Raw genomic sequence first — 220,316 nt, 5'->3', positions numbered from 1 at the left:
GCAACTAAATAACACCTAGTGTCTGAACTTACTGAGGCTCAGGTTCTTTGTGTCTCAGTGCAGAAGGGATTTAGAGAGAGGCAGAGTGATAGGCAAGAAGTAGGTTTATTAATATAGGACACTTGTAAGAGATGCAAGCAGATAGGTGAGGGAGCTCTGCCCCAAGGATTAAGTGGGCTACAATTTTATAGTCAAAGGAAAGTTGGGGAGGGGAAAAGACAACCATCTTTGAGTAGCATGAAGTTTATATCACTAGTTCCTCCTTCAGGCATGAGAGTGATCCTACAAGGTCAAACTAGGATTATCATAGTGCTTATTCAAATCAGTAGAAGGGTGGTGACATTTTTCTTCCATCTAACGGCCTGGGGCATATCTTGTGTTTTTATTTACAGTTTTGTAGTTAGTCAAGCCTGCTTCATTCCATGGGATTCCAATAGCTTTCTTGAGTAATCAACTTACAGAGGTCTCCCAAAGATTCCTGGGTTTCTCCTTCTATCTATAGCCCCTTATGGGACTTCTACAACTACTTGTGTAAGCATCCTCTTCCATCTCTATCACCAAGGTGTATAAAATGCACTCTGAGTGAAACCGAGGAGGACCACGTGGGGCCTTTGTGGGAACAGAACACTTGCCCCTTCCCTGGAGTCCCCTGCCTCTTGTTTGTAGAAAAACTTTAGCCTCTTAGGCCTTCCCTGAATTTCAAAGAGCAAATTTAATCAAAGCAGTGAAAAAACTATAAAAGCAAAGGAAAGCAGTCTAGCAAGACAACATAATAATAGTTTAGCCATAAAACAAAGTCAAGTTCCTTCAGTTCTTCCTTACAGGCTATAGATAGTATTCTGAGTCATATCTTTGTTTTACAGACCCTAAAAAACCCCACCAGAATGAAGACATTGACTGCATGCTGACCACCAGCATGTAGACCCCAGACCAGTTGGAACCAGAAAACTACAATTAAGATTCCTGAAACATCATCTGTTACCTCACCATCAAGCAAACAGAGAATTGAGCATGAACTGATAACATGCCCTCACACTGTCTTAAAAAAGCCTCTGCTAAAAGTCATGGGGGATTTGGGGTCTTTTTGCTTGTTTCCCTTATTTGGCCCTACAACAAACACAGTACTTTTCTTCACCATACTCAGGGGTCAGTAGGTTGGTTTTGTTGTGTGTTGGGTGAGCAGACTCAAGTTTGGTTCAGTAACATGAGCAGCTGGGTAACTGCTTTGTTGTTTTTGAAGATTTGGGATCAAAATACATGAAACTGTGTTACTGGAAAACTGGGTTCACCTCTTGACGGGTGTTGAGCCAAAAGTCACTAAGCCAGAGGCCCAGAGACAGAAGAATTTATTACTTGCAGCTAGTAAGGAGAACACTAGGGAATTTTCCCAAAGCAGTGTCTCCCCTATCAGCAAAATGGGGAAATTTTAAGCTAAGGGTATATGTATATTCGTTCAGTTTGAACTGGGGCAAATGTCACCATATTCCCAAGCTTTAGGTGGTTGAAGTCACAAGGATCAGAAAAGATCAACATATCATCACTTAGGTTCCAGCTGATTTAGTGGCTGAGTGCTGGGGCTTGAGTAGGGGGAGTGGGAGGGTGTCTAAATTCTGCAAAACAGCTGAAGAAAGTGCCTAATCTTTGAAATAGAACTGGAAGTCTTTACAACTGATTTGTTATCTTTGCTATTGTTACTTTTCTAGTCTGCTAATACTCCCTTGTTCTTTTGTTCCCTTACAATCATCATTACTGAGACTCATTCAAAGGGAAGCATTGTGGCCAGGCTTACAAAATGGATTAGGTCTAAAAGGATTTCTCTAAAATACATGAATAAAGTATAATGCTGATTAAGTTGCCCCTAACAGATTAAGTTTAGGGAAGCCTAAAATGAAGCTGATAGAAAAGTTAAAAAAAATAAAATGGCCCCTCTTATGTCAAATAAGCCATGCCTAGTTTTCTTTATCTGGGGATTCCCCCCAACCCCACCCTATCTGCTTACAACTGTATTTTATCTTGTTAGCTCATAAACAAGGCACTGTAAAGACTCCATCTCTGGAGTCCTTTCCATTTCTCATGCCATATTCTTGGATAGTATCCCTTGCTACCCACATCTCAACTATTTTCTACCATGACCAGACAGAACAGCTCACATTCATTTCATTCATCAAATGATCAATATTCATTGAGCCTACCATGTACAGGCTACTGTTGGGATGCCTTAGGGAACAAAACAAAGACCCCTGACTTTAAGAATCTTACATTCTAGCCAGGTTGACAGACACAAACAAAAGCAAATTATAATAGTATTTTAACAGGTACTTTGGAGAGAAAATAAATTGGGAGAAAGTAAATTGTAGAACTGGGAAAGGGAGAAGGAGCCAAGTTTTCCCATCTGGAATTTTTAAATGAAGATGTGTAAAACCCATACAAAAAACACCTCTATGGGTCTTGTCTTTTTGCCTTCTCTTCTGCCCTCTTTGGTGCAGCTGTCTCTTTGCTACCTGGGATCTGGAGAGTAATGATAATAACTACCATTTACAGTTGGTCCATAAAGAAGGCTGAGAACTGAAGAATTGAGGCTTTCAAGTTGTGGTGCTAGAGAAGATTCTTGAGTCCCTTGGATTGCAAGGAGATCAACCAGTCAATCCTAAAGGAAATCAACCCTGAATATTCATTGGAGGGACTGTGCTGAAGCTCCAAATACTTTGGCCACCTGATGCGAAGAGCTGACTCATTGGAAAAGACCACGATGCTGGGAAAGACTGAAGGCAAAAGGAGAAGGGGATGATAGACGCTGAGATGGTTAGATAGCATCATTGATTCAATGGACATGAATTTCAGCAAACACGGGGAGACACTGGAGGACAGATGAGCCTGGTATGCTACAGTCCATGGGGTCACAAAGAGTTAGAAATGACTTAGCAACGGAACAACCACCACCATTTACAGATATGCAGGTGTATACCAGGCACCTTAACGACCAGTCCATTTAATCTTCTTTACACTGGTAAAGGCAAGTATCATCTTTCTCCTTCACACAAAAGGAAACTGAAGCGCCCACCTGGAAGAGCATCAAGGTTCTTGAGACCAAAGCATAGATTTAGGCTGACTGGTCCTAGTTATCTAAAGGTCAAAAGGCTGACAAGCACTCTCCCCAGGCTCCTTTAGGCCAACGTGGGTGGGGATCCACACCCAGTGCAGCTTAGTGAAGGTGCCGGCGATAAGGACTCGACCTCACTCGGGAGAGTAAGCCGGTCACCCAGGACACTCCCAAGCGGCGGCAAGAGGGGCGGAGCCAGGAGGTCCTGCGCGGGGTAGGGGGTGGGGCTTGAATGAAAGGGGGCGTGGCCGTAATCCTCTTGTGAAAAGGCCTCCCGAAGTGGTTTGTCCTAAGTTCCGGCCCGTAGAGGCTCCGAGTTGCCGCCCCTCTCCCGGAGTGGTGGAGATTCGATCATGTGACAGTCCGGAGGCAGGAAGTCGGCAGGTTGTGGAACGCGCAGGGTTTTGACAAAAACAAGCGGCGACTGAGCCATTGCAGGGTCTATGGCAGAGGCAGTGAGGCCCCCACGCCGGGCCAAGGCCAAGGGCAGCCGGACTAAAACCAAGGTGAGAGGAACTCGCGCATCCCACTTCCCCAGGCCCTGGCAGTTGCGCGCTGTCTCGCTTTACCTCTCTTCGGCCTCTCCAGCCCACTCTGCCCGTGTCCTGAGCCCCTCTCAGCTTCTGCCTCACCTTCCCATATTTGATCCCTCCGCCCATTAACACCAGACCTATTCCTCTGTTCCTTGTCTCCGTCCTCCTGCCAGACTTTGTCAGGAACTTGTTTTTTTCTTTTTCCTCCTGTGATCTCTCTTAGGCGCTTGGTTTTCTGCTGCGTTCTTGACTTCCCTCACCTAGATCTGGATTCCTGTTGGAAAGCAAATTTTGTCTTCCCAGGCTCAGCTTTGACTGACTTTCTTCTTTTTAACCTGTGAACATTTTGAGTCTCTCTCCGCTTAAAGAGAAAAGGGACGGCTCTTCCACGAATGTATCCTCCGGTAGAACTTTACGGTGGGAGACAGAAAGTAGACTGTAGTGATGTGGCTTTCAGGTTTAAAAATTCAAGATGACAGTGGCGCTGCTGTTTATTTCTCATTATCCTGACTGTTTATGATGGGGCGTGAATGACCAGAAGTGAAATCAGAGAGGGACTCACGCAACAGGGACGGGTTTGAATTTTTGGGTTTCCTGGATTACACTAACGTGTGGTATTAGTGTGGTTTTAAAGTTGATCTTTCTTGTTTTTAGGTGCAGTCTGGGTTTTCATTTTGTTCCCATTTGTTTTCTGAAATGACGTTTGTTTTACAGTGAACAGAATAAATGCTCTGCGAGAATAGCTGGACATAGATAATATTGGCTTACCTGAAACTGAATTTATATTAAGGAAATAATGAGAATAGTATTAAAACTACCGGAAATTGCCTTTTCTACTAGTAGGTGATGTCTGCAAGTGCAGATGTGACTTAAAAATAATACCAAAATAGGAATTTCTTATGCGAACAAGATTTTAACAGGAGACTAGTGTTCAGAGATACCGTATTTAATAAGCTGTAAATGATTTTATGCACATCAGTGTTCTCAGGTCTGTGAGTAGTTATTCTTTGGAGAGAAAGCCATTTTGCTACCTAATTCCAGAAAAATTTTTTAAGAGAAATAATTTTGCATTGTATTGAGCCAGTAAAGGGCTACCTAAATGGACAGGGAAGTAAAAGGCCATTCATCAGCCATGCGTACAGTCCCTGAACCTAGAATATAGTAGTGTATAAGATGTAAACATCAATCTACAAGGAGCTGAATCTTAATTCTCAATCTATAGTTAATTTTTTTCAGAGTGAATGGTGAAACTAAAGCCTAGATAACTTAAGTGATAAGCCGTAAGACATACAGTTAGTAAGAGAACTCAAGTTAAAACCAGAAATCTTAATTCTCAATCCAGTAGCTTGGTAATTGTTCTACATATCTATATGTATTTGTGAAAGTCGCTCAGTTGTGTCTGACTCTGCAACCCCGTGGACTTGTAGCCTGCCAGGCTCCTCTGTCCGGAATTCTCCAGACAGGATAATGGAGTGGGTAGCCATTCCCTTCTCCAGAGGATCTTCCCAACCCAGGAATCGAACCCAGGTCTCCCGCATCGCAGGCGGATACTTTACTGTCTGAATCATCAGGGAAGCCCATGTGTATTTATAGACAGGATATTACAAATACTTATAAATGATTATTAGGAGAATTCTCTGTCAAGTTCTTTTGTTTAGAACAGGGTTTCTAAAATAAAAATGAAAAACAAACAAACAAAAAAAGAAAAACCAAGCTTTTAAATCCATCATGAAAAGTCATTTGCTCGTTTTATATTGGCATATTGTGGGCAACTTCCCTACAAAAGTTGGGCTTCCCTTGTGGCTCAGCTGGTAAAGAATCCGACTGCAATGCGGGAGACCTGGATTTGATCCCTGGATTGGGAAGAACCCCTGGAGAAGGGAAAGACTACCCACTCCAGTATTCTGGTCAAGAGAATTCCGTGGACTTTATAGTCCATGGGGTTGCAAAGAGTCGGACACTACTGAGCAACTTTCACTTCATTTCCCTACAGAAGAATAAGTTTATTTTATTATTTTTTAATGTTTATAAGAACTTCATTCCAGAGGGTTTGACCAAACCAAAAATCCTTGACATGCTTTTAGCCACCTTCCAAATCTAGTCAGTCATTGAATCTTGCCAATTATATTTTGTAATTGATCTCTTGATTCTGCCCATTTCTCTCCATCCTAAGTCCACCATCCTTCAAGGATGATTTCTTGGATTTTTGCTAAAATGGCCTTTCCAAATTTATTCTTGCTTCCCATTCTAAAGTTGGATCGATATTTTTATTAACAGAACCTCAAGATGATCACTCGTCTCCTTAAAACCTTTCAAAAATTTCCCATCATCCAGAGGCTAAGAATCCAAAGTCCTTAGTATCGACTCAAGGCCCTGACTGGTCTGAATTCTGTCTTTCTCTTCAGCCTCAGGTCTTCACTACTATCTCTTTTGACTCTCAGTCATACATGTCCTTTCCTGCATTGGGCTTCCCTTGTGACTCAGCTGGTAAAGAATCCGCCTGCAGTGCGGGAGACCGGGGTTTGATCCCTGGGTTGGGAAGATCCCCTGGAGAAGGAAAAGGCCACTCACTCCAGTATTCTGGCCTAGAGGATTCCATGGACTGTATAGTCCATGGGGTTGCAAAGAGTAGGACACGATTGAGTGACTTTCACTTTTCCTGCTTTAGGGCCTTTGCTCATACTGTTTCCTGTGCCCTGAAACTTCTTCTAGTCCGTCTTCACCTGCTCATTCCTGAGGTCTCTGCTTAAATAGTACTTCCCTCTTCACCCACATAATCCCCCCACCCCAGTAGTTCTTTGCACCTCTTTTTGTCACTTGTCTCACTTGTAGTTACTTTGTTAACATCTCTCTTCTTCCTTAGGCTGTGAACTCAATGAGGGAGGGACCTGTCTTTTCCCCAGTACCCTTCACAGCCCTTGTAGGCATTTGATAATGGTTGTTGAATGAAGGAAAAAATACCAGTATTAAAGAATATTATTTCCAAGCTTTGTGGCTCAGAAGAATTTACTCAGGGAAATTTCCTCTATGTAGTGTAAGAAAGCAAATGGGAAAAAGTCCACAATACCAGCAAGGCCCTCATACTTGTCAGTCTAGAAAATGGATTCTTCTTTTAGAGTAAACAGATTTATTTCTTTGTGCTGGTTATGGTTTGGCTATGATCCTGAAGCTCAACATTAATGAAGTCCTTTACCATTGTGGTATAATTTGGTGATTATTTATGGAACCATATAAAGTGGTTCTAAGGGGTGATTCAGGAAGTGAGTAGTGTCATGTGCTTTTGCCTTTGGATAGTTTGAGTGGCTTCTGACCCAGCAGCTGACCTATATTTCTTAATGTTAATCATCTGGAAGGTGACATCACTCTGTTAGTTTGTGTTTATCTGGTGCTTGTCACCTGGTACACAAGAAATAGTCCTGATAAGTTTCACCCTGACTTCATTGATCTTGGTAGGTTGAGAACAGTAGATTTCATTTTTTTATTATTTATGGTTGCACTGGGTCTTTGTTTCTGTGCTCAAGCTTTCTCTAGTTGCAGCAGGCGGGGACTATTCTTTGTTGACTGCAGTGACTTCTCTTGTGGAGCATGGGCTCTAGGTACACGGACTGCAGTAGTTGTGTTGAAGTTTAGTTACTCTGCAGCATGTGGGATCTTCCTGGAGAGCCAGGCATCCAGCCCATGTCCCCTGCATTGGCAGGTGGTTTCTTAATCCCTGGATCACCAGGGAAAGTATTTTTAAAGTTAGTATTAATTTCTAAATGCTGACAACTCCTTAATAGTAACAGCATTTTTTTTTCATTTATTTTTATTAGCTGGAGGCTAATCACTTTACAATACCGCAGTGGGTCTTGTCATACATTGACATGAATCAGCCATGGAGTTACATGTATTCCCCATCCCGATCCCCCCTCCCACCTCCCTCTCCACCCAATCCCTCTGGGTCTTCCCAGTGCACCAGGCCCGAGCACTTGTCTCATGCATCCAGCCTGGGCTGGTGATCTGTTTCACTATAGATAATATACATGTTTCGATGCTGTTCTCTCGAAACATCCCACCCTCGCCTTCTCCCACAGAGTCCAAAAGTCTGTTCTGTACATCTGTGTCTCTTTTTCTGTTTTGCATATAGGGTTATCATTACCATCTTTCTAAATTCCATATATATGTGTTAGTATGCTGTAATGTTCTTTATCTTTCTGGCTTACTTCACTCTGTATAATGGGCTCCAGTTTCATCCATCTCATTAGAACTGATTCAAATGTGTTCTTTTTAACGGCTGAGTAATATTCCATGGTGTATATGTACCACAGCTTCCTTATCCATTCGTCTGCTGATGGGCATCTAGGTTGCTTCCATGTCCTGGCTATTATAAACAGTGCTGTGATGAACCTCGGGATGCACGTGTCTCTTTCAGATCTGGTTTCCTTGTTATGTATGCCCAGAAGTGGGATTGCTGGGTCATATGGCAGTTCTAATTCCAGTTTTTTAAGGAATCTCCACACTGTTCTCCATAGCGGCTGTACTGGTTTGCATTCCCACCAACAGTGTAAGAGGGTTCCCTTTTCTCCACACCCTCTCCAGCATTTATTGCTTGTAGACTTCTGGATAGCAGCCATCCTGACTGGAGTGTAATGGTACCTCATTGTGGTTTTGATTTGCATTTCTCTGATAATGAGTGATGTTGAGCATCTTTTCATGTGTTTGTTAGCCATCTGTATGTCTTTGGAGAAATGTCTGTTTAGTTCTTTGGCCCATTTTTTGATTGGGTCATTTGTTTTTCTGGAATTGAGCTGCGGGAGTTGCTTGTGTATTTTTGAGATTAATCCTTTGTCTGTTGCTTCGTTTGCTATTGTCTCCCAATCTGAGGGCTGTCTTTTCACCTTGCTTATAGTTTCCTTTGTTGTGCAAAAGCTTTTAAGTTTCATTAGGTCCCATTTGTTTATTTTTGCTTTTATTTCCAATATTCTGGGAGGTGGGTCATAGAGGATCCTGCTGTGATTTATGTCGGAGAGTGTTTTGCCTATGTTCTCCTCTAGGAGTTTTATAGTTTCTGGTCTTACATTTAGATCTTTAATCCATTTTGAGTTTATTTTTGTGTATGGTGAGTAACAGCATATTATAATTGCTAAGGACAGACAGTGATGTGTCCCAGAAAACTGATACCAGAAACAGAGACCTTTGCAGTCCCCATCCTCTTACTCCTTGGCCTAGATGATTTCTCCCTCTTAGTCCCTCCCTCCCATGCATGATTATAGAAATGAAATTGGGGGATGCTGTATATTGTTGAGCTCCTTTTGTGCCTCCTAAGATCCATATTTTGTTTTTGCTGAATAAACTACTCACTGATCACCCAATATGTCCCAGAAATTCTTCTAAGCACTTGGGGTATAAGTGAAAGTGATAGTCGCTCAGTTGTGTCCGACTCTTTGTGACCCCATGGACTGTAGCCCTCCAGGCTCCTCTTTCCATGGAATTCTCCAGGCAAGAATACTGGAGTGGGTAGCCACTCCCTTCTTTCTCCAGGGGATCTTCCTGACCCAGGGATTGAACCTGGGTCTCCTGCACTGCAGACAGATTCTTTACCGTGTGAGCCAACAGAGAAGCCTGAGATGTAAACGGGGGTGGGGAGGGGGGAGAATCTGGCCTTAACATAGCTTGTGTTCTAGAAGCTGAAGACAAAACAGAAAACTCTGTAAATAAATAAGTACATCACATATCAGAAGATAACAAGGGCTACAGAAAAAGAAAAATGAACCAGGTAAGCAGTTGAGTAGTGATGAAAGATTAGGATGGGTTGTGATTTTTAATAGGCTGTCAAGGTAGTCCTTGTTGTTGAAGATGAAATTTAAGTAAGGACAGGAAAGAGATGAGGAAGTTAGCCATGTGGATCTTGGGAACAGTTGGGGCAACTGCCTTAAGGCAGTGGCATGTCTGTGCTGTCTTGGGGACTGCAAGGAGGCAGTGTAGTTAGGGTACGTGAGAGGCAGAGTGAGTGAGGGGAGAGTAGTTGGGATGAAGTCAGAAAGGTGACACAGAAGCTAGGTCATGTAGGGGCTTGTAGGCCATTGGCCTGCGCTTGTATGGCCTTTCACTTGTACTTTGAGTGAAATTTGCAGTCACCTCAGGGTTTCAGGGAATGGCAAGCCACTCCAGTGTTCTTGCCTGGAGAATCCTATGGACAGAGAAGCCCGGCGGGCTGCAGTTAATGGGGTCGCAAAGAGTTGGACATGACTGAACGACTAACACACACACACACACACACACACACACACACACACACACGGTTTCAAGCGGAGGAGTGATATAACTGAAGTCATTTTAAAGGGTCACTGTGCTTGCTTTGATGAGAACAATCTGTAAGGGAGCAAGAGGAGGAATAGAGAGACCATCTAATAGATTTTTGCTCTGATCCAGGGAGGAAGGTGATGGTGTCTTGGCAGGGAGTTTTAAAGTGTAAGTGATGAGAAAGGTTTGAAATCTGGGGGTTTCTGAACATCTAGCTAAGAAGATTTGTTGGTGGTGTGGATGTGGAATGTGAGAAAACAGGCAAGGATGACTCTGAGATGGAGGAGGCAGTGAGTAGAACAGCTGTTGGGGGTAGATGAGGAATTCAATTTTGGACATGCTAATTTTGAAGTAAGTGTCTGTTAGACCTCCAGTTGGGTTGGATATATGAATCTAGAGTATGGGAGAGAGCTCTAGGCTGGAGGTCTCTTTTACGAGCTGTTGAAAACTAGAGTCCGAGTTAAGTTACCTTAGGAGTGAGTATAGTGTAAAAGGATGACAAGAGATTCAAGGGCACTCCAATTTTAAGAGCTTGGGGAGAGGTGGAGAAACCAACAAAGAAGTATGATGTGAGGTAGTATGTGTTCCCAGTGCCGTTAACTGAGTGTGGGATTCTAGAAGTTGAGAGAATCATGTGTATGAGAGGAGGATAAAGAGATGAAGCGTGGGAAGTGCTGTGGATACATGAAGTAAGATTGTTGAGGGCAACAGGCAAAGAAATGGCAGCTGAGAGGAGATGTGTTCATAGCGAAATGTGTAACCCCCATCTTTCTCCTTTTTATTTGTAAAGCATTCTTGTACATCCCAAGGAGAGCAGGTAAAATTGCCCTGAGAGCTCTTGATCTTATAGTTGGACCCATGTGTTCAAGCCCTTTTTATCTCTTCTGTGCCAGGCATTGTGCTAAGTGCTGTGGATATAGACATTCATGGTAAACTGTGCCTGCATTTAAAGTGATCCCAGAAAAGTTTTCTATGTAATCTGTAAAATTGAACCTTTATCATTTAAGAAGTAGCTCATCAATAGTTTTAAAGATAGGAAGAGGTTGTATTTTTTTTTCCTTTTTTTAACTTAGTACAATTTAAAGAGGAAGAACCGCAAGTGATGTATGGAAATGTCCCATTTGTTTTCCAGAACTTAAAAAAAATATCACTTTTTTTCCTGATTACAGAAGTGCTCATTGCTTTAAAAAAGTGTGTATCTGTGAGTGTATACACACACAGAGAGAAATGTACAACACAGAAATGAAATGCCCTAAATTCTGTCTCTTGGAGATAACTGTTTGTAGCAGTTTGTTGTGTTCTTTAGGTTTCTCCCCCTACACATATGCCAGCACTCCAAGACATACAGTGTATGGTTAACTATTGGAGTAGGAAATGGCAACCCACTCCAGTATTCTTGCCTGGAAAATTCCATGGACAGAGGAGCCTGGTGGGCTGCAGTCCATGGTATCACAAAGAGTTGGACATAACTATGCATGCACCCATCCACACACATGGTTAAGTATATATATTTTTTCTATGTTTATTAATGACTCTTCCATTTCTATCTAACTTCTTATTTTTTCTCCTGTGGAATTATTTTAAAATTGATTCTCTACCTGTATCTAACTTAGAGGTCAAAATAAAGAATGTAGATTCTTCCTAATTTCTAGGCCATTTTCAGTTGTAAGAAACACGTCTTTCGGTTAAAATAAAATTAAGTTCTAATTTTTTATGGATAACTTGATACATGTGGAGTTCCGTTTGAATTTTATTTTATGATCTGTATGATTGTTATATATAGAACACGTTCTGGTTAACTCAAATAGGCAAAGTAATTGGAAGTTGGCTTTCTTTTTTATTTTTAAATGAAATGTTGTGTTTTAAGTGTAAGAATAGGTTCAGATTTTGGCATAAAAGTTCAGTTTTCTCGGAATTCATTGGCTAGTCCCTTTGCTTTCTGAGAAGCATATAAAAATAAACTTCTGAATGTGCTAGAGCGCATGGTAAGTGTAAATATTTGTTGGATAGTTAATTTCTTCATTTTAGGATTCCAGTACCTAGGAGCTCAGCATGCAGTTGGTACTCAATAAATTCTTGTGAATTATGAGTCATCATTATTGTTTCAGTAAATATATATTGAACAAAGTGTTGAAAATCAGAGGCAGATCAAATCCAAAAAGGTTAAGATATAGTCCCTGGTCTTAACATACTTGTGGTCTGTTTGGGGGACACACCATAAAGATAAATAACCATATGTGGTGACTTGTGACCAGGACTGGGTGGTAGGTACGTACTGCAGAGTTCAGAGTAAAATGTGTGGCGGAAGGCTTGATGTGGTCATTGACAGTTTTGTCTTGAGAAAGGATCATAACTGAGTCATCAAAGGCCCTGAGCACCAGAGTTCAGAGGCAGTCTTTAATTAAGTGGAGAGCCGTGATTGTTTTGTGGTGTTTGGAGTAGTGTGTTTTAAGGGGACCAATCTTGTAATGGTGTTTGGGTGAATTGATGGTGGGGCAGAGGCTGAAGGCTTGGAGACCGCTCAGGACCTGCTCCCCTGTTCTGTGCTTTGGCGAAGTGAGCCGAGCTATCGGGAGCTCCCCACTGCTTAGAGGCCCTGGCACTGGTGATGATCACAGTGTATACACCCAGAGGTCCTGTCCTATCCAGGAGTCTGTGAGGGGCAGGGCAGGCCTTTGCTACCCTCTCAAACAGTGTGTGTCTCACAGTTGTTCATTGTTCCCTCCCTCCTGCCTTCTCTGATATGTCCAATCTGTTCTTTGAATCAAATGACCAGCTTCTCTCTCCTTTCCCCTACCTCCTTCCCTGGAGCAACTCTAGGACCTAACTTCTGTAAGAACGCAGGTGGAGAATTAAACAGAGAAGCACTGAGTTATCCTCCCAAGAGAAATAGAGCCCAAAGGCATGTGTTCCTCCCTGGGAGGGTTCAGAGGTTTTAAAAAAATATTTTTGGTGATCTAACCACAGTATCTGTTCTGGTTTTGATTATTCCCGTGAAGGTAGATCTAGTGGAAATGAACTTGCAGGTTTGTTAGTAGCAACTGGAGACTTCGTTTTGTTTAGCTGAGGGGAAGAATTTGAAATTGGAAGGGCAGTGGTGGAGTAGAAAAAGAGGAAGTGGTTTGGTGGGGTCAGAGGTGGGCAGCAAGGGACAAAGGGAAGTTAAAAACTACCTGAAAGACAGGCTGGAGAGGAAGCCTGAGGTGGCCTGTGGGTTGAGGGAAGAGTATTTGTTTGCTGTGCCCTTGATCAATCACATGGCCCATCTGGGCCTACTTCCAGCTTCCTATCCTCTTTTCCAGTTAGCATGTAACACCCCCAAAGGTCTCTTACAGTTTAAGCGAAGCGAACTAAAATTTTCTCCCTCTATTCCACATTCCAGTCTCTACTTCCATACTTTTCACTTATTTCTCAACTCTTTTAAGTTTTTAAAATCTTTCATCTTTTCATCTGGTAGCTTGATTGAGATATAATTCACACACTGTACTTTAAAGAGTATAATTCAGTGGTTTGGGGGATGATCACAAGATTGGATCACCATCACCACAGTCAGGAATGCCATTCTCTTTTCTGTAGAGGAAGCATTGTGTTATCATTCCACTAGCAGTATGTGAGGGTACTAATTTTTCTATATCATTCTCAACATTTATTATTATCTGACTTTAGTCATTTTAGTGGGTGTGATGTATTACCTCATTATGATTTTGATTGCATTTCTCTAATGACGAATAGTGTTGCACATGTTTTTATGTGCTGTTTGTATTATCTTTGGAGAAGTGTCTGTTTAGCTCCTTTGCTTGTTTTTAAATTGGGTTGTTCATCTTTTTATTATTGAGTAACACATGTTTACTTTTTAAAAATTCTGGATATAAGCCCCTGATAAGATAATGGATTTGAAGACATTTCCTTACATTCTGTGGAGTTGTCTTTTCATTGTCTTCATATTTTCAAACTTTAAAAATTTTTATGAAGTCCAATTTATCTGCTTTTTTCTTTCGTTGTGTGCTTTTGGTGTCATGTCTAACAAGACTTCGCATAATCCAGGGTCATTAAGATTTACTCTTTTTTTTTTGGAAAAGTTTAAAAGTTTTAGCTCGTATATTAGGTCTGTGATCCTTTTTGATAATTTTTTTTTTTTTTTGGTTTTGTCATACATTGATATGAATCAGCCATAGATTTACACGTATTCCCCATCCCGATCCCCCCCTCCCACCTCCCTCTCCACCCGATTCCTCTGGGTCTTCCCAGTGCACCAGGCCCGAGCACTTGTCTCATGCATCCCACCTGGGCTGGTGATCTGTTTCACCATAGATAATATACATGCTGTTCTTTCGAAACATCCCACCCTCACCTTCTCCCACAGAGTTCAAAAGTCTGTTCTGTATTTCTGTGTCTCTTTTTCTGTTTTGCATATAGGGTTATCGTTACCATCTTTCTAAATTCCATATATATGTGTTAGTATGCTGTAATGTTCTTTATCTTTCTGGCTTACTTCACTCTGTATAATGGGCTCCAGTTTCATCCATCTCATTAGAACTGATTCAAATGAATTCTTTTTAATGGCTGAGTAGTATTCCATGGTGTATATGTACCACAGCTTCCTTATCCATTCATCTGCTGATGGGCATCTAGGTTGCTGATAATTTTTGTATATGATATAAGGTAAGGGTCTAATTTTATTCTTTGGATATCCGGTTGTTAGCACCGTTGTTGAAGGCTGTCCTTTTTTGGTGTCCTTGTTGAAAAATAGCTGACTTTAAATGTATCAATAAGAGTTTATTTCTGGATTTTCAGTTCTAATTCATTGATCTATTTGTCTATCCATGTGTTAGAACCACACTGTCTTTATTACTGTAGTTTTATAGTAGATTTTTAAATTACAAAGTATGAAATTTCCAAGTTCATTCTTTTTCAAGATTGTTTTGTCCATTCTGGGTTCTTTGTATTTCCTTAAAAGGTTAAGGATCATCTTGTCATTTTCTGTGAAAATGGCAGCTGGGATTTTGATAGAGGTTGTGTTGAATTTGTATATCAATTTTAGGAGTATTACCATATTAACAGCATTGTGATCTGATCCATGAATACAGAATGTTTTCCCTTATTAAGTCTTTAATTCCTTTCAGATTTTGTTGTGTAATTTTCAGAAGATAAATTTTACACTTCTTTTGTTAAACTTATTTCTAAGTATTTTGTTCTTTGTTCTAAATGAAATTGTTGTCTTAATTTCATTTCATTATTGTTCAACTCACTAAAGTATGGGCTCTGCCCTGACCAGTATTTCTCTACTGTGGTAATCATTTGCCTCCTCTCCTGGTCTTCTGTCTGACTCCTCAATCTGACTAACCGATTTTTTATAGCTCGTGTGCTAAACGTCATTGCAGCGTAATTGGATCCACTTTTTCATTTTCTTATATAATGCTTTTCTCATAATGCTTTTCTCACATAATGCTTTTCTGCTGTTCGTGATTTTAGGCATTTTGACAAAGTGCTTTGTATGCACTGCGTGGCTGTTTTTTGAGTCTAGTATCTGAGGTTCACAGTGTGGATAGAGCCATTGTGCAGGGACACAGCGCTTCTTGGATGACTACTGTTCGTAAACATTTAGTAGTTCATTACCTGCAAGCTGAGCTCGAATTGTATTTCACAAACATTGGTCTTTTCTTCCTAATATTAGGTGCATGTGACTGTTTTACTTTTTTGGTTATTGTCAGCTTTTATTTTTTTTTGCTGGACATTTGTAGGATAGCATAATCCATAATCAGTGATTACTGTGTAACTATCATTTTCCCTTCCTTAAAATTTGGTGGTGAAAGGGAAGTATTTGAGTGATTCAGTCCTTTTTAGTTTCTTTGAATGTAACAATTTTTTTAAAACAAATAATAAATCTCTCCATATTTCTTTTTTTAATCCAGTCTTATTTCCCATGTATCTAGTTTGTGTGTTAGTACCAGAGATACTTCAGTTTGAAAGAACCATAATTTAACTTATTTTTTAAATGGTTAAGAATTTTTAATTTGGGGTTTTTTTTCAAGTTAATTTTGGATTTAATGAAAAGTTGCAAATATAATAGAGTGTTCATACACCTTTCATCCAGAATCTTCTTTTATCTTATGTAACTGTAAATTCTATGCTCTAGGACATTTATTGCAGCCAAGAAATTAATGTTGGTGCAATGCTATTAACTAAAATATAGAACTGTTTTGGATTTCAACAGTTTTCTTACTAATGTCCTTTTTCTGTTCCAGTATCCAGTCTAGGATCCTCTACTGCATTCAGTTATTGTGTCTCCATAGTTTTCTCCAGTCTTTTGACAGTTCCTTAGTCTTGTCTTGTCTTTGATGATTATAACACTTGTTATTTTGTAGACTTTCCCTTAACCTGGGTTTTTGTCTGACGTTTTCTCATGCATAGATTGAGGTTATATGTTACTAGAAAGGGTACAGAAGAGGTGATCCGCCTTCTCAGACCATAATATGGGAATGTATTACTCATTATAATAACCCTGATCACTTGGTTAAAGTGTGGTCTGCCTGGAGTCTCCACTGAAACTTACTGTTTTGCCCTTTGTAATGACGAAATATTTAGGGGATACTTCGAGACTATATTCTGTTTCTGCTTAAATGTTTATCCCATTCATTAGCAGATCTTGCCTCTTGCCTGTGGCACTTATTACCATGGTGTTTTAATCGTGATTTTCTGTTTTTCTCATTCCGTCTACATTTATTAATTGGAATTCTTCTGTGAGGAAGAATGCTACCACTTTTCCGTTAAGAAAAAAATACGTAATATAAGTATGTATAAGCTTATGAATATATATTTTATTCTGAGGGTTATAAGCCAGTATTATAGCTATTTATTTCATTGCCCAAGTTGCCCTGGCATTTTCTGCCCAAATTTTGAATAAATATGTTTGTTAAGATGCCAACCTACTGAAACCTAAGATACTTGGAGACTGTTGTCTTTTATTTAACCACTAGCAGAATGGAGAACAGCCTAATTAAGACTTTCCTCCTATCTTGATTCATAATTTGTTGCTTATTTCATGTCTTCCTCTGTTGGGATTAGACTAGTGAATCTCCCAAATTCAACATTCTCAAAATTGAATAATACAAACTACGAAGCGCATTGCTTAGGAAGTGAGTTTAGATTTTTTAATACAATTAAAAAATTCCTCATGTTGAAAGCATGTTATTGTTATAATTTACTTCATGTTACTCATGTTCTTTTTAGGAAAAGAAGAAATATGAAACCCTTCAGAGGGAAGAGTCTGATGAAGTCTCCCTTCCAAAAACCTCCAGAGAGCTGGAAATCCTTACTCCAGCTTGTGAATTCAAAGGAGATGCTCTGAAGGAGTTAACTGATTCCCAGCTCCAGAATGATTCTAGTGGGCAAAATGAGAGTGAAATGTTTGATATTCCACTCACCTCCTTAAATCTAAGCAATGAAGAGCCTCTGACATGTAATACAGAGAGTCTAAGGGAGGGACCGGAGATCAGAGCCTGTGCTGGGGACGATGCCTTCGAGCCGAAGGTTGATCCTGAAGGCAGTGTTCGAACCACAGTAGAAACCCCCAAGAACTTTACTGAAATGAAGAAAGATACTCTGGTACAATGTAGAACTTCGGAAAGCATACAGCAATCTAACGTTTCTTATATTCAGCAGGAAGTGGAAAGTTTGCCGGTCAGAGAAACTCAGAATAGGAAAGAAGACACAGCCTTGGGTCTTTCTTCAGAGGTGCTACAGAATGTTGGCTTGCAGAGTTCTTTTGAAGCCAAAGACATTTTTCAGCCACCTAGAGTGAAAAAACTGTATCCCCAGTTGCCAGCTGAAATTGTGGGGGATGTACCAGCTTTGGTGACAGTGAAATCGTTGCTTCGTAGTGAGCGGCTCTACCCGGAACTCCCATCTCAACCAGAAGTAGTACCATTTACTAAAGAACAGCTAAAGATCTTTGAGCCTGGTTCATGGTTGGAAAATGTTGAGTCATATTTGGAAGAGTTTGACAGCATGGCTCATCAGGACAGGCATGAATTTTATGAGTTACTTTTGAACTACTCACGCTGTAGGAAACAGCTGCTGCTGGCTGAAGCTGAGCTCCTTGCTCTGACATCTGATTGCCAAAATGCTAAAAGTCGACTGTGGCACTTCAAGGAGGAACAGTTGTCTGTCCAGGTATGTTGACTGGTGTTCTGTAAAGTTTGCAGGAGCCTGGGGTATTTGCAGTGGAACTCCGTTTCCTGTGATGTGATCAAGGTCTGGAATCTGCTGCTTGTACTCACACCGACCTTGTACTCACTCTTGACAAATTTGGTGGTGAAGGGAAGCTGGAGGAGATATCAGGGAGAAACGTGTGATTTCCCCCATCCCTAATCTTCTTTCCTTAGGAGACCTGTGTATCTCTTTGTAGGTAGGAAGGAGCATGTGGAGAGGGAGACTTTTGAAAATACTAAGAAAGGGGTTAAAATAAAGAACACAGCTGTAGGGTTAACGTTGGAAAGGAGAGAGGTTTCTTTCTTTTGAGCAGAATCAGAAAGAATGATGAGGTAATGTTCAGAGATGTTTTGAGGTCTCTTGAAGTTGAAGGGAATATCACCTTGACCTCACTGTTTATAAAGTAGAAGGTAAGATCGTCGCTCATGAAGGTCTTAGAGACAAGCTCTTCTGATTTCTTGCATCTTTCCCCACCTACCTCATCTTAGGGTTTCTCTTCTCGTCTCTGAACTTGTGCTGCCTTTGTGATTGGCATTACACTCCTTGGCACCTGGTTATGTATTAGTTTTATAGTTTTCTGTGTGGTAGTATTGTTCCCTCACTGTGATTTGTAAGTTCTTTGAAGATGTACCGAAGCCTGTGTATCATATACCAATTGCTGGTTACATCAAGAGTGAAGGTAACTGGCTTCGTAACTTACATCTTATCCTTTTGTCCACTGCTAGGGTATCTGTGCAGATCAAGTGAAAGTTTCAGGCCATCATCGCTACCAGAGAGTGGAGATGAATGAAAATGCACTGGCCGAGCTAAAAAAACTGTTTGATGCCAAATCTGAGCACCTCCACCAGACCCTGGCTCTGCATTCTTACACTTCTGTGCTCTCACGCTTGCAAGTGGAGTCTTACATCTACGCGTTACTCAATAGTTCGGCTGTTCTGAGATCGTTAGCAATTCATCAGGAAGGCCAAGGTGTGTAAGTAATGAAAGCCTCACTCTTTCTCGTGGTCTAAAATGAAAAAAGAATTCAGGGATACAGTCTGATTGATTGATTGTGTACTGATTTGATATTTATAAGGGACCACCATTTGTGCTTGCTGTCTTACTTGGCGTCTCCCAGTACAGGTTAGGATTGACACCTACCTTATATAACATTTCTTAAAAGCAGTGCCAGGTCTCCCTTCCCTGTGAACTGTCTTTCTCTGCTTCTCTAGGAAGCCAGAAGTTTGCTTTTTATCATTAATGACTCTTACTGTCCTAATTTATGTGCTTATTACCAATTCAAGTCCAAATACAGTTTCTGATTCTAAAAACCTAGAACCCTTTTTCATTCTCTTGTCTATTGCACTTTATTTTTGCTTGTCCATTTTGTTGGATTGTTTAATTTTCATCAGAACGTTTATAAGGTTTTGTATTTTTAATTTTATTTTGGGATTTAAGAGATTAGCCTTTACTATATAATGCATAAAAGTGTTAATTATGCAATTTTTATTTCTTGGAGAGATATTTGAATCCTTTAGATAACAAATCCTTCCCCTTGTGGTTTTCGTAACTAATCAAAGAGCTGGGAATGGCAGAGATCTGCTGATGTTTAAATAAAAAATAAATTTTGATGAAGTTAATTTTTTCTTGCTCTGAAGTACTTCACAAAGTTAAATACTTTTTCGGTTTCTATATTGGAAATTTGTATTTTGATGTAGCTTTCCTCCTTGGATTTTCATCTGAATTAAATATTTTGAATAGTTTATTCTCATTGTTGTTGTTTTTTAAGAAGAGACACTAAAAATTCTCCCTGATACCATTTATAAGGGATTCATTTAATCCTGTTTTTAACTTACAGCTTCTAAACAGGAAGAGAGCATTCCCTCTGACCTGTGTCAGCTGAAGGAGTGTATTAGTGTCTTGTTCATGTTCACCAGGAGAGTTAATGAAGATACTCAGTTCCATGCTGATGTTCTTCTCTGGCTGCAGAAATTGGTAAGGAAATAGGCATGGTAGTCTTTCTGTTATTTCCCTTATAATTTAAGAATTATCTCTTATGTCCTCATAGTTTTTTCTTCAACAGCTTATTCAGCTAATTCGTTTAATGTGTTAGTGACTTTTTTTTTCGCTCATGACACACAGAAATAAATTACCCTTGTCTAGTGTCTTATTAAGCACATAGTGCTTTTCTCTCTGATAAACTTTATGTTCAGTGATCTCTGGTCTTCAGTTTTGGAGGAAGTGGAAGTGTGGGAAGTATGCTAAATTTAAGACTAGATGTGTATTCAGAATATAGGTATGTTGTTCATATTAACTTTTGTTTAATCATATGTTAATGCTGTACTTAAAAATTTTGTTTTAAGGGAAAAGAATCAGGTTTTGGGAAATTTAAGAAAGCTATTAGGTGTGTTATGGGATGAGGGGTTGTTTCTTGATTATGTTTCTCAATGGGGCTCCCTTGGGTGCTTCTTTTAGGTTCATACTAGAGTTCTTAGATATGGGCTTAGATTCTAAGCATGCTTCCTTGGATTTGAGAAACTTACAAACTGGAACTAGATTAAACTACTTGACTTATATCTATTCGTATATGGCCAGGAACATTAGTGTTTTGTAATTTGCCAGATACTAAAAATCGGGTTTGCAGAGAAACTGCTTATGATATGTTTATCATAGTGCTCATAGATTCTTAGTCCTCTGTGTACCTCTGTGTAGAAACTCAACCAGTCAATGGTATATCTTATGTCTGGTTACTCTTTTTGAAAGATCACATGTATTTAAGTACCAGATAAGTGATTGCACTAGGCCCCTAGAAGTAGTTGTCTTTTTAAACAGTAAAACTGTACGTCCTTTGTTATTCAGGTATCAGTGTTACAAAGAGTGGGCTGTCCTGGAGATCACCTCTTCCTTCTAAACCATATTCTTCGATGCCCAGCTGGTGTTAGTAAATGGGCTGTTCCTTTCATCCAGGTATGATGAATGACTTTATAATTTTGAGGAGAATGGGGGAGATTTTGTTAAACATTGTTCCTGAAGAAGTTGCTTTCAGAAATAAGCCTGCTTAAAATATATTGATATTTAAAATAAAATTATTAGGATATATCCAGCCCATATTCATAGGAGTTATTATGCTACAACTTCTTGGGCCACTGAAAATTGATGAAGTTAAGGTAAAGATGCAGAAGTTCAGTTGTAGTGTGGCTTGGTAGTTTCAGTAGTATTTAATCCTGTAAAATTTCTCTGCAGGAATGCTTGCTAGGACTTTTTTCTGTAATATTCGACATGACTTCCTAAATTAATCCATCCTGCACTGCAGTTGGTGCAGGTAAAAAAGAAACCACCAGCATCTCAGAGTTCCTTAACACTAGCAGAGGTTTCACGTCTGCGTCGTGATTTAGGCATTGACCGTGTGGTTTATGGTTTCTTCTCTCTGCTGCTTGCCTTTGGGTTGTGTTGTTATTCATCGCAGCCCCTTCAGATGGATGGGTAGGAGCCAAATGTGTGGCAGATTCCTTCTCATGGTATCTTTTCTCTAGTATTTCTGGTGGTAAGAACTTTGGATTGTTTAAGGTAGAAGGAAGTTTTTTTTTTTTTTAAATCTCATCTTTGGATTAAAATAGCAGTATAATCCTCCTTCCCATATTACATCAGGTAATTGATGTAAGTGACTGAGCTGCCTCTCTTCTGTGAGTGCACAGAGCCCAGTCAGTACTGCCAGGTAGCCCCTGAGGTGTTTTCACTCTTCTGGATGAGGAGCCAGTTCCACCTCTGTTTTCTTAACAGCTCCCTTGTCAGAATGCTGGAGAACTAAGACTATGGCTACTTGGGTTGTTGGTTTTCTTCAGTATGCCTTTTCCTTTTCTGGTTTCAGATCAAAGTGTTGAATAACCCATCAGGAGTCTTTCATTTTATGCAGTCCCTTGCCCTGCTAATGTCTCCTGTCAAGTAAGTGTGGAAGAGCTTCGTAAAGTAGAAATTAAAATGTTCTGTCAAACAATTGGCTTCCTAAACTGCCCAGATCTACGCAATTGCTAAGGGAAGAATCAGCATTCCAGAATTTAACAGTTCAGCTTCTCTTGGGGTTTAATATCCTTTGTCCTAAAGTGACCCTCTTAACTGCTTTTTGTTTTTTTTTTAAACTGATTAACTTTTTTGGGTGCCCATTTTTAATGGACCTGCCATTCCGGTCATATATATCATTGTGGTGCTGTGGGGAGAAGAAAAGTTTCTTTCCTTCGAAGGAGAGATTTAATGGCAGAGGTAAAAAAAGCACAGTCAAAGAGATTCAAGTGCTAAATTGTGTGGAGCTATGATCAATGCCGGAGAAGGTAATGGCACCCCACTCCAGTACTCTTGCCTGGAAATCCCATGGATGGAGGAGCCTGGGAGGCTGCAGTCCATGGGATCGCTAAGAGTTGGACATGACTGAGCGACTTCACTTTCACTTTTCATTTTCATGCATTGGAGAAGGAAATGGCCACCCACTCCAGGGTTTCTTGCTTGGAGAATCCCAGGGACGGGGGAGCCTGGTGGGCTTCTGTCTATGGAGTCTCACAGAGTTGGACACGACTGAAGCGACTTAGCAGCAGCAGCAACATGATCAATGCTTCCCAGGTGACACCACTGGTAAAGAACTCACCTGCCAGTGCAGGAGATGCAAGAGACACAAGTTTGATCCCTGGCTTGGGAAGATCCCCTGGAGAAGGAGATGGCAACCCACTCCAGTATTCTTGTCTGGAGGATCCTATAGATAGAGGAGCCTGGTGGGCTACAGTCCATGGGGTCGCAAAGAGTCGGACATGACTCAGCTGCACACACACACAATTGATCCAGTAGAAATGAGTAAAGAGTAGAGTGAAGTAGTCAGAGGGTTCCAGGTGAATGAGCCGGATTTGAAAAATGGAACTGATTTCAGCGGGAGAGGAGTAGGGAGGCCACTGTAGGGGGAGAAGTGAGCAGCGGCCCAGAGTACAGGGAAGCATGGCTGTGCAGGGGCACGTCGGAGGTCAGCTGGGCTGGAGTGAAGGGGTGTGTGGGAGATGCTAATAAAGATGGACAACTGGGGGAGTCAGATTATAGAAGACCTAGAAATTAAGAGAGTTTTGAGATGGTTTGGCTTTTGTAGCAATTGAGGGTTTTTGAATATGGGTAAAAGTTGTATTTAAGGAATATTAGGGTGGACTGGAGGTAGAAGATATGCTTCTGCTTCACTGAGTCATGGTTGCAGAGGTCTGGCTCTCCTGGCTCTGGAGTCCAGTCCGGCATCTAGAGGGCACATCCTTATGTGGGGAGAAGGCAGGCTATGTCCAGGGGACCTGGAACTGCGTTACTACCATGGGCTCCTGGTCCAGGAAAGCCTGTCTTCCCCTGGACCTGAATTGAGGTGATGGCAGTGGGAAGAAGGTGGGAAACTGGAAGGTCATCTTCCCAGGAAAGGATTAAGAAGCTGATGAAATAAAGAAAATGTGGGAAAGGCGTGGCTCAGACCTATCTCTGTAGACTGTGATTCTGACTGACTGAGAGGGTGTTGGCAGCCCTCAGAGACTGAAAAGAAAAAGGAGAGCTGTCAGGGAAGGAGGAAGATTTGTGGTCTTTGGGGATTACGGGAGGACACGTCTGAGTGACAGCTACCAGTGGACACGTGGAGCTCTACGGCTGGAACCCCTCGGGTTGGAAGCTGGAAGTCACGGAGGAGAGCTCCTGGTGGAAGGACGGAATGGATGAATTTTCAGGGTCAAGCCAGAGAGGAAGGAACAGAGAGCTGAGAACCACGTTTCAGAGAAGACACTTGTCTGGTTACACCGACTTGTTAGGTCCAGCCAGCACCATGTGAAAGCCTGGCCTGCAGGAGTACCCCTAGATTCCTGTCTCTCACCGCCTGGATACAGGGACTGTTTCTACATGTGTGTTTAGATGTGCTTTTCCCCCAGCCAGCTTCTGCATTACCTGCAGATTACCCTTTATTCAGTGAAGCATGTTTCCGGAACACTTTGTGGGCCAGTTAGAACTCAGGTGCCACGCAGTCCTGGGTATGCTGAGGCCCCACTGGAGGCGGGCGCTGTGCTGGCGTAGCCACTTCTCTTTACTGACCCGGGAGGGCTGTGGCCTCTACATCACCAATAGTGAGGCTTTGGTCTCCTTGAGTTTTAGCCAGTTATTATTTCTTGTTTTCTGATTCAAACCACTTGGAGATTGGGTTGATGTCGACTCTTCTTCAGGGTGAGTAGACAATCCAGTATGCACGCGGTGGGCTCTCTGTTTATGTTTATGTGATTGGAGCGGTTTCCTTTGTCCTTTAGAAACCGAGCTGAGTTCCTGTGCCACATGAAGCCCAGTGAGTGGAATCCATCCTCGGGGCCTGCGTCTGGGACGTGGACTCTAGTAGATGAGGGGGGAGAAGAGGTAACTGTCATATCTGCAGCGTTTTGATGAATTATTTCTGAGCTCTCTCATGTGCCAAGTATCATTGTAAGCGCCTCTCACGTATTAGCCCATTTAATTCTCCCAACAGCCCCACAAGGCAAGTACTGTTTTCATCCCATATTAGAGATGAGGAGACAGGTGGAGAATGGGGGTGAGGGAATTTGTCCCGAATCACAAGTCTCGAGCCTTCGTACTGAGCCAGTGTCTGGTGCCTCTTTTCCAGACCGTCCCTGTATAGCTGGGAGAGTTTGGACCTGGAAGTGTTTACATACTTTATACACTTTCTATTAGGATTTTCTTTTATGTAGCATCCATTTTCTGGACTTGGAATCTCACCTACAGATACTCTGAGCCTTTCTAATAAAGAGCTGGATCTTACCAAGGTGGGCTTCCCTTGTGGCTCGGCTGGTAAAGAATCTGCCTGCGATGTGGGAAACCTGGGTTTGATCCCTGGGTTGGGAAGATCCCCTGGAGAAGGGAAAGGCTACCCACTCCAGTATTCTGGCCTAGAGAATTCCATGGACTGTATAGTCCATGGGGTCCCAAAGAGTTGGACACCACTGAGAAACTTTTACTTCTTAGGAAGGTTCTGCCTTAACACTTACAAACTTTCTTATCTAGATCTTCTCATTTGAAAGATAGAAGATAATTTCCTATTTTTAGTGAGAATTTATTATCAAAATCCACTTTATCAAGATAACATTTATTGATTTTTCTTTCTACTATTACACGTGGCTAGTATATTGGTAAGCATTTTTTTTTCCCTTCCAGCTAGTTATCTGCCTGCCCTAGTGTGTTTTTATGGTCCAAATCCAGATTTGACTTGCTTGTCCAGGATTGGCCAGGAACTAAACTAAATTTACTGAAACCTCTTCTCTTTAAAAGGAGTTGAGAGTTTTCAGTGGACACTCCTTAGAATGACATGTGGCAGCTGTGGGATCATGTCTCTGTATTTACCCAGCTGTTCATTCAGAAGCAGGAGCCTTCTGGCTCAATGTGCCTTTCCTGGGACTTGTGGGAGTTGGGAGATGGTGGTAAATGATGTCGAGTTGCAGAGACTGAACAGTTCTTCTGGAAAGAGCTTCTTGGGTACAAATTGGTCTTCTAAAGATTGTAATGGAGCAGGTTCCCCCCCGCCCTCCCCAATCTCCACCCGAAGACTGGTCTCTCTTGAGAGAGGTGTCTTTTTTTCTTATAGGTTTCCTGCATTTAATCCCAAAGATGGGTAATGGTTAAGGACTCAGGAATGGTGCCTTAGCTCTCACTGGATGTTGAGTGGATTCAAGAGCCTGGGGTGGGAACGCTGGCAGTGCTGTTGACTCAGAAAAGGCCGAGGGTGGAAGGCACCATGCATCGCCCACATCAGTGATTTCTTGACACTGGCTGTTTATCAGGACCACCTGGGCAACCTTGCCCCAGTCTACACCCAGCTATCCAAATGTTTAAAGCCTCCATGGTGATTCTGATGTACAGCCAGAGTGGAGAACTACTGCTCTGGGTGGAATTTCTGAGGTTCTTATTCGCTAACTGTTAAGGATGTGTAAGAGGGTAGAAATGAGTGGCTTCAGGAAATTATGAATAAATTGCATTAGTCCCTTGTTGAAATTGAGTTGATAATTCATCAGGATCTCTGGGTCTTTTTACAGTATTCCTTTTTTTTTAAATTAAAAAAAACTAAAGATTATTTACTTATTTCTGGCCGTGCTGGGTCTTGGTTGCTGCACACAGGCTTTCTCAGTTCCAGCAAGTGGCGGCTCCCTTCACCGCAGTGGCTTCTCACGCTGCCTGCCGAGCACAGGCTCGAGGGCGCTCGGGCTTCAGTAGTTGTAGCGCACAGGCTCGGTAGTTGGGGCGAGCAGGCTTTAGAGCTTGGGCTCACTACTGGGGAGCATAGGCTTAGTTGCCCTGTGGCACATGGAATCTCCCTGGACCAGAGATTGAACCCGTGTCCTCTGCATTGGCAGGCAGATTCTTCACCACTGGACCATCAGGGAAGCCCCAGTATTCCCTTTTGAATGTAGCATATCTTAGGTCACAAATCAGTTTCGTTTCTAAGGAGACTTTAGTGCTGTGTATCAAACAAAAAGGGCTTCCCTGGTGGCTCAGTAAAGAAACCACCTACAATGCAGGAGATGTGAGTTCTATCCCTGGGTTGGGAAGATCCCCTGGAAAAGGAAATGGCAACCCATTCCATTATTCTTGCCTGGGAAGTCCCATGGACACAGGAAACTGGTGGGCTACAGTCCTTGGGGTCTCTAAAAGAGTCATACTTGACTTAGCAATTAAACAACAATAGTTGAATAAAACCCCCCAACTGTTTCCTGTATGTGAGTTCTGTGTATGACCACTGTTATTCTTATCCTGTTTTCAGTGGTACTGATTGATGACAGAACTTCAGATGTCCATAGCAAATGCTAATTGCTTCTTGACAAGTCAGTTGACTATTGCAGTAAACTTGTATTTGGGGGAAAGAAGAGGCTTTATAGATAAAATAACTTGGACTCAAGTGCATGGTTCTTTAATTGATATTGTCAAAGCACTGAGATTTACAGTAAGATCCCAATTCTAGAGGAATTCATCATCTTTGGGATAGAAATCTAATGAGAGCAGTTTCAGCCACTGAAGAATGGATATGACTTGGTACACATAAAATTGTACTTGCAGTGTTAGGGGATTTATAGGTCATCTAATAGAACTGATAGTATAAGTCTCTGTCCTGGAGGAGAAGTCCATGAGGACTCATGAGAATACTGCTCGTGTACCACTGAGACTTGTGATAATGCAGCTCCTGTAACTCTGGACCATGGTGTCATCTTGTCAAATCAACTGATAAGACTGCATCTTTTTCCTTAGGATGAAGACCCTGAGACCAGTTGGATTCTCCTTAATGAAGATGACTTGGTTATTCTTCTGTCACAGTTCCCATTTCATGAACTGTTTCAACATCTTCTTGGGTTTAAAGCAAAAGGTAGACTAATTTCTTCTGTCATATGTAAAATATGGTAGGGGCAAGCTCAAACACAGGAACTTAGCATCAGGTCTTATATCTTGGGTGGGCTCCTAATTTTGGGTTCCCCTGTGCCTGGCTGTACTATGCAGAGATGCTTGTGTCTCTCTGTGATGAGGCTTCTTTCCCCTCTCTTGTGATTGTAGTTTCCTGCGTGGTGCTTAAATACAAAAGGTCGACTAGCTTGCCCATCTCCCAGCTCCGATAAATGGTTTTGGTTTTGTACTTCATCTCAAGTTCCCCATTTCACATTGGTATAGGAGCCAGAGCACAGGATTCTCTATCTTGACTTTGTTTCTTCCTTAATATGTTGACATCCATATCTTTCATTGTTTTTCCATTGTAATTACAATTTTTTTCCTTTTCTTTGATGAACTTTTAGGTGATTATTTACCCGAAACAACAAGACCTCAAGAGATGATGAAAATTTTTGCCTTTGCTAACTCCTTAGTGGAACTTCTGGCAGTGGGGCTAGAAACCTTCAATAGAGCACGCTATAGGCAGTTTGTCAAGCGAATTGGTTATATGATCAGGTAATACTGCTCTTGGTATATCTATTAACCCTGGTTAGTCACAGACAATGTATAATTGTGATGGTGGGCATTTTATTGGTACAGTTCATGTCTTATTTCTCATAAAAGTAAGAATTTTTTTCTTCACCCTCTACTAGATGGAAATTTTAAATAAATACTTCTAGCCAGAATATTTGGTTAATTATCTCAAATTTAACTGGTTTGTTAGACAATTGTTCTTGCAGTCAGGATCTTCCAAGCAGTTGGGTTGACCTTGGTCAGAGTGAAGGGGTTGAAGAAAACAGAATCTTTCTCCTCCTTTATTCTCTTCTCTTCTGCTTCCTAACTTTTGCCTAGTTGTCATGTAGCTGTGGAAAATTGGCAGTAGTTCTTTTGAACTATTATTTCCCTGTTTTCTCTCTTATTTACTCTTATTCTGATTTCTATAAAATACCAGAAAATTGCAAAGACTTCATCAGTGGCTCCTGTATTTGAATTGGGAAAGCATTATCATTCACTTGTGTGAAAGATAGGTTTTTGTTTTTATTATCAAATAGGAGTAAATTCATTGAATTAACTTACATCCAGGAGGATTCTGTATCATCAGTCTATTTTTATGGTTCATGTAAATACATAGCTATTTCATCCAACTTCCCTTACCTTGAAAGAAAACTTACAAAAAACTACAAAATTTCCCCTCCTTCCGTACTTTTGTTTGTAAAGCATAATTGATTTTAATTATTTCAGATATATATCCATCACATTCATAAAGCCAGGTAATGATATAGGATGCCTGGAATTCTTAAACTCTCCGCAGTCAGGCTTTTCCTCCCAGCACCACCGAAACAGCTCTGAAGAATGAAAGTTGCTAATGAACTTTGTGCTACTGACTAATCCAGTCGCCACCTCTTAGTCTTCATCTTGCTTTATCTCTCACACAGTTTATACAGCAGCCTTTATCACGGATGGTCATGTTTCCTTAAAGCATTTTCTTTGCTTGACTTCCAGGATACCACGTTCTCCTGTTCCTTTCACTGGCTGTTCATTTTCTGCCTCCTTGGTTGTTTCATTCTTACCTCCTAGACTTCTTAATGTTGGAATGCCTCAGGGCTTCATCCCTGGACCCCTTTATCCAAACTTACTTCTTGGGATTTCATCCATTCCCTTGTCTTTGAGTATCATCTAAATATGGTTAACGTTCTGTGTTCTATTTCCATTTCGTACCTTTCTTTTAGCTTGTATTGAATAGCTCCAGCTGCCAACTCGGCAGCACTTGGATGACTTACTATCATTATAATTGAATTTTCCCCAAATGGGCTCACTTTCCCCACCTCTCAAACTGCTGCTCTCAGTCTTCTCAGTTTCAGTAAGTGCCAGTTTTTCTGGCCAAAGCGCTAGTGTCATCGTTGACTTTTCTTTTTCACAGCACATCCAATCTAACGGTCAGTTCTGCCATCTTTTCTGCCATCTTTCAGCAAACCTAAGATACATTTTGTGTACCACCAAGAAAGAAAAAAATGCCACCAGATTATGATGTTCTCAATCTTGATGCACCTTCTAGTTGTAGAGATTAAAATGGGAAGGGTGTGCATCCTTTGAATTAGTGAAACATGCTGCTCTTCGAATCCAGCCTCTTCTCACCATGTTCACTGCTGCCACCACAGTTCATTTTTAGTTATGTCTCACCGATTATCACAATAGCCACCTGACTTGTCTTCCTGCTCTTGCCCTCCCTCCCCCACACCCCCAGCTTATTCTTACAACAGCTACCAGTGTTTCTCGTAAATCATGAGTCAGCTCATATCACTCCTCTGCTCAGACCCAGCTGCTCCCAGTCTCATTCAGAGTAAAAGCCAGTATGCACAGTGGCCTTCAGGACTCTTCACGACTGGTTTCTTGTCTCTTTAATTTCCTCTCCAGCCATTCTCTCTCTCATTTACTTTACTTTAGCACATTGGCTGCCTTGCTGTTCCTCCAACACAATGAACACACCTCAGAGCCTTCACTCTGGTTGCTTCTTCAGCCTGGGTGCTCTTCCCTTAGATAGCCCGAGACTGCATCCAGCCTTTGCTCATGGGTCCCTTTTCAGTGAGGCCCCTCTTCACCAACACACCCGTAAACCTTTATTCTTCTCTCCTACTGATTTTTCTGAGTGTCACTTATAATTGTGTGACAGACAGTGCATTTTGTTTATTGTCTGTGTGCCCTCTACTCAATGTCAGCTCCATGAGGGGAAGGTTTTTTCCCTCCGTTGTTGCATCCCCTTTAGCACCTAGAAGATAGTATGCAACAAAGACATGTTGACTGAAGTAATGTTTCAAATGTAATGTAATGGTGCTGGTGTTGAGTGCGTTCACACACAGTGCCGCCTTGTCTGTCTTCACGCTCAGGATGACCCTCGGTTATGTGAGTGACCACTGGGCCCAGTATGTGAGCCACAGCCAAGGCTCAGGACTGGCCCTGCAGCCCTACTCCGTGGAGAAACTACAGGTTGAGTTTGATGAGCTCTTTTTGAGAGCTGTCCTACATGTCCTGAAAGCCAAAAGGTAAGAAGTGTGATGATAACTGTCGAGAAATAGCTCCTTGGCTAGTGGGAAGATTGGAGTGGAAGTCATTGACTGAAGTGGGGCTCTTATAACATCAGCGTTATTTCATCTGTTTTTTATCTTGGGTTAATGTTTGGGATTTAGTTTCCTTGTCTGTAGTATTGCCTGAAATGATCCTGACTTTCAGGTTTCCTTCAGTCTTAAAAATAACCTGATTCTGCTATATAGTTTTGCCATCCTGAACTTTTGGGGTAACTTTGAGCAGGGGATGAATTGTATTTCACACCCAACTCTGGTGTCCCCAGTGGGGCAGAGTAGGCACTCATTACGTTGTTCAAGTTGCCTGCCTGTGCGGATTTAAAGTTTAGGACTGTCTTGGGTCTGGGGTCCTCCTCCACCACCTTGACTGTGTTCTCATCTCGCCATTGTTGCTGCTGCTTACAGCCTAGGGTACATTTTTGGCAGAGGTGGGGCACGACCACTCATCCTGCACTGTCTTCCCTGAGTTTCTGCCCAAGTGTGGGAATGGGTTCTGCTTTAGCACTCTGCCCCCTCCCCCACCCCCCAGCTCCACTCATGAACTGCTGGCTCCCCTTCTGAGCTGTTGTTCTGAGCTGTTGGCACTCTTGCCTGGCCTCATAGTCTCAGCCCCTTATTTTTGTGTGTTGTGTGGTGGGTTTGAGTCCTGGTCTGCCAAGACTGTTACTTAGGCAAATCACTTAACATCTGTGGTCTCACTTGGTGCATTTATAAAGTGGAGATGACGATGATGATACAGCTTGTTCCATTGACCTCATGGATATGTTATGAGGATGAAATGCAGTAATATGTGGAAAGTAATATTTTTAAACCATAGAAGACTTTTCAAATGTAAGTGGTGGCTGTTTTTGTGTGGCTTCAAATGAAGAACAGGATAACCGCTCACTTAGAGAAAGAAAGATTAGTATTCTTTGACTAAGTCTTAAAACTACTGTTAGGCACTTAGAAGGCGTGGGTCTAAGATAAAGAGAACTTGGGCTGAGAAATTCAGTCAGATTATTCTTGTCCATACTTGGTGGTCTCCTGAGGTGTGCCAGGTCTCTGCTAGCGGTTCAGTGCAGGAGCACCTGCTCACTGAGGCCGGCCTCCCGCTGCTTGGGAAAAGTCTCCCAAGTCGGATCTCCTGTCACCTGATCTTGTGTTCGTTTAGCTGAGAGGCAAGGCTTTTCTAGAAGAAAGACTGTAGTTCCTTACTAGGTCTTATGCGCTGAGCTGTGAAGCCTCCTGTAACATTGCATGTGTAATTCACACAGGTAATTGTTTTACATTTGAAAATGCTGAGAGCTGTTGTTCTTGAGTATAATTTATTTCAGAACACATCATATGAGAATCAGGTATTTAAAGCTATGAAATTTAAATTTATTTGACACTCCTGTGGAAATTTCTGACGGTAGCTATTCCCTCAACCTAAAAAAAAAAACCACACAAACCCAAACTGGAAGATAGACTACAAAAACCTAAACCAGACTTCCTGCATGTCTGCCCTATAGGATTTTGTAGCTGGAAATATTTACTGCCTAATGACATTACCTTTAAGGCCTCATTGTTGGGTGATCCTTTATATAAGAACGTCCAGTCCCATGTAAGGTGTTGGATAATTATTTAATAAGACAGAAGCCTGACCCACTTGAACTTAGAGAAATCTAGCTGTTGCTTTTCAGAGTCAAGGTCAATTGTGGTTTGGACTACTAGTGGCCTGGTGGGCCACAGACATGGGTTAAGTGTGCACTATTTAATTTCTGTTTTTCTTAATAAACATTACTTATAATTGATTTAATTATAGTTTTGCCCCAAAACAACAGTTATGAGTGCCTCCCCATTTTTCTTTTTTAGATTTTTTGAGATAAAATTCATGTAACAGAATATTAATAAGCATTTATTGAGTATTGTTTTTGAGATACTAGTTTAAGTAGACTTGGTTTCTGCTGTCAAATTGCTGTATGCTGGTATGTGTTCCTAAATTGGACATTTATATTTCTCACTGTGTAGTTTAAGGAACAATTGAGTCTTGAATTATCTGGGGTGACTGTAAAAAAAAAAGTCCAAATGTTTGGGCCCCAGCTGTGACCTACAAACACAGAATCTCTTAGGTGGATCTTGGGAGTCTGCATTTTCCATAAAGTCTCAGGTGATTTTTCTGCCCACAGTGGTGTGAGAAACACTGATAATGGGTATGATAATGCCATAGTCAGGTATGGTTAGAATTTCATAGTAGTGCTGAGGAGAAGACATTAGGGAAGGCTTCACAAATGGAGGGATGGCACTCTGTAGTTGGGGAGTTCTCTCTGGGCTTGTCCAGAAATTAGTTGATGTTTAGTTGCTAAGTTGTGTCTGACTCTCTTGTGACCCCATGGACTGTAGCTCGCCAGGCCCCTCTGTCCATGGGATTGTCCAGGCAAGAATGATGGAGTGGGTTGCTGTTTCCTTCTCCAGGGGATCTTCCCGATCCAGGGATCAAACCTGGGTGTCCTGTGCGTCTTCTGCATTGCAGGTGGATTCTTTACTGCTGACCCACCAGGAAAGCCCCTGTCCAAAAGTGGTCTGATGAGAGCAGAGAGGGCTTGGCTGGGAATGTGGGTCTGAGCTTCTTTTGGAAGGCTTTGAATTTGGAGCTGAGGAGTTTGAACTTCATTCTGTTTTGAGTAAGGAGTTAGGGAGAGCTTCTGTTCCTCCCCACGCCCCCGCCAACTGCACATGTCTGGGTGTGCACACATGTACCTATGTGCATGCTCAGACACACACATCCAATCTCAGCAGTCTCTCTGTTGCCCAGATCTTAAAAGGATCTTTGGTTTAAAACCCAGCTCTGCCTCTAATTAGCCTTGTGTTCTAGTAGCCTGATGTGTAAATTGGGATAATATCAGTAATAATGCTTGCCTTGGTTTTCATGAGAAGGAATGTGCTGATAAATAGATGATGTGGTGATTAGAACTGTGCTTGGCACAAGAGTAGGTGCTTTGTGTGTATTTGCCGTTAAACATTCTCAAGAGTGAAGCATGCTAGAAAAATTGCTGCGGTGTGATTCAAAAATTTAAGAATTTTTTTTGCCTCCTTTCTCAGTATGGTGAAGTTGACTGATACATGAAATTATTCCTGCTCTTTTCAATACATGCAGACTTGGCATTTGGCTGTTTATGTCAGAAATGCCCTTCGGGACACTATCTGTCCAGATGCTCTGGAAGCTCTTCTACCTCATGCATCAGGTGGAGAGCGGGAATCTGGACAAGCTCAGTACTGCCCTCCTGCCTGCTGAGTGCAAGAAGCACCTCCAAGGTACCGCCGTGCCAGCACCCGCCTCTCTGTCTCATGTGCCTCCTCTCTTCATGGCTTTATTCTTTCTGCTTTTAGGAGGAGGAAGAGATGTTTTACTCTCTGTGCTCATGTGTCATCATTTTGAAATTCAAGAGACTGCTTTGTTGTTTTGACTTATTAGAATGATGATTCCAATTTTCATTATTCTTCAAATGCGCTGAAGAGTAAATTCTATTATGAACCCAATTTGGGGATAGGCAATGAAAATTGAGTTGTTAATGCCCTATGGAGCTATTTTGAAAATACTGGACATTTGATGAACTATGTTTGATTTCTCAAATGTGTAAACATATGAAAGGAATTATTGGCTTGTTGCTTTCTTACTGTGAAAAGTTCCACAGGGAGTATATTTTTCTTCTCTCTTCAGAGTTTTGCCTTTGAAACCTTTACTTTTCTGTCACATGTGGCAATACTGTTTATCAAGACTGCCCTCTAGTGACAAAATGTAATATTGCTTACAGAACATTCTCTGAGGAGTAGGCAAAAATATAGATACTGTTAATCCTATTCATCAGTATTTCGGCCATGATTATAGCTAATTTCTTGCCCCAAATTTTCATATATAAGCAAATGTCTTTTGTGTGAAATGCCATGTTGGTACTGAGTAGTTTGCTAGTCTTATCAGTTTTCGTTAATAGAGTTGTCCTTCATTTGGCTGATAATTACCAGGTAGCTTCAGGTGCACTGCTGAGGATGTCTTGCTCAGTGGCAGTAGCAGGGCTTTGCAGTTGATAAAGCTCTTGACCAGTCACATAGCATCTGATCTTAAATAACCTTTAGAGACAGATTAGGAAACAAACTTCTTAAATGTTGCCTAAGCCAACATTATATTTAGAATTGGAATTTCAGCTGGTCCAGCCTTCTTCCTAATGCCTGTAGAAATCCGTTCTGGAACAGAGATGTTTTCTATCTTTAAACATTTCTTAATATCTTTTAGTTTTATATCTTATGTATCTCTGAAAGAGTAACTAAAGTGACATATGTTTGTTCTCTCCCCACTTTAATATTCTTGGACTTGCAGACCCTGAACATTTCATGAACTTTGAGAAGTGTCTTTCTTCCATGAATAGCTCGGAAGAGATTTGCCTTCTAACTACTTTTGCTCAGATGGCTCAGGCCAGAAGAACCAACGTGGATGAAGACTTCATAAAAATTATTGTTCTGGAGATATATGAGGTTAGAATATTAAGTTTTAGAAATGAGCTAAAAACATTTTCTTTTGGTTGCCCATCCATTGATTCTTTTGGGATTGCTTTAAAAACATGTGACAGCCTCATTTTGTCTGCACTTGTGGAAGAAGATGGTCTGTAAGTAGTATTGAAAACAGGAATCATACCCATTCCATTTCTCCATGCTATCTCTTTTCACTTGATGTGTGAGTTTTGGTAAAGAATAGGCAGTCTGGCACAGCCTGACACTTGTAGTTTTTATACTTTCTGTCCCTCTGCCCCGCCTTCCTCATTTCCACTCCTCTGTCCCTGCCAGGAGCATGGAAACCTGACTTCCCAGCCTACTTAGATGAGATGGTGAAAATAATAGTGAATCTAGAGTTCACTCTGGCTTTGTTTTAACTCTGCTCCTCGTTGCCCATCTCACATCAGAGAAGATACCTTACTGCTCTGGGCTTCAGTTTCTTTATCTGTGAAATGACAGGATGGGATGAGATCCTTGCTTTCTTTGCTTTTTTACCCAGCCACCCTTAATGGTGGAAGAGAATGAACTTTAGACCCCTTGTGTTGAGGGACATAACTCAAGTGGTTACCAAAATATTATTTGGAGTTTTGTGTTTGTGTACATATATATGTATATATATAATGTACACTTTCACCGTAGGCTGTCATTTATCTGTTTGCCTTCATAAAAAATTTCTTCCAATATAAGTAAAAATTATGTCTGAAGATTTATTGTCATCCCCCTCAACACTCCAGTTTGAGATTGACGGACTGGGTAATCTAAAGTTCTTTTCCAGAATCAAATACCGTAATAAGCTATTCCTATTCTTGTACTTTGTAAGTAACCCTGCATGTGATTAAGGCCTAGATGGATCTGAAATTCCAGACTATCTTCATAATCTGTAAAAACTGAGGGGAGAATGTATATTTTCATGTATATTATATGGCATTCTCAAGATAACGTTACTAAAGTATTGTTTATGCTCTTGAATGATGGTTCAAATATCCTGACTAGTTCTCACAGTAATAACCACATTCTGACCCTGTGTGTGTTGTGTGTGTCTGTACACATGTATGAGATTGAGTCCGTAGTTATGCACTGTCACATTTTCCTGTTTTCTATTTTATTCTTTCTTATTTTTCTGTTCTGTTTAACTGTATTAAAAAAAAAAAAAAAAAAAAAACAACACCCAAACTGCTGGCCATTGGCTTGAATGGCTTGTGTCCTGTAGTTTTGAACCCATTATTTAAGAAGAGTTGGTAAATATTGATTATTATTATTTTTTGGCTGTGCTGCATGGCATGCGGGATCTTAGTTCCCGGGGATCAACCTGCACCCCCTGCAATAGAAGCACAGAGTTGTAACCACTGGACTGCCAGGGAAGTCTAACCATGGATGCTTTAGAAGCTCTTGTGATAGAGGATCTCTCTCTCTCTCTTTCTTTTTGGAGAGAATAGCTATATCCAGGAAGTGCATTCTGATTTTCATAATTTTATTGGTTTCCTCAAATTTAGAGAAGTTTTACTATGAGGGGACTGTTTCATTGCTCTGAGGACATTGGTGTTTCTTCCTGAATCCAGCACTGGAAGTCACTGTACACGGTTGTCTTTCTTCTCCAGTCCCTCCTGCCACCTTCCAGACTCGGTAGACACTCTGCTTTCTGAACTTTTGAAATCCTTTTGATCATGGTGTGAACCAAGCCTCAATCTGAGAATCTGAGATTCTTTCTGATACTTTACTTGAAAACATTCTAAATAAAGTATGAAAAAGGTTTTTTTTTTTTTTTTTAACTGATGCTTGATTTTAAAAATGCCATCTCTCCATGTTCCCACTTTTAGGTTTCTTATGTCACCCTGTCCACGCGAGAAACTTTTTCAAAGGTTGGTCGAGAGCTTTTAGGGGCCATCACAGTTGTTCACCCTGAGATAATTTCTGTCCTTCTGGATAGAGTTCAAGACACCATTGACCAGGTTGGAATGGTAAGAGCACTGATGTTGTTTGTTTCCCCTTTTGTTGTTGTTGTTTATTTTGAACCCTGGAGTATTGGAGCAGTGGGAAAAATAGTTACTGGGATACAAAAATAGTTGTTGGGATGGCTGAGTCATGGGTACAACAGAGTAAAGAGAGCATTTACTGAGTCACAGGCTCTGTGCCTGCTTGGGCATAGCTGCTGCTTATAAAAAACTGGATTGTTTCTCTTAATCTCTGCAAAGTGACTTCCCACCTCCTCCAGTAAGAGGCTTTTATTTATTATTCTCTTTTTAAATTTATTTTTGGCTGCACTGGGTCTTTGTTGCTATGCTCGGGCTTTCTCTGGTTGTGGTGAGCGGGGGCTACTTTCTAGTTGGGGTCCGTGGGCTTCTCATTGTGATGGCTTCTCTTGTTGCGGAGCACAGGCTGTGGGTGTGCCAGCTTCAGTGGTCGCAGCACGTTAGCCCAGTGGGCGCGGCTTACAGGCTCTGGAGTGCTGGCTCAGTGGTTGGGGCACACGGGCTTGGTTGCCCTGTGGCATGTGTGATCTTCTTGGACCAGGGGTCAAACCCATGTCCCCTGCATTGGCAGACGGATTCTTAACCACTGGACCCCTAGGGAAATCCACAGGTTTTTATTTTAATTAGAGCCTAACGATAATCCATAGTTTTTATTTCATAATTTTGCTTTACCTTCATAATTCTTAAATTTTTTCTTGGCGGAAACAACTCTAAGAAAGAAGACCTGCTTTAAACCAATCAAAAACAAAATTAAAAGTAATAGTTAAAATTGAGCAAGATGTGTATCATTTAAATCTGTCATTTGTCACAATCCCTTTTGTAATCTTTATGTAGTTTTTTTTTTTTTAATTTATTTTTATTTTTATTTTTTTAATTATTATTATTATTATTATTTTTTTCCAGTGGGTTTTGTCATACATTGATATGAATCAGCCATGGATTTACATGTATTCCCAATCCCGATCCCCCCTCCCACCTCCCTCTCCACCCGATTCCTCTGGGTCTTCCCAGTGCACCAGGCCGGAGCACTTGTCTCATGCATCCCACCTGGGCTGGTGATCTGTTTCACCTTAGATAGTATACATGCTGTTCTTTTGAAATATCCCACCCTCACATTCTCCCACAAAGTTCAAAAGTCTGTTCTGTATTTCTGTGTCTCTTTTTCTGTTTTGCATATAGGGTTATCGTTATCACCTTTCTAAATTCCATATATATGTGTTAGTATGCTGTAATGTTCTTTATCTTTCTGGCTTACTTCACTCTGTATAATGGGCTCCAGCTTCATCCATCTCATTAGGACTGGTTCAAATGAATTCTTTTTAATGGCTGAGTAGTATTCCATGGTGTATATGTACCACAGCTTCCTTATCCATTCATCTGCTGATGGGCATCTAGGTTGCTTCCATGTCCTGGCTATTATAAACAGTGCTGCGATGAACATTGGGGTGCACGTGTCTCTTTCAGATCTGGTTTCCTCAGTGTGTATGCCCAGAAGTGGGATTGCTGGGTCATATGGCAGTTCTATTTCCAGTTTTTTAAGAAATCTCCACACTGTTTTCCATAGCGCTTTATGTAGTTTTTAAAAACAGTTTTATTGCAGTGTAATTCACATGTAATATAATTCATCTATTTAAAGTGTACAAGCCGGTGGTTCTTAGTATATTCGCAGATATGTATGCATATCACCAGTCAATTTTAGAACGTTTTCATCACCTGAGAACAAAACCACATACCGCTTAGCTGTCAGACTTCCATTCCATTCAGCCCTGAGTGACCACAGCTTATTTTTGTTTCTGTGTTTTTGTTGTTCAGTCACTAAGTCATGTCTGACCTTCTGTGACCCCTGTGGACTACAGCCCCCAGGCCTCTCTGTCCCTGGGATCCCCAGGTGGGAATACTAGAGCAGGTCGCCGTTTGCTTCTCCAGGGATCTTCCTGAGCCAGGGATCAAACCCGTATCTCCTGCATTGGCAGGTGGATTCTTTACCACTGAGCCACCTGGGAAACCTGTCTCTCTAGATTTACCTATTCTGGACATTTTATAGAAATAGAATTACAAAATATCTGATCATTTGTGACTGGCTTCTTTCACTTGGCATAATGTTTTCCATGCCCATCCATGTTGTAGCATATGTCAGTAGTTCATCCCTTTTTATGGCCAAGTAGTATTCTATTGTTTGAATGTATCATTTTCAAAAATATATACTTATTGAAGATTTTCTTCATCAAGTATAATAAGGCTGTAATGAGTGAATTTCTCTAATGGCAGGTAGCGTGTGTGGTAACTTCAGGAGGAATGTTTAAAGTTACAGTGTTTTTTTCTGGGCTTACATTTGCATAGGGCCTTTACCGTATAGTCATGGCATCATTCCTGCAGGATAGATGATGGATAACTGTTGTACTTCATCACACTCATGAGTGAGCAAATTCAATGATAGATTGGTTTATGAGACTTTTTTCCCCCTAACTGAAGAATAAAGGCTATATCATTCTTTACTTGGAAAAGTATAGAAAACTAAACTAAAAACTTTAAATAGTTTAATCAAACTGAATGCAATGAAGCTAAATAGAGCCAAAGGGAAAGAAGCGATGTTTAAAACAGAATGCTTACCATGAAGCGCTCTCTGACCTGCAGTCACCTCTGAACCCATGTGTTATCCTCTCAGAACTCTATGTTGAGAAGTGTAAATACATGGATTCCAAAATGAAGCCTTTGTGGCTTGTGTACAACAACAAGGTGTTTGGTGAGGATTCAGTTGGAGTGATTTTTTAAAATGGTGATGATTTACGGCAGGATACGTTGACACTCCAAATGCTGCGCTTGATGGATTTACTCTGGAAAGAAGCTGGTCTGGACCTTCGGATGCTACCTTACGGCTGCTTAGCAACAGGAGACTGCTCTGGCCTCATTGAAGTTGTGAGCACCTCTGAAACAATTGCTGACATTCAGCTGAACAGTAGCAATGTTGCTGCAGCAGCAGCATTCAACAAAGATGCCCTTCTGAACTGGCTTAAAGAATACAATTCTGGGGATGACCTGGACCGAGCTATTGAGGAGTTTACCCTATCCTGTGCCGGCTACTGTGTAGCTTCTTATGTCCTTGGGATTGGTGACAGACATAGTGATAACATCATGATAAAAAAAACTGGCCAGCTCTTCCACATTGACTTTGGACATATTCTTGGAAATTTCAAGTCTAAATTTGGCATTAAAAGGGAGCGAGTGCCTTTTATTCTTACTTATGATTTCATTCATGTGATTCAACAAGGAAAAAGAGGAAACACAGAAAAATTTGGCCGGTTCCGCCAATGTTGTGAAGATGCATATCTGATTTTACGCTGGCATGGGAATCTCTTCATCACGCTCTTTGCACTGATGTTGACTGCAGGGCTTCCTGAGCTCACCTCAGTCAAGGATATACAGTATCTTAAGGACTCTCTTGCCTTAGGAAAGAGTGAAGAAGAAGCACTCAAGCAATTCAAGCAAAAATTTGATGAGGCACTCAGGGAAAGTTGGACCACTAAAGTCAATTGGATGGCCCAAACAGTTCGGAAAGACTACAGATCTTAACGATCAGCCTTTGCTCCTAATGTGTTTGTTGGTTTCGTTTAGTTTTCATTTTGCACTTGCACTAAATTGAACATGACCCTGCCAGAGATGTTATAAAGGGAATGAAATCCTGGAACAGAGAGTTAAATTAAGAATGGGGCTTCACACAGAAAACTAATCTGAATAATCCCTGACAACACCCCCTGCTTTTTGAATGCTTCCAAGATTCAACATGAAAACTCAACATTATGGATAATCATTTCCTGCTGACTTTGCACGCCAAGGAATGCTACTAGAGATTGTTTTTTGTTTTTGTCTTTTTTTTTTTTTTAAAGTATTTGGTACTTTTCTGGAAAGATGTAAATACTTCTTTTCATATTGTGACCAAGTGTTATCACTCAGCCAACTTATCCATACCTGGGGACTAGTAGCTGTTCTTACTTTCCAAATGAGGCTTAAAAGAAAGCTTTCTTTCCTCCCTTTTCAAATTGTGTAAACTACAAATTATAATATAATTTGAAATTATGATTATTTTTCAAGAGAAATCTTTTAAACCTGTGGAAACATTAATTCTTTTGTTGATATTTATCTACCGTGATAGCATCATCTCAGCCAGAATTGCTGAAAATCTGCTTGGTGAGGCAAATATAATTTATGCTGCATATATATTTATAAAATTTCTAATGGGGGTTCTATATATTTTGATTTTCTTCAGCCTTCATTTTAAAGTTTTACAAAAGCAGAGATTTTTCCTAAGTTACTTTTTAGTTAAAATGTGATCCAGTTCTTCCAGCTGCTTCTATAATGAGGCATATATTAATACAGTTTTTACATGGTATCTATGAAAGAGTTCACTTCATAGAGCATAATACTTGAGCAAATGTATCCAAGACAGAAAGCAGATGAACAGGAAACTACTTATGGAATAAACTCCAGACCTAAAATTCAGTGTTTTAGTAAAATGCCAGCTGTTCTTACTGTATTTATTAAAACTTGTAATAATGTGATTTTTCAAGAATATTTGTTCAAATTGAAATGTTTCATGCCACATGGAACTCTTTAATTTATTTGTTGAGGTACCATATATTTAGGGTGCTAGATTGCAGATAATGTTAATATGTGCAATAGGAACTACTGATTTGAATGTGTAAATGGAGGCTCTTTCTGAGTACTGGCAACATCCAGCAAAACTACTGCTTATTCTCCAAAGACTATCGGGAGCTGTCAGTCCTCAATGACATGGAAAGGAGAACTGAATGTTTGCCCTGAGACTGAGTTTTCTACAGGAATTTTATTAAAAATTGTTGAATTTTGTTGTCTTCCTTAATGTTCTCAGTCAAATAAATGGGTGAGCTGGTTTTGGTTGCTTAAAAAAAAAAAAAAAAACTAAACTGGAAAAAAAAAAACTAAACTTTTTTTTTACATAAAGAGAAATTTAATTGTGTTAAATTATACACAGCTTCCCTGGTGGCTCAGCAGTAAAGAACCCCCTACAATGCAGGAGATACGGTTTGATCCCTGGGACGAGAAGGTCCCCTAGAGAAGGAAATGGCAACCCCTTCCAGTTTTCTGGCCTGGGAAATCCCATGGAGAGAGGAACCTGGTGGGCTACAGTCCATGGGGTCACACAGAGTTGGACACTACTTGGTGACTAAACCACCACCCCCACCAAATTATACACAACATAAAACATGATGTTAACCATTTTTAAGTTTAGTGGTATTAAATACATTCACATTGTTTTGCTACCTACCATCACCACCATCCATCCACAGAACTCTTTCATCTTGTGAAACTGAGACTCTGTACCCATTAAACACTAACTCCTCATCCCTTCCCAGCTCCTGGCAGCCAGCATTCTACTTTCTGTCTCTTTGAGTTTGCAAAAAGCAACTTTCTGGTTGCTCCTTTTTGAGTGATCATCTAATGGAATGTCTTCCAAGAAAATCTACAATGGGTCATATGAGTGTTTCAGTTTGATGGAGTTCATAATCTTTATCTGACATGATTTTTTTTCTGGGTTTGGCCACACTTAACATTTTTAATTGGGTCCATAATACTTTCAGTGATAATTGTGCTCAGAAGTATGCTTAGCTGTAAGTGTGCAAATTAGAACCATGATGTTCTTTAAAGCACATCTTATAAAAGATGCCCCCCACTCTGTTTATACATGTGGTTCCTTTATGTTTATTAAACTCACTGACATTTTTGGAGGAACTTGTTTATGTCCCCTTGCCTTCAGATGAATATGATGGCTTTGAGTATTTTTGCTGTGATCTTGGACTAGGCTGAAATCAGCTTCGAGCTTCAGAGTCTGGGAATGAACTGTGGACCTAAACGTTCACTGACACAGTTGGGGTGTGTCTGAAAGTAATTTTGTTCTAGAGGCCCAGCAGGAGAGGAAAAATGATTTGTGCTGTAGATGTGTGGAAATCGCCCTGGGTTAGGAATAGTTGTTAATACTTTAAATTCTGTTTTGTTGGGAATTCTTACTAGGATTCTTCCTGTTTAATCATTTCTTTTTTTGTTTTATTGGATGAACTAGATCTTTCATTCCAGTATGAAATAGAGGTAGTAAAAGTGGCCTTACCATGTTCCTTATCATAGCAGAAAAGGTTCCAAAGTTCCCCATGAAGTATCATGCTAGCTGTAAGCTTTTCATTTATACGCTCTGGGAGACTGAGACATTTATATTTGTAGTTTGCTGAAATTTCTTTTTTCATAAATGGGTATTTAGTTGTTTTTTCTTCATTCATTGAGATGCTCCTGTGATTTTTATCCTTTTTTCTGTTAAAATGATGAATTACATTGACTGATTGATTGTCAAATGTTGAACTATCATTGTTTCCTGAAATAAAAACCACTTGATCCTAGTATATTAATCTTTTTATGTGTTACTAGGTTCAATTTGCTATTGTTTATTGTGGATTCATGGCAAATATTGATCTATAATTTTATTTTGTTAGATTTTGGTTTTAGGGTCATGTTGGCCTTGTAACACGAGTTGGAAGGCCTTTCCTGGTCTTCTTTTGTTTCAAAGAAATTTTGTAAGATTGCTAGAACTCTTCCTGGAATGTTTGATAGCATTTACCAGCGAAGTTATCTGGGTCTTGGGTTTTCTTTGTGGGAGGTGCTTTGATAAGAAATTGAAAATTTTAAGTAGTTTTTTTTTCCTCTGAGTCAGTTTTGGTAATTTATATTTTTAAAGGGATTTTTCCGTTTCTTCTAACTAGTTGAATATACTGGCCATAGAGTTTTTGTAACAGTCCCTTTTTAACTTCTTAATGTCCATGAGGTCTTTCTTGGTTAATTCACTTTCATTCTTGACTGGTGGATATATGTTATACTATTATTTTGTGTGGCTGGGCATAGGTGCTTTTCTGGACAGATCTTGTTCTAGTACCATTATTTTGTTCTTTTTGTCAGATGCTCACAAGCTAAAGAAGTTTTATATGTGTTAGATTGCTTGGTTACTGTTTATTCAGTTATTCAAGACCTTTATTACAAATCCTTATGAAAATTTAGCTAAGTACACACACACATACTGCACTCATACATAGGAAAGAAAAAGTCTTTCAAATTCATTCCTTCTAGCCTTGCAGATTTTGTTTGCCTCCAATATGGAGCAGTGCAGGAACCTGAAAAATGCTAGGATATATGTTCTGAGCTGAGTTGTTCAATAGAGTAACCACTAGGCTGATGTGACTATAGAATAGGCCCTTGAAATATGGCTCATCCAAATTATGTTGTGCTGTGAGTGTAAGATACTCATGGGGTTTCTAAGACTTAATATGAACAGAAGAATAACATATCTCAGTAATCTTTTGTAATGACATGGGAATACTGTTTTGGACATATTGGATTAAATGGAATATGTTGTTAGAATTAATTTTGCTTGCTTCTTTTGACTTTTAAAAATGGTTGTTAGAGAAATTAAAATACATTTGTGGCTTGCTTTAGATTTCCTTTGGACAGCACTATTCAACATAAAATGAACTGCTCTTCTGATCATTCTTGCTTAAAGCAGACTGTATTAAGTGAACCCAGTTGTATCTTACTTTGCAAATGGATTTGTTATTTACAAGTGGTGCTGTGGATTTTTGTACAGAATTTTTCAAGTATATAAAGAGTAGAGAAGAGTATAATAAATTTCTGTGTACCTGTCATCCAGTTTTTAGCAAATGTCAGCTCTTGGTTGATCTTGGCTTATCTTTACCCCTTTCCATTTCTTGTATCTACTTCCTGGAATGCTTTAAAGCTAATAGAAATAATTTTTTAAATGCCACAGGAGAAATAATTATTTGAGGTGCTAAGTCTTTTTGTAAAATGAATGCCTTTCTGCTGATTTATCATGACTTTAAATTTGAATCCTACTGTGGTGATTTTTTTAAAATGGAAGTATACCATTTTACAGGGACTTGCCTGGTGTCTCAGCTGGTAAAGAATCCGCCTGCCATGTGGGAGATCTGGTTTGATCCCTGGGTTGGGAAGCTCCCCTGGAGAAGGGAACAGCTGGCTACCCACTCCAGTATTCTGGTCCGGAGAATTCCATGGTCCATGGAGTGGCAAAGAGTCGAACATGACTGAGTGACTTTCACCTTCTCTTTTCACCAGTTTACATAGGAAAAACAGCTTGACCTTTACAAAGGATTGCAAAATATGCTTTTGGTGTATCATTAGTATTTATATTCATTTGATCTGGTTGTTCATTTCATTGTCTAAAAAACAAAACCCCACTTCCTTTTGGAGAAAACTTTTTGTAAGCACTTTAATAATGTAGTATTGTAGTAATATAGGATTGTCGTTAAATTTTGATTTTAATTATTATAATTTTTCTTTTAAATAAGGTTTCTTTATACTTGTTTAAAGAACTACCTTTGTATCTTTGGCGACCTTCTGCCTCTGAGATAGCTGTGATTCGGGATTGGTTATTGAATTATAACCTGACATCGGTGAAGAATAAATTGGCCTGTGTTATCCTAGAAGGCCTGAATTGGGGATTTGGTGAACAGGTATGTGTTAAAAACCTTCCCTAAACACTGTCCACACACATCAGTTTTAAAGAAAGATTTTCTCAGACATTAACATTTTTAAACATCATTTGCAAGACCTACAAATTCTCTTAGCTGTGTCAGAATTTAGGATCTCCTCTAACTGAGTTCTGTTTTGCAGAGTGAGCATCCTATTAGTGAAGATAAATTGCTCCACACTGAAAATTCTTCCCTTACTTCTTGGATCATTTGTTGCTGTTGTTTTATTTCTGGCTATTTACTGCAGTTCCTCCTAGTTGCCTCTCCTGCCTCTGGTCTTCTTTCCTCTTACATTTTGTGTTGTGTGTCGCCAGATCTGTCTTCCAGAACACTGTGCCCTGGTTAAGGGCCTGAGCTCTGAGTCAGCCTGCCTGACTTCTGATCCCAGCTCTGCTACCTCCTGTTTGTGTGACCGTGCGCAAGCTTCCTCACCTCCCTGGGCCTCAGTTGCTCGTCTGTAAACATCACACTAATAGGCTTACCTCAGAAGGTTGCTGTAAGGTTTCAGCAAGCTGGGACACAGGAAACATGTTCTTGGCACATGTCAGGGTCTTAGTGGTGGTAGTTATTATTAAAAGTTTGCTACCTATCATGTCTCGTAAGATGCCATATCAAGGAATTCTGTCAAAATCTTCCTCCCTTTTTACCTCGGCCTTATTAATTAGCTCCTTGATAAAAATATTTAAATATTTTAAAGGGAAAGAGAAGAGAACTCAGCCCTGTCTGCCAGCTTTTGTTCTGAGCAAGTCATCTGGTCCTTGCAGTCATCTTGTGTGGTGGTGTGAACATGACCCCTGTCATACAGATGAGGAACCTGAAGCCAGGGAGCTTTGTCCCCAGGCTGTCCCTAACCACCTGGTCTGCTCCTGGGCTCAGCTAGGTCTTCTTTCTCTCAAGTGCTGGTCGGTGAGAGCTGCAGGAGACTCTTCTCCACCTTCACCTTCTCTGACTTGTGAACAGAAGCCCCCACCCTCTTCTCCCAGAGAGCTGCATACAGAGTCCAGTCCTCATGAGTGTCTCCTTGCTCTTTTGTTAGTGTTTGGAAAGTCCTCTTCTCTGAGAGGGTTAAGGAATATGTTATGTCGGATGCAAAGGAAGATTGGGTGGGAGAATTGGTAGGCAACTTCAAGCTCCTGAAGGAGTATTTTATGTGTTGTTGAGTATTTTTAATATTTTCACTGATGACAGAAGAAAAGGGAATGTAGACCTAAATTATTACCTTCTTGTTTTGCTAATAATAATTAAATATCTTCCTGATTCTTAACAATGCCTTTAAACTTGTAATCTAAAGTATTTATAGAGATTTTAGAGTGGGGGTTGAAGGTTGCATTCAAAGATACTTTTATAACTGGAGTTGGTGTTGACTCAGGTTCACACCTAACTGGTGCCGTGTAGTGGTTCTTTAAAGATTTAAAATTTTTTTCCTATTGTCATTTTATAATTTCATTGTTAGATGTAAGCTCTGGAAAATTTAGCTTCTGCATCCAGAATTTTTTTTTTTTTTAATCCTAACCTTTCAGTTCAAAGGTATAACAACAAAAAAAAATCAAGATGACATGTTTGTGATTGTTTTTCTCTTTAAAAGGGGACTCTTCATCTGGATCAAGCAGTCCACGCTGAAATTGCTTTAATGATTCTTGAAGCATACCAGAAGTACCTTGCACAGAAACCATATGCTGGGCTTCTTTCTGAAAGTATGAAGCAGGTATTTCCTTCTTTTCTTTATTGAGGACATAAGTCTTTATTAGAAATGACTTTTACAGTATTTATTCTTAGGTTTCCTAAGAACATTTCTGGCAATTTCAGATATTGAAATTGAGTTCTATGGGTGAAAAAAGATTTTTCTTTAAGAAGTAGTCTATATATGACCATTTTAATATTGTGGAATTTGAGTTGATCTACAGTGGTGGGCTGATGCTGGCTTGTACTGGCTCGGGAGAACTATTACATTTTTAAGAACTTTGCAAGCCTGGCTGTTAATTTGTAGTGGCTTGAAGTTGACCATGGTGGGATTTTTTTTTTTTTTAAACTACCAAAATTGACAAACCCTATAAATGAGCCCCTAAACTCCAACTTGTTGTTAAATTTATTTACCAGCACACCATTCGTTGCATACCAACTTTCTTTTTTTTTTTTTTCCAACTTTCATATTATTAGTCTTGCTTGAGCTGACCCTGATCAGGTTCACAGAGTGACTAACAAATAAGCAGAAGTGGTCAGTTATGGGTGAGAAACTGCTTTAATTTAGTGCTATAAGCACTGAATATCAGTAAGCATTGTGTCCTTTCTTTTGAGGGCATTATTGGTCACAAAGAGAGATGGGTGGGTGAGCTTACTAATTTAATGGTTATGTGAATAATGTGGTTTAAAATAAATAATTGTTTTAGGTTTCATATTTGGCCAATATTGTTCGATATGGAGAGACACCTGAGACCTCATTTAACCAGTGGGCCTGGAACTTGATTTTGAGGTTAAAACTGCACAAAAATGATTATGGAATACAGCAGAATTGTGCAACTGTTCCCTTCTCCAGCACTGTGCCAGAAATGACAGAGTCACCCACGTTTCATCCTCTCTTGAAGGCTGTGAAGGCGGGCATGCCCATTGGCTGTTATCTGGCCTTAGCTATGACGGCTGTGGGCCACAGGTACAGTGTTTGGGTTGAACTTCTAGGGCTGCTGAACCTTGTAGTCAGGGATTCCCCCAACTTCATTTTTCATATCCCAAGGTCTGAGGTCTCTATCAGATCTCTCTAGGGGTAATCAGGGCCAAATGATAAGCTTCGATTAACAGCTTATCAAGGGTAAATGCTGCTCAGATTCATGTAGGATGGATCTGTGACAGAAAATCACCTGGGTGCATTATGAAGAGAGTTATACCTCTCACCCAGAGTGGAATGTTTATGTCAGCAGTAGACAGAGTCTCTTCCTCAGAATAATGACCAAATAAAAATAGTTGGTCACCTGTACTGAGTTTTATTTCAAGTGATGGCAGCCCAACTCAGGCTTCCTAACTAGAGGGCTTAGCCCACCAAAGGGATGAATTAGCTGATCAAGTCAAGTGCTTCTCTTGTATGAGCCCGTAGCTGTGTCTGTTTCTTCTATTATAGTATTTATCACACTGTAATGTAGGGGTCTGTTTAATTTTATCAAAGATATTCTATGAGGTTAGGACTCAGGAACCATATTTTTCTTGTAATATTTTATCTCTAGTGATGAAGACTGAATCTGGTGCAGTAAGTGACTGAAGGCATGAAAATTCAGTTGGTTAAAAATCCTTTTCTTTAAAGATCATTTTCCTACAGTATATTAATTTTTTCTAGCCTGTCAAATTTTCTAAAATGTCTTTGACTTTTACTTTGTGATTCTTGTGTTTTAGATTAACTGTAGCACCTTTTTAGCATCTGATTTCAATATGTTATTGCCCATTCAATGTATTTTCAGTGGGATGCCAGTTGTCATGTGAGCTGTGAGTGTTCAGCCTATGTTATGAAGTAGATATGTGTTAGATATATGTCCTCTGATTGTTGACAGCTTAGTGGACATGGGAGACATAAAACAATTGGCGGTACTGAACAATATAATCATGGGCTGTGAAAGTCGCTCAGTCGTGTCTGTTCTTTATGACACCATGGACTGTAGCCTGCCTGGCTCCTCTATACATGGAATTCTCCAGGCAAGAATACTGGAGGGGGTAACCCTTCCCTTCTGCAGGGGATCTTCCCAACCCAGGGATGGAACTTAGCACCAATACAGGGAAGAGAGTGAGAATCCTGATCTGTTTGGTTTGGGGGCCAGTTCTCCAGGTGATTCTTGGTGTATAGCTTAGACTGAGAACTTCTTAAGAGTGTGGGCAGAGGAGAGGTAAAGGAAGGAGGGATCACTAGAGCAGGCTACCATCATGGAGGAGCTAGGCTTCGGAGAGGAGTCTTAATTAGAGAAGACGTCCTGGCTAAGGAGCAGAGTGGTGATGCTCACCTTCCCCCGGTGGTGAGTGCGCACGGGGTTGAAGGTTCTGCCTGTGGGTCACCCAGTCCTGCCCTGCAGCACCTGTGCCCTCTGAGGAGCATTCCTCCCATATTAATATGTAATCACTTCTCCTCCTCTGAGGGGCTCTGCTTCTTGATGGTAGGGACATGGTAGGGGTATTGTCTTGTTTATCTTTCTATCTCCAGAACTTGTACTTCATAGATAGTTCTTTATTTTTCTTCTTCTAGTTTTATTGAGATATAATTTACATAAAGCACTGTATACGTTTAAGGTGTACAGCATAATTTAAAAAAATTTTTTAACTGGAGGAACATTGCTTTACAATGTTACGTTGATTTCTGTTGTACAACGACAGAAATCAGTCATAATTATATGTATATGTCCCTTCCCTTCGGAGCCTCCCTCCCCTTCCACCATCCCCCCCCCATCAGGTCATCACAGAGCACCAGGTTGTGCTCCCTGTATTTTATAGTAGCTTCCCCCTAGCTATCTGTTTTACACATGATGGTGTGTATATGTCAGTACTGCTTTCTCAATTTGTCCCTCCCTCTCCTTCCCCCGCTCTGTCCACAAGTTCATTCTCTACATCTGCGTCTCCATTCCTTCCATTCAAATAGTTTTTTATCAGTACTATTTTTCTAGATTCCCTTTATATGCGTTAATATGCGATATTTGCTTTTCTGACTTACTTTGCTTTGTATAACAGGCTTTAGGTTTATCCACCTCAGTTCAACTGGCTCAAATTCATTTCTTTTTATGGCTGCATAATATTTCATTGTATATATTTACCACATCTTCTTTATCCATTCATCTGTAAATGGACATCTGATTTGCTTCCATGTCCTGGCTGTCAGCATAATGATTTAACTTACATACATCATGAAGTTATCACAAGTTTAGTGGACATCCATCATCTCATGTAGATATAAAATTAAAGAATAGAAATTTTTTTTTCTTGTGATGAAGACTGTTGGTGTTTACTCTCTTAAAAACTTTTATATCTAATGTACAACAGTGTTAATTATCATGTTGTACATTACGTTATTTATTTGATAACTGGAAGATTTTACCTTTTGACTGTCTTCACCTGATTCCCCTTCTGTCCACCTTCCCTGACTACCCCTCTCCTCGTCAGCCATGGCCTCTGGTAAACACAAATTTCATCTCTTTTTCCATGAGTTTGTTTGTTTTTGAAGTATAACTTACCTACAGCACTGTGTTAGTTCCTATTGTACAACATAGTGATGCAGTATTTCTATTCATTTATAACTGGTCACCTGAAAAGTCTAGTTATGATATGTTACTATAAAAAATATTGCATAGTTATTGACTGTATTTCCCACACTGTACATTTCATATCCATAACTCATCTATTTTGCAATTTGAAGTTTGTACCTCTCAATCTCTCTCATCTGTTTCTCCACCCCAAGCTGCCTTCTCCTAGGGTTATGATTCTAGCATTTGTGTGTGAAATTTGGCTATTTATAAATGTGTTGGAGACCTGAAATAATCCGAGTAGCTTGTAGGCCGATAGTGCATTAAAAGAACATCATTTTATGAACTGACTACCTTATATGCTCATTGCTTTTTTCTTTTTCCATAGCATTGAGAAGTTTTGTGCAGAAGGCATCCCACTCTTGGGAATTCTGGTCCAGTCGAGGCATTTGAGAACAGTGGTCCATGTCCTGGATAAGATTCTGCCTTTGTTCTACCCTTGCCAGTATTACCTTCTAAAGAATGAGCAGTAAGTGGAGAACACACAGCAAATACAAAATGACTGTGTCCTCTGGTTTTTCAAGTATAATATAGACAATGGTATTTCAATAGTGTATTTCTTATGAAGCAGAAAACTTCCTGCCTAGTTGAGAATGCAGAGTGATGAACGAAGACTCTAATAATGATCCCAGTTTTACTATTATGAAAGATACTTCCTTTTGTCATTTAATTCAGGATTGCTTGATAGCTTCTAGTATTGAAAAGGGTGGCTGTTTCCCTGAGGCTGGGAATACTGCTTCTGACCTTGAGCAGCAGATGGCTTTGCTATTGTAATAGTAGCAAAACATATTGCCTTTAATTGCAGTGTGCATGAGGCAGTATTACAAACAGCGAAGATACACAGAAAGGTGCTCATCACATGAGACATTCATAATCTTGTGAGAAAATAAGACTTTTGAGGTAATCAGAAAGTTATGAAAGAAAATACTGGCAATGCCACGGTAGGGCATACAGATTGCATTTGCATTACAGTTGACCCTTGAATCACACAGATTTGAACTGTGTAGGATATTTTTCAATAAACATACTAGAAAACTTTTTGGAGATTTGTGACAATTTGAAAAAATTCACAGATGAATTATGTAGCCTACAAATATTGAAAAAAAGTATGCATGAATGTGTAAAATATATCTGGATACTAGTCTATCGTATACTACCATAACATATACACAAATCTATTAGAAAAAGTTAAAATTTATCAACACTTAAACACACAAGCAGAGGCTATACATGATGCTATTCACAGTTGAGAGAAATAGAAACAAACCTAGAGATACAGTATTAATTTATAGCTGCATAAATTAACTAGTACATTTTGTACTACTGTAATAATTTTGTAGCCACCTCCTGTTGCTATTGGATTTCCCAGGTAGCTTTGAGGTAAAGAATCCATCTACAATGCAGAAGACGCAGGAGATGTGGGTTCAGTCCCTGGGTGGGGAAGATCCCCTGGAGGAGGAAATGGCAACCCACTCTAGTATTCTTGCCTGGAAAAATCCCACGGAGAGAGGAGCCTGGAGGGCTATAGTCCATGGGGTCACAAAGAGTTAGACATGACTGAGTATGCACGCACGCACCTGTTGCTATCAGGGTGCACTCAAGTGAGTATCCACCTGACATGCTGTGTGACGCTAATCATCTCCAAGTGAGCAGTTTGTCTCTACAGTCAATGGTGTATCACAGTAATAAGTGACCTCTTGCAGTTCTCGAATCATTTTCATTGTGTTTAGTGCAATACTTGTAAGCCTTAAATAACACCAGGGGACCTCTAATGATTCTGAAAGTGCTCCCAAGAAGCAGAGAAAAGTCATGACATTACAAGAAAAAGTTGAATTGCTTGATATGTACCATAGATTGAGGTCTGCAGCTGCATTGCCTGTCATTTCAAGATAAATGAATCTAGCGTAGGGACTATTGTAAGAAGAAAGAAAAGGAAATTCATGAAGCTGTCACTGCAGCTATACCAGCAGGCACTGAAACATTGCACTTTTTGTGAAACCTTTTTATCTCATATTGAAAATACAGCTTTTATTTGAGCACTAAGAAAGACACACATACAGGTCCTAATGTGATTAGAGAAAAGTCAGAGTTGTTATATGACAACTTAAAGCAAAAGAAAGGTGAAGGCTCTAAAGCTGGAGAATTCAATTCCAGCACAAGATGGTTTGATAATTTTAGAAAGTAGTTTGGCTTTAAAATGTCAAGATAACAGGAGAAGCAGCTTCTGTCGACCGAGGCAGCAGACGAGTTTCCAGATGCCATTACAAATATCATCGAGGAGAAAGGATTTCTGCCTGAACAGGTTTTTAATGCAGATGAAATGCCCTATTCTGGAAGAAAAATTGCTACAAAGGACATTTGTTAGCAAGGAAGGAAGGGAGCAGGCATCAGGATTGAAGGCAGGAAGGGATACACTAATTCTACTGTTTTGTGTAAGTGCAATTGAGATTACCATCAGGACTGCCCTTATCTGCAAACCTGCTGACACCCCCCCACGCCCCGCGCCCCCCCCCCCCCCCCCCCCGCCCCCCCAGCTTTGAAGGGAAAAGATAAACACCAGCTCCCAGTCTTTCAGTTGTACAAGAAGGCCTGGGTAGAGAGAACCTTTTTTCTTGATTAGTTCCTTCAAGCTTTGTCCTTGAAGTCAGGAAGTACCTTGCCAGAAAAGGACTCCTTTTTGAAGTTCTTTTGATACTGGACATACAGAACCTCATGAGTTCAACACTGAAGGCTTCGTAGTGATCTCTTTGCCTTCAAACACACCATCTCTAATTCAGTTTGTAGATTAGGAGGTCATAAGGACTGTTAAGGCTCATTATACACGGTACTTTATGGAAATAATTGTCAATGCTATGGAAGAGAACCCTAGCAGAGAGAAAATCGTGAAAATCTGGAAGGATTATGCCATTCAAGATGCCATTGTTATAGAAACAAGCATGAAAAGGAACTTCCTTGGTGTTTCAGTGGCTAAGACTCCGTGCTCCCAATGCAGGGGGCCCAGGTTCGATCCCTATTCAGGGAACCAGATCCCACATGCTGCAACTAAGAGTTTACATGTCACAACTAAAGATCCCGCATGCCTCAACTGATACCTGCTGCTGCTGCTAAGTCGCTTCAGTCGTGTCCGACTCTGTGCGACCCCATAGACGGCAGCCCACCAGGCTCCCCCATCCCTGGGATTCTCCCGGCAAGAACACTGGAGTGGGTTGCCATTTCCTTCTCCAATGCATGAAAGTGAAAAGTGAAAGTGAAGGCGCTCAGTCGTGTCTGACTCTTAGCGACCCCATGGACCGGAGCCTACCAGGCTCCTCCGTCCATGGGATTTTCCAGGCAAGAGTACTGGAGTGGGGTGCCATTGCTTTCTCCAGACCTACAGTCTAGGGGGTCAAAGAATTATACTACTGTACAGTATGCTTCTCTCTCATAACTGGAGAAATGGTATATCCACCTGTCATCACAGATAAGTGGTTCTTAAAACAATGTAACATTTACAGTACTGTATTATGAATATGACTGTTGTACTCTTGGTGATAAAATTTTTATAACGAATCATTCAGTATATAGGCTAGATGATTTTGAAACCGTCATATTGATTATACGAGGCTACCATAGAACAGTCATATTGCTGCTGCTTCATTATTAATGCATGAATTGTTACACCTGTAAGTAAATGTGAATTTCTTTTTCACACTGTCTTCATTTTTGTTGTCTGGTGTTAACAGGTGTAGCATCTACAGTTTTATGGCATATAAAGCAGTATTGCTGTAGGTGCTGACAGATGATTCACCTTGTAAACGGATGATGTAAGCTTACAGTATCAGTGGAAATAGTACAGTACTGTAAATGTATTTTCTCATGATTTTCATAATATTTTCTTTAACTTACTTTATGACAAGAATATAGTATATAATACAGCAAACAAAATATGTGTTAATTGACTATTTATGTTGTTGATGAGGCTTCTGGTCAGCAGTAAGCTATTAATAGTTAAGGTTTGGGGGAAGTCAAATTTCAAGTGCATGGGAGCATCAATACCTGTAGCCCTGTGGGTGTAAGGCTCAACTGTATATGGCAAAAGTATATGGAATCATGGTAAAAGAAATAGGTGCTTAGGGAGGAAAAAGAATTAAGGATGGGTGTGAATTAAGATACTTAATTGCACATGGTGAGAATCCAGTACATACCTGTTGCCAGGAAGGGACTGTATTGGCTCATGTGATTAGGAAACAAGGCTCACGATAACATCAGGTCGTTCTAAAGTGGTGGTTTTCAACTTGTGGGGTTTTGACCCTCAGGGGACACTTGATATTGTCTAGAGATCAGTGTAGCTCAGTGGTAAAGAATCTGCCTGCAATGCAGGAGGTGTGCGTTCGATCCCTGAGTTGGGAAGATTCCCCTGGAGGAGGAAATGGCAACACACTCCAGTATTCTTGCCTGGGAAATCCCATGCTTGGGGGAACCTGGTGGGCTACAGTCCATGGGATCGCAAGGAGTGGACTTGATTTAGTGACTAAACAACAACAGCAACAAGAGATCGTTTTGGTTGTCACAGCCTGGTTGGGGGTGGGGCAGGTTGGGCAGGTGGTTGGGAGAGGGGGATTTAGGGGACAGTTGAGGGAAGCTGCTACTGATACCTGGTGGATAGAGGCCAGGGATGGTACTAAACATTCCACAGCGCACAGGAGAGCCCTTCCGGTAGTTAGCCGTCCCAGCATGGCAGTAGTTGCAGAGCTGAGAGGCGGGGGGTTAGTGCTTCTCTTTGTGTGTACCTGCCCTCCCAGGTCCCTTGGCCCTGCTTCTGTTTCTTTCAGGCCCTCTCTTGCAGGTGTACTTTTCTAGGGGAATGAAACTACATGGCTACAGAGAGAACTAGGCAAAGGCAAATGTTTATCTTTATCATTGTTCCTTATAGTGATTCCTGATTGGTCTGACTCATCTGCTCTCCTGCACCTGTCACTGTGTCCGTGGGATTGACCAGTCCTGGGAGGATGGTTGTACAGGCTGCGTTGTGCCAGTCCTGTCATGGCTTTTCTTTTCCACTCGAGTGGAGTTTGGCCTGCGTTCTGCGCCTGTGAAGTGGGACGCTCCCGCACTCAGCAGCAGCCTCTGCACTGCCACCATCTGCATGGGGGCCGGGCAGTGCCCTCAGGCCCATGGGAAGTTATGACATCCTCAGGATGCAGGTCCCAGTTTTAAGTGCCGTCAAGGAAAACAGTGGTGCTGTGGGAGAGGCTCATGGGTTAGACATGTTTTAGGTGCGGCAGGGGATCAGGAAGTCTCCTCTGAGGAGGGGACATTGCAGATGAGAGGTGAGCGACGAGTAGGAGTTGGTCAAGTTAGGTGTGGGAGAAGTGTTTCAGCCAGAAAACCGAGCCGAGGCAAAGGCCCCAGGTGAGCGTGGAGCCTGGTGCGCCAGGGAGCGGGTCTGTAACTCAATTGTGACGTCACACACCCCCCTCCCCCTGCCACCCAGCGTCCCGTATGCCGCCTTGTGTGGAATTGACACCCAGTGAAAGATTGCAGGGTGATTCTGCAGACATCTTTGCTCTTGTTCTCAGGAGAGGGAAGGGGATGGAGTGGTGCTTTGGGTGTTTTCCCTCTAATGCTCTTTAACTTGCACAGGTTTATGTGTCCTAGACCTGTTCACTGCACATTTATAGGTGGGTAGATTTAACTCATGTCAAACTGGAAAACTTTATTCTTCTGAAATTCCTGATGATTTCTATCAGAATCCCTGAATAGAGCTTTAGTCTGAAAATGGGACCATATCAATGTTTTTCTGTTTCTGTCAGTAATTAGCCACTGGAAATTCTGTTGACTTCCGATCCGGCGGTAAAGAGCGTGTCCTGTGTGCCCCGCAGGTTTCTGTCACACCTCCTCCTGTTCCTGCACCTGGACAGCGGTGTCCCCCAGGGGGTCACGCAGCAGGTCACCCACAAGGTGGCCCAGCACCTGACAGGAGCCAGCCACGGGGACAACGTGAAGCTTCTCAACAGCATGATTCAGGTCAGGGTCCCGTCAGCCCCTAAATGTGCCCTCACCTGCCTTCCTGATCAGATACCCCTGGTGCTAGCACGTCTATGTGTTAGTCAACAGATCTGGGTTTTGTAATGGAGCTAGACGTTATTTTATTTGAGTTTTACGGGTGGGAGGCTGGTTATTACCTTTCTCATCACCTGAGTCCTTTCTCCGTAGGCCCACATTTCTGTAAGCACTCAGCCCAATGAAGTGGGCCCGGTAGCTGTATTGGAGTTCTGGGTTCAGGCTCTTATAAGCCAACATCTTTGGTACCGGGAACAACCCATCCTCTTCCTCATGGACCATTTGTGTAAAACAGCTTTTCAGTTGATGCAAGAAGACTGTGTGCAGAAATTGCTCTACCAGCAACATAAGGTAAACCTGTTGTGGAATTTTTCTTTGTCTTCAGCTAGATAGTAGCCTTCTAAGGAGGTTCCCCACATGCATCCTTCTCAGTACTGCTCTGTGCCCACTGCCTTTTTAAAGCCTTGCCTTAACGGTGTCTTGTTGAGAAACCATAGTCTGCCAGTACAGCTCCTTGTAAAGCCAAAGAAGGACACCCCAGGAGGAGCCCTGCTCATTCATTGCATTTGGCTGTGATGTGGTGGGATTATCACTGCTGGTAGACTGATTACTGAACTCTGTATCTTACCTGAATTGTCCACTGGCAGAAGATAATTGCTGTATTCTTGAAAAGCTCGTTGGTTCTGTTTTTTTAAAGCCGCCTCTCTCTGCTCCACATGCTCTCCCTGGTGTAGAATGCTTTGGGCTACCACTGTGACCGGAGTTTGCTCTCATCTTTGGTGAGCTGGATCCTGGCAGGCAACATCACTCCTTCCTTTGTGGAGGGCTTGGCCACGCCCACTCAGGTAGGAAACCTGCTGCGGCTCATTTGTTATCTTTGTGTACTTTAGTATTGTTATTATCCTTACCTACATTACTAATAGCCTAAAATATCTAACATCTATTTAGCACTTACTACACATAAGAATGTTTTTTCATTTAATCCTCACAGTAGCCCTCTGTTGAGGTTGTGCTGTTGCTATTCCTGTTTCACAGGGGCATTAACTGAGGTTTAGCAGAGTCAAGTGGCTGGCTCAGAATCAGATAGCTGGTTATCAAAACTCCAGCTGCCTGACTGCAGAGCCTGCCCAGCAGCAGGACAGAGTGGTTAAGAAGCTGGAGCCAGACTGCCCGGGACTCAGCCTTGGTTGTGCCATTTGCTAGCCCTGTGCCTTGGGAACTGGCTTACTCTTTGTCTCCAGAGTCCTCAACAGTCAAACGGGTGTAATGTTGTTACTAGGTGTTGGTTGTTTTTATTGTTGTCATCGTTTTCATTAATTCACCACATTGTTTTTATCATTATTGCCACCTCTTATGGACTTTGTGTGTCAATCTGTCTTTGTTCTGTCACTTAAATCAGTAGTAGCATTCTTCAACTTCTTGTCACAGTCTTACCTCCTGCTCTTCCTCGGGATCCAGCTGAGACAAACTCCATGTTGTTATCTGCGTACATCTCTGGCATTTCCGTCTTTTGCTGAGCTGATTCTCTTATCAGACATGCCTTCCTTTCTGGTCTCTGTGTAGAGCCTTGTCTGATACATTTATCTTCTCTGATCCTACCTCCCTTCTCTAGTTTGCCATAGCACTTGACCTCTGATTCAACACTCACACTTCTCACTGTACATTTTGGTTACTTATATATTAGTCTTGTCTACCCTAGTGAATGGAAAACTTACGGGCAGTTACTAAAGTAGCCTTTCCAAAGGAATTTAATGTTTTTCAGTAGTCTATTTTATATAAATTTATATCTGTGATACAAGTAGAAATGGGTTTAAAAAAGCTATGTGTTAATTTTAGAAACTATAAATGTGTTGATTGAAATCTGTGATAGCAAGGGCGTTAATCTGTGGAATATGAAGGTGTGTTTTTCTGTCTGAATTGGAGCTCGTTCCTTTCATGTTTATCTGGTGTCCTTGCAGGTGTGGTTTGCATGGACAGTCCTGAACATGGAATCCATCTTTGAAGAAGACTCCCAACTCCGAAGAGTTGTTGAAGGGGAATTGGTTATAAACTCTGCATTTACCCCCGACCAAGCTCTGAAGGTGCAAATAGCAGTTCTGCATTTGAGTGGTAGAAGGTGGTTCACACTTTGATGCTGATGGGTTCACCTATAGCTTTTGAACTTCTGTGTTTTCTTTTGTTGGGAATGTTTGGGAAGCACAATAACTGTTCTAATGCTTAACATGGTGAATTGAAGTGTATATTTCCTTTCCGAGGTTTATGTAACATCGAGAGTCACGACTTTTATAATTTGAGGCTGTGTCCACTGCATGTATGAAGGGGATTGCCCTTGTTTTAGAGCATCAGAATCCCCTAGAGAGCTTATTAAGAATCTGATTCCTGGACCTCCAACTTCTGAGATTCTGAATCTGGAGTGGGACAAAGAATTTATTTTTAGAAACTCCCTAGCTGATCCTTAGGCTCACTAAAGTGTGAGAAAAACTGGAATAAGTCTTTAGAATTAAAGACCTTCTATTTTAGGGTCCTATAATGTAGACTGTGCCTTTGGCTTTCAGAGCCTGTCAAGGTATTTATCATTCTTGAACATCCGTTTAAAATCTAAATTTTCAAGAGATTGATAAGGTTTGTAAAATTTACTTTAGCTTTCATATTATTCTTGCACTGTAGTGTTTTACAGCAAAAGGAATGGAAAGGCATGGAAATGAGATTAGACTCGGTGATACTTAAGACCCAGTCCAGTTCTGGGGTTTGTGAAATTTTTAACAGAAAAAAGGCTGCCCCACGTGTCTTGTTACTGGGAATTTAAAGTGTTAGCTAGGGGGTTGGAAAAGTAAGGTTTATATGACTTTTTTTTCCTTTATTGAATCGAAAACACAATGGTTAGCATTTCATTTGACTCACTTAGGACGAGCATACCGTTTGCAGATGTGATCATTACATGGTTGCTCAAAGCCCATCTCTTTTGTAGAAAGCCCAGGCTCAGCTGAAGCTCCCCATCGTCCCGTCCCTCCAGAGGCTGCTGATTTATCGTTGGGCCCACCAGGCTCTCATCACGCCTTCTGACCATCCTCTTCTGCCCCTCATTTGGCAGAAGTTCTTCCTCCTGTATCTGCACCGCCCAGGACCACAGTATGGGTACGGTACCCAGTGTAGTCGTGACTCAGTTCCTGCCTTTGCACTGCTCTGCTGCCCTGTGTTCTCACGCTGTGACACGGGAACGAGAGGCATTCTCTGGCTCAGAGCCTCCCTCCTTTCCTGTTTCACATCTGTTAGACTGGACCTTTTCTGAGTTCAGGGTATCTTGGGGCAGCTCTCGCTTCATCACCCCCCATACCCAGTTTGGTGAAGACAACACCCTGGAACTGTGCGGAGTTTATCAGAGAGCCTCTGGAGTCCCGCACTGAGGCTGCTTGTGTGGCCACGGTGGGCTTATTTGAAGGGACCTGAGATGGTAACGTGCGTGTGCTAAGTCTCTTCAGTCGTGTCCGACTCTTTGCAACCCTGTGGACTGTACCCCCGCCAGGCTCCTCTGTCCATAGGATTCTCCAGACAAGAATACTGGAGTAAGTTGCCATGCCCTTCTCCCAGGGATCTTCCCGACCCAGGGATCAAGTGCATGGCTCTTGACAGCTCCTGCACTGGGAGGCAGGTTCTTTACGCCTCGTGCCCCCGGTGATGCAGGTTCTTTACGCCTCGTGCCCCCGGTGATGCAGGTATGGACAAAGGCCGGGACTTGCCTGGGGTGCCCGTTGCTGTCTGGCTCCAGCTCAGCGTTTCTGCTTCCCTTGCACTCCTTAACTCACCCTGTTTGAAACATACAGATGGTGATTCTTCATCACTTCTGTTTTCAACTGGTTGCAAGTTCAAGAAGAGGGACTGTCTTTAATCACTTCTGTACCTCTAAGTGGTGACAGTATCTTGAATTTGCATAGCATTTCATTCTTTTAAAAACTGCTTTTATATGCATCATATTGTTGGAACCTCATTATAAGCGTTGCAGTAAAAATGATATGTATTAATAAAATGAGTTGTTAATGGACTGTAATGTGTCACATAGAGCATCTTGTGTTGATCCTCATGTGCTCTTTGCTTGCATTTTTTAAGGTTACCTATAGATGGTTGTATTGGAAGGAGGTTTTTTCAAAGCCCTGCTCATGTCAGTTTGCTGAAAGAAATGAAGAGGCGCCTGACAGAGGTGGCTGACTTCCACCACGCTGCAAGCAAGGCCCTCCGCGTTCCAGCAGAGGGCAGTGAAGGGCCGCCAGTGAGCCAGGTTAGCACCCTTGCTTACCTGACTTCACCAGAACTGCACACAGAGCTTGTGAGGTGAGGCATGGCTATTTAACCATTTCTGTTGTTGTTTGTAGCACAGGTACTTGGATACTTGTGCTAGATTGTTGATTTGTGTTACAACTGCTCTTAACCTGTTAGATTGACTGTGGAAGGTGGTTTTGACTATAGGTTTGTATCTTGTAATGTTTCTTTTTTGTGTTTCTTATGAGAAGTGAATCAGCAATTTGGATGTACCTCTGTGAAGTGCCTGGAGTCTGAGTGAACACATTTAAACTGGAGGGCTGGTGACCTCTTTTATTTATTTAGTAACAGAAGCAAACCAAAACAAGTGATCATTGCAAGTTAACTACTAGTATAGTCTGCTAGGATAGTTCTCTGAAAGAAATAAATGACTCAGGCACCCTGAGTTCTTTAAATGGGGTTCATAGACCCTCTAGGAAATTCTGGTATCGACCTGGGGTGTGGTAGATTCATAATCTTCCAAAACTGCTTCTGAAAAATAGACTCAGTATTTGCACACACTGTAAATGGTTAAGAACTCAGAGGTAAGCTTGTGTCCCCTTCACACTGTTCTACCTTTCATTTGTAAGCTTGATGTAAACCAGATATTAATCATATAAATATGACTTAATAAAAATTACTCTTAATAATGAACTCAATACAAAATGAATACAAAAGTCTTGGTGAGGAAACCCAGTGTTTCAGCTCAGCTCTCAGACTTTAGGCTTGATTGACCTCAAAGCCTTAGGGCGTCTCTCTGCCTCCAGAATAATTTCTCCCTGTCTCTTTCTTGCTTGAAAGAAAACTTCTTTTTGCTGGGCTTAACCAGTGGGAATGCTTTATCTTTGAACATTTAGATCAGCTAAGAAAGTCTTTGATGTCCCCTTTTGCCTTCTGGCATGTTGTGAAGTATATATATTGCCCAGGCAGAAGCTGAACAAGAGCTCTTCCCAGCCTTTCCCGTTTAGGAACCTCAAAGCTGTGTCCCTGGGTCTCTTCCTAGAGGCTGCAGTCGGGGTGAAGGTGGTATTTTTCCACTTTATTGTGTAAAGCGCAGCCACACTACCTTCTGGTCTCCACCTGGTACTTTGTGTATCATATGTGTGCTGAGACAACTCTGGTACTTGTTGCTGCAAACAGCTGCTTAAAATAACAGTGATCTGAGCTAAATGGACTGTGTTCCTTGTAAAACCAAAAAATAAAAACAAAGGAAGCATCATTAAATTAAAAAAAAAAATTTACTGGAAAATTGAGAATGTTTTTTCTTCTTCCTGTTTTTAGCTATTTTCTGCTATTCTTTCTTCATGGGAACAGAGTGCAAACATGCTGTGGGCTCTATTTGTGATTCCTTGAGGCAGGAAATTGTCATTTAGCCTAAAGCTGGCAGAGTGTTCCGATGCATAAGTTTAAAATGGCTTTTAATGTTTTCTCTGAAAGATGGCAAATGTGTTTATTTGAATGTGATTTACACTTTTCCCAGCACCAGGACTCACTGTGACTAGATTGCCTAGGAGAGAAAAACTCCAAATTCAGATTCTTGATCTGTGTTAAAGTCACCTTCTCCAGTTATTTTTTTCTGTGTACTATATTTAACCCTCTTTTGTAGTAGAGTTCACAGTGCCCTTTCTTCATACTTTTTTATTAGCAATTATTATTGCATCTTATTTAAATGATTTGTGACCTTTCTCCCTTGCTGGCCCTTCTTGGGAATGGAAACATTTTCTATGTTACATGCTTCTAAACTTTTATCTTTTAGTGCTGGTGTTCCTAGAGATGTAAGAGACTTAATTTGCTTGCGCATCTTTTTGTATTTTGTATGATTATGGTTTCTTTTTTTCCTTTTAGGCTCTTCAATGTGTATATATTATGGCTAGAAGATGAAAATTTTCAAAAAGGAGATACCTATATCCCTTCTCTGCCAAAGCATTATGACATTCACCGGCTAGCAAAAGTGATGCAGAATCAGCAGGTGACACTAGCAGTGTCTTTTGTAGCATATCTAACTGTAATTTGAATTGGTCACTTTTATAACTTAATGGTAAAACCACTTATTGATACGGAAATGGGATCATTGGGATGGTCATTTTGTTTGTGGTTTTGTCAGTATGTAAATGAGTCTTTTAAAAATTTTCTTCACTTATTTTTTAATTTTTGGTTGCGCTGGGTCTCTGTTTCTCCTCACAGTCTTTTTCCGGTTGTGGTGAGCAGGGGCTACTCTCTAGCTGTGGCGTACAGGCTTCTCATTGCAGTGGCTCCTCTTGTGGAGCATGGGATGTAGGTTCATGGGCTTCAGTAGTTGCGTCTCTGCGGCTCTTGAGCTTAGTTGCTTCGCAGTATGTGGAATCTTCCTGGACCAGGTATCTAACCCATATCTCCTGCATTGGCAGGCAGACTCCTATCCACTGTTCCTCAGTGAAAGTCCGTAAATGATTTTTTTGAAGGCAATTTGTTGCCAGAATCTTGGCTTTCTGTGAACCAATGCCAAACAGAAATACAGAGACAGAGTTATGGAGGAGAAAGAAAGAGTGGCTTTATTACTTTGCCAGGCAAAGGGGGAACACAGTAGGTTATCGCCTCAAGAACTATGTCCTCCTCTCTGGTGAGTAAGGAGAGGTTATATAGTCAGGCAGGGGTATATGATAAGGATGAAGGCAGTAACAGTCTTGGATTCTTCTGCAGTTTCACAAGGGCAGGATTGCTAAGATTAGGGTGTGTGCAAGGTCTTAGATGATGCTGTTAAAATGTTGCACGCAGTATATCAGCAAACTTGGAAAACCCAGCAGTGGCACAGGGCTGGAAAAGATTAGTTTTCATTCCAATCCCAAAGAAGGGCAATGCCAAAGAATGTTCAAACTACCATACAATTGCACTTATTTCACATGCTAGCAAAGTAATGTTCAAAATTCTTCAAGCTAGACTTAAACCGTATGTGAACTCAGAAATTCCAGATGCATGAGCTGGATTCAGAAAAGGCAGAGGAACCAGAGATCAAATTGCTGACATTCACTGAATCATGGAGAAAGCAAATGAGCCTGGGAAAACATCTACTTCTTCATTGACTGTGCTAAAGCCTTTGACTGTGTGAATTACAGCAAACTGTGGAAAATTCTTAAAGAGATGGAAATACCAGACCACTTTACCTGTCTCCTGAGAAACTTGTATGCAGGTCAAAAAGCAACAGTTAGAAGCAGACATGGAACAACAGACTGGTTCAAAATTGGGAATGGTGTATATTGTCACCCTGCTTATTTAACTTATATACAGAGTACATCATGAGAACTGCTGGGCTGGATGAATCACAAGCTGGAGTCAAGATTCCTGGGAGAAATATCAACAACTTCTGATATTAAACCTTAGATACTAAAGAGCCCCCTGATGAGGGTAAAAGAGGAGTGTAAAAAAGCTGTCTTGAAACTCAAGATTGAAAAAACTAAGATCATGGCATCCAGTCCCATTGCTTCATGGCAAATAGATGGGGGAAAAGTGGAAACAGTGACAGATTTTATTTTCCTGGACTCCAAAATCACTGTGGATGGTGACTGCAGCCATGACATTAAAAGGTTCTTGCTCCTTCGAAGAAAAGCTGTGACAAACCTAGACAGCATATTAAAAAGCAGAGGTACCACTTTGCTGACAGAAGTCCATATAGTCAAAGCTCTGGTTTTTCCAGTAGTCGTGTATGCTGAAGAATTGATGCTTTTGAACTGTGGTGCTGGACAAGACTTGAGAGTCCCATGGACAACAAGGATATGAAACCAGTCAATCCTAAAGGAAATCAACACTGAATATTCATTGGAAGGACTGATGCTGAAGCTGAAGCTCCAATATTGTGGCCACCCGATGTGAAGATCCTGATTATGGGAAAGATTGAGGGCAGGAGGAGAAGGGGGAGACAGAGAATGAGATGGTTGGATGGCATCACCAACTCAATAAACATGAATTTGAGCAAACTCTGGAAGATAGTGAAGGACAAGGAAGCCTGGAGTGCTGCAGCGCATGGGGTTGCAAAAAGTCAGACATGACTTAGTGACTGAACAACAACAACAAAGGTCTTAGGTAGTCCAGTTTCCTAATCTTGATCAGTTTCCCTGGTCCCTTTAATCTTGTTTCAGGTGGCTTCCTGGCTGCTCCTCCTCTGATTAATAACTATTCTGTCCTTTGGAAATCAAGAAGGTCATGGTGACTGGATTCTTACTTACAGGAAGTGGGGGACAAAAAGGCGTCCATGCCCGGGAGACCCACAAGGCCCTGCTTGGCATCAGTTCGCCATTTTCTCTGATACTCCTTGGTCTAGAGGAGCATAGAATCCCTACCATTTTTCTTTAAGTTGCTACACAGGCCATTGCTCTTTTTCACACTTTCAGCAGCACCAGGTCTCCTGCTTTGAAGGGGTGTAAGGGAGTTTCCAGGCAAGGGGGAGACCTGTGGAACACAAATGTATGCATAATGGTTACTAGTTGTCCAGTCTGTTGAACATACTGTTTAATTTTACCTGCTGTGTTAGAAATATTTCTCTTTTTATTCTTAGGAGCTAAGAGTGGTCTCCTGTATCTAATTTCATAATGGCTCCATCCTATCCTGCTTTTAGGGATCACCAGTATACAGAGAGCAATTTGCAAGATCTTGTCTTGTTTTAGATGAGTTTTCCACCATAGGTTGGCAAAAGATTTCTTAATAAGGTCCGTAAGCAGGTTTTTGTCATCTCCAATGTTGTTTTTTCAAACATTGTGGTTGGAAAGGCCTCTATTCAACCTTGATCCAGATGTGACCCTCTCAAATCTTAACCAAAATCTCGTGGAAGAGGGTGGGGGGAATTATTAGATATAGATCCTTGTAGAATCTGACATAGCTCAGAAATTTGAAGTTTGCAACAATACAGGGATAAATGCCTCTGAAATCACATCCACAGTGGTCACCTAGTTTTGCCATATTTATTCCATTTTAACTTTCAAATGCATTCCCCTCCTCAGTGTTAAAGTAGCTGTCACTGTTAATGAATTTACTGCTTTTCTGGTTATGGGAAAATGCAAGAATTTGGGTTCATAAACTCTTCTGAAGACATCTAAGTATCTAAAGGCCTATTCTGCCAGTTCTTCTCAGAGCATAGAGTACCTCATTTCTGATCACCACTCTGCATTCCTTTCAGGGGGTGTTAAAGGTCAGTGGCTGCCATGACATTGACTTAATCCTTGAAGAGGCAGATGGCAGTTTTCAGTTGGCAGAGCCCCTTCAAGGTCATAAATTTGACCATGTTGTGGGGGCATTTCATGACCATGTTGTCCCATGGTGCTGGGAATGCTATTCCCAAGTCTGGTGGTGACTTCGCCGATAGGCCACTCAGTGTGCTGTTACTGGACTAGGCCATAAAACAGTATCCAAAGTCTCTGGACCACTAACCTCCATGATCCAGGAAAATATTCCCTTTTGTTGCTTTTTCCCGTATCTAGAGTTAAACTATTACAATCATTGATCTCATATATGTGTGTGCTAAATCGCCTCAGTCATATCTGATCCTTTGCAACCCTGTGGACTGTAGCCCATCAGGTTCCTCTGTCCGTGGGATTCTCTAGGCAAGAATATTGAAGTGGGTTGTCATGCCCTCTTCTAGGGAACCTTCTTGACCCAGGGATCAAACCTGCTCCTCTTATGTCTCCTGCATTAGCAGGTGGACTCTTTACCATGAGAGCCACCTGGGAAGCCCATATGGAATTATGCAGCATTTTATCAGAGGCTCAGTCACATTTGGTAATTTAAGAAACAATTTTGTAAAATGGTCTCTCTCTCTCTCTATATATATATATAAACAAGATAGCTAGCAGATTAGTAAGGTCATAAGCAAGAATTTTAAGTCAAGCACTTCAGTTAGATGTAGCCCCATATATCCCAGGTTGTTTGACTTCGTCTATTCTGTACCAGTCCTTTTCTTTAAGGGAAATTTTATGTTGGTGTTGTCCATAAGGCACCCAGCCCAGTTTCCTCTGTTGCTAGGCTCACTATCCTTAACATGACTTGATTGTTTCCAACATAGAGGAGCCTTTAAATTTAAACCACCATAGTTTGGTGTTAAGTAAATCCATCCCATAACTGTGAGAGGTTTAATTCCCTGGCTGAAATTCTGCCTGTTGTTCTATTTGAGCTTGAGTAATGAAAATTCTCTGACCCTGGGTTTATGGCCAGGTCAGAGGAGGTATTACTAATAGGCCAGGTGACAGGATCCAGTCTGATAATAGCAGTAATGGCCTGTACATGACTATACTCTTTTTTTTTTTTTTAATAAATTTCTGAAGAGTCAACCACTTAGAGCCTTGGAGTAGAGAAATCCATCTAGGTAACCTGAGAGTACTAGACACAGGTCATTGGCCACAAACCCAACAATTGGATTGATTTTAAAAACTAGCATAGGATCACCCTATCATGGCGGTGATAGAAAGACATTTGATTCACATGCAAACGTCCAAGAAGTCAGGAAAATGTTAACAAATGATTGTACAAGTCAGATTGAAGATCTTAGGAAAGCTGTCTACTTCTGATGTTGTCTTCTTCTCACTCTGGTGTGAGTGTAGTTTCTCCTCTGAGCACTAGTTATTTATAGGGTGATTTTGAGGTCAGCTGTCCTCTCTTTAGGCCAGTCCATTGCAGGGGCCTTTTGTGAGTGAAAATTAATCCAGGAGTCTGTTCCCTTCAGATTCATTGTGCATGAGCTAGTTAGGAGTACTTAGTAAGGGTTCTTCCATCCAAGTTGGAGATTATCCTTTAAATTATGTCTTTTTCAGTATCCATAATCCCCTGGTTGTAGATTATGGGGCATCTGATGTTCATCCAAAGATAGATTACTGAGGTAAGCTTCAGATACAAACTTAGAGTATCCTTTAATAATTCAATTAAACTTTACATTAGTATAACATAATAGCAAGAAACTGTCTGGGAGGTGAGTCTTACAGACCTCTGTTAACAAACTGCAATTTACCGTTCATTGAAGCATCTTTTTCTTTCCAAAATTACCCTCATTTCTACCAAATATAATTAAATTAAGACTAATTTACTTGCAAAATATGTCTGGTCTCAAAAACTTGATCTGGTGACTTATATAATTGATCATGTAGACTTTTTGTTTTGTTAAAATTTTTATAAGGAGTCTCAGACTGAACTCTGAAAAGATATCTCAGGGCTAGGAAAGTCATGTCAAGGATTTACCACAGATTTTTCCTGTCAGATCTAGGTGAATTCCTCCCTTTTCAAGGTCCCCAAAATACCCTGAAATTTCTGTACCTGCTGGTGCAGTAGCCTTCCTAATTTAGCTGATAAAGCTACTGGGAACCAAAGAGTCTCCAGTCTTTGGAGAGAGCAGATACAGAGAAAAGATAAATGTTTCACTTTTGCTTACAAAGGTATAATTTACCAAATTGCTGTAAGTCATATTTAGTTTGAAGGGAAAATTTTCCTTGCGCCTGGAAAACTGATTCAAATTAGTAATTTTTCAGATAGAAATCATAAAAAGTATAACTGTTACTGAGTCCAAGCTCAGCCTGTTTGCCACACGACAGGCCAATGAATCTGAGAGAGATGTTGAGGCAACGAATACAACTTTATTCAGAAAGCCAGCAGATGAAGAAGATGGCAGACTAACGTCTCAAAATAACTGTCTTGTCAGGGTCCTGGTGCCTGGTTCTTTTATAGGACAGAGAGGGAGAGGAGTTGAGAACGTGAAGACCATTATCTTGCAGATATCTCCTGGAATGTTTTCAGGTAGAGAGGCAGGGTTCTCTGAGGCAGGTCATTATGTGTGATTATAAAAACAAAGCTTAAAGTCAAAGAAACAGATCCATCATGGAGTCAGAATTGGTTCTTCCCTACAACATAGCCTTTGTTTCCCTAACAAAGGCTAACAAAGTTTTGCTAAGAGGGTCGCAGCAAACACCTTCTTCCAACAACACAAGAGACGACTCTACACATGGACATCACTAGCTGGTCAATACCAAAATCTGATTGATTATATTCTTTGCTGCCAAAGATGGAGAAGCTCTGTACAGTCAGCAGAAACAAGACTGGGAGTTGACTGTGGCTCAGATCATGACCTTATTGCCAACTTTAGACTTAAATTGAAGAAAGTAGAGAAAACCACTGGACCATTCAGGTATGACCTAAAGCAAATCCTTTATGATTATACAGTGGAAGTGACAAATAAGAGTCAAGGGATTAGATCTGACAGAGTGCCTGAAGAACTATGGATGGAGGTTTGTAACACTGTACAGGAGGCAGTGATCAAGACCATCCCCAAGAAAAAGAAATGCAAAGAGGCAAAATCGTCTGAGGCCCTACAAATAGCTGAGAAAGAAGAGAAGGTAAAGGCAAAGGAGAAAAGAAAAGATATACCCATCTGAATGGAGAGTTCCAAAGAATAGCAAGGAGAGGTAAGAAAGCCTTCCTCAGGGATCAGTGCAAAGAAACAGAGGAAAACAATAGAATGGGAAAGACTATAGAGATCTTTCAAGAAAATTAGAGATACCAAGGGAACATTTCTTGCAAAGATGGGCATGATAAAGGACAAAAATCCTAATGACCCAGATAACCATGAGGGTGTGCTCACTCACCTAGAGCCAGACATCCTGAAGTGTGAAGGCAAGTGGGCCTTAGGAAGCATTACTACAAACAAAGCTAATGTCTATATCAATCATATTAATCTAATCAGCAAGCTCGAGCCACCTCCAATAGCAGATACTAATTCAGTACTGAGTATTTCTTGGATCATGGATTTCTAGGATCACGGATCCTAAAATTTATCTTGGCCAGTTTTCTGTATATTTAGATTTAATTTGTAAGCACTTACTTTCAAGTCAGTTAAATATAGTTCATTTACAGGTTAGCTTTTACATAAATCTCAATTTTTCTGCTTGAGTTTAAAAGGCTTTTTCCCCGTATTCCCCACTTTTTTTTTTTTTCTCCTGAGGTCAGAGCACAGGGGAGAGAAATAACAATTCCTTTTCCTGGGACCATAGTTGGAGCTGTCCCAGTTTTGTAAAAATACCCTGGGGTTGGGGAGGCTACAGGAGGGAACAGAGCTCTGATCATCCATAACAAGGCTAGTCCAAAAGGGAAAATCCCAACCAACATTCTGCTACAGGCAGGGCCTGAGGCAATAGGGAAGGGCTTCCTGGTATTACCCTATGTGAGCCCTGTTATTTACCAAGGAGGTCTCAGTTGGTCAGTGTAAATAGTGACACATATATATTGACAAACAATACCAAGTACTAATTTAATACTGATTTAATTAATAAATCATTAATATTAAATTATTGAATAATTTAATATTAATTTAATATTTCCCAGTTTACATGAATCTGAAATCCATTTAGATTAATTTCTCTTGTGCTTAGAATTGTTTGATTTTTAAGTATCTACTTTTCTTTAAGCCAGTTAAATACCCAGTTAATTTACAAATTAACCTCAGCAACAATAATCCAAAGACAGACATCTGAGACTTATATATATAAAAACAGACACAATGAGAGATCTCATAGCTTTGTCTTCTAAACTTAGTCATGAATCAGGTATCACAATAGAAAACTCACTAGTTTATAAATAACAGTTGGAATAAGAAAAAATTTAAAAGGATTCTTTTTTTTTTTTTAATTCAGTTTCAGGAATTAGAGGTGGTCTAGGTAAGTGTTCCTGAGAGCCATGGTCTCAAGGCACAGGGAAGAGAAACTCATGTTCTCCGATTAGGATTTACTCTTTCAGGGTCAGAATTCTGAAAAAAGAAAAAAAAAGTACCTTAACAAACTAGCTTTCTCTAATTGCACATGCAGAAATAGCAATTTTTGCAATTTCAAAACAAATTTTAACCAGTTTCCTCCGAAGTCTAAAGGATATTGTGGCCACACAGTCAAAAAATCACCTTTCTTTGTCTGTGGTCATACCTAAAATTTAGACCAGGCAGTGCTCAAATTTGCCCTGATAGCAGGGGCACATTGGCTGATAAAATGTCTCAGCAGGGATTGTCCCTCTGAGGAGATGGGGTCTTATTTTGATCAGTCTCAGGCTTTTGGATTATAGGAGAAAGTCCTGGACATGAGAACCCCACTGCATTTTCTCATCCTGTGGCAATGAAGATCTAACTGTAAGAGACCTATTTTTAAGGCCATATTTCTTTGTCATTGGATCATAGATATGGGTCGACCAGTCATTTAAAATCTCCCAAGGAGCTCCCACCCAGGATGGAACCTTAGAGGAAATGCTTACCATTTTAGTTCCAGCAGTTAGTACCAGATGTCTGCATGCTCAAACTAAAGTAACCAAACCAAACCAAAACCTCACTAGCTGGCAGTCACACTCTAAGTAAAGCAGACTGCAAAGAGATGCCCAGAAATCAAGAACCAAATGGCATAAGTGCCCCAAAAAGGTGGCAAAGAGATGCCCAGAAGTCAGAAGCTTGACATCAATCTTTCTTTTCTTTTTATTTTATCTGTTTTATTTTTGGTGGTGTCGGATCTCAGTTGCAGCACACAGAATCTTACTTGCGTCATGCTGGATCTTTCTCTGTGGCTCATGAGCGTCTCTCTAGTTGTGACATGTGTGCTCCAGAGCACGCGGGCTTAGTAGTTGTGGCACTCAGACTTAGTTGGCCCATGGCATGTGGAATTCTACTTCCCCAAGCAGGCATTGAACCTACACCCCCTGCATTGGAAGGTGGATTCTTAACCACTGCAGCACTAGGGAAGTCCCTGGGATATCCCCTTTTGAATATCTGGCCCCGCTCTGGCATCACATGAAGGACTGAAGCTCATTCTTGGAGCATCTACAGTCTCATAAACACAGCCTTTTTCTGACTGTATTCTTCCTTGTTTTAAATTTTCAACATCTGAACACTTTTAAGCGGTCATCTCTACTCCCATAAAAAGTTCAGTGTAAGGATTTGTTAAGATTCACGCATATAGAAAGTTAATAGCATGGAGAAAGTGGGGAGCTCACCCTTAAAGAGACTTACTTGAAGCTGTCAGTTTTGGTTGCCCTTTTGGATGTGCTCAATTCTAGTCTTCACATGTTCTAATCTTTTCACAAACAAAGGGGTCTGTTGTCTTTCCTAGGTCAAAACTTCTGAATTTTTTCTGAGCTTCTGTAGCTCTGTGTGGGGGTGTAGAGATGTATCTCTCCTGTTCCAGTTTTTTTTTTCTAGGAACTGAATGCTACTGGCCATTGACCCCCAACCTTGGATGAGATTTAGGGTCCTCTACGACTTGAGAGACTTGAGAGACTTTGGGTTTAAACCTAGTTGTTCCCACATTGTATGTACTATTTCATCTCCATGAGGTGTCTTTGACTTTCTTCTCTTTTCTTTGTCTTTCCTTCCTCTCTCTCCTTTCTTCTTTCCTTCTCTTCCTTCCATGAGTATCTATTGAATACCTTTGAGGTGTCAGTCACCTATACCAAAAATATAAAAAGAAAAGTGATGCAGTCTCTGCCTTCAAGATTCTTACTGTCAAATGGGGGACTAAATATTACATCTGGTGATAAAGACTGTGGGAGTGAAATGTGCAGGGTGCTGTTTCACCTGCAAAGGTGGAGTGGCACCTGATTCAGACTGAGACTGGAGTGTGACCTTTGATCTGAGCCCTAAAGGACAAATGAGAGTTTGTCAAGTTGAAAGGATAGCATGGTGATGTGGAGTAGCAGAAAGTTATTGGCAGGAAGTCTTTGTTTGGAGAGATGTTGAAATAGCTGGAGTGGTTAAATAAGTGGATGGATTAAAAATATATAGAAGAATTAATTAGTAGAATCAGTAGGATTCTCTGGTTAGGATTGATATACTTGTAGGGTAGATAAGATATACACGGACTTCCAGATTTGTAGCTTGGGCAGCTAAAGATGCTATTTACAAAACTGGAAGAGAAAGTGCCTGAGGGGCTTCAAGGAGAACTCATATTCAGGAATTGGTGGGGAAGGGATATAGAGTTGTCTGTAGTTCAGGAATGGGGCAGTAGGAGATGTGGGTATAATGGTAGTAGAGTATTTAGATTAAGAAGAGGACTCAAGATGGAATTCTGAAAAGAAACATTTAAGACATGGAAAAACAAGGCTGAGACTGTAGGGCCAGAGAAATAGGAAAAATTCATAAGTGATCATGGTGTCCTGAAATCTTTTGAGTGCAAAATTAACCCATTGTTAATTCTCAGTATTCTTCTCTGTCAGCCTCTATCAACAGTAAATGTTTAGCTGGGGTGTTGAAATTACTTTTTCTCAGTGTGGTATATAATCAAAGAGTTTTGAGATTCTTTAGACTGTTAGACTGTCCATTTTATTCCATTTTGTTTATTTATTTGACTGTACTACGTGGTTTCTGGCATCTTAGTTCCTCTACCAGGGAGTGAACCCAGGCCCTTTGCAGTGAAAGCACGAAGTCCTAACCACTGGACTGCCATGCCAGAGAATTCCCTAGAATGCCCATTTTAAATGTGATTCATCCTAATGCTTGGAGAACCTGGAATGGACAACCTCATGTTGAAACTTATGGATTCACTTTAGAGTTAAATATATAGTTTTATATGCGAATATATAATTCATCCCTGAAAGTTAAAGTTCTTATGTTCTATTTTAGGACCTGTGGATGGAGTATTTGAACATGGAGCGCATACATTACGAGTTTCAGGAAACCGTTGGTCTGTGGACACAGGCCAAGCTTGAGTCCCATTCTGCACCGAGCAATTCATCAGTTCAGCTGGACTTCACTGATCCTTTGTTGGGTGAGCTGTTTGAGTGAGCATCAGACCCTTTGAATGAGTGAATGACTGAGTGTATGAATGAGTGAATGTGAATCAAAGCCATTAAATGTTAAGATTCACATAGTATATCCCTCAGTGAGAATTGCTTTTTTTTTTTAGGAATTCATTGTTAACTTGTCTACTACTTAGGGTTAGGTTATGCTATGAATGAGAGAAACTGCAAAAACAGTGAGGGCGCACATAAGAAAGGGATTTTTTTTATGTCAAGGAAGTCTGGAGACAAGCAGTTCAGAGAAGTAGCTTTATGACCTGAAAGCCTTCAGGGACCCCTGCTCCTTCTGTTTTTCTGTCTCACTGTTCTAACATCTGACATCTACATATGGTTCAAGACCGCTGCTTAAGCTGTCATATTTGCATTCCATTCAGCGGGTAGGGAAGTCTCCCTCTTTTAAGGACTCTTTCAAGAAGCTGCTCATACACTTTCCAGTTACATCACGTTGGCCCAAACTGAGACACATGGCGTGCTACAGTCCATGGAGTTTCCCCACAGTCTGGATTTTGCTGATTATACCTTTGTGGTATAATTTAACATTTTTTTTCTATCTAGTGTATTTCTTGTAAATTGATATTGGAAAAGTGATTAAGTAGTTTGTGATACTTTTTCTCCATGATTCTTTAAAAAGACATTTCAGTTAGCTTAGAACATTTGAAGTACAACCTAGAATTTAATTATTTTGGGTTTGCAGCTTTAAAATTCAGCAGTCTGTCTTTTTCTTTCATAAACTTTTTTCCTGTGTATCTGAAACTCTTTTTTTTTTTTTTTATTATTATTATTTTTTTTTTCCAGTGGGTTTTGTCATACATTGATATGAATCAGCCATGGATTTACATGTATTCCCAATCCCGATCCCCCCTCCCACCTCCCTCTCCACCCGATTCCTCTGGGTCTTCCCAGTGCACCAGGCCGGAGCACTTGTCTCGTGCATCCCACCTGGGCTGGTGATCTGTTTCACCATAGATAGTATACATGCTGTTCTTTTGAAATATCCCACCCTCACATTCTCCCACAAAGTTCAAAAGTCTGTTCTGTATTTCTGTGTCTCTTTTTCTGTTCTGCATATAGGGTTATCGTTATCACCTTTCTAAATTCCATATACATGTGTCAGTATGCTGTAATGTTCTTTATCTTTCTGGCTTACTTCACTCTGTATAAGGGGCTCCAGCTTCATCCATCTCATTAGGACTGGTTCAAATGAATTCTTTTTAATGGCTGAGTAATATTCCATGGTGTATATGTACCACAGCTTCCTTATCCATTCATCTGCTGATGGGCATCTAGGTTGCTTCCATGTCCTGGCTATTATAAACAGTGCTGCGATGAACATTGGGGTGCACGTGTCTCTTTCAGATCTGGTTTCCTCAGTGTGTATGCCCAGAAGTGGGATTGCTGGGTCATATGGCAGTTCTATGTCCAGTTTTTTAAGAAATCTCCACACTGTTTTCCATAGCGGCTGTACTAGTTTGCATTCCCACCAACAGTGTAAGAGGGTTCCCTTTTCTCCACACCCTCTCCAGCATTTATTGCTTGTAGACTTTTGGATAGCAGCCATCCTGACTGGCGTGTAATGGTACCTCATTGTGGTTTTGATTTGCATTTCTCTAATAATGAGTGATGTTGAGCATCTTTTCATGTGTTTGTTAGCCATCTGTATGTCTTCTTTGGAGAAAAATATGGAACGCTTCACGAATTTGCGTGTCATCCTTGCGCAGGGGCCATGCTAATCTTCTCTGTATCGTTCCAATTTTAGTATATGTGCTGCCGAAGCGAGCACTGTATCTGAAACTCTTAACCATACAGATGGATCATATTCCCAGAGTTTCTAAGTTAACTGTTCCTCACAATGCATTTTTCTAGAGAAACAGTTTTATAAATTGTCAGTTTTCTATGCTAGGCCACGAAAACTCATTTAACCTGCAAATATTGTAATATGTAGTGTAGTAGGACACCGAGGTGATTCAGAGAAAGGTAAAAATACCTTCTTGATCCAGCTCTGCCACTAACGAGCTGTGTGATCAGAAAAAAATAAGAACCTCTCTTAGCTTTTGGTTCACTCACCTGTAAATGAAGGTGCAGAACAATCTTACCTGAGACTAAAATTTTTCTCTCCAACATCTTTCTCCCTCCTTTTTCCCTGAAATAAAAGGTTTTTTTTTTTGGATGATAAAAATTATATTAAAAGTTATATGAGCCCATTGGGAAAAATTAAACAGTTTAGGAAGGTATTGTATGTAGGGGAAAGTGTAAAAGTTGTCCTCAACCCAGCCATATCAGTTCTCATTTTCTAGTCCTGAAAGTTTGTCAAATGAGAGGAAGAGTTAAATATAACTGGAAGCTGTTGAATGTGTCTCTGTTCATGTCCTCCCATCCATTGTGTTTTCACATTGCCTTAACCCTGCCCTAAAAGGCTAGTTGTTTTTCTGAAGGTAAGCTAGTAATTTATCAAGCCCTTAATTTGTTCCAAGCATGGTCTCTGTATGCATTAACTCAGTCTTCCCAACAACCCTCTGAGGGTTATCTCCATTGAGCCGGTAAGGAGCCTGAGGTGTAGAGTAGTTATGTAACTTGCCTAAGTCACAAAGCTGGGGCTTTGAAGAACAGGCTTCAGAGACGGGGCTCTTCACCACTTACCTTATTTTATTTCTGACAATCAGTACAGGTTGCAGTTCTAAATAAAAGTAAGACCTAGATTTGTAAATCATAAGTTTCAGAGTTTTCTCAGCTGAGAGCAGGTTAGGTAATGATTATATCAAATGATTGAACTTGTGATTGTGATTATAGGAAAAATTTCAGTAGCATTTCATAGTTTATTGTATACTTATGACATCGACTTCTTTTTCTCAAATTTGTTGGCTTCATAACTTTTTGTCAGTTGTGGTCCAGAGTTATGATTATAGTTAAATATGGTCTGAATTTTTTTTTTTTCTTTATTTTGTATTTAAAGTATCAGTCTTGATTTTTCTTTCATAGTAAGTTATATAGGGATAGGAAAAGATCCTCCCCACCTCCCCACTCCCGTTTTCCTTTAGAATTATGAGCTAATGTTGCTTGAAAGAAATTTGAACATAGGAATCTTACCCAGTGGTGAATATCCAGCCTTGTTACATTCTGTGCATAGATTGGTAGTTCTAGTGGAAAAACCCCAGCTATAAGGGACAGTCCTGTACTTGACCTGTTTGGAATGTTAAGTTCCATCTGTTTGGATTACAAACAATACAAGTTTTCTTATGCCAAGTAAAGTCATGGCTATTAAATTTTCTTTAATTTTTCATAACAAGAATAGAAAATTGAATGCTATATCTGGAATGAAATCGGAAGTTCAGAGTAGTCCCTTGAGTACTTTGTTGACTTACTGACTTGAAATTCCCTTGACCTTTCCTGGCCTCTGTTATATTACATGGCAGCATTTTTCTTCATGTTCTTCGTGAGCTGTGTGGTATGTGGATAGTGTAGTGAAGAAAAAGGTAGGGAAGATAGGAATTTATTAGATACCTACTGTGTTTCAACTCTCTACTGAGTACAGAAATATAAACATTTAAGTTGGATTGATCAATATGAGACCATGTGCAATCTAGTGCAAAGTTGCATGGTACAGATTTACCTTGATTTACCTTTATTTTTCTTGTGTGGTGCCTGACTTCTTATTTGGACTCATAAATCAGTTTTTGAATGAATGAATGAATGACTATTTAGTGAAAGTCATTCAGTTGTGTCCAACTCTTTGTGACCTCATGTCCATGGAATTCCCCAGGCCAGACAGAATGCTGGAGTGGGCAGCCATTCCCTTCTCCGGGGAATGTTCCCAACCCAGGGATTGAACCCAGGTCTCCTGCATTGCAGGTGGATTCTTTACCAGCTGAGCCACAAGGGAAGCCCATGAATGACTATGTGACTATATAAGTTCTATAGGAGTTTATGCCCATGTCTTCATTCAATTTAACTCTACTGTTTTTGGCCCTCCTAATCAAACCTTGGTCTAATATGGTACTTTTCACTCAGCTTCATTCCATAATGCTCTTTCCTCTTTCTCGTTTATTTCTCATGGTTGCATTAAACTCTTAACTGGGTTACCTGCCCCATTTCCCCATTCTACTCTCCAGATGATAGCTACTATCTTTCTAAGCCTTGCTTAGAGTCATTTACTAGATCCCTTTTGCACTGGTGTCAAGTCCAAACACCTTAGCATGTCATGCAAAGCTGTCTAGGGTAATAATTTAAGATTGTGACCTGTAGCTCTGTAACTATCATCAAGACTTTTTGAGGATAGTAATTCTATTTAATTATACCACATGCTCCCAAGCTTCCAGTTTCTGGAAGAATATTATTAGGCCAGTGGGTGATCCCACAGAACTTGGAAATAACAAGGTAATTTTATTCATTTAGGTCTCTGGTGATTTAAAGAGCTATTCTTCAGATCTTTAGCATTCTTTATGAAGGTAACAGACTATGTAATTATGTAGTACATTATGACCTAGTGGTAGCCATTAGTCAGCAAAATGACGATTTTTTTTCAGCTAAAGAAAGAGTTTTAAGTAACCTGCGGAAGCATGAGGACCCCCAGCCTCCTCTTGTTCTGCAACCGATGAGGCCTCCTGTGCCAGTTATTTCTTCAGCCATGCTCCTGAGTCAGAAGGATGCCACCGAGCTGGTGCGCACAGACCTGAATCTGCTGCAACAGCAGGCTAGGTAAGACCACACACTCTCCAGGATCATGGCTGCGTGCTTGCTGCTGTGACATCCTGATGAGTAGTACCTCGAAGGGCTTCCTCATTAGCCTTCTCACCACGAGGGTGATTTGACCAGACTGGCTCAGACCAGATGGTTGTCTTAGTTAACCAAGTCATGACAGATCTTTTCATTTCACATAGAATTATGTGGGTTCCATGTACTCTGTATATGTGTTTCTTGTGGCATTGCTGTGTCAGTAGTGCCAGCTAAATTTTTTCTTAGGCTTCCCCTGAGGAAACCACATACTATTGGAAGGACGGTGTTCAAAGAGAACAGAATGAGATTTACCTCTTTTGTCACTGCTTTGCTTTCTAAATGTCTGAATTCTTTTAAAAATTACATAGATACTTGATGTAAGGACAGGAAATACTCATTCAATATTCTGAGTTCATGGTGGATACAGAATGATCAGCTGTTTGTTTTGATTCTAGCTTGTGATCATGTGAGGAGGGTTATGTGTGTGGAGCAAGTCTTTTATTTATAAAGTGAAAGAGTTTATCTTTGCAAAACTCATAGGAATCAATCTTCCATTGGTATTTTTGGCTTATTCGTATCATGTGTGTTGTTTGCACCACACCACACAGGCTACTTGCAGATTACTGAAATAATACAGTTAGGACAGTGTTGAAAACTAGCTTATCTGGTCTTCCACATGTCAGTTTGAGTTGCTAATACCTAAGAAATCACTATATGTGTGCTCAGTTGCTAAATTGTGTCCAACTCTTTCACGACCCCATGGACTGAAGCTTGCCAGGCTTCTCTGTCCATGTGATTTCCCAGGCAAGAATACTGGAGTGGGTTGCCATTTCCTTCTCTAGGGGATCTTCCTGACCCAGGGCTTGAACCTGCATCTCTTGCATTGACAGATGGATTCTTTACCACTGAGCTACCAGGGAAGCCCTTAAGAAGTCACTGGTACTTAAAAATAAGGTTCCTCCTTAGGATGATTAAATTAGCATGAAATTCTCATTTGTTGTGTACTTAAGGATTCATTTAAAAAAAATGTTGATATAACACAAATTTTAAACGGAGCTTTGTTTCTAGCTAAAAAGTCACACTTTTCCTTCCTTTCTTAACTTTCTTGTTAGCCAGTGACTGCCAGGGAGAGGGTTTGGGTAAGTCTTAGCACACACTTTTGGTCTCTTGTTACTGTGAAATTCTTGTGTGTTAGTGTTCACCGATGCAGGCTGAGGGTGACTGGAAGCCTTTATCACTTATCATAAAGTTTTTCCTAAGACTTTTAAAATAACTTCTCCTGATGATGTTTTTCAGAACTGCAGCTCTTCGGGAGTCTCAGCAGGTGGCCCTGGATAGTGAACTGTTGGACACAATGCCCAAGCAGTATGTTAATCGAGAAGAACAGACCACACTACATTTGGAGTGCAGAGGCAGTAGTGGTAAAAAGTGCCAAGGAGCAGCAGTTGTAACAGTTCAAGTAAGATTGAGTTTCCTCATAGTTCAGAGAATTTCATTTGAGTTCCTAATATTGGCATATCATTGAAAAAGACTGAAAGAAATGTTTAGTACCTTGTCCCACAACATTTAATAGTTTTGGGGAGAGTAAAGCTCCCCATACCGGAATGTCCCCTGGAGAAGAGCATGGCAGCCCGCTCTAGTATTCTTGCCTGGAGAATCTCTTGGACAGAGGAGCCTGGCGGGCCACAGTCCGTGGGATCACACAGAGTCGGGCATGGCTGAAGTGATTTAGCACAGCACAAAGCTACACACAAAGCTGATCACCTACTTCCCTAAGTGCCGATGAGTCTCCCAGGACAGACAGACAGAAATGAAAAGAAAAGTGGGATCATTGAGATGATTCGAAGAGAGAGGTGCTCCAGCTGGTCCTTAAAAGACTTTGGTGATGATAGTTGGGATTCAGTGAGAAGAATGTGGGAATGCAGTCACCGTCTAGGGGTCAGTGGCTCGATCAGTCTGTTTCCGTTGTCTTGGGGAATAGTGATAGGAATTCACATTGGAAAGGTTGGAGCTCACATTGGAAACGATGATCACCTGGGAGCTTCCCGAGTAGAGATGTGTGCTGCAGATAGTGGGGAGTCACTGAAAACAGAGGTAGGAGGGCCATGTGGAAAGCAGATCACTTGGGCGGAGCTTGTCGACAGGCCAAAGTTGGGTCTGTGACATTGTAAAGACTTCAAATGGAAGGTTAGCCTTAGCCAACAGGTCATAGCACCTAATTGATGCAACGTACTGTCTAAACACTTTATATGTCTAAAAACTTATTTTATCCTCACCACAACACCAAAAGGTGGATATTCTTTTAGTCTGTATTTTTCAGATGGAGAAATACAGACAAGGAGCAATTAAGTTACAGGCCCAAAGTGACGGTGCCAGTGCAGGGCAAAACCAGGAAGGCCCAGGCAGAGTGCATGCTCCTTAGGCAGTGCAGCTTGCTGTTCCTGCAAGTGAGTTCAGAACTTCCTGAGCTGGGAAAGAAATGCTTGGAGAGGGCACTGGCTGCTGCTTGGCTACTTTCACACAAAAATAGCTCCTCTTTTTTGTTAGCTTTTACAAATTGGGGGACTTATTTTTCTGACTTTTGGTTGTCTTTCAAAAATGTCCCTTCTTTTTGTGCCAGTCCTAACAATTCTAATGTAGTTTTCATCAGTCTCTTCTAGGAGACTATTTTCTCTGAAATGTCTTCTTTGAAATAAGTTTTATAGTCATATTTTTCATAACTTTCAAAATTCATTTTTGTTTTTTCCAACATAGTTGTATGCATCTATTAAGAAACTTGATCTGGAATGTGAGATTCCTAAATATTGAGACAATATCTTTGGCCAGGTGCTTTATGAAGTTACTTTTCTTTCTGTGTGTGTGTTTCAGTGTGGTTTTATTCCTTCGGTTGCTAATGCTTTAGAAAGACTGAGGTAGAGAAGTACTCCTAAAATAATAAAACAGGAAGAAAAGTTTGCCAGCTGAGGGTGGAGTTTGAGTTGGTGGGAAAAAGGCTGAAAATGCATCTGGTTGTAATGAAAAAGGAACCTTTTATTACCAATCTGTGTTCTTACAAATACAGTGTTTTTCCATATTTTGAAATTACACATCTATGTCAGGCTGTTGATTCTATATAGAGAAGGGAATTCTCCTACAATGCACTTTTTTAAGTGACTGTTGAGATAAGTACAAAGAAATGTTTTTCCAATTCTGGCTAATAACTTACTGTTTGAAGAGTTGTAAATATTTGCTGTCCCAGACAGAGAACAAGTCTGACTGTGTGACTTCCTATTACTTTTCAGGGTCTTGTGATGGAAAATACCACCCAGCAGACCTGGGAGCTTTAACTCTAAGCCTACCAGTGACCTTTTTTCTTTTTCAGAAAAAAGGAACATAGTCTTGATTTATCTGAACCCTTGAATTGAAATTTCTTTTATAACCTTTAGTTTGTTAATTCTGAAATAAAAAGTTATACGTTTTCTAAAATACCTTCTAAGTAATTTTGATTGGAGGGAGATCAGAAAGAAGATGATATATGACAAGAATTAAATGAATATGGTTTAGATTTTGCTTTTACAGACAACACAAAAAATATTTATGCTTATTTTCAAAAGTAAAATTGGTAGATGCTAAGATCACTTGAAGAAAGAAGTAAAAAAATGAGAAAGGATAGAGGAAAAAAGAGGGGATTTTATAGATTCTTAAAGAGTTTGAAAAATAGCTGTGTTTTGTGGCCATAACCTCATTAGAAATATCCAAGTTTTCTTAAAGCACATTTTAATTTTCTGCTGACCTTTCTTGTTGCCCTGTGATTTTTCAGTTTGGGAAGTCTCATCATTTGGAAAAATCCAGAAGCTTGGGAACTTCCACTGACGGCTCCTAGAAGTATCAGTACCAACAGTGCTGTTTACTTCAGCCATTATTTTGCCTGATGATGCTGATGTGCCGGGGAATTAAAAATGTAAAGACAGCAATCAACTTTTGTAGTCTGAGGCTTAAGTAGGATTTCTTTGGAAGGTTATACAGTAATTGCTAATTACAGCTGTCCTGGGCAGTACTTACTGGTCATAATGTCTAGGAATTGAAGATAAAATTATTTTTTGCTCCTCATTTATGGCTGAAAGCAAAGTAGAGGAAAATTGAAGCTCTAGCTGCCATGAAGTTCAGGGATTATGTATGGGAGTCTGTTAGATTTGCTCTAATTTTTTGTTAAAGATTGTACTTGAATCTAAAGTCACCCATCACACAAACGGATAACTTTAGTTTGTAGGAAGAGAAGTATTTGTCAGGAAAAGGGAAAGTGAGTTCTGAGTGTTTATGGATTCATCAAGAAACTGTTACTGGGAGAGAGCATTCCTCTAGGAGGTAGGTTATATAATTGCATGGAACTGTAGCCCTTCCAGTGTGTCCAGTGAACACCTCACGGTTGTGACTAGTAGTGCTGATCCTGTTTGACATCATTCTCTCATCTGGTGATGACCATCATGAGGCCTCTGCTAGTCTCCCTGAATCTGTAGCCACTTGTTAGTTTCTTCCGGGCTCCTCTTCATCTGCTCAGTGCTTGGATTACTGGTTGTGTTTGGTTCTACTCCTGATCCCCTTCTTCACTGCTGTATATGCTGCTTTTTGTCTTCTGTCTGTGCTAGAGTTCTTAATCTAGGATTTGTGAATGGTCTTTGGTGGGTCAGTGAAGCTCCTGAAAGTGTATAGAAAATTTCTTTTCTGGAGAGTTTGTAGATTCAGTCGATCGTCAGTAGACCCCTCAAAGGTTAGTCCATTTGTTGATGACTCCTGTTCTGTTTGTCAAGTCCAGAATTCTTTCTTGAGTTCCAGGTCTAGACTTCTTGCTTGCTTAGCATTCTGTCAATGTCCCAATGATACCTCAAACTCTGTAGGTCCCAGGCTAATCTCATCTTTATCCTTCAAACCTATTTTTTCTATAATTCCACCTACCTGGGCTCCCAAGATGAAGACCTAGGCATCAGTATTCACATCCACAATCCCACCTCTATACTTCCCATCTAGTCACTAAGTCATATTGGTTCTGCCTTTGAAATAACTTTGTATTCTTTCCTTGTTTCTGTTGACATTGCCCTGTGGTCAGCCCACTTCTCCCCTGAACTGATATATCAGCCTTCCTGTCCATAGTCTTTCTCCCTATCTAGTTCATTTTTCCCCATTCATCTTTTAAAACACAAACTGATCTCATTTCCAGGCTAAAAACCCGTGTTGGATCTTGCATGCTCAGTCACTCATTTGTGTTCAACTCTTTGCAACCCCATGGACTGTAGCCTACCAGGCTCCTCTGTCCATGGGATTCTCCAGGCAAGAATACTGGAGTGGGTTGCCATTTCCTCCTCCAGGGGATCTTCCCAACCCAGGGATCAAACCTGGGTCTCCATTGGCAGGTAGCTTCTTTACCACTGAGTCACTGGCTTCCCTGGTATGTTGGTTCTCTAGTACCTAAAAAGAGTTATGTCTCTTAGGACCCTTCATAATCTGTTCTTGATCTTTTTCTAGCACATCATTTACCCTCTCTCTCATGCCCTCAACCTTCTGTTTTTTAGCAGCTTGCTCCTTTTCTGTCCCGTAAAGATAACATGCACATTCATACTTTTGTTCTTAGCCCTATGCTGTTGCTTGTTCTCCCCCACTCATATCTGGGCTCCTGCTCATCCTTTCATTCCTTGGTTCAGTCAGCATCTTTTCTTGAGGTCTTTCTTGACTCTTCTAGTCAGGCTGAGATATTCCTTCCTCTCATCACAGCTTGGGGAGAAATGCTGTCATAGTCACCTGCTCTTTTCCTACCAGACTGTGACTTCTTTGGGAAGTAGAGTTCCTGTCATCATTCGTCTCTGTACCTGTACCACCTCGCACGGCTCTTGGCACATAATAGGTACTTTTAGCACCCCAGAATCAGTCAGTGAAAGCCACAAGCACAACACTTTCCAGGTTATATTATAACTTGTTTTGTATTACTACTTCTGTAGCTGTTAATAGAGTTTGAGTTAGCTGAGGGTCAGGATCTTGTCTTTTCATGTTTATATTGTCATTGTCTCACACAGTCAGTGTCACAGAAAGAATGTGTTTGAAGAAATGAAGAGGATACAAACTCTTGATAATAGTCTCCCTGAAGATATTATTTGACTGTGGAAGACATGGAAATTGTAACTTTTTACTACCAGAAATTGGCAGTCGCTTTTGATTCTGCTTATCTTTGGCCAATTTAATGCTTAATTGGCCAGCTTGATGTTTTCATACAAAATCCCAACTTAAAAAACACACACTGGTACATTTACCTTTTTAATTGTACATGCTTCTCCTGGGCATTCAGTCTTGGAAAGTGGTAAGGATGGTCATACTTCAGTGCATGGCTTTATTTCTCAGCCTGGTTCAGTGTATTTCCCATCCCTCGCTTGGGTACTCTCAGATCCCAGGTAATCTGCTAGGGACTTTGCTTACATCATCTCACTTGAGCTTCACGGAATGAGGAAGACGAAGCGGGTTCAGAGAGGCTTGGAAACTTGCCAGAGTCACACAGCTAGTGAGTGGCTCAGTTGGAATCAAGAAGTTTTGCTTTTTCCATTCAGTATTGGGAAATGACTAGGCCATTTGCTTTAGCTGTTTCAGCTCTGATTTCGAAGACGAGTTGATCATGATAGTCAAATCTCATTTGAATTAACATAGTACCCTTTTCTTTCTGTGTTAGTGTGATAGGATTGCTTCTTTTTCAGTGATTTCATGGGAAATGATTTTTTATTTCAAGTGTAAATTTTAAAATTAAAATATATATTTTAAATGTAATTTTGAATGGCTCTTTTGTAAGGATTTCAAATTATGTCATGAAAATATATTACTGCTTGATGGAGTTTTTCTGTGAGGGAAAGCCCTGGAAATTTCCAGTTGTCTGCAAATGTTTGAACTATGTATAGCTTGTTTGGGGTATACAGAAGCCAAAGATATTTTATGGCAAGTGGGACGTGCCTCTTCTGTGGTTGCCTCTCTTAACAGAACCCTCTAATAATACAGTGGTATTCCCTGAGGAAATGGGGTGATTTATAATAAGGTTCCTTTTGTTGTAGTTTGGTATTGTGGGGCATGTTTGCTGGACCCAGGATTGATTTATGATCATGTGAAAAATTTGCTCATTTCTAGAAATGAAAGACCTACGGAGGGCCTCACATTATTGCAACAACTTACTGAAGCACGTGTTCATGCAACTGTTGGATTTCTTTGTCTATTTAAAATGACTCAAGTGGAAGAGCTTCCAACATGCTGCTTTTTGTCTAAAACTTGTAATTGTGAGCTGGTGATCATTCAGTCTCACCTCCACTCTAGTAAGAAAACTTTTAACAGAGGTGGGAGCTATGAACAAAAATAGATAGGCTAGGAAATTATGATAATTTAGGGATGTTTTTGTGAGGAAATCTGAACTTTCCTGAACTAATTAATTTCTTTTACTCTTTAGCATTAAGTTGTTTCTACAACATGGAGTGGTGGTTTTAAAGTTGGAGTCAGAGAGTGCTTTTAGTCTCATCTCTCTGCATTTCCCTGTTAAGTGAGCCTCTCTTCTTTCTTACTCATTGTCTTTCCACTTCCCTTCATTCTTCCTTCCTCCTTCCTCCTCTCAGATTCTCTTTCCCTCTCTTTGGCTGCTTGCTCTCCAGGTCAGCCAAGGACTGTGACTCAAAGACCCAGTCTAACTGTAGTTGGTGACAAACTTGCCAAAAAGCCGGCTGCACATATTCTTAACACATTTTGGGCTATTAAACATTGGCCTGTTACTTTAACGATTTGAAATAAAGTATTTGTATTGGTTTGTTATGTGGTTTACTGGAAACAGTTTACTTTTTTTAATCTTTTGCTTCTCCAATAATAAAAATTAATCATGATTATCATTACATATTCTTGGAGAGGCACTTTTCTGCCTTTTGATTCATAATAATGGCTTATCCTTGAAAAGTTTTGTGAAGATTTTTAACACAATATTGGTGAACTTTATGGAAGGGTTATTATCATGGTCATAAAAGTAGGTGGTCAGCATATCATTTGTTAGAGTTGAGCTGCTCTGCGCTGCTGTGCAAAGCAAACCAAGCAGGACCAGTGTACTTTGGGAGCATTCGGTCTAGAATTTATGAAAATACGCCTGGTGGGGATATCACTGTGGTGGTGGCTGAGGCCTGGGTTTGGGAAGGTGCATATAAAGGAAAATGTAGCCTTTACTGCTCACCCATGCGATTGGGGAAGACCATGTGAAGAGACTGGAGGGTTTAAAATTCCTGCCTTCTGAATGTTCTGGTCTTTTCAGCGTTTCCTGCCATGCCTTCAATATAAGTCCCAATTCCCTCGCCAGCTCTAAAGGTCTCCCTAAGACAGGCCCCCTTGCTCCCCAGTCCGATTACATTGCAGTCTTCAGCCCTGACTCCCTACTTGGCTGAGCTCCTCTTTGCTGTCCCTCTCCTCCTGTCCCCACAGCTGCTACACTGGTTCTGTCTTTGGGTTGCAACCTGGGCCTAGGATATTCTCTGCATGTATCCACAGGCAAAAAAGGACATTAAAAATGCACAAACCAAGTAGTTATCACTTAGGTCACCATTCAGTTAATTAGAGAAAGGGATATTAACAACCTCTCAACTAAGAAAGACATAATCTGAAATAAAGGATTGTTGGTGCTCAATCATTAAGTCATGTCCAACTATTTGTGACCCCATGAACTGTAGGACACCAGGCTTCCCTGTCCTTCACTATTTCCCTGAGTTTGCTCAAGCTCTTGTTCATTGAGTTGGTGATGCCATCCAACCATTTCATTCTTCATTGCCCTCTTCTCCGGCGCTCAGTCTTTCCCAGTATCAGGGTCTTTTCCAATGAGTTGGCTCTTTGCATCAGGTGGCCAAAGTCTTGGAACTTCAGCATCAGTCCTTCCAATGAATATTCAGGATTGATTTCCTTTAGGATTGACTGGTTTGATCTCCTTGCTTTCCAAGGGACTCTCAAAAGTCTTGTTTCAAGAGCACCATAGTTTGAAAACATCAGTTCTTCAGCACTCAGCCTTTTTTCTGGTCCAGCTCTCATATCTGTACATGACTATTGGAAAAACCATAGCTTTGACTATACCGACCTTTATCAGCAAAGTGATATCTCTCTGCTTTGTAATACACTGTCTAGGTTTGTCACAGCTTTTCTTCCAAGGAGCAAGCATCTTTTAATTTCATGACTTCAGTCACCATCTGCAGTGATTTTGGAGCCCAAGAAAATAAAACCTGCTGTTGTTTCCATTTTTTCCCCATCTATTTGCTATGAAGTGATAGGACCAGATGCTATGATCTTAGTTTTTTTAATGTTGAATTTTAAGCCAGCCTTTTCACTCTCTCCTTTCACACCCATCAAGAGACTCTTTAGTTCTTCATTTCCTGCCATTAGAGTGGTATCATCTGCATATCTGAGGTTGTTGATATTTCACCCAGCAGTCTTGATTCCAGCTTGTGATTCATCCAGCCTGGCACTTCCCATGATACACTCTGCATATAAGTTAAATAAGAAGGGTGACTATATACAGCCTTGATGTACTCATTTCACAATTTTGAACCAGTCCATTGTTCCATGTCTGGTTCTACCTCTTGCTTCTTGACCTGCATACAGGTTTCTTAGGAGGCAGGTAAGGTAGTCTGGTATTCCCATCTCTTTAAGGTTTTTCCAGTTTGTTGTGATCCATGTAGTCAGAGGCTTTAGTGTAGTCAGTGAAGCAAAAGTAGATGTTTCTCTGAAATTCCCTTGCTTTTGCCATGATCCAACCGATGTTGGCCATTTTATCTCTGGTTTCTCTGCCTTTTCTAAATCCAGCTTTTACATCTGGAAGTTCTTGGTTCATGTACTGCTGAAACCTGACTTGATGGATTTTGAGCATTACCTTGCTAGCATGTGAAATGAGTGCAGTTGTGTGGTAGTTTGAGCATTCTTTGGCATTTCCCTTCTTTGGGATTGGGATGAAAACTGACTTTTTCAGTCCTGTGACCACTAAGTTTTCCAAATTTGCTGGCATATTGAGTGTAACACTTTGTAACAGCATCATCTTTTAGGATTTGAAATAGATCAGCTGGAATTCTGTCAACTACACTAGCTTTATTCATAGTTAATACTTCCTAAGACCCACTTGACTTCACACTGCAAGATACCTACCTGGCTTTAGGTGAGTGATCACACTATCATGGTTATCCAGGTCATTAAGACCTTTTTTGTATAGTTCTGTGTATTCTTGCCACCTCTTCTTAATCTTTTCTGCTTCTGTTAGGTCCTTGCCATTTCTGTCCTTTATTGGGCCCATCTTTGCATGAAGTGTTCCCTTGATATTTCCAGTGTTCTTGAGATTTCTAGTGTTTCCCACTCTGTTGTTTTCCTCTATTTCCTTGCACTGATCACTGAGGAATGCTTTCTTATTCTCCTTGCTATTCTCTGAAACTCTGCATTCAGTTGGGTATATCTTTTCCTTTCTCCTTTGCCTTTCACTTCTCTTCTTTTCTCAGCTATTTATAAAGCCTCCTCAAGACAACCAGTTTGATGTCTTTCAGTTCTTTTTCTCTGGGTTTTGGTCACTACCACCCATACAGTGTTATGAACCTCTGTCCATATTTCTTCAGGCACCCTGTCTATCAGATCTATTCCCTTGAATCTATTTGTCACTTCCATTGTATAATCATGAGGGATTTGATTTAGGTGATACCTGTATGGTCTAGTAGTTTTCCCTATTTCCTTCAATTTAAGTCTGAATTTTGCAATAGGAGTCATGATCTGAGCCACAGTCAGACTGCCCCAGGTCTTGTTTTTGCTGACTGTATAAAGCTTCTCCATCTTCAGCTACAAAGAATATAATTAATCTGATTTCAGTATTGACCATCTGGTATTGTCTATGTATGCCAGTACGTTCTCTTGGCAAAGAGAACTCTGTTAGCCTTTACCCTGGTTCATTTTGTACTTCAAGGCCCAACTTGCCTGTTACTCCAGATATCTCTTGACTTCCTACTTTTTCACTCCAATCCCTATGATGAAAAGGATATCGTTTTTTATGTTAGTTCTAGAAGGTCTTGAAGGTCTTCATAGAACTGTTCGATTTCAGCTTCTTCAGCCTTAGGGGTTGGCGCATGTGAAGTGAAAGTGAAAAGTGAAAGTCTCTCAATCGTGTCTGACTCTTTGAGACCGTATGGACTGTAGCCCTCCATGCTCTTCTGTCCATGGAATTCTCCAGGCCAGAATACTGGAGTGGGTAGCCATTCCCTTCTCCAGGGGATCTTCCCAACCCAGGGATCGAACCCAGGTCTCCCACACTGCAGGCGAATTCTTTACCAGCTGAGCCAGCAGGGAGGCTCAGGAATACTGGAGTGATTCGCGTATCCCTTCTGCAGCGGATCTTCCCCACTGAGGAATTAAACAGGGGTCTCCTGCATTGCAAGCAGATTCTTTACCAGCTGAGTTACCAGGGTTGGGGTGTAGACTTGGATTACTGTGACACTGAATTGTTTGCCTTGGAAAGGAACCAAGATCATTTTGTCATTTCTGAGATTGCACCCAAGTACTGCATTCTGGACTCTTGTTGACTTGTAAGGGCTACTCTTTTTTTTGCCAAGGGATTCTTGCCCACAATAGTAGATATCATGGCCATCTAAATTAAATTTGTCCATTTGCTTCTGTTTTAGTTCACTGATTCCTAAAATGTCAGTGTTCACTCTTGCCTTTGCCTTCTTGACCACATCTAGTTTACCTTCATTCACGGACCTAACGTTCTCGGTTTCTGTGCGATATTGGTTTTTACAGCATTGGACTTTACTTTTACCACCAGACACATCATCCACGACTGGATGTCAGTTCCACTTCGGCTCACCCTTTCTTTCTTTCTAGTTATTTCTCTCCTCTTCCCCAGTAGCACTGTTGTTGTTTAGTTGCTAAGTCATGTCTGATTCTTAGCAACCCCATGACTGCAGCATGCCAGGCCTCCCTGTCCATCACCATCTCCTGGACTTTGCCCAAGTTCATGTGCGTTGAATCAGTGATACTGTCCTACTGTGTCATCCTCTGTCACCCTCTTCTCCTCCTTCCCTCAATCTTTCCCAGCATCAGGGTTTTTTCCAATGAGTCTGCTCTTTGCATCAGGTGGCTAAAGTATTGGATCTTCAGCTTCAGCGCCAGTCATTCCAATAGATATTCAGGGTTGATTTCCCTTAGGATTGACTGGTTGATCTCCTTGCTGTCCAAGGGACTCTCAAGAGCCTTCTCCACCACCAGAATTTGAAAGCATCAATTCTTCGGTGATCAGCCTTCTTTGTGGTCCAATTCTCACATCTGTACATGACTACTGGACAAACCATAGCTCTGACTATACAGACCTTTGTTGGCAAGTGATGTCTTTGCTTTTTAATACACTGTCTAGGTTTGTCATAGCCTTTCTTCCAAGAAGTAAGCATCTTCTAATTTCATGGCTACAGTCATCATGGTGATTTTGGAGCACAAGAAGAGAAAATCTGTCACTGCTTCCACTATTCCCCCTTCTATTTGTCAGGAAGTGATGGGAGCAGATGCCCAATATACCCTAGTAGCATATTGGACACCTGCTGACCTGGGGGGCTTATCTTATGGTGTCATATCTTTTTGCCCTTTCATACTGTTCATGGGATTCTCAAGGTAAGAATACTGAAGTGGTTTGTCATTCTCTTCTCCAGTAGACCTTCTTTTTCCGAACTCTCCATCATGTCCATTCTGTCTTGGGTGGCCCTGCCCCACATGGCTCATAGCTTCATTGAGTTACACAAGGCTGGATCCATGTGACCATTTGAATTAGTTTTCTATGATTGTGTTTTTCATTCTTGGGGCCATGTGATTGTAGTTCTTGCTGCTTCTATCTGCCCTCTGATGGATGAGGATAAGAGGCTTGTGCAAACTTCCTGGTGGGAGGGACTGGCTGTGGGGAAGGGCCATGTTCTGTAAATCTTTAATCCGATTTTCAACTGATGGGTGGAGCTGTGCTCCCTCCCTGTTAGTTGTTTGGCCTGAGGCGTCCCAGGCTCTGTGGTTGGGCTGGAGGTGTCTTCTAAAAGGGCTTACAGGACACAGGCTTTCCAGAACCGCTGCTGCCAGTGCCCCGTCCCCGTGGCAGTCCATTGCTGACTCACACCTCCACACAAGACCCTCAGACACTCACAGGCAGGTCTGGCTAAGTCTGTGGGGGTCACTGCCCCTTTACCCTGCGTCCTGGTGCACACAGGTATTTGTCCCCTCCAACAGTCTCTGGGGGGTGTGGGGTTTGCTTCAAATGTGATTGCACCCCTCCTACTAACTCATTGCCACTTCTTTGTCCTTTGATGTGGAGTATCTTTTTTTTGGGTGAATTCTAGCATACTCCTGTCAGTGGTCACTGTTCAGTAGCTAGTTGCGATTTGGTGTTCTTATAGGACAAGATGAGCACACGTCCTACGCTACCATCTTGGTAGGATAGTTCTAAAAAATTGAAATAACTTTAGTTCTTTTTCAAACCTCAATAAATTCTTACTTTTCACATCTTTGTTGAGAACCAGTAAAATTCTATCAAAGACCAGATTTCAAGAACCACTGAAATTAGTCAATTGCTCTTTCCTCAGCATGCAACTGATTTGGTCATTTCTCATATTTTATCTTATTTTTGGTATTTTTTATAAATATATATCTTTCCTTCCTCCAGTTGTTTTATTAACAGATTTGTGTCATCCTCTTTTTATGGTTTTGTGCAGATGAGACCTGCAGGCCCAGTGTCAGATTACATGTGTTTCTGGATCGGGGGAACAGAGAAGGGTTACAGCTCTGGGGAGGGATGGTCAACAGAAGAGGGCTTGATGTGCCTCAAGAAAAGCCCCAGTGGTGGAAGCCATTGAGTTTATTTTTGATGAGAATTGGAGCATTGAAGCATAAGTGGCATAGAACATAGCCTACCAAAAAAACTCTGAACCAGCAACAAACTAATTCGAGTTTGATTCTTCATGAAAAGCTTGAGATTCTTAAATAGTTTTTTTTTGACATTTTTGCCCACATCCTCCTCAGGTTCAACTGAGAATTTTGTTATAGTATTAGTTGTAATAATACTCTCTTTATGAAATACCCAGGATATTTGTAATAAAGTGTCTGCTCTAGAAACCTGTAGGGGTAAATAAATCTGTTGACCCCCCTAATTTTTGTTAGTTTGAAGGTATGCATAAGAATGAAGCAATAAGCCAACAGCTTCATGTTCTGCGAAAAGAAGTAAAGCAGTTGCAAGCAGAAGCTGCTAAACCACCATCACTTAATATTGTGGAAGCCGCCGTGCATGCTGAAAACTTGATTACGTAAGTTTTGAGGGCGTTTCTAATTTAAAATACTAGTTAGTTATTACTGATAGCAATCATACTTGCTACTATCCCCCCACTCACCTACTAATTAACTAGTATAGGAATGAGCAGCCTTTGGACCAAATCTGACCTGCCATCTATTTTTATAAGTAAAGTTTTATTGTAACATAACCATGCCCATGTACTTATCTAATGTGTATGGCTTTTATGTTCCAGTGGCGAAATTGAATGTTATGACAATTTATAGGCCATAAAGCATAAAATATTTACTATCTCTTTATAGAATAATTTTGCTGACCCTTGAATTAGGAGGTGATACATTACATTAGAATTTAATCTGGAGAGATTTAGTGCTTAAGCTTTATATTAAAGGCACATTTACTCAGGAAGTCATCATCATTAGTTCAGATTATTGAGTAAAGTTTGCAGTGGAATTGCTCAGGGCTCACAAGTGTAGTTGCTGGCTTGCGTTTGACCATGCATGGTGATTTCTTTTGGAGCTCAAAGCCACCAGGATATTATCTGGGAAAGGAGAGGTTGACTGACCAGCAGCTAATCCCCCTGTAGATTAGGATGGTGGTGTGGACAGGGGCATTGAGACCTTTCGTGGGTTAGATTGGAAGGGTCTCGAAGGAGGAGGAGATAAGGTGAACAAGAGGTTGCTATTTCTTTTTCTGGAAAAGAAACTCAAAACAGAGTAAGAATTAGAAGAGACATCTTTTATACTAGGATCATCTTCTATACAAAAATCTTTTTCTTCAACCTAAGTCATTGTTTTAGATTTTAAAATTTAGAGAAATCAAGGTTCTTATTTTTAAAAATGTGTATTTATGTAGTATACAACATTGAATAATATTTGGATTAATTGGATGTAAAATTGTGGATTACATACAACTATGAAAATATTTAATGTTCATAAAGGCTGATTTTCCTCCCTCCAGGAGGACATAAAGTCATTTCTGTGTATTGGAAATAAGTTGTTGGGCTTCCCTGGTGGCTCAGGCAATAAAGAATCTGCCTGCAATGCAGGAGACCCAGGTTCAGCCCCTGAGTTGAGTAGATCCCCTGGAGAAGGGAATGGCTATCCACTCCAGTATTCTTGCCTGGAGAATTCCATGGGTAGAGGAGCCTGGTGGGCTGCAGTTCATGGGGTTTGCATGACTTCATGACATGGCTGAGTGACTAGCACACTTTCACTTTGACATATGAAAATACTTAATGTTAATAAAGACTAATCCCCCCACCCTAACTCTAGGAGGACATAAAATCATTTCTATGTGTTGAAAATAAGTTGTTGGGTCAAGTTGTAAGCTATCCTGTGAAATATTTCTAAAGTGACATTTGTAGGGGGCTCTAAGGACTCTGAGGATATTGCCTGAGAAATGTAGAGTATCAGGGAAACACCGTGGGTCTGAATTCTCTTACTGTAGACCAGTACCCTTACCAGTGTTTTCCCACAGGGCCTTAGTGAACGCCTACCAGTCGCAGCCCACCCCTGGGGTTCAGAAGGTTGGCATCAGCCTCTTCTTTACTGTTGTGGATTATGTCAGTGACGAGACCCAGCGTCATCCTCCCACAAGGCAGTTCTTTACTTCATGCATTGAGATCTTGGGACAGGTAAGGTTATCCTGTGTTTTTAGCCTTATTTACATTGATGAGTCCCTGCAGTGTCCTCATCAGATATATATAATCAGGGTTGACTCCGCACTTACAGGTTCAGAGTCTTACCTAGTTCAGAAGCCCTTTTGAATTGTTGACTTCTCAAGATGTGGTTAGAATTGCTGGTATGGAATTCTGCTTTTCAGAAAGAGTTGTTAAATTATTATATGAAAGTCACCAGGGAGATGTCAAATTCTATTGTATGCTGTTGATGTTAATGATATTAACTATATGAGACTATTGTTTATAAAATGCTTTTTATAATAAAAAAATCATTAAAATAATAAATAAATTTAAAAAATCATTATTTTATTTCATCCTTACAATGACTCTGTGTGATTGGTAGCATTTCAGTGTTAACGATGAGAAAAACTAGCCTCTAAAAGATTGAGTGACTTGCCTAAGGAATACAGCTGGTGAGCCCTGGCAGCGAGAGGGAGCCCAGGTCTTCTGACTCAGCGTTCAGTGCTTGCTCCACCTCTGCACTGCTGCCTCTCAGCTGCTGCTCACAATTTATTTACTTGACTTAACTCTTAAATATATGGGTATTTAGAAAGGGGCAATGAATCCATGCAGATTTATGAAATGTGTCATTAAAGCAAGGAATGCCACTTGCTGGGAAATATAGAAATACTAATTAACCATGTACTCTTCTTCAAATTCAATTAAATGAGTGGTTATTTATTGGATACTTTTAGGGAGGTGATGCTGAGCAGATATTAAAGTAGATTTTTTAGAAATGTTTTTCCTAATTATGAAATTGATGAGTGCTTATTATAAGCAATACAGACAGTGTAAAAAGTATAAAGAGAAATTTCTTATAATCCTAATCTCCTGGAGATCCTGGTTACATAGCTAACATTTCCTTATAGTTGATCTTGTGTATCTGTGTCTATTGGTATATGTGTGTATGTGTAAAAATGATATATCATTCTTATATATAGATATAGAGATAGGGATACACACTTAAAAGCTAGCATATGCTATTTTTTTCATTCAAACACATTTTAGACATTATTCCTTGATAATAAGTATAAATCTGCATCATAGTATTTAATATATAGTGTTCCATAGTACAGATAATACATTGTAATGTATTGAGCCAGTGCTCTCTGGATGAATATTTAGGTTGGTTGGTTGTTTTGCTGCTGTAAGCCTGAACTAAATATTCTTACATACCTTTGTGAAATTATTAGACTGTTTTTTCATAGGATAATTTCTTAGAAGTCTGATCACTATGTCAAAAGGACTAGCAATTGATGTATATAGTCATACTGTCCTCCTGTTTACACCTATTTACATTGTAATAACAGGGGTCAATTTATTATTCTCCATGTTAGAACTAACATTAGGACTGATCATTCTTTTTAGGTCTTGCTAATCTAATAAGGGAAGTGGTGCTTTGTGATTATTTTAAGTTGTATTTCTTTAAGTATTAGTTCAGTTGCATGATTTTTCAAATGATTTAATTTTTGTGAATTTTCTGGTTTTTGTTCTTTGCACATTTTCTGCTGGGAAGTTTCTTTTCGATTTTTCGATTGCTTTGAAGAGCTCCTCAGACTGTTAACCTGGTGTCTGGAACATGTTATACTTTTTCTACTTTGTCAGTTTTCTATTATTTTATGATTCTTTTTGACATATAGAAGTCAAAATTTTTATATATTCAAATCTATCAGTCTTATCCTTTATTATTTCTGTCTCTGATCAAATTTATCAAAGCTTTCCTAAGTCTGAGATTAAATATCAACTTATATTCTAATACTCTTAAACATTAGAACAAGTTAAAACAAGGTGTATATTAATTATGAAAGTTAGCTTTTTAAAAGTATTAAAAGCATATCTCAGTAAAGTCTGTAACCTAGAATCTTTTTTTTTTCTTGACATAGTGCAGAATCACTTTAGATACTTAGTAGTCATGGTAGGTACACTGCAAATTTCTGGATTCAGATTATCCCAGTATTTTAATCTTTTAAACATTTTCTTTGACTTGTCCAAACCAAATGAATGGATTATCCAGAATTTTTAATATAGGTTACATTGAAAGTGATAGATTTATCTGTTGGTTTTAGATTTCTTTTGATTGTTTCATATTTTCATTTGGAAAAATTTCTGTTAGCTGTATATGCTATTCCTTAAAACTTGGTTGCTCAAAGAAAAGTTGGGGAGGGGAGAATTTGGTGACATTTTCCCTTTTCAATTCTTTGAAGGTATTTATCAGTGGCACTAAATCAGAATGCAGAAGAGTCCTTCAGACCATTCTGAAGGACAGAAGGCTTTGCTCCCTCTTGTCTCCTTTCTTCACTCCCAGTGCTGCGCCTGCGGAGTTCATCCAGCTCTATGAGAAGGTGGTGAAGTTTCTGCGTGAGGACAACAGTGATGTGATTTTCATGCTGCTGACCAAGGTGAGGTGTTGACTCAGTCCTGATGTTGTCATTGAGGTGTAGGCCCTGCTGTTGTTTCCCTGTGCCTCAGAAATGCAGGGCCCTTGGAGCTCTTCTCCAGGGGGACTGGAGGCAGACAGGCCCTTTTCACGTTTGATGTCATCTTCAAGTAGTCCGATCCTGTAGCTGCTGCTTCTGTATGCATTGATTATGTCCTGTAGGACAGTCTCACCACATGTAGTATAAAAAAGACCAGCTCCCAAGCTCTTTAAAAACTTCCTACAGTTTGAGATATTCATAGTAATAATTTGGTACATCCTTCTTTTGAATGTGTCTTGAATTTATGCCTTAATTGTGTTTGATAATTGAGTTGTTAATATGTCAAATGTTACCAGTTGAGAAATCAGAGCCTTAGCTATTTTGCTTTCAATTGGACTTCTCTGACATCTATAAATCATAAAACTTGGACATTTTTTAGGACCTGGAGACTGATCGCAATTTTTAATAGGGGAAAGCATGTTTTATAGTTTGGGATTCTGGAAGGTGAGATCAACACCCTGAATTTTCATTAACTGATGAAGATTTAGAAACATGGCCACTAGAAGGAGATAGTTCCATAAAGTTGCCACTTGTTTGTGGCAGTGTGACCAGTGAAGAAGAACTACACAGTTCTGATCCTTATTTTATAGGGAAAACTTAGCAACAAGGTTCTTAAATTGTAAAAAAGCTTGCGGAGCTGAAAAAATTGCTTCTGCAACCCCAAGAGTGAAGTAGAGATGGAGACATAATGGCTCCATTAGTTATTGAACTGCCTAGATTCTTTTAAGTGTATAAATTTTAGTTTCAATCCTTACGAAAAGCTAAATACTAGGTAAACTTTGACTTTCAAACTAAATTGCACATAATTTGCTCTATTGCAATCAACTTTCTAGTATAAATAAAACTGCTTCTTATTTCTTTTTCTTTTTAGTTCGATCTTAAGCAATGGTTAAACTCCACTAAACCTCCTCTGTCTGATCGTACCAGGCTTCTGGAGTCCATTCATTTGGCACTTACTGCCTGGGGCCTTGAACCAGACGAAGATATTTTGATGCCATTTAATCTTTTCTGTAAGCACTGGACTTACCTTCTTCTGTACCAGTTTCCTGACCAGTACAGTGACATTCTCAGGCTGCTGATGCAAAGTAAGTGTCTTAATTGTGACTGATTAGATCGCAGTGAATGTTCAGTATGACATTAACCATTCCACATATGTCATCCAAAAATGTAAAAATAATACAAGCATGCAGGAGTTTAGAATTACTAATCTCGACCCGAAATGCTCAATGAATAATGCCCTAAAGGTTGCTGTCTGTTGTCAGATTGGGCCCTAATTGGGCAGGACCGCTCTTAGACATTGGAGTCCACAGTCCTGCGTGCACCTCTTTACTTTGATTTTGCAGCTGTCTTGACTGGGGTGGGCCTGCTTCCTCTGGTGACTATAGATTTGGGAATAGAAGAAAGTTGCTCCTTTACAATGTGCTTTAATATACCAGTTGGTTTCTTTCTAGTTTCAAAATGATGGATACAGTTAGGGTTGCCCCCCCCCCCCCCCCCCACTAATTTTTTTACTCTTGTATTTTGCAAATGAATTTTATCCCAGTATAATGAATGATACACTGTTTTTATATTATCCAAGAGAAAGAGCAACATTAAATTTTCTAAATTCCCACTGTTTTTATCCCCCTCCTGCAGTTTTCCATCAGAGTGTTGGAGAAATAAAGGAGAAATAAAGAGTGCAGACTTTTTAGTTTTGAAATTTCACTTGGCAGGAATTTTATTGAAATTTGAAAAATGAAATAGTATTTACTTTATTCATGTAAACTTCATACTGTTTATTGATGTAATGGAAAACTAAATTTTGCATTATGTCAAATCTTTGTGTCACTTTATAGAAATAGTTTTATGAATAAGCTAATGATCTTATGTATTGGACTACTTGAAGAATGTATAGTCTAATATGCAAAGCCCTTCAAAACGTTCATTATTTCTTACAGAGGCAGGTTACAAGGTGGGTGGGGAGTGGTGGTACAGATGTGCACTTGTATAATTTTTAATGGTTATTTACATAGCTAAGTTTTACTCCTAAGTTTTCAAAATTTGATTGAACATACATTGCGGAATTTCCCCCTGAAACCTTTTATTTTTTTAAATATTTATTTGGCGTCAGGCCTCAGGCCTCAGCTGTGGCACGCAGTATCTTCCTTGTGTGTTGCGGGCTTTCTGGTTATGGTCACTGACCCAGTTGCCCTGCAGTATGCAGGGTCTCATTTCCCCACCAGGGATCGAACCCACATCCCCTGCCCTGCACAGTAGACTCTTAACCACTGGACACCAGGGAAGCTCCCTTCCCTGAAGCCTTTTAAAGAGATTATTAATTGTTTATACAAGCAGCCATTGACTTGGATTTAGCAGAAAAGTTTTAATTCGCAGGAAAAGTAGTTCAGTCACAGGCTTAAGACTAACAGTACCACCTCTGTCAGATTCCATGACCTCCAGCCTCCTGGTGTTCCATCCCCGCTGGCCTTCATGGCAGTGTTCCCAGGGCTTCACCCACTGCTAATCTGTCTTCATTTGCCCTGGGTGAGCCCATTGCAATTTCCCCTGGCCTCACTGCCATCTTCTTGGTGTGCATGACTCCATCCAGACCTGCCCTTCTGAGCCACTGTTGTCCTACTTGAACTGAGCCACTTCCCGGTGGTCAGGGCCTGTCCTCTGGGAAGTGGAAGCTTTGCAGGTAGCTCTGTGCTGGTTGGTAGTCTCTACTTTTGCATAGTGTCTCTGTGTTGCTTTAGGTTTTGCCTGTTACAGGAGTAGGGTGTTAGATAAGTATGAGACTTTTTCTGAAGAGGGCATAGACTCTGCAATTGTATTCTGTTCCATGGCTCCTTTGTTTCTCTCACATCGTCCAGCCAGAAAGATGCACCTTTACTATTGCCCAGTTAGGGGCTCACAGATTCCAGCTCAAATGGCTCTGCTGTGTTCACTCCCAGCAGGGTTACCGAGAATAAGGAAAGTCAGGTGTCCACCTGCACAGATCTTTCAGTAGGTTCTCTGAACTTTGCTCTCTTTACCATAGACCTTTATGAATATGTTTTGGATTTTTACTTAATGCTCATTCATTCGTAAAGTACATGTGTTCTTGGATTCACGTTGAACAGTTAGTTTGTGAAGGATGCTGACTTGCTGTCCTCTGTCCACACCCTGGAAGGCTCTGCTGAACAGCTGCTGAGCCCCGAGTGTTGGAAAGCCACCCTGAGAGCCCTGGGCTGCTGCACCGCAGGCTGCCAGCAGGGGGCAGCCTCTGTGGAGAGCACGGCGCTTCCAAGTTCTCCTGATGTTCTCTTGTCCGACAAGCAGGTGTGTAGCTCTTGCCTCTATAAAGTTTTGTTTTTTTAAACAACTGGAGCACATTTAAAATTTGTATCTAAAAATGCATCTCTTTATCTTCAAGAGCCCTGTGCTTTCTTGTCAGTCATCTCCTGTTCCCTCCGCCCCCTGCCCCATCTCCGCCCCCTGTGCCTGGCTCGCCTTTCTCTGGTGCCTCAGTCCGATTCTTGCTCCTCGGTTCCTGAGTGGCCCAGGCCCAGCCCTTTGTGTCTCCCATTCCCACTTTCACCCTCCTGCTTCACTGGCTCCTTTGAGTAGGTTTCACGCAGTTGTCCCCAGAGCTGTTGGCTTCATCAGTTTTACATGATGTGAGTTCGCATGAATTTATATGAAACAATGGTTCCTTTACTTTTGAAAAGGAGTTTGAAATATGTTGATTTACTTTTCATATGCTATATACCTTTGTAATTTGATTACAAAGTCAAAGCTCTTCGTCTCAGCCTACTGTAATATTCTACTAAAGGCAGATATTCAGTAAGCATTTTTTTAAATTGGTCATTTTTTTCCAGGTAATGGAGACTATACAGTGGCTGTCAAACTTTTTTTATAAGCTTCGGTTATCCACATTGGACTTTAAAAGTTTTGGTTTATTCTCAAAATGGAGTCCTTACATGGCAGATATGAAGACATTCTTGGGCTATCTTGTAAAAAGGCTGCTTGACTCGGAAATGGCCTGCTTGGCCCAAGACCCATCTGCCAGCAGCAAAACAGGTAATATGCCTTTAGAGCAACATAGAGCTTAGGTGTTCTGACCTTCCATTAGGAGAGACTTGAATAGAAACTAAGATATTTAAATCTTGGTGATAAATCTGTATATCTGAGTGTTATGAAGAAAAAAAAGGAAATACACAGTACAAGTGTGAACCCATTTATGTGTTGTACCTGTGTTCACTTACATAGTGGGTGCTTGCTTCACCCTGTCTTTGTAAGGTGAAATACAAAGGTACAGGTTTTGGTCTCCAATTCTCTCTTCCTATTATTTATCTCATTAAGAGTATTTAAGTTTTTATTTTAAAAAACTGTGTGTTATAAAATTGTCTGTGACAATGTATTATAATAAAACTTCTCCAATTTAAGAAATTTTATTGCAGCAAATGAAAAGTGAAACATGCTTAGTTATATTAAACATGTTTTTTGTGTATCACCATAGGTTTTTAAGTATATAGATAATAAGTAGATTTTCTAGTTATCAGTGATACTGATAAAAGGTCAGCTTCATTTCTCTTTTTCTTAATTGAAGTATAGTTGATGTACAATATTATATAAGTAACAGGTATACAATATAGTGATTCACAATTTTCAAAGATCATTCTCTATTTAATAGTTATTATAAAATATTGGCTCTCTTTCCTTTTATAAAATATAACCTTGTAGCTTATTTTATACCTGCTGGTTTGTACCTCTTAATACCCTGCTCTTACATTGCCCCTTCCCCCTTCCTTCTCCTGCTGGTAACCACTAGTTTGTTCCTTATATCTGTGAGTCAGCTTCTTTTTTGTTATAGTCACTACTTTTATTTTTTAGATTCCACTTGTGATATCATACAATATTTGTCTTTTAGCATAATGCCCTCCAAGTCCATCCATGTTGCTACAAATGGAAATTTTCATTCTTTTTTATAGCTGAGTAGTATTCCATTGTGTGTATATGTGTATATACCAGATGTAGATACCGCATCTTCTTTATTCATTCATCTGTTGATAGACACCTAGATGGCTTCCATATTTTGGCATTTTTAAGGAATGCTGCTGTGAACTTTGTGGTGCATGGTATCTTTTTGTTTTTTTGGATATATACCCTGGAGTGGAATTGCTTGGTCATATGGTAGCTGTATTTTTAATTTTTTGAGAAACCTCCATATAGTGGCTGCACCAATTTACATTCCCACCAACAGTGTATAAAGGGTTCCCTTTTCTCCACATCTTTGCCAACATTTAGTATTTGTGTTCTCTGATGATAGTCATTCTGACAGGTGTGAGGTGATATCTCTTTGTGATTTTGATTTGCATTTCCCTGATGATTAGCAGTGTTGAACATTTTTTTCATGTGCCTGTTGGCCATCTTCATTTGATGGCCTTGTTTCTTGTCTCTAAAAATTTTGCTTTGTTTTAGTGCTAAGATCCCTACATTCAGTAATCATCCAGCTCTTTAAGCCATGGATACTGGTTTTAGAAGACAATGAAAGGTAAATAGTTTTTCTTATATTCAAATTCCTTTGAAATCTATAGACTTAAAGTTCTGATGATGTTTTGGTACAGCTGATGGTTCACAGATTGGATTTTTATGTAGGGCAGCATTTAAATTTAGAAAATGATTCTTTACAAAGTGAACTTAAGACATTTTCTGTTTGTGGAATTGTTAGTCTGATTGATCAGAACTATTGATTTTGAAGCAAAACGACTCTTTATTTCCAGCTTTCCACAATAAAAAGTTAAATGAGTTTAGTATTTAATTTCAGAAAAATAAATGTTGTTCTCCTGAATTGTGTTTTGATAATGTAACACTGCAAAATATGAGACTTACTTGATTTTACCCAGTATCAGTTATTTTTTGGGGACTAAGTTGACTTTCACATTACTGGGTGGGAATTGCTCTCTCCCAGAGGGCTATCCGTAAACAGTCTGCAAGCTTCAGGATTTTGTGGTGACTGTGAGACTTCTTATCATAATGCAGGCTGCTTGTTTATTTCCAGGAAGAGCTAATGGAATTTATTTTTTATATTGAGCTTTCTAAACCAGATTCAGAAACTGAATTTTCATATAAAGATATTTTTTTCTTTGGTACTTCCTCTCTGTACACTTTTGGTCATCTTTTTCCATGACTTTTTTCCCTTTCAGGCTTTAGGTAGAGAAAACTGTTCTCTGAGTCATTTGAAATGTAACCCAAATGGATTCACGAGTATAGTTGAACGTAAAAAAAAAGGTGTTAATTTGATACTTATTTAGATGACACACTTCTGAAACTTAATTAACATTGGAATAAAGGTTAGGAAGGAAAGTAAATAAAATTATGCTATTGGTATTAAAAGCTACAGTTCACCTCCAGGAATTTACAGCCTTTAAAGTGATCTAAATATGTTTTAGGGCTACATAATACAGAGTTTTCTAGGAATTAGGCAAGCCCCAGATTCTGGGACAGACAGTAATTTAATCATAGTGTTTCCTTTCTCAGTGTCTGTTTCTCTTATTTAAAGCAGCCAGCGACACTACCCCTGGTTGGAGAGTGATGCTGTGGTGGCCTCAAGCATTGTGCAGCTGTTCACTGACTGCATTGACTCATTGCACGGGAGTTTTAAAGGTAGGAAGATGTTGTATTGTGCCTCTGGTTAGTTTTCACTTTTTCCTTAAGTCATTCAGTTAATCTTTTGCCTCTGCTTTCCTATTTCCATTTATTTTATTTGGTAGTATCATCTTTGAACAAGGAGAGGTCACCCCTACCATTATTTGGTTTTGCTCAGGTAATGCTGAGTGTCATCAGTTATGGAAAACAGGCCTTTCTGTTTTCAAATTGTGTTTTCCCCATGTTGTGAAAAAAATGAAGGTGTTAGTTGCTAAGTCGTGTCTGACTCTGTGACACCATGGATTGTAGCCTGCCAGGCTCCTCTGTCCATGGAGTTCTTCAGGCAAGAAAACTGGAGTGGGTTGCTATTTCCTTCTCTAGGGAATCTTCCCAACCCAGGGATCAAACATGGGTCTCCTGCATTACAGGCAGATTCTTTACCATCTGAGCCACCAGGGAAGAATACTGTTAATAAGAGGCATTTCTAAGTATAAAGACAGGTCAGATTACAAAGTATCAGCAGATACATGCTTAACTTAATCTTGTAATTTATAGGCGATACATTAGAATATGTAATGAATCCATACACCTTTTCCAAAGGAATACCAGAGACAGAAGTAATGGTAAAGTTATACATGACAGTCATCAATCAGATGAGATAATTTAGATGAAGCTTCAAAGAGATGGGGACTGGGCAAATGGTCAGGAAGGAAATACAGTGTGCTTTTAACTTTTAACTCTGTATGAAAAATAATGTTCAGTTTCATGTTTCTGAGCATTGTTCTGTTTTTGCCATATAAATCCTCTACTTCAAATTCTATTCAAATGCTTTCTTAAAACTCTACTTCGCTTCTGGCCTTTTTTTGAAATTTGTTACTTTTGTTACCACCTCCTGACTGCTGTCCTCTGAAGCTTCTCCTTCTTTCCTGCTGTCCCCTGACACCTCAGTTGCCTTCCCACTATCCCTGGAAATTGCCTTATCCTTTCCCTGGTTCTTCTAGCCCTGGTTGCTCTGTGGCCACAGAAAGCTGCCAGTGCTGTGAATCATGCCATTTTTCCTGTACTTCTGTTACTGATGCAGTGGGATATCAAAGCAAACACCCTGCCTTCCTTTGAGAAAGACCATTTCTCTTCACTTTGGAATCAGTATCCTCACCCAGTCGCTCTTTAAGTCCTTTCCAAGCATAACTAATGTTTGGCATTTCAGTTGAGCACTGCAAGGTCATGGTCACAAAGCCCGCATATGAGTTGATCATGGAGTGCTGGTCTACCAAGGTGGCACCGGAAATGTGGGTCAGGGCTGCTGCCAGGGCTTCCGTTTCTCCCTTCTCCTCAGTCAGCTTCTCGGTTGACTGCTTGAAGTGATCAAGCGCAGTGGGAGACACAGAGTCCATGAGCCTGATGGCATCATTGTTAGAAGCTTTAATTATTCATTGCAGAAGGAACACCTATTAGCTTAAATTTAATTCATGCTTTTTGCTCCACTTGGGCCAACTGGTATTCTTCCTTGTGCTGATAAAAGCAGATGCAAACCCCCATCCTTCCATCTGTACCTGTTCACCCAAAATGATGAATGTAGGACTCTGTATCCTTTGATGGAGAACTTTGAACCACTGAATCAGCTTTGGGGATGTCTGACCTGCATGCAGCAACATTGGTTGCAACCAAAACTCTAAAATCACCATTTCTGAAACCTTTCCAGGTGATTTCCCTTTGCTTCTGTGGAATGTCTCCATGTAAAGACTGGGCATCCTGCCTTATGGCCACATTCTGTTTCAACTCCTGGGTTTCTTTCTTCGTTTCACAAAATATGATAGTTCTCCCTTGATAACCACTGTACACGTGGATCATGTCCCAGTAACTGCTGTCCTGTGAGTCCAGTGGTGCTTGATAGCCAGATACTATATAGTTACTGCCGTTTTCTGTTTCTGATGGGTAAAAACCCATCAGGTCCACTTGTTCCTATGTAGATTTCATGTATTTCTTAGCAACATTATACACCCACCAAGGGCAAGTTGCAGAAAAAAAGCAATGTTGGGGATTGTCTTCTGAATCTTTCTTATTGCTACACGTAAAATCTCTTATACTTGATCAGCAAAGCCCATGTCCAATATCTGGTCAACTTCATCCAGGACAACATGCTTAAGTTTGGTGGGGTCTAGCTTGCCATTCTGCAGGTGGTCTTTGATATGACCTAGTGTCCCAACCAGGATACTGATCCCATTCCATATGCATTCAGTTTGTCCTCCATAGGGAGTTCCACCATAAAAACAAGCCAATGCCAGCTTTTTTGTGATGTCACTGAAGTCTCTGCTTACTTGACTTGCCAACTCCCTTGTGGGTGCAAGAACCAGTACTTGAGGGGCACAGTCTCCCTTCCGATCTTGCAGTTCTCCCTGAAGTTTCTCAACCAAAGGCATAGTAAAGGAGAACGTCTTCCCAGTTCCTGTCCTCGCCTGTGTGATCAACTCCTTCCCACTGTAGACAGGGTGAAACGTCTTTGCTTGTATAGGAAACAGGAAGGTCACCCCATGGGCTTTGAGAAGTTTAATCATTCCTTCAGATATGGGAAATCTAGAGAAAGCTCCTTTTTGCTCCACAGTCTTTCCTGCTCTAACTCACTGTTATTTTCTTCACTGGCCACTTCCTTGGAGTCAAGAGTCAGGTCCACAATCAGGAAATCCTGATTGTGATTCTTCAGGTTGGGGCTTTTCTCTCCAGTTTTTCCACTTATTTCTTTTTCTTTCCTCATCTTTTTGGGCTTAGGTGCACCCAGTTCTTCCTCAGAAGTCTCATTTTTTATAGCTCTTTTGGTGTTAGGAGAAACAGCTGTCTTTTCACAGGGCTCCTTTAGGTTTTTTGAACTTTAGGTTTTAGGAGAAGTAAGGTCATCTTGAGATGGCTCCTCTTTGTTTTTTGCCTTTTTGGATTTAGGAGAATTCACATCAACCCCAGAAGGCCCTGCTTTCTTAACCTTTTTAACTTTGTTGCCAGTTGGCTCTGTGTAATTCCTTGACTTGGGGTTTCTCACACTGTGGTGGTGGTGTTCTTCAGTTGCTAAATCGTGTCCGACCCCTGACAGCCCCATGGCCTGCAGCACACTAGGCTTCTCTGTCCTCCACTGTCTCCCAGAGTTTCCTCAAGTTCAGATCCATTGAGTCAGTGATGCTGTTTAACCTCTGCTGCCCCCTTTTCCTTTTGCTCTCAATCTTTCCCAGCATCAGGGTCTTTTCCATTGAGTCAGCTCTTTGCATCAAGTGGCCAAAGTATTGGAACTTCAGCTTCAGCATCATTTCTTCCAATGAATATTCAGGGTTGATTTTCTTTAGGATTGAGTGGTTTGATCGCCTTGCTTTTCATGCTGTACAGACACATGAAATCAACCCCCAAACTCAATGATCACAATCAGCTTTCTTGGCTCCCTGACTCCCATTCTGAGCTAAGGTGGAGAAGATCCATTCCCCTCTGCCCTTATCTGCCCTTTCAGTGAGGATGTAGTCCTTAGAAGATCTTGTTTTCTGTTTCCTTGTGAGGTTGAAAACCCCACATAACAGTCCCAGGGCAACTGAGGCTATTGCTGTTGTAAGTTGTGTCCGACTCTTTAGGACCCAATGGACTGCAGCACGCTAGACTTCCCTGTCCTTCACTATCTCCCGGAGTTTGCTCAGATTCATGTCCATTGAGTCGGTGATGCTGTCTCACCATCTTATCCTGTGCTGCCTTTAGCATCAATTTGATGCTCCTTTTCTAGTCTTTCTGCTTCTGACCTCTTTTCTTCCACTGAATATATGTAGTTGTGCATTATCAGAGATGTTGTATTTACTTAGTGTATCTAAATGTTTTGTATCAGGAGGCTTATAAGGCTATTAGTCCACTCAGCCCAGATTCTTGCAGTAGCCTTCTGTTTCCTCTCATTTCTGTTCCTGCTTATTTGCTAGAGTCTAAATTGATTCTCCTCAAATTCTGTTTCTATGCTATTCTTGTTCAAAAACTTTGAAGTGTAATAATGTTTTAGCTCAGCATTCAAGTGCGTCTGACCCAGAGCACTTCAGCATTACGGGCTGGGTTTTTTGGAAGCATCCATTCAACCATATGGCTCTACTCACTGTTCCCCTAAACGTCCTTGGACTTGCCCACTGCCACTTTTTTGCTTATGCTGATTGCGCCACCTGGGTGAAGCCTCAGGCCCTTTATGTTTTCCTGCGTATTTGTTTACGTGGGTGCGTTTCTCTCCTGTTTCTAAGTCTTTATAGCACATTGTTGCAGTTCAGATCTGTGGCAGGCAGACACCGTGATGGAGCCAGAATGCTCAGAGGTGTTGGGGGTGAGGCCTGTGAAAATAAGAGGGAGAGGAATAGGGGTAGGCAAGCGAAGCCTTCCCCTCTGGTGCAGGCGTAACACTGAGAGGAGAGCAGGAAGGAAGTCTCAGTCTGCAGGGCAGACCTGAGAAAGTTTTGGCCAGCCAAATGGGGCGTTGGAGTGCAATGATTCCTTATTGAGGAATCCACCCTTGGCAGAAGTGCCCAGGTCAGTGCTCAGTTGTTGGCTGAGGGCTTCAAGGGAGGAGGATGGACTTGACTCAGGTGCTGAAGTGCTGTAGCCTGATCTGTGGCAAGTTCTGTTTGAAGGGAGATCTGAATGGTGCACCTCCATGGCGGCCCTGTGTTTATGTGGCACTGAGCCCTGGAGTTAAGAATATATCATCCAGTATTTTGGAGAAGGAAATGGAAACCCACTCCAGTATTCTTGCAAGGAAAATCCCATGAACAGAGGAGCCTGGCGGGCCACAGTCCATGGGGTGGCAAAGAGTTGGACCCAACTGAACATGCATGCACACACACATGCATCCAGTATTTTATATATAATAACATCAGATGATAGATTATGTATTATAATAATATGTATATATAATATGGCAGTAATACCTATGTTAATATATATAGCAGTAATATATGTCTTATATATAAAATTTGTCATCTAATAATACATATATATAAAAATAGACTATTTTTTTTAGTATAGCTTTAGGTTCCCAGCATAATTGAGTGGAAAGTACAGCATTTGCATATACCCTTTGCTTCCTGCTCTGAGTGCATGGTTTCCCCTCCAGCTCCCCCACTATCACCATCCCCCATCCAAATGGTACATTTGTTATCATTGATGAACCTACACTGACACGTTAGCACCCAGAGTCCAAAGTCATTACAACTCGTGCTGAGTGGTGTTCATTCTGTGGGTTTGGATAAATGTATAATGATGTGTGTCCACCATTAGAGTATCTTACAGAGTATTTTCACTGCCCTGAATATCCTCTGTCCTCTACTAGTCACCCCTCCTTCCCCACTAGCCTTGGGAGACCACTGATTTCTTTTACTTTCTCCATAGTTTTCGCTTTTCCAGAATGTCACGTAGTTAGGATCATTCATTATGGTGCTTTCCAGATGGGCTTCTTTTGCTTAGTAATATGCACTTAGGTTTCTCCATTTCTTTCATGACTTGATAGCTTTCTTCTTTTTAGTGCTGAATAATGTTCTGTTCTCTAGATATACCTCATCCAGTATTTTTGATTGATCTTTATATATCTTATCTCTCTCCCTCCCCCAGTTATGATATAAACTCTAGGCATAGAAACATTCTTCTTTTCATTCCCCTAAGATTAGGATAATGCCGTATTCTCAGTGTCTAGTTCAGTGAGTCACACATGAAATCCTAATAGTACTCTTTTTTGGTTTTTTTTGGAAAGGCAGACTTGTAGTGAGGCAAATATTTGAGCATAAAACTATTGTCACAGAGGCTGTTTGTTTAGTTTCTTAGTATAAAGGGGCAAGCACTGTCACAGGTCTGTGTATAGAGAATCAAAAAGTGGCCTAGAAATAAGAAAGTACATGGCTAACATTAAGAATTGGTAGCTCAGTTCAAATGAGATAGGGTGTGTTCAAGGTATGACTGTAGGGTAGCTCACTTCAGAGAGAGTGAACAGAAGAACTGTGCATAACAATATGAAGAATTATTAAATTATAGTCTTTTAGTGAGATTGTCTGATTCAGCTCTCTGCTTTTATTGATGAGAAAAATGAGGACCTGAAAATCAAAAAGAATTCATCTGAGGTCACAGAACTTATTTGCATCTGGACTGGGACTAGAGAAGTTCCTCTGGTCCTAAGAGATTACCTCCTAGACATCTCCTACATGTCCATCCTTATTTAAACAAAACTATCTTTTTTCTGTCCATATTTAAACAAATGCTCCCCTTCACCTCTGTTTTAAAAGGTTGTTAAAAGGATATGTTACTGTTTCATAAGGACTGAGGATTGAGGTCACGGGAATGTTACTGATAAGTTGACTGGTACTATGTATTGATGCTCATCGGTCATTTTTCACAAGTTGGTGTTGAGAAACTCCCATTGGTCAGTGTTGAGAAACTGCTCTCATTGTGTATAACTCTCTCTTCTTTGACTAAATTCCATTCCTGTGCATAGAATCAGAAAGTCTGAAAAAATTTGCTTTAGACTAAATGCCCCTTACATTGCCACTAGCTGTTGAAGGCACTAAAGTAATGGATACTTGTGGGGTTAATGCTGAGTGATCAGGTCGCAGAAGAGTGTGAGATTCATTTTCAAGTGACTTGCTAGAATGATGGTTAACAGTCTAGTTTTATTGCACCAAGGGTTGAGATTTAGTTATTTGGAATATTTCCTTTCAACAGTAGATTTCTCCAGGGCACATTAGATTTCTCCAAGGTGCCTGATGAATGGAGTGTCAAGTGCATGAGACTGAGTCCATGCCAAGGGCAGCAGACTAGAGGGATGCCTGAAGGTGGCTGGGCTTGTGGAGGTGTATTTGAGTGAAAAGCCATATATTTAGAAGTTTTAGGGAAAAACTGATCACCTCTGCCATCTCCCACATGCCAGCTGCTCCTTCCAGTTACCCAAGTAAGTAAATTACCATTCTTCATTATTACTCTGCCATCAGTTTTTTCTCTGGTAGGTGAAAATCTCTGAAGCTGGGTAATTATTGAGAATTATTGAGAATAGGTTTTCGATTGTTAGTTCAAATTTGTGGTTTGTGTTAGGGTTTTGTTTTGTTAAAAATAAACCCAAAGGTATTCAGCTGTATTTTCTTTTTCAATTTTAGATAAACTCTTGCCTGGTGATGAAGGAGCCCTTCGGTTGCACCTGTTGCATTACTGTGAAGCATGTACAGCACCCAAAATGCCAGAGTTCATCCTGTATGCTTTTCACAGTGCCTACCAGAAACTTCCGTGGCGGGACCTGCGTCCTGACCAGATGCTCATGGAGGCCTTCTTCAAGGTAAGCCCTTTACTTTGCATGCCACAGCCCGGCGTCTTGGGAGCAGCCTGTTCACTGTGGGTTTTCGGCAGTTGCTGTGTGTGCTGGTGTGGACCCTGCTTGCATTTTTCATCGCCTAGATGGTGCTTCCTATGGACGTCATTTTACTGTGTTAGTAAGATGGCATTTACAGGATCATTTTTAAAGCTCCCAGAAAGATTTTGTCTGTAATATAGCAGTCATCCCCTTGACATTCGTGATATTGTCATGGCAGTACATAGTGTAATGACATTGTCACACTCAGTCTTGGTGTTCCTGTGTATGCATGTATGCATGTTTTTCTATGATAGTATACTTTTTATTGTTAAATTTCTATTGAAGTAAAATGTAAGTTGATACTCAAGCATTAGTTTCTTTAAGAGTTATATAAGGGATAATTTGGTTATAGGTGACAGAAGTGTTACTATAGCAGCCAATAATGCATCATAGTCATATAAAGACCTGGAATGACCTGGAAAAAGTCCCAATAAGTGTGTGGGAATTTTTGCAGTAGAAGCAATAGGTACAGAAAATAGGCACAGTAGTGTCACATACCAGTTGGGCATTTTTGTTGCTGTTCTTAAGTTTCTGTTTTAAAAAGTCTTTAATCTTGTCTTAGCTTTTTATGACCATTTCAGTTTATTTGTTCATAGTTACCAGTTCATTTGTGTTCACTGTTAACCTAATGTCACATTTATTATTGAGACACTTTAAGTGCTTCAATTATTGGAGATCCATAGTTATAAATTTATGACACTGAGTAAAATCTAATGCAGTCTTTTAGTGTTCCAGTGGTGGTCTTGTCAGCCACAACTCTGTAGCTGAGCTCTAAGGAAAGCTGAGGATAGTTGTCTTAGTAAAATACAAGGTTAAAAATGATTTTATAGCTAGGTTTAGTATATGAGACAGGCATTATGTAAATATTCATCATTATTATGAATATGGAATTGAACCTTTGTCTAAAGAGCTGAAAGAGAGCATTTAAGAAGGCAGCATTAGCTATATGACAGATTAAATAGAATGGTCCATGAAGGGCTGCTATAGACTTTGTATCTCTAGTCGTTTTAGTCTAAGGGTAGAAGATTGCCCTGCCCAGAAGCTGGGAACCTTTTAGTTCCATGAGTTTGATGGCATAGTAAAGTATGATTTTGAGGGGGCTGAGGGTCAAGATAGAGAACAGATTATAAAGGAGGATGAAAAATCATGGGAAAAAGAGTAAATAGCATGATATAATTATGGTAGTAACTGGAAGACATGAATCATCATCAGATTCCATTGATTGTGATTTTACAAATGGAGTTGAACTTTCTAATCTTCTTTTAAAAAAAGGAAAAATTTATAGCTAGACATATTTTATTTTGAAGAGTCTTGAAATGAACTCATAAGAGATAACTTTGATATTGATTATATAGTAATACTTTATAATACATTTGCCCCCCATCTCTAATATAGTTTAAATAGGACTTAATTAAACATTATGCAGTTATCAAAAAATTATGAAGACTAATGATACAGAGATGTACTTACAATGTCACATTATACTAAAAAGGCCGTATGAAAATTAAATATGCTAATATAATTGTCTCGAAGTATGGTCCCGGGATTAGCAACATCAGAACCACCTGGGAACTTGTTAACTCCAGATATAGGACATTAAAAATTCTGTGGATATACCCACCCCCTCCCCATCCCCAGATAAGTCCTCCGGGTGGTTCTGGTGCACATTCAGCTTTGGACAGCAGTGACTAATGGATATATCACCTTGGTCTTGCCAGCACATCTGAGGACTTTGGTAGGCTCCCTTGAGCACCGGTGACTGACTGTGGCAGAGATTTGTCACCCTACCTGGAGCTAGGAAAGATCATTCCTCTCCTGTTAAGAACTAGTGGAATAAATAATGAACTCCAAACAAACTGAAAGATGTTCCCACACATCGAACATGGGAGGAAAAATAAATATTACGTCTAAATCTCTCGAGTGGGGGATAGAGTTATAAATAGTTTCTATAATCTGAGGAGAAAGAGTAATTTAAAAGATATAATTTAGTAAACATTGATGTATATACATTTTTAAGATACAATAGATAGCTAAAAGCGTTGTTTCCTTTTAGGTGGAGCGAGGAAGCCCCAAGAGCTGCTTCTTGTTTTTGGGGTCTGTTCTCTGTGAAGTCAACTGGGTCAGTGTGCTCTCTGATGCCTGGAGTCCCAGTCCCCGCCCAGAGACCCGGGGCATGGTTGTCTGCCTTCTTTTCATGATGATTTTATTGGCAAAGGAAGATCAACTGGTGGACCAAACAGTAAGTTTTTAGAGAGCCTGTGATCAAGACTTGGCAGAGTTCTTAGATCCTCACTCTCTATGAAATTGCTGCTTTTCAGTTTCCCTAGTGCCCCTTCTGGTTTGAATAGATGCATGGCCTATGGGATGTGCCTTCGACTATCTGCCTGGTTTTCTCAGACAGTTTATAGTCTAAGGGAACCACACCAAGTTATAGTATTAAAATCAATTTCATTTTATATCTCATTAATTGCTGTTCTACCACAAGATCACAGAGTTTCTTTGAAAACTGGATTCTGAATACTTTAAATCTTAACATTAATGTGTTTTGCCAAGACTTCAGTTATTACTTTCATGAGTACTTCTGCCTTGAGCAGAAGCTTATTTGATGTCTTAACTCTTCTATGCTCATAATAGGCAATGTTAGTGGTCACTCCATGGGCTCAATAAAGACATATTTCTGGAAAAATGGGAGCGCTGGAACTAAAGGAATGTGTGTTTTCATTTTTAGGATTCTCCTCTACTTACTCTCCTTGGACAGACAAGCTCACTCTCGTGGCATCTTGTGGATATTGTGTCATATCAGAGTGTGCTGGGTTATTTTAGCAGCCATTACCAGCCATCTATCATCCTGGCAAAGGAATCTTCTGCTGAATTAATTGTGAAGCTCCTGAAAGTGTCTGCAGGCCTTTCTGTTCCTACTGACAGCCAGAAACATCTTGTAAGTTGCGCGTGCTGTGGAAGGCAGAGTGTTCTTCAGGGCTGGTAGTATTAGTGCCGCTGAGGACTGTCTTAAACCCTGCAGTGGCTCAGCAGAAAAAGCTGAAGGATCCTATGTCATTTTGGCTTCTGGGGGCTTTGAGTTTCATTTATTTCTCCTAGTAAGCCTTTACCTGCTAGCAGTGCCACATGCTCACAAGAGGTGAAAAGGATTAGGGGACAGCAGTGGGCTATTGGTTCGCTGATCTGAGTGTCACTGGCAACAGAATGGCAGCAAATAATGAACATGAGTATAACGTCTGACAAACTCATATCCCCAGCTCACTGTCATTCTTTGGCTTTCTCAGCTGAACTGAAAATAATACCTTGCCTTTAATGTGTTCTGAAGATCAGATTAGGCAGTGAACATAAAATTTTTGGAGAAGCTCCTGGCAAGTACTTAGTGTGTGGTTAATGTTATTAATGCAGTAAAAACTGCTGCTGGGATTTGGGAGAATGTGGGTTCCAGTCTGAGTGTGATGAGACTTCTGCTCCCCCAGCGCAGGGTCCTTGGGCACACCCGTCCTCACCGGGCTCCCTGCGCTGTCCTCCCACTCCCTGTTGGGGCAGTCAGCGCAGTGCTGTGCTCCCAGGGGACATTCAGGTAACACTGTTGGCCGGACTTATTTGAATGATGGTTTTTTTATTGTTAGGATGCAGTTCCAAAATGCCGAGCCTTCACTCATCAGATGGTTCAGTTCCTCAGCTCCCTGGAACAAAATGGAAAAATCACCTTAGCAGTCCTTGAACAGGAAATGTCTAAGCTCTTGGATGATATCATCGTTTTTAACCCACCTGGTAAGTGACTTTGGAGAAGTCATGTATTCACTCGGTAAATCATTTCCTGCTGTGTGTAAGACATTGTGAGATCAGGATGATGGTCAGGACACTGTCATTCTGTTTGCAGAGAAGCAGTGGTCAGGCTGATGCCTGGACACTTGTCATCTCAGCATGGGGGGAGGCCTGAATTGTAAGGACTTGAAGGAGGGGTAGATACTGTCAGCTGCTGCTGTGAGGTTAAGTGGACTGAGGGCTGAGTTAGACAAGTCACTGTGATGATTAAGAGAGAACTAGAGACTGTCCAGTGAGCAGCCTTCCTGGATGTTTAGCTCTGAACTTGGAGGGCACTTCAGAATCACCTGTAGGCTTGTAAGGGAACTTTATATGAGAACTTATACTCCTAGCAGTTTGGTAAACTGGACATCCTGACTGCCTCTTCTGCTAGAAACAGCTTAGAAGGCTGGATAAATAAAATGTTTTTAAGAAACCAAAGATTAAACTTATTGACAAGTTGGCAGAAAATCTCAGAAGTCAGAAAGTAAGTGAAAGGAGGAGCTCATGAAAATAGATGGAGTGCTGAGGCTACCTTTTAGCTTGCAGGCTTTTACTGACCTTCCTTGGATTAGGGGAGGCTATAAAACCCAGGCCCTGCCTAGGCTGGGAGCCTTGAAAGGAGCTCCCATGCAGAACCACACAGGACAGCATCCTCAGGGTAAGGATGAGTTAGAAATGAACCTGCTCTGAGAAAGGAAGACGGCAATCCTTAGGTTTGTTAAACCCAGCAAATCCCAAGCAAGGTAAATAGAAATTCACACCTGTACATACTGTAGTGAGACTGCAGAAGCACTGGTGAAGAAAGAAAAACTTTCACATGGACAGCTGGCTTCTCGGTGGCGCCAGTGGAAACTGTAAGACATGCAACAGCACCTTCAGTGTGCTGTGAGGAGATGGCTTGTAACCTGGGATTGTAAAATAAGAACAACCATCTCAAGGATAAGGATGAAATAAAGATGTTTTCCTTGAAACCTGAGAGTGTTTGTCCCAGTGGACATCACTAAAGGAAGTATTAAATAGAGCATGTTCTTTAGGTAGAAGTGGAGTGATCACAAGTGAAAGGCTTGAATTTCAAGAAGGAAAATAAGCAGAGAAAGTAATGAAATATGGGTAAATATAAACAAAACTGCTGATATAAACCTATAGTTATCATCATTTAGGGATTTAAAAAGCAAAAGCTAAAATTAAATCATATGACCACAAATATATAGTTAGGAAGGGAGTTGAGTTAAAAGCATTCTAAGGTTTTAATATTGTTTGAGGGGGGTCAAGAAATTGGTTAAATGTGTGCCTTGATAGAGTATGAATGGTAAAAATTCTAAGCAATTCACTGAAAGAAAAAAAGAAAATATGTAATTTCTGAGTCAGTAGAAAGAGATAAAAAGGATTGACCAAAATACGTTCAATCCAGTGAAGGCAAGAAGCATGTGGAGAACGGTCTTTTGGACACAGTGGGGAAAGGAGAGAGTGAGACGAATTGAGAGAGTACTACTGACATATAAATTACTGTGTGTAAAATAGATGGCTAGTGGGAAGGTACTGTTAACAGAAGGAGCCTGCCCAGTGCTCTGTGACAACCTAGAGGGATGAGATGGGCTGGGGGTGGGAGGGAGGCTCAAGAGAAAAGGGATATATGTATACTTACAGCTGATTCACGTTGTTTTATGGCAGAAACCAACACAACACTGTAGAGCAGCTGTCCTCCAATTAAAAATAAATTTATTAAAAAAGAAAGATGGAAAAGGTGAGAAAAATAGTCAAAATAAAAAGATAAAATTTAATATATATTGGTAAATATAAATGGGCAGGTGGTCAAGTTTAAAAGAGATTGTCAGATTAGATTAATAATCAACACCACCTGGTTTTAAGCTATTCCTAAGTATATCTAAATCATAGGATATAGAAAGATTTCTACAAGGCAGTCACATTAGGCAGATTAAAATAGAAAGCTGATATTGCTGTATCAATGTGAGATAGATAGGACTGTAAGGCAGAAAGCATCACAAAGCCAAATGATCTCCAGTGTGTTTTCCCACCCTGGATTTGCATGAAAAATACATACATAAATAAGAAAAAAGCATTATTAGAAATAAGGAGGGCTTTCCTGGTGGCTCAGTGGTAAAGGATCCGCCTACCAATGCAGGGGACGTGGGTTCGATCTCTGATCTGGGGAGATCCCGCATGCCGCAGAACAGCTATTCCCTTGTGCCAGAACTACTGAGGCTCTGCTCTAAAGCCCACCTGCCACAGCTGCCGAAGCCCACACGCCCTGGAGCCTGTGCTCTGCAACAGGAAGAGCCACCACAATGAGAAGTTTGTGCTTTGGAACTAAAGAGTAGCCCCTGCGTGCTGCAGTTAAAAGCCCACAAAACAGTAAAGACCCAGCACAGTCAAAAATAAATAAGTATAAATAAAATTATTAAAAAAGAAATGAAGAGAGTCACTGGAAATTGATGTAAGGTTCAATTCACCAGGAAGAAAATGCGTAAGGTGAAAATTGACAGAACTAGGATGAAAAATGTCAAATTCACTCCTAGAGATTTTGACACATGTCTGACAGTAACTGATAGATCACGTAGGCAGAAAACCAGTAAGACTGTGTGATGTCTGTATACCACAGTTGTATGTAATGAGTATGTAGAGAGTGATACACCCTGTAAGTACAGAATGCACACGGTGTCAGTCTCACATGGAACAGTTAAGAAACTTGATGCATTACCAGGATTAAAGCATGTCTTCCATGCATGCTCAGTCACTCAGTCATGTCCAACTCTTTGCGACCACATGGAGTGTAGGCCACCAGGCTCTTCTGTTTGTGAAATTTTCTAGGAGAGAATAACTGGAGAGGGTTGCCATTTCCTCCTCCAAGGAATCATCCTGGCTCAGGTATCAAACCCACATCTCCTACATTGGCAGGCAGATGCTTTACCACTGTGCTATCTGGGGAGCTCCAAAACATGTCTTAATCAGTTCTAAAGGACAGGTATCAAATAGATTACATATTCTAACCACAGTGCAGTGAACTTAAAAGTCAGTAACAAAATATAACCAAGAGGGGAAAAACATGTACATTGGAAATGAAGAAGCAAACTTTTAAGTAATTGATGGCCAAAGGAACAATAATAGAAACTTAAAATATTTAGAACTGATTTTAAGAAAGAACATCAAAAATTAAACATTAAGCTTAAGATATTATATAAAAAGAACCATAAAATATAATCAAAATCTGTTTAGAAAGAAGGAGATAATAAAGAGAAGATAAATAGGAGACTAAGGATGAACAATGAAACTGGTATAAATATAAAGGGTAAATCTAAATCAAGTCTGACTTCATTAACATTGTCTGGGAGCCAACCAACCTCAGACTTTCAAGAATACATGATATAATTTGTATGATAACCACTATGAAAATGTTATTTAATTTAAAATGAATATTTTAGAATATTCTTTAAAAAGAATATTTAACTTCCAAACTAAAGAAAAAGTAGAAAAACAAGAAATAATCCCTTAAAAAAAATAAAAGAGAGCAAAAGGAATGTAGACTAGGAGGAACAAATTGGAAGCATATTGTAATTAAGACGGGCTTCCCAGGTAGCACTAGTGGTAAAGACGCCGCCTGCTAATGTGAGAGGCATAAGAGATGTGGGTTTGATCCTTGGGTCGGGAAGAGCCCCTGGAAGAGGATATGGCAATCCTCTTTAGTATTCTTGCCTAGAGAATCCCTGGACAGAGAAGCCGGATGGTTGGCTATGGCCACACAGACTCAGACACGACTGAAGCGACTTCAGCATGTACACACAGTAGCTAAGATGGGCTTCCCAGCTGGCTCCAGTGGCAGAGACCCCCCCCTGCCAGTGCCGGAGACATCAGAGATGGCGTTCAGTCCCTGGGTCAGGAAGATCCCCTGGAGGAGGGCACGGCCACCTACTCCAGTATTCTTGCCTGGAGAATCCCATGGACAGAGAAGCCATGGGCTACAGTCCATGGGCTGACAAGGAATCGGACACGACTTAGCACAGCATGCACATCAGTAATTACGTTAAATATGACTACGATTGTCACAGTGGATACAATAAGGAAGAAAAAAACAACCCAGCAGGAAAAAATGAACCAGACCCTTAAATTGACATGCTATAAAAGAGAATATTCAAATAACCAATAAACATGTGAAAACATACTAAACCTTGTTAATATTCAAGGAGATGTAAATTAAGAACTTGATGATATACTCTGTCACACCCACGAGAATAGATAAAAAGGTTTCAATACCAAGTGTTGGTGAGGATGTGTATCAGCAGCATAACTCTCATATACTGTGAGTACAGAGTAAGTGGGTACAACCATTTTTTTTTTTTAAATATTTTATTTTTAATTGGAGGATAGTTGCTTTGCGATACTGTGAAGGTTTCTGCCATACATCAGCATGAATCAGCCATAGGTATGCACATGTCCCCTCCCTCTTGAGCCTCCCTCCCACTTCCCTCTCTATCCCACCTCATCTCTCTTAGGTTATCACATAGCACTGGCCTCGTTCCAGTTGGCTATCTATTTTACATATGGTAATGTATGTGTTTTAGCGCGACTCTCAAACCATCTCACCCTCACCTTCCCTCACTGTGTCTGAAAGTCTGTTCTTTCTGTCTGCGTCTCCTTTGCTGCCCTGCAAATAGGGTCATGAGTACCATCTTTCTAAATTCCATGTATATGCTTTTATATATGATGTTTGTCTTTCTCTTTCTGACTTACTTCACTCCATATAATAGGCTCTAGGTTCATCTTCATTACTTCAGTAGAACAGACTCAAATGTGTTTCTTTTTATAGCTGAGTAATATTCTGTTGTGTGTGTGTACCAAAGCTTCTTTATCCATTCACCTGTCAGTGGACATCATGAGAAATGCTGGGCTAGATGAGTTATAAGCTGGAATCAAGACTGGCAAGAGAAACATCAACAACCGCAGATGTGCGGATGATAGCGCCCTAATGGCAGAAAGCGAAGAGGAACTAAAGAACTTGATGAGGGTGAAGAAGGAAAGTGAAAAAGCCGGCTTAAGGTGGAAGCAGTGACAGATTTCCTCTTCCTGGGCTCTAAAATCACTGTGGACGGTGACTGCAGCCATGAAATCAGAATACAATTGCTTCTTGGCAGGAAAGCTATGACAAACCTAAACAGAAGAATTAGCTGGCAATGCTGGAGAAATTGATTTAGAGTTGGTTGTATGTAACTGTGCCATGAAGATTGAATAATAGCCAGGCAAAGCAGTGAAAGGCATTCTCAGTTCAGTTCAGTCTCTCAATCATGTCTGACTCTTTGTGACCCCATGGACTGCAGCACGCCAGGCTTCCCTGTCGATCACCAACTCCCAGAGTTTACTTGTCCATCACTCGATCCATCTCATCCAACCATCTCATCCTCTGTGGTCCCCTTCTCCTCCCACCTTCAATCTTTCCTAGCATCAGGGTCTTTTCAAATGAGTCAACTCTTCGCATGAGGTGGCCAAAGTATTGGAGTTTCAGCTTCAACATCAGTCCTTCCAAGGAATACCCAGGACCGATCTCCTTTAGGATGGACTGGTTGGATCTCCTTGCAGTCCAAGGGACTCTCAAGAGTCTTCTCTAACACCACAGTTCAAAAGCATCGATTCTTTGGTACTCAGCATAATCAATAAAGCCGAAGTAGATGTTTTTCTGGAACTCTCTCGCTTTTTTGATGATCCAAACAGTTGTTGGCAGTTTGATCTCTGGTTCCTCTGCCTTTTCTAAATCCAGTTTGGTGTCTGGAAGTTCACGGTTCACGTACTGTTGAACTGGCTTGGAGAATTTTGAGCATTACTTTACTAGCGTGTGAGATGAGTGCAAAGGCATTCTAGAAACATCTTAATTACAAGAGTGGCATACTAGAAACATTAATCAGGATCAGTTCTGGTTTTTAAGAAAATATTTGTTGGCTCAGTTGATGGTGAATGGGAAGGGGAGAGGCTGCGATCTATTAGGAGGCTTATTGGAATCATTTTTGTTCCCATGAGTCATATTAAAAGATAGATTAAAATCATTATTCACAGATGCAAAGTGGTATATATAGAATGGATAAACAAGGTCCTACTGTATAGCACCAGGAACTAAATTCAATATCGTGTGGTAACCATAATAGAAAAGAATATGAAAAAATGTATGTGTGTGTGTGTGTGAGAGTCACTATGCTGTATGGTAGTAATTAACACAACATTGTAGGTCAGTTATGCTTCAATAAAAAATAGTTTTTTTTTTTAAATTTTAAAAAAATTAGGAAAAATTGAGGGGAAAAAAGGTTTTAAGGTCTTGCAGTAGTTCCTGCTTTGCTCTTCAGAGTATTTATATGCCACATCCTATCTGTAAAATCTAAGCACTATCCAGGATTTTCTTTCTGGCCCCTGGAGAGCAGCCAGTTTGAAACACTGTTGTCCAGCAGCCTTTTGCAGGTATGTGTCTGTGTTCCCTTTTAGATCTGGATAGCCAGACCCGCCACATGGCCCTCAGCAGCCTCTTCATGGAAGTCCTAATGATGATGAACAATGCCACTGTCCCAACGGCAGAGTTCCTACGAGGCAGTATCCGGACCTGGATCGGGCAAAAGGTGCACGGGCTGGTGGTGCTGCCACTGTTAACAGCCGCCTGCCAGAGCCTGGCTTCTGTCCGCCACATGGCCGAGACGACGGAAGCCTGCATCACTGCTTACTTCAAGGAGGGTAAGAGTACCCTCTTACCCTCAGTAGGCTCTCAGTCAATCCATCTTTTCCAGGGAAGATTAGGTGGCTCAGTAGTAAAGAATCCACCTGCCAATGCAGGAGATGCAAGAGACACAGGTTCAATCCCTGGGTTGAGAAGATCCCGTGGAGTAGGAAGTGGCAACCCGTTCCATTATTCTTGCCTGGAAAATCCCATGGACAGAGGAGCCTGATGGGCTGTAGTCCATGGGGTTAGAAAGAGTCAGACACGACTGAGCGACTGAGCGCGCTCACTGAAGGAGATACCTTTCCAGACCCTTCCCGTTGAAGGATTGTACCTCTCTGATATCTCTGTAAATGTTGTTCATGTTTCAGGGTATAGTTTGTTTTCTTCATGAAGACAACCTTTGGCCCATGTTGCTACCATATTGTTTCAAGGAAGGGAACCTCTAACTCATTAAAATGAGGGGTTTTGTAGTGTCAGACCAATCCTCTTGTGATAGGTAAATTGTGTCTGTCATAGGCCTAGTCATAGTCCTAAAAGCAAATGCTATAAACCAGAATCTTTGTAATTATCCACTATATTAATTTCCTCTATTTTGTCACTTGTTAAAAATTTTCTTAGGTCCTTTTATTGCTTTTTGTCATATGTTTTAACTATTATGAAGAAATTCTCTCCCTTACCCCCATGCCCATTCCTGATTTGTCTTTCTTATTTCCTACCTGTAAACTCGCAGATTCTGGCAACAGCTTGGCCTGGTTAAGAAGAACTGCTCAGAGCAGTACCTCTTAACTCTGATGCCCAGATACACATGCTCATGCCCACAGTAGGGGAGGAGGACGACTACTGGACTGAGAATGCCGGGAGGTGCCTGTGACCTGCCCCTGCCCTTCCTTGGCAGCACACGAGCCTCCATGTTCCCATGTCCCCCTGTGGAAAGTTCTGTGCTGTCCCCATGTCACCGTACTCGCATTCCCGCCCCCAAAACTGAGAAGCATCAGGATAACCCTCTTGCTCCAGATTTGTTTACTAATTGTTACTGAAATCAAATTCAGTTTTTCTCTTTATGAAGCATTTTCAAGAATTTGTGTATTTAAGATAGGAGTCAAATGAAACTTTGATGCTTAAAAAAATACTTTTGATGGATAAAGTTTCAGGGAGTGTTTAATGGGAGGATTCCTACGTGCTGTCTCTCATGAGTCCTTTGTCCCTCTTCAAGCGGAACAGCACGCTGCTCCCAGGGAGTGAGGTCACTGTGTGAGGCAGGCTTGGGTCTCCTTTAGTAAACATTGTCTTTATGACAAAACTGCTTAGTCTCGCTCCCCTTTCTTGAGATATGAATTGTCTCCTGACCTTGTGACCATATTATCCCTTGTTCCCTTGGTAATGGTTACTGTACATTTGGTTTTCTGATCTCTATCATTGCCGAAAGAAATTTCTTGTACCACAGCCTACATATACTCAGAGAAAAATCATTACAGTACCTTTGCTCCATCAGAGCTTAGGTCCTCCCTGTGTTCTCTTTCTCTTTCTCTCTCTCTCTCTCTCTCTCTTTTTCTGGCTGATTGGAGCGTGGAGACCCGTCGTGCTCACTTTCCTGCCCTGGCTTCTAAGACCCTCTCGAGAAGAGCCTTTGTGCCTTCACCCCCTCGGGGGGTGCCTGGTGCCTTCGTGAGCGATGCAAGTCCTGTGTCAAGGGCTTTATTGGTCCTCTGCGTAAGCCAGGGAATATCAGCCTCTTTCTCTCTTTTGCTTTCTTATCGTCGACTCCATACCAGGTTTCAGTCCATTAAAGGACCCCAACATAAAGTAATAAATAATATCCCCCAGAAAAGCTGAAGTGTTCGTAACATACTTGAAAATGGTATTCGGTAAATTAAAATTCTTAGATGACCGGGACAGGCAGTGTCTGTGATTTTAATGGTCATAGTATGGTGAGAGAGGGATTTATGAAAATGCAGCCACAACGCCTGACTTCTTAACCCTCTACACTGGCATCATCCACAGCCAGGACACAGACATTAAGCTTGAGGGCTTGCAGTGCAAACCGTGAGACATTGTCAGGCCCTCTGAGGCCAATGTGAGTGGTGTTTTCTCGACATAAAGCTTTTAAATTTTAAAGTGAAAGGCTCATTAGAGCAGTTAAGTAGTTTGATTCTTGCTCTTACCTTGTTCTCTCCTCTCGGTGTTCCTTTCTTAGGCTCCCTCAACCAGAATCTAGGATGGGGCCCCATTCTGGTGTCCCTTCAGGTACCCGAGCTCACCACTGAAGAGTTTCTGCAGGAGTGCCTGTCCCTTGGCAGCTACTTGACTCTCTACGTCTACCTGCTTCAGTGTCTAAATAGCGAGCAGACACTAAGGAATGAAATGAAAGTGCTGCTTCTCTTAAGCAAGTGGTTGGAACAGGTGTATCCGAGGTATGCTGACCCTCCGGTTGCTACAGCCAACCCACAGGTTGGGATAGCTGGGAATTTGGGCTTAGATTAGTGTCCATTTCAGTGCAGAGACCCAAGAAACAAGACTGTTTTGGGAAGATTTCCCTTGCATGGACCGATTTTATGAGCAGGCTTTTGCTTTCCTAAAACAGGCATTTCTGAAGCACCGCCTTTAGCTTTGATTCAGTTCAGTAGGTAGGGGTAGCAGCGTTTATCTCACTTGATTACAAGGACATCGAGCTCATATATGGTGACTGGCGTGTGGAAGGGGCAGTAAATGTCAGCTGCTCCTTTACTGTCCCAGTACTTTATCAACGTCGTAGCTTGTCAGCCTGAGCTTTGACAGGGCGAGATGTCCCTGATGCTGAAAGCTGCCGTGTGGACGTCTGGGTGAGTGGAGTGGAAGGCTCTCTCCCTGATTACCCCCCGCACCCTCAGCTCTGTGCAGGAAGAAGCAAAGCTGTTCCTCTGGTGGCACCAGGCCCTGCAGCTGTCTCTGGTGCAGACGGAGCAGAATGACTCGGTCTTGACAGAGGCTGTCATTCGAATCCTGCTTACGCTTCAAGGCCGGCAGAACCTGTTGGCTGAGGAGAGGCTCAGCTCGGGGATTCTCGGGGCAATTGGGCTGGGCCGGAAGTCACCCTTGTCCAACAGGTGAGGAGGCATCTGCCGCTGCTCTTGTAAGTGGGCCTCAGACACGTGCACCTGCCTAGGGGGCGTGATACTAGGTAGATTTTCTGTTTGGGGGCTAGGTTCCTTCTGGAGATTAATAAGAAATCAGAGCCTGATTACCTCTTTATATTTTAAAAAGCATGTTTATTTTTTCCATTTTAAAACAACTTTTATGTTCAAAGTTTTTTTTTTTTAGCAGTATCTCATTGTCTTTTGACTTTGTAACCTGACCACACTACTCATTGCTTTCTGCCTCTGAGCCAGTGACGGTGTGCGGTGTTAGGTTAAAATACCTGCTCAGCTGCTCCACTGCCAGCACTTTGTCAGGGAAACCCAGGTTCTGTGAGGGACTTGGTCTAGCAGAATTGTTAAGTCAAGATGACTGGAAGTTAAGGATGATTAATGAGAAGTAAATTCAGGTTTTTGTTGCTAAAAATTCCAAGGTGTGAAAGAATTTGCTATTAGTCCCATTTTATCCTCTAAGACTTATTTGTATCATGGTTTTTCTGCTAAAGGTCTTACCTGGTTTGAAAAACTCCCATATACCCCTACTCTGATGTCAGCATTCTTAGAGAATAACCACCCAGTCCAAACCAGTTTATATCATGCTCCTTTGTTTATGGTAGAATTTAGCAGGACTAAATTTGATATGATTTTTACTAAATTAAGTGTGATTTGATTCACTTAAATTGTGAAACACATGGCACATAAAATTTATCATGGTAACCCTTTTAAAATGTATAATACAGGGACTTCCATTGGGGTCCAGTGGTTAAGACTCTGTGCTTCCACTATAGAGGGCACAGGTTGGATCCCTGTTTGGGGAGCTGAGATCCCCCATGTCATGCAGTACAGCCAAAAACAAAAAAAGAAAAGAAAAAAATGTACAGTTCAGTGGTATGTAGTACATTCCCAGCATTGTTGCAGCCGTTACCACTGTTTTGTTCCAGATCATTTTCATCATCCCAGAAGGAAATCCTATACCTGCTAAGCAATCACTCTCTTTTTGCCTCTCCCCCAAGTCTCTGGCAACCACTCATGGATTTTCTGACTTTATGTATACCCTGTTCTGGACATCTCACATAAATGGAATCATATAATACATGGCCTCTTGTGTCTGGCTTCTTTCACTTAATGAAGTTTCAAGGCTCATCCGTATTTTAGCATGCACCAGTACTTATTTCCTGTTAATGATTGAATAGCATTCCATTGTGTGGACACAACTTCATTCATCAGTTGATAAACATTTGGGTTGTATCCACTCTTTGGCTGTTGTGAATAGTGTTGCTGTGTAAGTCACATACAAGGTTTTGTTAGAACACCTGTTTTCAGTTCTTTTGGAATTGTTGAGTCACGGTGTTTCTTTATATTTGTTCTCCATAGCACCTGCACCGTTTTTAACACTCCTACCAGCAGTGGCTGAGTGTTTCAGTTATGCTATATCTAATGGAAGGACCATAAAGATTCTTTGATCATATTTTAAATTTTCCCAAAGTGGCTAATAGTAGCAGCAGGTCTGGAGATGTGTTTAACTTACTTTTTTATTTTTATTTATTTATTTTTTTAACTTTTTTTTTTAATAGAAAATGTGATGTTTGTTATAAAATGCTTATTTAAATAGCCATTTACTTCCTCTACTTCCTCTGATTCTTCCCTAACACCTAAGGTTCCGAGTGGCTGCCCGAAGCATGGCTGCCTTCCTTTCAGTTCAAGTTCCTGCCGAGGATCAGATCCGCTTGAAGCCCAGCTCTGAGTTATATCTGACCATGAAAGCTCAGCAGGTCAGTAAAAAATTTCATGGTTAAGGGTTAGAAGTTTTCCACAGGAGGAGGGAAGGTGGCAGCTGTAGTCTTTTACACGTGAGGACCTGATGACCGTTATCAACAGCAGGATAGCTGCCCTCTGGTGGACTTTGCTTACTGGAAAATGGTGACCACGTGTGCCTGCCTTGGATTTTAAACCAGTTTTTGTAGGCACTTGCCCAGAATGCTGTTACTACTCTTGTAGAAGAAGCAAGATCATGGGCAAGCCAGCCTAGGGTCATCTTTGATTCTGATGACGTGACTGTGTGCTGACGCATCACACGCTGGGCCTGGGGACAGGCACAGAGGATGAGACTACAGTTGAGACCGATGGATGTCAGCTTGGAACCAAGGGAGTGGTTCCTGTTTCGTGAGTCTGGGGGTTGACTACTGTCCATGGTATCTGACATGGACAAAATGGTAGCTGTGAAAAATGACAGTTTATTCTAAAAATGTGGAAGGCCACATGGTAGCAGTCCTGTTCCCATAACTACTTTCACCCATAAACAGTACAAACGTACATAATACAAAATGATAGCCTTCATTCTTGAGTGCTTATTGCTCGCCAGGCACTGTTGAGTTTTAACTTACTTGATGTTAACGAGTTAAAGTTTTAACTCTTCTAATTCTCATAGCAACGCTAAACAACAGCAACTTTCATTATCCTTGTTTTGTTGATGAGGAAATACAGACAGAAAGAGGCTAAGGAATTTGTCCCGGATCACACAGCCACTAAAGGCTGGGGCTGGGAGTCCCTGGGCCTGTCTGGACCCAGCTTTGAGCTCTTGCCACTCTGCTGGACTGTGTCTGTACACAGGAAACACTTAGACCTCGTAGCTCTTGCCTTCTGCAGCATTGTCATGTCTGAGTCAGCCGTGTATAGTAGATATCTCAGTAGTAAGAGCAAAGATCAAGGGAAAAAATTAGCCGGTTCTTCACAGGTATCCTGATTTATACAGTACGTGATGTTTTGTCACAGATTAGTTAGACAGCCACCATTTGAATCCCTAATATCATATAAGAGCCGTCACAGGTGGGCAGATGAGTGTCCCAGGGGACGGTCGTGAAGTCAGTGACATGCATTTCAGGCTGCATTTGAGAAGTCTGCTCGCCTGTACCACCAGCAGCTGGGGCATGGCTTTGCTTTAGCTGTGGCCGGCAGGTCCCCCAGGCCTTGCTTGGCAGGCTTTGACGACCTTCCTTTAGATTTACAGCAATGACATGCTTGTCGTCTGGGTTTTCAGACTTGAAAGACTTCATCTTTTAATAAAATGATTACTCTTAGGCAAACTGTCAAAGTAGCTTATTCTTTAAAAAAAAAAAAAAAAAAAGAAAAGAAAGGAAGGTATGTGGGGTGGGGTGGCCGGGAGAGACAGATGGAAGCTGTGGTCAGTGGGAGTGTCTGTCCCTACTGATTCTTGTTCTTAGATTAATTCTTTTCACACAGCTATTAGCTTGGTACCAAAATCCCTTCCATTGTTTATTTTCAACCCAAAACTTCTGTCTTAAACCACTTGGTAACTTATTTCTAAGCTGCTTGTTCATTTACCATCCCCCACCTCCACCCCCAAATCTTCTGCCTCCTTATTTACTGAGCCAAGCAAATTCCTTCTTTTGGTTGTTATTATTGATTTATTTTAAAATTTTTAATTGGAGGACAATTGCTTTACAGTATTGTGTTCCTTTATGCCATTTATAAACATGAATCAGCCATAGGTATACACATGTCCCCTCCATCTTTTTTTTAAATTAATTTTTATTTATTTATTTATTTTTTCACTTATTTATTTTTAATTGAAGGATAATTGCTTTACAGTATTGTGTTGGTTTCTGCCAAACATCAAAATGAATCACCAAAGGTGCACCTATGTCCCCTCCTCCTTGAACCTCCCGCCGCCTCCCACCCCACCCTTCCCCTCGAGGCTGTCACAGAGCCCCTGATGGAGCGCCCTGTGTCCTCTAGTGCAGTGGTCCCCGTAAGTGAGAGGGGCACTTCATGGTTCATGTTCAGAATCCTAGGGGCGGCTAAGCTGCCTGTCTCCCTAAGAACCGTTGTGATTTTTTTTTTTTTTTTTGCTGTTTTTTCTAAATACAGCCTTTTTCTCTTCTCCCAGTATGAAGGGAGGAAAAATTAAAATTATGGAAATAAAGAATATTTTTCTTTATTCCTGAAGAGAAGCATGGGAATATCACTGCTGTTTCTGTTGGGTGGAAACCAGAGGAGCTTGATCTGTCTGCTGTGCAACCTTATCAGTCACCGTCAGCAGCACTTAGCCACTGGTTTCTTCTGAATTTTATCTAGTTACGGTTTAGTACGACATTACTCTGTAACCTGAGAACAAACCCAACAGCGCATTAAAACAGGTCTCACAGGTAACTGATGCCTGTGGTTTCTGGGTGAGGCTCCAGGAGAGGCGCAGAGGTTGTGCTGGTGGGGAGGGCTGCACCACTGGCACGGGGACAAGGAGGACGAGGAGGAAGCCAGTGGGGAAGGACCGGGAAACGGCACAGGCCAGGAAGAGGGATGTGGAAGGCGGCTGAAGCCAGAGAAGCTTGGGCTGCTGGCCTCCTTCTGCTTGTGGTTAATCAGTGTCTGCCTTTAAGAAGTCTAGCTCCAGTTCTGTAGCCTTCCCTGGAGGCTCCCAGTTGCACCAGATGACAACAGTAGGTGTGCTACCCCCGTGGGAATCGTGTTACATGTATCCGTGTGGTTAACCCTCTTGTCTCCCGTGTCTTTTAGGCTCTGAATGCTCTTGAATCCTTGACATCGAGTAAGCAGTATGTTGAATACCACGATCAGATATCGCAAGCTGCACAGTTTATAAAGCATCCTGGCCATTGCCTCCAGGATGGGAAAAGCTTCCTGGCTCTTCTTGTGAACTGTCTGTATCCAGAAGTGCATTATTTGGACAACATCCGATAGTAACTCAGAGGCTCTTGATAAACCTGTTGCTATTTATGTTTACATATAACTACTGTTGCACAAGTAACTTTGCTCAGTTTCACTGCAGTTTGGCCAATGAATTAGTTGACCATAGATGCAAGTTGTGAGTGAGCACTAGATAATTCTGTTGTGCATGTGCACATGTGTATGTGTTTCCTTAGTTCTTAGAACGTTCCAGAGACTTTGTAGCTTTTATATTCATCCAACAAGAGAAACTTACAAAGTTCTACTGGGTAGAGAACCACTCACAATTCCTGAATATTCAGTCATCTCATGAGACCCCAGGATGGGCGGTGCTTTTGTATGTCGCCAGTCTTGTCTTCTGTTTCATTTAAATGTCAAGACTCCTGTGCCAGATCTGACTACTTTGGGAATCATGTTGAACCCTTACTTTTGCACCCTAGTTGTGTTCCTTCAAAGTGAAAATGCTCTGAAAATTTATGCATTTCTCAAAGAGGGGGGAGGTATTCCCCACAGCTTAAAATATTTCTCGAGAGGCAGGGGAGATAAGAATGCTGAATCAAAGTCACTGTCTGGAATATGACCACTTGATCCTGGTTAAAGCGGACAGCAGAGGTGGTGACACGTCCATTTCCATCCAGCCATGGGTCCTTCTGGAGAAGAAGCCATTTGTTCTCAGTCGGGGGTGTGTGCTGGCAGCTGGTGGGGGGCAAGTCGTGCACAGGTGTTTTTTGTTTGATCCCCATGGCTGAGCGTGTTGGCAGGGCTTCCTCTCTGCAGTTCAGTGTAGATGGACGATCCCTTTGGTCTTAGCCTGGCCCACTCCTTCATTCACGTCACTCACTTGGCCCCTGTAGACATGTCACTTGCAGCTCTTGCCAGACCCCCAGTGTGATATCGAAAGGTCCTGCTGTTGAGAGAGGCAGAAACTGAGACCGCGATTCCTTGGTCCCCGCCTGTTTGTCCCCTCCAGACGTAAACTCAGACGAAGCTGGCAGACCTGCTGAGACACTGCGGGTCAGTGGAAACTGGGTCAGGTCCGGAGACCTCATTGAAGTTTGGCCTTTTGTAAATCGGCATGAGCCTGCTGTTGTTAGCAGTCTCTTCATCACCAAAGCTTGTCTACAGACGGCGTTGCCTTGTCTTGCTGCCATCTTCTTGCTCTTGTCCTATTGCCCCCTCACCACCTCACCCCGGAATTAGCACTTTGACTTCTGTCATCATACTCATAATTCTGTTGGTTCAAAATTGATTTTGTTTGTCCAGCTGGCATACCATGCCTTCTTTCAGGGTTATCTATAGCCTGAGAATATTTACCTAAAAAATGTGTAAATCACTGAGGACTTTTACCAGTGGGATGGGGTATAGGTTAAGCTAATGATAATCTCTTTCCAAATATCAATATGGGGTGCCTCCCCCAACAGTTGGAAGTGTGTAGGAGCTGTTCTTTATTTTGAATCTCTTTAGTTGAACAGAACAGTTCTGCCCCTCAGACATGCTCTGGTAAAGACCATCCCTGTTACCCTTCAATTCCTGTGGGCCACCAAGTACCCATCTCCGAGGGACGCATCTCAGAGCTTTCCTTGTTACACATTTTAGAAGCTGTGGGCCACTCCATGGCTGATTTGGCAACAAAGATTTTTGTGACAGGAAATGTTCTGTGTGCTGTTTTCTTTGAGGAAGATGTAATTACTGATATCCTAGAATGTGAAATTTTTGAGTGACAGTACATACATTCAAAGAAAATAATGTTTAATCTCAATTTTTGAAGATTTATAATATTTATAATGTATTTGCTCTGTAAAAATTATAAAAAAATAAATCAGTCTTTGGTTGTAGATGGTAAGAACCTGATTTTTAGGGACATCACACTATCTTGTAAAGTATTTCAGTTGTTAAAGTTGATGGAGATATTTTATGCCTGATTTCCTCTATTTTCTTGGATACCATCTGGATTATCAGAGATGGTTGGTAAAAGTACTTCCTCGTTATGCTTAACAGTGGAAGGTTTACTCACACATAGGTTCCCCTGAGAGGCTGTGGGCTAAGAAATGACTGTAATGACACTGAGATAGATCAAAAGGTGGCTACGTTGCTGTAGCCTCCTGGGAAAGAAGAGACCAGTCTGCCCACTGGCTTTCAGGAATAATGAGCCTTTGTTGGCAAAATAGTCACCTCCAGACAGCTCGGGGCCAGTTTCAGAGATAGCGGTGCTGTGTGTTGACACCGGGTCATTAAGACCAAGGAGTTGCCTGCTGAACAGCAGTGTTGAAGGTGACCAGCATAGACGTTCTCCGCACATGGCCAGCAGTGGCGTCTGGTTCAGGCTGGGATGCTGGCAGCTTCTGGGCTTGCTGAAGAGCACCTCTTCTGCTTCTCCACCTACCTCTCTGCAGTTCACACAGGAAGCAGAGAGGCACACTCCACCCCCAGATCTCCTGGTTCCCCCACCTCACTGCAGAGAGCGGGAGGCACCGATGCCAAGGGAGGGAGGTCCTGCGGATGCATCTGCTCGGCCTGGCGGAGCCTGGACCACCCTCCATGTTCCTCAAGCCCCTGGTTCAGAGTTTGACCACCAGTCTGTTGGCCCGGTCACGTCTGCCTCCCTGGGGTTGCCCGAGTCTCTCTGTTCTTTGAGGTGGGGGAAGCCGAGTCCAGAAAATGGAAACCCCACAGCAGCCCAGCCTCTCTTTAACCGAGTGCCAGCCTGCTTCCTTCCTTGCAGCTAGTGTGTCCACATTGTACCAGTAGAGTGCCTACGTCCTTTTTTCCTTTTGAGTGAAGGTGAGACACAGTTTTCTATTGGATTTTTAAACCTAAAATTAATAATTTCTGGAGCAGGAAGCAGGTGTTACAGAAGCATGGCCTTTGAGGTCAGCAGGTGCATTGAAGCTCATCTGGCCCCACCTCTCAGCAGGGATCCCAGGCCTGGTCCTCCAGCCTCCCCCTTGCCCCTTCCTGTGGCCACTAGTCCCACCCCTTATGGACAAGCCCAGATGACCACTGGTAGCGGCTGTTCGTAGTTCTACTTTATACTGGGCTGAAACTGGCCTCCTGGTGACACTGGTTACAGTTCTGCTGGAGCTACTGTCCTGCCCCTTTACAGCAGATAGTCCTTCACACCTTTGGACATTTTCATACCTCACCAGCCCTCTGAGCCTGCCGTCTGCCCGCCCCTCAGCCTTCTTCAGGCTGAATGCCTAGTGCCTCTAGTTAGTCCTCTTCCCTTCAATGTCTGCCAGCGCTGCCCTTCAGAAAGTGACCCCAATTAGCTCATATTATTAGCAAGGGGCCATGCCCAGGAATATAGTAGCTCAGGTGGTGCTAGTGGTAAAGAGCCTGCCTGCCAGTGCAGGAGATGTAAAAGACACTGGTTCATTCCCTGGATCGGGAACATCCCCTTGAGGAGGAAATGGCAACCCACTCTAGTATTCTTGCCTGGAGAATTCCATGGACAGAGGAGCCTGGAGGGCTACAGTCCATGGGGTCACAAGGAGTCAGACACGACTGAGTGACTGAGCGCACATGCCCAGGAATAGCAGGGCCAGGACTCAGGTGAGACAAATGAGGTACCCAGAGCACATGCATAAGCTGGCACCACCTGCAGGCACCAGGAGCATGTGCCTCCTTAGGTTTTGTGCCCTGAGACTGGCGTCTGCCTTGGGGGTTGGCCAAACACTAGTGTGGGTCCAGCAGCACTGCTCGCTGCCCTGGATACACGGGCAGCATCAGCTCAGCAGCTGTGCCCTCTGCTTGGCACATTCAGTCATCAGTGAGTCAAGCTCCAGAGCTTGGTTTATCATCAGTTGCTGCCAAAGACTGGTCTCATCACCGGCCTGCATGATAACGTCCGACAATAGGGTGCTTTGCACTTATCCTTCAAAACTATCTCCTGCAATTTGGACTGTTACAGCTTATTTTGAGATACTGTTAATATTTAAATTTGAACTGAAAATTATTCTGCTCAGTTAATTTTGTCTTATTAAGCAAAGTGGAGAGTATAATGGGCAAAATAAGTGTGTTGCTTAAAAAAGAAATAGAAGTCTCCTCCTGTGATCTTCCGTTTGTATCTGGGTTGTGCTGGATAAAGTTCTTGGCTTCGCGCCAGGTGCTAATACTGACCTTGTTCTGGTCTGTGATGATCCTGGTGCATGATGACTGACCCTCTGGCATGACAGAGGCACCATGTGTCCTGTAGAGGCTGTGCTTGACATTCTCTTCAGTCTAGACAGTGTTTCCCAGGTGACTCAGTGGTAAAGAATTGGTTTGATTTCTGATAACAATAACTTGAAAGAAAATAAAACTACTGACTCTATTTTGGGATAATGAAACCACTAAGGAATGTTCTTCATTAAAACTTTTATTTTTTAATGTACATATGTAATATCTCGTGAGCACTGAGGGTTCAGATTTATTATTCTTTCAGTGGCTTAATTATTCAAGTGGCAGCAAATACTTCTTACGTGTGCTCAACATTTTTCCTTTCCACTTGCCTAGTGTGGCCTTTAAAAACCATAGCTTATTTTGGTCATTAAATGTGTAATATTCACTTCTTATTCATTGTTCACATTTTACATGCTTGTACAGAGGATGAGTTTTTTTATATAGTGATGAGACATGAAGAAATGAAAAGTAGTTAAGTATAATTCTGCAAATAAACTAGATTCAAACCTAATTTACATGTAGTAGATGTCTCATTTTTGCCAAGTTGGTTGGCAGGTCTTTTTAGCTGGAAATCACAAAAAGAAAAATGTGTAATTAGAAAGCTTATAATGGGTAGACATTTAACCACAATGGATGAGGGCTCTAGTTTCAAAGAGAACCTAAGACTTGGGGGTTTAAGAATTGGAGTAGACAGATGATCTCAAGAAAGTTGAGGAGAGCTCTGAGGTCTGTAATGTGTTTGTGACCCGGGTAGGAGAAGCACATGAAACTGCAAAGGCTCCCACCACCTAAGCTCCTAGGTGGGGGTGGGGGAGCCTCCGAGAGGGAACCAAGCTGCCAGGCAGGGCAGAGTAACCCAAGCAGGTTCACAATCTGCTCCAGAAATCACTTTATATCGGAAAGCTAGGGAGTTCTTCCTTAGCTTTCATTTCCATTACATTTAGACACTTCTTGAATGGGCCAAAGTAAGGTGGGAGGGCCTGCACTTTTGACTTCGGATTTCCCAGCAGGAAATGGCAGGAGTGGACATGGACATTTTAGGAATCAGTGAACTAAAATGGACGGGAATGGGTGAATGTAACTCAGATGACCATTATATCTACTACTGTGGGCAAGAATCTCTTAGACGAAATGGAGTAGCCCTCACAATCAACAAAAGAGTCCAAAATGCAGTATGTGGATGCAATCTCAAAAAAGAATGATCTCGGTTCGTTTCCAGGGCAAACCATTCAACATCATAGTAATCCAAGTCTGCCCTAACCACTAATACCTTTGTTGAAGTTGAACGGTTCTATGTGAAGACCTACAAGAACTTCAGGAACTAACACCAAAAAAAATATGTCCTTTTCACCATAGGGGACTGCAATACAAAAATAGGAAGTCAAGAGACACCTGGAGTAAAAGGCAAGTTTGGCCTTGGATTGCAAAATGAAGCAGGGCAAAGGTTAACAGTTTCTTTGCCAAGAAAACACACTGCTCATAGCAAACACCCTCTTCCAACAACACAAAAGACAATTCTACACATGGACATCACCAGGTTGTCAATACTGAAATCAGATTGATAATATTCTTTGCAGCTGAAGATGCAGAAGCTCTACACAGTCAGCAAAAACAAGATCAGGAGTTGGCTGTGGCTCAGATCATGAACTATTACTGCCAAATTCAGACTTAAATGAAGAAAGTAGGGAAAACCGTTAGGTCATTTAGGTATGACCTAAATAAAATCCCACTTATACAGTGGAAGTGACAAATAGATTCAAGGGATTAGATCTGAACAGAGTGCCTGAAGAACTATGGATGGAAGTTTGTGACATTGTAAAGAAGGTGGTGAGCAAAATCATCCCCAAGAAAAAGAAATGTAAAAAGGCAAAATGGTTGTCTGAGGAGGCCTTAAAAATAGCTGAGAAAAGAAGTGAGAGGCAAAGGAGAAAAGGAAAGATATACCCAACTGAATGCAGAGTTGCAAAGAATAGGAAGGAGAGATAAGAAAGCCTTACGTGAACAATATAAAGAAATAGAGGAAAACAATAGAATGGGAAAGACTAGAGATCTCTTGAAGAAAATTAGAGATACCAAGGGAATATTTGATGCAAAGATGGGCACAATAAAGGACAGAAATGGTACGGACCAAACAAGCAGAAGAACATTAAGAAGAGGTGGCAAGAATACACAGAAGAACTATACAAAAATGTCTTAGTGACCTGGATAACCATGAGGGTGTGATCACTCACCTAGAGCCAGACATCCTGGTCCTGGAGTGTGAAGTCAAGTGGGCCTTAGGAAGCATTACTACAAACAAAGCTAGTGGAGGTGATGGAATTCCAGTTGAGCTCTTTTCAAATCCTAAAAGATAGATGGTGCTGTTAAAGTGCTGCACTCAGTATGCCAGCAAATTTGGAAAATTCAGCAGTGTCCACAGGAAACTGAAAAAGGTCAGTTTTCATTCCAATCCCAAGAAAGGCAATGCCAAAGAATGTTCAAACTACCACACAGTTGCACTCATTTCACATGCTAGCAAGGTAATGCTCAAAATCCTTCATGCTAGGCTTCAATAATACATGAATGGAGAACTTCCAGATGTACAAGCTGGATTTAGCAAAAGCAGAGGAACCAGAGATCAAATGTCCAACATCTGTTGGAGCATACAAAAAGCAAGGGAGTTCAGAAAAACATCTACTTCTGCTTCATTGACTATGTTAAAGCCTTTGGGTAGATCACAAAAAACTGTAGAAAATTTTTAAAGAGTTGGGAATACCAGACCACTTTACCTGCCTCCTGGGAAACTTGTATATTGGTCAAGAAGGAACAGTTAGAACCAGACATGGAACAATGAACTAGTTCCAAATTGGGAAAGGAGTATGTCAAGGCTGTATATTGTCATCCTACTTATTTAACTTCTATGCAGAGTACATCATGCCAAATGCTGGGCTGGATGAAGCACAAGCTGGAATAAAGATTGCTGGGAGAAATATCAGTAACCTGAGATATGCAGATGATACCACTCTAATGGCAGAAAACAAAGAAGAACTAAAGAGCCTCTTAATGAAAGTGAAATAGGGGTAAAAAAGCTGGCTTAAAACTCAAGATTAAAAAAACTAAGATCATGGCATTTGGTCCCATCACTCCATGGCAAATAAATGGGGAAAGATTGGAAACAGTGACAGAGTTTATTTTCTTGGGCTCCAAGATCACTGTGGATGGTGACTGCAGCCATGAAATTAAAAGATGTTTGCTTCTTGGAGGAAAAGCTATGACAAACAGACAGCCTATTAAAAAGCAGAGATGTCAATTTGCCAACAAAGGTCCATCTAATCAAAGCTATGGTTTTTCCAGCAGTCATATATGGATGTGAAAGTTGGACCATAAAGAAGGATGAGAGCCAGAGAACTGATGCTTTCCAACTGTGGTGCTGGAGAAGACTCTTGAGAGTTCCTTGTCAATCAAGGGACTGATTGACAATCAATCAAACCAGTCAATCCTAAAGGAAATCAATTCTGAATATTCACTGGAAGGACTGATGCTGAAGCTGAAGCTCCAGTACTTTGGCCACCTGATGAGAGGAGCTGACCCAATGGAAAAGACCCTGATGCTGGGAAGGACTGAAGGCGGGAGGAGAAGGGGACGACAGAGGATAAGATGGTTGGATGGCATCACCAACTCAATGGACATGAGTTTGAACAAAGTTCAGGAGATAGTGATAGGGAAGCCCGGCGTGCTACAGTCCATGGGGTCACAAAGAGTAGGACACATCTTAGTGACTGAACAACGACAACAGCCAGGATGATGCCCTGTGTGTCTCCCCACCCCTTGTGCCCTTTGTCTGGGTTTGGCTTCCCTCTCCAGACAGAACCACAGGATTTTTAAAGGTGGCTTAGAAGCAAGTTGTCCCATTTCCTGCTATAGGAATCAGGTTACCTATCTCTATAGACTATCATCGCTGGGAAAGGCCCAGAGAAATGAAGGTGGAAGTGGTCCATGTCACCAAGGGGCAAGTGAAAATTAGAGACTGAAGGAGCCAAGATCTTCCTCCGAAACCTGCCTCTCTTCTGAAGACGGACCTCTTCCCTCTTGGTCTTCCTCTGCTAGTCTAAACCCTTGTACAAAACAAAGCCACATTCCTGGTGTGTTGGTCTGAGGGACCAACCCATCCTCTCTGCTGAACACCACATTTTTCATAGCCTAAGTATGTGGCTTGGATCAGATTTCTTTCGGAATCTGCTCTGGTTGACCAGCTCCCTGACACGTCCTCCTTAACCTTTGTTAAGGCCCCTCCCTCTACCTTCTCACTCTCCTTCCCTCCCCTTCCCCACCCCACCTTTCCCCTCCACCTGAGGTCAGAGCCAGCAGCCGCTGGTGGAGGTGTCTCCGAAGGGCTCTCTCGGGGAAGTCTTCAGCCCTGGGGCCCTTCTGAGTTCACTCACATGTGGGACTTGGGGACAGAGGCTGGAAGATGAAGGTCTGGGGGCCCAAACCTGGGAAAACCAGAGAGCTCCAACCCTAAGTCATTCTGTATCCTTGCACTGGGAGACTGTTTTCTCCTTTTAGCTCATAAAATATGACAGAGGAAGGGACACAGGAGAGGAGGAAAGACACAGAAGAGCCTGGGAAGGAGAAGGTCACACAGGATACCTGCAGCCTTGCCTGTCTCCTAGGTTTTTAGTGAGAACTACCAGGAATCATCGGAGAAGGCAATGGCAACCCACTCCAGTACTCTTGCCTGGAAAATCCCATGGACAGAGGAGCCTGCGGGGGCTGCAGTCCATGGGGTCGCTAAGAGTCGGACACGACTGAGCCACTTCACTTTCACTTTTCACTTTCATGCACTGGAGAAGGAAATGGCAACCCACTCCAGTGTTCTTGCCTGGAGAATCCCAGGGATGGGGGAGCCTGGTAGGCTGCCGTCTATGGGGTCACACAGAGTCGGACACGACTGAAGCGACTTAGCAGCAGCAAAAGGGATCATGGAGTGGAAGGAAGGTTGAGGACTACAGCGGGTCCCAGATAATGAGGAGCTGTTATTATGGAGGGCGCATGGGACCATGCACCCTTAGGGAGGCGGGACACAGCCCAGGACCCCAGCTCAAGGTCTACAAGTTCCCCCTGGCCTGAGGGCCTGTGGCCGGCTGAGCCCTAGCCTCACCTGGCTTTGCCGTCCAGTCCGGCAAGGGGCATACATACATGCGTAAAAACTCAGCCCCACTCTGTGTCACTTCCGCCCCAAGGCAGGCCTAGCTTCATTGTGCATTACCTCGTGGGTATTATTTCTCATGGAACTACATCTCAATTTAAAATTTAGGATATTATTAATAGCTCCTTGAAGGCAGAGAAGGTGTGCGGTGCTCTTGGCAGACCTGGGTGGGCACCTGGGCAGTAGTCATCCTTGCTCCCTCTGCCCACCTCCAGGAGCCGCCTGGCAGGTGGCCGGGAGCAGAGAGTGCTGTGCCCTGCACCACACTGCCAAGTGCTGTATTCAAAACATCACATCTGCAGGTCACTTCTCAGGGTCTAGGACACGGCTGACTGAGCCCACTGCCCATCGCTTGCTCCTTGCTTGCCATAGACGGCGTCTGGGTGCTCTGAGAGCAGTGAGCTGGGCAGGACCATCAGGCTTCCGGCCAGCCCAGGGGTTCTGGGGACGGTCAAGTCCCCTCACCACCCTCCCCTCTGCCCTTAGCAGATGCTTTAATTGGAGACCGGGCAGGAGGCTGCCTGGGCTCTCCCTCTCCCTGGGCCTCGCCCTGGTCCATCTTTGCGTCTGAAACCCTGCAGCAGAGAGGAAGACTGCTGCCCCAGCCCGCGGGAAGTCCTCCAAGCGCAGATCACCAGGGGCAGCCAGCACCCTGACAAGTGGGCTGACTCAGAGGGAGTCTCCGGTCTGTCTCACCTAAAAATCACCTGGAGTCAACTGATTAGAGACAATTGGAGAAATATGAATGTGGGTGATACAATGATATTATTAAATAACTGTTAATTTTCTCAAATGTCATAACGGCCTTGAGGTTATGGCGGAGAGAGCACTTGTTCTCAGGAGACACAGCTGAGATGTTTAAGGGTCAAGTACTGTGATGTCCGCAATTCACTCTCGAATGGTTCAGCCAAAAACACACACGCGCGCACACACACACACACATGCATTAAACTAATACGGCAAAATGTTAGTAAGTGTTGAATGTAAGTGGTGGGTATCTGGGTGATCAGTTTGTGTGTGTGTGTGTTTGAAAATGATCACAGTACAAAGTTAGGGCCAAAATCCCCCTAATATTTTGTCTATAGACCCTGCCTTCATAGACCCTGTGATTTGGGGGGTCCAGGGGGTGCTGAGAATGAGGAGTTGAACAAGCTCCCCAGGTGTCCCTGATGCAGCTGATCCTTGGAAGCCATCGGGAAAATGCTGCTCGGTCCAAAGGTAGAAACCCAGGCTCAGCTGCTCATTCTTGCTGGGGCAGCATCCTCTGCGCCCGGGAGCCTCCACGCTGCAGCCTCGGCTCCAGACACACTGCCTCTGCCCCGCGCTCCAGCAACTTCCAACTACTGCGTCCCACCTCCTGGCCTTCGCTCAGAATGTCCCTTCTGGATTTTTTTTCCCCCTCACCTCCCAATCTCCATTCTCCCCCATTTACATGGCCAATGTGTACCATCTCCACGTCCCCTCCTCCAGGAAGACTGGGTCAGTCACCCCTTTTTAGGTGCTCCTATAGAACCCCCCCGCAGACTGATGCCCTTATGTGATTCCCACTTACTGGTCTGTGTTGCTCACAAGCATGAGAATCCCTAAAGAGTCCCCCTGTGGAATCCTCAGGGCTGTTCCCAAAGGCTCTGGCTTCCCTGCTTCTAGGTATGGTGAAGGGTCCCACTGCTCAGCCCCTGGAGGGGAGTGGGACCTCCCCACTGGCTAGTTCTGGCCAATGAACTATGATCCCAAGTGGAAGACCTTCTGGAGATTTTTTTTTAATCCAACCCAGCAATGCGCATTAGAGAGGGTGGGCCCCTAGGAGGCTGGGTCCCTGAGTAAGTATAATACACACAGCCTCTTGATGATCTGTGCCAAGCAGGCAGCTTTGAAGAGAAGAAACCTAACTGCTCCAGTCACTGTGACTGGGGTTTGTTAATGCAGCATGACCTAGCCCAGCCTTACTCACTTCTATATCCCCAAACACCTGGCCCAACTGCTAGCACAAAACAATGCATATGATACAATTCCTATCACTTTTTCTTGGCTGTGGAACTAGCCTCCAAGACCAGGCAGACGCTCTAAGTCAGACAGGCTCCCGATGGGTCCTGAGTTAACCGTGAGCCGCCATCACCCTTTTACTCTGGCGATGGCTCCAGGAGGAGGGGAGGAACCTCCTAACCCCCCGCCCTGCTTGTTAACATGTGAAGACCCTTCAGCCTTTGCACCATCTCTGCAGAAAGCATCAGAAAGGACCCTGTGCTCACCCCAGAGGACCCCAACTACCACTGCAGCTTCTGAAAAAGTTCTGGAGGAAAGAAAGTGAGTTTCTGCTGCCTCGTGAGTCCCCCATCTCTGTGGCCCTTTTCTCTCACCAGCTTGTCCTGGTCCCAAGCATGCTTCCCCCCACCCAACCCATCCCCAAGGACTGCAGGAGCTAAAATGATCCAGCGTGAGGATGGAAGGCCGTGGCCCGGAGGCAGCCTGGCAGCACTCGGACAAGTGGGAAACTCCCGGGGCTTCTGGCCTGTGCACATCCAGGGAAGAAGCAGGCGGAGGGCGGTCAGAGCTGCGGCTGCTTTACCCACGGAACCCCTGTGGCCCAGACTGTCCTCACACCTCCTGGCTTGTGGTCCTTAAGGACAGTGAATTTTCAGATGCTTTGAGATGATGAGTGTTTCGTTTCCTCTTCCCAGAGGTCCCAGCTGAAGGCAGGGCAGAGCAGCTGATGGGGTGAGAGGTGGGCAGAGTGTGGGCAGTCGCAGAGGAGACCCCAGGGTGAGGGAACACTGGACTTGTCCTCGCCACTGAGTCGAGGTTCCTGGGACTGCAGGGTGGCACGGCCCAGCCCCGGGCTTGCTCTCTGGACTCCTCACTCTCAGCAGGGCTGGGGCCGGGGGGCTACACTTGTCCAGGGCGGCTCTGCAAGGAGGAGCCTGTAACCCTGCTCACGCCTGTGGATGGCCTTGTACTGCCCAAAGCCCTTCCAAGTCCACTTTGTGCTCAGACCCTGAGAGCCCCTAAGCCGGGAGGGAAGAATAAAACTGTCCGTGTTCGATAGTGGACAAGTTCAACAGAGAAGTGAAAAAGTGCCTTGGCCCCCATAGCAAGTCAGTGACAGAACCCAGATGGAGCCGGGGCCTGGAGACCCCTCTGACCACTGTCCTTCCTCCTTTGCTCTGTTCTAAGTAAGAAAAGGTGAAAAGAGCTTTCCAGAAGAGTCACACTTGGGTTCCTGTGCACACATGTGCACATACACACACATACACACACTTTCAAACTGCTGCCCCATAGAGAGAAATATTGCTGGGGCTCGAAGACCGAAGTCCATACGGGAGACCTCTGAGCCTCGGTGAGCACGGTCCTGACCTCCGGGTGTCGCCGGGCTGGGGCTGTCACAGTGCCCGGGAGCCAGGAAGGGCCGTCCCAGCCAAGCCTCCTGTTGGCCTTTGTTCCTCGCGGTAACCAGTGGATGCAGGTGGCCAGTGGGCTCCTCACGGTGAACACACAGGTGCTGGTGGGCCCCGGGGGCTCATCTGGTTCAAATTTTCATAATTGGACTCCTGAGCCTGAGGCCTGTGGACAGGAGAAAGTTGGCTGAACACCCAAACAGGAGAGGTCTCTGACTGCCCAAACCCCAGCTCAGGAAAGGGTGGAAGCGGGGATGAGGTGGGCATCCGGGGCCTACGTCCAACAGGGCCTGGAGACCAAGCGAAGGTTGGAGGCGGGGCAGCGGCAGAACTTGCAGACCAGGGAAGGGACATCCAGGTGACAGCGTCACAGATCAGAGTCTCCGTCTCCTCAAAGGGATTCGTCTGTGGCTTCAAAACCCACGTCCAGGCCAGGCCTCCTGAGCTCCAGATGCTCTCCTGACTTCCAGGACATCCTCCTGGGCCTCTCAGGCCTAGACGCCCCATGCCTTACATGCCTACGTGCCCACCTGAGGCTCTCTACCGCCCCCCTTCTCTCCTCGCCTTCAGCTCAGTAAGCGGCACCAGGGTTTCAGCTCCAGAACTGCTGGCTCCCTCCTTTGCTTGCGCGGCCCACCAGGCCTCTGTCTGCCCTGCCTCTATCCGCCCTATCTCCCCACCCTCTCTGTTGCCACCTTCAGCCATGCAGCCGAGCCAGCTGCAGTCCTGATCAGCAGCCCTCACAGTTCTCCTGCCTCCACTCCTGTTCAGATGGGGCCATTCGCCTACTTAAACCACTCACTGACTTCTCATCACACTCGGTAAATCCCGCAGCCTGCCTGCCTTCCCTGCATGCTTCCTGGGTCAGGCCTGAGCCTTTGCCTCCTGGGTCACCCCCAGCACGGGCTTACCTGCCCGTATGGGTGCCTGCCTCCCATCTCTCGGTGTCCTCAGACAGGATGACGGGTCTGAAGCAGCCACAACCCAGTGGCACCTCCCTCTCCTGGGACTTTACTCTATCACCATGTCCATTTTTGTTTTTTTCTTTTCACAGCTCTTATTTTATAATCTAACATCTCTTGTTTAGATGTTTATTAAAATTCTCCACGTTCAAGTGTGAGTTCTCTGAGATGGAGGATTTTTGCTTTATTTTTAGCATCCAAAACAATGCCCAGTACATGGTAGGGATCAACAGATATTTTGAGCAACAGTCAGCTTTCTGATTTAGGTGCCCTGGTGTGGTAAGTAAGTTAGCAGAGAAAAGGGACTTTGCACAGGTATTCGAGAATGTGCCGGACTGCTGAGTGGACATCTGCAGAGAAGGTTCTGGGCTGGCAATGTGGCTCTCCCAGCCCCCACGCTCAGGTGGAGTGGAGCTATAGGAGTGCCTAGGCTTGTCTAAAGTGTCCCAGATGGCTGTCATCAGCTTCCTGCCTCCCCCAAGCATCCCAGACAGCGTTTGTTCTTCAACATGGGCCTTCACTTGGACAGACACCAAGAAGGGGTAAGGTCCACGCTTCCTACCTTTTAGGTCTGTGGGCCCCCAACTAAGCCCTCAGTACCTCTACTGACATTTTGCATGCAAAGCCATCAGCAGGGTGTCTAAGACAATGATTGCACGATGGTGGCTTTTGTGCGGATCTGTTCTAGAACACTGGGCACTACCGGAGGGAAAACACCGTCTTCAGGGACACCTCTAGGTGCAGAGATAATGCAGACACAGAAAAATGACCTTCAACAGCATGGACACCACGCACCTGGTCTGGGAGACGGCCAGTGCGAGGCCCAAAGTCAGTGCTGGGAACGTGGGGGGACGGCAGAGCCGAAGCAGGTCGGTGTGGCCTGGCCTCGCTGGCCAGCCTCGGCAGACTGAAGGAGCGGGAGCTTCAAGAGGCAGCAGGGAGAGCCTTGACACTGAGAAGGGCTAGAACCCCCGCCCCGGCCCGTCGTGCATCGTTTCTTCTTGCGCCGCTCTGCCTGAGAAGCCCGCACCCCTTTGCCAGTGGGAACCAGAGAGGGGCGAGGTGGGGGTGGGCTAGCTCGCTTACCTTGGCGGAGCGTCCGGGGTGACTGGGTGCTCTGTGTGAGGAAGAGAGAGAGAGAAGGCATGAATCTTCACGGTGGCCTCTGGACTCCAAGCCCTGCTGTCCATTCCCACCCCGCCGTGAGAGTGGTCTGGAGGGAGATGAGCTAGCCAGCCGAAGCTGAAGGAGTGACCTGAAAGATGACAGTTACCTAGGGAGTGAGGAGCAGGGAGACCTGCTTTCCTGAGGCCCCTGAAGCACAGAATTCTTGGTGGGTTTGAAGACCCTGCGAGAAAGCCAGCATGGCCCCAGCAAAGATGGCAGCCAAGGCAACTGTGACAAATTTTGGATTTCATCCCCGGAGAGTCTGAGGCTGGTGCTACTCACCTGGGTGAGTTGAGAGGCTCTGGGAAGCCCCTTCTCTGGGGCACAGAACAAATCTCCCATCCAGCTTAGTGAGAATAGGGAGGGGTGACCTCAGCTCTCTGAAGATAGCTTGCTAGTTCAAGCTTCCACGCTTGGATAGATGCTGTTTCTTCTGCTAGGAGCACTACAAGCTCCTTGTTCTCCAGCTCCCAGCTGCTTACAGCTTTTGGTTTAGCCTCCCTTTACTGTGCACAGCCTTGCCGCCTGGCTCCTGTCCTGATGCCCCATCAGAGAGAGGCACACATACTCTGGGCCTCTGCAGTTGACTGCAGTTGACTGCACTTCTCTCTGCAGACTGCAATTATCTGCTTACTTCTCAGCATCCCATTCAAGGGCAGGGCACCATGTCATATTCATCTCTGTTTATTTCCAGCACCTATGCAGCATGTAGTTGGTGCTCGGGATGCTGTTGCAACCTAATGAATGAAATGGTGCTATTTGGGAAAGTCTGTGTGTGGTCAGAGCCCTTCCGGATGAGTCATTTATGGGGCACTCGGCAAAAGGGTGAGTCTGTGTCTCTGTGACTCGAGGCTGGAGGCAAGTCCCCTAACCTCTCTGGCCTCAGCTTCCTGATGGTAAAATGGGCTCACGCTGGCTGGTACCTCCTGGGCTTGATCAGGGAGGGGTGGGAGATGCACATGTGCATAAATGATGTTCCAGTTGTGTCATGCCAGGTGGTCAGCCTGGAGGAGAGCCCCACTTGCCCTGAGCACCCATCCTAGCCCAGAGTCGCACCCACCTAGGCGATGATGGGCAGCGGCCCTAACGCCCAGAACGCCGAGCAGCAGCAGCGCCTTAAGGCCGAGCGCGCCGAGCAGGAGGGCGGTCGTCCAGGCCCTGGATGCACCGTGGAAACGAAACAAGTAGACGCTGGCTTCCGCGCGGCCCAGGCTGTTGGAGGCTGTACACGTGTAGCGGCCGTCGTGGGCCAGTGCGGGCAGCTCGGCGGTCACCTGGTGGCCGGGATCATGACCTGGGCTCCGAGTGGCGGTTAAGCCGTCGCCCAGGGCCGGGCCGGACCAGGTGAGGGCGGGTGATGGCTCCCCTTCAGCCGTGCAGAGCGCGTGGAAGGCGTGCCCCGGGCCTGGCAGCACAGAGATGTTGACGATCCGTGGAGCGGCTGTGGGCGGTGGCCGGAGGAGGACCCAGGAGAAAGCAAAACGCGATCAGAGCAGCGGTCGGCAAGGGCAAGGGGCAGCCCTCCCTGTCCCCTTCGCGGAGAGGGTTGGAGGAGGGAGCGGGGATAGGATATGAGAGGAAGGAAGAGGCGCTCAGGGCGCCAGGGCGTCTGGGTTCCCAGGACAGGTGTGGCCTTTGGCAAGTTATTCCATCGCGCTGGGCCTTAGTTTCTTCACGTGTAAAATGGGGATCACTTATTTTGTGAGGTTCTGGGGAAGATCTGACAAGTTAATTCATGTGGGGTGCCTGCGCAAGTGCTTTCTAAACGTCATTATTACGTGGCAGCGCATGATTGGGGCTTCCGCAGGTGGCACTAGTGGTAAAGAACCCACTTGTGAATGCAGGAGACATAAGAGACCGGGGTTCGATCCCTGGGTCGGGAAAATCCCCTGGAGAATGGAATGGCAACCCACTCAGTATTCTTGCCTGGAGAAGTCTGGTGGGTCGAGGTCACAAAGAATGGGAAGCGACTGAAGCGACAGCATGCACGCAGGCAGCCGCCCGATCGCGATCGCGGCGGGTAGTTGGTGGGGTGGGGGTGGGGGCTCTGCTAGAGAGATTTCAAGGGCACCTCCCAGACAGCCTCACTGACATCTCAAGTGGAGACAGATTCACCGAATTCCTGAGACTGAGGCGGACAGAGAGGTTGCCCAGCCAGCCCAAGGGCACATGAGTGGTTCTTGGCAGAGCCAAACTAAACCCATAATGCCTGGGTCACCCATAACAGGGGTCTTGGATTTTAAAAAGAAAGCTCCTTAAGTCATTCCAGAGCTAGCCATGCTTGAGAATCACCTTTCTAGGATTCTGCACCCACCGCCCCCATCCTTAAATCTCAGGGTCTAGCGAAGTGCTGGGCACGCGGTGGGTCCCCTGTGCCCCCTTCAGTGCACACGGCCGCTGCAGTGCTTGCCATATTTAAGGCGATCGTTCCTCTTATTTTTCCCCGCTAGTCTCAGGGCTGTTGGGGCACACTCACTCTCTACAAGCTTCATTGCAGCACCCTGCTCTATAGGAAGGGGTGTGCCCGTTGTAACCTCTCGGATCCCAGACCAGAGCCCGCACCGCGCGGCGAGCGAGGTCGGGCAGCGCGCTCACCCGTCACGCGGAGCCGGACGCCCTGGCGGCTCTCGTAGCGGTCGTGGACGTCGCCCGCGAACTCGACGCGGCAGAAGTAGCGGCCGTCGTCGGCCAGCGCGAGGCGCTCGATGCGCAGCGACAGGTCGTTGCGGCGCGGGTTGCCGAGCAGCCGGAAGCGGCCGTGCAGGCTGAGCGCCGTCTGGCACAGCTCGCTGCCCCGCGCCGCGGCGCAGCGGAACACCTGCGGGCCGGCGAACGGCTCGCCCGCGCGCCAGATGGCCGTGAGCGGCCCGTCGTAGTGGCGGTGCGGGTGCGTGAAGGTGCAGGGCAGCACCGTGGCCTCGCCCGCCGTCCCTCTCACCTCGGCCGGCACCTGCATGGACCAGCGCTGGGCGGGCGCACCTGCGGGCAGGCGGGCGGGCGGGCAGCGCGGGCGCGTGCGTCACCCCTACCCGCACCCCGAGGCGCCTGGAAACCCCTGGGGCGCAGGAAGCTCCCTCCTCCCCTCGCGAGTCGAGGTGGGGGGCGAGTCTGGAAACCCACCCGAGGACTCCAGAGACATCTCCCAGAACCTTGACTCCCGTGACTTTCCAGGTGCCTGGATCTTCCTCTGCCCCGTCAGCTCCCCACTCCCCATCCCCGCTTCCCTGGGACTGTTTGCCTCATTCAGCACGTCCCACCTCACTTCCGGGCCCAGTGTTCCCAACCGCTTCTCCATCAAACCTACCCTGCTTCAGAAAACCCCGAGGACCTGTGGTTACAGACCCTCCCCACCCCCAGCCCCCCACCTGATGATGATAATAGTAAAGGCACTTACTGTTCATCTCTGTGTTGAGCAAGTTCCCAGTGGTATCTCTCTTAGTTCTCACAAGTGATCCTAGAGGTAAGAAGAGTTAGCCCCAGGTTACATGTTAATAAACCAGGGCACAGAGAGGTTGAGTAATTGCCTGAGGTCACACAGCTAGGATGAGGCAAAGCTGATGCTCAGACTCGGACCGCCTGATTCCTCTGCTGCACTCTAATGCACTAAGGCATAGAAACTCGGGCCTTACCCAAGGAGAGCCACGTTCCCGTTTACAGAGGGGCAACGGAGGCCTTGGGAGGGGGTGGTATGTTTTGAAGCTGATGCATTGAGTTGGTGACTGAGGTTACTCTGTGCTCCAATTTCACCCAAGTGGGCTTTCCAATAGGCCAGTGCCCAGACAGGGAGCTGGGAGACCAGGAGGGGCAGACCTTTAATGCTGCCTTCCTGCTCTGCACAAGAGCTTCTGGGCTCAGGTTTCCTCACCTCCTAAGTCGTGGGCCTCCGAAGTGTGGTTGCGCTAAGGTCTGCAAGCCGCAGTCTGCTGCAGCTTAGGGAGGGCTGGAGACCACTCACTGCCTCTGTTGTTGCAGATGTGTGCTTCTTTGGGAGAAGTGTGAACAGGGTGGGTGGATGGGTGTCAGTGCTGGGAGGATCAGGCCAAGGGGTGCCTCCTCTAGGAAGGGGGGCAGGCTGAGTCGCTGGTGCCTGGGTGCAGGGATCTTTACAGGGAATAATATAGCAGCCCCTGTATTTCCAAAGGGCTTTGCAGTTTACCAAGTTCTTTCACATACATCACATCACATGACTCCAAGTCCAGTGCTCTTTGCTCTTGGCGGTAGCCCAACTTGTATCTTGGGTGGGAGTCCCCTCAGCTCACAGCCGGCAGACCATCCTCCAGGGAACCCATCCCTGCTATGAATAATCTACAGGTCAGGGCATTCGTCCTGGGCATTCAGACTCAGGCCTGCCTGACTCCTCTGCTGCACTCTAGTGCCCTATGGGCATAGAAATTCAGGCCTTATCCAAGGAGAGCAACATTCCCAGAACCAATGTCTCCTGCCCCTCACGTGGCCACTGTTGCTGTCTGGAGCCTTCTCCCCTCTATGATGGCCCTCCCCAGATCCCATCCTGGCTCTCTTGGATCCATAAGCCTTGTCCTCCCTGGCAGATGTCCCAGCCCTTCACCTGCCCCACTCCAGCCTCACTGGCCGCTTGGGACTCTATCTGCAGTGTCCTGAGCCCGGGGCCTCCACATGTGCTGGGCCAGGCTGAGTGGGGTACCAATTGGGTTGTGTGAGCTGTGTCTCACATAAAACCTCACTTTGGGATTGCCCCGAGCTTGCAGTGAAATAAAACCGCAACTTTTTTTTTTTTCTTCCCACACAGTCTGTTTCTAAGCCGAATCTCCTTTCTTCTGGACAAATGGAAGTACACTTTTGAACCCCAGCTGGGGACTCCACGTCTATTCCTAGTAAGAGCTTGTTTGCCCAGTTGTTAATAATCAGAGGGCCTACTTCCAAATTTGAGAAAACTTTCTGAAGGTTTGCTCATTCATTCAGTACTTCCAGCTGCAGAAAGCATCTCCCAATCTCGAGGCTCAGCCCCTGCCTCAGTTTCCCTGCGCTCCCACCCTCTGTAACCTCAGCCTCCTCTGACCTCCTGCCTCTCACAGGCATCATGGAGCCAGGCACTGATTCCCCAGGGATTGTTTGATGTTGCTTGGACACATTCCCCCCTCAAAGCCAGGCATTGGGACCAGAGCTGGGGCTACAAAGAACAAGAGAATAATTTATCAGTCTATTGGAGCTCACAGCTCAGAAAGGGTGCCAGGTCTGTGAACCCGTAGTTACACTAAAGCCTGCCAGGAGGGACACGAACAGTGATCTCTCTGTATGAATGTGGGGCGGGGCCCTTTCACTCACCAGCTCCTTCCTACTTGTCCCCAGACCTCGCTGAGTCATCCTGCAGTGGGAGACTTTCCTTGAGCCCCAAGCCTGGGTCTGGTGCCCTTTCCCCAGAACTTAGCTGCGTCTTTTGTCCAGGCACCCAGGAGCTCCTGGAGGGCAGGGACCATGGGTGGGGGTCGTATTTGTGCAGCTGTTGCCCAACATGCACCTGCCCGTAGTAGCTGATGTTGACTTGAATTGTGTGAGAGAGCAGAAGGGCGGGAGCCCAGGGTGGCAGGAAGGGTGGGTGGACAGGGGTTGATTGGAGGCCCCACGAGAGAAGAGCTGCCGCCTTGGGAAAGGAGTGGGGTTTGAGGTAGGCTGCAGGGATTCTAGGCAAACAGCGAAATGGATTATGGACATCAGCATAGACGACGCAGATGTGAGGATAAGGGGGCCAGAGTACCTGTGCTCTGGGGCTTGGGGTTAGACATTGTGAATCTTATTTCATAAGCACAGCAGTCCATGCATGGGGTACGGTTATTGGCCCCCCCTCTGGAGAAGGAGATCTGAGGCTCAGAGAGCCAAGAGACTCGGCCAGGTCACTTGACCAACCAGGCAGAGCCAAGTCTCCCCCTTGCAGTGTCACTGAGCTGGACCCTGTGAGGCCTCCACAGGATAGACTCCACCCATGTCCTCCGCCTGCCTTTTGTCTGTAGAAAAACCTTAGTCAAAGAATAAACTTCATCAGAGAAGTGGGAAAATGCAAAAAGAAAGGAAAATCATCAAGCAAGACAAAACAATAATACCTTAGCCAATAAACAAAGTCAAGGACCTTTAGTTCTTCCTCGAGGACTATGGGGCTTCCTAAGTGGCGCTAGCAGTAAAGAACTTGCCTGCCAATGCAGCAGATGGAAGAAATGCGGGTTCGATCTCTGGGTCTGGAAATCTCCTGGAGAAGGACATGGCAACCCACTCCAGTATCCTTGCCTGGAGAATCCCATGGACAGAGGAGCCTGGCGGGCTACAGTCCATGGGGTTGCAAAGAGTTGGACACAACTGAGCGATTTAACACACCCACACAAGGACTGTAGGTGATATTCTGTGCATGTCCTTTAGCTGTTTTGCAGGTAGTGAAACTCCCACCAGATAGAAGAAGTTAACTGCATGCAACCCACAAATGTGTAGACCCCAGACCAATTGAAACCAGAAGATGATGCTGACTCTCAATTATGTCACCAGCAACCAATCAGAAGAATGTCCGTTAGCCCATCACACCCTGCTCCTTGAACATTATATGATCCCTCACTACCCTTCCAGGGCAGGACACATAGTTTAGGTCACCAGGAGGCCCACATTCTTCCCAGTGTCCAAAAGGCAGTGTTGAGGGCATTAGCCCTTTGCCTGGAAAAGTAATAGAGCTACTTCTTTCTACCTCACCCCAAACTCTGTCCCCAAGACTTAATCCAACACCGGTGTAGAGAGGCTGAATTTTGACTACATGTGGGTCACATCCCTGGACTCTGTCTGCCTGAGGATGGCAGCCTGGTTTAGGAGCATCCTGGCATGTGGTATAGATGATCAGCCAGGGCCCTTCCCTCCCTGAGTTCTGCTCTAGGAGGAGAGAGGGCTCACAGAGGCCCTTTCACCAAGTGTGAGACTTTACCTGCTGTGTGGGCTTCCAGGAGGCGGCACGGGGACTCACTATTGGATGAGTCCACCCAGGGGACTCGAGGTGAGGGAAGTCCTGACAGGAATTACCCAGGGAGCAAGTGCACTTGCTTTGGCAGGAATCCAAACTCCCTGGTTCCCGTGACATTTACCATTCCTTCTTGAAGCTTCTGCATATCTCTTAGGACCTGAGCTGGAAGCTTCTGCATATCTCTTAGGACCTGAGCTGGAAGCTTCTGCATATCTCTTAGGACCTGAGCTGGAAGCTTCTGCATATCTCTTAGGACCTGAGCTGGAAGCACAGCCTCTTTTATGGGGAGGGTCTCTACTCTCTCTGCCTCATCTCTGTCAGCCTCCGAGTGTCACCTGGAGGCCTGCATTCTTCCTATTGTCCGAAGCGCCTCCCCTCAACGGTGGGCCTCGAGGTGCGGTGAAGAAGGTAGATGACATTCTCACTTGTCTGGAGGACCCAGTCTGTCCCTGGCACCATTCTAGGCAGATCCACTTACAGGGAGATCTTTGGGCCATATCTTTTGTTTAACGTCCCAAGTCTCAGGCTCCTCTGTTGCAAAATGTGGAACATGGTACTTTCCTCATGAGATTGAGGATGGAATGAAGTCACCCATGAAGGCCACCTGGACAGTGCTGCCACTCAGCGAACGCTCAGTGATGTTAATTCCCTCCTTCACTAGCTCTGCAAACAGACTGGGACCAGGAGCGAGCTGGGGTCAGTGCTTTCCAGGGATGTGGAAGGAGGACTCTGGGTGGAAAACTCAAGCAACGCAGTGGGGGATTGTTTTGGCTCCGGACACTGCACTATCTGTGGCTCAACTTGACACCTTAGGCATGCAATAGCACGGGCCTTGCCCTTGGCTAACCTGAGAGCTGGTCATTGATTCATGTATTTTTTCACTCAATAGATGCTTACTGAGGGTCTATCAGGCACTGCTTAACGCCGTGCCGGGTGTTGGGGATACAGTTACTGTACCAATCAGTTGCCTCCTCAGTGTGTTTACAGCCTGGCTCAGCCACTGTTTGTTTTTCATTTACTTACAGTTCTAACAAGTTTGTTTAATTAGCTTCCCAGCTTAGGGAAATAACAGATTGAAAAGCTAGAAAGTAACTTCTGTTTGTAGGTCCACTGAAAGCAGCTAGGGATGATAATCAGCATTCGTTCTGGGAGGAGGGTTCAGAAAAAATAATCTGATGACTCAGTATGGGAAATGATCAAAGTGCAGCACAAATAGGACCCTTCAGAGGACGAGTAAGTGCAGAGGGCCTTGAGGCATCACTTCCCACAGCAGGCTGGTGGGACAGGTGCTTGTGGCCATGACCTGAGTCACCTTGGAAGGGTTCATTGCCATGAGAGGCGTGCCCCTCAGGTGGGGTCTCAGGTTCTGTCTGGGGTTATAGCCCTGGCTAGGCTTCCCTGGTGGCTCAGACAGTAAAGCGTCTGCCTACAGTGCGGGAGACCCGGGTTCGATCCCTGGGTCGGGAAGATCCCCTCGAGAAGGAAACAGCAACCCACTCCAGTATTCATGCCTGGAAAATCCCATGGACTCAGGAACCTGGTCGGCTACAGTCCATGGGGTCGCAAAGAGTCAGACACGACTGAGCGACTTCACTTCACTTCACTTCAGACTGGCCGTGACTTTGTGACTTTAGGTGAATCCTCATAGCTCTGACTTAAGTGGGCTCATCTGTGAAATGACGTCTGTAGATGTTTACTAAGGAGACTTTTAAATCTAAAAGTCTATGTCCAAAAATGATATCTTGATAAAAATGACAAAGATGTCTAGCAAGCATTTTAGAAATATGGCAATCTAAAATTAATCGAGAGACTTCTAGGTATTTTAAAACAAGCTATTAGTTATCCAGCAAATTCAGCTACTTGGAAGGAGGCGCCCATGTTTGATGGGCCCGCACAGCCACTTACTAAGCTTTCTGAGTTGCTCCCATCTCCCCATAGGGATGATGCTCACTGTGGGAAGTCAGGGGCTGCAGCGCTGAGGGCCAGCCTCCAATGCCCTGTGGCCAGGAGTGCCAGGGCGGGACAGGGACTCGCGATGGAGACATCTGCAGAACCTGAACACTCCATTCTCACTTTTCTGATTCCCTCCTGCCCCGCAGTTTGTTCTCAATAACTCTGCCTTCCGGGCCTGCAGGTAGCAGTCCGGACAGGTTATCCGCGGAGAAAAAGTGAGAAAAGGGTGGAGACCAAAGGGGAGAAGAGGGACCAGAACCAGGAGTCCATCCTCCACTGATAAGCAGACCCCACAGGCCCAAGGACAGGGGAGGCAAAGGGACAAGTGAGCTGTTGAAAGGCCTGGCTGTTCCCCTCTGCCCTCGGTTGTCCTGTTTCCCCTTTAACCCTTGCCTCTCTGGCTGCGTGGTTGTGGATCTGGACCCTCTCGCTGGGCTGATGGAGATGCAGAACCATGAGTGGAGCCTGCTCCAGGGCCAGTGTCCATCACTGGCGTTGCTCTTGGGAGTTCTGATTCAGCCGTCCCTGCCGTGCTCCCAGTTCCTACACCCCTCCTCCTCCCAGGGCAGGACTTCTCGGTCCCAGGTGCTGGTCACAGTAGCCACCAGGGACAGAGGAAGTGTCCTGGCTCATCCCATCTTCATTTCCTGCTAGGCCCATGATAGCAGTCCCTGACCTTTCCCCAGGTCCCAAATAACCCCCCCACGACCTTGGGGGACTGTGCAAGTTGTCTTGCCTTTCCAGTTTGTTTTTCTGCAGGAGTTTAGAGCTAGCAAAGTAAGTTTCTCTGAGCCCCAAGCTTTGTCTCAGGCTCACCACCCACTGCACACAGGTGTAGGCAGTGTCAAGGGCAAGCCTGGCCCTCAGGAGACTCCAGATCTCATCCAGGCTCTGACACCCAGAAGTCCCCTGACCTCCTTGAGCGTCCCTGAAAACAGGGACAAGGGTCTTCACTTTGCGGGGTTGTGGTGAAGAGGAAATGAGCTGCCATCAAAGGCCCAGCATGATGGTCCTTCAGATTGACAACCACTGTAGTCGCTGCACCAGTCATCAGAGATTTGGGGACCAACGGAGGTCTCGTCTGAGGTCACAAGTGGCCGGAGCTCCCAGACCACCGCTTTTCCCACCACCTCTCATGTCCCCTGACATCACCCACTTTCTAACAGCAGATCTGTTGGGAGACAGAAGGGAAAGAGAAAGGAGAGTGTGTGGGCCCCGAGGGGATGAGGGTTTGCCCCAGGACACTGGGTGCAGGTAGGGGGCACCAGTACAAGGGAGAAGGCACAGCAAATGGGAGGGGGGGGGGTGTTTTCTGCATGAATTCCTCCCTCTTCACTTTTGCCAAAGCCCAGCCCTGGGCCCTGTGCTTGCTCAGAGGTTTGACAGGATGGGACTGTGCCCTGGGGTCTCCCTGCCCTCTGGCTGCTCGAGCTCCGGCCCCTTCCAGGCCTGCCAGCCCATGGAGAGGCTCCCGGGTGAACAGCCCCAGAGGGGTTTCAGGCAGTGAGACGCTGCTCCCCCAGAATTCATGACCTCCCGGTTTCAAGCAGGAAGCAGCTGCCGGCCACGAGAAGAGGGGGCCCCCTCCCTGGGCCGGCTGCCAAGGCTCCCACGGATGCGCAGCCTCCCTGAAGGATTGTGACACATAGCTGGAGCATTTGTGTGCTTTGGGGTTTGTACTTGAGCATGTGACTGCTCATGCTTCCTCTAAGTTTTCTTTCTTTTATTTTTTTGTCTTTTTTGTCTGATTCATAGCTGCTGACTCTCAGAGGAGAAAGAAAAAACAATCCCAAACAAAACAGCCCTGGAAGCTATCTGACTTGAGCAACATTTCACTGCCATTTAACCGCCCAGCTGCTGAGCGCCAGGACTGTGCTGGGGGCCTTCCATCCATGACCCGATTTTCCTTCATAGCGCCTGTGGGGTGGTGGGGACCCCCATTTAACGTGGCTCAGAGAAGTTAGGCAACCTGTAGGTGGCGCTAGTGGTAAAGAACCCTCGTGCTACTGCAGGAGATGCGGGAGATGCGGGTTCGATCCTTTGGTCTGGAAAACCCTCTTGTGGAGGGTATGGCAACCCACTCCAGTGTTCTTGCCTGGAGAATCCCATGGACTGAGGAGCCTGGCAGACTGCAGTCCATAGGGTCTTAAAGAGTCAGATTTGACTGAAGTGACTAAGCATGCCCAGAGCCACCCAGTGGCAAATAGCAGAGCCGATTCAGTGCTTCCCTGACCCACTCTCCAGTCTGCCCCCAGGCCTGGGGAGGGTCACCTCCTCCAGCCCCACCCTCTATGTGAGTAAGTAAGTGTTAGTTGCCCAGTCGTGCCCGACTCTTTGCGACCCCATGGGCTGCAGCCCACCAGGCTCTTCTGTCCATGAGATTTCCCAGGCAAGAATACTGGAGTGGGTTGCCATTTCCTTCTCCAGAGGATCTTCCCAACCCAGGGATCGAACCCAGGTTTCCTGAGCTGCAGGCAGATTCTTTACCGACTGAGCTCCAGGGGAAGCCCACCCCTAAGCCATCCAGAAAGATTTCTGAATTGGGCCAACTTGGCCCAAGAAACCCCCTCCCCTATCAGCCACCATCACAGGGCTTTATGGGTGGGACTGTGGGCAGTGTGGGGTGGGAGCCGGTGGTGTGGCCCCGGATTGGGGCACACGTCCCCAAGAGCAAATCCCAGCTTCACCTGCACCTCTCCCCGAACCTCTCTGTGCCTCAATTTTCTCATCTGTGAAAAGAGAATGTACTAGTTCCTTTCTCATAGGATTATGATACTTACTTGAATGATTATTAATACTTAAAAGTGAGTGAGTGAGTGAAAGTCGCTCAGTTGCGTCCGACTCTTTGTGACCCCATGGACTATACAGTCCATGGAATTCTCCAGGCCAGAATACTGGTGTGGGTAGCCTTTCCCTTCTCCAGGGGATCTTCCCAACCCAGGGATCGAAACTAGGTCTCCTGTATTGCAGGCAGATTCTTTACCAGCTGAGCCACAGGGAAGCCCAATACTTAAAGTGCCCAGCCGTTAATAAGAGGTACTTGCTGTTACTCTCAGAGAAGGCAATGGCACCCCACTCCAGTACTCTTGCCTGGAAAATCCCATGGACGGAGGAGCCTGGTAGGCTGCCGTCTATGGGGTCGCAGAGTCGGACACGACTTAGCAGCAGCAGCAACAGCTGTTACTATTCAAATCAGCCCCAAATAGGACTCTGCTGAGTGCTGAAAGCTAGAGAGAAAGGACTGAGAACCCAAGAGTGGGAGTTTATAATCCAGTCGTCGAGACAGGACTCCACCTATGGAAGACTGACTAACAGCTTGGAGCACCGTGATATCAGTGGCCAGTGGCTGCACACAGACAGGCCTGGATGCTGAGTCCAGGGACATCGTCACGAGATGGATGTTTCAGCCCAGGTGGGGTCGAGGAGAAGACTGGGGCCTGGACACTGGGGACATGAGGACTGCCTTTGTCATTTATCCCAGTGGCCCTTGACTGCATCCTGCATCAGAATCACCCAAGAAGATGGTTGACAATGCCAGTTCCTGGGCGCTGCTCCTGACATTTTCTGATTCTGCAGAGCAGAGCTGAGGAGTGTGCATTTTAACAGAGGCTTGCCTCCCCTGGGATTCTGATGAAGATGGTCTATGACCACATTTTGAGATACGCTGTTTCCAGGGACACCAACTCCTTGAGCTAAATGACCTTAAGTGAAGTGACACTGTTACTCACGCCTGCTGCTAAGAGTTCCCACTCCCTTCTTGGGGTTCCTGCTGGGCATAAGGGTGCCCTCGATCACTTACCTACTGCCCACAGGAAGGTGCCACCCTTACCCCCAACCAGCCGTGTGCTCTGCCCGCTTTCACAGGGGGAGCCCACTAAGATGCGCTTGGATGACAACACCACCTAGCACCTGTCCTCCCCAGAGCTGGCCCGTTGTGCCCCCTGGCTCCTCACAGCAAAGGGCGGGGAAGGCGGCCTTTCTACAGGTGGGGACACTGAGGCCCAGAGGAGTCTGGCACCGCCTCCACCCCCAGAAGCCAAGGCAGAGCCTAGACTTAGAGTTATGGCCCCTGTCACCATGGCCGCCCAAAGGGCAGCTCTCCCTTCTCACAGGCCTGGAGGCCCTGGCACCCCGGCTGCCCTGGTGCAGAGAGGACTGTCCCTCCGAGTTTATGAGCACCTCTTCCCTTCTGAAAACGCGCTGGAGGGAAGAGTGGGAAACTCACCCATCGGGACGACGCACACCAAGCAGGCCAGGAGTCGGAAGGACACTTCCATGCTGTGAGGTCCGGAGACCCCGGGCCGGCCCCACACTCAGCCAGGCCCCCGGCGAGACCCCTCCTTGGCGTGGGTGTGAGGGGGGAAGGAAGGTAGGAGGGGGTGGGCAGTGTGCCCGGGTCTGCACCCTGCAGGGCTCTGCAGGCGCCGGAGGAACTGAGAGGCAGCCAGGCGGGCCCAAGCATGATTAACTGAGACCCGTGGGGTTTAGTCATGTGGAAAACCAAGAGGGGAACCACTCGGATGATTTTCCAGGACGGGAAACAGGGAAGTGGATACGGAAGATGCAGGACACTTTCCTGTGGCCGCCGTCCCTTTGGCAAATGTGCTGTTCTCTTGGTTTCCTCCCTCTGTCGCTCCTGCCCTATCCCTGCTTCCTTTCTTTCTCTAGCCCTTCCCACATTTTTAGCGTGCCAGGATGAGTTTTCATCTTGGTGAAGCTTCCCCGACAACTCAGTTGGTAAAGAATCTGCCTGCAATGCAGGAGACCCTGGTTTTTGATTCCTGGGTCGGGAAGATCCACAGGAGAAGGGATAGGTTACCCACTCCAGTATTCTTGGGCTTCCCTTCTGGCTTAGCTGGTAAAGAATCCACCTGCAATGTGGGAGACCTGGGTTCGATCCCTGGGTTGGGAAGATCCCCTGGAGAAGGGAAAGGCTACCCATTCCAGTATTTCTGGGCCTGGAGAATTCCATGGACTACACCCATGGGCTCGCAAAGAATCAGATGAGACCGAGCTACTTTCACTTTACTTTTATGTAGGTGTTGAAGTGATGATTATTGATGGAAGGGAAAAGTCGTCTCCAAAATGTAAACCTCATTGACAATGGTTATATGACCAAGCAGCATGAATGGGAAATAGTAAAATTATTAAGCAAGTCAGCCCTTGTCAGAACGATCAGAACATCAACATGCCAGGTTAAAATATCCCATGACAGGGGCAGAGTCTTGGTATCTATTGCAAGGAGATAGTAAGAAAACTGGACAAAAATGTGGCCAGGGAGGGGTGGGCAAGGATGAGCCAGTTGCTGAATAGGAGGAGGTGTTTTTGTTCAGTTAAAAGTTAACCTGTTGGGCAAAGAGTGATTCCCAAATATAATGGATTAAAAGAAAGAGAAGGTAATGTCTCCCATGTATCAGTCACAAAGTGAGCTGCTTTGCTGGCAGGTGCCCTTGCTTCTCACGGTCATTCAGAGATCTAGGTTCTTTCATATTGTGACTCTGCTACCCACTCCACCCCCCAGGGCATTGCTGACACCTTCAAGGCTGAAGCTGAATATCTGTTCAAGGTCTAGCTTGTGTGAAGGGGGAAGGCAGAAACCTGTCTTGTCTTTTTGTTATCCAGGATCCAGAAGTTGTACACATCGCATCTCTTCACATCCCATTGGCCCCAAGTTCATCAAACAACCACACCTACTGCCAGGGAGGCCTGGAAATGTGGTCACTGGCTAGGCGACCATAAGGTCAAGTTAAAGTTTTATTACAAGGGAAGAAGGAAACAGATGTTGATGGATAGTTCCCTATCTCTGCCAAAGATATTTGCTCTAACTCCAGAAAACCAGAAAACTAAACTTGGCAGAAACAATTTATTCCATAAACTCTAAAATGTCATTGAAAGATGCACCCTTATTTTATATACCACTGATGGAAAAAAAAATTTCTACCTTTTCATAGTTGTAAGATGCCACTAACTGTAGTATATATCCTGATCTCAGAAATGTTAAAGTGTGAAAAAGTGTATATCTTGAAATTGATGAGATAGAGTTCCTTTTTAGCTGTTTGTACCTTGGGTAATATAGTCTCAGTAAGAAAAGGCCAGCCTATATTCCCTATGCTGAGAAGAACCATGGGAAAGAGGCATATCTGTGTGTAGGCCAGAGTTTTAGAGGGAGGCCAAGCATGTTGATTTTTGTAACAAGGATTGAAATGAGAGACTTCTGTGAGGATTGGAGCCTTTGCCAGAGTCTTTCCTCTGCCTTCCTCTTTTTCTACCTTCCCTAACCTCTGAGCACCCACTGTGTTCCCCCTTGCATGGCCTCTTGTCACTTCCTGCATACCTCTCATTTCCTCAGTGTAAGGATGCAGCCAGCAAAATGAACCCCCTACAAAGTGTTTCAGATGGAGGGGGATTGGATACAGGTAGCTGCTAACACAGATAACTGAAGGATAAAAGAGAAGATAGGAGATTCTGAGAAAGCCCTGGTATTAGTAACCACAGGAAGTAGCTACAACTCCTAAGGTTGGGGCGGGTGGGGTGGCAGAAAGGAAGAAGTGAGGTTCCTGAGGCCTAGGGGCTTAGGGGCAGGGCCCCTGCGCAGCTGGTGGTCAGGTGGGTGAAGGGGCCCCGTGTGCCCAATGCTCAGACTACAGGATGAGGAGGGGAGAGACATAGCTGGCAGATGCTGTACTTCTGAGGGGGTTCCACAGGCTGGATTGCCGAAAGAAGCTGAAGGCGGAACCTAGAGCTTTTGGAAGGTGCTGGAACAATGCTAATAGGACCTGGGAGCCCTTCTCCAATCTTCCGATCTCTCTCTAGTGCCTTCCATCAGATGATAGCAAGTGTGTCTGAGAAATGTGGTTTTCAGAGTCCCAGTCTCAGCACCTAGAGCAGAATGTAGAAATAGAGGTGTAAATACGCAACACTCAATTAACCCCTGCTGGAGATTGTTCTTCCATATATCTGGGGCAGTGTCTAGTCTAGCATAGCCCCTGGGACATGGTATGGGCTAAAAATTATTTGAATTTGAGCTGTTGAAAATGATGTTTGGTTAATTCAGGAATGTAAAAGGGATCTTACTAGAGAATTCACAGACATTAAAAAAAACAACAACAACAAGGGAATATTATGAACAATTCTATGATGGTAAATTCAACAACTTGGATGAAATCAACCAATTCCTTGAAATACATAAATTATCAAAACATACTTTAGAAGAAATAGATCATCTGAATAGTACTCTTTCAAACTAATTAGATTCAAACTTAAAACCTTCCAACAAAGAAAACTCTAAGCACAGGTGGTTTGATGAATGCCATTAAATATTTAACAAAGATTTAATACCAATTCATAATCTCTTTCAGAAAACAGAAGAGGTAGACAGATTCCATAACTCCTTTTATGAGGTCAGCATTACTCTAGTGCCCAAACCAGAAAAAGACACTACAAGAAACAAAAATTACAGATCAATATCCTTCATGGACAAACAGTTCTCAACAATGTATCATTGTTGACCGAACAATGAACTCAGTGATATGTAAAAGGGATATTACATCACCATCAAGTGTGGTTTATTTTAGGAATGCAAAGTTGGTTCAACTTTGAAAAATCAATCAATGTAATTCGTTAAAGTAACAGATTGAAGCCACCTTTGGACCATAAAGAAGGCTGAACAAAGATTACCAAAGAATTGATGCTTTTGAACTGTGGTTCTGGAGAAGACTCTTGAGAGTCCCTTGGACAACAAGAAGATCAATCTAGTCAATTCTGAAGGAGATCAATCCTGAATAGTCATTGGAAGGACTGTTGCTGAAGCTGAAACTATGATACTTTGGCCACCTGATGCAAAGAGCTGGCCCATTGGAAAAGACCCTGATGCTGCGAAAGATTGAGGGCAAGAGGAGAAAGGGGAGACAGAGGATGAGATGGTTGAATGGCACTATCAACTCAATGGACATGAATCTGAGCAAACTCTGGGAGATAGAGAAGGACAGGAAGCTCGGCGTGTTGCAGTCCATGAGGTCGCAAAGAGCCAGATGTGACTTAGCGACTGACCAACAACAACAGACTGAAGAAGGAAAAATTATATGATTATTTTAATAAATGCCAAAAAGCTTATGATGAAATTCTACACTAATTCATGATAACTTTCAGCAAACCAAGAATAGAAGAAAAATTCCTTAACCTGGTAAAGAGCATCTACAAAAAAAAAACTGTAATAAGCATCATACTTAATAGTGAAAGACTGAGACTAGAAGACGACTTCTCCAATCACTCCTGCTTAACATTGTGTAAAGACACACAAGTTGGAAACCGAGAAATAAAAACTGTCTCTATTAACAAACAAGATGGTTACTTATATTGAAAAAAATTTTTAATGGACAAAGAAACCCCTCCCAGAACTAATAAGTGAGTTTAGAAAAGTCTAAGTATAAAAAGCCAATACTCTAAAAAAAAAAAAAAAAAGCCAATACACTAAAATCAATTGTATTTATGTACAGTAACGATGAATAACTGGAATTTTAAATTAAAAAATCCCAGATCATTTTTGTTGTTGTTCAGTCGCTCAGTGATGTCTGACTCTTTGTAACTCCATGGACTGCAGCATGCCAGGCTTCCGGTCCTTTACCATCTCCATCACCATAATCATTTACAATAGCATAAAAAGCCTCAACAAATACTTACTTATAAACTGAAAAATTTAAAAAAAGCATGTTCCAGATCTGTATGAGAGTGTTTCAAATGAGACGTAGAATAGTGGAGAGATATACTGTGTTCATAGTTCTAAAGTTTCATTATTGTTAAGAGGTAAATTCTCTCTGAATTAATCTATGCATTCAACACAACCTTAATCTAAATACCAGTGGGCTTTTTTTGTGGATCTCTACAAGCAGATTCTAAAATTTATACGGAAAGACAAAGGAACAAGAATAGCCATTTTTCTTTGTCTTTGACAAAGAAGGACCAATTGTGAGGACTATTGGACTCAGACATTATCCAAGTTTAAGACCTAATATAAAACTGTAGAACCAAGATAATGTGGTATTGGTGAAATAATAGCCACAAAGATCAATGGAACAGAACAGAGAGTTCAGAAACACAAATTCAGTCAACTGATTTTTGATAAAAGTGCAAAGGCAGCTTAATGGAGGGAGGACAGTCTTTTGAACAAATGCTGTTAAAACAATTGTATGTCCACATACATACACACATAGAACTTTGACTTATAGCTCACACCTTGTACAAAAATTAACTAAAAATACATCATTGACCTAAATGTAAAACGTAAAATTTCTATGAGAAAACACAGAAAAAAGAATCTCTGTAACCTTGGGTTAGGCAGAGAGTATCTACGTGTAACACTAAAAGGATGATATGTTTAAAAATGGATAATCTGAGTTTTGTTAAAAGTAAAAACATTTGCTCTCCAAAGACACTGTCAAGAGAATGAAAAGCTACAAACTGGGAGGAAATATTTGAAAAGCACATCTCAACAGAAGATCTGTAATCAGAATGCACAGAGAGCTCTCAAAGGCTAACAATAAGAAATTACTACTACCATTATTACTACTAAAATAAATCAACCCCAAATGAGCAGATTTGAAGAGACATTTCACCAGTGAAGATATGTGGGAGTGAAAGTCGCTCAGTCGTGTCCGACTCTTTGCGACCCCATGGACTATACAGTCCATGGAATTCTCCAGGCCAGAAACAGTGGAGTGGTTAGCTATTCCCTTCTCCAGGGGATCTTCCCAACCCAGAAATCGAAACTAGGTCTCCTACATTGCAGGCAGATTCTTTACCAGCTGAGCCACAAGGGAAGCCCGAGAATACTGCAGTGGGTAGCCTATCCCTTAAGATATACAGATGGCCATAAACACATGAAATCATGCTCAACATCACAAGTCATTAGGGAAATACAGGAGCTTCTCACAGCAGCGGTTTCTCTTGTGGCTGAGCACAGGTTCTGGGTGAGTGGAATTCAGCAGATGTGGGATGTAGGCACAGCAGTTGTGGCTCGTGGGCTCTAGAACACAGGCTCAGTAGTTGTGGCACATGGGCTTAGTTGTCCTACAGCATGTGGGATCTTCCTGGACCAAGGTTTGAACCCATGTCCCATATATTGGCAGGCAGATTTTTAACCCCTGGGCCACCTGGGAAGCCCTCCAGATTTGGGTTCCAATCTACCATTCACATCGACTAACTTTCTGAAGAGCTGAATGCCTAAGCTAAAGTGTCTGAACAAGTGAAAATCTAGCCTATCTTTGGACTTTGGTTTCTTCCCTCGTTGGAGTTACCAGCTTTCCTGTTCATGGCTGAGCTCAAAGGTTAGGTAAAAGACAGGGTTCTTCAGGTTCCCAAATACTTCAGAATCAGATGCTTGCAAGTCCCACTGAGTCTCTGCCCACAACCATGGGCCAAGATGCTGGCATGAGTCCTCTGTCAAGGACTATCGTGACATGATGTGACTTACTGTTCATGGGAGGCAGGCCAGTGAGCCTCCTAACCCAGACTCAAAGGCCAAAGGGGAAGGTAGAACTTGCCTCAAGGGTTAAGTAGAGGGTTGGCTGATGGGTGCGGGGGATGGGAGGGGGCAAGGCTCAGAGTGGTTGGAGGCAGGCAGGACAGCGGGGGAGAGCTGGAAAAGAAGTGTCCAAGGAGGCAGGTGGGGCAGCAGCAACCAGCAGCCTGAAGGGAGCCTCTCCTATTGCCTTTGTGTCAGGCCTCAGTACCCCAGGGCCAGAAAGACATAAACCAGGGCCAAGTGTGAGCAGGCAGTGCAGGGTGGGCTGAGGTCCATCCTCACCTAGGCCAGGAGTAGGGGATGGTTTTTACAAAAGCACTTGAGGAGGAGTGGGGAGATTGTATACACACAAAGAGACACATTATATCTATGTATACTATGTAACATGTATACATATATTTATGACTTATAGATGTACATTTACATAGTAGCTGCTCAGTTAAATGGTTCTTCATGTTTATGTTTGTGTTATTGGATAGTAAGCTGATGCTGCCTTCTCCCTGTCTCTCTGGGTTGGCCATTTGTGACTTATAATTAGAGTGACTGTATCATTTATTATCCAAACTGGGATACTTTTGTCTGGGACAATTGCTAAACTGTTGGGACCATCAGTATTAAAGTCATAAACTGGGCTGTCCTAGGCAAACCAGGTGTGTCGCCACTTGTTTAGACACATCCTGTACTATGAATTTCTTGGCAGAGTATCTCGAGGGCTTTGTGGCTTTATACACAGATACTGGGGGTGTGGGAGTGCAGGATGGGGGAAGGCCTTGGGGTTCCCAATTATCAAAGGCAGAATTTTGCCCCTTTTGTTTTGAGTTCCTTTGCCCTGGTTTCCCCGGAGGGATTTGGGGTATATGTGCATAGGTCTCTGAAGCTGAGCTGCAAGTCAGTACCGGTATCCTCATAGCTGAGCAAAGAGTGAAAGTGTGTGAATCAGGGGCTATTGTGCTTTATATGCCCCATAAGCTTGTGCAATATATAACCTACACAACTCTTATGTGGTCACCATGTGTGAATGCCTGGGAGAAGGTAAGGAAGGGTTGGTGTATGAAACCAGGATTGTTTCTGGGGAGCTTTAGGGCCTTCTGCAATCTGAGACTCTTAATCAGGTTTAATCTGGTCAAAGTGAATCCCTAGCTGGTTCCTAGCTCAGTGGAACCAGGGTGTAAACCTCAGGAGTGGGGGTGAGTGAAAACATAGTGGCCAGGAGGAAAGGTAAAAGGAATGAGTAGGAATTTTCAGTGGAAGGACTCAGGGTTACAGACTTAGGAATTTCTCATTCCTTAGCACCTGCTCATTCCCTGCCTATGCCAGCTGAGTAGGACACCAATTCAAGGAACACAGGACAGAGTCGGTTGCAAGTCCTGGATGGCCAGGAAGCTAGGGAAGCCAAATCAGGTCTCTACCTCCAGGCTTCCAGAGAGGAGGACATGATGTAAGGAGCTGGAGCACGGGCGCTGGTCTGTGGGCCCAGCACTCACCACTCTAGAGCAGGGAGGAGGGACAGAAAGCCTGGTTTCTTCTGTGATTCTATCAGGGTAAGTGAGCCCATGTCTTACTGCTGGTTCTGAATGAAGAGGAGGGACTTGTCCTTCCTTTCCATGTCCTCTTTCCATTTCCTCTTCTCTGGAAAACCCAGTTATCTTCCACTTTCTGTGTCATTTCCCACCTCTGCCCTCTAGCCACGGGGGGGAAGGCAGTGTGGCATCCAGCAATAACACAGCTTTTGCAGTAGACGGTGCTGTGGCTGAGCCCCAGCTTTGTCACCAATCGTAGTGGGCCTTTGGACAACTCCCGATTTTCTGTGCGGTAATAGGGGCTCCTCATGCTGCTGCTGCAAAGACCACGTGGTGAGGTTTAAGACGGACAATGTCCAGGGCCTGGCTCAAAGGAGGAACCCAACTAATCTTCAGAAAGGCCCAGTGTAATCTTTTTGTTTTGGATCTCACAAATGTAGAATACACATTCATTCAGGTTCTGATGAGAAAACAGGAAACACCCAAGAAACAGCAGATAGTAGTGGAACATAGATACCTATGAGAGGTCAAAATGATTTCAAGCACTTTAGAAATATTCAGCAAACTAATGAACAAACACATTTTCTCATTAAAGCAAGTCCTCTGAGAAACTGGACAAGTATTCATTGTTAGTTTTGGTCGTTTTGGGATGCAACACAATTTTCAAAAATATCAGTATGTAACCAGTCCATCCTAAAGGAAATCAGTCCTGAATATTCACTGATGTTGAAGGACTGATGTTGAAGCTGGAACTCCAATACTTTGGCCACCTGAGGCAAAGAACTGACTCATTGGAAAAGACCCTGATGCTGGGAAAGATTGAAGGCAGGAGGAGAAGGGGATGATAGAGGATGAGATGGTTGGATGGCATCATCAACTCAATGGACATGAGTTTGAGTAAGCTCCGGGAGTTGGTGATGGACAGGGAAGCCTGGCGTGCTGCAGTCCATGGGGTTGCAAAGAGTCAGACATGACTGAGTGACTGAACTGAACCGAACTGATCTATCCCTGTCCTGTTCTGCCTGACCAGTGCTCCCCCAAGCTTCCCTCTCCTCCTGCTCTCCTTTCCCAGCAGCTCCGAAAGTACCCCTTATTCTCAAAGGTGCGCTTCCTCCCTGGTCTGAACTCCAAAGTCTATGCCTCTTTTCCACTCTGTGCTTTTGAAACTATCCTTCCTCAGAGAGGCATTGCCAATGGATGTATAAGGCAGGGCTCATAAACCATCTGCAAAAGGCTTCATATATTTCAAATTATTGGGCAGAAATGAGTTCTTTAATAATCCCGGGAAAACCAGCTAAGTCAATACTGGGAAAACAATTTGGATAAAAAAATAAAGCTGGATATTGTCTTTAATTCTTTTTTTTCTTTTAAATTGAGTTGATCTTTATATGTTTTGGGGTATACCATAGTGATTCACATGTTACAATTTTAATATTACATGAAACTGAAACATTGACTTTGCATCTTACAGTTTCAATATTATATTCCATTTATAGTTATTATCAAATATTGGCTATATTCCATGTGTTGTAGCTCATTTTTTTACAATAGTAATTTTTACTTGTTATTTCCCTGTCTCTGTCTTGCTTCTTCTCCCTTCTCTCTTCCCACTGGTTACCACTGGTTTGTTCTTTATATCTATGAGTCTGTCTGAAAAATTACGTTCACTATTTTGCTTTATTTTTAAGATTCCACATATGAAAGAGCACAATGAAAAGAAATAGAGGAAAACAATAGAATAAGAAAGACTAGATATCTCTTCAAGAAAATTAGAAATACCAAGGGAACATTTCATGCAAAGATGGGCACAATAAAGGACAGAAACAGTAAGAACCTAACAGAAACAGAAGAGATTAAGAAGAGGTTGCAAGAATACAGAGAAAATGTATCAATAAAAGGTCTTAATGACCCAGATAACCACAATAGTATGGTCATTCATCTAGAGCCAGACATCCTGGAGTGTGAAGTCAAGTGGGCCTTAGGAAGCATTATTACTAACAAAGCTAGTAGAGGTGATAGAATTCCAGCTGAGTTATTTCAAATCCTAAAAGATACATGGTATTGTTAAAGTGCTGCACTCAATATGCCAGCAAATTTGGAAAACTCAGCAGTAGCCACAGGACTGGAAAAGGTCAGTTTTCATTTCAATCCCAAAGAAGGGCAGTGTCAAAGAATGCTCAAACTACCATCCAATTGCACTCATTTCACATGCTAGCAAGGTAATTCTCAAAATCCTTCAAGGTAGGCTTCAACAGTACATTAACCAAGAACTTCCAGATATACAAGCTGTATTTAGAAAAGACACAGATCAAATTGCTAACATCTGTTGGATCATAGAAAAAGCAAGAGAATTCCAGAAAAACATCTACTTCTGCTTTATTGTTTATGCCAAAGCCTTTGACTGTGTGGATCACAACAAACTGTGGAAAATTCTTTAAGAGATGGGAATACCAGACCACTGTACCTGCCTCCTGAGAAATCTGTATCCTGGTCAAGAAACAACAGTTAGAACTGGACATGGAACAGCAGACTGGTTCCAAATAGGGAAAGGAGTATGTCAAGGTTGTATATTGTCACCCTGCTTATTTAACTTATATGCAGATTACATCATGCAAAATGCTAGGCTGGATGAATCACAAACTGGAATCAAGATTGTTGAGAGAAATATCAATAACCTCAGATGTGCAGATGATATCTTCCTAATGACAGAAAGCAAAGAGGAACTAAAGAACTTCTTGATGAAGATGAAAGAGGAGAATGAAAAAGCTGACTTAAAACTCAACATTCAAAAGATGAAGATCATGGCATCTGGTCCCATCACTTCATGGCAAATAGATGGGGAAACAATGGAAACAGTGAGAGACTTTATTTTCCTGGGCTCCAAAATCACTGCGGATAGTAACTGCAGCCATGAAACTAAAAGACTCTTGCTCCTTGGAAGAAAAGCTATGACAAACATTAATACATTGTATTAAAAAGCAGAGACAAAACTTTGCTTACAAAGTTCTGTTTATCCAAAGCTATGGTTTTTCCAGTTTTTCATGTATGGATGTGAGAGTTGAACCATAAAAAAGTTGAGCGCTGAAGAATAAATGCCTTTATACTGTGGTGTTGGAGAAGACTCTTAAAAGTTTCTTACATAGCAAGGAGATCAAACCTGTAAATCTTAAAGGAAATCAGCCCTAAATATTCATTGGAAAGACTGATGCTGAAGCTCCAATACTTTGACCACCTGATGTGAAGAGCCAACTTGCTGGAAAAGACCCTGATGTTGGGAAAGAGTGAGGGCAGGAGGAGAAGTGGGTGACAGAGCATGAGCTGGTTGGCATCACCAGCTCAATGGACATGAGTTTGAGCAAGCTCCAGCAGAGAGTGAAGCACAGGGAAGACTTGCATGCTGTAGTCCATGGGGATCACAAAGAGTTGGACGCGACTTAGCGACTGAACAGCAACACTATACGAGGGCCCCCTCTTCTCCACATCCTTGACAGCATTTGCTATTTGTGGTCTTTTTGATGATAGCCATTCTGGCATATATAAGGTGTTATCTCATTTTGATTTTGATTCGCATTTTTCTGTTGATTAGCAATGTTGAGTGTCTTTTTAACGTGCCTGTTACCCATCTATATGTCTTATTTGGGAAAAAAATGTCTATTTAGGCCTTCTACCTATTTTTAAATCCTAGTTCCTGTACCATACTTTTGTTTTTATTTATTTATTTTTATTCTTTGCCACACCATACCGCATGCAGGATTGTTTTTAGTTGTTTGTTTTTGATGTTGCATTGCATGAGCTGTTTGCATATTTTGGATTAACCCCCTGCCAGTTAAATCATTTGCAAATATTTTATCCTGTTCAGTAGGTTGTCTTTTCATGTTGTCAGTGGTTTCCCTTGCTGTGAAAAACTTTCAAGTTTAAGGAGGTCTCATATCTTTGTTTTTGCTTTTGCTTTCTTTGCCTTAGGTGACAGGTCCAAAAGAATAATGCTATGATATACGTCAGAGGGTGGTCTGACTATGTTTTCTCCTAGGAGTTTTATGGTTTTTAATCTTACATTTAGGTCTTTAATCTATTATAAGTTTATTTTTGTGTACGGCATTAGAAAATGTTCTAATTTCATTCTTTTAGATATAGCTGTCTAGTTTTCCCAGCAACATTTATTGAAATGACTATCTTTTCTCTATTAGATAGTCTTGCTACCTTCTGTAGTGGATTAATTGACCATGAGTGGGTAGGTTTATTTCTGGTTCTTTATTCTGTTTCCTTGATCTATGTGTCTGGTTTTGTTCCTGTACCATACTACTGTTTTTATTTATTTATTTTTTGGCCACACCATACCACGTGCAGGATCTTATTTCCTCAACCAGGAATCAAACCCATGCCCCTTGTAGCTGAAGCATGGGGTCTTAACCACTGGAATGCCAGGGAAGTATCTGTACCCTTCTGCTTTGATTACTGTAGCTTTTTAGTATAGTCTGAAAACAGAGAGTATGATATCTCCAGCTCTCTTCTTTCTCAAGATCATTTTGTCTATTCTAGATCTCTTGTTTTCATACAAATTTTAAAAATCATCAGTTGTAGTTCTGTGAACAATGACATTGGTATTTTGATAAAGGTTGTAGATTGCATTGAGTAGTCATTTTAACAGTATTAATTCTTCCACTCCAAGAACTTGGTATATCTTTCCATTTGAGTGTCATCTTCAATGTCTTTTATCAGCATCTTATAGTTTTCAGAGTACAGGTCCTTTATGTCCTTAGGTCTTTATTCTTAGGCATTTTATTCTTTTTGATGCAATATAAATGGGATTGGTTCCTTAATTTCTCTTTCTGATAGTTCATTGTTAGTCTATAGAAATGCAACAGATTTTTGTATATTAATTTTGTATCCTGTAACTTTACCAAACTCATTGGTGAGCTGGAGTAGTTTTCTGATGGCATTTTCTATGTATAGTGTCATTTCACCTGAAAGCAGTGACAGTTTTACCTTTTCCTTTCCAATTTGGGTTTCTTTTCTTTCTTTTTTTTTCTTCTGCTTCTTCTTGTCTTATTGCTGTGGCTAGGACTTCCAACATGACTATGAATAAAAGTGGCCAGAGTGGGAATCTTTGTTTTGTTCCTGATCTTAGAAGAAATGCTTTCAGCTTTTCACCATTGAGCATGATGTTAGCTGTGGGTTTGTCATATATGGCTTTCATTATGCTGAGGTATGTTTTCTCTATGCCCACTTTCTGGAGAATTTTTTTGTCATAAATGGATGTTGAATTTTGTCAAAAACTTTTTACTTTGCATCTACTGAGATGATCATATGATTTTTATTCTTCAGGTTTTTTATGTGGTATATTACACACACAATGATTGATTTGCAGATATTGAAAAATCCTTATGTCCTTTGGATAAAACCCCATTTGATCATGGTATGTGATCCTTTCACTGTATTGTTGGATTTGCTTTGCTAATATTTTTTTGAGGAGTTTTGCATCTATGTTCATTGGTGATATTGGCCTGTAATTTTCTTTTTTGTGGTATCTTTGTCTGGTTTTGATATCGTGGTGATTCTGACTTTGTAGAGTGAATTCAGAAGTGTTCCTTCCTCTGCATTTTTTGAAATAGTTTCAGAAGGATAGGTGTCAACTCCTCTCTAAATATTTTGTAGAATTCATCTGTGAAGTCACCTGGTCCTGTACTTTTGTTTCAAAGTTCAAAGTGAAAGTTGCTCAGTTGTTTCTGACTCTTTGCAACCCCATGGACTATACAGTTCATGGAATTTTCCAGGCCAGAATACTGGGATGGGTAGCCCATTTTCCTTCTCTAGGAGATCTTCCCAACCTAGGTATTAAACCCAGGTCTCCCATGTTGCAGGTAGATTCTTTACCAGTTGAGCTACCAGGAAAGCTCAGGGACTTTTGTTTATTAGGAGTTTTTAAAAAAATTACTGATTCAATTTCATTACTGGTAATTGGTCTGTTCATATTTTCTATTTCTGCCTCATTCAGTCTTGGGAGATCATACATTTCTAGGAATTTTCCCTAGAATTTGCTTTTTATAGGCTGCCCATTTTACTGGCATATAGTTTTCTGTAGTAGTTGCTTATGATCCTTTGTGTTTCTATGGTGTCAGTTGTAATTTCTCTTTTTTAATTTCTGATTTTATTGATTTGAGCCCTCTCTTTATCTTGATGAATCTGGCTAAAAGTTTACCAATTTTGTTTATCTTTTCAAATAATCAGCTCTTAGTTTCATTATTTCTATTTTTTTACCTTCTATTATTACCTTCTATTATTGTCCTTAATTCTTAAAAAAAAAAAAAAAAGATTATTTATTTGGCTGCTCTGTGTCTTAATTGTGCCCATGAGATCTTCAGTCTTCATTGCAGCATTCAGGATTTTTAGTTGGAGCATGTGAACTCTAAGTTGCAACTTGTGGGATCTAATTCCCTGACCAGAAATTGAACGTCCCCTGCATTGGGAACATGAAGACTTTAGCCATTAGATCACCAGGGACATCCCTCTTAATTCTTTAATCTCTATCCCTCTTAATACAATTACTTAAAGGCTAAAAATGAAATAATAAAGATATTAGAAGGAAATATGGGTGACTTTTAAATATCTATCTATCTATCTATATATATTTTTTTAATTGGAAGATAATTGCTTAACTATGTTGTGCTGGTTTCTGCTGTTCAACATCACGAATCAGCCGTAAGTATAATTTATCTCCTCCCTCTTGAGCCTCCCTCCCACCAACCCCCCATCCTACGCCTCTGGGTCATCACAGAGCGCTAGGCTGAGCTACCTGTTACACAGCATGCTTCCCACTAGCTATCTATTTTCCATATAGTAGTACATATGTTTCAGTGCTGCTCTATGAATTTGTCCCACCTTCTCCTTCACTTGCTGTGACCACAAATCTGTTCTCTATGCCTACATGTCTATTCCTGACCTGCAAACGGGTTCATCAGTACTGTTTCTCTAGATTCCACATATATGCATTAATGTGTGATATTTGTTTTTCTCTTTCTGACTTACTTCACTCTGCATAACAGGCTCTAGATTCATCCAGCTGACTCAGATTCATTCCTTTTTATGGCTGAGTAATTTCCCATTGTATAAATATACCACATCTTCTTTATCCATACATCTGTTGATGAACATTTAGGTTACCTCCATGTCTTGGCTTTTGTAAATAGTGCCACTATGACCATAGCAGTGTATGTATCTTTTCAAATTATGATTTTCTCTGGATATATGCCCAGGAGTGGCATATGATAGCTATATTTTTTGTATTCTAAAGGAACCTCCATAGTGTTCTTCATAGTGACTGTACCAATTTACATTTTCAGCAAAAGTATAGGAGGGTTCCCTTTTATCCATACCCTCTCCTATACTTATTATCTGTAGCATTTTTCATGATGGCTATTCTGGCAGGTGTGAGATGATACCTCACTGTAGTTTTTATCTGCATTTCTTTAATAATTAGAGATGTTGAGCATCTTTTTATGTGATTTTGGCCATCTGTATGTCTTCTTTGGAGAAATGTTTGTTTAGATCTTTTCCCCACGAGTGTATGTATATTTTGGAAATTAATTGCTTGTTGGTCATATCATCTGCAAATAGTTTTCTCCCATTTCGTGTGTTGTATTTTCATTTTGTTTGTGATTTCCACTGCTGTGCAAAAGCTTGTAAGTTTAAATAGGTCCCAATTGTTTATTTTTGTTTTTATTTTCATTATTCTGGGAGGTAGATCCAAAAAGATATTGCTGCCTTTTATGTCAAAAAGTGTTCTACCTATGTTTTCCTCTAAGAGTTTTATAGCATCTGCTCTTACATTTAGGTCTTTAATTCATTTTGAGTTTATTTTTGTGTATGGTGTTAAGGAATGCTCTAATTTCATTCTTTTAAATGTAAATTGTTCAGTTTTTCCAGCACCACTTATTGAAGTGACTCTCTTTTCTCCATTATATTTTCTTGCTTCCTCTGTCATAGATTAAATGACTGCAGGTGTGTGGGTTTATTTCTGTGATTTCAATCCTGTTCCGTTGATCTATAAGTCTGTCTTAGTGCCAGTACCACACTGTTTTGATTACGATCATGTTATGCTATAGTCTGAAGTCAGGAAGCCTGATTCCTCCAGCTCTGTTTTTCTTTCTTAAGTTGCTTTGACTATTCAGAGTCATTTGTGTTACCATACAAATTTTAAGATTCTTTTCTAGATCTGCAATAAGCACCTTTGGTAATTTCACAGGGATTACATGGAGTCTGTAGATTGCCTTGAGTAGTATAGTTATTTTGACAATACTAATTTTTCCAATCCAAGAACATGGTATATTTTTCCATCTGTTTTTTCATCTTCAATTTCTTTCATCAGCATCTTATGGTTTTCAGAGTGTAGGTCTTTTGTCTTCTTAGGTAGTTTTATTTCTCAGTATTTGATTTATTTGATAGGATGGTAACCATTGATTCTTGTTTAAGATAGTTATTTATCTGCTGAGACTTACATATTTTCATCATGTAGCATAGTGAAATTGCTTCTTTAAAATAATTAATAATTTCAACATTTGTTTTGAGATTGGTTTTTGTTTGTTGCCTTTTCTCTTTTTATAATGGGTTATGTTTTCCTGTTTCTTCATTGTCAAGAAATTTTCAGTTGTGCCCCAGATTTGGTGATCATTAAGTTGTGGAAACTGGATTTATTGTATTACCAAAGAGTCTTAAATTTTTGCTATTGAAAATAGCTAACTTTGTTGGACTCAAACTGTAAACTCTGTATTTTGGGGGAACATCTCAGTCCAGTTGTCTTGTCCCTAGTTGGGATATTTGAAATCTGTCCTATATGTCAGTAATTAGTGATCAAGCAGAAAATTTGGCAGAGTTTACACATCAAAGTTGAAATTTCTTCCCTTTGTCTCTCTCCTTTGCAGGATTCTCCCTCACTCTTCAGCAGCTATGGTTGCCACAAATTCTGTTCCCTGATCCTTCAGATCAGAAAGACTGTGGATTTTCTGTCAGTTTAAGCCACCTGTCAGGATACCGATGGCAGCTTGCTTTCAGGCTAAGCCATAAAATCAGAAGACTCATCTCATATGATTTCCTTCTTCAAAGTATCACTTTCCATTTAGAATCTGCCTGCTTTTGTATATTCTCCAAGACCTTCAGGTATTTTTTTTAATGTATTATGTATATTTTTGGTTCAGAGTTTATAGTTGTAATCTTTAGTAAAGTTGGTACAGTGAGACCTTACATCCTACCAGAAGTGAGACTCAGTTCAGAAACTGAATTCTTAACCATTGAGAAGTGTTGACTATAAAGTAGCAAAATGCTATTCTGGCCTCATCCAATGTTCTATAAAGAGTCATTGCTCTGAGAAGTGTCTTGAATTGTGGATTTTCAGATACTATATAAGACTGGTTATGTTGTTTGAAGAGGAGGAATTTTTGTCAGTGCTTTTCAAATTGCAATTGTAGTCCACTTATAATCTAGTCCACTTACACACAAGGGCCTTTTTTTTTTTTTTTTTTTTAATGAAAAGAATGTAATGACGATATACACAAACAGAAGGTACTGACTCATCTTGGCTAAGCCATCCCCTGAGAGTGATTCACTGTGTCTTAAGAGACTGGGGGAAATGGCCAAGTGGATGCACCATCTGCTAATGCTTCATCCTGACTTGGTTAGATTTAGAGCAAATTGATTCTAATTTGGGAAAGGCATGAACTTGATGTTCCAGGTCACTAGGAGTCTTCTGGTCACTTTTATTGACCATCAAGATAAATAGGATGTGACTAGAAATGAGCAAACAAATGTAATTGTACTAAGTCATTCAGTCATGTAGGGTAGGTATGGGGTGGAAGGGGAAGAGAGGTGCTAGGACCATGTGGGGAGAGGCTAGAGGCATCAGGAACTGCTGGGCTCTGCTTAGTCACCTCTTGTCCCTTCCTTGGAAAAATGAGGTGGGGTGGCATGTTTCCTGGGAAGGATCTGAGTCTCAAAGAACAGTGTCATCATTTGTTATAGCTTTGATTCTCTGTGACTCCCATTTCCCCTCTATAAAACCATGATCATGAATTAGATGTCCTTGAAGAAACTTTTTGTTTCCATGAATCAGTAAGAAGGGGTCTCCTCTCCTTATGGGCACTCACCAGAGAGGGAATTATGGGAACAAAAGTCAAGGCAGGAGAATTTAGGAACAGAAGGAGTGGACGCTGGAGGGGAGGTGCTAGGGCCATTGTCATCCTCATTTCCATCATAGAGCTGAGGGTGGAAGTGGGTGAGACCTGGAACCCCACAGTGAGGGTGAGAGAGCCCAGCTCTGTCTGCTGTGGACACTGTCCTCATCTCCCAGGAGAGCTTTGAAGGGCACGAATGCTAAAGTCCTCCCCTGATGACCAAACCTGAAAAAACCCCCAATTCCTTTCACTGGGCTAAGATTGGTTTCAGTTACCAATAGCAACCTTGGGAGGAGAATGCGTGGTCCTTCTCACTTATCTCCTGGAGATGGGACTCTGGGGGGATTAAAACAATCAGAGAGGGAGACAAAAAAGGGAGTTAAAGTAGGGGAGTAAAACCGAAAGAGGAGATAGAGGGTGTGTAGAAAACTGTCACCAGTTCTAAGTTGCAGATTTCTCTTAACTTAGTGGCCCCTTTTCCCCTGATATCACTCCCCCCCCCCCCCCACATTTGGGTAGGTCTTCTGCTGGCAGTCTCCTCTCATTAACCATCAAGTTTATTTATTTATTTTTGGTTGTGCTGTGTCTTCATTTCTGTGCACAGGCTTTCTCTGTTTGCAGTGAGCAGGGGCTACTCTCTAACTGTAGTGCAAGGGTTTTTTTGTTTTTTTGTTTTTTTTAATTGCGGTGGCCTCTCATTGCGGAGCATGTGCTCTAAGCTGTGTGGGCTTCAGTAGTTATGGTTCATGGGCTTAGTTGCCCTGCAGCATGTGGGATCTTCCCAGACCAGGGATTGAACTGGTGTCCTCTGCATTGCAAGGCAGATTCTTAACCACTAGACCAACAGGGAAATCCAACTGTCAAGTTTTTATTCACCAGCAACCTCCGTCCATTTTAAAAAAAGCAAGAGGAGGATGCTTTGGTTAATTCACTTCTTAACATTTTAAAATTTAAAATTTTCGCCTGTCTGATTTCCCCACAATTTCCTCTCCTTCCAAGCAGCTCTCAACACTCTCTCTTCTGAGAGGCTCTTCTTCATCAGAGCAGTGGACTTTCTCTGAAAGTATTTGGTCTCAGCCTGCTGATGCTCCCGTGCACAGCCTGAGACTTCCTTGCCCTGGGATATGAGACGTCCCTACCTGATGGCATGAGGGGCACAACTCTCTCCCAGGTGAAAAAGGAAGTACAGGAGGGTGGAGTGTCAAGATCTGAGGGTGAGGGGCTTGTATTTGTTCAGAGGACTTCCAGTGACAAAGTGCGGCTACTGCTCAATGAAATAAATGTCTTACCAGCTTTCGTTTTCATCTTTAAATATTATTTTTTCCTCCCCAGTCATCAGAATGCTGCATGCCCACTGCAGAAATTATGAAAAGTAGAGAAAATGATAAAGAGATTGAAGAAGATCATCCGTAAATGTACTATCTACTGGGAATGCTTTGAGATGTTCTCTTTTAGTTCTTTATTTGTACCTCCATTTTTTCTTTATGTGTTGTATTGTTCAGTCGCTAAGTTGCATTCTGACTCTTTGTGACCCCCATGGACTGCAGCATGCCAGGCTTCCCTGTCCTTCACTATTTTCTGGAGTTTGCTCAAGCTCATGTCCGTTGAATCGGTGATGCCATCCAACCGGCTCATCTTTCGTTGCTCCTTCTTCGGCCCTCAATCTTGCCCAGCATCAGAGTCAGTTCTTTGCATCAGGTGGCCAAAGTATTGGAGTTTCAGCTTCAGCATCAGTCTTTCCAATGAATATTCAGGGTTGATTTTCTTTAGGATTGACTGGTTTCATCTCCTTGCTGTTCAAGAGACTCTTAAGAATCTTCTCCAGCACCATAGTTTGAAAGTATCAATTCTTTGGCACTCAGCCTTCTTTATGGTCCAACTTTCACATTCTGTACTTGACTACTGGAAAAACCATTAGCTTTGACCAGACAGACCTTTGTTGGCAAAGTGACATCTCTGCTTTTTAATATGCTGTCTAGGTTCATCACAGATTTTCTTCCAGCGAGCAAGCATCTTTTAATTTCATGGTTGCAGTGGTGTACAATCCCTTGGGACAGATTCTCAGGATTAGGACGACCAGAAGGGTCAGTTTCCCTTAATCCTAGGCAGGCTGAGCCTTTCCCAAGCTTCCTTCCTTCTGCACCATTACAAGCTTCAGGTCCATTCTTAAGTCATATACTGTATTGCAGCTCCTTACTTTCCCAAAGTTCATACCAGGTCACAGATCCACTAGCACTTGGAAATCCGGGTTATTTTGACAGGTCATTTGCAACCTAGAAAAACCCTTATGTTTCTTTGATCACCAGGCAAGTCACACATCCTGATCTACTCATCATGGCCAGCCTCCCGAGACTGTCCCCAAATAATGACAATGTTAGCTGTCACAAGGGAGTCAACAACTCTTTAGCAAGTGCCAACTTTGTTCTGAGTGTTTTGTATTTATCATTAAGTCCTCACAACAACCCTGAGAGGTAGCAAGAGTCCCATTTTACAGATGAAGAAGCAGAGGCTCAGAGAAGTTTAGGAATGCATACAGGCACACGGTAGTGAGAGACAGAGGGAAGCATGCCCTCTGGCCCGTAACACCCACGCTCATGACTCACACCATGGGACATCAAAGAAATGCAGGGTGGAAAGCTGAAAGTGAAAAGTGAAGTCGCTCCGTCATGTCCAACTTTTTGTGACCCCGTGGACTGCAGCCCGCCAGGCTCCTCCATCCCTGGCATTTTCCAGGCAAGAATACTGGAGTGGGTTGCCATTCCCTTCTCCAGTTGAATGCTGAGGCTGGGCTTTCTAAGGGTTTGGGAGCAGGGGTGAGCATGGAGTGGAGTTGGTTTGATATGGGTTTCCCAAGTGATTTTGACCTCACCACCTGAGTTACTTGGCTTGGGATCAATGCCAGTAGATTGTTGAGGAGTTTCTGCTCAAGGCTATGTCCCTGAAAGTACTGATCTTAATCAAAGTTCTTCCCCTCCCACCCCACAGCTTTATTGAGATATAATTGACATATAGGATGGTGTAAGTTTAAGGTGTACAATGTAGTAATTTTATATGCGTATACTGAAAAATGATTACCACAATCAGGTTAATTAGTGTATCCATCATCTCATAGTCACAACTTTTTTCGTGTCTGTACTTTTAAAATCTACTCTTAGCAGCCTTCAAGTATACAATACAATATTATTAACTGTGGTCACCAGGCTGCACACTATATCCCCATGACTTATTTATCTTATTACCAGAAGTTTGTACCCTTTGACCACCTTCACCCATTTCCCCCAGTCATTCGTGGCAGCCACCAATCTCCTTTTTGTTCTTATAAGTTTTGTTTATTAAGATTCCACACGTGAGTGAGAACATACAGTGTTTTTCTTTGTTTGACTTGTTTCACTTAGTATAATGCCCTCAAGATTCACCCATGTTGTCAAAAATGGCAGGATTTCCTTCTTTTTTATGGTCAAATAATTCATTGTGTACATACCCCACATTTTCTTTTTTGACTCATCTGTTGATAGACACTTAGGTCGGTTTTATATCTTGGTTATTGTGACTAATGCTGCAATGGACATAGGGGTGCAAATGTCTTTTTGAGATAGTGATTTAATTTCTTTCATATATATACACTGCTGGATCATATGGTGGTTCTGTTTTTAACTTTCTGAGGAACCTCCTTGCTATTTTCCATTGTGGCTGCGTCAGTTTACATTTGCGCCAGTAGTGCATGAAGGTCCCTTTTCTCCACATCCTGGCCAACATCGGATATCTTTTGTCTTTTTGATAATGGCTAATCTAACATGTTTGAGGTAGTATCTTGCTGTGGTTTTCTTATTTGCCAGTTCTTGTTGTAATTGCAATGCAGGGAAAGACTTTGCAAAACTGCTACTTCTGTCCCAAAGTCAAGGCTGCAGGGCCTTTATGATTGCTTTGCAGCCTTGGGAAAAAACCAAACAAACCACTTTTAATTTGCGTACTTGAACATTTAAACTCTTGCAAACACAGATTTAATAGCTGAAAAAAAGAAGTATATACATACATAAATATACATATATATATATATATATATATATATATATATATATATATATATACTTATTTGTAGCAGTTTTTCACTCATTTTTCTTGGTCAGTTTGCTCTTCATTCTGTCTTTCCTCCCTTCCCACTTTCACATCAGCATCCTGCCCCCGCAGTCAGGTAATCTTCACCTTATGGAATGACATATAAATGTGTGAATCTATAATATATATATAAAAATACATGCATATTATGTATATATACATATATTCAAACACAAACAATTACCTATACTCAGCATTTTGGGGCTTAATCTATTAAAAGTAATCTAGTTATGGCCAATTGACTGTGCTTGATTTCCTTATCCAGCCATGCTTTCTTTCCCTTCTTTTTTACACTGAGGTACAGTTGGTTTATCATGTTAGATGAGTTTCAGGTGTAAAGATGCGGTTCACAGCTTGTAAAGTTATACTCCCTTTATGGTTATTATGGGCGTCCCTTGTGGCTCAGCTGGTAAAGAATCCGTCTGCAGTGTGGGAGACTTGGGTTTGATTCCTGGGTTGGCATCCCCTGGAGATCCCCTGGAGAAGGGAATGGCTACCCATTCCAGTATTCTGGCCTGGGAAATTCATGGTCTGTATTGTCCGTGGGGTCACAAAGAGTTGGAGACGACTGAGCAACTTTCACTTCACTTCATGGGTATTATAAAATATTGCTATATTTCCTATATTGTACAATATGTCCTTGTAACTTGTTTATTTTGTACATAGTAGTTTGTACCTCTTAATCCCATTTCCCCATCTGGCCCTTCCTCCCTTTCCTCTCTCACTGGTAACCACTAATTTGTTCTCTATATCTGTGAATCTATTTCTTTTATGTTATATTCACTCAATTTTATCTCATCTTTTAATAAATTTTAAAAATTGAATGAAATGTAATTTAAATTCTATAGTGCTTCACAATTTATAAAAGTTTTGCACACGTGATTTCATAAATCCCATAACCATAGTTTTTTTAGTCCTCTCCCCCTATATCACCCCCACTTCCCTCTTCATTCCGGTAACCACTACTTTATTCTCTGTATATGTAAAAATCTGTTTCTTTTTTTTTTATTGAATAGCCTGCTTTATTTTTTTAGATTCCACATATAAGTAATTTTGTTGTAGATTAACTGACCATAGATGTGCAGGCTTATTTCTGAGATTTCTATTCTATTCCATTGGACTATAAGTCTGTCTATGTGCCAGTACCATACTGTTTTGATTATTCTAGCTTTATAGTATAGTCTGAAGCCAGGGGGTCTGATTCCTCCAGCTCCATTTTTCTTAAGATTGCTTTGGCTATTGAAGATCTTCTGTGCTTCCATACAAATTTTAAAATTATTTGTTTTAGTTCTGTGAAAAATAAATTGGTGTTTTGATAGAGATTTTATTTTATCTGTAAATTGCATTGGGTAGTACGATCATTTTAACAATATTAATTCTCCCAGTCCATGAACACAGTATATCTTTCCATCTGTTTTTGTCATCTTCAGTTTCTTTCATCAGTGTCTGTAGTTTTCTCTGTGTATAATCCTTAGATTTATTCCTAGATATTTTATTCTTTCTGATGGGATTGTAAGTGGAATTGTTTCCTTATTTTCATTTTCTGATAGTTCATAATTAGTGGGTAGAAATGCAACAGATTTCTGTATATTAATTTTGTATCCTGCAACTTTACCAGATTCACTGATGAACTCTAGTAGCTTTCTGGTGGTGTCTTTAGAATTTTCTATGTATAGTAAGAGTGACAGTTTGACTTCTTTCTTTCCAATTTGCATTTCTTTTCTTTTCCTTTTTTAATTTGCTATGCCATGCAGCTTGCAGGATCTTAGTTCCATGACCATGGATTGAGCCCTGGCCCATGGCTGTGAAAGCATGGAGTCCTAACCCCTGGACCACTAGGGAATTACTTTTATTTCCTTCTCATGTCTGATTTATGTGGCTGGGATTTCCAATAGCATGTTAAATAGAAGTGGCAAGAGTGTTCATCCTTGTCTTGTTCCTGATCTTAGAGGAAATAATTTCAGCTTTTCAGCATTGACTATGATGTTAGCTATGGGTTTGTCATATCTGGCCTTTGTTATGTTTGAGATATGTTCCCTTTAGACCCAGTTGCTAGAGGGTTTTTAATGATAAATGGTTGCTGAATTATATCAAAAGAGTTTTAGCTTTTTCTGTATCTATTGAGATAATCATATGGTTTGTTAATAGGATATAGCATGTTGATTAACTTGTGGCTGTTGAAAAATCTGTGCATACCTGTGTTATATCCAACTTTTTTTTTTTGATATATCCAACTTTATCATGTGTACAATCCTTTTAATGTATTGTTAGATTTGATTTGCCAATATATTTTGTTTAGGATTTTTGCATCTATGTTCATTAGTGATATTGTTCTGTAATTTCTTTTTGTGATACCTTTTCCTGATTTTGGCATCAGGGCAATTCTGGCCTCATAGAATGAGTTTAGAAGCATTCCTTCCACTGCATTTTTATATATTTTTTGTCTAGTTTGAGAAGAACAGGTGTTAACTCTTACCTAAATATTCATCTGTGAGGTCACCTCATCCTGGACTTCTGTTTGTTGTTGGGAGTTTTTATTTAGTGATTCAATTTCATTACTGGTAAATGTCCTGCTCATATTTCCTGTTTCAGTCTTGAAAGTGAAAGTGAAAGTCACTCAGTTGTGTCTGACTCTTTGTGACCCCATGGACTATACAGTTCATGGAATTCTCCAGGCCAGAATACTGGAGTGGGTAGCCTACTCCAGTGGATCTTCCTGACCCAGGAATTGAACTGGGGTCTCCTGTATTGCAGGCAGATTCTTTACCAACTGAGCTATCAGGGAAGCCCAACTGAGCTATCAGGGAAGCGTTCAGGTTCAGTCTTGGGAGATTGTATATTCCAGGAATTTGTCCATTTCTTCCAGGTTGTCCACTTCATTGGTATATAGTTATTTGTCATGGTCTCATGAATCTTTGTATTTCTGTGATGTCAGTTGTAACTTCTCTTTTTTCATTCCTGACTTTATTGACTTGAGACCTCTCTTTTTGGGGGGAGAGTCCTCCATAATTTTTTATTTTTCTTTATTTTTTCTTACTTTTAAACTTTTTATTTTGTACTGGAGTATATCCAATTAACAATGTTGTAATATTTCAGGTGAACAGCAAAATGATTCAGTCATATATACACATGTACTTATTCTCCCCCGAACTCCCATCCCATCAAGGTTGCCACATAACATTGAGCAGTGTTCCATGTGCTATACAGTAGGTCCTTGTTGGTTATCCATTTTAAATATAGCAGTGTGTACATGTCCATTCCAAATTATCTCGTCCCCCATCCTTCCCTCCAACAACCACAAGTTCATTCTCTTAAGTCTGTGAGTCTGTTTCTGCCTTGCAAGTAATTTCATTTGTATCATTTTTTAAATATATGGGATGTTATGTTACATATAAGGGGTGTTATATGATATTTCTCCTCTTTTGACTTACTTCACTCAGTATGACAATTTCTAGTTCCATCCATGTTACTGCAAATGGTATTATTTCAATCTTTTTAATGGCTGAGTAATATTCCACTGTATGTATATATAACATCTTCTTTATCTATCCCTCTCTTGATGGATGTTTAGGTTGCTTCCATGTTTTGGCTATTGTAAGCAGTGCCACAATGAACACTGGAGGACATACAAGCTTTTGGATCATATTTTTCTCTGATATATGCCCAGGAGTGGAATTGCAGGGTCATGTGGTAGCTCCATTTTTAGTTTTTTAAGGAACCTCCATACTGTTCTCCATAGTGGCTCTAACAATTTACATTCCCACCAACAGTGTAGGAGAGTTTCCTTCTTTCCACACCCTCTCTAGCATCTATTGTTTGTAGATTTTTTTTAATGGTAGTCATTTTGACAAGTGTGAGGTGCTATCCTGTTGCATTCTCTAATAATTGGGATTGTTGAACACATTTTCCTGTGTCTCCTGGCCATCTATATGTCTTCTTTGGAGAAATGTCCGTTTAAGTCTTCTGCCCATTTTTTGATTGGGTTGTCTGTTTTGATTATGCTAAGTTTCATGAGCTCTTTGTATATTTTGGAGGCTAGTCCCTTCTCAGTCACATCATTTGCAAATATTTTCTCCTAATCTGTATGTTGTCTTTTCATTTTGCTTGTTTTTCCCTTGCTGTGCAAAAGTTTTTGAATTTAAGTAAGTCCTATTTGTTTATTTTTGTTTCTATTTCCATTATTCTGGAAGATGCATAGAAAAAGATATTGCTGCAATTTATGTCAGAGAGAGTTTTATGTTTTTCCTCTAGGAGTTTTATAGTGTTCAATCTCATATTGATGAGACCTTGCTTTTTATTTTGATGAGTCTGGCTAAAGGTTTACAAATTCTGTTAGCTTTTAACAAATCAGCTCTTAGTTTTAATGATATTTTAAAAAAAATCTCTAGTGTATTTCTGCTCTGAGCTTTATGATTTCTTTCCTTATATTAATTTTGAAATTTGTTTGTTCTTTTTTTAGTTTCTTTAGGTTAAGTTTACATTGTTTACTTGATATTTTTCTTATTTCCTTAAATAGGCTTGTATTACTATCACTATAAACTTCCCCGTTAGAACTGCTTTTGCTAAATCCTATGGATTTTTGGATCATTTTGTTTTCCTTTCCATTTGTCTCTAGTCAAGTCGCTCAGTCACGTCTGACTCTTTGCCACCCCATGGACTGTAGCCTGCCAGGCTCCTCCATCCATGGGATATTCCAGGCAAGAATACTTGAGCGGGTTGTCATCTCCTTCTCCAGGGGATCTTCCCAACCCAGGGATCGAACCTGGGAATCCCGCACTGCAGGCAGATTCTTTACCCTCTGAGCCACCAGGGAAGCATTTGTCTCTAAGTATTTTTGAAATGTTGATTTCTTCAATGGTTGATTGGTTGTTTAGTAACATATTGTTTAACTTTCATGTGTTTCTTTTTCTTTTTTTTTTAGCAGTTTTTTTCCTTGAAGTTAATTTCTAGTCTTATGATTGAAAAAGATGCTTGATATCATTTCAATTTGCTTAAGTTTACTGAGACTTGTTTTGTGGCTTAACATGTAATCTGTCCTGTAGAGTGTTCCATGTGCACTTGAAAATAATGTGTATCTTGCTGCTTTTTCATAGACATATATATATATTATATAGACTCTCTCTATATATATATCTGGTCTAATGTTTCATTTAAGGCTGATGTTATTATTGATTTTCTTTCTTGATGATCTATCCATTGATATAAGTGTGGAGCTAAAGTTTGCTACTATTGTTGTGTTACCATCAGTTTTGCCTCTTATGTCTGTTATTTGTTTTATATATTTAGGTGTTCTTACATCTTCTTGTATTTGTCCTCTGATCATTTTGTAATGTCTTTTTTCATCTGCTGTAACAGTCTTTGTTTGAAAGTCTAGTTTGTCACATATACCAGCTTCCCTGGTGGTAAAAATCTGCCTGCAATGTGAGATACTCAGGTTTGATCTCTGGGTTGGGAAGATCCCCTGGAGAAGGAAATGGCAACCACTTCAGTATTCTTGCCTGGGAAATCTCATGGACAGAGGAACCTGGCAGACTTCAGCCCATGCAGTCACAAAGAGTCAGATGTGACTCTCTTATAGGCAACATATATACAAGTCTTGTTTTTGTATCCATTTAGTCACTCTGTGGTTTTTGATTGGAGCATTTAGTCTATTTATATTTAGAGCATTAATAATTATTGATATGTATGTCCTTACTGCCAATTTGTTAACTGGGTTTTGAATATTTTTATAGTTCTTTTTCTTATTCTTTTCTTCATTTGCTATCTTCCCCTGGGATATGGTGGCTATCTTTAGTGTTATGTTTGGATTCTTCTTTTTTTTTTTTTCTGTGAGTATCTAATATAAATTTTTGTTTTGTGATTTCCATGACCGTTATATATAGCAGTATCTAATATGTGTGGTCGTTTTAAGTTGCTGACCTCTTATTTCAATTGCATTTTAACAGCCCTGCATTTGTACTCTCTTCTCACAATTACTGTTTTTGACATCGTATTTTACGTCTGATTGTTTTGTTTTAACTGCTTAATGTGGATACAGATGATTTTACTACTTTTGTCTTTTAACCTTTCTATTAGCTTCGTGCATGGATGATTTACTACCTTTACTGTATATTTGCCTTTACTTATGAGCTTTTTCCTTTTGCATTTTTCAAGTTTCTAATTTTTTTTTTCTTGCATAGAGAAGCCCATTGACCATGTTTTGTTAAGGTGGTGCTAAATTCTTTTATCTTTTGCTTGTTTATAAAACTTTTGAGCTCTTCATCAACTCTGAAAGAGAGCCTCACTTTGTAGAGTATTCTTGATTGTTGGTTTTTCCTTTCATCACTTTTAAATATACTGTGCCACTCCTTTCTCATCTGCAGAATTTCTGCTGAAAAGTCAGCTCATAGCTTTATGAGAGTTCCATTGTTTACAGCTTATTGCCTTCCCCCTTACTGCTTTGAATATTCTATCTTTATATTTAGTTATTGTTATTTTAATCTTCAGCCTGTCTTTGTACTCTTTGGGTTGGTCCCCTGGTTTCTGGATTTGGATGTCTGTTCCTTTCTTGCATTAGGGAAGTTTTCAGCTGTTATGTTTCGAAATATGATCTCAGCATCTTTCTCTCTTCTTCTGGGATTCCTATGATACAAATATTAGTGTGCAGGAAGATGTCTCAGATCTCTTAAACTTTCCTTATTTATCTCAATTCTTTTTTTCTTTTTTTTCTGTTCGGTAACAGTTATTTCCACTACTCTCCCAGTTCACTTGTCTGTTTTTTTGTATCATTTAGTTTACCGCTGATTTCTTCTAGTGTATTTTTCATTTTAGTTGTTGTATTCTTCATTTCTGTTTGATTGTTCTTTCTCTTTTCTGTTGCTGTTAGTTGCTAAGCTGTGTCCAACTCTTTTGCAATCCCATGAACTGTAGCCCACTGGGTTCCTTTGTTCATGGGATTTCCCAGGCAAGAATACTGCAGTGGGTTCCATTTTCTTCTCCAGGGGAATCTTCCTGACCCAGGGATCAAACCTGCGACTCCTGCATTGATAAGCAGATTCGTTACCCCTGAGCCACCAAGGAAGCCCCTTTTATTTTCTAACTCTTTGTTTAAAACTTCTAACTTCTTGTTCTGAGTATCTATTCTTCTGAGTTCTTTGATCATCTTTACAATTATAACTCTGTACTCTTTTGGGTAGATTGCCTATCTCCATTTCACTTAGTTCTTCTCCTGGGGCTTTATCTTGTTCTTTCATCTGGAACACGTTCCTCTGTCATCTCATTATGTCTAACTTGCTGTTTTTATTTTTATGTATCTAGTAGTTTGATTATGTTTCCCAACTGCATAGAAGTGGTGTTTTAAAGGGGACATCCTTTACATCCCAGGAATGCACTGCCCTCTTATCACCAGATCTATATGCTCCCTATGTGGACGGTGTGAGTCTTTGTTTTAAGGCACTGGCTGCTGTAAGTAGTCCGGCAGGCTTAGTTAACCCTCAGTCCATTTGTTTCCATTTTCCCCTCATTGTGAACAATTCTGCTACAAATGCCCTTGAATACATGTCTTTCTGTACAGTGATTTCATTTCTATAGTGTAGGTTTCTTGAAGTGGTATTGTTAGGTCAAAGAACATACACACTTTCAACTTCAGTGACAGCACTACATGGCTATCTAAAATAGTTGTGATGCTTTACTTTCCATCAGCTATGTTTGAAAATACTGTTCCTCTATGTCCATATCAGAAGTAAGAGTTTTAGCTTTTGCGTTTTTTTACTTGCTAGGAAAGGATTAGGCGATATTTAGTTATTTTGTAACTTTTATTTCCTGTGAATTTGAGCATCTTATCATAATTGCTGGCCATTTGGATTTGCTCCTATGTGGATTTTTTTATTAATTGATTTTCTCTGATTTTTTATGATAATTATCTTTTTCTTATGATATTTGCAAGATCTATTTACATATTTTAGGTGTTAACTTTATATCACCCACATTATAAATATTTTTCCTTGGGCTATTGTTTGTTTACTATTGTTTGTTTGTGGCCTATTTTCCTGTTCAAAGGGCTTATGTTTTCTTTGTAATTTTCATTACCAAATATACCTATCTTCTTTTATAGCTTCTAGATTCTCAATCTTAGATAAGAAGATGTTCTTTGCCCTTACTATTTATATACATAGCACCTTAATCTCCTCAGGCAGCAAAATACCATAGATTGAATGGCTTAAACAGCAGAAGTTTATTTCTCATGGTTCTGAGGCTAGGAAGTCCCAAGATCAAGGTGTCAGCAAAGTTAGTGTCTGGTTAGGTCTTTCTTCCTGGCTTGTAAACTTTATTATCCAATTAAATTTTTATTTATATAATTAAAATTAATTTTCCAATGAAAAAATAACCATTGATATTCAAAATGGGATTACATAAGTTTTATATATTGATTTTTGGAGACCAAGTACTTTAAATCAACCCTTCATTTATAGTTCCCTTCGTATTTCTTGTGCCTTTCTTATTAAATATGCCATTAAAAAACCTGTTAATCCTTAGATCCTCTAATATACTACTGTGATTTTTTGTCTGCAAACGTGACTAAAAACAATCCCTCTTATCACTGCATCATAAAGACACTCCTTCTTTTAAGAGGTGGAATTGGTTTCTCTTTTGCTTGAGTCTGGGTTGCTCTTGTGGCTTGAATATATTCATGGAATATGGTGGAAATGACACATTGAGACTGCCAACCTTAACTTTAAGAGACTTGTCAGCTTCTGCTTTTACCTGCTCGGTAGCCAGCTGCCAGTTAAGGAGCTTGGAGTGGACCACAGAAGGGGCAGTGACTATGTAGACAGAGGGAGGCTTAGTCAGGCCCCAGCCTTGCCAGTCATTCCAGTTGAGGTTCCAGACCTGTGAGTTAAGCTGTTTTAGATGTTCCTAGTCCCAGCCAACCTCCTAGCTAAACCCAGACTAAGAAGGACCCCAGTCAACATCACAGAGAGCAGAAGAATCTCCCAGCTGAGCCTGGTCAACAAGTACAATCATTAAGAAAATCTTAAATCTTTGTTTTAAGACACTAAATTTTCAGTAACTTGTTATGAAGCAATATGTAACTGGAACACAAAAGACTGTGTGAAAGTATTTCACAGTTAAACACACACACACAATGAAACAAATGCTTGGTACTACAACCTTGCTTAGCAATAAACGTTATTTAGTCACTTGGGTGCTCCTTGATCACATCCTCCTCTCTCCTTGCAAGAGATAACCACTGTCCTGAATTTTATGTTAATCATTCCCTTGGTTTTGATTTTACCACCTATGTGTGCACTGTAAATTAAGACTTTAGTTCTGATGTTTAAACAAATGGAATTATGCTTTGTATAGATACAAAGTATCTATCTATCTAACAAAGTATAGATACTTTGTTACTTTTTGTGCTTAATATTTTGTTTTTAAGATTTATCCACATGAATGTACTAGCTGTAGTTCATTCATTTTCAATGATGTATGGCATTCTGTTAGTAACATTTGGATTGTTCTAGTATTTTACTGTGTTATAAAGATTCATTTTAAATTATATTTCAAAATTTATAATTTAGCTGTAATTTTTATCAAGGTAAAAATATTGACAAATTTTATCTATTTTAAACATGGACATAGTTTACAAGATAAATAAGGAAACAAGGCTTTTTATTTAAAAAAAAAAAAACAAAACAGTTCTTTATGCTCAAGTTCCACCTCTGCTATTGTTTAGTTGCTAAGTCATGTCCAACTCTTTGCAACCCCATGGACTGCAACATAACAGGCATTCCCCTTCCTCAGGGTTCACTGGCTCATGTTGAAGGGCTGAAATTGCTGATTCCATTCCTCAGGTCTTCCCCTCATGAACCTGAATTTGACCAATATTTGGTAGACATTTCATGATCAACTTTTGTCCCATGGTTCTGGGAGGCTCATCTCAGTTCAGGTAAAAAAATCTTGCTATGTCACTCCAAGTATTAAGTTTTGGACCAGGGCTCATCAATAATTAAAAATTCTCTGGATTCTAACTCTACCCAGGAGACATTTTCCCTTGTTGCTTCTTCCCATACCTAGAATCACACTATGGCAATTATTTTATGTTACAAATGTGATTTTCTCAAATGTTTAGCCATAGAAGTTTTGTTGGAGGCCTGATAACACATTGGTTACTGAAAGAGACAACAATCTTATAAATTAAGCAAGATATAACTAATGAAGACAGTGACATAGTGCAGCAGGGAGACACAAGCCCAATTTGAAAACAAAGGACAAATTTAAACAATGATTATGATAGCTAGTTGTTATCCAGTTGCAATAATCAAGTGACCAAAGGAGTCATAACTGATTTAATGAGCTATCTGCAGTTTCACTGTACTGGTCATGCACACTTATGAAGAGATTAATCTTTGAGATAAATGTTTCTGGAAGGATCAATCAGGTAGAGAGAAAAAGATAAATGTTTCAAAAAGCATAATCTACCAAACTATTGCAACTCATAATCAATTGAAGGCGAAGGTTTTTCTTACACCTGGAAAATGAAATGGCAACGCACTCCAGTATTCTTGCCTGGAGAATCCCATGGACTGGGGAGCCTGGCAGGCTACAGCCCATGCGGTAGCAAAGAGTTGGATATGACTTAGCAACTGCACAGACACACAGACTGGTAATCCTTTTAGATAGAAACCATAAAAATTATAATCATACTTACCAGTTTGTTTAGTCCTATGCAAATTATCCTTTTTGTTAAAAGCTTAATGAAGTCACCAGGTTTCTCATTAGAATTCTTCAATTTTCAAATGAGTTCAGTATTATGTTCTGAAAGTCAGAAACTTGTATTTATCCAAAAGTCTTTGAAGAGGAGACATTTTTCATGGCATCAGAGTGAAACCAAAGCTGTCTATATTAACAAAAGACTTAAAGAAAGCAAGTTCAAATCTGATTACAATGCAATTGACAAAACAAACTGATTATTGCTGTGAAGTAAAACACCTTCAGATAACTAAAATTACGGCTGATAATATTCTATAAGAACATATCAGATTCTTAGGAACTCAACATAATCTCTATAATATTGTACCATTTACCATATAGCTTAAAATTTATTAGTCATTTGACAACACCTCCCTTATAGTTTAACTTACCAAATGAACCTGATTAGTTTAATGTCTCCCTTTCGGGTAACTCAGGGGTCCTCTGAAGCACTCCAAAGTTAGCTAGAGGTCAAAGGAATTATTATAATTTGATTTGGGAAGCTGTGTCAAAGGAACACCAAAAAAAATTTTTTTTAAAGTGACAATAAAAGATTTCAAAAGCAAATACAGATTGTTTGAAAAATGAAAGTGAAAGTAGCCCAGTTGTGTCCCACTCCTTGAGACTCCACAGTCCATGGAATTCTCCAGGCCAGAATACTAGAGTGGGTGGCCTTTCCATTCTCCAGGAGATCATCCCAATCGAACCCAGGTCTCCTGCATTGCAGGTGGATTCTTTACCAGCTGAGCCACAAGGGAAACCCAAGAACACTGGTGTGGGTAGCCTATCCCTTCTCCTGCAGATCTTTCTGCCCCAGGAATCGAACTGGGGTCTCCTGGATTGCAGGCAGATTCTTTACCAACTAAGGTAAATGAACTTGAAATCTGTTACAAAGGCAGTTTAGCATCTTCAGAAAACTTGTCTGTTTTAACAGAGAGAAAACTCAGCTTTAAACTTTACACCCTCTTATTCTTAAAAATTTGCTCAATTAATCTTAAACTCAGTAACTCCCAACCACACACAAAACTCTCAGTGTTTTTTTACGCCTCACACCTTCTACTGAAAACACATATCTTAGTTTCCTTAAAGTTTTTCCACATTGAGATACTTTTCTTGCTGACAAACTTGTAATAAATATAACACCTTATTTATGTTAAACCTAGAGGCAACAAAGGTATTATACTTAAGATTATATTTAATATGTTGATGACTCAAGACATATCTATATTATTATAATTAGACCAACAAGCAAATATTAATACCAGGTACTAATTTAATATTAACTATTTCTCAGTTCATATGAATCTGAAACTCATTTAACTTGATTTCTTTTGTATTTAGAATTGTTTGGTTTGTAAGCACTTATTGCTATTATTTAAGCCAATTAAATAGAGTTCTTTTACAAATCAACCACGGCAATGTTATCCAAATATATATACATTTAAACACACCAACAGTGAGGCCTCAGTTCTTATTTCAAGATTTCAGATCTGAGTCAGGTACAGCAATGTAAAACCCGTCAGTTCATAAAAGAAATTGGATTAAAATTGGGGTTCTCACTTGGCTAGATGGCTAAATAATTAATATTTGCAGGAAAAGCAATTTCTAATTACCTTGGGCAGGCCAACTTCTAAAGTACTTCACCCTATCTAAAATTTGCATTTCAAAAAGACAGCAGAGATAAGTTTTCTGAGAAGACCACAGAGAATATTTGCATCTCAAAGATGCAGGGAAATTCTTCCCAGGATGACTTTGTTTCTCTTTGTTTAGTATTTCATTGTTACTTTTGACTCCCTTAGTCGTGTCCAGCTTTTGGGGACCCCTTAGACTACAACAAGCCAGGCTTCCCTGTCCTTCACCACTCCCGGAGTTTGCTCAAACTCTCATCCGTTGCGTTAATGATGCCATCCAACCATCTCATCCTCTGTCACCCCCTTCTACTCCTGCCTTTAATCTTTCCCAGCATCAGGGTCTTTTCTAAAGAATCAGCCAAAGGAGTTTCAGCTTCGGCATCAGTCTTTCCAATGAATATTCAGGGTTGATTTCCTTTAGGATTGAGTAGTTTGATCTCCTTGTAGTCCAAGGGACTCTCAAGAGTCTTCTCCTGCACCACAATTAGAAAGCATCAATTCTTTGGCACTTAGCCTTCTTTATGATTCATCTCTGCTTTTTAATATGCTGTCTAGGTTTGTCATAGCTTTTCTTCCAAGGAGCAAGTGTCCTTTAATTTCATGACTGCAGTCACCATCTATAGTGATTTTGGAGCCCAAGAAAATAAAATCTATCACTGTTTCCATTTTCCCCCATCTATTTGCCATGAAGTGATGGTACTGTATGCCATGATCTTTGTTTTTTGAGTATTGAGTTTTAAAGCCAGCTTTTTTACTCTCCTCTTGCACTTTCATCAAGAGGCTCTTTAGTTCGTTGCTTTCTGCCATTAGTGTGGTGTTATCTGCATATCTGAGGTTATTGATATTTCTCCTGGCAATCCTGATTCCAGCTTGTGCTTCATCCAGCCCAGCATTTCACATAATGTACTCTGTGTATAACTTAAATAAGTAGGGTGACAATATACAGCCTTGATGTATTCCTTTTCCAATTTTGAATCAGTCTGTTGTTCCATGTCCAGTTTCTAACTGTTGCTTTAATATTCACAAACTTCATAAGATGAACAGGGAAGGTTTTAGGAATGGTGAAAGGATTTTAAGAACCACCTTTCTGGTCCTGTAAAGACTATCTTTGTAAACCAAGGACAGTTTTGTTTTTCCTTCCTTTTCCAAAAGAATTGGGTGGCCTCGCCAACAAGGACTGAGACATCCATCCACCCGTGCTGGAAAGCCTCACCACCTCCTCCTCTATCCTAAAGGAGAAGGCCTCTAAGGATGGCTCAGAGGCAACACCCAGGCTCCTGCAAATCAACCTGGACCAAGGAGGAAAGAGGCAGAGGCAAAAGGAAAGATAGGGAAGACAGACTGAGGAAACTGCCATGTAATCCCACCGGCTTGGTTCTCAACTTAAGGGAGGGAGAGGAAAGGAGAGCTCTCACCCACTTTTGTGGCAGCTGCTGGAGAACAGCAGGTTGTGGGCCTTTGGACACTCCAGAGAGTAACTCTGGCCAGAGTTTCTCAGTCCCTTCCACAGCCACTCACCTGTTCCCAGAGGGTTCGAGGAGAAAGAAACGAGAAAAACAGAGAAAACCCTAGAGGAAGCAATTAGTACCAGATGTCTGTGTATTACCAAAGTAACCAGAATAAATCAGAACCTAGTCAGCCAGAAAGTCACATTAACATGAATTCCCAGGCCCATTAGACCAGTGGCCTCTCTCCAGAACGCCTTATAATGGAGTTTTCCTTCACAGTGGAGCAGCAACCCATTCCAGTATACTTGCCTGGGAAATCCCATGGACAGAGGAGCCACAAAGAGTCAGACATGACTAAGCCACTAAGCCCACATTCCCTTCACAGGGAGAACACCCCAAATTAGAGCTGAAACCTCTGAGATGGGAGCCAAAGCTCCCCAGATTGGACAAGGTCAAAAAGGCCCCAGTGGGACCCTGATGTCAAGTTATTCTGGGAAAAAGGTCATTTAGGCATTTAATTTACAAAGAAGAGTGACATCTATTAGAGAGTCCATTAGCTTGTTCCCCACTGCCAAAGTTACTTGGGGCTCCTATAGGGGACATTAGAATTGGATGCCTCAAGTCCAAGGGAGCCCCCTTCTTTGTAAAGTGTTTCTGACTGCCAGGTTGTATAATTGTGAGCCATTAAGGGGCTGTTGCTTTTCTGATTTTAACATATCTAATACATGCCCCAAAGAACTTTCCTTCAGAACAGATGAAATATTCCCCATTTTCATAAGTTTTCTAACACCAAAGCACAAAAGATGCAGACAGGTCCTCTGAGGCAAGCTATTAAATATGATTATAATAACAAAAGCAAAGAAAACAAGTCAAAGAAACAGTTTTCCTCAGGGAGTCAGAATTGGCTTCTTCTCTGCAACAAATAGGTGCAAAATATATCTCCTGCAGAGTTAGGGGGAATAAAAGCAAATTTAGTTACAGACATGCAGTTATGAGCAGTTGAAGTAAAAAAACTAGGAATATTCAGGCCTGCTCACTATTCTTTTTATCTTCTTTGTTCTCAGGGACGGGAGAGAAAAAAACTCGCTCCTCTTTTTTTCCTTTTCAGTGCAACATTCACCTTACAGTTCTTCTTTTTCAGTATCAGAAAGAAAGATGTCGAGTCACTGAACTGCCACCCTCTGTCACTGGGTTACTGATGCCAGCCTATCACAGCCTTTGAAACAATGTAAGAGGGAGAAATCAAGATCCTAACATCTTTGTTCCTCATCACCGACTCCTGACTGTGAGCCCTCATCATATATAAGCCCCTAGACTCCTCACGGAGGAAGGGGGAACATTTCTTGAGCCATGAACCTACAGTGTTCCCCTCTCCACCGACAGAATAAAACCACCTTTCTATTTCCTCCAAATTCTGGCTCCGTACTTTTTATTAAGCTTCACTGGGCAGAGAAAGCCAAGATTTTGGCAAGCAACAAGAGGACGGTCACATCCCAGGTCTCAGATGAGACCCTGGGATGGCTGCCAAGTGTGACTTTTTGACTTGAATTCAAGAGAGGGCCATAGTAAAGTGAAAGGTTTATTCAGGGATATACACATTCCATAGACAGAGTGTGGGCCATCTCAGAAGGCAAGAGGCCCCAGGGTATGGGGTTGTCGGTTTTTATGCGGGTGGGTAACCTCATAGGCTAATGAGTGGGAGGATTATTCCAACTATTTTGGAGAAGGTGCAGGGATTTCCAGGAATTGGGCTCTCCCCATCCACTTTCTGACTTTTCGTGGTCAGCCTTGGAGCTGTCATGGTACCTATGGATGTCTCATTTACTGTGCTGGGGTATTACAATGAACATATACTGAGGCTCAAGGTCTAGTGAAATCAGCTCATGTGCCATCCTGGACCTAGTTGGTTCTGACCTTTTTTGTTTTCTCTTGTGGTGACTCTTGGACGTAGGTCTCATTGCTAGCTCTTTAAAAAAATATTTATTTGCTTAGTTTTGGATGTGCTGAGTCTTCATTGCCGGGCACAGGCTTTCTCTAGTTGTGGAGAGTGGAGTTACTACTCTCTAGCTGCAGTGTGCGGGCTTCTCATTGTGGCGGCTTCTCTTGTTGTGGAGTATAGGCTCTAGGGTGCATGTTTCAGATGCCATGATGGAAAAGAAAGGAACTTTTCCTAACTCCTAACTTCCCACTAAGTCCCACAAACTGAGGAATTCTCCCAAATAGAGAAAAGAATGAGAAGCAGCCCAAAGCAAACTGCTACCAGCTAAACTACAAATGTCTTCAAAATGTTGCAAGGCTGGATTTATTCAACATGGCGCTGAGGGCAGAGCTGGGATCAGGAGAAGTAGACTTCAGCTCAGATAAAGGAAAACCTCCCTCAAGCTGCGAATTGCCCAGACAATTCCACAGGCAAACCCACCTCCTGAGAGGCAGCCATCCACACCTCAACTTTCTGAGCAATTTAGAGCCATTTCTTCCACTCAGCATATCCTTCTACCCATCTCTTCTTGCATGCCAGTTTTCTCACTTGTTAGAATACAAGGTCCCTTGAAAGAGGATTAGAAACTGCAAATAGGAGAGTTGAGAAAGCACTGGAGCTGGGGTTTACCACATGTCTGCCAATCCCTGGGGCCTAAGGCACATGGGTGGGGAGCGGGGAAGAGGAGGATGAAAGTCTGGGGAAAAAGCAGAGTGGGGGTCATGTTAGACATGCCTACTTCCCTGGTGGCTCAGACGGTAAAACGTCTGCCTACAATGCAGGAGACGAGGGTTCAATCCCTGGGTTGGGATGATCTCCTGGAGAAGGAAATGGCAACCCACTCCAGTATTCTTGCCTGGAAAATTCCATGGACAGAGGAGCCTGGTAGGCTACAGTCCATGGGGTCACAAAGAGTCGGACACGACTGAGCAACTTCACTTCTATACAAGAAAAACATACTCCTGGATGAGCAAGGACAGTTATGCAACTGCCTGGGCCTTGGCTCCAAATGGAGTCAGGGGGAAAAACACATTTCTTTAAGAATAGGAAGAAATAATTCTTAATACGCTCACATGCACGTGAGATGGCCACAGGGCATCTGAACACCTACAGTCCCCAGAGCAGTCACTCTGGGCACAGCAGCTTCGTTGATTTTTCATCAGTTTATGGTAGAAAAAATTGCATATTGTGACTTTTTAAAAGTTGAGAAGCATTGAATTAATAAAACTGGGAGCCAGGCCTATGACCCAAGAAAGAAACCACAAGATATTTTTCTGAAGATTATCCCCAATTCAATAGGAACTAGATAAAGACAGTGGCAGTGCCAAAGTCCACCCATGTTATCCTATAGTGAAGAACACAATCAACAAGTCCTACCCACACAGTGGAGCTTTAAATTCCCTTTTAATCCAGCAGACACTTGATTGAGGTAGAAATTGCTAGGCAGTCAGCATAGGACTCTGAGATCTGGTCTTGTTTTCAATAAACATCTTCATCAGCCTAAAGCTATACCCTTTGTCCTGAATTCCTGGAATGTGTCCTTGGTCTGATAAATTATCAGCACTCAGATCCAGGGATGGGCAGTAATTAACTTCTGTTCCATATGCCTGTGAGAGAAACAACTGGTGATCCTTAATCTTTAGCCCATACATCTGGTCCTTTGTAAAATGGCCAGGGGGCATAAAAAAGGGTGGCGACTTAATCTGAAGATCAAGAAAAGCCATAAAGATGTTAAGTTAAGCATCTTGACCTTTAAACTGATTGGTTAAAAATGATGTATTTTAAGGACAGGAGCAAACCAAAAGTGTACAGATTAATACTGGTAAAGATATAAAACTGCTGTAATTCCTGCCTTTTGGTGGGACTCTTTACCCCTTCTCAGTGCCTATGTTGAGAGTTTGTACTTTCTTTCTCTTTAATAAATCCTATTCACTTGCTGCTATGAGTGTTTTCCTGTTTTTGAAGTTCATTCCTTGGCTCTGCAAACAAGAACTTGGGTTCCTATTTCACAAGCATCACTAGATTTTTGAGGAAATCATCTGTTATGAAAGACAAGCTAAAACAGATTTTCTTAAGGAATTTAGGAAGATGGTATATATTTTTTTGCGAGATAGCAAAAGAAACACAGATATAAGCAGACTTTTGGATTCTGTGGGAGAAGGCAAGGGTGGGATGATTTGAGAGAATAGCATTGAAACACGTATATTGCCATATGTGAAACAGATCACCAGTCCAAGTTCGATGCATGACACAGGGCACTCAGAGCCAGTGCACTGGGACAACCCTGAGGGGTGGGATGGGGAGGGAGGTGGGAGGGGGGTTCGGGATGGGGGACACATGCACACCCATAGCTGATTCATGTCAATGTATGGCAAAAACCACTACAATATTGTAAAGTAATGAGCCTCCAATTAAAATAAATAAGTTTAAAAAAAAAGCACTGTGGAGGTGTTGCAGGCAGGTTGCCAATTACGACTCCATGTTGGAACTATTTCTTTGACTTGCTTTTCATTGCTTTTTTTATTATCTCTCTCTCTCTTTAGTCGCTAAGTCGTGTCCAACTCTTGCGACCCCATGGACTGTAGCCTGCCAGGCTTCTCTGTCTATGGGATTCTCCAGGCAAGAATACTGGAGTGGGTTGCCATTTACTTCTCCATGGGATCTTCCCAACCCAGGAATCGGAGCCGGGTCTCCTGCATTGCAGGCAGATTCATTACCGACTGAGCTGTGAGGGGATTTGTTCTTAAAATCATACATAATAACCTGCCTCACAGGACCCTGCCCCTCTGCCTGACTGTAAACTAAAGTGCCTCGTTCAGCTGATAGAAAGATAATCTGAACCTGCCCAGCTGTGAATAGAAAAGTTTAACACACCCCTTCCAAAGGCTGGCCATTCCTCTGGAGATGTTTTGAAAGACTGAAGACCCTTCACTTTACTTCCTCATTGCCTCTCCCTCTCTATTTGGCCTTTTGACTTTATTTCCTCATAGCTTCTTTCTCCCTGACTCTACAAAAGAACCTGGCATCCAGATCCCGACAAGATGTTATTTTTGAGGTGCTAGCCTGCCATCTACTCGGTCAGCTGGCTCCCTGAATAAAGTCTCTACCTTGCCTCAATCCCTCGTCTCCTGGATTTATTGGCCTATCATGTGGTGAGCAGAGTGAGTAACCTTGCTGCTCCTGGCTAGCCAGCCCTGAGCAGGGAATACTGGGGCAAGACTCTAGCAGCTGCCAGGACCGTTGGTCCTGAGGGGCTTTCCTTCAAGTTTCCCTGAAGTGGCACCAGCTGTGCCCAGCGCTTGGCAGTTGAAAGAAGGAACTGACAGACTTCTATGAATCAACAGTCTCGATTTCATTCCCCATAGCCTCTCCCTCTCTGTTCTGTGTTTTGACTTTAGTTCTGAAGAAGGAATTCACAGGGCCTGGACTCCATCTCAGGCTTGTCCCTGCTGATCGTGCTAGGCCGCCTCTCCAATGGACTCTGAATTCTGTGCTTAGCGCCTGTGGGAATGACAATGGAAGGATAAGACCCCCTCTGGGCAGGGGAATCTTGAAGATCCTAAGAGAAAACAGACACTAATCAACCCTGCCTCAGGACAGTATCTATTAACTGGTTGGAATGTAACCGCAGGCTTATTGATTATTAACTGTTTGAACACATAACACGTGAATGATGGGGTTATTGTGATTGTATTTACCCTTCCTTTGTAAGCCTCAGGGGATTTGGGCTGGTGGGTTTGGACACGTACACATGGTGTATAAAAGATTTTCACAAATGCTGGTCCGGGTCCTTGGCTAAGAGGAGACTCTGCCTTGGGCCCACTGGTGAAATAAACTGCACTCCACTATCTGCATTGTCCTTCTGAGTGAGTTTGTTTCCCAGAAAGCGTGGCTATAACATTTGGTGCATTGGCCGGGAAACTCCTCACTTTGAGGAGACAGGTCTCATTTGAGGCCACCCCGAGGCTTTGTAGCTTGAATCTCCTAGAAGGGGGGAAGGCGCCTCGCCCCTGTGGAAGGATTCTGCTTCTCAACGCCCGGACCAGCAGGTAGTGGACCGCAGCAGGGGAACTGAGTGCTCAGGTGAGGAGGAGCCCACCCAGCAGGGTGGAAGTGGGGGCCTGATCACCCCCCTGGGAGGGACTAGAAGGAGCGGGGACCCACAGGAGCCTGGAATAGGCAGGCGGCGACTGCTTGGTACACAGGTCGGCGAGCTAGGGTTTAGGAAGGAAATTTGTGAAGGTCATTTAGGAGGTGTGTCCACGCCGTCTAGGGGAAAATTATTACCAAGCGATCGCCAGGGGATTTTTAGGATAGGAAACTGGTCCTTGTATGCTCGTATTCTGCCCTCCCCCAGGAGGTATCCTGTCTGCTGTGAAATTCTCAACCCCCTCGGAATTGTTAGCCTAGAAGGAGGGGGATACAGAAGTGAGTATGAGTTGGCTTTTCCGGAGATGGCCTGGGACATGGGATATTTAACCCATCTGTGTTTTCAGACTCAGGATGACCCCACAGTCCCAAGGCTATTCTCCATACGAAACTGTGTATGGGAGACCTCCTCCCATAATAAAACAGGTGTCAACAAATTTGCCTCAGGTAAGGGGGGGATAGGATTTCACAGCAGATGGAACTGGGTAAGGTAATAAATCTGGTAACTAAGTTTGTACAAGAAAGGGTGCCGTTCCCCCTTGGGGAACAGATTCATGAGTTTACCCTTGGTGACCAAGTATGGGTCAAAGATTGGAAACATGATTTGCTAGCCCTTTGGTGAAAGGGCCCTTATGTTATTCTAACTACCCCTACTGCAGTTAAAGTTGCAGGTATTGTCCCTTGATCCCTCACACCAGAGCGAAGAAGGCATACCACAATACCCGGAGGACGCCAAGTGGACCACCCAGAAGGACCCCACCGACCCATGGGAAACCAAGATCATTCTGAGGAGGAAGAAGAAAACGAGGTCCCGGACGAGCCCTCTACAGGATGGAGCTGGGTAAATGACTCCTGCTGCTCGGCCTCACCAATGCAATTCTGAACCTGACCACTGCTCCTGCACAGGACAATGTCTTCATCTCGTGGGCACATTCTTACGCGGACTTCCACAACTCCTCCAACTGTTGGGTATGTGGGGCTAGGCCCCTGTCAGTAATGGACGGAGTCCCCTGGTGGGTATCGCCACTCCATTATGGGAACTTTATACCACTGTGCTCCTTCTTGAAACAACAGAAAGGAACTTTCCTCTCTCTCACCAACCATAACCTTTCTTTGCTCTCCTGGTGTAAGAAGAAGCCATCAATGGGCCAGGGACATAGGGTTACATTTAACATGAACACCAGCCTTACGGAGATAACAAAGGGCTTATAGCTCATATATGAAAATTAAAGAGGAAAAGGGCTCCCTTACAAAAGGAGGCTCAAGGCCTCCCGGTACCTTGAGCAATTCTACCAGGTCTGGGATGAATATTTCTGGATGACTCCTGAGAAAGGACAGTTGATTGCCCCTGCTACTATTGCTGGGAACAAAAACTGAACAGAAAGTTGGATTTGGAGACCGTCCCCTAGACCCAAAAGAATTGTTATTTGTCCCCTGAACAATGTAAACAAATCTTGGAAGTTACCTATCACCCCAATCAGTCTGCTCAGTGGCCCGGTTCCGACTGGAAATATAATCCTGGAATCCACTGGGTAGCCCCCAATGGGACCCGGTGGCTCTGTGGGCTTAACTTATGGCCATGGTTACCAGTTGGCTGGGTGGGGCGTTGCACATTAGGATTTGCTTTCACCCATGGCAGTATTAAGCCTAGCCTACACCAGCCTCCTGTAAACCTGCCTTATCTGCATGCAAGATGGACACGATCTGTGTTCCAATGGTATGACTATCTTGCTGCCTTGTTTGTACCCTCTGTAGGGACAACGGATATCATGGTTAAGGTAGAGACCTTAACTAATTTCACTAAACAGGCCCTCTTAGGCAGTACTAAAGCCATTCAAGCTTTGAATAAAGAACAGATTCAGATGAGGAAGGCAGTAATTCAAAATAGGATGGCGTTAGACATACTCACAGCAGCCCAAGGAGGGACTTGCGCCATAATTAAAGTCGAATGTTGTGTGTACATCCCTGACCTGTATGAAAATGTATCTACTGCCTTGGAGGATATGCAAAATCAAGTGAAAGCCATGTCTAATGAAAATACTCCCTTTTGGACTTCAGTCCTCTCCTGGGTAAAGGGAGACTGGTGGAAAACCATTGTAACTGTTGTTATAATATTCTTGATCATACTGCTTTGTGGGCCCTGCTTCCTACAATGCCTTGTGAATTTTGTAACCCAGAGGTTGACAGCATTCTCTCATGTGGGTAGCAGGAGGGCTAAGGTACAATATATCTCAATAAATGATGCTCGTTATGGAAACCAAGAGCATCAAGAGGGGGGAATGAAGAAGGAATTCATAGGGCCTGGACTCCATCTCAGGCCTGTCCGTGCTGATCGTGCTAGGCCGCCTCTCCAGTGGACTCTGAACTCTGTGCTTAGCGCCTGTGGGAAAGACAACGGAAGGATAAGACTCCCTCTGGTCAGGGGAATCTTGAAGATCTTAAGAGAAAACAGACACTAATCACCCCTGCCTCCGGACAGTATCTATTAACTGGTTGGAATGTAACCGCAGGCTTATTGATTATTAACTGTTTAAACACATAACACGTGAATGATGGGGTTATTGTGATTGTATTTACCCTTCCTTTGTAAGCCTCAAGGGATTTGGGCTGGTGGGTTTGGACACGTACACATGGTGTATAAAAGATTTTCACAAATGCTGGTCCGGGTCCTTGGCTAAGAGGAGACTCTGCCTTGGGCCCACTGGTGAAATAAACTGCACTCCACTATCTGCATTGTCCTTCTGAGTGAGTTTGTTTCCCGGAAAGCATGGCTATAACAGTTCCTCATTGTTTTCGTTCTTTCTGACTTCTGGTTGTCTTTAATTAACAGTTATCTTTTGATGTTCAGACTACCTGTTCTTTGTTGCAAAACTTCTATGTAACCTGTCTCCTCCCCTCACCTGCTCAGGGTTACTTAAGATGCTGTCTCCCAGGCTGGAACTCCTAAAAATTCCCACAAAATAAAACAAAACTCTCAACTTTTAGGTTGTGAGTATTTTTTAAGTTGACAATTCCATCTGTGAAATGACTTTGAATATTGAATTGTCTTTCATCTTTACATCTCCCAAAGTCTGTGCTGTGGCTGCCATGCAGTTGCAGGAATGAATGACGTTGCTGTTGTTGTTGTTGAGTTCCTCAGTCACGTCTGACTCATTGTGACTCTATAGATTGCAGCACACCAGGCTTCCCTGTCCTTGACCGTCTCCCGGAGTTTGCTCAAACTCAAGTCCATTGAGCTGGCGATGCCATCCAACCATCTTGTCCTCTGTTGCCCCTTTCTCCTGCCCTCGATCTTTCCCAGCATCAGGCTCTTTTGCAGTGAGTTGGCTCTTCGCATCAGGTGGCTAAAGTATTGGAGCTTCAGCTTCACCATCAGTCATTACAATTAGTATTCAGTGTTATTTCCTTTAGGATTGACTGGTTTGATCTCCTTGCTGTGTAAGGAACTCTCAAGAGTCTTCTCCAGCACCACAATTCAAAAGTATCAGCTCTTCAGTGCTCAGCCTATTTTATTGTCCAGCTCTCACATCTGTACATGACCAATGGAAAAACCATAGCTTTGACTAGATAGACCTTTGTCGGCAAAGTAATGTCTCTGCTTTTTAACACGCTGCCTAGGTTTGTCATAGCTTTTCTTCCAAGGAGTAAGTGTCCTTTAATTTCATGGCTGCAGTCACCGTCCACAGTGATTTTGGAGCCCAAGAAAATAAAATCTGTCACTGTTTCCATTGTTCCCCCATCTATTTGCCATGAATTGATGGGACCAGATGTCATGATCTTCATTTTCTGAATGTTGAGTTTTAAGCCAGCTTTCCCCCTCTCTTTCACCTTCATCAAGAGACACTTTAATTCCTCTACACTTTCTGCCACTAGGGTGGTGTCATCTGCATATCTGAAGTTATTGGTATTTCTTTTGGCAATCATGATTCCAGCTTGTGCTTCATTCAGCCTGGCATTTCAAATGATGTACTCTGCAAATAGGTTAAATAAGCAGGGTGACAATATACATCCTTGATGCACTCCTTTCCCTATTTTGAACCAGTCTGTTTTGTCTGGTTCTAACTGTTGCTTCTTGACTGGCATACATGTTTCTCAGGAGGTAGGTAAGGTGGTCTGGTATTCCCATATCTTTAAGAATTTTCCACAGTTTGTTGTGACCCACACAGTCAAAGGCTTTAGCTCAGTCAATGAAGCAGAAATAGATGTTTTTCTGGAATTCTCTTGCTTCTTCTATGATCCAATGGATGTTGTCAATTTGATCTCTGGTTCTGCCTTTTCTAAATCCAGCTTGTACATCTGGAAGTTCTCAGTTCACACATACTGTTGAAGCCTAGCTTGAAGGATTTTGGACATTACCTTGCTAGCATGTGAAGTGAGTGAAATTGTGCAGAGTTGCTAGACATTAGATATTTGAGCAGAGCATCCAGATTGCTGATGCCCACTCTGTCTTCCTTCCACAAGGTCCCTGAGAGGACTGTACCCACAAGGAACACTTGAAAATGAAAACAAATATACCTCATCACTAACTGGCTTATGCCCCAAACCAACTATACTTCTTCCCAGCAGTGTGGTGTTCTGGTAAAGGAATATTTGATAATGTGTGTTAGGCAACAAATCATCCTATACTTTTGCAGGGAATCAAATGAAACTAAAAGTTTTGTAGTTTTGAGAATTTCTCAGTTTATGGATCAGACAAAGCTGGAGAAGCCCTCCTAGGCAAGTTCCACCCGCCCCCCCAACCTCTTTTTTTTAAAAAGAACTTTCAATTTTAGAATAGTTTTAGATTTATAGAAAAATTTGAAGGACAGTACAAATAGTTCCTGTGTATTCCACATCGGTTTTCTCCAACTGTTAATATCCGACATTAGCAGAAGATATTTGTAGCAACTCATGGACCATTATTGAGGAGTTATTATCATTGAGGTCCATGTTTTTTGCTTAATATATATTTTATTGAAGTAGAGTAGACTTACAATGTCTCAGGTGAACAGTAAGGTGATTCAGTTTTACATATACACATATATCATTTTTCAGATTATATTCCTTTATAGGTTATTACAAGATATTGACTGTAGTTCTCTGTGCTAGACAGTAAATCTTCATTGGTTTTTGCATATCTATTTTTTAAATTAGAAGTCTAGCATTCTATTCATACTAAGTCAAACAAGTGGAATCAAAATATCATAAATTTTTTAGTTAGGCAAAAGTTCATAAGTTTTCTAAAATAATATTTTACCACACACTATTTGTATGTATGTACACAAAAGCTTTTCTACTATGCTTGATAAAGTTGTAAAAAAGAACATCAAAAAGAAAAAAAAAGAGATGGAGAAATTGGAAAACGTAAATGAAATGGGAGCACTGAATTAAAAAATAGAAAACGTGAAACAAACTAGATAAAAGTAAAAGATCATTATATAATCCAGTTGTTTTTAAACTTGTATGCTCATTAGACACATATCTGGAACTTTGGAGGAAAAAAAGCAATACATGGGCATTTTTATTTCTCAAAAATTCCAAGATAATTCTGCTATGCACCTGGATTTTGAAAAGAGATTACAGGTTTTTAAAAATTAAATGGTAGTTTTGGTGATATAGAATTCTATTATTTTTCTGTTGATTGATCATGATACAATGGTATTAAGTGAGTAATAGGTATAGTCACAATAGTAAAAGATGTTTATCAGTTTTCACAATCAATAGCCAGACCAAAAAAAAAAAAAAAAAAGAAGTGAAGTCACTTAGTCGTGTCCAACTCTTTGTGACCCCCATGGACTGTAGCCTACCATGCTCCTCCGTCCATAGAATTTTCCAGGCAAGAATATTGGAGTGGGTTGCCATTTCCTTCTCCAGGAGATCTTCCTGACTCAGGGATTGAACCCAGTTCTCCCACATTGTAGGCAGACGCTTTACCATCTGAGCCACCAGGGAAGTCCAAATTAAAAAAAAGATAATTACAATTGCAAGCCATAATGGGAACATGATTAACCTAACAATTTAAAATAACTGCATACAATTTGAGGGGTCAGGTAGAGTGATGTGGTGAGTGGAAGTGCATGAATGCAGATGCTTTCATCTACCCAGCCAGGGTATGTCTTTTGGTTGGTGCATTTAATCCATTTACATTTAACGTAATTATGATTTGTGTGATCCTATTACCATTTTCTGGTGATGGACAGGGAGGCCTGGCGTGCTGTGATTCATGGGGTCGCAAGAACTGGACAAACTGAGTGACTGAACTGAACTGAACTGATTACCATTTTCTTAATTGTTTTGGGTTTATTTTCTGCAGATCTTTTCCTTCTCTTATGTTTCCTGCCTAGAGAAGTTCCTTTAGCATTTGTTGTAAAACTGATTTGGTGGTGCTGAGTTCTCTTGACTTTTGCTTGTCTAGAAAGCTTTTGATTTCTCCATCAAATTTTATTGAGAGTCCTGCTGGGTTGAGTATTCTTGGTGGTAGGTTCTTCCTTTTCATCACTTTAAATATATCATGCCATTCCCTTCTGGCTTGTAGAATTTCTGATGAGAAATTAGCTGATAACTTGATCGGAGTTCCCGTGTGTGTTATTTGTCATTTTACTCTTGGTGCCTTCAATATTTTATCTTTGTCTTTAATTTTTGTCAGTTTGATTACTATGTGTCTTGGTGTGTTTCTCCTTGGGTTTATCCTGCTTGGTACTCTATGTGCCTGCTGGATTGGGTTGACTATTTTCTTTCCCATGCTTTAGGGAAGTTTTCAGCTATTAACTCTTCAAATATTTTCTCAGGTCTTTTATTTCTCTCTTCTCCTTCTGGGACCCCTACAATGTGAATGTTGGTGCATTTAATGTTGTCCCAGAGGTCTATTAGGCTGTCTTCATTAAAAAAAAATTTTTTTTTTTTTCTATATTCTATTCTGTGGCAGTGATTTCCACCTTTCTGTCCTCCCGGTCATTGATGTGTTCTTCTGCCTCATTTATTCTGCTATTGATTCTTTCTAGTGTATTGTTCATCTCTGTTTGTTTGTTCTTTAGTTCTTGTAGGTCTTTGGTAAACATTTCTTGCAACTTCTCCATTGTTTGCCCAAGATGCCAGATCATGTTCACTATCACCATTCTGAATTATTTTTTCTGGAAGGTTGCCTATGTTCATGTCATTTAGTTGTTTTTCTGGGCTTTTATCTTGTTCCTTCATCTGGGACATCATTTTCTGCTTTTTCATCCTGATTCACTTTCTGTAATGTGGTTTTTGTTCTATTTGTAGGACTGTGGTTCTTCTTGCTTCTTCTGTCTGTCCTCTGATGGATGAGGCTAAGAGGCTTGTATAAGCTTCCTGAGAGGAGGGACTAATGGTGGGAAAACTGGGTCTTGCTCTGGTTGATAGGGCCTTGCTTGGTAAAGCTTTAATCCAATTATCTGGCAATGGGTGGGATTATATCCATGTTTGTTAGTTGTTTGGCCTGAGGTGACACAGCCCTGGGGTGTAGGGTTAATGGTGACCTCCAAGAGCACTTATGCCAAGGGGGAACTTCCAAGAATGCTGCTGCCAATGCCCCATCCCTGTGGTGAGCCCCTGCCAATCCACACCTTCACAGGAGACCCTCCAACACTAGCAGGTAATTTTGGTTCAGTCTCCTGTGGGGTCACTGCTCCTTTCCTCTGGGTCTTGGTGAATGCAAAATTTTGTTTGTGCTGTCCAAGGCTGGAGTCTCTGTTTCTCCCAGTCCTATGGAAGTCCTACTATCAAATCGTGCTGCTTTCAAGGTCAGATTCCCTGGGGATCCAGGTCCCTTTGCCAGGTCCCCAGGATGGGAAGGTTGATGTGGGGTTCAGAGCTTTTATAACAGTGGGAGAACTTCTGTGGTGTTATTGTTCTCCAGTTTGTGGGTCACAGATACGGGGTTTGATTTTATCTTGATTGTGCCCCTCCTGGATAAACTGCCTTTATCCCCTGTTAGTTTTAATGCCTGGTGTTGCTGTCCTACCCTTCCCTGCTTCTCTGGGGGTTTACTAGCAATCAGAATGCACCCCCAGGTATAAAAGGAGCTCACTCCACATGAAGGAGAGGGCAGAGGCTTGTTCAGGGCCTTCCCTGAGGCCAGTGTTGTCCCTTGACTGATTATTCCTGGGGGAAGCAGTAAGAAGGATTTGAATTCTTTTATTATGGCCTCAGGGCATACGTTAAGGTTTGAAGATGGCATCCAAACACAACCTTCTTTTATTTTTCTTTTAAACACTGATAGACAAGTTTCGCACTATTTCATTGTAGAAACAAGACCAGCGTGACTTCTAAACCAAAGGGACACTGTACAAATTAGGTTTGTAGATGCTTCATGCTCTCTCCCTCACTGTATATGTGCAGTCGGTTTCCTGGAAGGGGCACAGTGGCCTTGGCGACTCTTAGTGAAGAACAATTGACAATGACAGTCATTGATCCAAATTTACTTCCCTGGAGAAGGAGAAGAGCTTTGTAAGGAAGTGTCAGAGGGATGTTATATTCTATGTTGGGGGTTTTCCAGAGGGTCTTTCAAAAATACAACTTGTTCCCCTTGAGGAAATATGTCTCCTTTTAGCACATGTTCTATTTTCTATAATTTATCAAGCATTATTGTTAGTTAATCTGGTGTTGCTTTGGACATTTATTCTAAAATCAGTTCAGTGCAGTTGCTCAGTTGTGTCCGACTCTTTGTGACCCCATGGGCTGCAGCACGCAAGGCTTCCCTGTCTACCACCAACTCCCGGAGCTTGCTCAAACTCATGTCCATCAAGTCAGTGAAGCCATCCAACCATCTCATCCTCTGTCATCCCCGTCTCCTCCTTCCATCAATCTTTCCCAGCACCAGAGTCTTTTCCAATGAGTCATTTCTTTGCATCAGGTGGCCAAAATATTGGAGTTTCAGCTTCAGTCCCTCCAATGAATATTCAGGACTGATTTCCTTTAGGATGGACTGGTTGGATCTCCTTGCAGTTCAAGGAACTCTCTAGAGTCTTCTCCAACACTGCAGTTCAAAAGCATCAGTTCTTTGGCACTCATCTTTCTTTATAGTCTAACTCTCACATCCATACATGACCTCTGGAAAAACCATAGCTTTGACTAGACAGACCTTTGTCGGCAAAGTAATGTCTCTGCTTTTTAATATGCTGTCTAGTTTGGTCATAGCTTTTCTTCTAAAATAATAGGGTACAAACTATTTGATCCTGGAAAGAAAGTTAGGTAGAGTAGTAGGAGCTTCCTGGTTCTCTTCTATTATGTAGTTCTATTCACCACTTCCACTTGGGGCTGTCTTAAGCACTGCAGAACTTTTAGTAGCATCCCTGGATTTTATCTGCTAGATGCCACCCCTGCCACTGGTTGAGATTCAATTGTCTCTAGACATTGCCAAATATCCCTTGAGGGGCAATGGAGCCACGCACGGATCCACTTGGGGTTTATTCGTCTTTCATAACCTTACTCAAGTCCCACTTCCTCCATGAACCTTGCTCTGGCTCCTGCTGCTTCTGAGGATTTTTGCCTTTCTTTGGTCTCCTGTGCAGTGAGTGGTGCTGCCATGGAGCTTAACCTGTCATCTTCTACTCCTCTCTTCTGAGCTCCATGGGAAGACAGCCTCAAAAGTGGCCCTGGAGATGTAGATTTCTTTCAGGCATCACAACAAACTTATTACATTTCTAAGAACAAGCTGCTTCTATTCTGCCAGGGAGCCCTTGGTTTCCTCAATTGGCAAATCAAACTCAGTGAAATAACAGAAGACTTCAACCATGAATCATCGAAGACTTGGAGAGGCCAATCAGACTGGCTCCTAAGTACCAATTCTTAAAACAAAGAAGATGTGAGTTTCTGTTTTGTATTTTGCTGTGATTTTACCATGGAGAAAAAGATGTCAAAAGCCATCAAGTTATCTAAAAGCCTTTCTAACACTTGATAAATGGGTTTTATTTGTATTAAGTATATTTCCCAATTAAGTGTGAGGTCCCTTTGAGAAATGAAGTATTTCCTGGGCTTAAGTCTTGAAAATTTCCACCAAATAAAACAACTCTCAACTCTTAGGTCATGCAAGTTTTCTTTAGTCAATACCTTGATGTTCACTGCTTGCTACCTTGGTGATTTCCACAATGCCACCTACCTCAGTACTGGATTCACAGAGGGTTCAGTTCACATTTGCTGTTTGATTGTGTTTTCATTCTAAAGCCAGAGGTGATTTTGCTCTAATGTTGGGTCCCGGCATTTGAAATTTCCCTACATCAGTTAGAAGTGTTTCATTTGCAAATCATAGAAAACTTAACCACCAAAGTTTGAACAAATAGTGTTGTTTTTTTTTTCTCATATAAGAAGAATGCAGTGTCAGGCCTTGGGTCTTAGAGATTTTCTGGGCCTTCCCCTTCAGGCTGTCTCTTCACAAGATGGCTGCTCAACTCCAGGCTACACATCTGCATTCCATTCTGGAACTGGTGCCAGGATTGGTTCAGCCTCTTTTATCAAGAAAGCCAAAGCTTCCCCAGAACCCTCCCGCCAAACTTCTGCTTACATCTCATGGCCAGTGGAGAACAGGGAAGCCTGGCATGCTGCAGTCCATGGGGTCGCATAGAGTTGGACATGACTTAGCAACTGAATAACAAGGCCAGAACTGTATCACAGGAGCCCTCTAAGATGAAGGGAAACCAGACATTAGATATTGAGCTATCTTAGCCTCCATAGAGGGCAGAGCAAAGGAAAGGAGGTGGAAGGTGGGTGCCATACTGTCTCAACAGCAGGGCCTGCCACCCTCCCCATTTGGCAAAGCCTCCAGCACCCAGAGTCCTGAAAAGCAAGTAGCCCAGGGGTCCACCCAGGGCCCTGGACCTTCTGCCTCAGTTCCCCAAGCTCACCCACTGCCCCAGTGTGACTCGAGGTGGCTGTCAGAGCAGGAACGCTGGCTCAGTGAGTGGTTTTAGGCTTCCCTTTCCTTTTGGCAGAGTTTATTTACAGTTGGCATTGAAGGCTCCCCAACAAGGAAGCAGTAAGTTAGACAAAGCTGCCTGTTTTTTAAGTCCAGTCAGTTTAACCAGGATTAAAAGTACTAATTTGAGCATTAACCTAATACTTTCTTTGATCCTTTATGCTGGCTAGAGCCCTGGAGGAGGAAATGCCAACCCTATCCAGTGTTCTTGCCTGGAAGATCTCATGGACAGAGGAGCCTGGTAGGCTACAGTCCATGGGATCACGGAGAGTCAGGGTTGTGGAGAGCTGGGCACAGCTGAGTGACTGAGCGCGCACACACGCACACATACTGGCTAGAGCAAAGGAAGGAAACGGGTAAAAAGGACTTTTTTCCTTTATTTTTATTTCTCTAATGACTCCCTCAACAACCTCCTCAAATAATCCTATACACCACATTCTTTTTACTTTTTAAAAACTTAAAGAAGTTGAGACATAGCTGCTAAACAAGCTATACAACACTTTCTGATGAATTTCTCTGCTTGTGTCCCTCCATTCCTCAAACGTTCTCTGTCTAGAGCCTACATATGAGACTTCTGCTTCTCGAAGAAGCAGGCTAGGTAACTTGGTAATCTTCCTTCTGAAAACAACTAAAAAAATCTGAAGAAAATATCGACAAAAATATTTCCCCCCAGCACACCAAAAAGGAGGAATTAACAAGCCAAAATCTAGAAGATGTAAATCTAGAGGTGAATTTGGCATTTAGGGCTACTTTTGCCTGGGAGGGGAGCATTTGCTGCCCCAGAGGAAGTTGAGAAATGCGCCATATTTTGATAGAGTGGCTAGGGGTCCAAAAGTCGGGCTCTATTGTTTATCCTTTCTTTTCCAGAGTAGGTGCCCAGGCAAGTTACTTGGCACTTAGTGTTGAAGCCCCAAAGGGCTGCATTGTAGCACTAAGGTAAACCAGAAGTGAACTGCTCTCACACAGAGTTCAGCTTAGCCGAGTCACACAGATGGCCCCAAAAGTCTGAAGCCTTGAATTGGGATTAACCTGACCTTGAATTGATGATGTCCTTAGGCTTCTGGCAGAGCAAGTAAAAATTCTACCTGGAAGAAGCTAGCATCCTTGGTCTCAAATGGTTTCTACTGATAATTTTTCAAACATAATGTCCAATACACAATAAAAAGTAGCCAAGCAAATGAGCAATGCCGTCAAGCCCACTTTCAGCAGCACGTGTGGTGGCCCCATAGCTCCCTTTATAAGATTTCTGCAACAACTGTTAGTCACCGTCCTGACTATGCTGCGTGTCCTGTCCCTGTTCAATTATTAATTAGTTCCTTCTCTCCAGAGACCTTCTTCTTCATATGTGTTTACATCCTCTTCTGACCAGTCTTCATGCAATTTCTGCCTCTGCCACAAGCCACTCTGCCACCCAGGACCCCTGTGTCGACCAAACTTTCTAGAGTCTTGATTGACTGACTCACTCAAATTGGATTTACTACACATTGTTTGGTATTGTGGTTTATTTTTCCTAGAATACGTTTCTAGAAGACAAGGATCATGTCCTTAATAACTTTTGTATCTCCCATTGTTTACTGCAATTCTCTATGCTGAGGAGAAACTAAATAAATAATATTTGCAGAAATAGGTAACCAAAGAAAGACATTTAATATCTGAGCCATTTTCTCAGCTGTAAAATGGTTAAAAGAGTAACTGCATAGCCTAATTCATGAAATTGTTAAGAGCCTCAAATGGGTTAACAGATGTGAAAGTACTTGGATTATAAATTTGCTATAAAGCACTGATTAAGCATTTACTGGGTATTTATATCATGAGCATTAAACACTCAATGATGAGAGATTAATAAGAATCAAAAGTCAGTCTCTGAGCCCTCAGGTAGCTGGCATCAGGATTTAAGTCATCCATTCACTCATGCACGCAATGTTTACTGAGGTACTATGTGCCTGGCATTGGGTCAGGCACTGAGTGTGCAGAAGTAACCAGTTTCTGCCCACGCCCAGCTTAGTCTGCTGGAGGATGAGAAATGAGATATTGCCTGCTACATCAGTAAACAAAGGATGTCACAGTCACTAGCAATTGCGGCCACAGTCTACGGTGAACTTGTGAGCCCTGAGGGAACTCGGGAAGGAAAAGAATACCTGCCGTCTAGCAGCCATCAGACTGCAGCCACTCCCTGTGGTGAAGCCTAAGGAAACTCAGGATATGAAAACAAAATACTGGCCCCAGATAGTGGAGGTGCATAGAAAAGGGATGATTTCAGGGAGCCCAGGCTCTTACATCTTCCCATATACAGAAAAATGCTAAATTCCTTGACCTGAGATGTCTGGTTTTAATTAAAAATAATCTTTTGATGTTCAGACGAACTGCCCTTTGTGGAAAAACTCCTATACATCCTGGCTTCCCCCTTTGACTCCTTGGAGCAGTTCTCAGGGTTACTTGAGATGCTGCCTCCTGGGTTTGAGGTTCTAAAAATTCCCACTGAGTATAACATAACTTTCAACTTTCAGGTTGTGAATAATTAGTTGACAGGGACCAGGAAAAGGTGACAAGTGATGTAGCAGAGATATTTCTAAAGTGCTGAAGGAACACAGAGGGGAGACACCTGACCTGGAAACAGAGGTTTTAGGAGGGCATCTTAGGAGAGGCAATCACTGAAACAGTCCTGAAGGACAGACAGGAGATAGGCAATAGCAGAAGAAGGAAGAATAAAGCATAAAGCACAGTTTCAAAGAATAAGTCTCCTTAAGGAAAGTTTTGGCAGTTTTATGTATTTGAGTAGGTCTGTTGACTTAAGGGATTGGGCAGTTTCATGAGCACCAGATTAGTAAGGACCTGAAGGGGCCTTAAGATCCTAAGACTTATGAGCTGTCTTCTCTCCAAGGAACTCTGCAGGTCATCTAGTCCATCAGTTCGCAGACTTGAGCATCAATCAAATCTCTTGGAGGACCTGTTGAAAGACAGTTTGCTTGATTCACCACTGAGTTTCTGATTTCTTAGGTCAAGGGGGCCAGTTTGATTTAGTCTGATCTCTCTCTCTTTTTTTTTCTTCCAGATGAACACGTTAGACCTAGAGGGGGAAATGCATGAACCAAGTCTACATAGCTAAGCAAGGCCAACTAGCCAAGCAACCAAAGCTGTTAGTAACCTGCAGACCTGCTCTCCTGCTCCAACACCACCTCTCCCTCACCGCGCCCCCGCCCCCCACCTCCGCCGCCCCAAGGATGCTTTCTTCTCAGAGTTCCTCTTTCAGCCATTTAGGAAGGAAAGAAATTGGTGGTCCCAACTTATACTAAAATTCAGTCTTAAAGAAGGTCCCTAAGGAAGGCAACGTTTGAACCTAAGAAAATGCATCTAAACGGGCAGGTTTTCAGCCACCATCGCGGCGGGTGACTCCCGAAAAATCCCCAGAAAACCGGCCTTGCAGAAGGCGACCACCGGGCTGGGAGGACCGGGCCCACAGCTCGGCGAGGTTCCGGGTCTCCAGGCCCGGCTCCCGCCTTCGTCGCTCCCCGCTCAGACCTGTGCGCCGGGGGTTGGCCGCTGGCTCCGCGGGGCGAGTCCTTTGGCTGTAAGAGCGACTTTGCAGAGGGGGCTGGGCGTGGTGGGGTCGGGCCTCGCCAGCCCGAGGACCCTCCTTCCTGACCGCTGCCCGCCCCGAGGTTCCACCCTCCCCGGGTCCCCACCTGCCCGCCTCCCGGAGCCCAGCGAGGGCAGCATCCTTTCCCACGGCGGTTTCTCAAGCTCACGGAGTTCTCCGGACTGTTACAGCTTGGAGGGCGGCTCCCAGGTCTGTCCTGATCGCTGCAGTCCACCACAGGCTTAATAACAGTCACTAATATTACTGGTTATATTGTGAACAAATGACTGGACGGTACCATCCCCTTTCTCTCTAGTCGGAAGCATTTATCACGTGTCTGCCATTTACATTGCCTTTTGCTGGGCCCGAGGCAGCAACACTCTTGTCTTCCAGGAACTTAATGTCGGGAGACAGTTGCTGGGCCGAGTTCAGCCTCCATTCTACTCCACGGTCTCCGGAGGTGCCTCCAGGAACATCGCAAACCAGACACGTATTGCCATCTGCAGTGTAAGTGTTGGAAGGAAGGGTCACTGAAGTGGGCAACAGAGGTTTCAGAGAGGAGGTGGGGATTGCAATGGACCTGGAGGAATAAGTAGCCCTTGGCAGGGTGGACTGGAGAGGTGCCTTTCCAGGTGGGGAGTGGGTGAGCTGAGGAATGATGAGGTACGACCAGGGTGGGGGTAGAGGGAGCCTCACGTTGGCGGGAGGTGTGTGCTGGCCTGTGAAACCTCCTCTTTTCTAGCAGATACAGTCCTTCCTCTGTATTTCAAGTGACCCTGATAAGGCCACGGGATGTGACACCTGACACCTAGGACAAAGATTGATTAGTGCAGTTCTGTGGGCGCTGGCTTTTCTGCCTCCATCAGAGCCACTGGGGGAAATGGTACCTGCCCTGGGGTGGATGCAGGAGATCCAAACTGGACAGCAGGAAGCTGTCTGGGGTTTTACAGGCAGCCTCACAATAGGAGTATGACATTTATCTTCCAGGGTGATTTTTTTTTTACTAAGGCCTGTTTAGACACTGCTAATGGCTTTTTCATATGCCAGTTAGGCAGGACTGAAGGTAATCTCAGATTCAATGGGTTCTTAGTTAATAATCAGAGCAGGGCCGGAAGAGAGAGTTTCCCCAGGGAAAGACTGATGTTTCCTAGAGGCTCTGAAAATTATTAATATTTTATTTATCCTAATGGACTCTCTCCCTGACTTCAAAGGAAAGGAAGTGTCAAGTCCTTTTTGGATTTCAGCTGGTAAAGAATCCGCCTGCAATGTGGAAGACCTGGGTTTGATCCCTGGGTTGGGAAGATCCCCTGGAGAAAGGAAAGGCTACCCATGCCAGTATTCTGGTCTGGAGAATTCCATGGATAGTCCATGAAGTTGCAAAGCGTAGAACATGACTGAGTGACTTTAACTTTTTTTCAAGTGTTAATGAGAACCTACTGCTAACGGAGGGAGCTGGGAGTAGGCATCTTCTCACTTCTGGTGTAAAATTGATGGTTTTCTTCTGGTTGGTGTAGGAGGCTATGGGCAGAAGACGGAGAAGAAACACTAGGGAGACTGCTGAATGCTTGAGCTCTCTCCTCCTAAACCTCCTCAAGACATGCTCTTTGAATTTATCTCTTTCTAGTCTGCACCTTGGAGTGTCTTTGGGGTTGCCAAAGTCTTCCTCTAAAGTACAAATACCTGGAAGACTCCTTAATGGAGAGAGGGGAAAGATAACAGGAGAGTGGGGAAGGGAGGTAAGAAGGATGGAGATAAGAAGGATTCTGAGGTGTGGGGCATCTTGGGGAGGGAGATGTGGGAGGGTGTCTGCTGGGAAATACTGGGGTGTGGCAGTGGAAGAGCCCTGGGTATTGGGGAAAGGCATTGACGAGGAGCTGGGAGGGCACTAGATACAAACTTTTCCTAATGTACAGTCTGATTATAAAACAAAAAAGTGTTATGTGCCAACTATGAGGAGGGGAGCTTCCCAGTGGTAAATAATCTGTCTGCCAATGCAGGAGACACAAGAGATGCAGGTTCAATCCAAAGTTGGAAAGATTCCCTGGAATAGGAGATGGCATCCCACTCCAGTATTCTTGCCTGGAAAATTCGATGGACAGAGGAGCCTAGCAGGCTACAGTCCACGAAGTCACAAAGAACTGGACATGGCTAAGCAACTGAGCGTACATGAGGAGGTAGCTTTTTCAGACCTCATGAGGGTTTCCCAGCTTTCTGTTGCTGTTGAACAAGCTACAACAAAACTCAGTGACTTAAATCAATAACCATTTCTACCTGATGGTTTTGTGGGTCAGAAATGGGGTTGGGGCTCTGCTGGGTGATTCTTCTGTTCCGTGTGGAGTCCATGAAGGTCACTTGGTGGTACTTGCTACCTTTTTAAGAGGAAGAAATAACAAAGGAAAAGTCAGCCAATAAACATTTATTGAGCATCTCCTTAGCACAGAGGCTGAGAGTACAGACTGAAATGAAAATGACGCCATCTCTTCCCAACCATATCATCTTGCTAAAGTAATAGCCTCTCTAAGTGTCATTTGTCACATCTGTAGGTGGGGTTGCTATGAGGTTCAAATGAGATCACAGATGAGTGCTCAATAAAATCTAAGTCATTTAAAGTATTCCAAGTGTCTCCCATCTTTAAAGTAATTGCTCTCTCCTCTCTCATCCAGTTTTAGTTGCTACACTCTGTCTCTCTCTTAAGAAACTATTTACAGATTTGCAAACATTTTCCAACTCACCGTCTCTACTTGCTATCTATCACCCTATAAATCCAGGGCTCACCAGGTTTTGCTCCCACCATGCCAAGCTCTTCTTCCCAAGGTCACCAGGGACTTCCTTGTTGCAGAATATCATGGCCAATCTCTTCTGGAAACAGAAGTCACTTAGTACTCTCTTCTTTAAATCTGTTCTCCTTTGGCTTCTGTGGCGCCCACCCTCCTGGGTCTTCTCTCACCTCCCTGGTTACTCCTCAGCTTCTCTAATGCTCTTTTCCTTCTGATGTAGCTTAAAGGCTGGTTTTCTCTGGAGTCTGCTGTTCGTCTTCTCATTCCCCATGCTCCCTTGAGGTCATTTTATTGACTTGTGGTTTGAATTATCACCTACAGTCTAAATCGCTTTCCTAAGGCCCAGAGCACTATGGCCACTGCCTCTGGAAAGCTTCTACATACTTGGATTTTGCTGCCCCAACTCTAGCAATTTGATTCTTTTCTGTGTTTCAATTTTCAGTGAAGGTCACCACCACCTTAGTTGTCCAGGACAGTCATCCTTGACTATCCCTATTGTTTTATTTCCCATGTGAAATTGATCACTAAATCCTAATTCTATATCCCAAATTGCTTTATTTTTTTTAAAAAAATGTGTATTTTTAAGTTATAATTTACTCAAATTTATTTACCTCTGTCTTTGCTGATTATTCTACCTCCCTGTGTTCCCCAAATAGAAGCAGCCTCAGGGACTCCATGGCTCCCTTTTTCCTCTCCTTTCTACTATCTGTTTGAGTCACTTACACTTTTCCAGCTTTTCTTCCTTTTCCATCATGGTTTGTTGTAGGATTTTGAATATAGTTCCCTGTGCTATACAGTAGGTCCTTGTTGTTTATCCATTCTCTATATAATAGTTTTGGAGAAGGCAATGGCAACCCACTCCAGTACTTTTGCCTGGAAAACCCCATGGACAGAGCAGCCCAGTGGGCTGCAGTCCGTGGTGTTGCACAGAGTCGGACACGACTGAAGTGACATAGCAGCAGGAACAGCAGCAGCATATAATAGTTTGCACGTGCTAATCCCAACTTCCCAGTCCATCCCTCCTCCTTCCCCTACTTTGGCAACCAAAAGTCTGTTCCCTTCATCTATATTTCATAAATAAGTTCATTTGTGTCATGTTTTAGATTCCACATGTCAGTAGACATCACATATGATATGTATGATGTTTTTCTCTTTCTTACTTGCTTAGTGTGATATTCTCTAGGTCCATTCATGTTGCTAAAAAAGATAAGTTTATTTCATTCTTTTATGCTGAGTAGTATTCCATTATATATATGCCACATTTTCTTTTGTTCATCTCTTGATGGACATTTAGTTTGCTTCTATGTCTTGGTTATTGTAAATAGTCTGCTATGAACATCGGGATGTATGTTATCTTTTTGAATTATGGTTTTGTCTGGATATATGTCCAGAAGTAGGATTGCTGGATCATATGGCAACTCCAGTTTTAGTTGTTTTGAGGGACCTTCATACTGTTTTCCACAGAGACTGCACCAATTTACATCACCACCAACAGTGTAGGAGGGTTCCCTTCTACACCCTCTCAGCATTTGTTATTTGTAACCTTAAAAAAAATATATTTCTGTCCTTTTTATGTATATAGTATGTTAACAACATGCAAGGCCACCAGTAACTTTGTGTTTCTTCCATTCCGGGTTTTCTGGGAACTGTATCATCTGTAGAGAAAGAGGGTTTCTATATGTCACAAAATTTTCCAGTCACATAAACTTGGAGCTCATCACCCAGCCAAAGAAGCAGAAGCACGTGTAGTACTACTACCCAGCCACAAGCTCCCAGGGTGCACTTTCAAGAGGATCCTCTTATCTGTTGGAAAGGTAGCGTCAGCTTCTGGGAGGGAAGGGGAAGGGAATGTGGATGATATGATATTGACAAGTAACCCATGACCCATACGGGATTCAGAATCCAGGCTGGAATAGATAAATATACCAAGTTTAGAAGACTATGCAAAAATGTAAAGCTCTCTGGCAGGTTATTTAACTTGTTCTTTTTTTTTTTTAAGTCTATTTTGTCTGATATGAGTATTGCTACTCCAGCTTTCTTATGAGCTTCATTTATGTGGAATACCTTCTCCCATCCACTTACTTGCAATGTAAGTGACCCTAGGTCTCAGGTGGGTCTCTTGTAGACAACATATATATATATATATGTATATATATATGTATATACATATGTATATATGTATATATATATATACATATACATATATATATCTTGTTTTTGTACCCATCCAGCCAGTGTCTGGGCTTTCCAGGTGGCTCAGATGGTAAAGAATCTGTCCACAATGTGGGGAGACCTGGGTTTGATCCCTGGGTTGGAAAGATCCACTGGAGAAGGGAATGGCTACTCACTCCAGTATTCTTGCCTGGAGAATTCTATGGATGGAGGGAACTGGCAGGCTACAGTCCATGGTGTCTCAAAGAGTTACATGTGACTAAGCAACTATTACTTTCACCTTTTCAGCCAGTCTATGTCTTTTGGTTGGTGCATTTAATCCATTTACATTTAATATAATTATCAATACATATGATCCTATCACCATTTTCTTAATTGTTTTGGCTTTATGGTTTATTTTCTGTAGATCTTTTCCTTCTCTTGTGTTTTCTTCCTGGAGAAATTCCTTTGTTTCGTTGTTTCGTCGCTCAGTCATGTCCAACTCTTCATGACCCCATGGATTGCGCCAGGCCAGGCTTCCCTGCACTTCACTGTTTCATGGAGTTTGCTCCAACTCATACCTACTGAATTTGTGATGCCATCTAACAGTCTTATCTTCTGTCATCCCCTTCTCCTTTTGCCCTCAATTTTTCCCAGCATCAGGGTCTTTTCTAATGAGTCGGCTCTTTACATCAGGAGGCCAAAGTATTGGAACTTCAGCTTCAGCATCAGTCCTTCCAATGAATATTCAGGATTGATCTCCTTTAGGATTGACTGGTTTGATCTCCTTGCAGTCCAAGGGACTATCAAGAGTCTTCTCTAACACAAAACAATTAAAAAGCATCAATTCATGGAGGAGCCAAGATGGCAGAGGAATAGGACGGGGAGACCACTTTCTCCCCTACAAATTCATCGAAAGAACATTTGAACGCTGAGCAAACTTCACAAAACAACTTCTGACCGCTAGCAGAAGACATCAGGCACCCAGAAAAGCAGCCCATCGTCTTCGAAAGGAGGTAGGACAAAATATAAAAGATAAAAAGAGAGACAAAAGAGCTAGGGATGGAGACCCATCCCGGGAAGGGAGTCATAATAGAGGAAGTTTCCAAACACCAGGAAACCCTCTCACGGGTGGGCCTGGGGGTAGTTTTTGAATCTCGGAGAGCAACTTAACTGGGAGGAAAAATAAATAAAACCCACAGATTACATGCCTAAAAGCAACTCCCAGCAGAAAAGTACCGCAGACGCCCGCATCCGCCACCAGCAAGTGGGGGTGGAATGGAGAGGAGTGGGCGGCATTGCTTAGG

The 220,316-nt window shown here is 42.3% G+C and overlaps 3 protein-coding genes, 1 non-coding gene and 1 pseudogene across 6 annotated transcripts; 2 read left to right on the top strand and 3 right to left on the bottom strand.

Moving 5' to 3' along the window:
* The first annotated feature begins 3,461 nt into the window (after positions 1–3,461).
* On the top strand, positions 3,462–134,231 carry EPG5 (ectopic P-granules 5 autophagy tethering factor). 3 transcript variants are annotated; one of them, XM_061130929.1, is made up of 44 exons: positions 3,462–3,606; positions 17,146–18,087; positions 18,852–19,095; positions 19,964–20,100; positions 20,965–21,072; positions 21,974–22,047; positions 24,402–24,504; positions 27,379–27,493; positions 27,915–28,065; positions 30,435–30,590; positions 33,745–33,902; positions 34,963–35,117; positions 36,953–37,093; positions 45,502–45,666; positions 47,270–47,389; positions 48,072–48,331; positions 51,277–51,417; positions 56,810–56,954; positions 57,144–57,341; positions 57,725–57,835; positions 58,949–59,071; positions 59,959–60,125; positions 61,095–61,316; positions 63,129–63,252; positions 73,876–74,020; positions 78,572–78,743; positions 80,058–80,220; positions 92,937–93,079; positions 94,543–94,699; positions 96,949–97,143; positions 98,093–98,306; positions 100,373–100,521; positions 101,061–101,262; positions 102,664–102,736; positions 103,748–103,848; positions 110,964–111,139; positions 113,268–113,453; positions 113,943–114,152; positions 114,844–114,988; positions 121,505–121,747; positions 123,928–124,144; positions 124,601–124,816; positions 126,501–126,615; positions 129,377–134,230. In XM_061130929.1, exons 1-44 carry the CDS (start codon positions 3,544–3,546, stop codon positions 129,557–129,559), a joined length of 7,728 nt encoding a protein of 2,575 aa, XP_060986912.1. In that variant the 5' UTR covers positions 3,462–3,543; the 3' UTR covers positions 129,560–134,230. The 3 variants fall into 3 exon arrangements, with proteins under 3 accessions (XP_060986912.1, XP_060986911.1, XP_060986913.1); XM_061130928.1 differs by having other exon boundaries at positions 103,745–103,848; XM_061130930.1 differs by lacking the exon at positions 124,601–124,816 and having other exon boundaries at positions 103,745–103,848; positions 129,377–134,231.
* On the top strand, positions 39,701–42,378 carry LOC133047639 (phosphatidylinositol 4,5-bisphosphate 3-kinase catalytic subunit beta isoform-like). Its single transcript, XM_061130932.1, has one exon. The coding sequence runs from the start codon at positions 39,917–39,919 to the stop codon at positions 40,673–40,675; it is 759 nt and encodes a 252-aa protein (XP_060986915.1). The 5' UTR covers positions 39,701–39,916; the 3' UTR covers positions 40,676–42,378.
* LOC133047898 (U6 spliceosomal RNA) lies at positions 75,725–75,831 on the bottom strand. Its single transcript, XR_009690900.1, has one exon. It is a non-coding gene; the product is annotated as a U6 spliceosomal RNA (small nuclear RNA).
* LOC133047573 (nucleolar RNA helicase 2-like) lies at positions 103,978–107,787 on the bottom strand (annotated as a pseudogene).
* A 3,881-nt stretch (positions 134,232–138,112) lies between the features above and the next one.
* Positions 138,113–157,753, bottom strand: SIGLEC15 (sialic acid binding Ig like lectin 15). The gene is made up of 6 exons (XM_061130931.1): positions 157,563–157,753; positions 147,809–147,868; positions 147,010–147,393; positions 145,475–145,855; positions 144,334–144,364; positions 138,113–142,451 (listed from the first exon to the last, which is right to left on the bottom strand). The coding sequence occupies exons 1-6, from the start codon at positions 157,612–157,614 to the stop codon at positions 142,370–142,372; spliced, it is 990 nt and encodes a 329-aa protein (XP_060986914.1). The 5' UTR covers positions 157,615–157,753; the 3' UTR covers positions 138,113–142,369.
* Positions 157,754–220,316: the final 62,563 nt, after the last annotated feature.

Source organism: Dama dama, chromosome 27 (assembly GCF_033118175.1).
Source record: "Dama dama isolate Ldn47 chromosome 27, ASM3311817v1, whole genome shotgun sequence".
In the NCBI taxonomy this organism is placed as follows: domain Eukaryota; kingdom Metazoa; phylum Chordata; class Mammalia; order Artiodactyla; family Cervidae; genus Dama; species Dama dama.
The sequence above is the reverse complement of the archived record's forward strand: the minus strand, read 5'-3'. Positions and strand labels throughout refer to the sequence as shown.

Coding starts and splice junctions, on each gene's coding strand:
- EPG5 (XM_061130928.1), top strand. CDS start 3,544: ATGGCAGAGGCAGTGAGGCCCCCACGCCGGGCCAAGGCCAAGGGCAGC. Junction 63,253..73,875: donor AAGTGATGCAGAATCAGCAG/GTGACACTAGCA, acceptor GTTCTATTTTAG/GACCTGTGGATGGAGTATTT. Junction 121,748..123,927: donor CACTGCTTACTTCAAGGAGG/GTAAGAGTACCC, acceptor TTCCTTTCTTAG/GCTCCCTCAACCAGAATCTA.
- LOC133047639 (XM_061130932.1), top strand. CDS start 39,917: ATGCTGCGCTTGATGGATTTACTCTGGAAAGAAGCTGGTCTGGACCTT.
- SIGLEC15 (XM_061130931.1), bottom strand. CDS start 157,614: ATGGAAGTGTCCTTCCGACTCCTGGCCTGCTTGGTGTGCGTCGTCCCG. Junction 147,869..157,562: donor GGTGTGCGTCGTCCCGATGG/GTGAGTTTCCCA, acceptor TCTTACCTCTAG/GATCACTTGTGAGAACTAAG. Junction 144,365..145,474: donor CGCTGCCCATCATCGCCTAG/GTGGGTGCGACT, acceptor TTCCTCACACAG/AGCACCCAGTCACCCCGGAC.